General features: G+C 40.5%; 4 protein-coding genes, 1 long non-coding RNA gene and 1 other non-coding gene across 18 annotated transcripts; 3 read left to right on the forward strand and 3 right to left on the reverse strand.

Annotated features, from left to right (window-relative positions):
• Positions 1-9,969: 9,969 nt before the first annotated feature.
• FAM177A1 (family with sequence similarity 177 member A1) lies at positions 9,970-46,866 on the forward strand. 4 transcript variants are annotated; one of them, XM_022570732.2, is made up of 6 exons: positions 9,970-10,073; positions 10,171-10,294; positions 16,240-16,413; positions 25,475-25,541; positions 26,636-26,733; positions 28,554-30,498. In XM_022570732.2, the coding sequence occupies exons 2-6, from the start codon at positions 10,199-10,201 to the stop codon at positions 28,758-28,760; spliced, it is 642 nt and encodes a 213-aa protein (XP_022426440.1). In that variant the 5' UTR covers positions 9,970-10,073; positions 10,171-10,198; the 3' UTR covers positions 28,761-30,498. The 4 variants fall into 4 exon arrangements, with proteins under 4 accessions (XP_022426440.1, XP_089763738.1, XP_022426439.1 ...); XM_089907612.1 differs by having other exon boundaries at positions 9,996-10,294; positions 28,554-28,786; positions 29,440-30,498; XM_022570731.3 differs by adding an exon at positions 31,592-46,866 and having other exon boundaries at positions 10,003-10,294; positions 28,554-28,786.
• PPP2R3C (protein phosphatase 2 regulatory subunit B''gamma) lies at positions 30,703-56,440 on the reverse strand. Of its 2 annotated transcripts, XM_089907608.1 has the most exons (14): positions 56,313-56,440; positions 49,755-49,882; positions 46,860-46,964; positions 45,805-45,917; positions 45,298-45,395; positions 44,050-44,120; positions 40,850-40,982; positions 39,576-39,631; positions 39,423-39,498; positions 38,497-38,633; positions 35,538-35,675; positions 34,945-35,031; positions 33,282-33,341; positions 30,703-31,452 (listed from the first exon to the last, which is right to left on the reverse strand). In XM_089907608.1, the coding sequence occupies exons 1-14, from the start codon at positions 56,368-56,370 to the stop codon at positions 31,264-31,266; spliced, it is 1,449 nt and encodes a 482-aa protein (XP_089763734.1). In that variant the 5' UTR covers positions 56,371-56,440; the 3' UTR covers positions 30,703-31,263. The 2 variants fall into 2 exon arrangements, with proteins under 2 accessions (XP_089763734.1, XP_022426434.1); XM_022570726.2 differs by lacking the exon at positions 34,945-35,031 and having other exon boundaries at positions 30,709-31,452; positions 56,313-56,439.
• Positions 56,441-56,562: 122 nt separating this feature from the next.
• On the forward strand, positions 56,563-179,933 carry PRORP (protein only RNase P catalytic subunit). Of its 7 annotated transcripts, none has more exons than XM_022570718.3 (8): positions 56,563-56,688; positions 57,416-58,700; positions 60,427-60,474; positions 60,972-61,104; positions 108,376-108,483; positions 175,365-175,513; positions 178,239-178,434; positions 179,611-179,933. In XM_022570718.3, the coding sequence occupies exons 2-8, from the start codon at positions 57,712-57,714 to the stop codon at positions 179,740-179,742; spliced, it is 1,755 nt and encodes a 584-aa protein (XP_022426426.1). In that variant the 5' UTR covers positions 56,563-56,688; positions 57,416-57,711; the 3' UTR covers positions 179,743-179,933. The 7 variants fall into 7 exon arrangements, with proteins under 7 accessions (XP_022426426.1, XP_089763728.1, XP_089763727.1 ...); XM_089907600.1 differs by having other exon boundaries at positions 56,591-56,688; positions 57,327-58,700; XM_022570721.3 differs by lacking the exon at positions 56,563-56,688 and adding an exon at positions 56,749-57,132.
• On the reverse strand, positions 107,726-107,859 carry LOC115803679 (small nucleolar RNA SNORA1). Its single transcript, XR_004024450.1, has one exon. It is a non-coding gene; the product is annotated as a small nucleolar RNA SNORA1 (small nucleolar RNA).
• Positions 179,934-196,325: 16,392 nt separating the features above from the next.
• PSMA6 (proteasome 20S subunit alpha 6) lies at positions 196,326-217,805 on the forward strand. 3 transcript variants are annotated; one of them, XM_022570716.3, is made up of 7 exons: positions 196,326-196,495; positions 210,207-210,301; positions 210,760-210,841; positions 211,571-211,726; positions 213,990-214,168; positions 215,437-215,531; positions 217,580-217,805. In XM_022570716.3, the coding sequence occupies exons 1-7, from the start codon at positions 196,420-196,422 to the stop codon at positions 217,635-217,637; spliced, it is 741 nt and encodes a 246-aa protein (XP_022426424.1). In that variant the 5' UTR covers positions 196,326-196,419; the 3' UTR covers positions 217,638-217,805. The 3 variants fall into 3 exon arrangements, with proteins under 3 accessions (XP_022426424.1, XP_022426425.1, XP_089763737.1); XM_022570717.2 differs by lacking the exon at positions 196,326-196,495 and adding an exon at positions 196,628-196,753; XM_089907611.1 differs by lacking the exon at positions 196,326-196,495 and adding an exon at positions 209,241-209,365.
• A 13,526-nt stretch (positions 217,806-231,331) lies between these two features.
• On the reverse strand, positions 231,332-233,685 carry LOC149750274 (uncharacterized). The gene is made up of 2 exons (XR_016392165.1): positions 231,751-233,685; positions 231,332-231,576 (listed from the first exon to the last, which is right to left on the reverse strand). It is a non-coding gene; the product is annotated as an uncharacterized LOC149750274 (long non-coding RNA).
• Between the last annotated feature and the right edge of the window lie 21,014 nt (positions 233,686-254,699).

Here is a 254,699-nt window from a genome sequence, read left to right on the forward strand (position 1 = left end):
AGAATTTTATGTCTGACAGAAGTGGTACAAGAAATACCCATCTGTTTCTTGACATTCCATTTGATAGGAAATATAGGGAGTGTGAAGCCCTTCAGTTGATGTGTGTCCTTTGATTTTTTACAGTTTCCTTCTTATAGTTTACCAAGAACTTGGATTGGAGGGTAAATTTACTCTATATACACAATTGGGCTATCAAGCGCATCTCATCTGTTACTAGGGAAAGGTATGGTTTCCTCAGTCCAGAAAAAGTACAGTTCTCAGGATTGTTTTTTCCTTTTGGCAACTCAGCCAATATCAACAATTTTATTTTAGAGAGTTCAGCAAAAGTTCAGCGTGGGCAGTGAACCTGGAGCTCCTCGGGGCACGTCTCAGTCATTTATGCCATTGTTCCTTTCACATTTCCCCCCTTTGCTCATGATTTTTCCTGGAGAAAATATCACCAGGGCAACTTTTAGTCCCACATAGCTGGAGTGGCTTGGTTGCCTGTTCTGGATTCATCATGTTCCTCAGAGTGGGGGTTGGGTGTAAGAGTCAATAAATGGATCAGGAAAATCGTTGGCGGCATCATGATATTGTGCTGCCTCAAGCATAGTGGTCTGTGTGAGCCTTAACCAAGCAGAAGAATGGTTAAGTATGGAAGTAATCAATGTAAGCAAGGACTGTATCAACATAAAGAAGCTAACACCTATTAAGAGCAATAACCCAGTTTGCAGAACAGTTCTGAACCAAGATCCAATGTTTGAGGGCAAACAGCTGAACAAACATTAAGGGAGTGTTAAGGGTATCAGAGTGAAGCCAAGCGGGTTTCTTTTGTAGGACCTCAGTTAGAGTTTCTACTATATCAGAAGTATTTATCCAAGTACAGCAGGTGGCATTTAAGATGGCACAGATACCTCCATGTTCTGCCAGAAGGTAGTCTAAGACAAATCAGTTATCTAATATAGCATGAGTAAGTGAGTTTAGGGAGTTAACTTGGTCACTTAATGCTATGACTGTGGCATTAGCTATGTCTGCTATGGTGGCAGAGAGGTTTCGAACCAATTTGTCAAGGGTTCCAATCCTCCACTTGGGGAATATAATTCTTAGATATTTCTGAAATCCCTAAGAAGAGATTTCTCAGCAGAGGAAGGAAGTAGAGCATGTGTGCTATTCGGTAATTTCTGGAGAATTTAATACAGTCAAAGGGGCCATTAAAAATCCTAGGGGACATTGAGAAGCTGGGGCTAGGGGTGTTGAGGCAGGTCATCTTCCAACTACAAAGATATAGCAGATGGGGCACAAAGAAAGGAGTTGTCAAGGTGAAATTAAACCATTGGTCAGTTATATTTGAGCAGCCCAGTAGCCTTCCTTGATGGAATATGTGGAGGGTCATCATGAGGACATATTCTGTTGCACAGCAAGGTAAAGTTGAGAGCCAATGTTTCTGGGTAACCGCAGGGCACTGTTGGAACGAATTGTTCCTAAGAACTATTGGGGGTTTTGTCTGATTCTATTGACCAAACAGGAAAAAGGAGCTGTGAATTCAAGTAGGCAAACGTGGTATGCTGGGAGAATAGATGAATTCTGAACAGGACATGGTGGAGGGATATTAGTAAGCTTGGCGATAGCTAAGGCAAGGGGATCCCAGTGTTTGGTAAGTGATTTGGGGTGCCAATGGCATAGCCAACAATCTTAGATTTCCTCCAGTGGCTAGACTTTGGGAATTGCAAACTAGGGCATTACTCTTCCAGGCATAAGGGTTGTGGGTGGATTTTAAGAAAGAATAATAACAGAAGTCTAATGAAAGAACTATCCAAGTAAAATCAGCCATTTTAATATAAAGAGGAGAAAGGGTGGCTCATGGCCTTGGTTAAAGAAAGAATCCTAAGCTGAATAGATTAGTTGAATGGCCAAGAATTGGAGCCAGAGGCTTCTTCCCAGGAGAGTTCTGGCAAGATACATGGTTTTCATAGAATTACTGCCAAAGGAGGATGCCCACTGTATGTAGTAGGGCTAAGAACATTAATAAACCTGAAACCAAAAGGAGGAGTCTCAGAAGTTCAATTCTCCAGTCCTTCATAGTCAAACTTAAGGGACCAAAGGACCTGGGTCACTTCTTTTAAACTTTCATTCCAAGCACACACCCGTGCATAAAAATTTTCACTCCTTGAGCATGTGTCTATAAGGAGTATAAGAAGGAGAGTGGCAAGTTGATATATCATCAATTACTACATATCGAAGGAGACGTAGCAACTCTGTGATAATAGCAATTAGAACAAAGGTAAGAAGAGAGATTTCATTAATGGTGATCATGGAGTCTTGGGAGAGTTGTCTATATCAGGTGTCATTTGCTTCACTTTTGGGTCAGTTTCAGCTTGAGGTCTCCAACTGTTTCAGAGGCCCATTCAGGTGGGGAAGCCTTTTTGAAATGAGAAAACTGAATCTAAGAATCAATGCCTTTATTGGCACAGAGGTTGGTTAAGAGTACCTGATAGGGTCCCTTCCACCTGGGCTGCAAGGAATCCTTTAAAAGATGTCTTTTCCAATAAACATAGTCCCCTGGTTGTAAATTGTGATGTCCTAGGTCTTCATATCCTAGGAGCGCTTTACTGTGTAAAGGTTTTTCAACCAGGTGCTCATTTTTCTTTAGTCTTAATGAGACTTTGGCAATAATGTAAAAGATCTCCCTTGACTAGAAGGGGCTCGTATAGCCCTGAGTCAAGAATCCTAAGTGTTCCAGTAATTATTTCAAACGGTGACAACTTGTATTTTCCAAAGGGTGTAGATCTTAAGTTTAATAAAACTATGGGTAGTAATTTAGACCAAGGAAGACTGATAGCCTCAGAGAGTTTTGCCAATTGTGTTTTGATTATGCTATTGGTTCTTTACACTAGACCAGAGGACTGAGGATGATGGGCGCAGTAGAAATGTTGTAGTATAGGCCAGATTTCACAAACAGCATTTAGAATTTGTCCACTGAAATGGCTACTTTTATCACTATGTAATTCCAAGGGAATTTCCCAAGTAGGACTAATCCTTTCCAACAATATTTTGGCCACTGCAAGGGTGGTTGCTCGTCTGCAAGGAAAGGCTTCCACTCAATGGGAATACATACAAACCATCACAAGAACGTATCTGTATCTTTGAGAGAGAGACAGCTAGATAAAATCCCGTTGCCAGATAGCAAAGGAACCAAGAGATAAAGGAAAGTGGCCTTGAGAATATGAATAGGTTTTCCTGGGTCATATTTCGGATGATCTGATCCCTTTGACATATTTCAGTCGCTACTATGGGAGGTTTCCAAAAGTATTGTTTTCCCCAGGCTATCATTTTATCAGTTCTTTAATCAGTCATTTCATGTATTAATTTTAAGATGGTTTGTTGAGTGACACCAGAAAGAGCAGGGTAGCTGTTTGGCCCATACCAAAGCCCAGGATGCTGGTCAAATATGCATCCATCAGAAACCCACCTCTGCTGTTCCTTAGCTGTAGCATTCACTTGCCCATCTCTGATAATATCTTTTTTTTCTTTTAATTGGAGTATAGTTGCCTTACAATGTTGTGTTTCTGCCGTACAACAAAGTGAATCAGCTACATGTATACATATATCCCCTCCCTCGTAGACCTCCCTCCCACTCCACCCCATCCCACCAATCTAGGTCATCACAGAGCACCAAGCTGAGCTCCCTGTGCTGTACAGCATGTTCCCACTAGCTAATGATTTTACACATGGTAGTGTGTATATGTCAATCCTAATCTCCCAATTCATCCCACCCCCCTTACGCCCACCCCAGGCCCACACATTCGTTTTCCGTGTCTGCGTCTCTATTCCTGCCCTGCAAATAGGTTCATCTGTACCATTTTTCTAGATTGCACATATATGTGTTAATGCACGATATTTGTTTTTTTTCTTTCTGACTTACTTCACTCTGTATGACAGACTCTAGGTCCATCCACATCTCTATAAATGACCCAGTTTCGTTCCTTTTTATGGCTAAGTAATATTCCACTGTATATGTGTACCATACCTTCTTTATCCATTCTTCTATTGATGGACATTTAGGTTGTTTCCATGTTCTGGCTATTGTAAATAGGGCTGCAATGAACACTGGGGTACATGTGTCTTTTTGAATTATGGTTTTCTCAGGGTATATGCCCAGTAGTGAGATTGCTGGGTCATATGGTAGTTCTATTTTTAGCTTTTTAAGGAATCTCTGTACTGTTCTCCATAGTGGCTATATTAGTTTACATTCCCACCAACAGTGCAAGAGTGTTCCCTTTTCTCCACACCCTCTCTGGCATTTATTGTTTGTAGATTTTTTAATGATGGCCATTCTGACTGGTGTGAGATGATAACTCATTGTACTTTTGATTTGCATTTCTCTACTAGTTAATGATGTAGAGCATCTTTTCGTGTGCCTCTTGGCCATCTGTATGTCTATTTAGGTCTTCAGCCCATTTTTGGAGAAATGTCTATTTAGGTCTTCTGCCCATTTTTTGATTGGGTTGTTTGTTTTTTTAATTTTGAGCTGAATGAGCTGTTTGTATATTTTGGAGATTAATCCTTTGTCATTTGCTTTGTGTGCAAATACTTTCTCCCATTCTGAGGGTTGTCTTTTCATCTTGTTTATGGTTTCCTTTGCTGTGCAAAAGTTTTTAAGTTTAATTAGGTCCCATTTGTTTATTTTTGTTTTTATTTTCATTACTCTAAGGAATGGGTCAAAAAAGATCTTGCTGTGATCTATGTCAAAGAGTGTTTTTCCTTCTTTTTCCTCTAAGAGTTTTATAGTGTCTGGTCTTACATTTAGGCCTTTAATCCATTTGGAGTTGATAATATCTTTTAAATGTTGGGTGTCCTTCCAAGTAGTATATAGTTAACTTGGTGTGAATAGAGCGACCAATGGGAGGAGGTTTCTTTATGAAGCCTGAATCTTGTAATGCTGCGGCCTTAGCAACTCTGTCGGCCAGTCAGTTTCCCTTTCCTTCCTCAGTGTTGTCTTTGGAATGCCCTGCAACTTATTGCCAATTGTTGTGCAGCAAGATTGCATCCAGCAAAGCCTTAGCAAAGGGGCCGTTTTCAATTTCATTTCCCCCCGAGCTCAAGAAACCTCTCTGTTTCCAAAGCATTCCAAAATCCTGAGCTACTCCAAAGACATACCTGCTATCAGTGTAAATGTTAGCACATTTGCCAAAGGGCAAAGTGCAAGTGCAAATAGTGTGTATGGTTCAGCTTGTTGGGTTGAAGAAACTGAGGGGCAGAGCATTGGATTCTGTTATAGTGAAGGGAGTAGTGATAGCATATCCAGATTTCAGTTGTCCAGCAGTATTTCATAGATAAACCAAGAAATGTCAAGGTTGTCTAAAGGTGTTTCTTGCAATCTGGATACGGACTAGTCAAAAGATCAGTTGTGGTTATGTAATCATGTGAGATTTTATCTGTTGCTGATGGTAAGAGGGTAGCAGGATTTAGGGAGTTACAATGAGACAAAGTGACATTTGGAGAGGAAAGCAAGATTTCATAGGACATCAGTCAGCTAGCAGATAAGTGTGTGTGATGTGACTTCAAGAGTGCCTCAATAGAGTGAGGGACAAACACCTGTAAGGGAGACCCCATAACTGTCTCTTCTGTAGCCTGCAGAAGGGCAGCAGTGGCTGCTATTGCTTGGAGGCAAGGTGGAAGATCTCGATCTATAGGGTCCAACTGTCTCTAAAACCCAGTAGGTCTCTGTTTGCCCCCATGGGCTTAATGAGCACTCCAAGGGTGTTTCCTGCTAACTTCATGAATGAATAGAAAGTGAAGAGAATAATTAGGGTGTCCTAAAGCAGGGGCTGTGGCCAACCGAGTGTCTAAAGTTTGAAAAGCTGATTCAGCATCATTATTCCAAACAAGAGGATCAGGCCTCTATCCTTTAGAAGGGAAAAATGAGTTGTTCATACAAGAAGAAATTAGGAACCCAACTCTGCAATAGCCTGTTAGCCCAAGAAAAAGCATCTCACTGGCACTTGGTGGCATGAAGCGGGAAACTGAGATATGCCCTGGACACATGTAGGATCCAGTGTTAGCCCTTGAGGGGTTAGCAAATGACCCAAGTATCTTACCTGGGTTTGAACAGATTGGAGCTTTTTCCTTGAGACCTTATGCCTTTGTGTGCTAGCTGAGTGAGGAGGTATAGGCTGTCCTTGAGGCGTGCTTCCTCAGTAGGGGAACATAACAAAAGGTTATCAACATATTGAAGTAAAGTAGAGCTGTGGGCAAAATTCACATTGGCCAAGTCTTGTCTCAATATCTGTGAAGAGTAAGTAGGGTTTTCTGTGTAGCCATGAGGCATAGTGGTCCAAGTATATTGATGTCCTTCCCAAGTAAAGACAAACAGGTATTGGCTATCTGGATGGACAGGAAAGTTGAAGAAAGCACTACATAAATCTATGACGGTAAAGAACTGTGTGCTCAGAGGGATTAAACTGGGGGTGGTGTGAGGGTTGGGGACTGTGGGGTAACGTAATATGACTCTATTGTTTACAGATTAGAGATTTTGAACAAAATACCAACCTTGGCCATGAGATTTGCACATGGGAAGGATTGGTGCGCTACAGGGACTGGTGCATGGGATTACGGGGCCCTTCTGGAAGTGTGCCTTGACAGTGGGACGAATTCATTCTAGGGCCTCAGGCCTGAGACCTGTTGAGGTGAAGCAAAGGTTTATTAGGATCTACCTGGATCCTAATTGATAGCACCTAATGAATGTGTTCTATGTCATTTGAAGAGGTAGACCATAAGGTAGAAGGAACAGAATCTAACAAATCCTTGTGACTGGGAATTGACAAGACAGAAGCAAGGAGGGGAATCTCAATATCAGGACTAGAGCTGGAAGTAGACCTTGAGGAGTCAATTGCAAGTGTATTTCTCCTTTTTGGGAAAAGGAAATATTAGCCTGTAATTTTTGCAGGAGATCTTGGCCCAAAAGGTGTACTGGGACAGAAGGAACTGATGAGTTCCCTGCAAAGAACCTATCTCAAAAGGCAAGGAGTGGGGGACTTCCCTGGTGGCACAGTGGTTAAGAATCTGCCTGCCAATGCAGAGGACACGGGTTCGAGCCCTGGTCCAGGAAGATCCCACATGCCATGGAGCAGCTAAGCCCGTGCACCACAACTACTGAACCTGAGCTCTAGAGCCCGCAAGCCACAGCTACTGAAGCCTGTGCTCCGCAACAAGAGGAACCACTGCAATGTAGCCCCCATGTGCCACAACTAGAGAAAAACTGCACAGACCCAAGGCAGCCAAAAAAAAAAAAAAAAAAAAAAGGCAAGGGGGCCAACTTGCTTACCTTCATAACCGTGTTGGGAACTCACACCATTTGGACAATTTCAGTACTATGAGGAAGAGTGCCTTGAGGCTGGTGGGGTTCAAGACAGACAAAGTTGTTCCTGTGTCCACAAGAGTGGTAATAGCTTCAGATCCTATATTAAAAAAAAAAAAAGTCCAATTCTCCCAATGGTGTTAGTGGAAGTACCAGGAAGATCCCAACACTTTCCTCAGAGCACCATGTGTCTACAAAAGGGAGGTGCTTCTCAAATTTCTCAGAAAGTTCATGAAAAGGGTCAGAGTGAGTGGCTTTGGGCTGCGAATAGGGCCTTCTTTTTAACTTTGGGCAATTCTTCCAGTGGCCAGGCCACTTATGATAGTGGCAGGGACCTGGGCTTAGAAGGAACCCTGAAGAGAATTTTGGTCTTTCCGTTGAGGTAGCTGCTGAGTGGCAGTGGTCAGATGCTGCAGCTGCAAATTCACGATTTTAGTGGTCTTGCATTTCTCTGTGTGTTTGTTTTAGACAGCTTATTAGCCAAATTGACCAAATCAGGAGTGGCCATTGCTTTAAATCAACCTAAAGTGCATTTTTATTTTTAACACCTTTTTTTTTTTTAACATTTTTCCTTACACATGATTGATTATGAAACCATATCTCCCTATTTGAGGAGTGGGTTAACCTTAAAAATATTCTCTACTAAAATATATATGAAAGTCTTGTTTTTTATTTGATGGACTCTCCTCGTTATTGAATTTTATTCAGCTTTGTTGTCCCAGCCATTCACAGAAATAGGTAGATCTAAATTTACCTTTTTAGCTCTATATGGATCATTAGATAACTAAATTTAGGTAACAGTTATGTTTTCAAGTAAATTATAGTAATACCTGAATTTATTTTTTGTCATAGTAATACAGTACAACTTATACTACAAAGTGAAAGAGAGAATGATTTGGCATGTTGCTTTGTTGTCCACTTTTAGTTGATCTATGACAGTCTGGAAATAATGACAAAAATGTCAATGCCCAAAATAAAACCATTAGAATTTCTATGCTTTTCTGTTGCTATGAGTTGTTTGTTTGCAAAAGACTGCTCTTCAATTGGATATTTGTGTTAAAAAATAACTCTTCTTAGGAAATACTTCTGGCTCATGCTGGAATGTGACTTGCATTTTGAATTTTCAGTAAACTAAGAAATGTACTTGTAAACCATGAAAATAAGTTCTGCCTCAGCAGTGAAAATTGTAATTTGATATTTAATTGCCATTTTTGCAAAATAAAGTCATGCATTTATAAACATTCCACTAATTTTTAAGGATAAAAGCTGTTGACTATCCTTCTTGCCAGTAAAAGGAAAGGGAGTTTTGAATACATGTAATGTAGAACTGTATTGTTTATGAAAGCCAATTCATGAAGGCTTTAACAATTGGTTCTTTATTTTTCTTTTCAACTTATGCAGTTTTTGCTGTTTTGGATTGTCTCAATCCCATGCTAATGTCACTAGACAGCACTTGTGAACCTTGGCAACAAGCTAGTTTGATTTTATTACCAGAATATACATTATGAATTTCCATCCAATTAAAAAATATATAGATGGCTTTCAAATAATCAACTTTTGTTTTTAAGGTTTTCAGTTTGGTTTTTAGGTTATCATAGTCATATGCAGGATAGAAAGTGTACAAAAATACTAAGCAGAGAGTAAGGAAAAAGAACTTTTGCACAGGAGAGAAAGGACGAATTAAGGTTGTATGGGTGTTGGGCCTGCCGTTGCCACGCTGAATAGAAGATATGCTGGGCCATAACTCTGGGGAGCATTTATGAATTTGCCTGGCATGAAAATGGAATCTAGGGTATCGAATGAAGCCCCTCCTCCACGGCCAAAAGAATGTATTTTATTTTTGAGCTCTACAACTAGTGAAAATTGCCTGAAAACGCTCATACTAAAACTACAATTAAAGACCATTTACATGGAAATGTTCCAACTAGAGTAATGCAATAATCATTGCAGTCATGACTTTTTTATTTGGTTGAACACTGGGAATAATCTGAAAAGTCTGAAATGTTCCCTCTTACACACACACACACACACACACACACACACTAAACAGATAATAAATTATTCCTCACATTTGTTAAAATGGAAGCTTGCTAGCCCTCTGCTCTCCTTCAGGTCTCACTTAACTTTTTCTACAGTTACATATACTTAAGTACTTCAGACAGGTGTAAAAGCAAAATTCGCCTTTGAGGCTCTTATTTCAAGGGTATTTTGACTAGACTGTCATCCACATGAGAAATGGAATAAGTAGCATGAGCCGTTCATTAAAAAATATATTTTCAGCAACTACATCTCATCACAAGGCTTTGAAGCACACTTCGCAGCCGTTCTCATTTCACAGCGCAGAAACCAAAGTCTGGGAGGTGACTGCCCAGGATGCAGCTGGTGAGCGATTGCGCCAAGATCCAGAAGCCAGCTTCCCGGTACAGGTACGAGGCATGACGTCACTGGTGGTGCCAGTCTGCGAGCTCGGGACGCGGGCCGGGCCGGAAACTGTACTGCAGAAGGCCCCGCCCCGTCCTGTCCCGCCCCGCAGGAGCCGGGAGTTGTGCAGTCCAGACGGTGCTCAGCCGAGCCCCGGGAGCTGAGCCGGGTGGGCGGGGGCGCCAGGCCCCGCCCCTCGGGCCTACCCCACCCCCAGGTCCACCCCGCCCCGCCCCGCCCCGCCTCGCCTCGCCCCGTCCCGTCCCGTCCCTCCAGCAGTGGCTTGGCCGGGCTCGGCGCTAGGCGGGCGCTGCCGGTGAGTCCCACTTCCTGACAGCGGGTTAGGTCCGCGCCTGGGCGGGGACGCGGAGAATGGAAGCGGGCTTATCGGCCATTACTTTGTATCTCGCCAGCGCCTGCAGTCCTGTCGTGGCGACAACGATGGACCGGAAGCCAGTGAGCCGTGCAGAGGGAGGAGAAGCAGGGGTTGCCTCGGGAGCTGCGGCCGCCGCTCCGTTCAGGGAATCGGCACAGCAGGTAGGAGCGGCCGCCGAGGCTGAGGCCGGGAGAGCCCAGCTTCCTGTCTGCCTCGCCTGCCGCCTGCCCTTTTGGCCTGCCCGGCCTTCCTTCGAGCAGGCCGCCCGCCGGAGGTGCGTCCCGGGGCTCCTCTTCGCGGTGTCCCCGGCTCCGAGCGTCTGCTTGAGGGAAGGGGCGGACGAACCGCAGTCGGAGCGCCGCTGGGCATCGCCTCCTCTGACAGCGCCGCAGACTCCGGGGCGGCCTCGGATTTCGAGGGGTGAGGTTGCAGCTTCGGGTCTGCGAGCGCGAGAAGGAAGGCGTGTCCCCGAAAAGCTGTCCTTGGAGTAGCTGGAAGCCAGGTGACGCCGGCTGCGATCACTTCTCAGTCTCTCCTTGTGGGAGTGCCTGACTTGGCATCTGCCTTTTGGTTAGCAAATAGCAACTGGGTGCTATGCGTTTACAGGCTTCCCCCCCGCACCACTTAATCCTTATAACTTCTGCATGAGGTGTGAGTTATCCCCATTTCACCAGGGAGGTATCTAAGGCTCAGAGCTGCGCTGTCCAATAGACATATAATGCCAGCCGCATTTTAAATTGTACATTTTCTCGTAGCCACATTAAAAAACTAAAAAGAAACCGGTGAAATTAATTTTAATATTCTATTTTATTTAGCCCAATTTATCAAAACATTTCAACATGTAGTTAATATGAATTGAAATTTTAATATTCTATTTTATTTAACCCAATTTTGTCGAAAACCATTTTAACATGCAATTAATATGAAAGTTATCACTGAGATATTTCACAGTCTTTCTGTGGTACTAGTCTTTGAAATCCTTTGTGTATTTCAGCACATCTCAGCTTGAACTGGCCCCATTTCAAGTGAGCATTAGCCCCATGTGGTTACTCTATTGGACAGCATAAATTTAGAGCATTAGGTAAGGTTTGGAGGTTTGTTTTGTTTGGGATTTGGTAGTCTGAAGTAGTAGTGTAGGATCTTTGGCCAAGTAAAACTAATGAAGAAATGGCTTTACCTGAAACCGGCTCAGGAGTATACAGTTTTGATGTTAAAAACCTGAGTTGCTTCTGTGTAGAAATCTTCCCACCCTCAGTGAGAACAAAGCTTTTCAGTGGCTTCATTTTTGAGACTAACCACCTGAATGTTAGTAAGACATTTCCCCCAAACTATGGACTTGTTTTTTCTCCTACTTAAGAAGGGGGAAGATAACCCGCAAGAAGGAATTCAGGGAAAACGCTAATTGATTAGGAAGCCCACTTATTATGTTCAGTTGAGTCTAGACCTGTTGTTGACAGGTGTACTTGAACTGAACCTTTTTAGTCCACAGCGTTTGATGTATTTTCCATTTGATTTTTCCTTCTGTTACTATAATTGTTTTCATCACTACTTCAGCTTTCAGTCTTTCTAATACCAAAGTAAACCTATACTGATTTACCAGATAAATGTTGTTTGAAGAGAGGCTCTTTATTGTGGCTTAGTGCTAATATGTTATCTTCACACTCTTCGTTAAAAAATAATAAAATAAATAAAACGTAAAGAAGGCCATAGAGCAAAAAGTAAAAAGTCATAGGAATACTCCCATCACCCGTTTCTCACATTCACATTCCCCAAAAGTAACTGTTAAGTTTCTGGTGTATTCTTTCTGGGATTGCCTATGCATATATAATCTTTCCTGTTAAACACAAATGGGTTCATACTACACAAACAGTTTTCTAACTTTCCCTTTGTGCTCTCTCATTCACATTCCTGAAGCAGAGACATTTCCAGGAACCCCAAATCTATGCCTACTTGACCACAGTAAGAGGGGAGAGACCAGTGAAGTGGAGACTTGGGTGGCAGGAGAGGCTGCCATCCTGTACTCCTTCATCGGTTTGTCAGAACTGAGAAATCCCAAGTGTCATGTAGGGAAGGAAGACTTAGGAGCTTGGGTCTGTGCTCAGAATTAGGCTTCAAACCAGGACATTCAGCAGCTTATCTGACTAGACTTTTGACCAGAATCTCAGCTTCAATATTATTAAAGGAGTTAAAATTTCAGTACTACTTGTTCATTTATTTATTTATTTAGCACCCCTGCTACCAAGCACTTACGATGTGCCAGGAGCTGTAGGCTAAAGGATAGAGCAGTGAAGGATACGCACTGTGCCTACTCCCATTTTGCCGATCACCTATTTGGGGAAGGTGACGCAGAGTAAATTCCAAGTGTCATACATGTTTTTATAAAGTTCTGGGTGCTATGGGAGTATGGGAGTGAAAAGAAAATTGCCACTAAAAACAGGCCCCAAAGAACAAGATAAGCAGATTTACAGTACTGTTAACCATAAAATGTAATAAAATGTTAATTGACATTGCATCTCATAATTTCCTGGTGTTAGGAAATTGTCTTTTCAGATCTTTGGAGTTTGTTGAAGTAGAGTTTGTATGATTGACAGTGAAAATTTTCTGACCTGCAGGCTGACTGTTTATCTGTAAAAATGAAATGTTTTCAAATTCAGAGAATAACTTTCATTTATAATTGTTGGAAATTTTGAATCAAATTATTTTCTGGTTGGTTTTACCCATCAATACCTCCCTTAACTAACCCCACACTCCCCTCTTTGCCAAGTAGAGGTTGTGATCATATGGTATAGATTCTTTCACAGATTTTTTTACTTGACAATCTGGTTCTTTAAGATGAGGTGTTGACAAACTAGAGCCTATGGGCCAGATCCCACCAGCCACTGATTTGTATAAAATTTTATTGGAACTTAGCCCATTCATTATGTATTGTCCATGGCTGCTTTTGCAGAGTTCAGTAGTTGTGACAGAGATTACATGGCCCTCAAAGCGTAAAATATTTACTATCTGTCCTTTATGGGAAAAATTACTCAGTCCTGCTTAAGATGATAAATGTAAAACTTGGGGTTTACTGTATCAAAAATTAATATTAAAATTTTAAAAGAGAGCTCTTACATAGAAGTCTTTTTAATAAAAATCTTTATATGAAATGTGATGATTAGAACAAATAAAATACCATTTACGTATTATGTATGGAGAATATTACTCAAAGGTTTGTTTATACTTGACTAATAACTTTGGTATTAGAATGAAAAATACGAATTACCTTTCAGCCTTCACCTTTTTTTTTTTTTGTGGTACGCGGGCCTCTCACTGTTGTGGCCTCTCCCGTTGCGGAGCACAGGCTCTGGACGCGCAGGCTCAGTGGCCATGGCTCACGGGCCCAGCCGCTCCGCGGCACATGGGATCTCCCCGGACCGGGGCACAAACCCGCGTCCCCTGCATCGGCAGGCGGACTCTCAACCACTGTGCCACCAGGGAAGCCCCAGCCTTCACCTTTGTAGATTTTTTTTTTTTTACCTTTTGGATAAAATATAGCCAAGAGTCAGTTAATGGAGTTAGTAGATAAGTTTATTCCTGTTATTATGACCCAGCCAGAATGTTTTTATTTATTAAAGTTGTCTAAGGAAGACAAAGTAGTGAAGCCAATGAGAGACACCCCTTCTCCTTTGCCTGTGTCTTAGAAAAGACAAATTAAGCCAGTGAGAGATTGGTAGAGGGAGAATGAGAAGCTGCTTGCTCTGATGGGGGTGGGGTGGGAGTGGAATAAGGCAGGGTGATGTACTGTGAAAGGGCTCAACTTTGTTCATTGACTGGGACTGTTGCTTTCACATCAGATCCATCCAGTTAGTATGATAACTGGAGATCTAACCCAGCTCCTCTGACTTTTCCTTGCCTATAAAGTCATGGTGCAAAAGGAGACATTGGTGTCAGGACAACCATAAACCAAATCTCATATGAAGGGGGAAAATGAGATTGGGTAGGAACGGCTCACTATGCTTAGGGACTGGTGATAGAAGAAAGATGGCCTGGGTGGACCATTTGTTGTTCATCTTATTTATGGACACAATGAATGGGCTGGTGTTCCTTTATTAAGGGCTGGGATATGTTTGAAACCTCAGGACAGGCTAGGGAGAATTGTGGTTTTTGTTTTTTCTGGTTGATCCATAGGTAGCCCATGCTGTCAAGGTTTTCATGGTCTCAGTTTGCTCTACAGCAGTTATAGTTGCTGCCAGTGATGTTCATGTGTGTCATGGAACAATGCGTGTGTTCTTTGGGTTGGATATACCTGGATTCAAATCCTGGCTAATGCCTAAGCTTACCTTTGGGAAGTGAAGGACAGAGAACAGCCATATCTGTTTTCTAAGAAGAACCTTAGAGGATTAAGAGGAAACAATGCATAAAAATAAAGTTACATATACTTGCATAACTGGGCAATTCTAGTCCACTATTTTTATCAGTACAATTCCATCTCTGCAAAAGCAGTTCAAAGAACTTTTCTAGGATTGAACAACAATCATGGGTTTAAATTACGTGTGGTCATATCTACAAGTGTAAGAATCCTTATAGAGGATGAAATTTTTGAACTCTGGACTATCTTGGACAATCCCACTGATATGGACTCTAATCATGGCAGTCCTGTAGTCCTGTATCATTTTGCTTTGGTTTAGTTTTAAAATTGTACCAGAGCATATTCTCATCATGAAAGTAAAACAACAACAAAATACAAAAAGTATAGGTGGCGCAGTGGTTGAGAGTTCACCTGCCGATGCAGGGGACACGGGTTTGTGCCCTGGTCCGGGAGGATCCCACGTGCCGTGGAGCAGCTGGGCCTGTGAGCCATGGCCGCTGAGCCTGCGTGTCCGGAGCCTGTGCTCCGCAACGGGAGAGGCCACAACAGTGAGAGGCCTGCGTACCGCAAAAAAAAAAAAAAAAAAAAAAAAAAGAATAAAAAGCCCCCTTGACCACTCCTTTACCTGTACCTCCTCCCCCATCTTTGTACCTAACCCCAAGGGTAACCACTGTTGCCAGATTTTTCTTTACAGTTATTTGCACTGTGCTTTTTGAAATCTTCTAGTAAGAAGATACAACAAAGGCTTTCTTAGGAATTTAAACTTGAGGCAAAAAGACAAGGAAAAGCTCTTCATCCTCTCCCTCAAAATGCATTTACAATGAGTTTGGAAAATTGGCTATATGTGTGAGGTAAAATTAGTATTTCCCTTGGAATGAAATTTGGATGTAATTAGAATTCCATAGACTATTATAGTTTTAAAATTTGTTAAATCTTTTTACTAGCAGGAAAACTGTGTTGTCATCTATATATTAGTGACCGAGAAATGTAGAAGTTCAGATATAGAATACTGATGGCCTGCTCTCCAGATTTGGTTTACAAATGAGTTTTATTTGGCCTGCACAGTGCTTTAAATTTTTTTGAATTTTAATGTCTTTGGTTGTGGCATGCTTTTCTTCAAAGGTCTACTTTTAATCTATAGCAGTATTTACTCATTTTTGGTACCTGCTTGGACCTAAAAGGCATCTTACTTCGGGACTCCCATTTTGGAAAAGGAGAGGTTCAGAATTAAGCTGAACTGGTTTTGGTTTGCCCACATGTAGCTAGGCTCAAATTCAAAGACTTAGCAGGGTTACCTTATACAAACATTTTATGTTACGTATCTAACATATGTACATGCATCTATATGATTTTCCTTTGATATATCAACACATTAATCCCTCCGTAATTAGCATTGTTCTTTAAAATTATTGATGTCCAGCATGTCTTCACATATTATACGACAGTGGAATTGCTATGACTTGCAGTGTGTTGCTTGCTTTCTTAGCTTTTGACTTAAAAAGTTTAATTGGTTAAGTTCTGTTTTTTAACCTCGGCAGTGAGTATGCAGAGGTTTGCTTTACTATTCATTAAACTCCTCGTTTATGCTGTTGATATGCTTTTCTGTGTATGATCTGTTCTATTGTTTAAAAACTGTTTAAGGATTGGCTTATATTTCTTTATTCCCTAAAATAAAGCAACCGAAAAATTTTTTTGTTACATGAAAGAAAATTAATCTCACTCGAAACTCTTCTTTTCTTAATTTATTATTGACATTAGATGAGTAATGAAAGAGGCTTTGAAAATGTAGAACTGGGAGTCATAGGAAAAAAGAAGAAAGTCCCAAGGAGAGTCATCCACTTTGTTAGTGGTGAAACAATGGAAGAATACAGCACAGATGAAGATGAAGTTGATGGCCTGGAGAAGAAAGATGTTTTGCCTACTGTTGATCCGGTAGGTTTGATACTGATGTTCCTTTTGTCAGTGGGTTTTGTTTTGACTGATTTGTTTCCCTTAAACATTTAAAAAATATATATGTATATTTATTTATTTATATTTTTGGCTGTGTCGGGTCTTAGTTGTGCGGGATCTTCGTTGTGGAACGCTGGCTTCTCTCTAGTTGCAATGTGAGGGCTTAGTTGCCCTGCAGCACGAGGCATCTTAGTTCCCCAACCAGGGATGGAACCCGTGTACCCTGCATTGGAAGGCGGATTCTTAACCACTGGACCACCAGGGAAGTCCCTCTTTCCCTTAAACATTGAATAGAAGGGACCTTTGAGGTTTAAATAAACTGTATTCTGATTATAAAATTATGCATTATGATTTTGGTAGAAAACAGTAATTTTACACAATATGGATGGAAGTATTTTCTGTATTTCAGTAGCCTGAATAGTTTATTTTTGAGTGTCAGAGTTCTTTTGTCAGTGTGGATAGGTTTCTTTAAGATTTATTTCACTAAACGGCGTACTTGAGTTCCAGTCCCTTTGTATTAAAGACTGTACCACCATGATGGTTTCCATTTAAAGCTTAGAAGTTGTCAGTTCTTTTTTATCTTGCCTCAAGTTTTCATTAGAAGATAGGAATATACAGTTCTTAACTTTATGTTCCTCACCAGCTAAATTTTTTTTTTTTTTGCGATACACGGGCTCCTCACTGCTGTGGCCTCTCCTGTTGCGGAGCACAGCCTCCGGACGCGCAGGCTCAGCGGCCATGGCTCACGAGACCAGCTGCTCCGCGGCATGTGGGATCCTCCCAGACCTGGGCACGAACCCGCATCCCCTGCATCGGCAGGCGGACTCCCAACCACTGCGCCACCAGGGAAGCCCCTCACCAGCTAAATTTAAGAATTTCTAAGTTATAAATGATGTGACTGGGGACTTTCCTGGTGGCGCAGTGGTTAAGAATCCGCCTGCCAATGCAGGGAACACGGGTTCGATCCCTGGTCCAGGAAGATCCCACATGCCACGGAGCAACTAAGCCTGTGCACCACAGCTACTGAAGCCCACGTGCCTAGAGCCCATGCTCTGCAGCAAGAGAAGCCACCGCAATGAGAAGCCCGTGCACCACAGCGAAGAGTAGCTGCCGCTGGCCACAACTAGAGAAAGCCCATGCACAGCAGCAAAGACCCAACACAGCCAAAAAGAAATTAAAAAACAAAAACAAAACAAAAAGATGTAACTGTAAAATTATAAGACTAGCTGTACATTTTTTTAAAAGACGTGTTGCCTTTCTAAGTAGTCATTTTGAGACTTCAGTTGATCAAATATTTATGGACTTTCTAGGTGCTGGTGATACAGCAATGGGAAGTATAAATTCCTGCTCTTATATGCTAGTGGGCAGAAAGGCAATAAGCAAGTATATACTATAATTATCAGACTATGGAAAGTGCTATGAAGAAAATAAAGCAAAGTAGCAGAATAGAGAATTATTAATTTAGATTTGGCTTAAAAAATGTTATTACTAATTTTTCATCAGATTTGGTTCTAAATAAATTCTAGTTATTAAAACAATATCAGATCCAGATTCTCTGCTATAGACAATATTCAAAGGACTGTGCAGTATACTCTGAAGGCAATTCCAAATGCATGCAGAATATTGTAGAAGTGTTTCATGCAGTGGAAGAATTGTTGAAATAAATGTCTTTCTTTTAAATTACTTTGAAGGGGTTTTTATTTGTTTGTATAAATTTGTGTATATATGTATGGTTTAAAAAGTCTTTGTCTCAAAAATAGTCCTCTATTTACATAGGAATCAGTAATAAAGACATTGCATAGAAAAAATGCATCCTTACTACTTTCCTAAAGGTTTACTCTTTAAAAAAGCTTTACTGAGATGCAGTCCACATAGCATACATTCATCAATTTAAAATTTGCAGCAGTGGTTTTTAATATATTCACTGATAGACGCAACCATTACCACGGTCAATTTTTAGTACGTTTGCATCACATCAAAAAGAAACCCAGTACCCTTTAGTTATCACTCCCTACCCTTCAACTCCCCAACCCCTGATGACCACTAATCTATTTTCTGTCTATTGATTTCCCTATTATGGACATTTCATATGAACGAACTCCTATGATATGTGATCTTTTGTGACTGGCTTCTTTCACTTAGCGTAACGTTTTCAAGGTTTATCCATGTTATAGCATGTGTCAGAACTTCATTCCTTTTTTTGATATACCATGTTTGTCAGGTCAGAGACATTTGGTTGTTTCTACCTTTTGGCTATTATGAATAATTCAGCTATGAACATTTGTGTACCAGTATTTGTGTGGACGTATGTTTTCATTTCTCTTAGGTATGTACCTATGAGTGGAATTGCTGGGTCATATGATAACTCTATACAGGTATCCCCTGCTTTTTGAAAGTTTGCTTTACACCACTTCGCTTTTATGAAAAACCTACGTTAGTACCTCTTTTCGCTAACTGAAAGAAAGCTGAAGAGGATTTTCACTTTTATGAAAAAAGGTAAAAAGCAAAAATAGCGTCCAGAATTTGTTTTGCAGTGAGCCCTTGTAGAGGTGGTGGGCACCCTGAACAGTGAGAGAGGCACCTTGAAGCTCCTTCCCAGGGGAACTACACTTAGCATCACAGCATCAAACCGCCATAGCTTTGAACTGTATCTGTGAGCATTTGTGCTTTGTTTCGATTTATTTTGTTCAGCTGTTTAGTAAGATGTGTCCTAAGGTAATCACTTATTTGCTTTACACGATTTTGTGTTATGAAAGGTTTCATAGGAATGCTCTACTTATGGATAGCAGGGAAATCCTGTATTCAGTCATTTGAAGAACCACCAAATTGTTTTCCAAAGTGGCTGCACCATTTAAAATTACTGCCAGCATTGAATGAGGGTTCTGATTTCTCTACATCCTTATCAACGCTTGTTACTATCTTTTTTATTCTAGTTGTCCTTGTGGGTGTGAAGTGGCATCTCATTATGGTTTAATTTGCATTTCCCTGGTGGCCAGTGATATTGAGCATCTTTTCATTTGTTTATTGGCCATTTGTATATCATCTTTAGAGAAATGCCTATTCAGATCCCTTGTCTGTTTTTTTTTTTCTCTTCTTTCCTTTTTCTCTCCTTGCGGTACGCGGGCCTCTCAATGTTGTGGCCTCTCCCGTTGCGGACCACAGGCTCCGGACGCACAGACTCAGTGGCCATGGCTCACAGGCCCAGCCACTCCGCGGCATGCGGGATCCTCCTGGACCGGGGCATGAACCCGCGTCCCCTGCATCGTCAGGCCGACTCTCAACCACTGCGCCACCAGGGAAGCCCGCCTGTTTTTTAAAATATTTATTTATTTATGGCTGAGAATCTTTCATTGTGGCGCACGGGCTCTTTGTTGCAGTGTGTGGGCTTCTCTCTAGTTGTGGCACACGGGCTTCAGTGGAAGCTGGGGGTAGAAGGAGCCCTGTGTTCTTAGCTGTACCAGTCTGGCAGTGAATTTCCACTTCACTTTGCTGGAAAGGCCAATGGTCTTGGTTCACTTACTTCATACTCTCATTTTCTTGTCAAATTTTTATTTATTTTCTTGAATAGATGGTTTTTTTCATTTGTAGTATATCCTTAGGACCATTTCCAGAGGGTTTAAATGTTTATTTTAAATAATTTTCACCAGTTTCACTGGGTAGTGGGTCCACAGAGTTCCTCCTGCTGTTGTGCTGTAAGTCCATATCCACTCTTAAAATAGTTAGTTACCTTGTATATAGTATGTTGTCTTTCGAATTTATTTGAGTTTTTAGGCCTAAACTAAGACAAGAAACCTGGGTGATAAGAAACCTGTCTGTGTCCTTCGCTGGGAGGCAGCATGCATAGTCAGAGCTGGTTTCAGTTCTGGCTTAGTCCTGCAGTAGTCACCTCCCTGTGGCGAAGACTTAATCCCACTGCACTTCAGGTCTCACGACTACAAAAAAAAGATAACCTTTGTCTCATCTACATTAAGAATTGTTTTTGAAGATTAAAAAGATAGTACATATGAAGACTCATTGAAAAATGACTAAGAACTATATACATGTAAGGTAGTATTAGATAACAAAGCAAATACAGTAGGTAGCACAAGGAATCTCGCTCAAAAGGTAATTTTAGAACTCTATTGGAATTTGAAAACCCATGACTAAATTTAACAATTTTCCCTACATTTCTTATTCAAGAATCATTTGAAAGTTTATGAAATTAACTTGTTTGGCTTCATTCCTGAAATATCCATTTTGAAGTTTTAAAGTTATATTTTCCTTGGTGGTAATTGTGTCTCCTAGAGTATAGTGATTTTTTTAGGCAACGAGGAGCTGCTCTTATATACTAATACCATATATATGTGTGTGTGTGTGTGTGTGTGTGTATAAATACTGCCAGTAGGAAGCTTATGTTATAAACTTAGTTGGAAGCTGAGAGCTGACATTATACTTCACTTCTACATAAAATTTTCAGAGAAAAATCTGGTACCGTTCATGAAGAATTTATAATTAGCCAATAGGACTATCTATGTTGGCTAAGTTAACCAAGGCCAAAAAAAACAATTACTTAAATCTTTTGCTAAAAGAGACACAATTCATTTGTTGGATATTTTAAATTGCTGCCTGAACTATAGATATCTTCGTTTGGTTTATTGCTTATGCATGCACGTGTTAATGTTAGCCATCTTTTTTTAATGCTGTAATTTAATGTAGGCTTCTGCTCGTAAAGCAAACTTGCAGATAGTGGTTTCCTCTTTAATGGGGACACTTAGGTTGTTTCCATATCTTGGCTACTGTGAATAATGCTGCCACTCACAAGAGAGCGGAAATACCTCTTCGAGATTCTAGTTTCAGTTCTTTTGGATAAATACCCAGAAGTGGAATTGCTGGATCATTTGGTGTTTGTATTTTATTTTTTGAGGAACCGCCCTACTGTTTTCCATAACGGCTGCACCATTTTACATTCCCACCAACAGTGTCCAAGGGTTCTAATTTCTTTACATACTCACCAACACTTGTCTTTTTTTAAAATAATAAACATCCTAGCAGCTGTTTATAATTAAAGACAGACCTAGCATCACTTAATGTGCAAAGCAGACTTTCCAATTTCTATTGGCTTCTAATGCATCGTAAATCTGATAGGACACAGGAATTTGGAAAAGGTATTGTTGTATATTTACATAGTAGATATGTAGAACAGACCCAATTAAAGAAAAACACTGATATCTAAAATAAAGATTTAAGAATAATACTCCTGGGACTTCCCTGGTGGCACAGTGGTTAAGAATCCGCCTGCCAATGCAGGGGACACGGGTTTGAGCCCTGGTCCGGGAAGATCCCACATGCAGTGGAGCAACTAAGCCCGTGCACCCAGAAGTACTGAGCCTGTGCTCTAGAGCCTGCGAGCCACAACTACTGAGCCCACGAGCCACAACTACTGAAGCCCGTGTGCCTAGAGCCCATGCTCCGCAACAAGAGAAGCCACCGCAATGAGAAGCCTGTGCACCACAGTGAAGAGTAGTCCCTGCTTGCCGCAACTAGAGAAAGCCCGCGCGCAGCAACAAAGACCCAATGCAGTCAAAAATAAATAAATAAAAGAATAATACTCCTGGCATATGATACTTGATAGAAAGTAAGAAATGGAGACCTAGATCTTTTTACAATCTTATAATTGTTTTCCTTACATTTTACCTTAGATGAGTGTTAAGAGTAAACATATTTCCAGTAATTCCTTTAACCATTGATTTAGTTTCACTTAGGGTTCCTTAAATATGTGTATATGTGTGTATCTAACTGTACATATTAAAAACTTTGATTATGCACATAACTGTTACCTATATAAATGGACTGATGCCTTTCTTAATATAGTCAGAACTCAAAATTATCTGGGCTCATTTTTGCCTATCAAATTTTTTAAAAGGAAAAGAACAATATACTGTAATGAGGGTACAAGGGAATGGACAATCTCATACATTACTGCTGAATATTTATTGGTAAATTTTCTGGTGTGAAGTTTTGCATTGTGAAGGGAGAGCTTTCCAAATGATTATAGTTTTGACCTAGTTATTCCACCCTTAAGAATTTAAGCATTTGGGAAATATGCTTAATATTTTCAATATAGTAAATGGGAAAAATAGCAGGATAGAAAAAGTATAGCAATGTTGTAAAACACATATATGCTTAGGAAAAGACTGGGAAAAATATACTAAGATGTTAATGATAATTATCCATGGACAGTGGAAAAATGGGTGACTTAAATTTTCTTTATACTTTTTCCATTTTGTGTTATTGCAATAAATGAGCATTACTTTTATAATTTAAAAATAAGTTGTTTCAAAACAAAAGATAGCAAGTCTTAATAGTTCTGTATTAAGGAAGAGATGGAAAATTATGCAGGAAGAAATAGATAATTAAATTTTTGAAGAAAGAGATGAATCTACTTGAGTTTGCACTCATAAATTGGAAGTCTTAAAGACTCAAGATCTTGTCTCAGTTCTTCTGTTACTGGGATGGTGGTGGCGGTAGTGATGCTGGCAGTGGTGGCAGTGTTCCAGTGTAGACTCTGGGTCAGTGTCTGCACAAAGGGCCCTATCCATTCATTCTGTATAACTCTGTGTGATAATGATAGATGGTATTCAGGAATCCTTATGCAGTGTCTCAGCTCTGGAGCAGGTTTGACTCTTTGGTAGTCACAGCCTGGATATTAGCAATTGTTCTCCCTAGAAACAACCCCAGGAGAATTGGTCCACTGCGAAATGCATGCTTTTCTCCAAAAGCATGCTGAGTCCTTTTCTAAGTAGTTTCTTGGCCTTATCACTTATTATGTGTTATAGAAATTGCTTTCATTCCCTATGTTTCTGTACTGTCCCATTTGCTGTTAAAAAAATAAATAAATAAACACTAAAGTCAGAGCATCTTAAACAGAGCCCCTTATCCCCACCTAAGAGATGCTTCCTGCACTGAATGTAGAAGATATAGCAGGTTTTTATCAGGGAGCAGAAATATACAGTGTTTTCTTTTTTTTTCTTTTTTTTTTTTTGAAGTCCTAACTCTTAATTAATTTATTTATTTTTGCTGTGTTGCGTCTTCGTTTCTGTGTGAGGGCTTTCTCTAGTTGTGGCAAGCGGGGGCCACTCTTCATCGCGGTGCGCGGGCCTCTCACTATCGCGGCCTCTCTTGTTGCGGAGCACAGGCTCCAGACGTGCAGGCTCAGTAGTTGTGGCTCACGGGCCTAGTTGCTCCGCGGCATGTGGGATCCTCCCAGACCAGGGCTCGAACCCGCGTTCCCTGCATTAGCAGGCAGATTCTCAACCACTGCACCACCAGGGAAGCCCTACAGTGTTTTCTTGACTGTATTTGTTTGCTTGGACATCCATTCTTGTGTAAAGAGAAACTAAGGAGCTACCTTACTTGTGTGTCTTTTCAGAAATGTTATCCCAGGAATTGATATACCTACTTTTCATTGAAAGACTATGTTACATGTTTACTCCTCTCTGCTTTAGCCCATCTGCCCAGTCTTACAGATATTCCTTTTTTAAAAAATATTTAAAATATAGAACTTTATTTTTAAATTAATTTGCATAAGAAGTTGTTAAGACAGACAGTGGCCACTCAAAATGACTTTGAAAACCCTGAGGTGAAAAATTTTCCTTAACCAGCAAGAAAGGAAATAACACCGAAATTGGCAACTTCATTAGCTTTAGACAGCGGAAAAGGAAGATACTTCCATTTCACCAATAGAGAAAAAAGGGTCATTTCCAGTGTCTACAGTTTTCAGTGTTACAGATATTCTTGTATATGCTTTTTTAACGCCCTTATGGTCATCAGCATATCTTATCTAAGAAGATTATGGACAGGTTTATCTCTTCCTTCTCTCCCTGGAACCAATATTCAAATGATTACTAATGTGTTTGATCGATTGTAGGCTCTATACTATGTTTTCTTTTCATAAACAAAAATATTGGTATGATGAATCATGCTCCTATTACTGATTTCATCCACAGAGGTAAACTGTCATCTATGTGGCAAGCTTCACAGAAGTATTCTATGGAATTACCAAGGGTAACTATGCAGGTGTGTAGTGTAGATTGCATTCTGCCAGTGGTCCTAGCCTACCAAACAGATACTAAACTTTTCTTGGGTTATATGCTCTAGTCCCTTTTTTTTTTTTTTTTTTTTTTTGCGGTACACGGGCCTCTCACTGTTGTGGCCTCTCCCATTGCAGAGCACAGGCTCTGGCCGCGCGCAGGCTCAGCGGCCACGGCTCACGGGCCTAGCCGCTCCGCGGCATGTGGGATCTTCCCGGACCCGGGCACGAACCCATGTCCCCTGCATCAGCAGGCAGACTCTGAACCACTGCGCCACCAGGGAAGCCCTCTAGTCCCTTTTTAATCCTTGAAGGAACAGCAACAAAAAAACCTCATCTTGCCACTTACTGGTTACTTATTTTCCCACCATTAAAAGTTCATTTAATGTGCCCTTAATCTGCTTAATTTCTCTGAACCTTAATTTCCCCACTAAATCATACGTGTGTTGTACTGTATGATTTCTTAGATCCCTTTCCATTGAATGTACACACTCTCTGGTGTGCTTTTGAACAATGAAGACAAAAAAGCAACAAGACAGGAGAAAGGAAGGCTCTGGATAACTCATAAATAATCAAGGTTATGACTTAACCAACTCCATTTCAGTGGCTGCTGCTTTTTTTGGTTATTCTGTGGACTTAAGGTGGTGATTTCTTGAGCGCATAGAAAGGGCTCAAGAAATGTTTATGGAATTATGTAAGTCATTTAACTTTTGTATTTTTAGTGTGTGACTTTCTCCGAGAGAAGATTGCATCTGTTTTGGGCATCAGCACCCCCAAAATACCAGGTGGTGAATGTAAAATGTCTTTGTGACATTCTCTCTACAAAGCTTTTAATTTTTTTTATTGGATTGTACTCTGTTTATAGTATCATCTATAGAATATTCTAAGTGCCCACCAAGTGTTTCACTACTTTCTGGCCTAAATGTATAGAATGAATTTAGGTGTGAATGTTGCTAACCTAACCTCTTGTTGCAGACAAAACTTACCTGGGGCCCCTACTTATGGTTTTACATGCTTCGTGCTGCCACATCAACCCTCTCAGGTATTACTTTTTTGTTTGAATATTGTATGACCACTATAATATGCTCCCAGAACAGGAGCTTTGCTAAATAGGGTGTTTCAAAATTGAAGGAGAAACAATTGGGGGTTAGTCACTCCCTTCTTAGCAGCTAGCTAGCTCACATTGGAAGATATTAATCTAACTTGTACTTCATCTTAAAACATTTTTTAGCTTCTGGATATGCTTTAAAAAAAGGACTAAAAAATAGCTATATTAATTTAGATACAATTTTCATGTTCTTGAAACTTTCCTGTTAGCAGTTATTTTGCTATTTTGCCATTTGATTCCCTGATATTGTTCTCATTCTAACTGCTTATTCTAAAGCCTGTAGTTATAATTCATTTATGTTTTATTTGATTAATATTTCATTTCTTAAGTTGAGATATAACTAAGTCATATTTGAAGGAAATGAATTATCAACTTATGACTTAATCATGCTAACTTTAAATATGCGTTTTAAATCATAAAGCTTTCCTTTGCTTCCCATTTTAACTCCCCCGTAGCTTCTACCACTTTATGCCTTTCATTAGATCTAAATGTGAATAATAATTCATTCAACAAACATTTATTGAGCTCTCAATATATGCTAGACAGTCTAGTATAATGAAAACAACATGAGCTTTACATTCAGACCTGGATTGAACTTTGGATCTGCTTTGTCCGCTTGGGCCAGTTCTTCAACTTCTTTGAGTCTAACCTTTCATAGTGCCTGGCATGTGGCAGGCGCTCAGTGAGTGCTATAGTATAATCCATTCCTTTCTCCCAGCCCAGTGATATCCCAGCCCTCTGAGAGTATACATTTTTCTTGAAGAAATAGACATCTAACAGATGATTATAACACCTGGTGATAAGTGTTAATAGTAAGAGGTATGAGCAGTGTTATTGGGAGCCCAGAAGGAGCCACTTGTGCTTCTTGGGGAAATCAAGGAAGATACACAAAGGAGATGTACTGAATGTTCATTATCTCCCCGAGGGCAGGGAGTGTAACTTTTGTATTCGTACAGTGCTTTGCGCATAGAAAGGGCTCAAGAAATGTTTATGGAATTATGTAAGTCATTTAACTTTTGTATTTTTAGTGTGTGACTTTCTCGGAGAGAAGATTGCATCTGTTTTGGGCATCAGCACCCCAAAATACCAGTATGCCATTGATGAGTATTACCGGATGAAGAAGGAGGTGTGTCTCCTTTTTACATTTTCTTGATTCAGTTTGGTTTGCTGTGGACTTCATGGGTTGCATAATGAAGACATGTATCCTCTAGCTGCCCCAAAGATAGCTCCCTTATACTAGGCATTTCATTCTCGAGTCATTAATTTCTTTATCAAATTAGCATACATTTTAGAATTTTTTAATACTGAAATTCCCCTACAATCTATGTGCACAATTAAGCTAGATTTCATGTGCTAGTTGCTGTGAGAGGTGCCTTAGATATGTTATTTAATTTAATCTCCACACACCTCTCTTTGAATTATTATTCCAAATTTAAGATGAGGAAACAAGACCTGGTCTCTGTACTTAGGACACATAGACTGGATGTGGGAGAAGTGGAATGGGTTTGATGCACGGGAAATGACCAATACTAGAAATGTGTAAGTGCCAGTTGTTAAGGCACAAAGATATGAGGCAATTTTGTGTGCAGATGTCGTGAGGTCTTAGGGTGAGGGTGAAATAAGTTTACCTTTAAAGAGTGAGAAAGCTTTAGCATTTAAGAGTGTGGGCTCGAGAACCAAGTGCTCTGCCACTTCTAACTTTGTAACCTTGGGCAAGATACTTAACCTATATAAGCTGCAGTTTCCTCGTCTTTGTAATGAGGAAAATTGCAGCATCCATGCTCAGGGTTGCTCTAAGGATGAAATGAGTTAATATGTAAAATGCTTAGGGCAGCCCAGAGTGTATAGTGGTGAGCTTGAAATAAATATTAGAATCTTTCATTACTCCTTCAAGCAAACAAGGAGGGCAATTCGGGTAAAGCTGCAATGTAGAGGCATGAATCTAGAAAGCTCAGCTCAGTTGACTGTATTTGTTATGTGGTTTCAAAACTGTTTTATGAACAAATGAGTGTTTTTAACTCTACTAGCCTTGTTGAGAGCCTCATTACCTCATCTGGACTATTGTGATAGTCTCCTAAATGGCCTTTCTCCTTCACTCTCAGAAAATCTCTAGATTAATCATCCTGACAGGTTACTCACTCTGTACTGGCTCACCATACTACAGGGACCAATGCAAATGCCACCATTTCCTCCATCAATTGAGCAGTTCTGGAACTAGAAGTTATTTACTCTCTAAATCTCTATGGTGGTTATTCCTTTCTGTTCTAATACTCTTCTTAAATGTCTTTTTTTTTTTTTTTTTTTTGTGGAGCACAGGCTCCGGATGCGCAGGCTCAGCGGCCATGGCTCACGGGCCCAGCCGCTCTGCGGCATGTGGGATCTTCCCGGACCGGGGCACGAACCCGTGTCCCCTGCATTGGCAGGCGGACTCGCAACCGCTGCGCCACCAGGGAAGCCCTAAATGTCTTAACTTCCTTCCTAGATTGTAAACTTCTTGAGGGCAGGGACTGCCTTATCTGTCTACTAGGTGCTATGGGAACACTAACCATGCTGTATCACTTAAGTGAATAGACCACCCTATTCCACTGAATAGGCTGACACCCTGTAACTGTAGTGATACAGTATTAGCTAATGTTTTATTTAGATTAGAATTAACCTGAAGAGATCCAGCCCGTGTCAAAGTTAATTCAGGTCTCATCTAAGCTAAGCAGTGCTATACTGTGTTTTAAAAATAGCTTCACTACATGTACTTCATACAATAGTTTTCATTTCAATTTGGAAACAGGGGAAGGGGAAGTATGTCTTGTCTTAATTGGATGAAACTGAATTGGACATGACACTAATGTTTTGGTTAAAAAAAAGGCATAAGCAGCTGAAAGTGGGAGAAAAATACTATTCCTTTTGGACATTTATATTTCAACTATTCTTGATATTTCCTCCTTTTAGGAGGAGGAGGAAGAAGAAGAAAACAGGATGTCTGAAGAAGCAGAAAGACAATACCAGCAAAATAAGCTGCAGGCTGATTCCATTGTTCAGTCAGATCAACCAGAAACACTTGTATCCAGTTCATTTGTGAATCTCAACTTTGAAATGGAGGGAGATTGTGAAGTAATTATGGAGAGCAAACAAAATCCAGTCTCTGTCCCTCCTTAGAATGAAATGACCATCAAACTTCTAAGGTAGTTTTTATACCAGGAACTTTCACACTCTCTATTCAATGGGACTTAATAGTTATTTATATTTTAAATTATTAAGTTATCGGGAAAGGGAAGAATGTTTCTTTATTCTTAGGCTCTATCTAGCAAAAGCCAGATCTGAAATTTGGATAATTGTACTATGCTTTTACTGTCAGATTAGTGCTTTGGTTTTAAAATGATCTTTTAAAAAAAGTTAAGGACATTCTAGGACCCTAACCACCAATTAAGAAGAGTTAAATTATCAAGCTTGTCTGTTATTTGTGTAAGAAAAAAAAATAGGTAAGTTGCTGAATAAGGCTAACTAGAGCTGATATTCGTAGTCTCAGATTAAAATGAGGATTTTTCTCCTAGATCTTCTCATGTTATGTCTTTCTTACATTTATATATCTAACCATTCATTTCATACTAAGGATGGTTCACTGAATGTGTAATAAAAGGAGCAAGATGAAAGCATTTTGAATTTTCTTTCCTTGAGAATTAACTTTATTTCATGGGAAGGTGATTGAGTTTATAACACCACCAAATCTTAAGATGGGTTTCCATTTTTTAATGAAGCTTAATCTTAATGTATTTGTATTCAAATGGTAATACCTAGTGATTACCCACATGGCATCCTGTTTATGTCACTCTTTCAGCCCTGAATGCCTCCTATGGGTCAAGATTGGGGGACAGATGAAGACTTAACCCTCCAGGGCTCACTGTTAAATATTGTACAATGTGCAATGGTAGCATAATGAAGTTACCTGTCATTCACCACTTCAAAGCAAGAACAGTGGATGGTTTGCTTGACCCAGTTGGCCATCTCTGTACCCACTGTGCCATTAGCAGACCTTACAAAAGTATAATATGAAACTAATTTTGAAAATACTCCTATATGTGTTCAGGATCTTATATCTGTATGACTTAGATTTATAACTAAATGTGGATAAGGAGAAATATGTAGAGTATTTCAGATATGCTGCTCTTAAAAACCTATTCACAAACTTAAAAAGAGTTTTTAGGATTATGGTTGTTAATAGCCTTCTAAATAGCATTAAGCTTTCAATCTTAACTATATCTATATAGCTTGAAAGAAACAACATAGCTACAGTGGGCTTATTATGGAAGTCTGTTAGCAATGAACATGAACATCTGCCCACTAAGTTCTTCAACTGAAATTTGAAGAATTTAGGAAAGATAATTCTTCATTAGGAATCCTCAGTTACATGGATTCATGGTATGGTGGTGCATGGCATGTGACGGTGATCTTTTTGGTCATGGGTATAAACTATATAATTTAGTGCTTAAAGGATTGTCAGATTATGTAATATCATAAATTATAGTTTACTAGTAGCTTTAAACAATGCTAATCTGATGTGTTCCCTATAATTTTTATCTTCATTTGAGAAGATATTCAAGCTCAAATATTTATTTGGTTATCCTGTAAAGGCAAGCATATCTAAAGGCGATCTGAATCTTCTCTCCCTAGAGGCACTAGATCTAAAAGAGTTGACTCAGAAACTTTTCTGATTGTAGTAGAAGGAGGATAATGATTAATGAAGGTTTTACATTTCTTGAATTTTACTTTTTCTACTTGTCCAACAGTGGCCAGTTTGTAATGTTTATATAGTTATTCACTGTGCCTTAAATTTTTATACTTTTTATTTATGCAAACTATAAAATTTCCCATAAATGCATTAAATGGTTTTGTCTTATTTTTAAGCCTCTTTCACTTTTTCTTCCTTTTCAACCCTTTTAATAGTTACTATTCCTTCTGAATCATAGTTCATGATATTCTACTCTCTTCTTTCATCTCTTAAAAATTAAACAGTGTAACTGAGAATCTTTACACTTAGTTAACAAATTCTCTAACAAAAATCCTTAACAAAATGGAGTTAAGTTTTGTAAAATGTAACCCTGGTGCTGGTTAATAAAGGTAGACAAATGTTTTTTATAACAATGATTTTAATTAAAGTAAAATACTAACTTGAATACTTTTTATTGAAACATTCTATTAAAATAAACATCATGTCCAAATACTTGCCAGAAATGAAATGGCCCTACTCTGATGAATGGGGAAGTCTGTAATCTTTGATATACATAATACTTTAGAATATTCAAGGTTAAATGATATAATTTAAACTATCTTTCAAGTATTCAAATTCTTAGTGACTAATGTCAGAACTATTCCATTAAAACTTCCTTTATTTCTAAAGATTATACAGATTCAAAGTGGACTCCTACCTTCACCAGATCACAGTTGCCATATTTGAGCTAAGTGAAACCAGAATTTACTGACTCCTAATTTGGTCCCATTTCTTCCAGACCACTACAACCAAAATTCCAATAACCAGAACATTTGCTGTGTTCTATAGACATATGAAGTGTTTTATTTAGACCATTTCTAAGGATTCTGCTTCAAAGGTTTTACATGCAGCATTCAAGCTTATTTTAATGAATACAGTCTAGTCTTTGAGAGATCATGTATCATCAAGGTCTGCAGAGTTTTCATTATCATTTGCAACAAGGGCTTCTCTATTCTCGTAAGTCCAGAAGCCATTCAGATCAATTAGAATGGTGGTGACTGTGTCTCCTTGATTACTGTTGATTAAATCCTGAAGAGAGATTTTCAGAGGATCCTTTGGTTTTACCATGTCAAAGATTTCATCCTGCAAGAGAGGAAAAAAATACAATGAAATCTGATATCTGATTCACTTAATTTCTATCGTACAGTGATCTAAAATTCAGGGCTGGCACTTGAGCTTATGTAAAATTTTTTGTTCCAATTTTTTCTTTTTAATTTAACAGGCAATCCACCTCTTCTCTATACGCACAAAATTTTATTGGAAGATTCCTTAGGTACAGGCATACCCTTGGAGATACTGTGAGTTCAGTTCCAGACCACCGCCATAAAGTGAATATTGCAATAAAGCTAGTCATGTGAAATTTTTGGTTTCCCAGTGCATATAAAAGTTATATTTATACTATACTGTAGTCTGTTAAGTGTGCAATAGCATTATGTCTAATAAAATATACATACCTTAATTAAAAAATACTTTATTGCTAAAAATGCTAACCACCATCTGAGCCTTCGACGAGTTGTAATCTTTTTGCAGTAGTAACACCAAAGATCACAGATCACCATATAACAAATGTAATAATAATAATAATAATAATAGAATATTGTGAGAATTACCAAAATGTGACACAGAGACACCAAGTGAGCAAATGCTGTTGGGAAGATGGCACCGATAGATTTGCTTGACTAGGGTTGCCACAAACCTTCAATTTATAAGAAATGCAATGAAACAAGGTATGCCTGTATGTGTCTTACAGAGAAACTGAAGCTCAGAGTTTAAGCTGCATAGCTAATTAGGAGCAAAACTAATGCAGTGTTCTTTGAATATATGTTAACTAACTACTTATATTTTTCTGTTGTCTTCTAACTGGTGATAAAGCAAGGCCTTGATTTAAGTGCAAACTTGGCTCAAAGTAAAAACTTAAATGCTTTAGAGCCAAGACAGTGACAAAGCTTCATTTCCAATAATGATGTCAACCTTTTACTCTGGACCTGGAATGGGTGGGGGGAGCTCGGTATTAAAGAACTAGTCATCCACAGTGACACTAAACTGTGCTAAAAATGACTGGAATATATGGAAGAACCTCTTCTATATTATGACGTGTACTATAAGATTACTTACGGGGAATTAGTACATGTTTTCTAATCTGTTTGTAGTAAAATCACTCAAAGTATTTAATAGCATTTAAAGAGGCAAATTGCATTTTTAAAGGTTAGAACAATTCAGGTAAACGAAATGCATGAACTTTTAATCTTGTGTGTATGTGAAACTTCCCCTTCCAGGTTGGTGGCAGTTTAAAATTACTAGTTCTTAAGTTGCCAGTTGCATAGTTTCAAATTTTTCCCACTTACATTAAACCAAAATAGCCCTTTATCTCATTATACTTGGTTAAAACTGGATGGGTTATTTTATTACATTACTTCACCTGAACTAATACTGGATACTCAAAGTGGTTCACAGCTGGTAAAAGTCTGATTACTAAAATGCTAAGTAGCAGCATGTATTTCAAATAGTGGTAGTTTTCATACTGTAAGATTGATGTTTCCTTAAATACCAAAGCAAGCGAGCTCTTTGAAGTAGCAGACTAAAAACGAGCCTGAAGCTAAATAGCTCCCCCAAATTCAGTTTACAGTGGAATAGACTACCAAAGGATACAGGCTGTACTGATTCTCTTAGTTTTCAATCAAAATGAATGAATGCTTCCAATGAGAACGTGAGACTGACAATGCTAAAATCTTATACTGCACAAATTATTAGTCCAAGTATGTTCTCAGTTTCTAATGATTTAAGTATTAATTCAGAGCAAATAACAGCAAATACTTGATTTGGTTCAGTATTTCATAAGTTGCTTTCAGGTAAAAACTTCATTTAATGCAAATGATTATGTGGTGTTATGTAAATGAAAGAAAAAAAGTAACCTTGACGTCTTGAAATGAAACAGGATCCTGTCCATGGATTTTCATTAGTTCTTGTATGGCCTGTATTTAGTAGAAATAAATCTTTAAATAAAAAACAAAATACGCAACATTCCCTGTCCTGTCCCATGGTCCCTTTCCAGTTCCATTTCCTATCCTTTCAGACCATAGGCCTCATCGTTTTAACTGCTCTTGCCAATATTCTCAAATTCCTTGACCTTGCTTCACATCTGCTGAGCAAAACCTAAACAGTGGATTAGTGTAACCATCAACCTTTCTAGACCTACACCTTAGCTATGGAGAACTTCATAAAGAAAGTATACAAGAGTACAGATTACTATTGCATAGGAAAGGTCTCCAACCCCAGATGGGCCTTTAACAGGCCTAGCAATTCTGTTATAACCTGCTTCTCCCATTTTCCAGGAACGCTGTTCATACCTTCACCATTCTTTAAGGCACCCAATCCACCACCTCCCCTCCCACCCTACACTTTCTCTTCTACTTGACAGAAAAAATGGAGGTAAACCTCCCTCAAACTCGTCTCTTTTATGAACTTTAACAAAAAAATGCTGACTGAGAAACTACTGTGATCCAGTTGAACTAACAAATGTTTTAGGTGGGAGTCATTCACTGGAAAATGTGAAGCTTAAAATTCTTGGAAAATAATATGTTCCAAGTGCCTACTCTGTAGTGCCACTGATATCAGAATGTGCACAGGGCATCTCTTTGCAGCAGATGAGAATCTGAGTACACTCGAAGCTACTAGAGCAAGAGACCTGGATGGAATGATCTAGAGTGCACCATCTGGGCCCAGCTTTTATCACTGGGATACTGATGTACAAAGGCTCTAAGAACAGTCCAGGACTGCAGGGCTCAGCACCAGTAACTTTTTACCTTAGCCCATACAACCAAGCCTAAATAAACTTTGATAAAATAAAGGTATGAAATATTTTCAATGTATTTAATAAATAAAATTTAATATTCAAAGAGTATACTATGAAAAATCTTTATGAAAAGGGATTGAGTATTTAGCTTCCAAAAGATATATTTACTTTGTTTTCCTAAAACTGAATTTTCATTTAATAGGTCTGCCTAAAGTGGGGGACATCCCTATGACGGGTGATATTATATTCTCAGATGAGCCACTGATATAAGCCGACGTAGCATTCAATTTTTATAAAATGCATCCTAATACTGGGATTGTAATTTATCCTTATAATAATCTGCAGTCATTACTAGAAAATCATAATAGAAAGCTTTTCAGGGAATTTAACATGAAATTATGAAATATATACTCCGAAACTCAGAAATCAGATAAAGTTATTTTAAAAGTATCAAAAAATTTTTAAGTGGAAAAGAAAAAGCCTCTGGGGGAAAACTTCTTATGACATAGATGTGAAAATGTCATTTTTATTGTTTAAAAAAAATTTCTTCTTACTATCAATCTTAACCATATAAAAATCAGATGGTCTTCTGAAAACTAGCTATAGAAATGTGGCAATGGAATGGAACACTACTGTACAAAACCGTTCCATCAAGTAGAAAAGTCACCGTTCAAACTGAGGAATGATTTATCTTTTTTTTTCTTTTTTTAACATCTTTATTGGAGTATAATTGCTTTACAATGGTGTGTTAGGATTTATCTTAAAAGGGAAGACATTCCTACATTTACACCTGCTGCAGCTGAATGCTTATCAGGTAAAATACAATCAAATTCCACTTCAGAGCTCATCATGCTATTCTCTGAGACCACCTACGGCACAGAATAAGTATTTCAGCAAATCTGTTTCACACTGAAATGCAGCCCACAATTCTAGCCAATTTTTAAATTTATATTTTTTACAGCATAGCAATTAAAAGAATCTACAGGTACCAGATGTGCAAAACTCCTGTGGAAAGGAGTTACCTTTTCTGTACTGTATAATTAAAGTTTCTGTAGGATTTTACATACTAGTTTTTAATCACCAAGAGCATACAATTTCTCAGGTATGTTTGTATCTCCACTGGCTAATAGCCGCTGACGTATATTTACACACTTTTTAGTATTCTACGACTAATCAAATCAGTATTGATTTAGCCCATTTATGTTTTTAAAAATAGAAAAAAACAAAACTAAAACCTGACTTGATTTCCTTCTGAAATCTGTTAGGTAAACGCTTTTGTTAAATTTAAACATCCCAAGTTAGATAAAATTGTCACTGGGTAGGTAATTTAAACCAAATTGTATAACAAAGACACATTTACACAAATGAGACTTACCCTAAAGAAATAATTAAGGGAAAAGACATTCAGATATCCTTTGTTCTCAATGTCAAGCAATTTGAAAATATATTGCAGAGCTGCAGGTTCTTTTCGGTTTTCTAATGCAAGAACAAAATCCAGGTAGGTCTTATAGTCCTATAGAAAAGAAAATGGCATTCATTAGAGGCCTTATTTGTAATTAACTTTTCAAGTGACTGATGATTTGAAGATGTTTGTAATCAAAGATGGCAATTTTTTTTAAAAATATGAAACGAGAAATCCATACTTAATACATACTTAATGTTGGTTTCTAGGAATTCTACATAGCAGTTTATCTGTACAGGACAGTTTGAGGGGGCACAGCTCATTTTCTTATGAGAGATTTGCTGTGTTAAGCCATAATTTTCATTCATTAGGCTTTTGAAAGGGACAGACAGTGACTAACCTTTGCATGTTGCCACTAAATTTGTATTTTCATTTCGGTGTGGTCATTCTGAACTAGTTTTAAACTCTAATTCAGACGATTTCCAAAAAGTCATCTTAAGAGTGCCAGAGTGGCTTCCCTGGTGGCGCAGTGGTTAAGAATCCGCCTGCCAATGCAGGGTACACAGGTTCGAACCCTGGTCCGGGAAGATCCCACATGCTGCGGAGCAACTAGCCCGCAAGCCACAACTGCTGAAGCTCACACGCCTAGAGCCCGTGCTCCGCAACAAGAGAAGCTATCACAATGAGAAGCCCGTGCACCGCAACGAAGAGTAGCCCCCGCTCTCCGCAACCAAAGAAAGCCCGCACGCAGCAACGAAGACCCAACACAGCCAAAAATAAAGATAAATTTATTAAAAAAAAGAGTGCCAGATATTCTACAGTGATCTGACACTGTTCTTATCCAAAAAGGGGGCAAGAGAGTACAAACGAAGGCTGAAAAGACACGAACAGAACAGAAAGCTTTCTCTACGAAAAAGGGATAGTCACAGATTACTTTTTCTGCATGTTTAAAAAAAGTAAAGTACTTGGGAGATTCTCACTTGGAAAAGTTTATAATCTTGGAAAGGATTTTCTTAGGCTAAGATTAAGAATTCTTTTCTGCATAAATCATAGTATAAAGAGCTAGAGATGCAGCCTCATCATGGTCTAAACTCCATGCCTAACTGTAGCTTCTGATTTTCTTTATTCATCAGGTTATTAGCATACTCCAGGCTCCTCACTGTTAACTGTAGGCAGCTGTGGGAGTCACGAAGCAGAGTTTTTGCACCTTTCCCTCTGCAGTTGGCTAACAATGGTGTTATTTAGAAAACTGCTATTAAAGCTAAATGATAAAACCTAAAACCCTGATTCTCTTCTGACAGTATGACCATTTCTTAAGCATCATTGGTTTGGAAAAGTTATCAGATCCTTAACACATATTTTTAATAGCAAGAATGGTGATTTAAAAATGCTATTTAGAATTTTCTTCTCAAGTATTTTGCATTGTTGTGATAAAAGGACAGGTGCATGTTAGCAAATCTTTAGCTGCTAAGGTAGCCACTTAGAGTAATACTACCTGATTCTTAGATTTAAATTAAATCATGGCATATGTGGTACTATATCTGACCTGGTAATTTAATGAATGAACCATCTATATGAAAATAGTCAATAGGGTTTACCTGTTTTTCAGATTTTTTTTTTTTTACTAGTCCACACTTCTCTACAATAGGTGCACCAACAATGAAATGAACAAAAATATTAAAATTTTCTGTTTGCCCTGAGTCCATAAAGGAAGTAATGTTTTTAAGCAAATTTACCTTAAGATCAAAGGTGCTGAATCTCAAGTAATTTGATCAGTTCATACTTCTTAAGATACTGTTATACACTGATATGAAAATAATGCTGTATCATATCAAGAAAAAGGCTTTTGTGATTAAGAAAATGGACAGAGGACCTAAAGAGTCATTCTTCTTTTTGTTTTTTTAATAAATTTATTTTATTTATTTATTGTTTCTGGCTGCTTTGGGTCTTTGTTGCTGCTTCGTTGCTTTTCTCTAGTTGCAGTGAGCGGGGGCTACTCTTCGTTGCAGTGTGTGGGCTTCTCATTGCAGTGGCTTCTCTTGTTGCGGAGCACGGGCTCTAGGCACACGGGCTTCAGTAGTTGTGGCACGTGGGCTCAGTAGTTGTGGCTTGAGGGCGCTAAAGCACAGGCTCAGTAGTTGTGGTGCACAGGCTTAGTTGCTCCACAGCATGTGGGATCTTCCCGGGCCAGGGCCTGAACCCGTGTCCCCTGCATTGGCAGGTGGATTCTTAACCACTGAGCCACCAGGGAAGCCCAGGAGCCATTCTTCTGAAGAAGACATCAGATGGCCAACAGGCAGATGAAAAGATGCTCAACATCACTAATCACCAGGGAAATGCAAATCAAAACCACAATGAGATATTACCTCACACCTGTCAGAATGGCTACCATTAAAAAGATAACTAACAAGTGTTGGCAAGAATATGCAGAAAAGGGAACCCTCATGCACTGCTGGTGGGAATGCAAATTGGTGCAGCCACTACGGAAAACATTATGGAGGTTCCTCAAAAAATTAAAAATATAACTACTATATGATCCAGCAATTCCATTCCTGGGTATTTATCTGAAGAAAATGGAAACACTAATTTGAAAATATACATGCACCCCAACGTTCACAGCAGCATTATTTACATTAGCCAAGATATGGAAGCAACCTGTGTCCATCGACAGATGAATGGATAAAGATGATATGGTATACATATACAGTGGCATACTACTCAGCCATAAAAAAATAATGAAATCTCTGCACAGGGAATATAGTCAATATTTTACAATAACTTTGGTATGTAATCTATAAAGACAGTGAATCACTATGTTGTATACATGAAACTAATATAACATTGTAAGTTAACTATATTTCAATTTAAAAAAAAAGGCTTTTGGAAATTGTGGGAGCCTAAATTTTTAAAACTTAGAGATTTAAACTACTACCATTTCTCCATCATAAGTGAGACACTCCTGGAAAACACGGTCTAAGAAGACATTGGTCATGGTTGCTGTTCCATAGCGGGAGAGTTCTTCTTTACTGAGCATGCCATTGTGATCCTTATCAAGATTCAAATATTGGCCTTGGGGAGAAAGATGATAAAAAGACACTTATGACCAAAATAAAGTTCTAACTAAAAGACAAAAGAATAAACACTAACAAAAAGTTATTTTTATTGGTTAATATTTTGATTTTTAAACTAATTATGTTACAGTCATGGTAGACATCTGCTATCCCTGCAATCTCTATCAGAACAACTGTTAAGCCAGAACCAGTCAAAGAAAACTCATCATAAAGGTCATGCCTTTATGCTATTTCACTTACATCATTACTTGTTTTCAGTTTGCAACCTTTTATAACTTTCCTAGGATTCTAAATTAGATGGAGGTAGGGGTCAACCAACATAAAGCACTGAAATGCTGGCACTTGAAAGCAGAGGTCAAGGTTGCCAAAATGAGTCACAAGACCACTCAAAAGGACAATGTAACAGACTAATGAAATTCAAGAAAAAAAGCAAACTAGGCCCTAAAACACACCCCTCTGTGGACCCTGAGAGTAGCATTTTATCACAATGCAAGATCACAGGTGATGTTCATAATAATGTTCCTGAGTCAAAAAAAAAATCAAACTACATTCTTTATGTTAAAGTGTTAGAAATGTACTAACTTAAATAAGAGTGACAAAAATATAAAACGCTGGTATTTAAACAAGTAAAATTTAATAATCTAGAATATAAGCTCTTAAGAAAATTAGAATACTTTGATCTTAAGGTAAATTAGGCTATGTATAAAACTGTCCTTTGAACACCAGTTAATGAAACATTAACTGAGGAACGGATAATTCAAATTATAGCATTATTACAGGAACATACCATACACCCGTAGGGCAGAAGGAGCAGAAAACCAATTTGTTTCTTGACTCTCCTTGGACAGTTCCTCATCCCTTAACTATATGAGCATAGAGACATAATTAGAAGATAGCAACTGTGAAGTGATATAATTAAGTAGTTTAAAAACATATTTACCTCCAATAAATCATCTAGGAAGCTGCATGCTAAAATATCTTGAATTTTTATCTTCCCTTTAAAGAACATAAACACAATTACTTAATTTTAAAAACAAGAGCAACTCAATTTTATAAAAGTATTATTTTAGAAGAGCAATCGCACAATTGATACTTTAAACTTCCTAGCTCTCATGCTCCAAAGTCCTTACTATGTATTTCTGTGAAAAGGGAAATCTGCAGGGAATATTTAATAAAATCTCATATAGGTATGTCTACCTATATACCCCCAACTATATACATCCAATTGAGAAATTCCAAAATTACATTGAGACCAGGTTCCAAAAAAAGTTGTGTCAATTTTTTTGTGGTTATGGATATGATACTGTCAGTAGTCAAATAAGGAGACTGTTTCCAGTTTTCCTTTGCAGGTTCTGGAATAGAAAGCAGTATAGAGGCGTGGTTAAGAGAGATGGCATTTAAATGCCACTCCTAGACATGCAATCCATCTAAGTCTTAGTTGCTTCACACATATAATGTGGGTAATAATACCTTCCTAATGGAGTTATGAGAAGAAAATGAAAGAATTATGTAAAATGCTTAGCACAGTACTTAGTACAGATTAAACAGTCAAAACTGTTGGCTATTATTATTGCGTAAACTTCCAAGGAAAAAGATGTGTGTGTGCCTATAATGGAGGCGTTTAAAAAAACTGACAGCTACCCCATTCTGTGATGGACTCACAGCTGCATTTTCAAGGACAGAAGGAGTATCAGGGGCTTTGATTTGGGCCTCTGTCCCAGACACATGTATTTAAGCCTAGCAGGTAGGCTTGGCTTAACAGTACATTGATAAATGTACTGTTAATGAGGCAAAATTTACAAATCTGATCCTCATATAGGATAGTTAACTTGAAAATGAGAAAAACACATCATGGCTAAATGGTCCTCCTATCTCCCAATTCATATTTTTGATCAAAAAGAATAATGCTCTAGTATATCACCTATCAGGGATAGCAAATTATATCAGAATACCTGGCTTCTTAGATCTGGAGAGAATATACTTCATTTTAGAGATGAAAACATTGTAAAAAGGTTAGGTGATATTCCCACTGTCACACAGCTGATTATGGTTGGCACAAGTAAATCAAAAGATCTACATGTCAAAAGATTTATGTATTAATGGCAATAACATGTTAGGAAAATAAATAACATTTTAAAGACTTTTCTCTAGTTATTGAGATTTAGAAGTAATGATACTCTCATAATATCTAAGTTAGATAAGATTTTCTTTTACCTGTTCTTAGAGGGTCTAAAAAGAAGAAGAACTTCCTAACTGCTGTACAAACATAAAAGGAGTAAAAAGATTTTTCCAGCCCATCTAATTGTGGCAAAGTGGGGATAAGTTCCAATATGTAGTTTTCTAAATCCTGAAAGAACAAAACAAAATAAAACTTGAAAGGGTTAAATGTCTGATCTTGTTTCTTCATGAGATACTGGAATATAATTTCAGTCCTAAAAATTATTCAGTATTAAAACTTTATGAATGATGAAATAAATTCATTTGTGACTGAGTTTCAGATATTTTTCTTGTTGTTTTCTTTTAACTTTGTTTATGATGGTCTTTGCTCTCAGATTTTTAAAAATTTAGCTGAACTTATTGTTTAGACTTCTGAGCTTTGTCATACTTGGAAAGGCTTTCCCTATTCCAAGATTATATATTTAAAAGCCTCTCATGGTTTCTTATATTTATTTTAATAATTTCATTACTTTTGTTTTATCCATTGTAAAGTATAATGTTTCTAGTTCATTTGAAACACTTTATAATTTAGTTGTAGAACAGATGGCATCTCAAACATGGTGTGTCCAAAATTGGACTCTTAATATCCCCAACCCTGGTCCTCACCCATAGTCCCCTATTCCACCATTTATTCAAAGTAAAAAAGTTAAACTTGGTTCCTACCTTTTCTTCACCAAGGCCCCCACCCCTTACCCCCAAAATCTAATCCAGCAGCAAATTTTTGTCATTGTTGGGGTGTGTGTGTCCAAAATATATACTGAATTAATCTATTACTGGCTTCTACAGACATCACCCTGGTTTGGGCCACTATCATCTCTCACCTGGACAACCAGAGTAATTTCCTAATTATTTCTTCTTTGACTCTAGGCTCTTTACAATTCATTCTCCACACATCCAGTAATTTTTTAAAATGTAAACCAGGGAGTTCACTGGTGGTCTAGTGGTTAGGAGCCCGGAACTTCACTGCCGTGGCCAGGGTTCAATCCCTGGCTGGGGAACTGAGATCCCACAAGCCACATGGCCAAAAAATAAATAAATAAAATAAAATGTAAACCATATCCTGACAGATTCAGCTTAAAAATTCTGATGGCTGGGCTTCCCTCGTGGCGTAGTGGTTGAGAGTCTGCCTGCTAATGCAGGGGACACGGGTTCGTGCCCCGGTCCGGGAAGATCCCACATGCCGTGGAGCGGCTGGGCCTGTGAGCCGTGGCCGCTGAGCCTGCGCGTCCGGAGCCTGTGCTCCACAACGGGAGAGGCCACAATAGTGAGAGGCCCGCGTACCGCAAAAAAAAAAAAAAAAAAAAAAAAAAAATTCTGATGGCTTCCCATTAGTCTCAATATAAAATCCAAACTCTTTATCATGGTCTAACAACCCAATATGTGGCCCTGCCTACTTCTCCAACTTCACCTCCTGTCACTCTAACCCTCGCTCATATGCTCCAGCCACACTGGCTTCCTTCTGCTCCTAGAACAGGTCAGGTTTAACTGTGCCTTGGGGACGCTGAACTTGCTGTTCCCTCTGTATTACATTTTCATAAGGCTGGCTTCTTTCTCATCCTTCATGGCTAAAACTCAATCACTATCTCAAAGAGGCACCTCTTCCATCTTATCTAAAATAGTTCCCCAACCCCAGTCATACACTAGTACCCTATTTTCTCCTTAGAACTTGTCACTCTTTGAAATCATGTTGCTGATAATTTAGTGTCTGCCTCCCCACTCTGCTAGGAAAAAAGCACCATAAGAGTAAGGCTTAGCAATGTACCTGGCACAAATAAGTGTTTGGTAATTGCTTATTTAATAAGATTTAGTAAATGAATGAGAGTTTGCCTATACTACTCAAATTACAGATGTTGGCTCTGGAAATTACTGTCTTTTAAATAAGGGAGACACAAAATCTGGTTTCAAAAGGCAAAGTGCCAAGGTTAGGAGAGTTATTTCTTTTCTTCGAGAGAAATGTTTTCTTTCATTGAGAGAAGGGAACATTACTCCCTTTTAAACACAACTACAGAGATATACTGTTGCTTTTCTCTCTCTTCCTCCCATTCTTCTTTCAATTTTTGTTTCCATTCATGGGAAGAGGCAAGAAAAGTTTGTTTTGTAAACCAACTAATGGCTGACAAGAATTCTCAGAGCTATAGAAGTACTCCAATATCTGACCTGAGTAAGTATCAACTAGTGTTTAATACATCTTGCAAGAACCTTTTACTGTCAAGCTGATCTGAACCTTAAAGAACAAGAATTATACTGTGGCCCTAGAAAGGTTTTTAAGTGTAAATATCCAGTATGAGCTAACAGATTCTATCTATAGAAATCTGGATAAAACAGAGTGCAACAAATTATAACAGGAAACATAAACTATAACAGGGAATTTACATCTCTTTAAATTTTATATCTGAATATTTATTTAAGTGATTAATTAACCTGGTTCATATTTATGCATAACTCCCTTACCCCTTTGTATATATTTGGGAAAAAAAGCCTGAGCTGAAAAGAAGATATAGATTGATTGATTGATTTACTTATTTATTTATTTGCTTGCTTGCTTGCCACGCTGCGCAGCATGTGGGATCTTAGTTCCCTGACCAGGGATCGAACCTGGGCCCCCTGCCTTGGAAGCTCGGAGTCTTAACCACTGGACCACCAGGGAAGTCCCCATATAATTGAGATACCCACACTTACAAGAATAGTGATTTGGATCATGAGGCTATAATTCTCTGTTGATAACCTGTTGATAACCAAATTAGTGCCTAATGGGAAATAAATAGCCTCTTGGTAACTGACCTTACAACACAAACCTGCAGGTGGGACTATAGTCACATTATTTTTCTTATATTTCCTAAAAAAGGAAAAACTACTGGCCCTTACATTTTAAAACAGTCATACACTGATAACACTCATGAATAACCAAAAGTTTTTCACTGTTTCTTCAATGATTTTTAATCCAGTTAAAACATTACATTCTTTTCTTCTCCTTTAAAAGGCTTTTTTTTCTTTAAAGGTTGGAGAAAAAGAATTTAGAAAGGAATTTTTGTGACCAATATACACTTAAAAAGTTCTTTAGTAACACGTTATTTGTAAAAACAAACGAAGCACAGAAACAAAAACAAAATAAGAATTATCTGTAATCTCAACACCCAGTGATAACTACTGTTTAGCATTTTGGTGTCTAGCATTTATTAAAGTAGGTTAATACTTACAGATTCCCGGAGATACCCTTGTCCAGCAACATCATATAAACTGAGGCCTATTCTTGTTTGATGAAGCCAAACTGACAATAAACAAGAAAATGAAATATAATTATTAAGATTTATCCTTTAGTGTATATATGTATATGCATAAAAGGAGATAGATTAGAGAGACAAGCTAATTTAATGACTCTATAAACATATTTTTCTCACATGTATTACTTATCTCATTAATCCAAAAATTGTTTGAAACAAAATAAATATACCATAGAATTAACTGCAGATATCAACAATTCTACCATGCCTAAAGTGACAGTAAAGTTGATGCCCTTGAGAATACTGGTGTTCCACCAAAACAGGAGTTCTGATATTATGCCTTTAATGAAGAAGCTTTTATTCTACTGAGGTTAATTACCACAACCAAATATTAAAGCTGGTACACACAGGACTTGACAGGTCATTATGGAACTTATAGGAATCATAACAATTCCAACTTGTTTAATAAATACTCCTTGAGATGATGCTACAGTTGTGAGTTTGAAACTATCCTCTCAGGCAACTCAACCTGTAATATATTGGCGAAATAAAATTACCAGTGAATTAAAGTATTTCAAATAACCATCCATTAAAACTCTTGGTTCAGCTTTTTTTTTTTTTTTTAGTGTTTATTTTTACTCGTTGACAGTTTTGCTTTATTTATTTATTTATGGCTGTGTTGGGTCTTCGTTTCTGTGCGAGGGCTTTCTCTAGTTGTGGCAAGTGGGGGCCCCTCTTCATCGCGGTGCGCGGGCCTCTCACTATCGTGGCCTCTCTTGTTGCGGAGCACAGGCTCGACACGCAGGATCAGTAATTGTGGTTCACGGGCCCAGGTGCTCCGCGGCATGTGGGATCTTCCCAGACCAGGGCTCGAACCCGTGTCCCCTGCATTGGCAGGCAGATTCTCAACCACTGCACCACCAGGGAAGCCCCCTCAGCTTTTGATATATCTAGTTAGCTAGTATCTTCAAGATACATGAGGCTTTTGTTTTGTTTGTTTTTTATAATAATGAACCCAAATGTATGGTAGAAACTTTCAGCTCTAGTAAGTTCCAGGAGAGAATCATAATAATAGGAAAACAAATCTTGGTCAAAAGACAAGAATTCTGTTATTCAAATTTACTAAGAGTTGTTTGACATGGAAGGGATACTATAAAAGCACTGACTGGAAACCTACTTGATTCCCAGATAGAAGGAGTTCAAGTACAATGAAAATGAAATCACCTTTTCTCATGACATAATTAAAGAACTGCATGATGGAAATTCTTCCATAAGAATCTGTATGAAGGAGTTTAGCAAAGACTTTTGCTGCGAAAAATTGCCTAAGGAAAGGAAATAAAGATTAAATCATCTGCCAATATAATATAAAAATGACTTCTGTATGATTTAGCAGACAACAGCATAAATTCAAACAATTAAAAATCAAAGTGGTGGGAAAAAAATCAAAGTGAGAACTATAGTTCAAAACTGAAAATGTTAAGCCATACATCTTTAATTCTATTGTCTTAAGAATGAAGACCTATAATGCTGTAAATAAGCTATATTATTTCTTTTAATAACTTTATACCAATGTAATTTTCTTGACTGTAAATAATTTTATTAAACTTTATTAGTTTAATGAAAAGCTGACTCAAATTATCATATTATTGACTTAAATTTTCATTAACATTTACTTGAGGCATTTAAAATGCTTAACATAGCATACTCCTTTGTTAATCATATTATTCTTACTTGCACTTTGGTCCAGCTTTTTCACCAACCTTTAAAAAATTTTCATAATTAATCATTGCTTCCTCTCCAATCATGGGTGGTGTCTGGTGCTTGTCCAGCAAAAACCATAAGTTCTTAGGAGAATTGCAGAAATTAAGATGTTATAATCAACTGCACAAAATTTAAAAACGTAGTTAAATGTGTTATTTCCATTAGTGATAGACTACTGTAGGGTCAAAATGCAAGGGTTTAAATCCCAGCCCTGCTCTGTGATCTTGGACAGTAGACTTAAAGTTTCTGTTTCAATTCTGATCTGTAAAGTAAGGATAACAGTGTCTACATCATACAGTTACACAGATTAAAGAGGAACAGTATATGAAAATTTTAGAACTTAGTAAACACTCAATAAATGCTAGCTATTTTTTTTTTTTTTTTGCCACGTCACATGGCATGCGGAACTTCCCTGCCCAGGGATCGAACCCACACCCTCTACATTGGAAGCGTGGAGTCTTAACTACTGGATCACCAGGGAAGTCCAATGCTAGCTATTTTTTATCATGTTATTAGTAATCAAAAGGATAATAGGAGATGATAGTCTCCTTAATATTACTCCCTACAGTAGTGGTTCTCAACTTTGGCCACACATTAAAATCACCTATGGAGGGCTTCCCTGGTGGCGCAGTGGTTGAGAGTCTGCCTGCCAATGCAGGGGACACGGGTTCGTGCCCCAGTCCAGGAAGATCCCACATGCCGCGGAGCGGCTGGGCCCGTGAGCCATGGCTGCTGAGCCTGCGCGTCCGGAGCCTGTGCTCCGCAACGGGAGAGGCCACGACAGTGAGAGGCCCGCGTACCGCAAAAAAAAAAAAAATCACCTATGGACTTTAAAAAACAATACAAAACTATCCTTGGGACACACAAGCTTTGCAGCTGATTCTGGTGGGAACCATCGCTACAGAGCCTGTGCTTTCAGTCACTGCACTACTGGCTCCATTTAGGCACCCCGAGATCCCACATAACACATGTAGTACAAATAAGAAATGGTGAACCTCCAAAGCAACCTTTTATTCCATTCTTACCTGTAATTCTTCATTATCTAACAGTTCCCTGCTTTTCCTTTGCAGAAAGACAGCTCTGGATTCTTCTCTTAATTTCTGTAGTAAGACCTCATCTTCAGCTGGCAGCTAAAAATACACTGTAGAGTTAATTTCTACACTTAAATTCTAGACTATTGGGTTATGTAAAATGTATTTGGCCTCATAAAAAACTATGTATACTACTGTCTCAAAATTACTTTTTGTATCTCAATCTTGCTTAATTTCAGGTCATCATTTATTTAAAAAGTTCATTTAATAAAAAGAGATCCACAGAGAATTCAGTGATCAGTGAAGCCAGTTCTGCCTGGAAAAGGCTAACCATCTAGCTCAAGTTTCTTTATTTAGATCCATACAGGTTTACTTAAAAATTAAACACAACATTTAGTATGTGCCCATAATATATCAGGCATCAATACACTCATTCTAATTTAATCCTACTAGCCCTGTGAGATGCATTTCATCATACTCAATTTAGAGGTGAGGAAATCAAGAGATGGATGACTTTATCAAGAATACATATGCAGTTAGCCAGTCCCAGACTAAAGATTTAAATCTTCAGAGTCCAAGTCTGTCTTAATTTCTTATGAGTTGTTTGGTTTGGTTCCCTGTACTCCTCTGTCCCCTCAATTTCACACCTAATGTTAATGACTTGCTCAAAGTTGTGCAACTAAAGTAACAAAATTTGAATCCGGGTCTTCTGACATCAGGGATTTAGTGTATTTTCTCTTCTCCATCTCATTTCCATCACTGGGTAGTTAGGTACCTCTCCCAATTAAGCAGACTTTAATGCTATTTCCTAGTGACTGCTAGGAGTAAAGTACTATGACAGATGTTCAACGCAGGATAACCATCCCCAAACTAAATGCATCCGAATGTCATGCTCTTATTTTACTTTATGACCACCACTTTTTCTATTTTCTCAATGTAGCTCAAGTTTCATTTTATATTTGTAGAGCACTGTTCCCATTGTAACCTTAGACAAATAAAGAACTAAATTAGGATTGGCTGAAGAGCGACAGTTTTAGCCAAGTATGCTTTTTGAGACTGGGTCACCTTACTTCCTAGAGATAATTAAGCCGATGTCTACTAGTTGGCCTCCAAAGCAGAGGTTCGTCCTCCTGTGGTGATTTCCCTAAGCAGGGCTTTAAAATGACTCATTCTAACAACTTCAAACAATTTGTTTTGAGGATTTCTTCTTACTTTTCTGTAACTCTGCCCCATTAAATGTAGCTAAGTAACCCACAGTCCAAATTGGGGGCTATGGTTTTCACTTCTTATTTCTAAGAACTAAGATGCCATCCCTCCCATCAAAAGGGATGGAGAAGGAATACGCATTAGGAGGTGAGGCTGGGGCTGAGACTGGGATTGTGCTCCAGTGGCTAGTCAACCAGCTAACCAGCCAAGGAGAGAAGTGGTGACCAAAGATGACAGGTGGTTTCTCTAAAGCAGTGGAGTGGAAGTAGAGGAAGAAGAAACAAGGGAAAGAACATCCCACAAATCCACATCTGCAGACCAGAAACCATTTGGGATCTGGAAGAGGTCAGAGAAGAGATGGAAATGGGGGAAAAGGGGATTCCCTCAGAAAACACAAGGGGATGGCTGGTACTAGAAATACAGGAAAGTTGAGTCCTGGGAATGGAGTAATGTCAGCATCTGAGGGCTGTTCCTGGGTTAGTAAGATAATGCTTTCACAATCCTGATTACATGAAATAATGAATATAAAATGCTCTGAAGTACGTAGACACTCAATAAATGGCAGTCCTCTTCCCACTCCCCCAGACTATAAAAAATTCTCAGTTGTCTAACTGCCTCTGATTAAGAAAGTGTGAAATGCAAAAAAGCAACAGCAGTATGTATGATGTGACCCCATTTTTGTTAAACACACACACACACACACACACACACATATAGAAATATGTAGAAGGATTCATGTAAAAATGTTTATTTACATCTCTGGGCAATGTTATTACGGGAAAATATCAACTTTACCTGTTTTCTCTCTTTTCCATGACAAACGTGGATTAGTCATATAATTCTTAAAAGTCTGGGAGACATATAGTATTACAAAAAAGTTTCCAGTAAAATGGTTCACATGTACACAAGTACAAAAAAGTTTGTACTTGAAGAAATAAGTTAAAATTATCTGGATAATCTACTTCACTCCTTGATGCAAGCAAAACAAAATATTTACTTTCTTTGCAAATAATGTTGTAATTAATTGAGTTTAGGAGGTAACAGGTTTAAGAGATATTCAGCTAAAATTCCAAAGTTAACTTTTCTATAGTAGTTACATTTCCCATAATACTAAATAGGACTTATTCTTTTCAGAAGCCTTCAATTTCAGCTGTAAATATCTTTCTTAAAGTCTTACTGTTTTATCTATAACCCTCCTCAAAGCCTTCTTTACCATTTTGGCACAAGGAAACATATAATTAAGTATAACTCTTAAAATTTGTTTTCCACTCTCAATCTATTTTTCAGTTTAGCCTTGAGCAAAACATTTTACACCTTATGAGTAAAAGACAAAGTTAAAAATTGTGATCAGCCAAGTAAATCTAAGTCTTATAGAAAGCCTGGCAACATAATCCAAAAGAATACCTACCACTAACATCCATAATAAAAATTAGGAGGAAGGAAAAAGCCTACAGTTCAAAAAAAGTGGCAAATAACAACTTTGTGTTTTTATATCCACTTATATGAAAAACCAAGATTTAATCAGGTCAAAAATAATAAGGTCAACTAGAATGAAACAATAAATGTACAAAATTTAAAATATAATCAATTTGTTTATTTATAAAATATAAGATTTTTAATCCCATTTGAAAAATTACATTTCATTTACAAACTCTGCAAGACATTTGCTTAGATACCACTTACCCTATAATAAAACCGGGGAATGGTCTTATAGAATTCATTTGTGTTTTTTCTACCTCCTTTCCATTCTGAGTAATATTTGGTAAATAAATCCATTTCTTCATCTTTTAATTCTTGTTCACTTTTTTTTTCTGGTAACAAAACACGTTAAGGAGGGGAAAGCACTTTTAAAATCAAACAATATTTTTTTCAAGACATCTATACACTATGGTCTAATTACAGTACAAAAAAGGCCTTCACAATTGTACTTAGACACTAAGCATCTATATTAACTTTCTTGAAATACCAAGAATTACTATCTTCAATGGAAACAGCCTCCTCTACATCTTCAACCGGTTCTCAGATGCTCCCTCCGCTTATTTTTATCACTATACTTGTCTCTTTCTCAAGTCATTGCCTCTCTTATAGACCTGACATGTTCTAATTCATTCAATCAAAAGTTCTCACTGAGCACCTACTCCAAACAGAGCACTGCACTAGACATTGGGGCTAGAGCAGCGAGAAAGTAGGCACAGCCCTTGACCTCATGGGAGTTTCAGTGTCATAGTCACTATTCCTCTACCTATCTGAAGTTCACACCTCAGGGTGCTATTACCCAACCTGCTTGCTGCTGTCAGATGGCCATCTCATTTAGCCATTCCTCCACCATGAACCATGAGACTGGTGCACAGCTTTCTTCACCTGCAATCATTATGGAAGAATAAACATTTAGGTGGGTGAAGGTGCCCCCTCAACTCTGAAGGCTTCCACCTCTACTGCACTCTGTTCACTCAGAAAGACCACAGATCTTACCTGTTCCTGTTCTGAAATCTTAAACTCTAATATACTCTCAAAAATTTTCTCTCCTTCTGGTTGTTATTCAAAACCTCACTGCACTGGCACAAAAACAGACATACAGATCAATGGAACAGGATAGAAAGCCCAGAAATAAACCCATGCACCTAGGGTCAATAAATCTACGACAAAGGAAGCAAGAATATACAATGGAGAAAAGACAGTCTCTTCCATGAGTGGTGCTGGGAAACCTGGACAGCTACATGTAAAAGAATGAAATTAGAACATTCTCTAACACCACATTCAAAAATAAACTCAAAATGGATTAAAGACCTAAATGTAAGACCACAGACTATAAAACTGCTAAAAGAAAACATAGACCACTCTGACATAAATCGCAGCAATATCTTTTTGGATTCATCTCCTAGAGTATTGGAAATAAAAACAAAAGGGATCTAATTAAACTTAAAAGCTTTTGCACAGCAAAGGAAACCATAAACAAAACGAAAAGACAACCTACACAACGGGAGAAAATATTTGCAAACAATGAGACCAACAAGGGATTAATTTCCAAAATATACAAACAGCTCATACAACTCAATACCAAAAAAAAAAAAAACCAAAAACCCAACAAAACCAAACATTCCAATCAAAAAATGGGCAGAAGATCTAAATAGACATTTCTCCAAAGAAGACATCCAGATGGCCAACAGGCACATGAAAAGATGCTCAATATTGCTAATTATTAGAGAAATGCAAATCAAAACTAAAATGATGTATCACCTCACTCCAGTCAGAATAGCCATCATCAAGAAGGCTACAAATAATAAATGCTGGAGAGGGTGTGGAGAAAAGGGAACCCTCTTTCACTGTTGGTGGGAATTTAAATTGATACAGCCACTATGGAGAACAGTATTGAGGTTCCTTAAAAAACTAAAAATAGTTACCAGATGATCCTATAATCTCACTCCTGGGCATATATATGGAGAAAACTATAATTTGAAAAGATACATGCACCCCAATGTTCACTACTGGAGCACTATTAACAATAGCCAAGACATGGAAGCAACCTAGACGTCCATCGACAGATGAATTGATAAAGAAGATGTGGTGTATATATATATATACAATGGAATATTAATCCATCATAAGAATGAAATAATGCCATTTGCAGCAATATGGATGGACCTAGAGATTATCAAACTAAGTGAAGTCAGACAAATATCATATGATATCGCTTATATGCGGAATATGAAAAAAAAGATACAAATGAACTTATTTACAAAACAGAAAGAGACTCAGACATAGAAAACAAGCTTATGGTTACCAAAACCTCACTGCACTTCAGCCTCATTGAGATCTTCAATTCTGTGATCTGTTTTCTCAAAAGTTTTTCCTCTTCTTGGTCTCACTTCCTTCTCAACATGTGTGTGTAGTTGTTCCCCGAAACTCCTGCCTGCATTTCTGCCATATCTGCCTTGTTAATTTTTAACCTTGGACCAATTTTATAATCTGTTTACTAATGCTCAATGGTGCTGGAGAAAACTGCCAAATTTTGCAAATATTTGGTCCCACAAATTTATTTCATGGTTACTAATAACTCAGCCTCCCCAAACCACCAATACATATTTTATTTGCGCCTGATGTCCTCTTGGTGACTGACTGCTCCAGACTTTCACTACATTCCTCAAGTCCCCTGTGTTCACCCTCAACAGATGAGAATCCCACCCAGTTCACCAACAACTGAGTCTACTGGGCATGGATACCCACAAACATCTAAGTGGAGTGGGAGGACAGGAAGGTATCAAATCTGCATCTTACTTTCTTCCTGCCAGTTTCAGGGGAAAACGTAGCTCTTCTCTCACCCAAGGCTAACCCCTCATTGTCCCATCTCCTCTGCAAAACTCCTTCCTTTCTACCTGTTGCCACACATAATTCCTTCTTCCTCATCCACTTTCTCAAATGAAAGGCCTGTGTTGGTGATCTCTACTTTCTTACCTCTCACTATCTCTTTATGCAATCCTGCCACTCCACGGAAACTGCCAGGGCAACATGTGACCTAATTGTTTAGTTTAATGGACACACCTGTCCTTGATTTCTCTGTTAAATTTGATACTGTCCATGATTCTAAACTTTTTGTAGCTTCTATGAGACCACACTCTGTTGATTCTCCTATTTTATGGCTATTTCTTTTTTCTTTTTTTATTTAACTGATCTACTTATTGTCTGTCTTTATTTATTCCAATTTTTATTGGAGTACAGTTGATTTACAATGTTGTGTTAGTTTCTGCTGTATAGCAATGTGAATCAGTTATATATATACATATATCCACTTTTATTTTATTTATTATTATTATTTAAATAAATTTATTAATTTTTGGCCGTGTTGGGTCTTTGTTGCTGCACGTGGGCTTTCTCTAGTTGTGGCGAGCAGGGGCTACTCTTCGTTGTGGTGCGCGGGCTTCTCATTGTGGTGGCTTCTCTTGTTGCAGAGCATGGGCTCTAGGCGCGCGGGCTTCAGTAGTTGTGGCACGTGGGCTCAGTGGCTGTGGCTCGCGGGCTCTAGAGCACAGGCTCTGTAGCTGTGGAGCATAGCCTTAGTTGCTCCGCGGCATGTAGGATCTTCCCGGACCAGGGCTCGAACCCGTGTCCCCTGCATTGGCAGGCAGATTCTTAACCACTGCGCGACCAGGGAAGTCCCTCTTCTTTTTTCTTAATCTTCTTCCTCTATCATTTCAACTTTCATAGTTTAACCTCTAAGCCCCAAACCTATGTCACTAACGCAGACATTGCACTAAACTCACGCATTCAGAACAAAATATTTTCATCCTCATGCTCCAACATACCTAGAATAACTTTCCCTATCCCTCACCTTACTACTCTTCTTCTAATTCCATATTTCCATCTCAGTAAGTGGTACCACTATCATCCAATCACCTGAGCCCAAATCCCAAGAGTCACTTTAATTACATCATTCAACTATTCTAGGGATACACAAGTATATGTGTGAGTGGATGAGTGCATACACACATGCAGCTTTCAACAGTGTCAGGGATACTGACTCTCTCACTGAGATAAAACTGACCAAAAAAAAAAAAAAAAAAAAGAAGGTGAGGAAGCTGCCTATCCAGATATCCAGGGGGAACTGAAGAAGGAACAGCCAGTGCCAACGCACGAAAGTGGGAGTGTCCCTGGTGTGTGCAGGGAAGAGGGAGGCAGCCAGCACAGTTGCAGCAGAATGAGCCAGAGGGAATAGCAGGAGATGAGGGACACCAGATAATGGGGGGGCAGGCCACTAGGCCTTTGGAAAGACCTTGGCTTTCATTCTGATGAGGGAAAGAGCCACCAGAAGGAATTAAGAGGCTAATGCAGTAATCCAGGTGACAGATGGCGGTGGCGTGGGCCAGGGTGGCTGCAATGGAGGTGGCTAGGAGTAAATTTATTCTGGATATATTTTCTTTTTGGTCCCAGGGTTTGCTGACACACTGGATGTGGGTTTTGGAGAAAGAGAGCAGTCAAAGATGTCTCCAAAGGTTTTGACCTGAGTAGATGCTATTGTCGGCAACTAAGATGGGGAAAACTACGAGCAAGCAAGTTAGGAAGGAGAGTGGGAGTTCAATTTCAGACAAGATTAAGATGTTAGATCCAAGTGGCCATGTCAGGTAGACAATTATTGATAGATATATGAACCTGGAATTTGGGATGAGGTCCAGGCTAGAGGTATACATTTGGGGGACATTAGCAAATAGACATTATTTAAAATTGTAAGAAGGTGAGTGTAGACAGAGAATAGACACTGACCAAGGCCTCAGCCTTGGGCCCTCAAATATTAAGTTCTTGGGAAGAAGAGGAAGAAAAAGCAAAGACTGAGAAGGGATGACTGGTGAGGTAGTAGGAAAACTAAGAGAGTGTGTCTCCCAGAAACCAAAAGAAGAAAGTATGTGTAGGAGGAGTGAGTGACCTACTATGTTCCTGGCAGGGGCTGCTGGCTGGTCAAGTAAAATAAGGACAACTGAGCACTGGAACAATGTGAAGATCACTGACGATCATGACAAGCAGGAATCAGAGACAACGACAGATTCAACCAACAACTCTTTTAACAAGTGTTGCTATAACGAGGCATAGGCTACAGGTGGAAGTTAAGAAAGTTTCTCTAAGCTGGGAGAAATACCACCATGTTCATATGCTGATGGGAGTGAATGAGAGAAAATCTCATGATGCAGGAGACAGAGGATGACTGTAGGAGTACATCCTTGAGGAGGCAAAAATGGGATCTAGCACACTGATGAAAGAAATAGCCTTCAACAGAAGTAAAACCTATACAATTTACTTACTATTTTATCATCTCTGCCAACGCTAAAGTGTAAGTTCTACAGGGACAAGGATTTCTGTTTACTGCTATAGCCTAGGTTATCCAGATAACAGACATGCGATGGAGTGGGTTTAGGAGTGAAGGGGAGGAGAAAGCACAAGTACAGGTAAATTTTCCTAGAAGTTTTCCTATAAGGGGTGTGGAGAAATGTAGCAAAAGCTGGAGGGGGTTGTGAGATCAAATGATTTTTTTTAAATGATGGGGGATATTACAGCATGTTTGTCAGAGCTGATGAAAATGAACCAGTAGAGAAAGAAAATTTGATGGTGTATAAAGGAGAGGATAAGGCCAGAGTGAAGTCAGTGAATAAAAGAAAGAAACGCAATCCAGCGTTGGAGTACAGGGACTGTTGGCCAGTTCACCATTTTAACAGTGAAGGCAGAGTGCACGGTTGCCTATAGTGGGTGGGGAGTGGGGGGGCACTGACAGAAATGGTAAATGGGAACAGGTGAGATTCCTCTTTGCTTCTACTTTCTCAAATATATATACTAGTTCATCAGCTAAAGGTAAGGAGTAGATAGGACATACTGAGGATTAGAGGTTTGGGAGATGAGAAGGAACTGCCTTAGAGTGTAGGAGACTGAATGTCTAGGGAAACGCGGAAGAAGTGTAAATGAATGACTGAAACACCTACTTTAGGTTAGTGGACATGAATTAAAAGTGAGGAAATTCACCAAGGTTCCGTTTTTCTCTAACCACTTTCAGCTGTCCTGGATGCAGTTGTGAAATAGTAAAGATAGTTTTAACCAGGTTGATTAACAAACGTGACGCAGAGGGAAAGAGATAAGGAAAAATGGATTATTAAATCTAAAATGGATAAGGAGGGAAGTGAAAAGTGTGACGATAAAAAGGCGGTAGGGGTAATGGATTATAGGTTCTGGTAGGATCAAAGGGTTGATGGCGCCAGGACTCTCAATTATCCCTCACAAGTCTAGGTCAGGACCATGCAAATGCGTGGTTAAGGTAGCTTTTCATTCCCGCAAATCCCTTCTCAGGGAAGTGTGGGTCAAAACTCTCTGGAGGGCTTCCCTGGTGGCGCAATGGTTGACAGTCCGCCTGCCGATGCAGGGGACACAGGTTCGTGCCCCGGTCCGGGAAGATCCCACATGCCGCGGAGCGGCTAGACTCGTGAGCCATGGCCGCTGAGCCTGCGCGTCCGGAGCCTGTGCTCCGCAACGGGAGAGGCCGCGACGGTGAGAAGCCCGCGTACCGCAAAAAAAAACCCCAAAAAACAAAAAAAACAAAACTCTCTGGATCCCTAAACCACATCCCAGTCAGCCTCCTTTGTCAGGAGAGGTTTTACCGAAGCGAAAGGCACGGCTCCCAGGTGCTGCTCCTCCCCATCCATCCTCCCCACCCCACCTCCCGGAGTTTAGGGCCTGGCTCTGTCTGCAGGCGGCCCCTCCCAAACTCACTGTTTGGACCGGTGTTGGGCGTCGCTATCCGCCGGCGAAGAATTTCTTTCCAGTCCATGGCTGACTCCGGCCCAGCAGTTCCCGCATTTGCTGTTTACTAACCGCTCCACCCCCTGCCAGCTGTGGCGTCAACACTGCCCAGCCCCCTAAAGGTTATGAAGGCCGCTTAATCGCCATCTTGGACGCGGGCGGAAGTCGGCTAACCCGGCCAAATCGATCACCGCAACCACTGCGGAGAATACGGCGATCACACTAACAGCAGGGAGAGCAGACGTGAAAGAAACGGAGAGGGAGCCTCCTTAAGGCAGCTTTCCAGCTTCAGCACGCCGTATTTTAAAGGCGCAGGAGTGAAGGGGAGGAGAAAGCACAAGTACAGGTAAATTTATTTTCATCTTGAAATTTGTTTTCATCTTATTTCATCTTTCATCAAATTTTATTTCATCTTGGCCCTTTGGCACTTGTGCGCCACGTGATCCCGGAAGTCCTTTGGCTCTTCCGGTTCGAGGGAAGAGCTTTCTAATTTGTTTCTTTTCATTGTTCACGGCGGATATCTGGAAGTCCTAAAGTCTCCCTGAATGTAGTAGGCGCCTTCAGCAGCCGCTTGTGCCGTCTCTTGCCAGTAAAAGATTCAGAGTCACCTTTTTCTTGCCGCTAGGCCGGGCGGAAGGCCTGCTTCTGGCTCAGTCAGGCCTCCGCGGCCGCGCCGTCGCGGTGCATTGTGGGCGGGGTAGTTTCCGCCGCGTTTATGGTTGTATGGTACGTGAGTGCTGCGGTGAGTGGTTGAATCAAGTGAACTTCGTTTGTGATAGATCCGTACACAGTAGGTGGTGCCCTCGTGGACCTCCCTTCCTTACTAATATCGCAGGCTCGGCTCAGCTGTCTGCCCCTTCCCCACTCCCATTTCCTTATTTGACGAGTTTGGCGGCCACGGCCCCTAGACTCGGGCTTTCGCCTCTGTCCTGGCTGCCGATGGGTCTGGGGTAGGGGACTTACGACTTTTCGCCCTTTCTGCAGCCTGGCTCCCGTGGGATCCGGCCCCTTTTCAAGGAAAGTTGTGATCCACGTGAGTCAACTGGCTGGTCTTCTTTGTGCATTTTCCTCAGGTTCGCGGACTGGAATATAACAGGCACCAGAGGATTCTTTCTCGGTCCCCTCGTCCTGGAACTTGCGACCAAGGTTGGATGTCCCCGTATCCTTGTTTAATGAAGAGAACTCAACTAAGCTTCGTTGCTGCTAGCCCCAAAAGCATTTGATTTGTCTGTGAGAAGCTGAAAATCATCTTTTAGAAAGTTGCGCTTCGATCTCCGCCCCCTACCTGGCCCAAATCCCTTAATTATGCTGTAGAAGTTGGGGCTTTTTGAACATCTCTCTCACAATCTGGTGCTGATTTAACTGCATAATGACTTTCTATTTCACTGGTATTCGAAGCTTTCCTAAACTTTGGAAGAGCAACCCATACCTTGGGCTAGGCCCAGGTCACTCTTCTCTCTCTCTCTTTCTCAAAGACTGTTATGGCATCAAGAACCAAGAGAAGTGGTTTTCTCTTAAAACGGTGTCTCCACAAAATACCAAAGCAATGAATCTGCTGGTTGCCAAAGCCAGATATGTCAGGAAAAAAGATGAGGGCAGTAGTAAGCAAGTTTCTGCTGATTCTCCTCACATGTTTGCAGCTGGAGCGGCTAAGAAGAGATCACAGATGAATCCTCCGAGTAAAGAGCACGTCTTGCCACCTGTGAAGAACATTTTTCAACTCCCGACAAAACCTTTGAATTCAGAGGAGTGGGATAAACTGAAGGAAGATTTCAAAGAAAAGGCTAACTTTGAAAATTGGATCATTTCACAGATGATTAAATGCCATAGCTCTGTCGATGTGGCCAAATCTGTGCTGGCCTGGGTAGCTGCAAAAAACAATGGTATTGTAGGCTATGATTTGCTGGTCAAGTATTTGTATCTCTGCGTTTTTCATAAGCAGACGTCAGAAATTATTGATGTCTATGAAATCATGAAAGCCAGATACAAGCGTTTAGAATCTGGAGCGTACACTCTTCTCATCCGGGGATTAATCCATACAGACAGATGGAGAGAGGCCTTGCTGCTGTTAGAGGACATCAAAAAAGTCATGATTCCTTCAAAAAAGAACTATAATGACTGTATCCAGGGAGCCCTCTTTCATCAAGATGTAAATGTAGCTTGGAATTTGTATCAGGAGTTGTTAGGTCATGATATTGTTCCTATGTTGGAAACATTAAAAGCCTTCTTTGATTTTGGAAAAGACATGAAAGGTGATCAGTATTCAAACAAGCTGCAAGACATTCTTTTGTATCTAAGAAATAATCAGCTGTATCCTGGGGAGTCATTTGCACACAGTATAAAAACATGGTTTGAAAGGTAATTCTGATTTTTGTTTATATGTATATTTTTATTTTAATACCGTTACCTAAAACTAGCCTCCTCTTTTTTTTTATTAGTTGCTGAGAATTACTCTAGTCAGATTATACTTTCTTCTGTCTCTTAGTAAGTTTGTTTCCCCTTTAAGACAAAGTTTTCTTTCCCTTTAAAAAAGTAGCAGCATAAATAAGTTGTGCTAATCTCTACTCATCACATAAAAGGGAAATTATAGAACACTTGTTTTTATGTATTTTTTCCTTTTAGAAGGATCATTTGTTTTCTGAGGTGTCTAGTATGATGTGAATATTTTCAAATAGCACTTGTGGCTGGAGTTCATAGCAAGAAAACTGGAGCTGTCTTTGGGTCATATTAGTATTTTCAGAAGTTCTTCTGAAACCTAGTGACTAGTATGATGTGCACGTATATATTCTGTTTAATCTATGCATTTCACCAGCTTGAATAGTTAGAGGGGAGAGAGGAATCCTGCTCAAACCTGATATGTGTTAAAGAAGAAAATCTTTATCCTTCCTGTTTTTGATCATACCATCATTTGAGTGCTCTCTCCAAGTCTGTCCTTTGCTTTCCCTTTGCTTTTATTCATGTTACTGGCTGTGTGCGTGCTGATTTATTGCTTCAGTCTTTTGTTCTCTTATTTCTTTACCACTAATTGGCTTCAGGCTCTTTCCTACAGATTCATTCCTTTTGTCTCTATTTTTCTCTTGCTTTTCTACTATATATTATCTTTACAGAGCTTTGAAGTAGCAATCATGCTTAATTATCTTTCTTAACACATTTATTGAATATCCACAGAGGAGCTAAGTTGTGAAAATCTTGGAATGGGAAGGATTTTGGATTTTAATGTTATGAAGAGTGCTGGTCTTGGAGTACTTTTTAAAAAGTAACTGCCAAAACAGTGAGAAAATAAGATTAGAGAGGAATTAAGATTTGAAACAGGGAGATCTGTTTGGAGGCAATTGTAGGTTTGAATGAGGGATGATGAGATCTTGAATTAAGAACTGGGAAAGGAGAGAAGTCAGTAGCATCAATAGGAATGGATGGTATTATCTGTAAGAGGAAAGAAGAAAGGATAAGTTGACTGAGCAAATAAACCAATAAGTAGTTTTGAATGCCTCCAATTTTAGGCTTAGCACTGTGCATGATCCGTGATGTAAGATCTATTATAATGGCATTCACGACCTAATTGGGAATACAATAGTAGACAGTTATCTCAGAGTGGTGTATAAAATGATAGTGTAAGAGAAGAAATTACTCTGGGCCAGGAACAATCTCTGGCAGCTTTATGGAGAAAATTAGAGTAAAATTTTTTTTTTTGTCTGGGCGGTGCGTCATGCGGGATCAGGACCCGCGCCCCCTGCATTGGGAGGGCAGAGTCTTAACCTCTGGACTGCCAGGGAAGTCCCTAGAGTTGAGTTTTGATTTAGAGGTCTGGGCTGCTTTCTGGGCAGGTCCTGTGAAGACAGATTTCAAGTTAAAGATGAGGGTCAGATGATGAGAGAAGCAAAGGGAAGGAGATCCAGAGTAGAGTACCATCAGTTACTTAGCCCCATCCCAGTATTAGCAACCACTCTTCTAATTGAACCATTCTAGGGAAGTATCCAGAACTTCTCAGAGCTCTTTCCTACGGGTTTTTTAAATACAACGAATATCTTTCTGTTCAGTAGGGATTTGACCCTCTGGTGATTTGGTTTTGCAATCTTTTTTGTAGTGTTCCTGGAGAACATTGGAAAGGACAGTTCACCACAGTCCAGCAAAGGTAAAAGCCAATGTTTTATTTTTAATTTGTTCGATTCAGGTTTAGTAGGTTGTTGTTACTTATTTTTAAAAAATTTAAGAATACCTTAGAAACAGGATAATTAAGTTAGTTAGGATAGCCAAGAAAAAGGTCACAGTTTTGCATTTGGAGAATTTGTAGTGCTCAAAATGTTTCTTTCAGTAGGTGCTGTGAGCCTGGTGTGACGCCTCAGAAATGTTTTTCCCTAGAGATTTGGGACCCAGTTGTGTTTTAGGAATGACTTTAAAAACTTTGTCTGGGTGCCAGCCATCTACTCTTTTGGGTTTTCTGGCACACTATTTTGTTACATTATCTGGATTACAAAAAGTGAGATGTGTATGATGATCGCAAAGGTTATAATGTTCTTTTTTTAAACTACCTTCCAATTTCCTCATGTCCTAGAATTATTCATTGTAGAAAAAGTTCTTTTTCAGGACATTATTTAACACATTATTTAACACATTTAATTGTAATTACAGTGGTCAGTGTTTGGGCTGTGGAAAAACTGTAGAGTCTATTCACCTGAGTTCAGAAGAGTATGAATTTCTCAAGGAAAAAATAATGAGGGATGTGATAGATGGAGGTGACCAGTACAAAAAGACGACACCTCAGGTGAGTCTGGAACAGGTCTTGTTGATTCCTGGGTTGCTTGTCTTGAGCAGGGGTCAACAACTTTTTTCTGTAAAAGGCCAGATAGTAAGTATTTTAGACTTTGTGGGACATAACGTCTCTGTTGCAGCTTTTCTACTCTGCTGTTGTAGTGAAAACAGCCACAGAAAATACATAAATGAATACAGTAAAACTATTCATGAAAATAAGTTGTGGGCTGGATTTGGCACACTGGCCGTAGTTGTCAACCTTTAGGAGAGATTGCTTTCGACTTTCATAGAATAATTGGGTTAGACTGTCATCCATCTATTGAAGTCAATCCTATTTCATCTGCGCACAAGTGCACTTAAGCCAAAAAGATAGATGCTTATTCTTTGTCTAGGTGCTTCCAGAAAACTGTTCAGTAAACTCCCATGAAAGCATTATGATTTCACACAAGTTTTCTAGTCAAGAGAGTTTAAGGTAGCTTGACAAAATTATTTCCAAGTCTTCTTTTTATCGAATTTGATTCTTGAAGTCATTCTTAATAGCTTTATTTTGCTAATCTTCAGTGCTTTATGCGGGTTTACTAAGATTAAGTTGAAGTAAAATGCTTTTACCTTGGGGAAAGTTTATCCTTGGGGAAAGGCTGCCTATCATCTCACTGAATGCTTTTTCTTCAAGATACCAAATAAAAACGAGAAGTGAAAATTGTTCTGCCTTCTCACGTTGACTTAAAATTATCAGAAAATGCCCCTACTAGGAAGACTTTTAATCCTCAGAATACAGTCAGAATCTGGTCCGTGAAAACATTATCTTCATTTTATGGAATACCTTTTAGCTGACTTTATTGATAAAATTATAGTTAACATTTATTAAATGATCCTAAGAGCTTTATATTCATTATCTTATATCTTATTTAACCCTTACACTACCCTATAAGATACTATTTTATTTCTGTATTACGGATAGAGTGATTGAGACTTCGGGAGGTTAAATATACCCTAGGACACTCCACTAATAAAATCAAGGTCAGACTGACCCCAAAACTTTTGCCTTTATACTCTGCTGCCTCTCATTGAATGAAAATTCAATTCGTAGTTCTGTATGTACTTGACAGCTGACTGGCTGTAGCAGCTCTTAATGCCTTAGGAATTTCTGCCAGCTAAAATGATTTCAACAAATTTCCTTTCTCTCATCCAATATCTGCTGAACACTTAACGTTTATCTTTGGAAGCAGGTGTTAAGATAGATTCAGGGTTGTGTAAATCATGCTGTTTGCTAACAAAGACTTTACATTTCTTTTGTGGGCTAATTGAACATTCTTCCCATCCTCCAACTTTTTATTTAATAAAATTTTCAACCTAAAGAAAAAGTTAAAAAATAGCACAATGGACACCTACATACTCTTTGTCAGAGTAACCAGTTATTATTCCACATATGCTTTCTGTCTCTATTTGTGTTTTTTTTTTTTGCGGTACGCGGGCCTCTCACTGTTGTGGCCTCTCCTGTTGCGGTGCACAGGCTCTGGACACACAGGCTCAGCGGCCTTGGCTCACGGGCCCAGCCGCTCCGTGGCATGTGGGATCTTCCCGGACCGGGGCACGAACCCGTGTCCCCTGCATCGGCAGGCGGATTCTGAACCGCTGCGCCACCAGGGAAGTCCTCTATATGTGTTTTTATGAACCATTTAAAAGTGAGTTGGTAGACATGTTACCTTAAATATCTCAGCATGTATCTTCTTTTTTTGTTTGTTTTTGGCCGTGCCGCTCACCTTGCGAGATCTCAGTTCCCCGACCAGGGATTGAACCCGGGCCACAGCAGTGAAAGCCTGGAGTCCTAACCACTGGACCACCAGGGAACTCCCTGTATCTAAGAATAAGAACATTCTATGTAATTAAATGCTATTATCACATTTAAGACCCTTCACATTAATTCATTGTCATTTAATAAAAACTGCATATTCAAAATTTCCCAGTTGTTCCTCCAAAATGTATTTTATAACTTTTTTCTTCTGACCCAGGACTGAATCAAGATTCACTCATTGCTTTTGGTTGTTATATCTCTCTAAATCCAGAGCAGCGCCTCCCCCGCAACCCCGCCTTTTTTTGTTTTTATGACATTGATTGTTTTTGAAAAGTCTGGGTGGTTTGTCTTGTTCAGGGCTTCTCAAACTTTGTACCTCAGAGTCCCTTGAGGATCTGTTTAAAATGCAAATTATGACTCACTTGTCCAGAGTGGGGTCTGAGATTCTGTATTTCGAACAAGCTCCCAGGTGATGGAATTCTGGTCTTTGGACCACTTTTGAGTAGCAAGACTGTGGACTAATTGTCTGATGGCTTTCTCTTTATTAATTCAGTGTAAAAGCTTTTGGGGTATGTTAAACAGGCAATGCTGTGTGCTTCTTACTGCCAGGTTGCTCTCTGTTGCTGATGCTAAGTTTCATCACTTGATTAAGAGGGTGACTGCCAGATGTCTCCACTGTAAAGGTGCATTTTTTTCCTTTATAATTTCCCTTTGTAATTTTTTAATTAAAAATTAAGTAATCTGTGGAGTAATACTTCAAGACTACGCAGATATCCTGTCACCCATTAACTCTTCACCCAGTGTTTTTCACATGATGGAGATGAGCTCTGCCTTCGGAATGGTGCAAAGTGATGATTTTCTAGTTCTTTTTTTTTTTTTTAAGATGAACTGTGTTAGACTCCATTACCGTCATTATTCTTTTTGATGCTCAAATTGTCCCAAATTTGGCCTGTGGGAACCCCTGCCAAGCCAGCTCCTGTGTGTCTTTGACATCCTCCTAGCAAACCCGCCCCCCCAATCAGTTTTTGAGTATCTCTGTGCTTTCTGGCACAAGATGTCCCAGGTTTTCACCTTGAATTGCTCCTGCCCCAGTCATGGAATCACTAGTTGAATACTTTTGTTTAAGACTCTTAATGGCTAAACATTGCCATAATTTCTTCTTAATGATTCCTTCTGACTGTAGTTCTAGACTAATAGAAGGAAGATTTGTTAGTTTTCTCTGCTGACAAAGATTTAGAACCCAGAGCAAACCTTCTCCTCGGAGAATGTTATACTGCAGGAGGAGTTTCAGGCTCCAGACTGGTGAGAATAACAAAGAGTAGTCACACATTTAATTACCATAATTCACAAAGCAACTGAATATATTCACAGAAGGGTTGGGACATTTTATGACAAGGGAAATTGTCTCCTTTTCTCTTTCCAGGTGTTCTCCCCTTTCCTCGCTGCAGCTCCCCAATTCTGTATCCCATTTTTTTGTCATCTGCCTTTCACCTTTAAGTTATTGATTTAACATAATAACATTGCAACCATTTATGGAATGATTACCCTATTGTCAGGCACTTCTAGGCCTGTTACACTCACAGCACTCAACAATCTTGAAAGGATATCACCAATTTGAAGATGGGGAAGCTCAGGATGAGAACCATATCCATGGTTAACAGGCAGTGGAAGAAGGCTTATGGCTGGATTGGTTCAGAGTTTAGCTTTGGTAATATTGGTGAAGCAGAAGGGGCAGAGATGGATCCAGAGCATTTCTGGTAGATTGAAGTAGAACCAACTCTTTTTGGGACTAGAGGAAACAAATTAAGAATAGTGGATAAGTTAAGTGTGTAGGTACAGCAAAGAGTTTTTCTCTGAAGAGCCGGAGAATTTTCAAATTGGTCATTTGAAAGTGAGAGAATGTTTGATAGTCTGAGAGAGCTTAAGGACAATTTTAAGCCTTGGAAGTTTGGATTATTTGTGGGAGAACTGAGGAGAGTATCTCTGGGTGGTGCTGAAGTCCCAACAACTACACTTGTAAGGGCATTGATCTGTGAGCCATTTTCAGCAGCCCCGGGCCATCTAGGTAGAGAGAAGGCAGCTGGATGGGATGGGATGAGATTTTGCTAGGGTGGTACCATCGAGGGAAAAGGGAAGACAGGAGTTGAGGGTGTAGGTGAGAGGGTGGCTTAATTAACGGACCATGAGATCAAGGTTGGTAGAAGGAAGTAAAGATGGGTAGGAGCTCACAGATTAGGAGACAAGGGAGATAAAAGTGGACCGGAATCTCAGTGAGGTTGGAGAGCAAGCATAAAGGGAGTGAGAGTGATTAGTGTCTATTAGCGATTCGCTTTGAGAGACGGAGGGCTCTGGAGTGGTGACAAAATCCAGAGTATGAGAGTTAAGCAGATGAAGAAACTGAGAGCCTGAATTGCTAGGTGGTCATCCACAGAGCTAATTAGAGTGTCCATATGATAATTTTTAAAAATAATAACTGCAACCACATTATGGAATGCTTACCAACTGCTAGGCTGGTGATGAAGTCTGTGAGTCCGGTGCCAAATTCTTAATAAACGTACAGATGCCTGGGACAACACAAGGTGATAGCAAAGAAGAGTCAGCAAACTATGGCCCACAGACCAAGTCCACCCTTACACTTTTTTTTTTTTTAATATTTATTTATTGATTTATTTTGGCTGTGCTGGGTCTTAGCTGCGGCATGTGGGATCTTTGTTGCAACATGCGGGATCTTTTAGTTGCAGCATGTGGACTTCTTAGTTGTGGCATATGGGCTCTTAGTTGCGGTGTGCATGCAGGATCTGGTTCACTGACCAGGGATCGAACCCAGGCCCCCTGCATTGGGAGTGTGGAGTCTTACCTGCTGGACCACCAGGGAAGTCCCTCTACCAATTGTTTTTGTAAATAAAGTTTTATTGGAACACAGCTACAGTCACTCATTTATATTTGGGCATACCTCGTTTTATTGCACTTTGCTTTATTGCGTTTTTTTAAGAAATTGAAGGTTTGTGGCAGCAATGCGTCGAGCAAGTCTATTGGCGCCATTTTTCCAACAGCATTTGCTCACTTTGTGTCTCTGACACATTTTGGTAATTCATGCAATATTTCAAACTTTTTCATTATTTTTGTATTTGTTATGGTCATTCATGATCAGTGGTCTTCGATGTTACTATTGCAAAAAGATGATGACTCACTGAAGGCTTAGATGATGGTTAGGATTTTTTAACTAAGGTATGTACATTTTTTAAAGATATAATGCTATTGCACACTTAATAGACTACAGTATAATGTAAACATAACTTTTAAAACAATTTTTATTGGAGTATAGTTGATATACAATGTTGTGTTACTTTTTGCTGTACAGCAAAGTGAATCAGTTATACATATACATATATCCATTCTTTTTTAGATTCTTTCCCCGTATAGGTCATCACAGAGTATTGTTTTTTGTTTTGTTTTGTTTTTTTCTTTTTGACCACACTGCGCAGCATGTGGGATCTTAGTTTCCCGACCAGGAATTGAACCCATGCCCCCTGCAGTGGAGCGTGGAGTCTTAACTACTGGACTGCCTGGGAAGTCCCATTACAGAGTATTGAGTAGAGTTCGCTGTGCTATATAGTAGGTCCTTATTAGTTATCTATTTTATATATAGTAGTGTATATATGTCGATTCCAATCTCCCAATTTATCCCTCTCCTTTCCCCCCTGGTAACCATAAGATTGTTTTCTACATCTGTAACTCTATTTCTGTTTTGTAAATAAGTTCATTTGTACCATTTTTTTAGATTCCACAAACATAACTTTTTACATGCACTGGGAAACCAAAAAATTTGTATGACTCTCTTTATTGTGATATTTGCTTTATTGTGGTGGTCTGGAACTGAACCAAACATGTATGCCTGTCTTGTCTGTGGCTTCTTTTGCCCCGCAGAGTTGGGTAGGTACAAAAGAGACCATGGGCCTGCGAAACCTAAACTATTTACCACCTGGCCCTTTACAGAAAACAATTTGCTGACCCCTGGTATATATGAACAGCATAAGCCTCAGTTGCGGTGGAGAAGTAACAACTTTGAAGGCGCAGTGGGGACTAGGAAAAGGTCTCTCCTTTCCCCTCAGTCCTATAGCATGCTTTGAGAGAATGAGCAGATACCACTTCAGAACTAAGTAAGGGGACTTCCCTGGTGGTCCAGTGGTAAAGAATCTGCCTTACAATGCAGGGGATGCAGATTCGATCCCTGATCAGGGAACTAAGATCCCACATGCTGGGGGGCAACTAAGCTCTCATGCCTCAACTAGAGAGCTTGCATGCCACAAACTACAGAGCCCACACGCTCTGGAACTTGCACGCCACAACTACAGAGCCCATGCGGTCCTGGAGCCTGCGCGCCACAACCAGAGAGAGAAAACCCGCATGCCACAACTAGAGAGGAGCCCACACACACGCCGCAACGGAAGATCCCTCATGCCTCAAGGAAGATCCTGTGTGCCGCAACTAAGATGTGACGCAGCCAAAAATAAATAAATAATAAATAAATCTTAAAAAAAAAAACAAACTAAGTAAGGAGTCATTGATGATCTTAGGAAGAGCAGTGTCAATAGTACACCGAGGGCCAAAGCCAGCCAGGTTATAACAACTGAGTGAACACACATTGAGGTTAAACTCTCCTTTTGAGAAGTTTAGATGAAAACAGGAGGAAGGCAATGGGATAGTGGTGACTAGAGTTTGGTAGAGGTCAAGGGACGGTTTAGGGAGATGGGAGAGATGTGCATGTTCATAAGGTGAAGAAAGGGTTGTCAGTAAAGATAAAAATGTTGAATAAGCAGGACAAGTAGTAGAGAATGCATTACTGATGAGCAAGGTTCAAAAGTAGGAGGGGTTGCCAAAAAGCACAGATGGGGAGGTTAGAAATGAAAGAAACCTCTCTGAGACTAGAAAAGAAAGAAGATGGGTGTGGATACAGATATATAGATGGGAGGCAAGAAGGCTGAGGGTAATGACATGTGCTATGTTCAGTGGGATGCAAGGTGAGAGATGGGCATCAGTGGAGGACTAGAGAGTGAAGAAGGCTTGGGATGGTGCTTGAGAGGAATGGCAGAGATGCTAACTGGAGCAGAAAGATGTGGCAGGGAGTGGGGTGCTGAGACTTGAATCATTGAAGTTGTAGGCATCGCTCTCCGTAAATACGTGGTTTAATATTTTTCCAACAGAGCATGGCTCACCCAGAGTAGTAGTGAAGACAAAATGTAGCATTGGTTCAGATTTTGGGTTTTGTTGGTTAGGTGTGGCAACGTAATAGGGAGCAGAGGAAGGTAGGTCTGATAAAATAGTTAACACAATCACCATGGGGCCCAAACTAGATAGGGAAGGAAATAAGGCCAGAGAGCAGTTGTCTGGGAGGGCTCGGGCTCGTAGTCTCACTGTGGAGTAAAGGAGAAGGTACAGTGACAATAAAGGAATGAAAACTGGAAGGCTGAGGTCAGAGAGCAGGTGACTAAAAATTTGAGACTAAGATTTCAGAGGACAAGCCATTCTGGGCCCTGTCCAGATCCAGGGTAGGGCTCTCAGGGTGTGGCATGTGCCCCAGGGTAAGGTTCAGCTCCGGAGTGTCATTTCCCACAAATTTTTCATCTTGTGTTTTTTTTTTTTGCTTACTCTGTGTGTTAATTTGCTAGGGCGGCCATAACAAAATACCACAGACGGAGTGGTTTAACCAACAGAAATTTATTTTTGCACAGTTCCAAGAATCAAAGTATAGGCAGGTTTGGTTTCTCCTGAGGTTTTTTTTCTCTCCTTGACTTGCAGATGGCCCCCCTCTTGGTTTGTCCTCACAAAGACTTCCCCTGTGCTCAGGCATCTACAGGTGTCTCTTTGTGTGTCCAGATTTCTTTTTCACATGAGAACACCAGTCAGATTGGATTAGGGCCCATCCTTATAATCTCATTTTACCTTAATCACCTCTTTAAAGGCCTTATCTTCAAATACAGTCACATTGAGAGGTACTAAGGGTTAGGACTTCAACATACAAATTCTGAGGAGGCCACAGATCAGTCTATAACACCATTCATTGCAAATATGTATTAAAACTATATTGTGTTCAGCATTTTAAGTTATTTTGTACTGGGAACACACAGCTGGAACTTCTTTCAATATTACTTTTTAAAGCTTGTTTATAATTTGGGAATGTGAGGTATAAACCAAGGAGTAAGTACTAATCCATGTTGAGTTTGTCTACTTAAGAAAAATGTATGATTTCAGCTCACCTCCATAAGCATCTAAAAAGAGCATTATCAAAATTGTTTCAGGCTTATATGTTTTTACCAAGTAGTACGCTTTTGTTCAAAACAAAATAAATGAGATGGCACCCTTTAATGAAATGGTTCTCAGCCTCAGCTGCTTGTTTTAATAGTTCAGGGGATGTTTAAAAATTACTGATGCTCAGACCCCACCCCCTAGAGATTTTGGGTTTAAGTGTACAGTTCAGTGGTATTAAATACATTCACATTATTGTGCAGCCGTCACCACCATCCATCCCCATAAATCTTTTCATCTTGTAAAACTGAAACTCTATTAAACAATAACTCCTCATTCTCCCCTCCTCCCATCCTCTGGCAACCACCATTGTACTTTCTGTCATTATGGTTTTGACTACAAGTACCTCGTGTAAGTGGAATCATACAGTATTTGTCTTTTTGACTGACTTATTTCATTTAGCATAAGGTCCTCCAGGGTCATCCATGTTGTAGCGTATTACAGAATTCCCTTCCTTTTTAAGACTGAATAATATTCCATAGTATGCTTATACCACATTTTGTGTATCCATTCTTCCATCAGTGGACGCTTGGGTTGCCTCCACATTTTAGCTATTGTGAATAATGCTGTTATGAACATGGGTCTTTGAGACCCTGCTTGCAATTCTTTTGGATATATACTGAGAAGTGGAATTGCTGAATCATATGCTACATCTATTTTTAATATTCTGAGGAACCTCCATACTGTGTTCCACAGTCGCTGTATTATTTTACATTCACACCAATAGTGGGCAAGGGTTCCAATTTCTCCACATCCTTGCTAACACTAGCTGTTTTCCGTTTCTTTTTGGTAGTAGCTATCCTAATGGGTGTGAGGTGGTGTCTCATTGTAGTTTTGATTTGCATTTCTCTAATGATTAGTGATGTTGAGCATCTTTTCGTGTGCTTATTGGCCATTTGGCTGTCTTCTTTGGAGAAATGTCCATTCAAGTCCTTTGCCCATTTCTGAATGGGGCTTGGGGTTTTTGTTGTTGAGGTTTAGGTTTTTGCTGTTGAGTTTTCTCTATATTTCGATGTTTTTCCCTATATATGATTTGCAAATATTTTCTCCCATGCTGTGGGTTGCCTTTTTATTCTGTTAATAGTGTCTTTTGATGCACAAAATGTTTTAAATTATCATGAAGTCCAATTTGTTTATTTTTTCTTTTGTTTCCTATGCGTTTGGCATCATATCTAAGAAAATCATTGCCAAATCCAATGTTGTGAGGCTTTTGTTCTGTTTTTGTCTCTCAGAGTTTAATTGTTTTAGATCTTACATTTAGGTCCTGGCTCCACTTTGAGTTAATTTTTGTATATGGTATTAGGTAAGGGTCAAACTTCATTTTTTTGTGAGTAGATATCCAGTTTTCTCAGCACCATTTGTTGAAAAGACTGCCCTTTCCCAATTGAATGGTCTTGGCACTCTTGTTAAAAGTCATTTTTAACATATATGAGAGGGTCTGGATTTATTTCTGTTCCATTGGTCTGTATGTCTATTTTTATGCCAATACCACACTGTTTTAATTACTGTAGCTTGATAGTAAGTTTTGAACTCATTAAGCGTGGCTCCTCCAGTTTTGTTTTTGATTTTCCAGGATTGTTTTGGCTATTCAGGGTCCCTTGAGATTCCATTTGAATTTTGGGATGGGTTTTTCTATTTCTGCCACACACACACACAAAAAGTCATTGGGATTTTGATAGAGATTGTATTGATTCTGTAGATTGCTTTGGGTAATGTTGACATTTTAACAGTATTGAGTCTTCTGATTCATGAACATGGGATTTATTTCCATTTATTTACTTTCAGCAGTGTTTTGTAGTTTTCATTGTACAGGTTTTTCACCTCCTTGGTTAAGTTTATTCCTAGGTATTCTTTTTGATGCTATTATAAATAGAACTGCTTCTGTAATTTTCTTTTCAGATTGTTCATTATTAGTCTATAGAAATGCAACTGATTTTTGTGTGTTGACTTTATATCCTGCTACTTTGCTAAATTGATTTATTACTTCTGACTCTGTGTGTGTGTGTGTGTACTTTTATGGTTTTCTCTATATAAGATCATATCATCTGCAAACAAGGACAATTTTACTTATTTTCCAATTTGGATGCCTTTTGTTATTTTTTTTTTCCCCTTGCTTAACTGCTCTGGCTAGAACTTCCAGTACTGTGTTAAGTAGAAGTGGTACAAGGGGGCATCCTTGCCTTGGTCCTGATCTAGTCCTGAGGAAAAGCTTTCAGTCTTTCACCATTGAGTATGATGTTGGCTGTCGGTTTTTATATATGGCTTTTATGTTGAGTTAGTTTCCTTCTATTCCTAGTTTGTCAAGTATTTTTTGTTTTTCTGTTTGCTTTTTTAATGAGTGTCAAATGTTGTTAAATGCTTTTTCTGCATTATTTGAGATGATCATGTGTTGTTTTCCTTTGTTCTGTTTATGTGGTGTATTATATTGATCAATTTTCATATATTGAACATCCTTGCATTCCAGGAATAAAGCCCACTTGGTCATGGTGAATAGTCCTTTTAATATGCTGCTGAATTTTGCTTGCTAGTATTTCGTTGAAGATTTTTACATCAGTATTTATAGTTTTCCTTTCTTGTAGTTTAAAGACACTTTAGTATCAAGTTAACGCTGGCCTCGAAGAATGAGTTGAGAAGTGTTCCCTCCTCTTTAATTTTTTGGAAAAGTTTAAGAAGGATTGGTATTTGTTCTTCTTTAAACGTTGAGTAGAATTCACCTGTGAACCATCAGGTCCAGGACTTCTTTTTGTTGGGAGATTTTAAAATTACCGATTCCCTCTCCTTACTAGTTATAGGTATATTCAAATTTTCTTTTTCTTGATGATTATACCTCTTTGTCTGCATCTCTGTGATCAGAAGCAGCGGTCTGCAATCAGAGCACAAATCCCCAATATTTGGAGGACAGGGTCCTTTTGACCACCCTGGCTCCCATAAGCTGTGAGCAGACTGATTCAGGAACATGTGTACAGCTGCCTGCCATGTGGCTTGGGATGAGAGGTGGATAGCTATTGCTGTTCTAAGCGCTAAAACTGATTAAATTAACCACTGTTCATCATTTAAGTCTTCCCCTGGAAGTTGCAAGCCTTCAACAGACTTCAGAGTTGCAAATTGTTACAAGATCAGACAGATTCTGTCAGTGCACTGTTGTCTAGTCTGTCTAGGGAGATTGATTCCTGGTGCCATCTTCCCCTCAAATTGATGTGTTTTGACACATGTATACGCCTGTGGAACTGTCAGTGCTGTCAAGATAATGAATATATCAACGTCAAAAGTTTCCTGCCACTTTATAATGACTCCCTCTTGTACCCACATACCACTCATTCTTGCCACCTCAGATAAACACCATGGGAATCATATAATATATAGTCTTTTTTTGTCTGACTTCTTTAATTCATAATTATTTTGAGAATTCACTTATGTTTTGTGTCTCATTCATTCATTTTTATTGCTGAGTAGTATTCCATTGTGTGGCTATATCCCATTTGTAAATTCATTCATTCATTCACCTGTTAATGGATGTTTGGGTTATTTCCAGTTCGGAGCTATTACAAATAAAGCTAATAACATTTTGTACAAGTCTTTGTACTTTGTGCTTTTTTTTTTTTTTTTTTTTTTTGCTGTACGCGGGCCTCTTACTGTTGTGGCCTCTCCTGTTGCGGAGCACAGGCTTCGGACGCGCAGGCTCAGCGGCCATGGCTCACGGGCCCAGCCGCTCCACGGCATGTGGGATCTTCCCAGACCGGGGCACGAACCTGTGTCCTCTGCATCAGCAGGCGGACTCTCAACCACTGCGCCACCAGGGAAGCCCTGTACTTTGTGCTTTTGTATTTGTTTCCTAGGGCTGCTGTAACAAAGTACTTCAGCCTGGGTGGCTTAAAATGACAGACGTTTATTCTCTCACAGTTCTGGAGGCTAGAAGTCTGAAATCAGGGTGTTGGCAGGACTGGTCTCCTTCTGATGACTCTGGGGAGATTCTTCCCTTTTCCTAGCTTCAGAAACTCCCAGCTTCTGGCAGTGCTTGGTGTTTCTTGGCTTTTAATTGCATCACTCCACTCCTCCTCCTCTTCCCTATGTGTCATCTCTTCTTATAAGGACATCAGCCGTTTGATTTAGGGCCCACTCTATCCCAGTATGACCTCATCTTAACTAATAACATTTGTGAAGATCCCCTTTTGGATAAGGTCACATTCCAGGTAGACACGAATTTTAGAGGGGACACTATTTGACCCACTACAACTTTTCTTTCTGTTGGGTACACATCTAGGAGCGGAATGGCCGTGTCTTATGGTAGGTATGTGTGTGGCTTTTTAAGAAGCTGCCAAACTGTTTTCCAAAGTGGTTGTCCCATTTTACATTTCTACCAGTAGTGTGAGGGGGTTATAGTTGCTCCACATCCTGGCCAGCACTTAACATTAAGGTCAGTCTCTTCACTTATAGCCATTCTAATGGATGTGAAGTGGTATCTCATTGTGGTCTTAATGTACATTTTCCTAATAACTAACAATGTTGAGCATCTTTTCATGTACTGAATTGCTGTCCATATATCTTCTTTGGTGAGGTGGTGTTTAGATCTTTTGCCCATTTAAAAAATTTGGTTGTTTTCTTATTATTGAGTTGTAAGAGTGACTCTAGGTACAAGTCCTGTGTCAGATATATCTTTTGCAAATATTTTGTCTCAGTCTGGCTTGCGTTTCATTTTCACAAAACAGGGATTCTGATTTAATTGCTCTGGTTTGGGGCCCAGGCATCAGGGCTTTCAAAAACTCCCAGTTGATTTTAAAGTGCAGTGGGGTCAGAACCACTGCTTCTAGTGTGAGATTTTGAAGAACCCTAATGTGTGTATGACAGCTTCTTTTCTACAGGATAATTTTGGGTGAAAACCATAGTCATAGGTAAACTGTTAGTTTTTCTGTTTTAAAACCTTAATTTACTGTGCTTAGACATCACAACCAGCAGATGGCAATAGTGTAACATGTAAAAGATTATTCTAGGTTGTAGCCAGGTCAGTCAGGTTAAAGGATTTGATGAGCTTCTTTATCTTTCTTAAACTGAAAGATATCTGTGTAATTTTTGTTTGTCAAGTTAGTTATAGTAGATAAAGAGGGGAGCTGTATATGTAAATTTTAAGTAAGTGAAGCAGAACTGCAAATAATATCTGTATACTACTGATTCAACTACATGAAACTCATTGACATCAATGAAGATAAAAAAGGTGAATTTGGAGCTATGTGGACAGTGTTAGTTTAATATCAGTAAGATTTTTTTCCCTCTCATTTTCCTTCATTCTAACAATAACATTAAATTACAGCCTTTTTTTTTCAAATTCAGCTGTTCTGGTATGAATTTGTCCTTATTTAATCTTCTTGTTAGGGAAAATTTGAAACATATGCAAAAGTAGAGAGACTAGAATAACAAAATCCTAGTTCAATGATTATTAACTCACGGCCACTCTTATTTCATTTATACTCCCACCGTTCCTCCCTTGCCACTCAGATAATTGTAAAGCAAATCTGAGCTTAATCATTTGTCCTATAAATTGTAAATTCATTTTTAAGCAACTTTCTTTCTATCTCTTATCTTAAGAAATACTCCTTTGTAGAGTGATATTTTTCTTATAGAGTAGGAAATCCTTTAGAACAGCAATTCTCAAACCTTTTGGTCCTAAGACCCTTTTACATTCTTAAAATTAAGGACTCCTGAGAGCTTTTGTTCATGTGGGATTGTACCGTTTGATAATTACTGGATTAGAAATTAAAACTGAGAAACTTGAAAAAATATATATATATATTTTAAAATTAATTAATTAATTAATTTTTGGTTGCGTTGGGTCTTCGTTGCTGCGTGCTGGCTTTCCCTAGTTGCCATGAGTGGGGGCTACTCTTCGTTGCGGTGCATGGGCTTCTCATTGCGGTGGCTCCTCCTGCTGCAGAGCACGGGCTCCAGGCACGCAGACTTCAGTAGTTGTGGCGCATGGGCTCAGTGGTTGTGGCTCGTGGGCTCTAGAGCACAGGCTCAGTAGTTGTGGCGCACAAGCTTAATTGCTCCGCGGCATGTGGGATCCTCCCAGACCAGGGCTCGAACCCTTGTCCCCTGCAGTGGCAGGTGGATTCTTAACCACTGTGCCCCCAGGGAAGCCCTAAACATATTTTTAATTTAAAATAACAATATAAAAACTATTACGTGTGAACATAAGTAATATCTTTTCTCAATAATAATTCTGTCATCTAATCAAAAGCAGTATGTGAGAAGAGAGGCATTGTCTTACATATTTGTAAATCTTTTTAATTATCTGGCTCAATAGAAGATAGCTGAATTTTTATATCAGCTTCTGTATTCAGTCTGTTGTGATTTGTTATTTTGGTGGAAGCATATGAAGAAAATGGAGGCTCATAGAGATAGGTAGTCTAAAAGGGTGAAAGTATTTTATTGGCATTTCCAGATAATTGTTGTTATTCTTCTCTGATATTATACCAAATCTCTACTGCACACTTGTGAGCAAATGAGCATGAAAAAGGCAGATAATATCTTAGTATTATTATAAAAATAGTTTTTAACCTTACAGATCCCTTGAAAAAGTCTTAAAGATGCCCAGGGGTCCTTACACCAGAGTTGAAGAACCACTGCTCTAGAAATACTCTGCTTTAGATGTAGTTTCCTTTTTCTTTCTATTTGAAAAGTTTAAGTAAAATTTATTTTCCTCAATTTTATTATACAAACATATTAACAAAGGAAGTTAAAACAAAAACAAACAATCTTACTACTCAGCATCTCTTGTATTTAGTTTCTTTTATCCTCTTTAGTTCTTATTCTTATTTCATCATCTTTCACTTGCCAAAATGGAAAATAATATTTATTAATTAAAAAAAATTTTCCGTTGAAATAGACAACTGAAAAGAAAGAAATAGTAGCCCACCACGGTCCTCTCATTTTGAACTTTTAGTGGAGCTCTTTTTTTGGGTAACTTCTTTTTTTTTCTTTTTTGGTGCCGTGACTCGGATTTTTGGGTAACTTTTAATGAAACTTTAATCATAATAGCAGTCCCCCATAATCCTGTGATTTAGAACTTCTTAAATAAGACTTTAATGACTTGGGATTCTGTTTTCTAGAAAAGAAATTGGAGGAAGGCAAATTGCCTGTAGTACATTTAATTGAGTTTTTAGGGTTAAGTTTAAATCAAACCATTTGTTCTGCTTGATAATATCTCTTCAGTTAATTGACAAAAGGGAGGCCTTCTGGTGTTTCTCTTAACTACAGATTTAAGACAGCACATGTGACCCAAATGAAATGTCAGTATAAAAACTGATCTAATGTAGGTTTTTTGTTTTGTTTTTTTAAATTTGAGAGTGGCAGCTGCAAGCTGTGAAAGATGTGAACCAGCTGAGCTCTTCATCACAATCTTCAGAACCTTCCACTCTCACCTTCTGTGGGTTTGAAGACTTGGTTATCTCTAAGATGCATATGAGGTTTTCCCCCAGATTTAAAAAAAAAATGTTGAGTGGTAAATGGCAAACTTTGGGGATTTGGTAGTTTAAAAAAACTGAGAAATTTAACGATTTGCAAAGTATAGTTTTAAAACCATGTGTTTTGAAGTCTGTTTATAAAAAGCCCATTAATGGATAAATGGTCCTCAACTTGCGAACATTTTACCTAGTACATAATTAATCACTAATGCTCTTCCCTACTTCCTCTTCTTCAGCTCCACAATTAAAAACTAGAAAACAGGCATGTGATCTCTGGATCATCCAGGTGTATTGGTGCAAGAATTGTGGCCAAAAATGTGAAACTTCTAGAAAAATCAGTGATTTCAGAAGCCCAGGACGGGTAAAAATGTGAAAAGAGAAGCAGGCTGACTCCTTGCAGTGGCCTTCTTAACATCAAACATTTCCATTTCTTCGTCCTTCATTTGCTCTAAGACAGCACTTGCTGAAATTGTACCACTTGGGATCCAATCATTTTTATGAGAATTACCTTGAAGCAGTGCATTTCCTCCTGATAGCTGGATGAGTTCTGTTTTACAAAGGAAGAAGAATTGTGTGTGGGTGTGGTTGGTTGCTGCTGTTTTAGATTTGGGTGGGTGAATTTTAGACATGGAGAACATTTACTGGGGGCAGCTCTGGAGAGGATGCTCGAGTGGGAGGTCTCATGTAGATTACAGTGCTGGAGGCAGAGGGACAGAAGCACCTTTAGTTGAGGAAGTTTGAACAGGGGAGGAGTGTGCGAGGAGAAACTTATTTTTTTCTTAGGCCAAGGGCAAGAAAGCCTGGTCTTTTTTACCCTGTGAGCTTTTCTTCCTCAGATCCAGGCTACTACTATTATTATTATTTATTATTATTATTATTATTTTTTTGCGGTACTCGGTCCTCTCACTGCTGTGGCCTCTCCCGTTGCGGAGCACAGGCTCTTGACGCGCAGGCTCAGCGGCCATGGCTCACGGGCCTAGCCGCTCCGTGGAATGTGGGATCTTCCCGGACCGGGGCACGAACCCGCGTCCTCTGCATTGGCAGGCGGATTCCCAACCACTGTGCCACCAGGGAAGCCCTATTATTTTTTAAAATAAATTTATTTATTTAGTTTTGGCTGCGTTGGGTCTTCATTGCTGCGCGCGGGCTTTCTCTAGTTGTGGTGAGCGGGGGCTTCTCTTCGCTGTGGTGTGCGGTCTTCTCATTGCAGTGGCTTCTCTTGTTTTGGAGCTCAGGTTCTAGGCGTGCGGGCTTCAGTAGTTGCAGCATGTGAGCTCAGTAGTTGTGGCTCACGGGCTCTAGAGCGCAGGCTCAGTAGTTGTGGCGCATAGGCTTAGCTGCTTCGCAGCATGTGGGATCTTCCCGGACCAGGGATCGAACCCTCGTCACCTGCATTGGCAGGTGGATTCTTAACCGCTGCGCCACCAGGAAAGTCCAAGGCTACTACTATTATTGTTATATTGTAGCCCCATGATATAGTTTGTCACAGAAACCAAGTCATTTTTTATAAATTTGTATTTATGGGAAAAAGTATTTTGAGTTCTAAGTAACCATTTTGTAAGTGATATATATATTTTTTTGCTTGGAAAATGCTTCCTCAGATTTCTCATTCAGTTTTCTTTTACTGTTGACTAAAGGTATCAATTTTTATTGCCTTTTCATTTGTTCTTCCTAGAGAATAGAATAGTATAAATACGACAGAAGATTAGAAACGATAGCACATGGGTACTGAAGGCTGACAGCTTACTTCTGAGGGAAGAGAAAACTACCAATGTGAAAGAGCAGCTGCTGAGATGTTGAGAATAATGACAAAGGCCTCCTCCATTCTCTACAGCACCAGAATCCTGATCTTTATACAGATGCCCCTCTTGCATTCTTTCTTATCTCAGTAAATAGAACTTTCTTCTTCTGGTTATTCAGATATCAAAAATGGCAGTCAACCTTGACTCCCCTCTTTCCTTCATACCCCACCGCCAATCTACCAGAAAATCCTGTTGATTTACTTCAGGATATATCTGAACACTTCTCATCAACTTTGCTACTACCACTTTGTGATCCAAGGCACCATAATTTCTAGACAAGACAACTTCAGTAGCCTCCTAACTGTTGTCCCTGTTTCCCAGCACCCTGCTGTCAGCCAGAGTGATCCTTTTCAGTGCATGTCAGATCACGTCACTCCCTTGCTTAAAACTCTCCAGTAGCTTTCCAGCTGAGACTGAAACACAGAATCTTTACAGTGACCTGTAAGGCCCTTCACAATCCTACCCCTGTTAGCCTCTTGGATCGTACTGCGTTCAGCCATACCGGACTCCTTGGTGTTTCTTGGTCCTACCAGATATGCTCATGCCTCAGGACCTTTGCACTAGCTATTTCCTTTCCTCCAGATATCTGTGTGATTATTCGTCTACCTGCTTCAGCTCGTTTCTTAAATATTGCCTTCTTAGAATGGTTCTTCCTGACCACCCTATTTAAAATTGCATGTATACCCTCACCCAAGCACTCTCCGTTTTCTGTCCCTGATTTACTTTTCTCCATAGCACTTACCACCATCTGGCATACTGTATATTTTATATGCTTTTATTATCTTTTCTCCATATTAGAATAGAAGCTCCATGAGAGTAGGAATTTTTGTTCCCTGCAGTATTCCTATAATTTAGAACAGTGCTTGGCATAAAATGCTCAATTTGTTCAATTAATGAATAATAGTTGCCACTTATTGAATGCTTGCTATGTGTCAGGCAGTGTGCTAGGGTCTTTGTTATTTCTGATCCTTTTGTTAATCCTACAAGGAAGGCAGAATCTCTTTTTTGCTAGGCCTCAGAGAGGTTAAGTGGCTTTGTCGAGCCAAATTGGTTAGTAGCAGAGCTAAGATTAGAACCCAAGTCTGTCTGTCTCCAAAATCTGAGTTCTCTTCCCTATTAAACTTCCCTATGTTCATAATGAAATACTGGGTCCCTAAGAAATTTAGTAAGATATCATTTAGTGTTCTTTCTTCATTTGATAAAGTATGCAGTGCATTTCTAACAACAGTTTCCATTTTGGATTATCTTCACTTTAAAAGATTAAAATGAAATAAAATTAGATGTCTAAAGGAACATGCCTTAGTTATCTGGAATGTTTACTTGTATGTAAAACACATTATTCCTCCAAAGTATAAGGTAGAAGGGAGTATACTTGTATTCTTGAAGAAGCCTAAGAGATCTTTTCAAATATTAATTCTGCTTAATTTGTTTTAATGCTTTTTTTTCTAAAGCAAACATTTATATAAGGCTTATTATATGCTAGTCACTACTATAAGTACCTTACAACTATTAACTCATTTAACATCTTTATAGTAACCATGGGAAAGTTGCTTCATGACTCTTGTTCTGACTGTTGCCAGGCAACCTAGTTATGTGTTAAGAAAAGTCAGATAAGGTCATCTTTTCCTAATGGGGGCAGAGATGAGGGCAGAGCCCTGAAGACAGTGCAGGGTAGAAGAGGAGACTGTGATTTAGGTGACTTAAAGTGCAGAATCTGTATCTAGCACAATGTCAGTCTGGAAAGGAGGAAAGGGACATCAAATCATTGCTGACGTTTTGATAGTATGAAGCTGTTTAGACTACCTCACTGCCTTTCCTTAATATCTTTTTTAAAATTAATTTTTATTGGAGTATAGTTGATTTACAATGTTGTGTTAGTTTCTGCTGTACAGCAGTGAATCAGTGATACATATACGTATAATCACTCTTTTTTGGATTCTATTCCCATATAAGTCATCACAGAGTATAAGTTGGTAGGTCTCAAGCAGAGCCCATGACACCTCCTTATTATCCAGCACTACTTGTTAGCTATAGGTTGAAGCTTAGCAAGTGGTTCTTCTCCCTCAGGGTTTCAAGAAATAGGAAATAGAAGAGTTAAGAATTTGGTACATGAAAATATCAAACTTGAATCTGATCACCATCTAAAGCCAACTACTAATTTACAGGAAATATATGGGACATATCCAATATTATACCTCAGAGATACAATCATCAAATCCAAGCTAGGAAACTATAAGATAAACAACCTAGTCTTTCCCAATAAATCAATAGCAAGCAGAGAGAAAGAGAGCAAGAGAGAGGGAGAGCGAGAGGGAAAAGATCTATAGATCAAAAGCAATTTATGATTCATCAATCATTTGCAGTGTATGGACTGTCTTGGGCCATTAATTCCTCATCTGAACAGTCAAAGAAATCTGAATATCAGTTGTTGGAGATATTAAGAAATAATTGTTGGGACTTCCCTGGTGGCGCAGTGGTTAAGGATCTGCCTTCCAATGCAGGGGACGTGGGTTCAATCCCTGGTCAGGAACTAAACCCCACATGCACGCTACAACTAAGAGTTCTCATGTCGCAACTAAGGAGCCTGCTGGCTGCAACTAAGGAGCCCGCCTGCTGCATCTAAGACCTGACACAACCAAAAATAAATTTAAAAAAAAAGAAGAGAAATTGTTGGGGTTTTTTAGGTGTAATAATGCCAGTGAGTTGTGGGGCTTTTTTTTGGCCGTGTTGGGTCTTCATTGCTGCGTGTGGGTTTTCTCTAGTTATGGTGAGTGGGGGCTACTCTTCGTTGCGGTGCGTGGGGTGGGCTCCTCATTGCGGTGGCTTCTCGTTGCGGAGCACAGGCTCTAGGCAAACGGGCTTCAGTAGTTGCAACACTCGGGCTCAGAAGTTGTGGCACGTGGGCCCTAGAATGCACAGGCTTCAGTAGTTGTGGCATGTGGGCTCAGTAGTTATGGCTCATGAGCTCTAGATCGCAGGCTCAGTAGTTGTGGCTCACGGGCTTGGTTGCTCCACGGCATATGGGATCTTCCCGGACCAGGGATCGAACCCATGTCACCTGCATTGGCAGGTAGATTCTTAACCACTGTGCCACCAGGGAAGTCCCGAGTTGTGTTTTAAAACTCTGTATTTCAGGGAATTCCCTGGCAGTCCAGTGGTTAGGACTTGGCTGTTTCACTGCTGAGGGCCAGGGTTCAATCCCTGGTCGGGGAACTAAGATCCCACAAGCCGTGTGGTGCGGCCAAAAAAAAAAAACCCCAAAACCATAAATATTTGAGAGCTACACACTGAAATATTTATGGGTGAAATGATGTGATGGGTTAGATATGCTTCAAAAATAACTGGGAAATGGAGGATGGAGTAGGTGGGGTTACATATGAAACAAGATTGGCCATGAATTGATGAAGTTAGTTTATGGATTCATCGAGATTTATTATTATATTATTCTGTCTACTTTTGTATATTTTGAAATTTCCATTGTAAAAATCTTTAAAAAAAACTGACATGTTAAATAAATGCTTATATGCTTTCAGAATAGACGTTGTGAAGAGGGAGATTATAAAATAATGCATCCTTAGTGAATTTCATGCAGAGGCAACATCTTCCTGTAATATTTTTCCCCATACTCATTATAGTGAAAGTAGTTTAGAAATGTAACCATAGAAAATGGAAGTCCATTTCTTTAGTCAAGTAGTATTTTAAAAAGACTGAAAATTGTCATGTCATTTGCACATGGTAACATATTTCTGTTTCCATTTATGAAATGTGAGAGATGAAATTTAGATCAGAGCTGGAGAGAGATTTCCTACTGAACCACATTGTTTTTGCTTTGCAAAAGGGCTATTAATATTTGTTCTGGAGTTTTAAAAAAATCCTGTACATGTTATTCCATTATGTAGTGAAAACTATAGCTAAAGTGGCAATCTGGAATGCTCCAGTGGGCATCTACCCCAGCCACTAGTGCAGACAGCAGCTCCTGATTGATTCTGGGTGGTTAGGCCTTCCATGAAGGGAAATTTGAACCTGAGAGCTTGTACATCCTCAGCAGTGCTAACTGGGAGATCTGGAGGAAGGGGATTTCCACTCTTTGTTAATAAGCTCTCCAGGCACATTTCCTCTTTGTTTTTTGCATTTTCCTCAGCTGTGCAGCAGCTGCAGGGAGGTAAAATGTGATTTCCTGCACTTAGGAATGCTGGCTTTTCTTTTGGAGACTTATAATTCAAAGAGTGGAATGTGTATGGATTGAGCTACCTACACAGATGATTTCAACACTAGTTTTTTTTTTAAACAAATTTATTTATTTTTTATTTTTTTATTTTTGGCTGCGCTGGGTCTTTGTTGCTGTGCGCGGGCTTTCTCTGGTTGCGGTGAGCGGGGGCTATTCTTTGTTGTGGTGCACGGGCTTCTCACTGCGGTGGCTTCTCTTGTTGCGGAGAACGAGCTCGCAGAGCACGGGCTCTGGGTGCACGGGCTCAGTAGTTGTGGCTTGTGGACTCCAGAGTGCAGGCTCAGTAGTTGAGACGCATGGGCTTAGTTGCTCCACGGCATGTGGGATCTTCCTGGGCCAGGGCTTGAACCCGTGTCCCCTGCATTGGCAGGTGGAGTCTTAACCACTGTGCCACCAGGGAAGCCCCTAAACACTAGTTTTAAAAAAAATGGCTCCCTGCATTTGTGCCAGTGGTAGATTTGCTCAGATGATTTGAATTAGCAGATAAACCGAGGCTTCTTCAAAGGCAGGCATCCCTCTTGATGGATCATTGTTGTAATTAGCAATGTGATTCTTTGCAAGCTGACTGAAAAATGAAGAATGGCAAAATTACATTATGCTATATTAATAAAAATACTATATTTTCTTGGCAGATTTATGCCATATAAATGCTTATGTTTTGGGTTGACCTGATTATTTAACCTGTAAAATTCTCCAAAATGAGAAAAGTGAGCAGAAGGTATTTTTCAGGGAAATGAGATAAGGCCTCATCAGGTATGTGCCCACATGCGTTGTCACTGGGAAATGAAAAGAACTTAGTAAATGCTCAGGAGCTATTAAACATTAGGTGAAAGATGAAAGGCCTTATCATAAGTTAATACCTTTTCTGCAGTCGTTGTCAATATCTCATGACCTAATAACTGTGATTCATTTTTTCAAAATATATTTGGGGGCTTGCACTACATTTAAAGATGGGCCAGACCTTTGGAGATAAAGTGTTGAAGTGACCTCTTCCCAGGTTGCTCACTATTGTGTGGATGGTACAAGGTTTCTGGGCCTGCAGAGAAACGCCATATGATTATTAGAAAGCAAGGACTGATTATTATTATTATTATTTTTTGCGGTACGCAGGCCTCTCACTGTTGTGGCCTCTCTCGTTGCGGAGCACAGGCTCCGGATGCGCAGGCTCAGCGGCCATGGCTCACGGGCCCAGCCGCTCCGCGGCATGTGGGATCTTCCCGGACCGGGGCACGAACCCGTGTCCCCTGCATCGGCAGGCGGAATCTCAACCACTGCGCCACCAGGGAAGCCCCATCACAGACCTTTTATACTTAGGCTGACACCACTGTTCACAAAGATTTATGTCACAATCTTTGTGCCTCTTTTATGAATATTGGGCTTTCCTGGACTCCACGTCCTCTCCTCACCAGAGGAAACCCATTTTCCTGCAGTGAGGGCGTATATTTTTCTCCTGGAAGAGGACCCAGAGCCTTTATGAGTGACTCTGATGGGATTTCTTCGTCAGCTTTAGTTCCTTCTTATCCAAGTGACTCCCAGATTATTTTCTGCTTGTGAGACATTTCTATGTGAATATGCCATTATGAATTCAAATTCGATGTGTCAGAGATCAAATTCTTCATAAATGCTTCTTTCCTAGCCTCCGATCACACACTGTTGAGTTTCCTTTTGTGACTTCCCCTTTGCCACCCAGACTGAGGAGATTAAAACTGATTTTGACTCCTCTCATATCCTTAACCTTGTGTCAAATCTGTTAATAACCCTACTGTGCGGCACTTCTCATATCTGCTTCTGCTGCTCCATTTCCACTACTTCTATCTTGTCTAGGCCTTGTAGCATCTAAACCTCAATGTCTGTGTTACCTCCTAACTGGTTTTCTTGTGTCTATACTCTTCCTTCCATCTTTTTTTTTTTTTTAATACTCTTGCTAAATCAATCTTTTTAAAACACTGGTTTAATCGTATTATTCCCTTGCCCAAAAAACTTATGCAGTTTTCCATTCCTACCCTGAAAGTAACTCCTCCACAGTTTTGCTACAACCTACTTTTCAAGCCTCATCTCTTACTACTGTTCTTTACAAACGCAGGCTTCAGCCGGAGCTGGCTACTCACTGGCTCTGGACTGCATTGCTGTTTTCTTCCTCTGCTTTTTCCGTTCATCTAAAATGTACAGGAGTACATTCCTGTCCCTCTTTGAGGAACAGGACACCCTACTTTGTACTCTCCACAGTGTTTGGCATCCAGTAGGTGTGCAATAATTATTATTTATATATTAAATCATCCAAGGTTTATATTTCTTATGTGATATTTACTATTTATTTAATTATACCTTTTAATCATTACAATAACTTTGAAGGAAGGAGTATTTTACATACGTTACAGAGAGGAAACTGAGGCTCAGAGAAGTTCATTAACTCACCAAAGCCACACAGTTTAAGTCACGAAGCCAGGATTCAAACCCTGATCTTTGGATTCAGTTACACATGCTGTTTACGCTATACCAGTAATTCTACTTCCCTTTTAGTCTGGTGTATGTCTTTTGAGGGTGGAAGAGTGCTTAATACTTAATACTCACTTGCTTAATTAATGGCAGCACAAGAAAAGGTGTGCAGACATGAATTAGCAGTAATTCCTAGCAGGAATAATGAAACACATGCAAACTGTGTCAGATTTCACAGGAAAATAGAATTTCCCTTAATCTCATTTATTACTGGTGAGATGACTCATATTCCAGTTGTACTTTGCTGTTAAGTTATTTGATATTTGTATGAGTTAGACATGGGAGGGAAAACCACTGATGAGATGTACAAGACACGTCATTTGAGCTAATGAGTGTTCCCGGGATATCCCCAAGATTTCTACCTGTCTTCTTGCCTCTTCCATTTACTGTTTGACCCTTTCACCTTCTGAGTTTCTTTCAGAGTAAAATTACTTACTGTTTTTTCACTGCCCTCCATGTGGACAGCTTCCGTAGGCTACTTTCTTACTACTGCAATGCACAAAGATTTACTATATGCTTATTTAACATAAGTCAGACTTAGTATTGTTTAACTTAAGCACTAGAAATTCCAGGATTAAAATTTTTCCCTTCTCTATTCTTCCTCTTCTATTCTTGATTTTTCTTTCTTTAAAAGAGGACAAAAAGATAGCTCAAACCATTTTCTTTTTAAATTGGCAATAAAATTGAGTATAGATGATAGTAAATTCTGCTTCATGGCTATGAGAAAATTTTAAACTTTGGTGGCTTTTGCAGATACAACTGAAAAATTGTTGTTCCTGCTTTATAAACAAAATAAATAGCTCATTCAGCTCAAAGAAGTGATGAGTTAAGTAGGAGTCGGAAATAGAGGTTGTATGTTTTTTATGTAGTCATTAAGTTGGTCTTTTTTTCCCCTCTGCATCTCAGTTTTCTCACAGCATTGTTTTGAGGATCCAATCCAAAGATATATGCATGTTGTAAAGTTTAGAGTAATCTGCAAGGGTGCACTACAGGCAATCCCCAGCAGGGAACACTTGATCTATGAATCATCTATACATACATGTGTACTGCAGGAGCAGTGGATCTAGCTTTTCTGATGGGGATGGGCTGAATGGTCTCTTTGGCCTTTGAATCAGAATACATGGGAACAAGTGACATGTAGACATGCTTTTCTTACACATATGGAGGCAGTTGGGTTATTACTACTTTAGGGATTCAAACATTCTGCCACCATATGAAGACAGAAACCCATTTGTGAGTCAGGAACAGGAAACAGGCAAAGTTATTTTCCTGGTATCCTGTTTTAAAACCCAAAGAGTTAGAGATGGTGACAAACTGTTGGTAGAACGTGTACTGTTACCTACTTACCAAAGCACATGGGGAGGCTTTTGTAGTATAGACTATTTATAGTCAGCTCATTTAATTTTATTGAGTCCTTACAAAAGCCCTTTGAAGTAAGTAGCCCCCACTTTACACCGAGGCCCAGAAAAGTGAAGCGACTTGACCAAAGTCATATCAGCTAGTGAATGGCCCAGCAGAGAATATGCAAACCCAAATTGGCATATCACTGCTACTCCAGGCTCCTTTAGCATCCTCACAGCTGCTTTGAGGGCTCCTGTATGTACCTGAGGAGGATGATAATAAAATTGTATCCAAAGTTATTGTTAAAGGAAACATTTTGAATTTGGTCACTTTTTCAGGGTGAACAATGAAACATCTATAAAGACTCTTCAAAAGAGCCATGGGCAACCTTTCATAATTGCTTTTCTCTGGCAGTCTTTTTGAGGAGTTTGAGTTAAGTTTTATCTATGTATAGTGCTCAGTTTTTCTACAAGAGTTTTCTCTCCCTTATTTGAAAAATAAGTGTTTACTTTCTGATTTTGGGGGGAAAAGATTTCCAGTGAATTTTATCTGTGCCATACTTTTGTTTTGGGATCATCCAGTGAAAGGACTTAAATATTTTGCGTGTTTGCTTCCAAGGACGGGGAGAAGTTAGGCACTAAGTTGGTGTTTTAGAGCCGGTTCCTGGTTGGTTGTGAAGCATAGGGGATTTCCAGGATGTGTAAACATGGATGAACTCCTCGAACTGAAAGCAGAATTAAAAAAAAAAAAAAAAGTGGGGGCTTCCCTGGTGGCACAGTGGTTGAGAGTCCACCTGCCGATGCAGGGGACACGGGTTTGTGCCCTGGTCCAGGAAGATCCCACATGCCACGGAGTGGCTGGGCCCGTGAGCCATGGCCGCTGAGCCTGCGCGTCCGGAGCCTGTGCTCCGCAACGGGAGAGGCCCCAACAGTGAGAGGCCCGCGTACCGCAAAAAAAAAACAAAACAAACCCCAAAAAACAAACAAACAAACAAAAAAGTGGTTAACAGCATTTCTGGGTTTCCGGGATCCAAGCCATGTTATTGCCTTTCTTTGCCTGATTTGTTCCTTTCTAATTTGGGAGCAAGATTCTATGATGAAAAATATATTGTCTTTTTGCTTTTCTTTCACCTGTTCTCTGTGTCTGTCAGGATATGATATGAAAGGGAAGGGGAGTGGGATTAAAAAGAATATAGCTTTTTGTTCTACCTCTTAGTTTAATTTCTAAACTATCTTTTTATTTTTTAAATTTTTATTAAAGTATAGTTGATTTACAATGTTGTGTTAGTTTCAGGTGTACAGCAAAGTGCATCAGTTATACATATAATTTCTAAACTATCTTTACCTGAATAAGATCTGTTTCCCCAAAGCCCAGGCAAGATTTAAGAAATAACTTTATCCTGTGAGTAAATATATTCTGCCTGGGGTATTTAGTAGGAAAATCTACTTGGAAATATACCTGGCTGCTAGAGAACATGTCTTTAACTCGTGATTCTAGATGGTTGAGAATTCTTTAGTGAAACTTTTTCAGTTGATACTGGGCTATCATTTTGTATTTCAAGACAAAAATAGGTTATCTTCTTCCTCCTTCCCCCTGCTCCTCTCTCCTCTTCCTCCTCTGTTTTTCTCTTTCAAGCTGTATAGTTTTCCATCCTGTCGAATGACTATAATTTAATTACTTGTTCAGTCTTCTGTTAATAGATATTTAGGTTGTTTCAGACTTTTACTACTACAGAAATGCAACAGTGAATCACCTTAGACATTTGTAATTTCTCACATATTCTAACACAGCTGTAAGATTCCTGCAGATTGAATTGCTAGGGCAGTGGAGATGTATCAATTTTGATTGGCCTTCATGGAAAATTTATCAGTATACACACATACTGATCAGCAAAGTATGAGAAGTCTTGTTTCTCCACACCCTTGTGTTCCAGTGTGTCATCAAACATTTTGACCTTTGCCTATCTGAAGAGAAAAATGGAACCTCGGTATAAGGTTAGTTTACCATTTTCTTAATGGGTAGGTCAGGTATCTTTCCATAGCTTTAAAAGCCACCTGTATTTCTTTTCTGCAAAGTGCTTGCTTCTGTCTTGCCCATTTTTCACTTGAGTTATTGAGGTTTTTAAACTGATTTTGTAGCAGCTCTTTATTTGAAAAATTGTGATTTGAATTTCAACTTTTTGAGGCTTTTTTCCTTATGCACATTTTAAAATAGTCAAATATATCAAACTTTTCTTTTATGGCTCCTGGGTTTCATACTTAGAAAGGCCTTTTCCTTTACAAGATTATTTAAGAATGAATAAACACAAATACAAGCCTCCTTTTGCCCCCTACTACTTTTGTTGTTTTTCCTTTACATTTTTGATCCATTTGGAATTTTTTCTGGTATAAATGTGGTAGGGTTCCAACTTGATTTTTTTTCTTTCCTTCAGTTAATTACCCGGTTATGTCAACACCATTTATTTAACAACCCATCTTTTCTCCCATTTGTTTGGGATGCCACTTTCATCAAATATCAAATTCCCATATATATTTGGGTCAGCTTCTGGACTTTCTATTCGTATGCATTAATCTGTGCACATGACCACACTGTATAGACTATTGTAGTTTTGTAACATGTCTTAATATGTGGTAGAGCTAATCCTTAGAACTGGGATTTTGGCTCTTTCTTTATAAACTGTCAAGGGTAAATATTATAGGCCTATGATAAAATATATTAATAATGTTCCCTGGGGCAAAATCGTGTTTTTTATATATATGACAGTCCCATTACTAGTGTCTTTTAAACATTTTTGACCACAACTCAAGTACAAAATACATTCTATGTAACAACCCATTTTATAACTGACAAAAACATTTACATGCTCTTGCTACATGTGTTGGACTGCATTTTATGTTAACTTATTTAATCATGACCTCAAAAATGCTGGTTGCAACCTATTAAATTGATTTCATGACCCAGTAATTGGTTGTGACCTACAGTTGAAAAAATACCTCATTCGATTTCCATTTCAGTGAAATACCAATAGTCCTTATTAGTCTTTTTTGGAGTGGGGAGCAGGAGAAGGAGGGTTATCTCTCCCTAAATAAACTAGGGAGACTACATCAAAGCAAGTAGGATTTCTTAACAAAAGAATTCATGAACGGCATTTGCATTTCTCTCCCATTTTGCAAGTACGTTGTAAGGAAGGGCAGTAGTCTTGATTGGCATGCCTTCTTAAAAACATAGGCCACAGCTTATTAATGTGTACTGTTCAGGAAAAGGAAAATCTGTTACAAGGCAGGTGCCAGGAGGTTCAGGTCCATGTGAGGACTCTTCTACCATCTTCAAACAGAGTTGTTTTGTTGTCTTCTGGCTTTTAGGGTTCCCAACTTGGTTATTGTTGCTCTGTTCCACTATACCTCAGGTGAGAACATGGATTTCTAGTTTTCCAATCCAAGTCTACCATTTACTAGTTATGTGATTTACTTGACTTTTCTGTACTTTAGTCTCCTAATCTGTTAAGTGGGGAAAATGATAATATTGATACCATTGATAGGGGAATAAAAGAGTTAAAATATGGAAAGCACTTAGAATTCTTGTTTTTCTGTATTTTTGTGATCTACATAGCACATGGAAAGCACTGTAAGTATCTTTGTGTTATTATTATTATTTGGCCTGGATGTTTATAGGATTTTTTTCTTCAACTTCAAAATTTAAAATTTTGTGGGAAGAGGACTAGGTGAATTTTTTCATTAAGTTTCCCGGAATCTCATGCATCCTTAAAGACATATTTTTGTCTTAGGAAATTTTTTAAAAAATGATTAGTTCTCATCTTTTTGTTCTGATTTATTCCTGAGAGCACCTTATGAGGCTTAAGTTGGATTTCTGTTCTCTGTCCTTCATATCTATAATGTTCTTTCTCTTATCTTTTTGTTCTTTTCCTCTTCATTCTAATAGAATTTTTCTAAGTTTGTGCTGCATTTCACAAAATCCATGTTCTTGTGTATTACTTCCAATCTCTAATGCTTTCAATGAAGATTTTAATTCTGTTGCATTTTGTTTTTTCTTGCATTTCTGTTTTATTTTTACCAGGTACCTTTGCATCTGTTACCATTCTTTCCCTAAAGCTCATTGCTCTTTCTTTACATATGCAACTGAACTTGTCCTCTTACATTAAGAGGACAATAATACAATTTGTCCTCTGCCTATCCCTTGAGTTTTTGGTGTTTCCCAGGGCTCTGGGTTCCCACAGCTTCCTTCCTCTTTTCCTACTCAATCCACTCCCCCTGTTCATTTTCACCCCCTCCTCTGTATGCCTCTCTACCACGTGTATGCCAGTGACTCAACAGATCTGTATAGCTCCAGTCCTCGCATTCTCACTGAACCCCAAACTTCCTGTTGGGCATCTTCCTGAGTAACATTCTTTCAGTGACAGGATAAGAGTGGTAAGCTATTTTATTCTTTGTCTGAAAATGTTTACTTGAATGGTAGGTTAACTATAGAGAATTTAGTATTTTCCCTCAACACTGTGAAGATAGTATTCCATTGTCTTCTGGCCTCTCTTTTAGTCACTGTTGAAAAGTTTGCTTTTGGTCCAATCTTTGTTCCATCTCCATCCACCTTGTTGCTCTTAAGAATTTTTTTTCACTTCTGTTGTTTCGTTATCATGGGTATGTATGAATGTATTTATTTTTCCTGCTTGGGATTCACTGAGCTTCCTGAATCCAAGGTTTCATGTCTTGAATCAATTCTGAATAATTCTCAGGCCTTATATCTTCAAATATTGTTTCTCCTGAAATTCCTATTAGACTTTTGTTGGGTCCTTTCACTCTCTCCTCCATGTCACTCATCTCTTTATCTCTCCGAATTGCATTCTGGGTAACATCTTCAGATCTATCTTCTAGTTCACTATTTCTCACCTGCGATGTGTCTGTTCTCTCTACCCATTTGTTGAGGGGTTTTCCCCAAATGTTTCAATAATTTACAGAGCATAAAATTGACCCATTTTAGGTATACAGTTCAGTGACTGAGTAAATCTATCACTTGTCTGACCATCACCACAATTCAGTTTTAGAATACCTCTATCACCCCAAAAAGTTTCATCATGTCCTTTTGAGGTCAGTCCCTACTCCTACTCCCAACTCCAGTCACCACTGACCTGCTCTCTGTCTCTGTAGTTTTGCCTTTATTAAAAATTTTGTATAAATAGAAGCATATATTCTGTAATTTTTTTGGTTTATCTTTCACTTAACATAATCTTTGTTTTTGCAATATATTAGATTTAGTTTTAAACATAATGGGTTTTTTTTGTATGCCCACAGAATTTTTATTTATTTATTTATTTTTGGCTGTGTTGGGTCTTCGTTTCTGTGCGAGGGCTTTCTCTAGTTGCGGCAAGCCACTCTTCATCGCAGTGCACAGGCCTCTGACTATCGCGGCCTCTCTTGTTGCGGAGCATGGGCTACAGATGCGCAGGCTCAGTAGCTGTGGCTCACAGGCCTAGTTACTCTGCGGCATGTGGGATCTTCCCAGACCAGGGCTCAAACCCGTGTCCCCTGCATTGGCAGGCAGGTTCTCAACCACTGTGCCACCAGGGAAGCCCTAAACATAATGTTTTGAGTTCATGTTGTTACATGTATCAGTAGTTCCTTTTCATTGCTGAGTAGTATTCCAGTGGGTGAATATACCACAATTTATTTATTTACCAGCTCATGGACGTTTGGGCTTATGTCCATTTAATTCCATTTATTTTGGAATTTTAATTTTAGAGCTTCTCTTTGAAATTTTTCTCTTCATTTTTTCATGGTCTCTGTATTTTCTTAAGTTAACATTCTTCTTTTATGTTTTAGTTATTTTTATACTTATTTTATATTTTCTCCTAGATTTTTCTGTTTTCTTTTTTTTTTCTTTTACATCTTTTTTGGAGTGTAATTGCTTTACAATGGTGTGTTAGTTTCTGCTTTATAACAAAGTGAATCAGTTATACATATACATATGGTCCCATATCTCTTCCCTCTTGCATCTCCCTCCCTCCCACCCTCCCTATCCCACCCCTCCAGGCAGTCACAAAGCACCTAGCTGATCTCCCTGTGCTATGCAGCTGCTTCCCGCTAGCTATCTATCTTGCGTTTGGTAGTGTATATATGTACATGCCTCTCTCTCGCTTTGTCACAGCTTACCCTTCCCCCTCCCCATATCCTCAAGTCCATTCTTTAGTAGGTCTGTGTCTTTATTCCTGTCTTACCCCTAGGTACTTCATGACATTTTTTTTTTAATTCCATATGTATGTGTTAGCATACGGTATTTGTCTTTCTCTTTCTGACTTACTTCACTCTGTATGACAGACTCTAGGTCTGTCCACCTCATTACAAATAGCTGAATTTCATTACTTTTTATGGCTGAGTAATATTGCATTGTATATATGTGCCACATCTTCTTTATCCTTTCATCTGATGATGGACACTTAGGTTGTTTCCATCTCAGGGCTATTGTAAATAGAGCTGCAATGAACATTTTGGTACATGACTGTTTTTGAATTATGGTTTTCTCAGGGTATATGCCCAGTAGTGGGTTTGCTGGGTCATATGGTAGTTCTATTTTTAGTTTTTTAAGGAACCTCCATACTGTTCTCCATAGTGGCTGTACCAATTCACATTCCCACCAGTGGTGCAAGAGTGTTCCCTTTTCTCCACACCCTCTCCAGCATTTACTGTTTCTAGATTTTTTGATGATGGCCATTCTGACTGGTGTGAGATGATATCTCATTGTAGTTTTGATTTGCATTTCTCTAATGATTAATGATGTTGAGCATTCTTTCATGTGTTTGTTGGCAGTCTGTATATCTTCTTTGGAGAAATGTCTATTTAGGTCTTCTGCCCATTTTTGGATTGGGTTGTTTGTTTTTTTGTAATTGAGCTGCATGAGCTGCTTGTAAATTTTGGAGATTAATCCTTTGTCAGTTGCTTTATTTGCAAATATTTTCTCCCATTCTGAGGGTTGTCTTTTGGTCTTGTTTATGGTTTCCTTTGCTGTGCAAAAGCTTTGAAGTTTCATTAGGTCCCATTTGTTTATTTTTGTTTTTCTTTCCATTTCTCTAGGAGGTGGGTCAAAAAGGATCTTGCTGTGATTTATGTCATAGAGTGTTCTGCTTATGTTTTCCTCTAAGCGTTTGATAGTTTCTGGCCTTACATTTAGGTCTTTAATCCATTTTGAGTTTATTTTTGTGTATGGTGTTAGGGAGTGATCTAATCTCATACTTTTACATGTGCCTGTCCAGTTTTCCCAGCACCACTTATTGAAGAGGCTGTCCTTTCTCCACTGTACATTCCTGCCTCCTTTATCAAAGATAAGGTGACCATCTGTGCATGGGTTTATCTCTGGGCTTTCTATCCTGTTCCATTGATCTATCTTTCTGTTTTTGTGCCAGTACCATACTGTCTTAATTACTGTAACTTTGTAGTATAGTCTGAAGTCTGGGAGCCTGACTCCTCCAGCTCTGTTTTTCATTCTCAAGATTGCTTTGGCTATTCGGGGTCTTTTGTGTTGCCATACAAATTGTGAAATTTTTTGTTCTAGTTCTGTGAAAAATGCCAGTGGTAGTTTGATAGGGATTGCATTGAATCTGTAGATTGCTTTGGGTAGTAGAGTCATTTTCACAACGTTGATTCTTCCAATCCAAGAACATGGTATATCTCTCCATCTATTTGTATCATCTTTAATTTCTTTCATCAGTGTCTTATAATTTTCTGTATACAGGTCTTTTGTCTCCTTAGGTAGGTTTATTCCTAGATATTTTATTCTTTTTGTTGCAGTGGTAAATGGGAGTGTTTTCTTGATTTCACTTTTAGATTTTTCAACATTAGTGTATAGGAATGGCAAAGATTTCTGTGCATGAATTTTGTATCCTGCTACTTTACCAAATTCATTGATTAGCTCTAGTAGTTTTCTGGTAGCATCTTTAGGATTCTCTATGTATAGTGTCATGTCATCTGCAAACAGTGACAGCTTTACTTCTTCTTTTCCGATTTGGATTCCTTTTATTTCCTTTTCTTCTCTGACTGCTGTGCCTAAAACTTCCAAAACTATGTTGAATAAGAGTGGTGAGAGTGGGCAACCTTGTCTTGTTCCTGATCTTAGTGGAAATGCTTTCCATTTTTCACCATTGAGGACGATGTTGGCTGTGGGTTTGTCATATATGGCCTTTATTATGTTGAGGTAGGTTCCCTCTATGCCTACTTTCTGGAGGGTTTTTATCATAAATTGGTGGTGAATTTTGTCGAAAGCTTTATCTGCATCTATTGAGATGATCATATGGTTTTTCTCCTTCAATTTGTTAATATGGTTTATCAAATTGCTTGATTTGTGTATATTAAAGAATCCTTGCATTCCTGGAATAAACCCCACTTGATCATGGTGTATGGTCCTTTTAATGTGCTGTTGGATTCTGTTTGGTAGTATTTTGTTGAGCATTTTTGCGTCTATGTTCATCAGTGATATTGGCCTGTAGTTTTCTTTCTTTGTGACATCTTTGTCTGGTTTTGGTATCAGGGTGATTGTGGCCTTGTAGAATGAGTTTGGGAGTGTTCCTCCCCCTGCTATATTTTGGAAGAGCTTGAGAAGGATAGGTGTTAACTCTTCTCTAAATGTTTGATAGAATTCGCCTGTGAAGCCATGTGGTCCTGGGCTTTCCTTTGTTGTAAGATTTTTAATCACAGTTTCAATTTCAGTGCTTGTGATTGGTCTGTTCATATTTTCTATTTCTTCCTGATTCAGTCTTGGCAGGTTGTGCATTTCTAAGAATTTGTCCATTTCTTCCAGGTTGTCCATTTTATTGGCATAGAGTTGCTTGTAGTAATCTCTCATGATCTTTTGTATTTCTGCCGTGTCAGTTGTTACTTCTCCTTTTTCATTTCTAATTCTGTTGATTTGAGTCTTCTCCCTCTTTTTCTTGATGAGTCTGGCTAATGGTTTATCAATTTTGTTTATCTTCTCAAAGAACCAGCTTTTAGTTTTATTGATCTTTGCTATCGTTTCCTTCATTTCTTTTTCATTTATTTCTGATCTGATTTTTATGATTTCTTTCCTTCTGCTAACTTTGGGGTTTTTTTGTTCTTCTTTCTCTAATTGCTTTAGGTGCAAGGTTAGGTTGTTTATTCGAGATGTTTCCTGTTTCTTAATGTAGGAATGTATTGCTATAAACTTCCCTCTTAGAACTGCTTTTGCTGCCTCCCATAGGTTTTGGGTCGTCGTGTTTTCATTGCCATTTGTTTCTAGGTATTTGATGATTTCCTCTTTGATTTCTTCAGTGATCACTTCGTTATTAAGTAGTGTATTGTTTAGCCTCCATGTGTTTGTATTTTTTACAGATCTTTTCCTGTAATTGATATCTAGTCTCATGGTGTTGTGGTCAGAAAAGATACTTGATACAATTTCAATTTTCTTAAATTTACCAAGGCTTGATTTGTGACCCAAGATATGATCTATCCTGGAGAATGTTCCATGAGCACTTGAGAAAAATGTGTATTCTGTTGTTTTTGGATGGAATGTCCTATAATTATCAATTAAGTCCATCTTGTTTAATGTATCATTTAAAGCTTGTGTCTCCTTATTTATTTTCATTTTGGATGATGTGTCCATTGGTGAAAGTGGGGTGTTAAAGTCCCCTACTATGAATGTGTTACTGTCGATTTCCCCTTTTATGGCTGTTAGTATTTGCCTTATGTATTGAGGTGCTCCTATGTTGGGTGCATAAATAGTTACAATTGTTATATCTTCTTCTTGGATTGATCCCTTGATCATTATGTAGTGTCCTTCTTTGTCTCTTCTAATAGTCCTTATTTTAAAGTCTCTTTTGTCTGATATGAGAATTGCTACTCCAGCTTTCTTTTGGTTTCCATTTGCATGGAATATCTTTTTCCATCCCCTTACTTTCAGTCTGTATGTGTCTGTAGGTCTGAAGTGGGTCTCTTGTAGACAGCATATATGGGTCTTGTTTTTGTATCATTTCAGCCAATCTGTGTCTTTTGGTGGGAGCATTTAGTCCATTTACATTTAAGGTAATTATCGATATGTATGTTCCTATTTCCATTTTCTTAATTGTTTAGGGTTCGTTATTGTAGTTCTTTTCGTTCTCTTGTGTTTCTTGCCTAGAGAAGTTCCTTTAGCATTTGTTGTAAAGCTGGTTTGGTGGTGCTGAACTCTCTCAGCTTTTGCTTGTCTGTAAAGGTTTTAATTTCTCCATCGAATCTGAATGAGATCCTTGCTGGGTAGAGTAATCTTGGTTGCAGGTTTTTCTCTTTCATCACTTTAAATGTGTCCTGCCTGTCCCTTCTGGCTTGCAGAGTTTTTGCTGAAAGATCAGCTGTTAACCTTATGGGGATTCCCTTGTGTGTTATTTGTTGTTTTTCCCTTGCTGCTTTTAATATGTTTTCATTGTATTTAATTTTTGACAGTTTGATTAATATGTGTCTTGGCGTATTTTTCCTTGGATTTATCCTGTATGGGACTCTCTGTGCTTCCTGGGCTTGAGTAACTATTTTCTTTTATCTTTTGTCCTGAGTTCTTTGGGCTCTAATCCTTCTGTTGTGTCAGAGGACTCTCACACATAGTGGATTATTTACTCTGTCTTTTACAATTTTTAATTGGTGAGGTCAGTTTTAGAGGGGTTTGCTTTTTCTACGAGAACTCTTTTGTTGTCTGGATTGTTGATAGTGTCTCTCCAGAGAAGTTTTGTGCTTGCTTCTGCCAAATGTCCCAGAGATATTACTGGAGCAGAACCAGTTTTTATGTAATTTTTCAATGGAACATGATGATTTGTGTCATATAGTTTATCTAAATTTGTGCTTCAAACTTACTTAAGATACAAGCCTGGAGTTTCTATTTCTTTCTTTTCTTTTATTATTATTATTATATTTTTGGCTGTGCCACACGGCATGCGAAATCTTAGTTCCCCGACGGAGGACTGAACCCGTGCCCCCTGCAGTGGAAGTATGGAGTCTTAAACACTGGACCACCAGGGAATTCCTGGAGTTCCTATTTCTTAAGAGATTTTTTTTTTTCTTACTTAGACCCCTAGTAGAGATAGAGAAGCTGGTGTATTATGTTTGGACTTCAATGTGCTCATTTGTAGAGGTTCTTCTTTTACTGTGCAGTTCACTTCCAGTTTCCCCCCTCATTTGGGCCCAAGGTTTGATAGGTCTCCAGTTCCCCTGGGGGTATCAAAAGCCAAGCCCCTGTTTGCTGATACCCAGTCCATTTCTGTTTTTTGCTTCCTTCCTGGACAACATTAACATCACCTCTTATCCTTACCGTTCTGATTTTCAGATCTGGCTTCATCTCTGGCAATTAGAGATTTATTTCACTTCCTTTCTTAAAAGTTCACCGCGTATTAAGTATTTTTGTCATATTTTATCCAGCCTTTTTAGATATTCCTAGGAGGAAGGGTTTTTTGTTTGTTTTTTCATCTTACTGGAATCAGAAAATTCACATAAAATTATAAGTATTTTTAAATAGGATTCTACATGATAGTAATTATAATTACTGAATAAAAAAACAACTAAAATATAACTTGCTATTAAATTATTATAAACTTTCTAAAATTATTAGTTATGAGGTTGCAGTGACATTTTCCAGACCTGTGACTTAATTTTTCTCAGGCTAAGTTAAGGCAGTCATGCTAGTGTTCTTTCTATTGAGGATTCATTTGGATCCCATGGTTTTAAGAAGGCACATGAAGAAATTTGGCCATTTGATGCACAGATGCATTTTTTTACTGTTGTTCCCATGTTTAGAACAGTGATTCTAACCAAAATAACTGGTATTCCCCTTTTTTTCCCTATCCACTGTGACTAAAGCCAGTTGTTTTGATATTCCGTTTCTTCTAATCTTTGGAAAATATTATCTGATGTTTCAGTACATTGGATATAATTGACATGTTAAGATCACTGCTTCTTTTATGAAATACAGTTTTGAGTATATGTTATTGTAGTCCTCCTGGTTCCCCTTAGTTGCTATTCTAGAGTAGGAAATGAAACAAAATAAATGAGAGAGATCTGTTTTTAATTTCCTTGTGAAATTTGTATCAAAGTCTCAGAGTAGAAGTAAACTGTCAAAAACATATAGATCGTCATCCCCAAAATTTGAAAAAATTTAAGCTCATCTAAGTGGAAAGCTAAAAAAGAAGTTAGTGTCTCTTTGCATATCATTTGTTGAGAAAAATCAGTTGCTTAATCTGTTTGTTTTCTCATCCATAGTGTAGAAGAAATAATAAATAGAAGAGTCAAGTTATACTGCCACGTATGTTGTGAGAGTTATTTATCATTATGAAGGCAGCTTTTTGATGGCAGGAGCTGGAGTCACCTCCATTCTAGATCTCACGTATCAAGTGTAGTGTATAAGGGCCATTCTTTTATTTCTCTTTCTTGCTATTCATCTTTGGATCTTTCTGCTACTCATTTGTGATTAGGTAACAACCACAAATCAACAAATATCAGTTCTACTTCATTGTTTCTAATAAGAGGTTCGATAAGACAGGGGTCTGCAACCCCTGGGCCGCAGACCCCTGTTAGGAACTAGGCTGCTCAGCAGGAGGTGAGCAGCGGGTGAGCAAGCGAAGCTTCATCTGCTGCTCCCCATCGCTCCCATTACCACCTGAACCATCCCTCCATTCCCCCACCCCCCATCCGTGAAACCAGTCCCTGGTGCCAGAAAGGCTGGGGACTGCCGGCCGATAAGATAAAGAATTTAAACTTTGATTAGCTGTTTTAGAATTGTTTTTTCATTTATTTACTCTTTTCCATATTGTAGCAATAAGCAAGTTTTTTTTTTAAATTTAAGCTCAAACTATAGTTACATAAAGACTTTATACTTATTCTTTGAGTTTCCAAATTGCCTAGTTGTTAATCCTCAAACATGCCAAGCTCTTTGGTGTTTCTTTTTTTTTTTTTAAATAAATTTATTTGTTTACTTTTGGCTGTGTTGGGTCTTTGTTGCTGTGTGCGGGCTTTATCTAGTTGCGGCGAGTGGGGGCTACTCTTCGTTGTGGTGCACGGGCTTCTCATTGCGGTGGCTTCTCTTGTTGCGGAGCACGGGCTCTAGGAGCACGGGCCTCAGTAGTTGTGGCATGCGGGCTCAGTAGTTGTGGCTCGTGGGTTCTAGAGCGCAGGCTCAGTAGTTGTGGCGCACAAGCTTAATTGCTCCGCGGCATGTGGGATCTTCCCGGCTCAGGGCTTGAACCTGTGTCCCCTGCATTGGCAAGCAGACTCTTAACCACTGCGCCACCAGGGGAGCCCTCTTTGGTGTTTCTTAAGGGCCTTCATGGTTCTTTCCTCTGCCTAGAGGGCACTTCCCCCAGAGGGAGCATGGTTTACTCCCTCACTTCATTCAAGTCTTTGTTCAAAAGTCACCTCATTAGAAAGGCCTTCACCAAATCTAAAATGGAGAGGGACTAGGGAAGGTGATGCTAATACCCTGCCTGGCTTAATTGTTCTTCAAGGCACTTTTCTCTACATGAAATTAAGTATTTGTTACCTTGGTATTGCTTGTTTCCTTGGCTAATATAAATTCCTTGAGGGCAGGAAATGTTTTCACTTTTCTGTTCCTAGGAATAAGAACATTATTTTGCACATACATTTGGTACTTAATGAAAATCTGTTGACTCACTGACCAAGTGAATGTATTATGAATTTGTGGCCTAAGGGTGAGATCTAGCCCATATTAGTTTTTTTGTTTGAGTGTCTTTGTGTTTTACTCTTTTAAAAAGTTATTTTACATGTTTCAAAATGCCAGATTTTTAAATTTTCTTTCGAATATCAAATCTGCTAACCCTGTGTCTTTATTTTTGTGTGGCAACAATTATCTGGACCGAGCACTGGACTGTTTCCTTTATAAGGGACCTCCATTCTCCAGTTTGGTCACAGCCGTCACCTCCTTCTGTCGAATCTTCGACAATGAGATCTGAGTATTTGCTAATTATCATTTTGCCTGCTCTTATGTTTTCTTAGACTTGGCCTGTTTTACCTGTTTATATCACCTGCCTGGTTCCTGTAGTCATCTGAGTTTACAATTTCTTTTGTGCAGTTTTTATAATTCCTATGCAGTTAAACTTCTCAGATTTAAACTTAAAAGTATAAAATGAGTTAAGACGATTGAAGTTGTGACAATTATTGAAGGAGATATATGTTGAATTTATAAAACCTGTATGTTACAAAAATGAAGAACTCCCTTTAGACCAGTGAGCACATGAAAAGATGCTCAACATCATTAGTCATTAGGGAAATGTACATCAAAACTGCAGGGAGATACCTCTTCACACCCACAAGCATGACTATAATAAAAAAGACATACAATAACAAGTTTTGGTTGAGGATGTGGAGAAATTGGGACCTTCATACATTGCAGTTGGGAATGTAAAATGGTGCGGCTACTTTGGAAAACAGTCTGGCAGTTCCTCAATGAGTTAAACAGAATTACCACATTTGGTAACTTGACAGTTTCATTCCTAGATATATATACCCAAGAGAAATGAAAACATACATCCATGCAGAACTTGTACACAAATGTTCATAGCACCATTTTTCATAATAGCCCCAAGGTGGAAATAATCCAAATGTTCATCCATTAATGAATAAGTAAATAAAATATGGTATTACCATACAGTGAAATATTACTTGGCAGTTAAAAAGAATGAAGTACTGATACATGCTGAACATGGTTAAACCTTGAAAATATTATGCTGAGGGAACTTCCCTGGTGGCGCAGTGGATAAGACTCCACGCTCCCAATGCAGGGGACCCGGGTTTGATCCCTGGTTTGGGAGCTAGATCCCACATGCATGCTACAACTAAGAGTTCTCATGCCACAACTAAGGAGCCTGCATGCTGCAACTAAGACCCAGTGCAACCAAAGAAATACATAAATAAATATTTTTTTAAAAAGAAAGAAAATATGCTGAATGAAAGAAGTCAGTCATAGAATACCACATATTTGTATGATTCAGTTTATCTGAAATGTCCAGAATAGGTAAATCTATAGAAACAAAGTAGATTGATTAGTGGTTGCTGTGTGGTAGGTGGGGGAATGAGGATTGACTGCTAATGAGAATGGAGTTGTTTCTTTTTTTCTGTCAGTGCTGCATGGCTTGCAGGATCTTAGCTCCCCAACCAGGGATTAAACCTGGCCCCTCGGCAGTGAAAGTGCAGAGAGTACTAACCACTGGACTTCCAGGGAATTCCTGGAGTTTTTCTAGGAGGGACAGAATATTCTAAAATTAGATGGTGGTGATGTGGCACAATCTGTGAATTGTACATTTCAAACTAGTGAAGTGTGTGGTATATGAATTATGTCTCCATAAGATTATTTTTTTTAATTAAAACTTCTTTTATTAGTAGCCAAGAAACAAATGATCAAAAGGTTGGTGGATTTTCATACCCCAGATCATAAGCCAGTCTGCAGTCAAGTACAACTCTGGCAGTAGCCCTAGAAAGAAATGTTCTTTGCTTAAATTTACCATCCATTAAAACAGCTAAGCCTGCATATTTGTATCGCCCTATGCCATAGTTAGTGTGCTGTCTCAGTAGGTCAACTCTTTCTTTTTCACACCTTCTCAGCGTGGTCTATTCAAGGGCTTTTGTGTGCAATGACATAAATTTGTTTGGTTCGGAAAGTGAGTATCTTGAGGACCCACTGGAAGTATTACAAAGTAGTAAAAGTATTACTCCCTGACTAGTAACATATTTACTAAGCAGAGCTTTAGTAATGGGGAAAAAACAACAACCACCCAACCTCTTGGATTTTTCTGTTTGTCTATTAGAAGACATGGATTGGGAGGATAATCTTTGGATGAGATTATATTTTACACATCCTGTGATTGCACAGAGGTTCCTGAGACTCAGCTTTGAAACAAAACTTCTCCAGTATACCCTCTTCCATTCTGTGGTTTTAAGGGATTTCCAAGAGTGGTTAACATAGAATATCAGAACTGGAAGGGGATTTTATAAGCTATCTATTTAGTTTAACTCTTCATTTTTACAGATGTCCATTTTTCCAGTAATACTGAACTACCTTAGTTTGACATTACTCCTGAAGTGAATATAATGAGTACCAAGAGCAGCACCAAGATGATAAATTGGAAGTATAATGGGAAATCTTTTAATGTTAATTATTAGTGAAACCTGAATTTTAGAAATTTAATGCACTTGTTTTCCTTGGTTCGTTCAAACTGAAACAAGAAATGGTCATGTTGTATGTGAACTGTTTTAATTTCCTTGATAGTTTTATTTCCATTTATAAAAAATAGTATTCCCATTCCAACTAATATTTAGTTAGTTTTGATATGAATTGGAACTTTCTAAACATTGTATAGGAAATATATTTGAGCAGAGAAATTTTAAAACAAAGTGTTTTGCTGAGTAGAAGGGAAAGAGGATGGTCCCGCACAACTGTAGTCGGCAGGGATAGAAAAGCTAAAGAAGTCAAGTGACATATGAAAGCATGCATATGGACCAATGGTTATCTTAAAGGTGAAATATTTATTACTATTAGGATTTTCTTCCTTTTGTTTTTTAATCAGCTTTATCAAGGTATAATTTACATATAAAAAATTTGCCAGTGTACAATTCAGTGAGTTTTGACATATACATGCAGTTGTGTCATAACCTCTATAATCAAGATATGGGACCAAGTATATCATCCCCCAAAAGTTCCCTTGTATTCATTGCAGTCAGTTCCCTCTCCCTCCTTCCTGGAACCATTAATCTGCTTTCCGTTGGTATAGTTTTGCCTTAAATTTCATATAAATGAAATTATACAGTATGTATTAGCCTTTTATGTCTGCCGTTTTTTTAATTTAGCATAATACTTTTGAAATCCATTCATATGTTTGTGTGTATCAGTAGTTTCTTTTTATTTATGAATAGTATAACATTGTCTGGATATACCACATTTTTTTCCATTCATTCACAAGTTGATGGACACTTGAATTGTTTCCAGTTTGGGACAATTACAAATAAAGCCATTATTAACATTCACATACAAGTCTCTGTGGATGCATGTTTTCATTTCTCTTCTTTCAATACCTAAAGGTGGAATTATTGAGATATAGGATAAATGTATGCTTAACCTTATAAGAAACTACCCAGTTGTTTTCCATAGTGTGGTTGCATTTTGCATCCCATTAGCAATATTTAAAAGTTCCAATTGCTCCACATACTTATTACGGTCAGTCTTTTAAATTTAGTCATTCTGGTGGGTGGATAATGATTTCTCAGTGGTTTTAAATTTGTATTTCCCTAGTGACTAATAATGTTGAGTGTCTAATCATGTGCTTATTGGCCTAAAGAGGCCAATAACCCCTTACAAAGAGGGTTCTTCCTCTTTGTAATTTTGATACAATGATATTATCTAATCCGCAGTTGATACTCAGTCACAATTGTCACTGGTCACAATAATGTCCTTTGTAAGTTTCTCCTTCCCCCAGATCCACTCCAGGATTACACATTGGGTTTAGTTGTCATGTTTCTTTGGTCTTTTTTCATCTGCAACAAAAATCCCAGTTATCTTTGTCTTTCTTGGACCTTGATTTTTTTTGAAAACTATAGACCTAGTGTTTTGCAGAATGTCTCTCCGTTTGGGTTCACCTGATATTTCCTTATGATTAGATTCAGGCTATGCGTTTTTGGCAAGAATATCACAAAAATGCTGTTGTATCCTTGTCAGAGGCATCGTATCAGGAGGCATACTGTGTGAATATTGGTGATGACTGTGTTGCCCAAGAAATTTTTGCCTATCCTGATGTTATGCAGAATTCTCTTTTCTTCTAGGTTTGGCTCTTAGGTTTAGATTTCATAGTTTTTGCTGTTGGGTTTAGACTTAGCTATAACAAAATAATTTTTGAGTGTGATATGAGATCGGGATGGGGGTTCGTTTTTTTCTCCAACTTTTTCCCTTGTTAGTTTTCCTACTTTTCTGTTTCTCTGATTTGACTCTTTATTATTATTATTACTTTCTTGAAATTTATTTGCTCTTCTTTTTCTAGCTTAAAGTGAAAACTTGGATCAGTGATTTTAGACCTTTCTTCTTTTCATGTAATCATTTAAAGCTAAGTATTGCTCTAATGCAGGCATGAATTTTAATATTTAATATTTTACTGTCACTTAATTCAAAATATTTTCTAATTTCCTGTGTAATTTTCTTTTAACCCATGGGTTATTTAGAAGTATTATTCAGGAATACTTGGAACTTGTCTAGATATCTTACTGCTGTTGGCTTTCTGTAGTCATTGCACCAATTTACATTCCCACCAACAGTGTACAAGGGTCCACTTTTGTGTGTGTGTGTGTATGTTAGAGTAATCAGCAAACATACTTTTTCATATTTTAATATTTCTAAATGTATTGAGACTCATTTTATGGCCTAGAGCTGTGGTTTGTCTTGGTGTTCCATGTGTACTTAAAAGGAAGAAATATTCTGCCATGTTGGATATATTGTCCTTTAGATATCAATCAAGTCAAAGTGGTTAATAGTAGTTTAGGTCTTCTCTATCCTTGCTGATTTTTATCTACTTGTTCTATCAATTACGGAGAGAAAAGTTGAAACTTCCATCTATGATTATAGACATTTATGTTCCTCCTTTCACTTCTGTCAAGTTTTGCTTCATGTATTTCGAAGCTCTGTTCTTATTTATGAATATGATTTCCCCATATATTGATTTTGTTGTCATTACAAAGTGTACCTTTTTATTTTTTGTAATACTCGTTTTCTTAAAATCTATTTTGTCTAAAATTAGTGTTGCCACTCCGACTTTCTTAAGCATACTGATGCATGATATGTATTTTCTTCCTAGTTTTCACTTTCAGCTTATCCATATCTTTATATTTAAAGTACATCTCTTATAAACAGCATTTTTGATAGGGTTGAATTTAAATATTTTATTTTGCTATTTATATTTATCCAAAAAAATTTTTTTTGGTTCCTCTTTTCTTACTTTCATGTTCTTTTGGGTTAATCAAATTTTTAAAAATATTTCATTGAATTCTTCTGTTGGCTTTTTATCTATGCCTTTTCTGTATTATTTTTAAATATGTGAGTTGGAATTATAATATGAATCTTTAACCTAGTCCACTTAGAGTTTAGGTTACACCATTTCACATAAAATGTAGGAACCTTGTAGCAGTAGAATTCCATTTACCAAACACTTCCTGGTTTTTTTGCTATTGTTGTCATATATATCACACCTGCATGTTTGATTTATCTTTGATTTATCCTGCTTTGTATTTTGTTTGTATTTATCCTGCTTCGAGTCTGCTCTGCTTCTTAGATAAGTTATATTTTTCATCAAATTTTGGCCATTATTCAGATTCCCTTTTCTATTTTCTCTTTTCCTCTCCATCCTCTCCTTTTAGACTCGAATGACACATATGTTGGTCTGTTTGGTATTGTTCCACAGGTTACTAAGGCTTTATCTTTTTCTTTCGATCTTTTTTCCTTCAGTTGCATAATTTCTGTTGCTCTGTCATTTGTGTTCACTGACTCTTACTTTTCCCATCCCTAATCTGCTGTAATGTCCACCCTGTGAATATTTTATTCCACATGTGTGCCTTTTGGCTCTAGAATGTTCATTTTTATAGTTTCCATTTTCTGTTTTTTCCTTTCTTTCCATTCATTATAACTATATTTTCCTTTAAATTCTTAAATCTATTTATAGTAGCTACTTTAAATTTCTTGCCTGCTAACTCCAGCATCTGGACCTGGATTGATTTCTGTTGACTTTCTTTTCTCTTATTTTTTTTTATTTCCTCTCATGTTTATATTTTAAGTTGTATGTTGGACATTGTGAGGGGCATCTTGCAAAGGCTCTGGATTCTATTATCTTCCTCTGGAGGTTATTGATTTTCTGCTTTACCAGACTGTTAAACTTGGTTAGACTTAGAGACTCCAGACTCTGCCACTCTTGCAGTGGATAATAATTGAAATCTTTGTTCGAGTCTTTTAAGTCTTTCATCTGTTGTTTTTTTTTTGCTGGGCTCCTTGGAGTCTCCTCCACGCATGTACAGATCAAGAGTTAGCCAAGGATTTGGGCAGATTTATACACAGATTTTTGCAGTTCCCTCTTTTCTAGCATTCTTTCTGTAACTTCCCAGCCTCTCTGGCAGCCTCAAACTCTTCTGATTTCCCAAACCAGTCAGTCTGTGGCTTTCTGCTTGATTTCCAGCTGCCCCTGCCAACCATGCTGACTAGAGAGTGCCCTCTGGCAAAAAGCCACATACAGGCAAATTTCTCCTGCTGCAGTTCACTTATTATCTGGTTATCTGTAAATAGATAACAAACCACCTCAAATGTAGTGGCATTAAACAGAAACAGTCGCCTATTATTTTTATTATGATTATATCATCTCATGGTTCTAGGGTTTGACTAAACTGAGTTGTGTGATTTTTGCTTGGTCCTTCTACTGTTGTAATCAAATGAAGGCTAAGGTCATCTTGAAATCTCCCTCACTCTCTAGATCTGATGGTTGGTGTTGGCTTTTGGCTGGGACTCAGTTCGACTGTCAGGTAGAACACCTGTACATGACCCATGACCTCTGCCTGGGTTTTTAATGATGGTTGGGTTCAAAGAGCAGACATCCTAAGAGGGAGAGCCAGATGGAAGCTGTATTGCCTTTTAATACCCAGCCTAGGAAGTCGCAGAGTGTCACTTCTGCCACACTCATTCATTGAGGCAGTCACAAAGAAAAGCCTCTATTCAAGAGAAGGGAGCTAGACTCTACCTTTTGAGGGGGGAGGAGTGTCAAAGAATTTTCAGACATGTTTTAAAACCATCAAACCTTCTTTCATATGTTTTGTGCCCTCCAATTTCTGCTTGCTTTTGGTCATTCTCTAGCACCTTCAAATAGTTATTTTTTATATAGAAAATATTATCTGGTAATCCATTACAGACTACTCCATCATTACCAGGAGTGGAACTCCCTCTCCTCCTTTTCTTCCATCCATAGCACTCATCACATTTGACATTTAATATATTAACTTGTTTATTTTGTGTCTCCTTCCATTAAAATACAAGCTCCATTAAGTTGGGCTTTTGTCTCTTTGGCAACTGCTGGGCATATAGGTGGTCAACAAATTTTTTTCCCCCAGAAGTTAAATATAGCAAGCACATTGCTGTTTATTCCTTCATCTTTTCTAATATTGAAAAGCCTTGTTATATCCAGTTTTTACTTATGAGCCTAGCAAAAAATATGTTACATGTCTCATTGTCACCACTGCAATAAAATTACAGTGATGGAAGCAAAACCTGTGTCTCAATGTAGCCACATTAACAATTTATGGACACCATGAACAACAGTGCCCATTTTCTATAGAATGAGGCTTTCAACAAATGTTTGTTGAATGAATGGATGAATTTTCAACTCTTCAAAATAGCCATAAGTAACCAAATCCTCTTGATGACAAGAGAGGAGTACAAGTTATAGAGTCTTGTTTCTTCAACATGGTTGCACTGATAGACTGGCATATCTGAGATTCACTTCTCCTTGGCTTATAGAACAGGGCATAGAGATTTTGACATTTTATTCTCATCTGACTACCATGTGTGTCAGTGTAGCAGACTAGATAACTGGTTACAGATCAAATGAAATACCATGTGAAGTACTTTGTGAAGTGTAAAACACTATGAGATTATAAGATGTATCAGATAATTACATGCAGTTGTATCTATTAGGCTGGTCTTTTCAGATTTCATTTTGAAAGCATCTGTGTGTGTGTGTGTATTTTTAAGGGATGAATATTTTGACTTACCAGAACAATAATGAAAGTCATAGCAGTGTGTTTATAGTAAAGACCTTACTAGGTTCTTGTTAATATTTTATCTGACTTTTCTTTTTTAGGAACTTAAGAGATTTCAGAACTTTGTAAAATACCATCCTCCTTTTGATATTGTCATTGATGGGCTCAATGTTGCCAAAATGTTTCCTAAAGCTCGTGAATCTCAAGTTGTAAGTACAAGTTTTATTTTGTTATTCCAAATCTCTAGAAATATTTATTGTACCCATTTGTGATCTTCCTTGGGTCTCTTAGTTTCCCATTTTACCTTCCTCTAAAAATAAGTTCCCAAAAGTGACCAACCAGTCATCTAAGATTCAGTGTTTTCATCTCTGGCAAGTAAGTGGCTCTTATAGGCAGGGCAAGAGTAAGAGATTAAAAAGTCTATGTAATAAAGGGCCAGTTCAGCCCTTTTTGTGTAACCTTTAGCTAACCTTCTCCTAGGCCTCTACTCTTTGGGGTTACTCTATCTTGTCCCTGTGGATCACATCCCTCCATTTGAAATTTATCAACATATACTATTAAGAGATATTAATCATAACTCACATTTGTGTTTTTCCAAACATACTATGTTCATAAATTAACCTAAGCAGTTCTTTTTTTTGTAAGGTAATTGTTTGTTCTGTCAATTTCTAAGTGTCCTAGTAGTTTCTAATAGGAATATCATGATTTTATATAGCACTAGTGAGCAATTATTTTAATCCCCATTTTTACAGATTAGAAAATTAGAAAATTAAGGTCAGTTTTGTTCAGTAAATCCTTAGAAAGCAGTCATAACATCAAAAGTTGATTGTAGAGAGTTCCTGGGTTTCAGACTTGTGGCTCTTATTGCTGGCAATCTATGGCCATTCATCTGTAGTTAAACTATTATTTCTTAAAAATTACTGGCAACTTAAAAGCTTTTTCTCAGAGATGCTACTAGTCCAATTTGACCATTTGTACTCAAAAAAGCTTACAGCTACTAACAAAGGACAAGGTAGATTTATAGAAAATTTTTTGTATGCCTTTCCTTTACGTTTGTGCCTACATTTTTATGGTCAAGTATGTACTTTTTCTCCTTTATTATTAAAAAACACAAAAGTAAGTTGAAAATATTTCTATCTCTTAGGTACCTGAAGGGCCCTTTGAAGCAGTAACATTGACAAAAGCAAAGCCAGAATAGGAAGCATGAAATTATTATCACTAATGCATGGTACAGCTCAGAATCAGAAGAGTTCATTCCCATCTAAACTGTGAGAATGAGAAGTTTCCTATTTGTTTACCTTCTATTTGACTTTCAGCTTCACACAAAGCACTAAAAATTGGCTTGCCGGAAATATATAGCCCAAATGGGAATAACTTATGCAGGTACCATGTTGAAGATGATGTAGTAAACACATTCCCCAGCATTGTGGGAGAAAAATGTGCACATTTTAAAAGATTTTAGCAGATTTTGGCAGAGAGGCAGAGATCAAATGATGGGCCAGGGAAATCATAGGCATCTGCCACTACTTTTAGCTTTTACTCTTAAAATAATTTAATGTAAGCCATAGTTTATGGGACAAGTAATTGTTATTACCCAGCTTTTCAGAGCACTGTTATGTGTGGTAGTGCACTGGCATTATATGTGGGAAATCTCAGCTTGGAGACTCAAGAGACGCCACCTGAATAGCATTTAATAGCATTTTAAATAGCTTTAAAGTAGCATTTTAGTTTAGAAATTAAGAATGGGCATTCTGGAACCAGAATTTTTATATTCAATCTACCACTTTTAATTGCTTTCATAGTTTGAGCAAGTTATTTAACCTATCTGTGCCTTAGTTTCCCAATCTGTGAAATAGGCATAATAATAGTACCCATCTCTTAAAGATGTAGTGAAGAATACTTGGCACATACTAAGTACCTAATAGGTGTAACTATTATTGTGATTACTATTCAAAGTAACTTCCCAAATGGAACTGTAATTCTTGCTTTTAGCAAACCCGTTTGGCAGTTTAAGATTTTCTCCTGTTGTGTCATCCATGTCAATGGAGCTAAAAGAAAATACAAATCTCTGCCTTAGTATTAGATTTAGTATTACTGTTTGACTCTAGTTGAGGTACTCAAACAATGCTTGATTGAAAATTGAAGCCAGTACCATCAAAAACTTAAGAAAAATTTAAAATTTGATTTTAAGAAATGTTATTTTCTTATGATTATAAAAGTAAGGCCTGGGCTTCCCTGGTGGCGCAGTGGTTGAGAGTCCGCCTGCTGATGCAGGGGACGCGGGTTCGTGCCCCAGTCCGGGAAGATCCCACATGCCGCGGAGCGGCTGGGTCCATGAGCCATGGCCGCTGAGCCTGCGTGTCCGGAGCCTGTGCTCCGCGGCGGGAGAGGCCACGACAGACAGCGAGAGGCCCGTGTACCGCAAAAAAAAAAAAAAAAAAAGTAAGTCCTGTTCCTTGTAGAAAATTTGGAAGTTACAGAAAAGAAAATCATATATAATCCTAACATTCAACAATTATCACTGTCAATGTTTTATTTCCTTGCCGTATTTTTCTATTTTTTTTACCTAATTGGGCTCCAACTGTGTAAATAATTATATATCTATATTTTAATTTACAGTTGTTGAAAGCTCTCAGTAAAAATGAAATTATAAAAAGAATAGGAGAAATCATGTACTTTTTAAAAATATTTGAGTTGGAAGGACGTTTGAAGCATATATAAAATTCAGGAACCCTAATGGGAGGAATAGAGAAATTTGCTAGATAGTAAAAAATACTATTAACATTGTTTAAAAATAAAAACAGGGCTTCCCTGGTGGCGCAGTGGTTGAGAGTCCGCCTGCCGATGCAGGGGACACGGATTCGTGCCCCGGCCTAGGAAGATCCCACATGCCGCGGAGCGGCTGGTCCCGTGAGCCTGTGCGTCCGGAGCCTGTGCTCCGCAACGGGAGAGGCCACAACAGTGAGAGGCCCGTGTACCGCAAAAAAAAAAATAATAAAAATAAAAAAATAAAAACAAACTGAAAAAAATTGTTTACAATACATGTGACAAAGGGCTAATTTCGTGACTGTACCAAGGTCTCTTATAAGTCTATAAGAAAAAGATGAACCATGTAGTAGAAAAGTGGCTTAACCCTATTCATAATTCTAGTTATGCAAATTAAAATGTTTGTCTTCCAGACTGGCAGAGATTTAAAAGTTGGTAGTATCCAGCATTTTGAATGGTTTGGAGAGGTAGGGAAGAGGGTATCAGTACAATGTTTTTTTGGTGGGTGATTTGGCAATAACTTTGGATGCCTAAAAGGTTGAAATTCTACTCTTAGAAACGAATATATTCACATTACTATATAAAGTTATGTGTCCAAATATGTTAGTTATAGCATTGTTTGTAAGCAGAAAAGTGTAATCAACCTAAATATCTGTCAACTTAGGACCTGATATATGTTGAAACATCTATTTTAAATGAATGAGGGAGATCTGTATGTACTGATGTGGAACGATACCCAAAGTTAAGTGTAAGAAAAAAGTTGAAGAGCAACAAACTGAATATGGCCCCACTTGTGTTAAAAGCAAACCAAAGGATTACCCATATATAAATGTTTGTTAGGTAAGTTTGTATCTGACTAGAAAATTTCTAGAAATTACACATAAAAACTTAACAATAGTTAACTTTAGGAGTTGGGGATAGAGTATAAGACAATAAGAGGATTTTACTTTTTCATTTATGTTTTTAAAATTTTCTTTACAATGAGTATATATTACTTTAAAATTAAAAAAAAAGTCACCATCAGGAAAAGTAAAAAGGCATTCTTGGTAAATATTCTAAAATAACTGTATCTTATGGAGTACCACAATTTTTTACTCATTTCCCTGTTAGTGGGCATATTAGATTGTTTCTCATTTTTCACCATGGTAAATAATGCTTGGAAGAAGATCTCTGTGCACGTTTCAGATGATTTCCTGAGAATGGATTCCCAGAAATAGAACTCTTGAGTCAAAGGGTAAGGATATTTTTAAAGGTCTCACTACATATTGCCAAATCGCTTTCCAAAATGATTGTAGCAATTTATACTCCCACCAACAGTGTATAAAAGTGCCTAAATAGAACACATTTCTTCAAAGTTGCTTATTACATGATTGCCTCAATTATTTAGTTGCATTTGTGCCATGAATCTGCTACGTGAAAAGCACTGGACAGTTTTAACCCAGATTTCTTAGATCAAACATTTCTAAAATTTGTAAACAAAGTTTAATAAAATAACCCAGAAAGGAAATATTCTTGACCTTCTCATTTGTCCTCGTTCTCTCTCTCCTTTTTTTTTTTTAAACAACTCTATTGAAGTATAATTGCTTTACAATGGTGTGTTAGTTTCTGCTGTATCACAAAGTGAATCAGCTATACGTATACATATATCCCCATATCCCCTCCCTCTCGCGTCTCCCTCCCACCCTCCCTATCCCACCCATCTAGGTGGTCACAAAGCACCGAGCTGATATCCCTGTGCTATGCGGTTGCTTCCCACTAGCTATCTGTTTTACATTTGGTAGTGTATACATGTCCATGCCACTCTCTCACTTTGTCCCAGCTAACCCTTCCCCCTCCCCATGTCCTCAAGTCCATTCTCTATGTCTGTGTCTTTATTCCTGTCCTGCCCCTAGGTTCTTCAGAACCATTTTTTTTTCTTTTTTATCCATATGTATGTGTTAGCATATAGTATTTGTTTTTCTCTTTCTGACTTCACTCTTTATGACACACTCTAGGTCCATCCATCTCACTACAAATAACTCAGTTTCGTTTCTCTTTATGGCTGAGTAATATTCCATTATATATATGTGCCACATCTTCTTTATCCATTCATCCGTCGACGGACACTTAGGTTGCTTCCATGTCCTGGCTATTGTAAACAGAGCTGCAGTGAACATCGTGGTACATGACTCTTTTTGAATTACGGTTTTCTCAGGGTATATGCCCAGTAGTGGGATTGCTGGGTCATATGGTAGTTCTATTTGTGGTTTTTTAAGGAACCTCCATACTGTTCTCCATAGTGGCTGTATCAGTTTACATTCCCACCAACGGTGCAAGAGGGTTCCCTTTTCTCCACACCCACTCCAGCATTTATTGTTGGCAGACTTTTTGACAATGGCCATTCTGACTGGTGTGAGGTGATACCTCAATGTAGTTTTGATTTGCATTTCTCTAATGATTAGTGATGTTGAGCATCCTTTCATATGTTTGTTCGCAATCTGTATATCTTCTTTGGAGAAATGCCTATTTAGGTCTTCTGCCCATTTTTGGTTTGGGTTGTTTGTTTTTTTGATATTGAGCTGCATGAGCTGCTTGTAAATTTTGGAGATTAATCCTTTGTCAGTTGCTTCATTTGCAAATATTTTCTCCCATTCTGAGGGTTGTCTTTTTGTCTTCTTTATGGTTTCCTTTGTTGTGCAAAAGCTTTTAAGTATCATTAGGTTCCATTTGTTTATTTTTGTTTTTCTTTCCATTTCTCTAGGAGGTGGGTCAAAAAGGATCATGCTGTGATTTATGTCATAGAGTGTTCTGCCTATGTTTTCCTCTAAGTGTTTGATAGTGTCTGGCCTTACATTTACGTCTTTATTCCATTTTGAGTTTATTTTTGTGTATGGTGCTAGGGAGTGTTCTAATTTCATTCTTTTACATGTACCTGTCCAGCCTTCCCAGCACCACTTATTGAAGAGACTGTCTTTTCTCCATTGTGCATTCTTGCCTCCTTTATCATAGATAAGGTGACCATATGTGCGTGGGTTTATCTCTGGGCTTTCCATCCTGTTCCATTGATCTGTATTTCTGTTTTTGTGTCAGTACCATACTGTCTTGTTTAGTGTAGCTTTGTAGTATAGTCTGAAGTCAGGGAGCCTGATTCCTCCAGCTCCGTTTTTCTTTCTCAAGATTGCTTTGGCTATTCGGGGTCTTTTGTGTTTCCATACAAATTGTGAAATTTTTTGTTCTAGTTCTGTGAAAAATACCATTGGTAGTTTGATAGGGATTGCACTGAATCTGTAGATTGCTTTGGGTAGTATAGTCATTTTCACAATGTTGATTCTTTCAGTCCAAGAACATGGTATATCTCTCCATCTGTTTGTATTGTCTTTAATTTCTTTCATCAGTGTCTTATAGTTTTCTGTATACAGGTCTTTTGTCTCCTTAGGTAGGTTTATTCCTAGGTATTTTATTCTTTTTGTTGCAATGGTAAATGGGAGTGTTTCCTTAATTTCTCTTTCAGATTTTTCATCATTAGTGTATAGGAATGCAAGCGATTTCTGTGCATTAATTTTGTAACCTGCTACTTTACCAAATTCATTGATTAGCTCTATTAGTTTTCTGGTAGCATCTTTAGGATTCTCTATGTATAGTATCATGTCATCTGCAAACAGTGACAGCTCTACTTCTTCTTTTCCAATTTGGATTCCTTTTATTTGTTTTTCTTCTCTGATTGCTGTGGCTAAAACTTCCAAAACTATGTTGAATAATAGTGGTGAGAGTGGACAACCTTGTTTGGTTTTTTTTTTGTTTTTTTTTGTTTTTTTTGGGGTATGCGGGCCTCTCACTGTTGTGGTCTCTCCCGTTGCAGAGCACAGGCTCTGGATGCGCAGGCTCAGCGTCCATGGCCCATGGGCCTAGCCGCTCCACGACATGTGGGCTCTTCCCGGACAGGGGCACGAACCCGTGTCCCCTGCATCGGCAGGCGGACTCTCAACCACTATGCCACCAGGGAAGTCCAACTTTGTTTGTTTTTGATCTTAGTGGAAATGGTTTCAGTTTTTCACCATTGAGAACAATGCTGGCTGTGGGTTTGTCATATATGGCCTTTATTATGTTGAGGTAAGTTCCCTCTATGCCTACTTTCTGGAGGGTTTTTATCATAAATGGGTGTTGAATTTTGTCGTAAGCTTTTTCTGCATCTATTGAGATGATCATATGGTTTTTCTCCTTCAATTTGTTAGTATAGTTTATCACATTGATTGATTTGCGTATATATTGAAGAATCCTTGCATTCCTGGGATAAACCCCACGTGATCATGGTGTATGATCCTTTTAATGTGCTGTTTGATTCTGTTTGCTAGTATTTTCTCTCTCTTAATACAGTTGCCTTTAAGTGTGCACAAAGGAAAGATTAGGAATCTTAGTTCTAGAGTTTTTCATCTTTGTGTGAAGAAGTTTCCAGGTTTTTTTCTGTGGAATAATGTACAGGTCATTTATGTTTTTTCCATGGACCCTCTACATAATATGTGACAAATTCTTCTTGGTCCTTTTCTATTAATGGTCAATTATGTATCCAGCATTGTCCTCTGTAAGTTCATAAATTAGGAAAGACCATTTTTACATTCATTATTTAGGGAGTACACCTTGATCACTTATCTTGATCTCAGAGCCTACAGTTTAGGGGTGATAGTGACTTAAGGAGCTAAAAATAAGTTCTGGTTGTGAACTTATTTTCTCAATTTTCATATGTACTTTTTTATATTTTAATTTTTTTTGAAATCAGATTATGTCTTATAATTGCTGTCAGTAGAAACTTGCCAGTCACCTTGTAGAGTTGAGACTTACTGGTGGTTGTCATTGCCTGGGAATGTGCACATTTAGCTGTACACAGCTATGTCTGTTCATCCACTTGTGACCTCAGTTGAGTTAGTTGTATTGGCAGCTCCACACGCTGTTTAATTTTAACCTTAATCTTAACTTTAAATATTTGCTGACGGTTTTCTAACCATGCAGTAAAAGGTGGTGGTAATTGACACATTTCTCAAAATAACGTACAGAATTTTAAAGCAAGGAGAGGTTGTTAAAACCGATTTTTGCAGAATGGCATCATTCATTGAAAGAAAAAGCAATAATCAAATATGAAATGCAGGCAAACCCCCCAGTATTCTTCACTGTTTTTGCTGTTGGTCTTAAAAGTGATACAAAAGTAAAGGCGAAGAACACAGGTTCTCAGGAGAGTAGTATGTATGTTACATGTCATAGAGTTGCTATGGCCAAAAGTAATTCAGAAGAGCCTTTAACTCAGATATGAAGATTCCTATTTAAATGTTACTTGTGATTCTGAAAACATAAATACGGCATGGAACTATATGATTAATATATGATTTTGTTTGTTACTGAAAAAGAAAACTTTTGTTTTTTGCTTAAAAGTTATTACTAAATCCATGGCCATCTTGTAGTTTCTGGTGTCTTAATACCATTACAGGATATACTGAATGGAACTGGAGATTGTAAAGTCCCCGACTAGATTTCACTTTTGGCACAGTTTAGGATTTTGATCAAGTAATGTGTCATTTCTTTAGTACCTACATTGAGGTATAATTCATAAGCCATAGTATTCATCCTTTTAAAGTGTACAGTTCAGTGAGTTTTAGTACAGTGGGCCCTCTGAATCTGCTGGTTCTGCATCTTCAGATATGGAGGGCCAAGTGTGCCATTTTTGTACAAAGGACTTGAACATCCATGGCTTTTGGTATCTCCCAGGGGTTCTGGAACCAATCCCCACTGGATCCTAAGGGACAACTGTATATTTACAGAGTTTTGCAATCATTATTGATATCAAATTCCAGAATATTTTTCATTCCCCTCAAAGTAACCCCATACCCTTTAGTGGTCACTCTCAATTCCTTTCTCCCCTTACCCTTGGTAACCACTAATCTATTTTCTGTCTTCATGGATTTACCTATTCTAGACATTTCATATTTTCACTTAGCATGCTTCCAAATTTCATCCATATTGTAGCACGAATCAGTGCTTCATTACTTTTTAAAAAATATTTATTTGGCTGTGTTGGGTCTTCGTTGCAGCACACAGGATCTTCGTTGCGGCACATGGGCTTCTCTCTAGCTGTAGCATGCGGGCTCTAGAGCGCACGGGCTTAATTGCCCCCCAGCATGTGGGATCTTAGTTCCCTGACCAGGGGTTGAACCTGCATCCCCTGCATTGGAAGGTGTATTCCTAACCACTGGACCACCAGGGAAGTCCTAGTACTTCATTACTTTTTTTTGCTGAATAATGTTCCCTTGTATGGATATGCCACATTTTATTTATCTCTTCATTAGTTTGTGGAGATTTGGATTATTTCCACTTTTTGGCTATTAAGAATAATGCTACTGTGAACACTTCATGTACATGTTTTGTGTGAGCATGTTTTCAGTTCTCTTGGGTATATACCTAAGCAGTGGAATTTCCAGGTCATATGATAGTTCTCTGTTTAACCTTTTAAGGAACTGCCAAACTTCCAAAGCATCTGCACCAGTTTACATTTCCACCGGCAGTATATAAGATTCCAATTTCTCCACATCCTTACCAACACTTGTTATTACCAGTCTTTTTTATTATAGCTATCCTAGTAGGTATGAAATGGTATCTCATTGTAGTTTTGATTTGCATTTCCTAATGGTGTATGATGTTGAGCATTTTTCATGTGCTTATTGGCCATTTATATATCTTCTTTGGAGAAATGTCTATTAAAATCCTTTGCTTATTTTTTAATAGCATTACTTGTCTTTTTATTGAGTTGTAATTTTTTCATGTATTCTGAATACTAGGGATTTATCAGATATATGATTTGGAAATATTTTCTCCCATTTGGATTGTCTTTCCAGTCTCTTGATGGTATCCTTTGAAGCACAAAATTTTTAATTTTGATGAAGTCCAGTTTGTCTTTTTTTTTGCCTGCTGTTGGTGTCCTATCTAAAGAAATCATTGCCTGGGACTTCCCTGGTGGTCCAGCGGCTAAGACTCTGTGCTTCCACGCAGGGGGCTCGGGTTCAGTCCCTGGTTGGGAAACTAAGATCCCACATGCCATGCTGTGCAGCGTGCATGCATGCATCAATCAATCAATCATTACCTAATCCAGGATTATGAAGATTTATGCCTATCTTTTCTTCTAAAGTTATATAGTTTTAGTTCTTGAATTTATAGTGTCTGCATTTTTTTAAACATCTTTATTGTAGTAAAATTGTTTTACAATGGTGTGTTAGTTTCTGCTTTATAACAAAGTGAATCAGCTATACGTATACATATATCCCCATATCTCCTCCCTCTTGCATCTCCCTCCCACCCTCCCTATCCCACCCCTCTAGGTGGTCACAAAGCACGGAGCTGATCTCCCTGTGCTATGCGGTTGCTTCCCACTAGCTATCTATTTACATTTTAGTGTTTGCATTTTTAGGGAAACAATCTTTTTTTTTTTTAATTGAAGTATAGTTGATTTACGATGTTGTGTTAGTTTCTGGTATACAGCTAAGTGATTCAGTTATATATGTATATATTCTTTTTCAGATTCTTTTCCATTGTAAGTTATCACAAGATATTCAATATAGTTCCCTGTGCTGTACAGTAGGACCTTATTGTATATCTATTTCATATATAGTAGCTTGTATTTGCAAATCCCAGACTCCTAATTTATCCCCCGTCCCTCTTTGGTAACATAAGTTTGTTTTCTATGGCTGTGAGTCTGTTTCTGCTTTGTACATAAGTTCATTTGTATCATTTTTTAGATTCCACATATAAGTGATATCATATGGTATTTGTCTTTGTCTGACTTAGTATGATAATCTCTAGATTCATCCATGTTGCTGCAAATGGCATTATTTCATTCTTTTTTGTGGCTGAGTAGTATTCCACTGTATATATATATACCACATCTTCTTTATCCATTCATCTGTCGATGGACACCTAGGTTGTTTCCATGTCTTGGCTATTGTAAGTAGTGCTTCTATGAACATTGGGGTACATGTATCTTTTCAATTTAGAGTTTACTCCAGATGTATGCCCAGGAATGGGATTGCTGGATCATACGGTAACTCTATTTTCAGTTGAAGGAACCTCCGTACTGTTTTCCATAGTGGCTGCACCAATTTATATTCCCACCAACAGTGTAGGAGGGTTCCCTTTTAAAGAAGCAATCTTCAGTAGATGGTAAACCAACATAATTTAGAGTATAGTGAGATTTAGACAGGACTAGCCTTGACCCTTTCTAATTCATCTGTTGAACCTTTAGTAAATCTGGGCAAAATAAGACTTGTTACTCACCTTTAGATGTTTTTCAAGTGTTAAGTGTATTCTGCTTTTCAAAAATATTTATTTGGGGCTTCCCTGGTGGCGCAGTGATTGAGAGTCCGCCTGCCGATGCAGGGAACTCGGGTTCTTGCCCCGGTCTGGGAAGATCCCACATGCTGCGGAGCGGCTAGGCCCGTGAGCCATGGCCGCAGAGCCTGTGCGTCTGGAGCTTGTGCTCCGCAACGGGAGAGGCCACAACAGTGAGAGGCCCGCGTACAGCAAAAAAATATATATATATATTTATTTGGTTGCAGTTTTTCAGAAGAAGAAAGGTTTTGGTTTGTATTTGTATTTTTGAGAAGAGGGAAGGGTTCTGAGTGACTGGCAGGTTAATTATTGATATATAGCTTCCATTTTGAGAAGAACAGTTAGAGCATCTTAGCAGGGAATTACAATGTAGAATCAGTTGCTGTTTATTGAGCAACTGTTACATGCCAGATACTGTTTTAAGATGTGAGGGTATGTCTATAGGCTGATAAATGCTATGAATGCTGGAACATGATTAGGCTGATGGTTATGTTGTCTAAACAAGAAATTCATAGTATATTTTGCATTTTGTTGTCTATTGAGAGTGATTCTTGTGTTTGTGTATGATTCTTTTCTTAAAAATTTACTTGGAATGTAAAAATGGAGAATAATGTTTACCCAAAATACATGGGATAAGAATTTTTTAAAAAAAATTTTAAGTATTGCAAAATGGTTTTGTAACATTCAGTTCTCCAGAACATGTTGTAATTTGGGAGAAACAATGACTAGATTAGAAAGTGTTAGGTATGAACCCTTGTACAGCCCTTGAGCCAGCCTTTATGTAGCACTTAGACTAACATTCCTTTTTCATTACCTGCAAGGTGTAGTGTTTTGGATTTTCTTGAATCCGATTTCTTTTCTTTTAATTTAATAAACTATGTTTTTGGAGCAGCATGGATTTTTTATGAACAGCCATCTCTCAACAACATGTTATTTGGGCTCTTACAAATACTTCTGAGGGAAAGCACTGCATAATGAGAGGTAGAAATTAAATTGTATCCATATTTTTTTAAGCTCAAGTGAGTGAGTAATTGGCACCACCATCCTCCAAGGATTGTAATCTCAACTACTCTTTTTCACTAGCCCCACATCCAGTTGACTGACAAGTTTTAATGGTCATGATTCCCAAATATATCCCGTAATCTAATCACTTCTTTCTATCCCTATTAACATCATCTCTCACCTAAACTGCTAAGTGGCCTCCTTGCTTTTTCATCCTTGCCTCATTGACTTTGCAGGATACTTAGGATAAAATCCAAGTTCCTTATCATGGATTATAGTAATTTTCATCATCTGATCTTTACCTCTGTTTTCAGCCTCATCTCTGGTTTTTTTCTCTTTGCCTTTCACTGAATTATAGACACACTAGAAATTTTCCTGTTCCTCAGACATTCCAAACTTGTTCCTTCCTCAAGATTTTTGTACTTGGTATTCCTTCAGCCTTTAATGTGTTTCCTTCTTCAAACAGTTGGATCATTATCAGCATCTCAAAGATCTTCCCTGATTTTTCTAAAGTAACCCCACTCTGCTCACCCAACCTATGCCTGTATTTTCAGTTACAACAACCTTATTTGTTTCTATGGTGGATTAAAAATGGCCACAGTTTCCTTTCAGTTTCTCTCATCATGAGATGGAGTCTGTTTCCTCATCTCTTGAATCTGGGGTTGCCTTATGACTTGCCTTTTGAATGTAGCAGAAGTGACATTGTGGGACTTGGGCTCAGAAGGCCATGCAGCTATGCTGTTACTCATTAGGAACTACACCTTATGAATAAGCCAAGGTTAGTCTCATTGAGGAGGAGATGCCACATGGAGAAAGAGAGAGGGGGGTGGGGGGAGAGAGAGAGAACTCAGCCTTCCCAACTAAGGCTCCTGATGTGTGCGTAAAGTCATCTGGGACCGACAACCTCCAGGCAGCCTGCCAAATGATTGTGAGCACATGAATGAGCCTAGCCTATACCACGTGGAACAGAATAACATCCAGCTGAGCCCAACCCAAATTGCCAACCCATAGTATTGTGAGAAAGTAAGAAATTTTTTCTTTTTTTTTTTTTTTTTTTGCGGTACGTGCACCTCTCACTGTTGTGGCCTCTCCTGCTGTGGAGCGCAGGCTCCGGATGCGCAGGCCCAGAGGCCATGGCTCACGGGCCCAACCGCTCCACAGCATGTGGGATCCTCCCGGACTGGGACACAAACCCGTGTCCCCTGCATCGGCAGGCAGACTCTCAACCACTGCGCCAGCAGGGAAGCCCAGTAAGAGATTATTTTAATCCAGGTTTTTGAGTGATATATCACACAGCAGTAGATAACTGATTTAATTCCTTCATAGCACTTAGTATCTATAATTACCTATACATTTCTCTGTTAACTTTGTTACTGTCCTCCATTACAATGCAAATGCCCTGAGGTCGAAGATCTTGTGTACCTTGCTTGCTGTTTTATCCTCAGCACTGAGAAAAGGGCCTTGAACATCGTAAGTGCTCAGGAGATGCTTAGTGAATGACTGAAAGAATGAACAAATGGATATACAGTAATTCATATAACCTGTTAGAAATAACTTATCTGCTTTTCAGGATTAACTGAAAACTTCTTGAGTTTTATTCTTGGCAGCTTACTTCACGCAGTAGCTATGTGACCTAGGCTAAGTTACTTAACCTCCTGGTTCCTATGTGATGATTAAATGAGCTAATCCTTGAAAAGCACTATTGCAGTGCCTGGCACATAGTCCAATAAATGCAAAAGAAAGGGCTTCCCTGGTGGCGCAGTGGTTAAGAATCCCCCTGCCAATGCAGGGGACACATTGCCAATGCCAATGTAGGAATTCTAAAGTCTTAGTTGGTTTTACTACAGTGAGAGAAAAATGGAGGAAGAAAGGGTATTAGCCATTAAAAGTCATTTGAAAAAAGAAAAAGAGAAAAAGAAAAAAAAGAGTCATTTGGCAGTAGCATTTACTTGGCAGTGAGTTCTCATTTTTTTCCTGCCACCCAAGTTATTTTATTTCTTTCTGTTGATTTACACAACCTCTTGTAAATGTTTCAATACCATAAAGAACCTAAAATAAAATAAACTATGCTCGATGGGTTTTTTTGTGTTTGCAAATCCTGGGCATATTTTTTTTTTGCCCAAACTATAGAAATGTTTGGAGTTTGACACCAGCTGTGCTTGAAATTATGTTTCAATAATGTTATGGTAGCAAGGAAACTCCTTACTATGTTTGCAAGGGCAAATGTTAGATTAAGTGAAATTTTTATTACACCTTCTTAACTTTTAATACTCTTCTCCATATAATTGTTTCTCGTGCTTAAAGACTAGCTCTTAAGGGCTGGCTTAAGAGGTAGAAGGTCTTGTAACTGGGTCTCAAAACTTGGGGGTCATGCTGCTTTTATTGCCTTCAAAGAAGGCTGTCCCCATGTCTACTCTGAGAAGGTGTTTGATTAATTTTTTTCTTATATTGAAATCTAGAATCAAAAACTTGTCATTCCCAGTTTACTTTCATACATTTTGTTGATTACTAATGATTGGAAATAAGTGATTGGAGGTTATGTCTAAGCATTTTAATTTTAGTCAACTACTTATCAATAGTTTCTTTCCAGTGGATTTTTAAAAGTGGTTCTTTCAGTGTTTTTAAGGCTAGGGGTTACAGGAACAATTATTAATCCAGTTATTCCAGGTTAAACTCTAATCCAGGAAGGGACTTCATTTTTTACTTTCTAGAATTATATATATTTATGAGTACTTATTACATTTCTTTAAAAAAAACTCACATATTTTTAAAGATAAGAAAATTTAAAATCTTTAAACTTAACCACTAGTGTTTCTGCTATACTTTAGAATATTGATTCTCAAACTTTAGTGTGCATCAGAATCACCTAGAGGGCTTGCTAAAACAGGATTTCTGGCCCTGCACCCAGAGTTCCCGATTCAGAAGGTCTGGGGTAGAGCTGAGAATTTACATTTCTTAAAAGTTCCTAGGTAATGCTGATGCTGCTGGTTTGGGGACCACGTTTTGAGAACCACTATTGCATAAAAACGTTTGCTCAGAAGTGTACTCATACTGCTTTACTAAAACAAGCAATTGTATAAGTCAGATACTCAGAACTATTAGAAGTCTAAATGATTCTTAGATTAGGCATCTATTTTTTAAACTAAATATATGAAACTCATTTTAAAGTACTAAAACCTGTTCCTAAGAATAATATACTTCTTCCACTTTCAGAATAGAAGTTTGTCATGTTTCCATAACCAACAGTTATGTTATCAAGTAGTTATATTAGCATTATGATGGTTAAAGTTACCTAGAGTATGACTTTTAAAAAACTATGTTAAATAGCCCAAAGAGAATATGTTAAATGGAGAAAACCTGAGACTGAAAGTAATTATATGGAGTATCAGACCAATGGAATTGCATGTTTCTTTATAGTGCATCTGAAATAATCGCCCAAATAAGTCACTGTTAGTATGTATTCAAAAGCCTGAAGATTTTTTTTTTTTTAATCAGTGGAAACCATAAACTTGGACTGTGAATCTTAAGGCAACTCATCTGGTGGCAGCATTTAAGTCCTATTTCATTTGGGTTCAGGAAGAGCTTATAAGAATTCTCTAATCTATAAGTTTATTACATGGGGGGGGGTAGACCTAATCTTGACTCCTTATGTTTAAAATAGTTACATCTAGCTAGTCAAGGGTGACTCCCCCCCCCCACCGCCAAATGACATAGGGAAATAAATAAGCATTAATGGATGATGCCAATCCACAATTCACTGAAGAACACAAAAAATGGTTCTTGGGTTTTTTTCTTACTATTTAGCTTTCATGACATGATGTCAGGGAAGTCACATTGCCCTAGGTCAAATAATGCCAAACTGACTAGATGCTTCCTTCCATCCATGTGCCATTCCACCCATTTCACCTGCTTGACACTTGTAAGAGTTCTGTCTTGTCATGCCACTGCTGGAATAGTCTACACCACTCAGAATTATTCTTACATGTACCAATAGCTAATGAAGTGAATGATCAGCTGTTGGATAAGTGGGTTTTTAGTAAAGTGATCAAAGAAGTAAGTAGAAAGACTTTGAAGGAAGTCAGGCAAAGTTTCTGTAATGAATTTGGCCTCATATCCTTTTCTTTCCAAATATCCCCAAAAGGTATACTCTGCGTAGTGTTTGAAACATTTTCCCAATTGCATTAGTCAACTGATTGGCTATCTTCAAACAGCATTGTTAGGAAAACAGCATTGCCAAGCTCCCGAATCTGTTTTCTCTCTGGCAAAATCTTAATGGCAAGTTGATCCTCCTCTTGATGTGTCACTGATAATTTTTGTTTGATAACTATTTAGGGTGTGTTGAGATTGTGAATCATTATTGTGTGTACTTTGCTTCTATGACAGTATTTCAAAATACGCTTCTCAGGAATGTGGTAGGTAGAGTGAAAGTATAATACTCACTTTAACTAAAAATTTAAAAAAATATTTGTTAAGTCTGACAAGCAGCAATTCCAGAGTGAGTAGTAAATTTACTTAAGCATGTTTTTGAATCTATATAAATTATTCTTACTTAATTATTATTACAATGGTACCACTTTATTCATCATTAATTTTGTGTTAAAATGCTTATTTTAAGATAAAATTTTCCTTTTAAAACAGTTTCTATTTCAGACCTATCTAATTAGCTATGTTTTTTAGCTTTTAAAAAAGAATGTTGTACCAGTAGGGAATTTTGTAGTGCCAGAAGTGAGGAAGTGCTTACAAAAACACACAATTATGGAGGTATGTCAAAGGAACATGGGAGTGAACAGAAAGCTTGTAATTGCCAAAGCTAAACTAAGTGAACAGCAAAATAAAGTAATATTAGATTATAACCCAAAGTATAAAATAAATATCCATGAGTTCATACTACTATAAATAAATGATTAAATAAATAACTAAGTGGGGGAGAACAGACACATTACTCGAGCAGAAGAATTCCAAATAATTAGTGTAAATACTCTGCCCCCAGAGAGGTAGAGCATAACTGCCCCCTCTTTAAGTGTGGGCTGCACACTGGCTTCCTTCCAAAGATTACAGTATGAAAAGGGGGAAAAAAGAATAACTTCACAGTGGAGAAACTTGACAAACACTTCCTCAGCCAAATGATCAAAGTTAACATCAAGTGATAAGTCATGTTGATAGTGTCTACTTTTGCTATGATGTTGTGGGAGTGGCATTTTACCTCTGTGGTCTTCCTCCTACAAACCTATGACCCCAGTCTAATCATGAGAAAAGCATCATATAAATCCCAGTTGGGGGATATTCTACATAATACCTGACCAGTACTCCTCAAAAAACTGTCAAGGTCATCAAAATCAAGGAAAGTCTGAGAAACTGTCACAGCCAAGAGGAGTCTAATGAGACATGACAACTAAATGTAATGTGGTATCCTGGATGGGATGCTATGACAGAAAAAGGACAGGAAGTGAAAACTAAGGGAATCTGAACAAAGTATGAGCTTTGGGTAATGATAATGTATCCATGCTGGTTCATTAATTGTGACAAATGTACCACACTAACAGAAGATATTGATGACACAGAAAACTAGGTACAGGGCACATGGGAACTCCCTGTACTATCTTTGTAGCTTTTTGCTAAATCTAAAACTATTCTAAAATAAAACCTTTTTCTTTGAAGGAAAAATGCTATCCCCTTTTTTGATTATTGAGGGTAATAAAAAGGAAAGGTTAGTGTTTTTTCTACTTTTACTCCATTTCTCAAAATCAAGTAATACTTGTTTCTGCCACGTAGTGTAACAGTTTTGCCCAGTAAGCTTTGGTTTTTTTTTCTTTTTTTTCCAGAGGTTAATCTTGTTTGTGGTTTGCCTGTTGTGGAAGATCAGCATGTATTTTGGATATTCTTTTTCCTCTTCTGCCTCCTTAGCAGTGGCGTAGGAAGGGTACAGGTCAAAGGAGAAACTGAAATAATAGCATAACTTGTTCAGAGCAGCTCTCCTATTCCTGTGTCTCAAGTAATCAAAAAGTGGTTGTTACCCAACTGATAACACTGGTTACCTCCAAAGGAAATAGTTATATAGATTGTTGGTTTTCATTATGATGCATTTGTGTAGTGTTAGAATTTTTTTAAATAATGAACTCATATTTCTTTTATAATCTGGAAAATAATCGGGGTTTATTTTTAGAGTCAGTGGAAATGCAGAGAAAAGAACTTACCCTTTCTGTGGTTTGAAATGCTTTAGAACTTAAAACCTTTTTTCCACACTTGATACACTGAACACTTTTGGTTATTTTGCATCAATTTTGTTTAGCTCTACCTGTGTTTTTCACTAGTTTAGCTGTATTAGTGAAACGGACACATCTGCCCAATTATTTTATGTAACTGCAAGATTACATTTAGCATTTAAAGATTACTTGGAATTCTCTGATGATTGTCTCATGTGTAAGATTTCTCTTTAGCAAGGTTATAAATATATTATAGGTAGAGATCACTTTTTATGTATTTCTCTTAAAAAGACATGCAGTTATTTTGGTGTGTTGCTGTAGAAGGAATAGGTAGGAATCTTTCCCACTGTTTCTTTGTTCTGCTGCTTTTCCGTGCTGTCCTGAGACTTGATTTCTTTCTTTTTTTATATCCATTGGGTTTTCTATTCTGTACCTGCTGAGCCTTACACCCTGAGATTACTTATCTTTTGTGTCCTTTTTCTCTCCTTTAATTCACCAACATAGACCTGTCAACTCAAGGAAACCTTCTCCAGATGTTCATGGGATACGGCATGGTCTCAAAATGAGAGTGCCCCTGTGGCCACTAACCTGTGTGCTTTCCAGCTCTGGAAGGGAGCAGCTCCACTCTCTTTATCACCGCACTGCCACTCCCCCCACTCCCCCCTACCCCCCGCCCCCCCAAAACAAAAAAAGCTTTTGCTACCCATTTAGAAATTAAGATATTCTAAGTTTTAATAGAAAGAATAAGTAAAACATTGATAGAGCTTTATTTACATTTATTTGTGTCACCTTAGAAACCATAAAATATGTCCTTTTGTCCTCTCCAAGTGTTTTTTAAAATTTAATTAATTAATTAATTAATGGCTGCGTTGGGTCTTCATTGCTGTGCACGGGCTTTCTCTAGTTGTGGTGAGCTGGGGCTACTTTTCCTTGTGGTGCGCGGGCTTCTCATTGCAGTGGCTTCTCTTGTCGCGGAGCATGGGCTCTAGGTGCACGGGCTCAGTAGTTGTGGCTCGTGGGCTCTAGAGTGCAGGCTCAGTAGTTGTGGCACACGGGCTTAGTTGCTTCACGGCATGTGGGATCTTCCCGGACCAGGGCTCGAATCCGTGTCTCCTGCATTGGCAGGTGGATTCTTAACCACTGTGCCACCAGGGAAGCCCCTCTCCATGTGTTCTTATTTTTATTTCAGTATAACATGCACAAAACAACCAAACATTTATTTTATATAACTCAAAACCAAAAGGGGTTTGTTTTAGTATAACATTTTGTTTGATGAAGTTTAAATACAGCATAGCCACTTTCTAATAAAATTGGTATCTTCTACAAATCAACAAAAATAAGCTTAATTATCTATGCCCAAGATCAGTTCAACAAATGTTAAGTGACTGTTATGTGGTTGTGGAAATGGCCATATGGCCTTTGCCCTTAGGAAACTTACAACCTAGAGGATGTGACAGATATATCTATCTATCTATATCATAGATATATATATCACTCATATATATATATATATATATATATATATATATGAGGGGAAATATTAACACCATAAATAAAGTATAGATAAGGAGATTAGGGAAAGGCTTCATGAACAAGGTGGCATTTGCGATGAATCTTCATCAGGCTGAGTTAGTGGAGAGGATGTTGTAAGCAGAGGCAATGATTTTAGCCATAAGTATTCAGAGGCAGAAAATAAAGGCATACTTGAAGAATAGTAGGCCACTAATAGCTGGAGCATAGCTTACTTGTTTGGTATTAGTAGCTAGTAGTGCTTGTATGGTAGGGTTGGTTGTGGCTATCGTTTGGAGTACCTGGAATACCATGTTGAAGAGTTAGAATTTTCTTTCAGTCATTCAGCAGCTAGTTTGGGGATACAGTGGTAAATAAAAACAGACATGACCCTTGCCCCCGTGACATTTATAGCCTGACATTAATATAATAATCATAGAAATACATGTAAAATTGCAGTTATGATAAGTGGTACCAAACAAACAATGAAAAAAGGTACATGGTGCTATGAAGGCATTTAAGAAAAAGAACTTGAGCTAGACAAGGAGATCAGGGAAAATTTCCTTGAAGAAATGGCAAGTGAGTTGAGATCAGAGGGATGAGTAGGCTTTAACTAAGTAAAGAAAGATAACAAAGAAGGATGGAAAGAGTGTGTTAGGTAGAGAGAAGAGCATGTGCAACGGCCTTTGGGGTAGGGTCAGGGGAGGAACATGGCACATATGAGGGACTGAAAGGTCGGGGTGGTAGGAGCCTAGGGGCCAGACCTTGTAGACTTTAAGGACTTGTGTCTTTATCCTAAGAGTGATAGGAAGTACGGAACTGACATAATCAGGCTCTCATTTTTGAAAGTAGAATTCTAGCTGTAGTGTGAAGGATGGATCTGTGATTTCTAGTCAACATGGTTCCATAAATTCATATGTTGATGTGCCACCTCTGCACCAAATACATACCAATGATAGATGAAATATAGAAACAGAAAACCAAAAAGATACATCCAACCCCCAAAACAAAACATTAGAAACATAAAATCTTGAGTAGAGCCAAAATCACAGGCTTGCTTCATCCTGAGTCCCAGTAGAGGCATAGAGGCAGGGAATTCAACTCCTTTGGGGTAGTAAAGACTAAAAGTGTGCCGTGTGAGATGCGGGCAAAGGCAGATTTATTGCTTAAAGCTATAGGGCAAGAGCAAGGCTCCTCAAAGTGGCAGAGGAGGCTGGGGCAAGAAAAAAACCTTTTCGTTACCGTCTGAAGTTATGACCTGTAACTAGCTGCAAGCCCCAGGAGTAAAGGCAAGAACTAGCCTGGCAGTGCACCAGTGACCAGTCTCAACAAGGACTCAGGAACTAAGGAGGCGAGTACTCCCAAAACTTTTAAGCAAGGATTACATCAGCATAGAGGAAGTCAAGAAGAGAGAAAGTGTTAAAGAGGAAAAAGAACAAACAAAAACTCTAACTTGAAATGCAAATGACTCTGCAAACCAAAATTTTAAAATGTGAAAAAATTAATGCAAAGAGAAGCAACCAACAAAATCAATTAAGTCATAAATTTACAGTAGTGGTTACAGGGCAGGAGGCAGTATAGGGGTAGGGAAAAAAGAAAGCATTATTGTGGGATCATATGAAATCATGTGTGTGAAACTTTTGTAAATTGTAAAGTACTGTAGAATCTTTCATTCACTAATTTTTTTTTAATTTTAAAAAGATAAATTTATAGATGAAATTAATTCGATGAAAGTTTCAAATATTTTAAAGTGAGTATGTTTAATATGCTCAGATCAAATAAATATATTCCATTTAAGACAAGCAAGAGAATATGACACAAAAACAGGCAGAAATGAAACAGGAACAGATGGATGTTTAAAAAGAATCAGATATCTTGAATGAAAAATAGTCATTGAAATAATGAATTCAGTAGACATGATAAACTCTAGACTGGCTACAATGAAAGAATTTATGAATTGCAAGTTGGTACTGAGAAATTCACCTAGAATGAAGCACAGAAAGACAGATTTAGAGAGGGAGAGACAAGTAGGAAGTGGATGAATCTTCAAATATTTAGGAAATGAAACTGAGAGAATCTCATAATGAGCTACATGGAAGTGTATGAATTAGAGAAAGCAGCCAAGGACAACACCAAGGCATGGGCTCATTTAACTAGATGGATGGTGATGCCATTTCCTGAGAGAGGTTGGAAGAAGTTTGGAGGGAAAATCATGAGTCTGTCTGCCTTAAGATGTGTTGAGTTTGATGCCTTTGGGGTATCTAAAAGGAGATACCTAATAGTTGGGAATATAGGCCTAGAGTTCAGAAGAAGGGTCTGTGCACTTCTACCTCTGTGTAGAAGTGGCCAAGCTTGTGAAGAAGATGGAGGAGTGGCTGCAGAGGTTGGAGGTAAACTAGAAGAGTGTGTTATTACAGCAGTCAAGGGAACAGTGTTTCAAAAGGGAGGCAGAGGTTAGCATTTTTAAATATTGCAGAACTATCATGGCGAACGAGGATCAGGAAACGTCATTGGATACTGTGATATGGAGATCATTGGTGACCACAGAGTGAGCTATGGAGGTGGAAGGAAGGGACCAGCAGCCAAAATGAAGTGAGTTGAGGGGTTTATACGAAAAACACACTTCTCTGTGTCTCCCTTTTACTACTCACATAGAACATCCCACACTTCACTTCTCACACCAGATGTATGGGTTTTCCACACATCTAGCATTCTCTGTACCAGCAGCTGGGTGTCCTACAGTTGAATTTAATTCTAACACCAACTGGAGTTAGTGCAGACCGCATAGGTTAAGGGCCCAGTCCCACAAGATTCCCCATACCCCTTGGACACCAACTGCAAGTCCCAGGTTGTCACCTGTACTTCTGACTGACCAGCTATAATTAAGAGGTGCCCATGACCCCGCCTCAAGTTCTGTCATTTGCTAGAATGGCTCGCAGAACTCAAGGAAACACTTACGATTACTGGTTTATCATATTAAAGGATGTGAAAAAGAATACAGATGAACAGCCAGGTGAAGAGATATTTCCAAGTATGGAGGGTTCTGAGTGCAGGAGCTTCCATCCCCGTGGCGTTGGAGTGTGCCACCCTCCCTGCACCTAGATGTGTTCATCAGCCCAGAAACTTTCCAAACCCCGTCTTCTAGGATTTTTATAGAGGCTTCATAACATAGGCATGATCAATCATTAACTCAGTTTCTAGCTCCTCTTCCCCTCCTGGAGGATGGAAGTGGGCTGGGGCTGAAAGTTTCAAGCTTCTAAACGTGGCTTGTCTTCCTGGTGACCAGCCCCCATCCTGAAGCTATCCAGGAGCCCCCCTCATTAGAACAAAAGACACGCCTAACACCCTGGAAATCCCAAGGGATTTAGGAGCTCTGTTTCAGGAACTGGGATCAAAGACCAAATGTTAGAACAAAAGATGACCTTAGTACCCTTATCACTTCGGAAATTACAAGGGTTTTTGGAGCTCTGGATAACTAGAAAAATGTTCCTATTTATAAAGTGTAAATTGAGTCTCTGTTAATTATTTCTCAAAAATGAACATTTTCCTATGTAAATTTATTTATTTAATTAGTTGCACCCAGTCTTAGTTGCGGCTCGCGGGCTCCTTAGTTGTGGCTTGCCAGCTCCTTAGTTGTGGCAGGCAGGCTCCTTTTTTTAAATTGTGGCTCGAGAGCTCCTTAGTTGTGGCATGCAGACTTTTAGTTGCGGCATGCATGTGGGATCTAGTTCCCTAACCAGGGATTGAACCAAGGCCCCCTGCATTGGGAGCGTGGGGTCTTAACCACTACGCCACCAGGGAAGTCCCTCATTCTCTGCTTTCAAATGGTGTCTTTCATTCAGAAAGTGGATGAGGAAAAGCCCCAGGTCATATAAAATATATCTGATTTCAGATACATCTGGTGGTTTTTATTTTTAACTTTTAGCTTGTGGGTCTTGACCAACCCATAGGGAAGACTTAGACTGGGAAGTCAGCGAGAGTGACAAGAATAGCTAGTATTGTGACAGTGGCAGAATTTTGCAGGAAGAGGCTCATGGTTGGTAGGTATTAATTATCTTGAAAAATCAACACATGTGACTAGCTAGAAATACCTGAAATGTTGCCTACTTTAGATATTGGATAAATAGATTGATTTAGATTTCTGGAAGACTAAGACATGCCTACTGAGTTTCTGATAAAAAGAGCAAAACAGTTCCCCTCCTCCAGTTTTCTTCAGCAAAGCAAGTCACTGTAGGCTTCATGCCCACATCACATTGCATCTTAATGGACAATGATATATGTAAAGGACTGGCTCGGTTGCCAAAGTGGAACTGATGAACATTTCTTAGTGGGTGTATAACACTGGAAAGATTATTTTTAATGTTTTTCGTAGATACCTGTTTTATTCATACTTCGCAATCGCCTTGTTCATTTATTTGTTTTTGTTTTCTAACAGTTTCCCACCTCCCAAGAATGTAAGTTCCATGAGAGCAGGGACCTTACCCCTTTTGTTCACTGCTATATTCCCAGCACTTAAAACCATGCCTTGCACATAATGGCTGCTCAATAAGTATTGTCAGAAGAATGAATGATTATCTTTACAGATTCATCAATAGACAGGTAATTATCAGCCAAGAGTATCTTATCCCCAGTACATCTGCTCTGTATGCTTTAAAGACCGTCAATGCAGCTAATGATAAAAACTACACATTATCCTTTACTCATCACTTGTCAAAATATTCATTTGTTTCTTTTTTTCAATCATCTTTCAATTAAGAGGAAAACACGGGGTGTTTCAAAGAATACTGTCTGTCAGGGAAGCAGGGTACTACTCAGATCTAGGAGTAGGAAAATGATAAAAGCCAAAATGGCAAACCTATATTATTTTATATTTTTGGAAAAGAGTTATGTACTGTTTCTTTCCTTTTATAAATTGCCATTCATCAGCCAGCCTGAATAATGAAATTTTAGGACTTTACTCCAGAATAATATCCCAGTACACTAGTTCAGTTATATAGTAACAGATTTTCTCAGAAGCCCTGAAATAATATTGAGTCAATTCTCATTAAGATTTTATTTTCTAGAATTAAACAGAGTGATTTTACTCTGTCATCTACTGTTGCTTCTTTTTAGAAGAAGATGTATTATTAATAGACAATTGCAGAAGTTGTGAGGTTTATAAATTCTTGCTCTAATTTGTATCAAGCAACAGGCAAGAATGGACGTGTCTTTCTAAAATAATACTTTTAAAGGCTGGGTGCCTAGAGTGCCTGTTGAGTATAGGCCTTCATACTTACTCAAGATTGGAAGAGTATTATTATTTTTTATCTTTAAAATATTTATTGAATAAAGAATGGAAAGATCAGAAAAAGTAAGCTCTGGTTAGGATCTGATATGGGGCTCTGTTCCCAACTCTGCTGCTACCTCCCTTTATGATCTTGGGTGGTCTCTTCTTTTTGAACCCTAATTTCCTTATATAAAATGAGGAGATCAGGCTTAATAATCTTTAAAGACTCTCAGCTCTAAAAATTTAGTGATTTCAGCAGGCTCCCAATGAAGAACAATGCATTTCTTCCAAAAGAGGGTGCCGTGGTATTTGAGTGCTGTAGCATTTTCTTGAAAGGAACTGAACAGAGGTGGAATCTCAGCTTAATTTTGTATCTTCAGACTCCCAACCTTTGAGAACAGTGTCTGATTCCTTAAATTTATTTAGTTGAGGTGATAGAAGCCAATTCTTGATGTTATTGATACTTTTAAAAACTTTTTTTTATATGTTGATTTTAGAACATCTGGCAAATAAGAAAGTTTCAAAGAAAAAAATAAAAAATACACATAATCTCACCAGTCAGTGTTAACATTTTGGTGTATTTCTATTTTTTTTTATTTGTCTCATTCAATTTTTTCTATATCATATCACCAGAGAGAGAGGGAGAGGGAGAGAGAGATTTTATTTTGCTTTTGATTTCACCCATCTGGTAAGACATCCTATAGAATTAAATGTGTTTTGGAAACTATCATTTACATAGCCACTTTCCTATTAGTCAATATTTAGGTTTTTCCCATATTTTTAATATTAAAAAAAATGGCATGAAGAATATCTTGTATGTAAATCTATCACATAATATGTACAGATTTCTGAGTCAGAAGCTATAAACATTTTAAGATTCTTGATACCTTTGTCAGATTGCTTTCCTGAAATATACCTGTTCTGATCAAATAATATATGGAATCATGCAGTATGTGGCTTCTTGTGTCTGGCTTCTTTCTTTTTTAAAATTGAAGTATAATTGAAATATAACCCATACTAGTTTCAGGTGTACAACATAATGATTCCACACTTGTATACATTGTGAAATGATCACCACAGTTGGCTTCTTTTATTTAGCATAATGTTTTCAGGGTTCATCTATGTTGTAGCATGTATCACTACTTCATTATTTTTATCACCAAATAATAGTCCATTGAATGGATATACCACATTTTGTTTATTCATTCATCAATTTTATTGTTTCCACTTCGGGGCTCTTATGAGTAATGCCACTATGAACATTTGTGTACAGATTTTTGTGTGGACATATATTTTTGTTTCTCTTGGGTATGTTCCTAGAAATGGAATTGTTGAGTCATATGGTAAGTCTTTGTTTAACCATTTGAGGAACTGCCAGACTGTTTTCCAAAATGGCCACACCATTTTACATTCCCACCAGCAGTGTATAAGGGTTTCTCCATATCCTCACTCACACTTGTTATTATCTATCTTAGTCATCTTAGTGGATGTAAAGTGGTATCTCATTGTGGTTTTGATTTGCCCTGATGGCTAATGATGTTGATCATCTTTCAATATGCTTATTATCCATTTGCATATCTTCCTTGGAGAAATGGCTATTCAGATATTTTGCCCATTTTTAAATTGAGTTAATTTTATAATTTTATTATTGAGTTGTAAGAGTTTATTTATATATATATATATAAATTATATATATCCAAAATATGTATATAGTGGATACTGGACCTTTATCAGGTAAATGATTTGCAAAAATTTTCTCCCATTCTGTGGTTCTTTTTACTTTCTTAATGGTATCCTTTGAAGCACAAAACTTTTGAACGTTGATAATGTCCAGTTTATCTAATTTTTACTTTTGTTATTTTTGCTTTTGTTTCATATCTTAAGAAACCATTGCCTAATCTAAGGTCACAACAATTTAACTCTTACATTTAGATCTTGATCGATTGGAGTTGATTTTTGTTATTGTTTTGGGTTATTTTTTAAAGTATTTATTTATTTATTTTTATTTTATTATTTGGCTGTGTCAGGTCTTAGTTGCAGCATGTGGGCTCTTCATTGTGGTGCACGGGCTTCTCTCTAGTTGTGGTGTGTGGGCTCCAGAGTGCGTGGGCTCTGTAGTTGCAGCATACGGGCTTAGTTGCCCCACAGCATGTGGGATCTTAGTTCCCTGACCAGGGATTGAACCCGCATCCCCTGCATTGGAAGGCGGATTCTTAACCACTGGACCACCAGGGAAGTCCCTTGAGTTGATTTTTGAATATGGTTATTTTTGTTTGGATCTGGACCCTCAATTCTATTTCATTGATCTATATGTTTATCCTGATGCCAGTACCACACAGTCTTGATTACTGTAGCTTTGTAGTATGTTTTAAAATTGGAAAGAGTGAGTCTTCCAACTTTGTTTTTCTTTTTAGGATTAGCTTGTCATTTTCTACAAAGAAGCCAGCTGAGATTTTGATAGGGATTGCATTTAATCTAGGGTATCTTGTTTTCATGTGCATTTTTAAAACAATGAGGGTGACATTTTTCATGTTTTTTAACAGTTTTGTGAATTCATGTCATTTCTATCAGTTCATATGTTTATGCTTTTCTCTGTTGGGCTTATTAATATTTATTTACTTTGTATGCCTCTTTGTAAATTAAGTGTATTAGCCTTTATGATATTTATGGCAAATATTTTCCCAATCTACCTTTTAATGTTGTTTATGATATTTGGTATACAGAAGTTTTGAGTTTTCAAGTGGTCAAATCTTTTTTTCTTTGCTTTTTTTATTTAGAAAATCTTGCCTCTTCCTAAATTTATTCTTAGTAAAGTAGGTGAATCTTGGCCACCTTGGTCCAGGAAGTCAGGTTAGGTAAACTTAATTTAAAGGTAGATTATTACATTTTTTAACTCACTTATTCCTAAAATGTATATAACAGACCTGTTATGTATTTTAAAAAATAATTTAAAATACTTTATAATACTCATATCACAGATATTCTCAATCTAGCTTAATCCCTTAGGTTTTTTGTTTTGTTTTGTTTTCCCACAAACCTCACCAGAATACCTTGCTGTAATTTACAGTATTTACTTAGTGTTAAAGAGCATTCTATGCACATGCCTGTAACTGTGCATTCAGTAGAACTGTGTAACTTCAAGTTCATTACATTTAGCCTCCTTTAGGTAGACCAGTCTTGATTCTCCTGTTTCTACTTTTAATTCTGAGAAAGACTTTCATTTGGCTTTCCTTTCTTATGCTCTGTTCTTCTTTCCATGTGTCAGAAACTGTAAAAGGAAGGTGGTTATTCTTTTCTCTCCCCCCCCACCTTTCTTTCTCTCTCTCATTCCCTCTTTTCTGTCTTTCTCTTTCTCTCTCTTTCTTTCTTTCTGCTTCCCATTCTAATTGGCCGGCTTTGAGCTACAGAGTTTCTTTTTCTCTGCTGAATTTTTTTCACCCACTACCCCTTTCATCTTCATTCTTTTTTAAAAAGATGAATATTTTTATTGACATATTGTTGATTTACAATGTTTCAGGTGTGTAGCAAAGTGATTCATTTGTGTGTGTGTTGTATATTCTTTTTCAGGTTCTTTTCCATTATAGATTATTACAAGATATTGATATAGTCCCCTCTTCTATACAGTATATCCTTGTTGGTTATCTATTTTATATATAGTAGTGTGTATCTGTTAATCCCAAATTCCTAATTTATCCCTCCCCACCCTTTCCTCTTTGGTAACCATAAGTTCATCTTCTACATACCGGTCCACGGCCTGGGGGTTGGGCCTGGATATAAGGGATATAAGGGATATAAGCTGATATAAGGGATGCTTCTGATATAGCATCAAGCTATAGAGCTAGTGGGTGGAAAGGAAGGCTTTTATTTGGTTCTAGTTTGGGAAGTAGAGAAGAAAAGATAGTGAAGAAAACAGGATTGGGATAGGAATTTACATCTTGGAACTAGAATGGTTGGTTTGTCTTTGTCAATTCCGGGATTCTCAACTGAGGGATGATTTTGCCCCCATGACACATTTTGGTTTTCACAGTTGAGGAAGGTGGGGAGGGAATGCTACTGGCATCTAATTGCGTAGAGGCCAGGGATCCTGATAAACATCTTATAATAAATAACGCAACGCCACAACAAAGAATTATCTGGCCTAAAATGTCAGTAGTGCCAAGGTTAAGAACCCCTGGGCTATTCTGTCTGTGGGCGCGCGCACGCGCACGCGCGCACACACACACACACACACACAATGGAATATTACTCAGCCGTAAAAAGAATGAAATAATGCCATTTGCAGCAACCTGGATGGACCTAGAGATTATCATACTAAGTGAAGTAAGTCAGACAGAGAAAGAGAAATGTCATATGATATCACTTATATGTGGAATCTAAAATATGATACAATTGAACTTATTTGCAAAACAGAAACAGACTCATGGACATAGAAGATGAACTTACGGGGCAAGGAATAGCGACTGTTCGGAAAGCCAGCAGACTGAGAAGATGGTGGACTAGTGCCCCAAAGAACCATCTTGCCCTGGTTTGGATGCTAGTTTCTTTTATAGAACAGAGAGAAAGGTGAAGAGGTAAAGCAAAAAAGCAGTAAGTTGTCGCAAATATTTCTTGGTTCTGGCCAGACTCTAGAGGGGATGTCTTAATTTCTTCTTTTCTGCAGCCATTCACAGGTGGGCCTGGTCAGGATGTTTCCTGTGAGCTTAAACAAAGGTATTTTAGTTTAACGCAGGCATAGCAGGCAGGGTTCCCAGAAATGAACCATTATATATACTTTAAGCTACAGGCAACATCACTTTAGTGATTAACTGGTAGCAAAAGCAATAGAATACAAAGGTTAACGTAAAAGAAACAAATCCAATATGGAGTTAGATATGTTCTTCCCTATTACAAGGGCAGCTTATTCTAACACCAACCGAATAAGAACTTGAGAGACAGGATGACAGACTGGTTAAGAGCTCAGAGCAAAGGTATCGGGGTTTGGATCTATCACTTATTATCTGTGTGCAACCCAACTCCATCACATACTAGACTGTTAAATAAAATAGTTTTGTGATCAGCAAATAAAACTTTAATGGAAGGAGAAAAATATTCCTTTTTATTCAAAGTATTTTATCTTATAAAAATAATTTAGAGATGTAAAAAACACTATTTGGTGCCATATAGTCAAGGTATATTCCTTTGTTTTAGTTGTACTATGCCCCCTTTTAATTAACAACCAGAAAATAGGTGTGAAATTGGAACATCATTATTTTGGAGTATTCACATTTTCTTCAGAAGCTCATGAAGTACTACAGACTTTTATAAGCCCATTTTGTAAATTAACAGCAAGTTAAAGATAGAGTGAGATGGGCCTATAGCGACATATTTTCTACAAAGGGACATAAAACATTTATGAAAGCTAGTGGCCTACGTTTGACTGTGTTTAGACACTGGGGTCTTGGAAAGTATTTTGTGGCCCCTCAGAAGAGCATACTTCAGCTCTCACCTGCATAATTTGGATTAGCTACCATTCCCTAAGTGACTATGACATTTGGATGGCACTCATCTAATGGCACCCTACATGTTAGACACAGCTTCATGTATTTGCTAGAGATAGGCTGGTACTGTGAACTTTGTAACATCATAGTTAATTTATTGGTGAATTTCTGTATGCCTACTTGCTTGTATCAAAGTATATCTCCTCTTGTCTATTGTCTGGAGAGTAGAGATATCAGTTTCTGGTAACATTGCAGAAAAACTTTCCTAAGTGGTAGCTTTCCACATGGACTCTGTTATTATTATTTTTTTCCACTAGGCAGGAAATAACTAGAAACAAAGATTCTTAGCTTTAGAACACCTTACAAGTCTACTTGGCTAAGTTCCCCCGCCTCTGTCTTCATGTGACCGCCTTCTCTGTGCCTCCTGCCTTCTTTCCTTTTGTCTCTTATGTCACTGGATATAGGACTCACCTGGATAATCCCGGATGATCTCATCTCAAAGATCCTTAACTTGATTGAAAAGACCCTTTTCCCAAATAAGGTCTCATTCACTGATTCCAGGCATTAGGACACGGATATGTCTTTTTGAGGCTCACTATTCAATACTGCATCTCCACTGTCACTCCAGTTTCTGCCAGGTTCACTTTGCAGCATGCTGACAAGAAGTTGCAAGATTTGTGGTCATGGCTCATTCATCATTTCACGTGTCTACTCATTCTGTTTATGAATAGCTCTAAAGGTTAACGATTCTCATGTTGAGCCAAAACCTATTCTACGATAGTATTGCACAGTGGGTTCTAGGTCTCTCCTGCAGAGTTATAGGGGACAAGAACAACTGATGCCATGATTTTCAGGTTGAAGGCGAATAACACAGGTACCGCTTCTTCACCGTTCTGACACGGTATTCTGCAACGTACAAGATCCACTCTAGCATATGTACTATCACCACCACCCTCCAAAAAAAAAAAAAAAAAAAAAATCCCAGACTTAATGAATACTTAATGCCATTGTGAGCCAGTTGTGATGGAAGTGTAATGAATCCCCTCCAGGAGGAGTGGGAGTGGACAGAAGATTGAGAAATAGCAATCTCAGCCTCCTTCCTCAGATAGATGAGCACAGCTATTTATATTTCCCTGAGTCTGTTCTCTGCCAAAATCAACACTTTTAATTTCAGTTTATCCCCTGTGACACGGCTTCCATGCCATTCATTCAGCAAATATGTGTGGAGGGCCTAATACGTGCCAGGCACTCTGTTAGGTATTAGAGTGATGCAAGGGTGGATATCCTAGAATCCATGCCATCTAAGGTAGTAGTCGGGGGAGGATGTAAACAAATTGTGGAACACTGATAAGTATTTGGCGATAAGTATTTTGATATGCTGTAGTATTAGATGCTAGGGCAGCGGAGGAACACCTAAACCAGTAGTGAAGAACAGATATCTAAACCGAGACCTAAAGATCAAAAGGAGAGGAAGGAGGCAGGATAGATTAGTGTTCCAGGAAGAAGGAGCATCCACACTCGCCTCCTGTTGGAGAGCCAGGCCTCCCATGGGGGAAATCAAAGATGGCTCTAGACAGTCCCTCTTGCTGCTCCCTGGAAACTAGGGGCGGACGTGGGGCTGGGGTGGGGAGAATGAGGCACTTAACTTAGTGACAGTATTTCAGGGAATGCCAAAAATCCACAGTAATTAAGAACTGTTTTAATGCAGTATTTTTAAGAATCACAATTAATGCAAAACATCCATGATGAACAAAATATGAAAAGTTTGAAGAAAGGATCAGTATTATTGATTTTCCCTTTTGCTTTAGGCACCAGTATGGTTTGGCATGGCAGTGTTATTGAGCCTTTCTTTAAATTTTAATACTTTGTTCATCATGGATTTTTTTTCATCAATTTTGATTTTAAAATATATTGCATTAAAATACTGCTTATCTTGATTAGTGAGTTTTTGGGTGCCCCTTTAAATTTTGTGCCCAATGCAAGTTCCTCAGTCACCTCACCCTGGTCCCAGCCCTGTTACTAAGACATACACATAAGATCCATGCTTAGCCAGTTGGGCTCTCTGTCCTGGGGCTTTGACCCTAGAGGGTGTAAAGACACAGATGTGGTTAGAGATATCTCACAGCAATGGCAGTGGAGGTCTGTATCCTACCCTACTGTGACTGTGTGCGCGTGCGTGCACAGGCACGCCTCTAGAGGCTGGCCCCAGAGGCAGTGTCTGACGCCCCTCCCATGCCATCACCTTGGTCACGTTACTGCTCTGGCTCCCCTTGGTCTTGCTCCTTTCCTGAGCTGGTGGTGTTGTATTCAAGATCCATATTTCCTTCCTTTTTGAAAATCACAATCATGTTTGTTTATCTCCAGACTTCCATTCTCCCTTCTTTAGAGAAAACCAGTAATGGTTGCATGATTGTATATGTAAGTTTTCTTGGTGTCTTAGGATGAAATTCACCCAGGCCTAGAAAAATGAACTCATTTGAAGTAACTTTTTTTCAGTCACTTCCCTTGTCTTGTACTTCTTTTCTCATTCAGTCTTCTGACCAGAATTTCTAACTTGAACATAATTTTGAACGTTTATTTTTAGTTGTCATTTCTTAATATTGCACTAACTGTCCAAGCACAAATAAAAAGACTTTTTTGTTGTACATAACTTAAAAATAATAATAATAACTAGTCATTGGACCTGAATGTGTGAACAGCAGAGATTAATGAATGCCAGACTCAGAGGATCTCACTAAAGGCAAGTACCAGAGGTATCCATGGAGGAAACAATGTTTACCAAGAAACAGCTGGAAGATTCAGAGACATTATTCAGTACGAACCCATGCCCAAACTCCAGTCTTTGGAAAGAATGGCTCCCCAAATTGGCATATATGCAGCAGTACTACAGGTTTGGTTCAAGAACCTCAGCAAAACTCAAAAAATAAAAATTTAAACATATTCGGTAAAAGCAACAAGAAGCTTAACAATAACAATTACCTAGGGAGAAGTCAAGAGAAATATGGGTACTCCTCACCAGATCCACTGATGGGGCCAGCCCTAACTCCCCGATTTCTATAGAGCACCTGGCACCCTCAGTCCAAGTTAGCATGTCCCTATTGAAGGTCCCTGTAGACTCTTCTGTTGGCCGTAAAATAGCCTATTTTCGATACCGCCAACATCCTAACATATACTGCCTGTTCCCCATTTTGGACTTACAAGTTCTTTTCCCAGGCTGAAGCTCTAATTCTTTGGGCTCTTCATTCATAGACAGAACATAACCAGCAGTTCTGACCTGCAAGAGAAAAAAAACAGTGTGGTAGGAAAAAAAATATTTACCTCATTCTGGGCATTAACTTTCCTGTTATTTTATTATTATTATTTTTTGTGGTACGCAGGCCTCTTACTGTCGTGACCTCTCCCGTTGCGGAGCACAGGCTCCGGATGTGCAGGCTCAGCAGCCATGGCTCACAGGCCCAGCCGCTCTGTGGCATGTGGGATCTTCCCAGACCGGGGCACGAACCCGTGTCCCCTGCATTGGCAGGCGGACTCTCAACCACTGCGCCACCAGGGAAGCCCTTTCCTGTTATTTTTATAGTGAGTTTGTGCCACTTTATGCATTCATCCTTTAATAAATGCATCTCTACTTGTTTTTCTTTTTCCTTTAGTTGCTTCCCTCCTTTTTTCCTCATTCGAGTCAATAGCATATAATTTTGTTTTTAAAGCCTTACCTTCCATTTGTCTTAGGTTACACTCCCAGTTAAGAGTTTCTAGCTTGGAATTACCTCCATCCGATCTCTGAACACTTTGACATTTACTCTCTCAGGGTCTAAGGTCCTCCCATGTGAAAGGTTTCCTTCCTTTGCTATTACAGAGTCCAAGCTAGCAAGCACCATCACTTCTTTTGAAGCTCTTGTCACTCCTACATCACCTACAGTTTCCTCCCTGTCAGTCCTGAATAGCAGTTTTCTCTGTCATTTCCTCTGCTTTCTGAGAAATGAAATTGTCAATATGGTATCAACTTATCAGGTGCTCTACTTTTACCAGAATGAAACCTCTCCCCAGTGCTGGGAGTGGTAACATTTCCCGTTACTACTGTACATTGTGTTTATATCTGTTTTGTAATCTGTATTAGGAAAGCATCATGGTGTGTCGACCACGATAGCATCATTAAAATAGAACATACCTTTCCAGTGTCATGAGTCTCAGTGACACTTGCCTTCTTGTGTTAACCTTTCAAGTTTACTTTTCTTGTTATTCATGTTCTAGAGATTGTTATTAGGAATGAGGCCATTAGCCTGCTCTCCATCTACTTGATTTTTTGCTGATAAATTATTTAAAGGCTCTACTATATTATTCTTTAGGTATCACACCAGCATCTCTATGTTGGAGCTCTTCTTGATTTTACATAATCTTGTTGAGACCTCAAACTCCACCCTATCATCAGCTTTAATGCTTACTGTCATATATCTAATAAGAAAAGAGGATATATGTCCTCTTTTCCCCTCTCATTTCCTGTGCACCATGGCAGATTTGGAGAAAATGAACACTTATGAACCTTGAGCGAGAGGTGTACTGTTTCCTGGATAACTACCTTTTAACTATCATTATTGAGGCAGAGTTAGAAATCATGGGGGTGGGGAAAGAAGGACAGAAAATAAAGTCAAAGCGGGGCTTCTTCAGAAATAGAGAACTTTTAAAGTTCTGCCTAGTGTCATGATATATATATATCTGGAGATCTTCTCAATCATGGGGGCCAAACTTTTTCTTACATCAGATGAAATCTAAACTATTTATGACATTTTATTTTGCAGACATTCATATGGCACTTACTGTGAGATATACGTCCAAGGTGATTTATAAACAGTAAATTAATTCATTAAATTAGTTATTCAATCCTCATAACAAACAAATCCTCCTATCAGGGAGGAACTAGTATTAGTTCCCATTTTATAGATGAGGAAACTGAGGCTTAGAGAGGTTAAATAACATCCCTGAGGTCACACAGCTAGTAAGTGAGAGAGCTGGAATTTGAATTCAGGAAATCTGGCTTGAGTCTGTTCTCTAAACACTACCTAATGCAGCCTCTTCAATTTATTTTCTTCCTAAAATTCCAATGGAGAAAAATGTTACAACCTACACCAGAAAATACCTGATGAGCATGAAACATTACTTAAAAAAACAAAGAAACTAATTAAGGACTTTGTCATCTGTGTAGCACCTTGAGCTTCATAGTTATATCTTTCCCCAAAGCTACCTAATTACAATAATGTTCCCTCCCTGTTATTTGTTGTCTGTTTGGTTCTCCCACGCATTTCCCGACTTTCAAATGACATGGTTTGTATCTAGCTCTTGTTTGTGTACTTTTGACCACAAGCTCCTTTTTGTTGGTTGTGGTATATTGTGGGATTGTGGGAAGTTTGTTGATTATGTCCAGGGTTAGACTAATGAGGTCCTTTCATCTGTTTCTCTTTTAGCTTAATTATAGTTCTTGCCTGCTGGTTATTTCTATCTATCCGTGTTCACATCTAATTTTATTTTCCATGGACATTTTGCTAGTATCAGAAATTAATTCTTTTCTATGTCTCTGTATAGATTTTCTGTTCTTCTTTTCTAAGTGTGTTAATCTTGTTTTAATAGAAACTCTTTTATAGTTAATTTCGTATAGTATAACATACCACATACATAAATTTACTACGGGCTCTGAATAAATCTATGAGGGCTTGGATACTTTGGTACGGCATTTTTCTACTTTAGCAAAGGGTGCCCCAAGAAACAAAATCAGTAAACATAAGGCTAAGGATTCTGTTTAACACTTGCCTTTCTTCTCAGCTTTGGCATATTTTAAAATTTGTTTATGCTTTCCTTTCTGGTAGTTGTGACATCTTCCTGGCAACAGTACAACCTGTCTAATCTATAAATTAAAGTAATGATTAGAAAAGAGCTTAAGAAATTTAGCTCCTGGTAAATCACATGCCTTAGCCTAACCAAAGCTCTACCAAGCTGCTACATTAAGTTGTCACTAAACTGCTGGTGACTGAATGACACTACTTATTACTCTCATAAAAACCATGAGTTTAAATGTGTATATTTTACTAGAGTTGCCATAGGTTTTAGCTTTCCTTGTCCAAGAAATATTTAACAGAGATCCTCTGTTGTTGATCTTTGTGCCGTGATGTTTCTCAAAAGAACTATTTGGCTTACTATGAGCCATATAAACTTTAAAATGTAAACATATATTATTTATTAGATTGATTTCCTATCCTGTGCCAGGCACTGTGCTAGGTACTGACATGGAAGGATGAATAAAATGCAGATGTCTCTTTGTCAAGGAGTTTATAATCCTGTAAGTACTTAAATTGTTAATATGTAGAGTATTTATAAGGGCCCTAAGAAATATTTAAGAGAAGAGCTTTAAAAAATGCATAGGCTAAAGAAAAGTACTTCTAGCTAAGGAGGAATCAAAGAATGCTTTATGGAGACATCGACATTTAATTTGGGTCTTGACAATTAGGTCAGATTTTGAGAGCTAGAGTTAGGAGATGGGAAAGAAGAGGGGTGATTCCATATCCAGACAACACTATTCAAATAGCACCATGTAGCAAAGTTGTACTTAGGAGGTAGGGGGTGAAGAGTGGGGGAAAAGTAATAAATATCAGCTAATTTCTTTTTCTGTTATCAACACATGGTGACCTTACTGTGATGTAATTTGAGAAGAAAGATGAAATTTAGTACCCAGTTGAGAATGGTTGAACAAAGCAGAAAAATTCTCATTGTCTTCTTAATATTATTGGTTATCTCCAAAATCAAATTTCTTTTTAATTCTAAAAATTAGTTTTAATGGAGTCTACTTATTTACCTTAAAAGTTATGTTATGATAACATAACACATTGGTCTAATGTCCTCTTGGGAGCATGAAAGTCATCTGTGGTCTGGGATACCTTCATTCAGGCTTTTCCAGCTTTCACCTGTAAATCTAAAGTCAGTCTGTTCGCTTTTGATATTCTTCTTCCTCTTCTGTCCTGTCTATCCCTAGGTTAACCTACTGGTCAGAAAAGAGGAATCCCACCAAAAATAAGAGATTCTTTTTACTCCTTACGGGGACTCTTTTTACTTCTCCTTGGAGAGTCCCAATTTGTATCTCACAGCAAGATGAAATAAATGGGAATTGGGGCATATTTAAAACATTTCTTTAAACTCTAGTTCAAAATTATAAATTATTTTTCTTCATTGTTCATGGTTACATAACATGTAATTTAAAGACTTAAAGTTATAAGCTCTAGATTTATGATATTAATTTTTAAAAGATAATAACCAGCCCACTGAGTATTATTGCCTTTCCTTACATGTGGTAATGAGAAAATATACCATGTAACTTTGATAAATGCATATATTTTAAAGGGTATGATGATGGCAGCCTATATAGTATGCCAGGCTTTCATTTCAGTTACTTGCGCCCTAAAAAATACCATGATTCCTACACGTACTGTAGATGGCAGTATGGGTGGAAAATATAAGTTCATACAAGAGATTTGAGAATGATTAGCAGATGGAGTCTTAATGAGTAAAGTTCAGTTGAAATGTTCTTTGTTAATTTTTCTCACTCACTGGATTTTTTTTAGACAATTGTAAACTTTCTTTTTCACTTAGGATGTTTCTGTTCAGTTTTCTTCCACCATCACCTGACCTCCCTCCCCACCCCACTTTGGTTTCAGAAATCAGATGTTATACAACCATTTTCTCTTTAGATGGCAGTGATTGGAAACTAGTTGATTATGCACATGATAGGATCCTGTGTAGTTCTGTATGAGTATTTTTTCCCAAGCAGATTGAGTGCCAGATGACATTGCTGTAAATTCTAACAGGGATGGGGAAACACTGTCACATATGTTTCAAATACACCTTCATTACAGATTTATAGTTCTAGGGTCAATCAAGTCTATCTTTGCATGGAGGGAAGAAGCTCATTCAGGAATATGAAAATCTCTCTTGTTCTCCCTAAACATTGGGAATTTTGCTGTGGGATTCTTTCAGTAAATATTTATTGAATGTTAATTATATGCTAGGCACTGTGCTGGGTCGGTATCCTGCATTATGCATATGAAAGGACATGGTACCTACTGTCAGACACCCTTCCCAAGTATATTATAAAGTGTGGTAATTCCTATGATAGAGGCATGTAGAAGATACAGTAAGACATAGAACAGGAATAGATGGTTGTAGCAGATATAAAATAATCACAAAATACTTTCCTCCCAAGTCTGCTGGTCTCAAACTCCTTCACAACACAGCACTTGAGGGAGCTGCTTTTCTATCAAAAAAGACACGCAAGAAGAAGCCTATTTTCTATCCATGGCATAGTGGGAGAAGTGCCTAAGAGTCTACCTAGAAGTGGTATACATTATGCCACCAGTTGTGTAAAAGAGGGTAAGGGAAACACACACACTTGTTTATTCTTGACTCTCTAGAAGGCTGCCCAAGAAATGGTTAACATTGGTTGCCTTTGGGGAGAGGAACTATGTGGCTGGGGCATAGGGTGGGAGAGAAACTTTTCATTGAATAACTTTTGGTTTCTTTTGGAGTTTGAACCATGTGAATATATTACCCATAGAAAAATAAAGTGAAATTAAAGCTTTACTTCTTTGGTATATCACATTACCACATCTGAGGAGAATATATACCAGTTGTCTTTTATTTATACCTATATTAGTATACCTATATTAGTATACCTATATTAGTAGGTTGTGTAACCTACTAAACTCCTAAACATATACTGGACAGGAGAAAAGTATTGCTAAGGATCACTTAAGTATCTGTAACATTTTTTGTTTTGGTTACAGGGAACTTCCCACTCTGTTTCTCACAGGTTTCAACTAGTATAGCCCGATAAACATCAAGTAGCTGTGAGTGGGAATGCTTCCTCCCAGAGAAGCTACTAGAGTTTAGTTTGTTTTGTTTTATGCAGTGAAGAGCTATGTGTTTTTGTTTTTGTTTGGTTGTGTTGTTTTAATGGAAATTACAAATGGTGTGTGCCAAAAAAACCCTGGCAGAAAACAGATTGTGAACAGAAAAATGTGGTTAAGTCCCTATGCGTTGCTGAGAATTTAGAGCAACTTAGCAGATTTCGTTGTTGAGATGAATTGTTTGTGATATGCCATTGGAGGAGTCATAAGAGGACATATATAGAGGCATCAGCTCTCTTGAAATATATTTTTCTAGCTGAAATTTTTTTTAAATATTGGGAATTTTAAAAGAAATTCCACTGAATCAGCCATAGCCCATGTCCTTAGAAATTCTGTATATGTTTATGGATCGTGTCAAGATGATGTTGAGGGTTGTAAAGGAACAGAGCTTTAGGTCTAGTTGAAACCTGATAAATAAAACAGAATGAAAATCAAGGAATAGTACAAGTTACCTATTTTATATAAATGCATATATGCTAAGGCTCAAGGTAATGGTCAGTGGGCATTAATTAACTGGTTAATCTTTATGAACTCTGTTTCTGTTAATTGGATACTAAAATAGCTAACATTATGGTTGCATATAACAGTTTACAGATCACTTCTGCAGTGTTTATCTTACTTGATCATGTGTTTAAGAATTTATTTGGAGTGGGTTCATATTATAATAAAAATCATATCTTTTCATCTGACTTCCATCTCCCTGTATGGTTATGGCCATGTAGATGCTTTTGATTGAAACAAAGCCACTGAGTGAACTTTTCTTGACATACTTAGCCTGTTACCTAAGAAGAAAATCTCCCATCTATGCTACATGGTCTTTCCACCCCTCTTTATTATGTAATTTTAGCTCAGCCCTTAGTAAGTCCATGCCAGAGCACAGTAACGTGTGGCAAGACAGTCCAAACTGGTTCCTTCCTCCACCTCTTTCATAACAGGTAGGAATTCCATTCAAAAGCCCTGGAGTTTTTTTGACCCACTTAATATCTTCCAATCCTAAGGAATCCTGTTCTAACATATACTTCATCTCTCTGCTCTCAAACTTAAGTTTTGCCCTGTTCTTTCATCCATTAATTCACTCCCTCATTCAGCAGGTATTGATTGATTATCTTAAGCACCAGGCCCTGTTCTTTGTGCCAGGGATACAGCAGTGAACAAAATAGAGAAAACTCCCTGTCCTCATGGAGCTCATGTTGTTTTTTAATACATACCTACCACCAGGGTTGCTGCTGTGCATAACTCCACAGGTGCCTGTCATGTTTTCGTCTGTGTGAATGTTTTGCCCGCAGAGTCGTACGGTGCACAGCCAGCTCAGCTCCACACAGTGGTCCTGTCTACCACGCTTCATTTAGTTGATTGTCAAAATTCATTTCCTACAGTAAAGTCAGTCAGTTGCCATGTTCCAACAGTTGCCAGTGTACAACTCTTTTCTGAGGAAAGCATGCATTCCTCTCCTGTGGAGTGGAAGAGGATTTTGTGAGGAAACCATCCTTTGTCTTTCCTCAGACCACCTGTGTTAAGCCACTCTAGAATTCACTTACTGCTTCTTTCTTTATCTTCAGTAGTAATTGAAGGATTTTTTTCTTTGCCTTGAGGAGTTCTTTAATTTTTTTTCTTTGTATCATGAAACACAGGATGTTTTTTCTAGTTTCTTTTCCCTCACAATAATTACAGCATCTTTTTTTTTTTTTTCCTGAGCTGTGTAGTGGTTCTTCCACCTTGATTTGTGACCAGTAAATGTACAGTTGGTAAGGAGTCTGTGCCCTGTATTTTGAAGACAAAGTTGTCTTTCATGTATGTATTGGATTGGCCTAAAAAGTTCGTTCGGGTTTAAACCCCGAACTAACTTTTTGGCCAACCCAATATGGAAAACCCGAACGAACTTTTTGGCCAGCCCAATGTTAGGAAGAGAAATTTGGGAAAAGAATAGCATTGGATTCCATTATACCATTATCTTGCCTTGTGACTGCTCAGTTCTAAATTCTTTAAAGCTCAGGTTTTCCTTGTGATCAAAATATGGAGTTAAAAATGCCTATTAATAATACCCCTGCCCCCCACCAATCTGGAAAATAACTGAATTTATCTAAGAAAGCTGTCATGTCAAGACTCATTATTAGAATGAAATGTGTGTTTGAAGAGAATAATTCTTTGCATATGTAGGGTTGGAAAATTTGATACGTATGTTTACTTGCACATCATTATAGTTAAAGTCTGAGGGAAAGGTTTAGAGATTGTGCAATTAGGGAATGTTTTCTATGCACAAATTCCCTAGCTGTGTACTATATACATTCACTAATAATTAGTCTCAAGGATGCTTGGATTCAAATCTGCTAAGGAAACTAACTTTCCCAAATATTTTGTTTCCCAGATCTTTGCTGAAATGATCAACATCAGACGTCAACTCCACCAGCTTTCTTCCCTAAAGTGGCCTTGTTTGTCCTTTGATCTTTTCCATGTCCAGCCTCCTAAAACTTCATCTCTGTTGTAAATCTTATCCTTTATAGACCAATGAGGGACCTCGATTTCAAGTAATTTTTGGATGTGGGTGAATCACATATAAGACATGAGGGCTCCTGTTCCCCTAGCCTCACTTCACTCTTGGTACTTTACTTGCTTCATCCTTTTTAGACTTCAAACATGGTTAATGCTCTCAAATCCTTTCCTCTTTCGATTCTTGTTCCTATTTTTAATACTTCATAACGGAATGCCTTAACCCTGGGCAACTTAGCATACATCTTAACTGCTTAAATTGAAATGACACTTTTTAGTGTTACCAGTGACCTCTATGGGGAAATGAGAGCTCACATTTGTTGAGTACCTTCTCTGGATCAAGCAGAAGGTGCCTGTGCTAGGCACTTTGATATGCAGTATCTCATTTAGTTCTCACAACAGTCCCATGGGTAGTGATGTTTCCTTCTTAAGGATGAGAAAAGGTTAAGTATCTTGTCTCATAGCCAGTAAGTGGCAAAGTCACAGGATTAGATATACCTCATTCCAAAATCCATGTTCTTTCTTCTGTAACAGATTGATTTATCCCCTCTTTCTTGAAATACCACTCTGAGCTATTTGTGACAGGCTTTTCTGATTCCCTGATCTCTTGGATTGCCACTGCTTTAATCACTAACTCATAAACAGCTAGCTTGCTCTAGTCTCTTTCTTCATCTAAACCTCTCAAAAGACTGGCATACAGTTTCTTTCTTGCTACCCATTTATTCCTTACCTCCTAACGGATGGCTTAGCCCCCATTGCTCCATTATAACTGCACTCACTGAGGCCACCAGTAATTTCCTAATTACCAACTCCAGTGGACAAATTTTAGTCCTTGTATTAGTTGGTTTGTGCTGCTGTAACAGAAAACTCATAAACTGGGTGACTTATAAACAACCAACATTTATTTCTCGCAGTGCCACATTTTTGTGCTTCCATGGCCTAACAATAACAATATGTAGCCTTTTACAGCTTACTAAGCCCTTTCATAGTTGTTATCTGATTTTTATCCTCACACATCTCTATGGAGTAAGTAGTTGCATTTTTGTCATTTTACGTAAGAGAAAACTAGCTCAGAAGCTAAAAATGACTTGCAGGGAGGTAACAGCTGTCTAGTACCACACTGAATCCACATCCTGTGCTTTTTTCAGAGATGTTCTGCCTCCCTGAAAACAGAAGTTTTTTTTTTTTTAAGCTAATGATCAAATTGGAGCCCATTTTCTTCTCAGCATTTGAATGCCAGCTTGGCAGCATGTTAACGAGTTGGTTAGATCGGGCAGTGAATGCATGAGCACAAGAAAGACTCTATGATTCATGCTATGGACTGAATTGTGCACCCCACCAAATTTATATGTTGAAGCCCTAACCCCCAGTGGTTAGGTTTGGATGAGGTCATGAGGATGGGCCCTTGTGGTGGGCTTAGTGTCATTATAAGAAGAGGAAGGGACACAGAGCTGTCTCTCTGCCGTTGGAGGACACAGCAAGATGGTAGCCATCTGCAAGCCAGGAAGGGAACCCTCACCAGACCCTGACCAGGTTGGTACCCTGGTCTCAGACTTCCAGCCTCCAGAACTGTGAGAAATAAATTTCTGTTGTTTAAGCCACCCAGTCTATGGTATTTTATTATGGCAGCTTGAGCTAAGATAGCTCATAAAATTATTTTCTTGTGATAACTCCCAAGCGCAGTATATTCAAGTATTAGATGCTTGATCTATGTCTTATAAACAGGATACTTGTTCCCTTTGACAGGTGACAGATACATGACACATTGTTCCTTCTGCATTTCATACATTGCCTCTTAGCAGTATGTAAATGAAGCCATATCAGTGTCATACCAACTCAGTAGCATGTGACATTGAAACAAGTTCCCTACTCACATGAATTGTCCTGCCTTGTCTAACTAAGGAAAACCAAGAGCCTTCTGCTCTGGCCTCTGTTAAAAAAAAAAAAGAAAAGTTGTTGAAACAGAGTGCTTGCCCAGGAATGTTATATGGACTGACATAGAGTTGATGGTTCATAAATCATTTCACTAACACTAAAGTTACTACTCAAACTATTTCCTTGCATTCTGTACATACACATTCTAATTTTAGCATCCTTTAAAAATATTGTGGCTACTCCTTCCTAGATAGTGGTCAACTTTTAAACCGTTCTTTTCTTTGTTTTAAGATTTACCCAGGTGGGTTTTTTCAGTTTACCTGTTTCTATTTTGGAAAATCAGTCCTTTGAAAACAGGTTTTGGCTTTTTTTTTTTTTAACCTGTTTATTCCCATTCGTACATAGATACATTTATTGCACGTGTGCATAGTCACAGCCGTTTCTAAGGCAACTAGTTGTGTTTTGAGATGGTGCTACTAATGTGAGAAATTGTTACCTTGGAAATGGAATGTACAGCCTCAAGTACTTGGGGGTATTTATTTTGGTTTGTTTTTTGACACATGTCAGTGTGAAGGTGTTTCATATTGAATGACTCAAGTCATATGCAAGTACAAAGTGTCTTGGAACCTTATTGTTTTATCCTAAAAGTTAGTGCAGATCTTGCATTTAAAGATATCACAGCATCTCTGTTTGTTTTCAAATTAAAACCAAGATTCTCCCCCAAAATAAAACCTGCAATAAATTGTCACTTCAGGAGGATATGCCTTGTTTATCCTAAGGCTTCACGAACCCCCAGCATACTGCCAAGTGCTGCTTGTGTATAGCCCAGTGTGAGAAATACAGTGTTAGTCTTTCAAACAAAAGTACCTAGGGGTTTCCCACAACTCATTTAGGAAGGATGGGGCAGTAGATGCTACTAGAAAAATCATAGTAACAGTTAGGTGTAGAATAAGGAGCAGGATTAAGAAGGGAACATTTTGAAAAGAAAGGAGTTAGGATTGAGAGTTTATATTGTAAAAGAAGGTTACAGATTACAAAAGTAGGTTTGAGATTAGAATTACCTCAGATTGAAACCTAGCTCTGCTATTTACTGGCCTGTAACCTTGAGCTACTTCCTTAACCTTACTGAGCCTATTACCTCATATTAAAAAGGTATTTGGAGCAGGGTGGTAACAATGGTACCAAATTCATGGGACATCTATGAGGATGAAGTGATGATGTATATAAAGACACGTAAGGTGCATCATAATTGCCCCGTAAATCAGAGCTAAAAGGAGACAAGTCAAAGATTCTACTTTTTGATTTATGTGAATTTTTAATCTATATGCCTGAAAAAAGAGCCTCAAAACAACTCTTCTCCCAAGAACCCGCTCGGTCCACCCATGTCTCCTCCTTGATTAGAGAATATCAAGTACACTTGTCTCCTTTTATATCTAATTCCTCCTCTTGAATCTGTCCCTCACATCACATCCCCATTATTGCTTCCTGTCATTTCCAGTTTCTGTGTCCCCATTTCTGCTAAGAAAAGCAGAAGTGAGGGAAATGTGAGGGTTTGGGGATTTCTAAAACTGTTCCTAAGTCCTCATTGTTATGTTATTACATTAAACTGTAGTTATGTGAATATAGTACTTGCCAGATCTTTTCTCTGGGAAACGCAAAGGAATTTCCCCATTCGAGTCTTACGTTTTAACTTTTTAGAGGACAGGAATTATAGTATTGTGCATACACAATAGGAGAGTTATACAGTTATGAGAGTTCATTACTCTTAAATTGCGTGGGTTTTTTTTTTTTTCCACTCTGCATTTTTGCCTGTGGGGAAACTTAGGCTCTTAACTTGCCTAAAGGGCGTAAGGTACATTGCTGAGCCTGAATTGTTAGGTTTAAACATATGAGGTTGCTATTTTTGTACTTCAAAAATGGTAGAATATTGGCAGCTTTGTGTGGATCATAAAACAAAGTCTGTGTGTGTGTGTGTGTGTGTGTGTGTAAAACATATCATGTATAAAGAAGACTTTAAATGTAAATGTATAATGTAAAGACTAATAATAAAACTAACACCACTATACCCACCACTTGGGTTAGGAAGCTCCCTAAGTGCACTGACTAACCTTTTCTTTCTTCTCCTAACCTCTTCTTTCCCCTACCCCACCCCCAACCCTAGCCAGGTAACACCACCCTGACAATGGTGTAAATAATATTCTTGTTTGTCGTTGTTAGGTTTGAAAACCTGTGTAGCAAAACTCAACCCCAGCTGTGTGAGGAAAAGGCAGTATTGTCACTGTTAGATGACAGCCCCCTGGAGATACATTCTTTCAGAATTTTACAGACAGTCTATCATGTTTCCAGAGTTACCCTTGAAGTCCGAAGACGTTCTGAATCCTGATCTTTTCTGTGTGATCTGCTTTTTTCTTCCCCCTCTGGAAGCTTTTAGAATCATCCCGTTGTCTCTGGTGTAATAAAATTTTATAGTAGAACAACTCGGTATTGTATGTTTGCCATCCATTAAGTTGGATATGCAATGGACTATTTCATTCTAGAAACTACTGTCTTTCTGTTTGGGGAAATGTTCTTTGGTTATTTCATTGATGACTCCCTTCTGTTTTCCCTGTTCTCTCTCCCTCTCTGTTACTCAGATATCAGACCTCCAAGACTAGTCCTCTAAATTTCTTATTTTTTATCTCTTTGCTCCTTTCCCGGGAGACTTCCTCAGTGTTCTCTTCCTATTATTTGTTATTATAATTATTATTATTCATGGTGGCAGTCATGTTTTAACTCCCAAGGGCTTCTCTTTATTTTCTTCCTCTTAAAAAAGTCTGTTTCTCACAAAAGACCCCGAATAGCCAAAGCAATCTTGACAAAGAAAAATGGAGCTGGAGGAATCAGGCTCCCTGACTTCAGACTATACTACAAAGCTACAGTAATCAAGACAGTATGGTACTGGCACAGAAACAGAAATATACATCAATGGAACAGGATAGAAAGCCCAGAGATAAACCCTTGCACATATGGTCACCTTATCTTTGATAAAGGAGGCAAGAATATACAATGGAGAAAAGACAGCCTCTTCAATAAGTGGTGCTGGGAAAACTGGACAGCTACATGTAAAAGAATGAAATTAGAACACTCCCTAACACCATACACAAAAATAAACTCAAAATGGACTAAAGACGTAAATGTAAGGCCAGACACTATCAAACTCTTAGAGGAAAACATAGGCAGAACACTCTATGACATAAATCACAGCAAGATCCTTTTTGACCCACCTCCTAGAGAAATGGAAATAAAACCAAAAATAAACAAATGGGACCTAATGAAAATTAAAAGCTTTTGCACAGCAAAGGAAAACATAAACAAGATGAAAAGACAACCCTCAGCACTGGAGAAAATTTTGGAAATGAAGCAACTGACAAAGGATTAAACTCCAAAATATACAGGCAGCTCATGCAGCTCAATATCAAAAAAACAAACAACCCAATCCAAAAATGGGCGGAAGACCTAAATAGACATTTGTCCAAAGAAGATATACACATTGCCAACAAACACATGAAAGAATGCTCAACATCATTAATCATTAGAGAAATGCAAATCAAAACTACAATGAGATATCATCTCACACCAGTCAGAATGGCCATCATCAAAAAATCTACAAACAATAAATGTTGGAGAGGGTGTGGAGAAAAGGGGACCGTCTTGCACTGTTGGTGAGAATGTAAATAGATACAACCACTATGGAGAACAATATAGTGGTTCCTAAACAAACTAAAAATAGAACTACCGTATGACCCAGAAATCCCATTACTGGGCATATACCCTGAGAAAACCATAATTCAAAAAGAGTCATGTACCACAATGTTCATTCCAGCTCTGTTTACAATAGCCAGGACATGGAAGCAACCTAAGTGTCCATTGACAGATGAATGGATAAAGAAGATGTGGCATATATATACAATGGAATATTACTCAGCCATAAAAAGAAACGAAATTGAGTTATTTGCAGTGAGGTGGATGGACCTAGAGTCTGTCATACAGAGTGAAGTAAGTCAGAAAGAGAAAAACAAATACCATATGCTAACACATATATATGGAATGTAAAAAAAAAAAAAAATGGTCATGAAGAACCTAGGGGCAAGACGGGAATAAAGATGCAGACCTACTAGAGAATGGACTTGAGGACACGGGGAGGGGCAAGGGTAAGCTGGGACAAAGTGACAGAGTGGCATGGACATATATACCAAATGTAAAATAGATAGCTAGTGAGTAGCAGCCACATAGCACAGGGAGATCAGCTCGGTGCTTTGTGACCACCTAGAGGGGTGGGATAGGGATGGTGGGAGGGAGACGCAGGAGGGAGGAGATATGGGGCTACATGTATATGTATAGCTGATTCACTTTGTTATAAAGCAGAAACTAACACACCATTGTAAAGCAATTATGCTCCAATAAAGATATTTTAAAAAAATCCTATGAGATAAAATAGTGTATTCAGAAACAGACTTTTTTTTTTTTTAACATAGTACTGCAGTGAACATTGTGGTACTTGACTCTTTTTTAATTATGGTTTTCTCAGGGTATATGCCCAGTAGTGGGATTGCTGGGTATAATGGTAGTTCTATTTTTAGTTTTTTAAGGAACCTCCATACTGTTCTCCATAGTGGCTGTATCAATTTACATTCCCATCAACAGTGCAAGAGGGTCCCCTTTTGTCCACACCCTCTCCAACATTTATTGTTTGTAGATTTTTTGATGATGGCCATTCTGACCGGTGTTAGGTGATACCTCATTGTAGTTTTGATTTGCATTTCTCTAATGATTAGTGATGTTGAGCATCCTTTCATGTGTTTGTTGGCAATGTGTATATCTTCTTTGGACAAATGTCTGTTTAGGTCTTCTGCCCATTTTTGGATTGGGTTGTTTGTTTTTTTGATATTGAGCTACGTGAGCTGCTTGTATATTTTGGAGATTAATCCTTTGTCAGTTGCTTCATTTGCAAATATTTTCTCCCATTCTGAGGGTTGTCTTTTCATCTTGTTTATGTTTTCCTTTGCTGTGCAAAAGCTTTTAATTTTCATTAGGTCCCATTTGTTTATTTTTGGTTTTATTTCCATTTCTCTAGGAGGTGGGTCAAAAAGGATCTTGCTGTGATTTATGTCATAGAGTGTTCTGCCTATGTTTTCCTCTAAGTGTTTGATAGTGTCTGGCCTTACATTTACGTCTTTAATCCATTTTGAGTTTATTTTTGTGTATGGTGTTAGGGAGTGTTCTAATTTCATTCTTTTACATGTAGCTGTCCAGTTTTCCCAGCACCACTTATTGAAGAGGCTGTCTTTTCTCCATTGTACATTCTTGCCTCCTTTATCATAGATAAGGTGACCATATGTGCGTGGGTTTATCTCTGGGCTTTCCATCCTGTTCCATTGATCTACATTTCTGTTTTTGTGTCAGTACCATACTGTCTTGTTTAGTGTAGCTTTGTAGTATAGTCTGAAGTCAGGGAGCCTGATTCCTCCAGCTCCATTTCTTTCTCAAGATTGCTTTGGCTATTTGGGGTCTTTTGTGTTTCCATAAAATTGTGAAATTTTTTGTTCTATTTCTGTGAAAAATACCATTGGTAGTTTGATAGGGATTGTACTGAATCTGTAGATTGCTTTGGGTAGTATAGTCATTTTCACAATGTTGATTCTTCCAATCCAAGAACATGGTATATCTCTCCATTTGTTTGTATTGGCCTTAATTTCTTTCATTGGTGTCTTATAGTTTTCTGTATACAGGTCTTTTGTCTCCTTAGGTAGGTTTATTCCTAGATATTTTATTCTTTTTGTTGCAATGGTACATGGGAGTGTTTGCTTAATTTCTCTTTCAGATTTTTCATCATTAGTGTATAGGAATGCAAGCGATTTCTGTGCATTAATTTTGTAACCTGCTACTTTACCAAATTCATTGATTAGCTCTAGTAGTTTTCTGGTAGCATCTTTAGGATTCTCAATGTATAGTATCATGTCATCTGCAAACAGTGACAGCTTTACTTCTTCTTTTCCGACTTGGATTCCTCTTATTTCTTTTTCTTCTCTGATTGCTGTGGCTAGGACTTCCAAAACTATGTTGAATAATAGTGATGAGAGTAGACAACCTTGTCTTGTTTCTGATCTTAGAGGAAATGGTTTCAGTTTTTCACCATTGAGAACGATGTTGGCTGTGGGTTTGTCATATATGGCCTTTATTTGAGGTAAGTTCCCTCTATGCCTACTTTCTGGAGGGTTTTTATCATAAATGGGTGTTGAGTTTTGTGGTAAGCTTCTTCTGCATCTATTGAGATGATCATATGGTTTTTATCCTTCAGTTTGTTAACATGGTTTATCACACTGATTGATTTACTTATATTGAAGAATCCTTGTATTCCTGGGATAAACCCCACTTGATCATGGTGTATGATCCTTTTAATGTGCTGTTGGATTCTGTTTGCTAATGTTTTGTTGAGGATTTTTGCATCTATGTTCATCAGTGATACTGGCCTGTAGTTTTCTTTCTTTGTGACACCTTTGTCTGGTATTGGTATCAGGGTGATAGTGGCCTCATAGAATGAGTTTGGGTGTGTTCCTCCCTCTGCTATATTTTGGAAGAGTTTGAGAAGGATAGGCGTTAGCTCTTCTCTAAATGTTTGATAGAATTTGCCTGTGAAGCCACCTCGTCCTAGGCTTTGGTTTTGTAAGATTTTTAATCACAGTCTCAATTTCAGTGCTTGTTATTGGTCTGTTTATATTTTCTGTTTCTTCCAGGTTCAGTCTCAGAAGGTTGTGCTTTCCTAAGAATTTGTCCATTTCTTCCAGGTTTTCCAGTTTATTGGCATGTAGTTGCTTGTAGTAATCCCTCATGATCCTCTGTATTTCTGCAGTGTCAGTTGTTATTCTCCTTTTTCATTTCTAATTCTATTAATTTGAGTCTTCTCCCTTTTTTTCTTGAAGAGTCTGGCTAATGGTTTATCAATTTTGTTTATCTTCTCAAAGAACCAGCTTTTAGTTTTATTGATCTTTGCTATTGTTTCCTTCATTTCTTTTTCATTTATTTCTGATCTCTTTATGATTTCTTTCCTTCTGCTGACTTTGGGGGTTTGTTCTTCTTCTTTCTTTAATTGCTTTAGGTGTAAGGTTAGGTTGTTTATTTAAGATGTTTCTTGTTTCTTGAGGTAAGATTTTATTGCTATAAACTTCCCTCTTAGAACTGCTTTTGCTGCTTTTGCTTAATCCCAGTTTTTGGATCGTCGTGTTTTCATTGCCATTTGTTTCTAGGTATGTTTTGATTTCCTCTTTGATTTCTTCAGTGATCTGTTGGTTATTTAATAGTATATTGTTTAGCCTCCATGTGTTTGTATTTTTTACAGATTTTTTCCTGTAATTGATATCTGGTCTCATAGTGTTGCGGTCGGAAAAGATACTTGATATCATTTCAATTTTCTTAAATTTACCAAGGCTTGATTTGTGACCCAAGATATGATCTATCCTGGAGAATGTTCCATGAGCATTTGAGAAGAAAGTGTATTCTGTTGTTTTTGGATGGATGTCCTATAAATATCAATTAAGTCCATCTTGTTTAATGTATCATTTAAAGCTTGTGTTTCCTTATTTACGTTCATTTTGGATGAGCTGTCCATTGGTGAAAGTGGGGTGTTAAAGTCCCCTACTATTGATTGTGTTACTGTTGATTTCCCCTTTTATGGCTGTTAGCATTTGCCTTATGTATTGAGGTGCTCCTATGTTGGGTGCATAAATATTTACAATTGTTATATCTTCTTCTTGGATTGATCCCTTGATCATTATGTAGTGTCCTTCTTTGTCTGTTGTAATAGTCTTTATTTTAAAGTCTGTTTTGCCTGGTATGAGAATTGCTACTCCAGCTTTCTTTTGATTTCTATTTGCATGAAATATCTTTTTCCATCCCCTCACTTTCAGTCTGTATGTGTCTGTAGGTCTGAAGTGGGTCTCTTGTAGACAACATATATACGGCTCTTGTTTTTGTATCCATTCAGCCAGTCTGTGTCTTTTGGTTGGAGCATTTAATCCGTTTACATTTAAGGTAATTATCAATATGTATGTGCCTATTAACATTTTATTAATTGTTTTGGGTTTGTTATTGTAGGTCTTTTCCTTCTCTTGTGTTTCCTGCCTAGAGAAGTTCCTTTAGCATTTGTTGGAAAGCTGGTTTGGTGGTGCTGAATTCTCTTACCTTTTGCTTGTCTGTAAAGGTTTTAATTTCTCTGTCAAATCTGAGTGAGATCCTTGCTGAGTAGGGTAATCTTGGTTGTAGGTTTTTCTCTTTCATCACTTTAAATATGTCCTGCTACTCCCTTCATGGCTTGCAGGGTTAATGCTGAGAGATCAGCTGTTAACCTTATGGGGATTCCCTTGTGTGTTATTTGTTGTTTTACCCTTGCTGCTTTTTTTTTCTTTTTGCGGTACGCGGGCCTGTCACTGTTGTGGCCTCTCCCGTTGCGGAGCACAGGCTCCGGACGCACAGGCTCAGCGGCCATGGCTCACGGGCCTAGCCGCTCTGCAGCATGTAGGATCTTCCCAGACCGGGGCACGAACCTGTGTCCCCTGCATCGGCAGGCAGACTCTCAACCACTGTGCCACCAGGGAAGCCCTCCCTTGCTGCTTTTAATATGTTTTCTTTGTATTTGATTTTTGATAGTTTTGATTAATATGTGGCTTGGTGTGTTTCTCCTTGGATTTATCCTGTATGGGACTGTCTGTGCTTCCTGGACTTGATTGACTATTTCCTTTCCCATATTAAGGAAGTTTTCAACTATAATCTCTTCAAATATTTTCTCAGTCTTTTTCTTCTTCTGGGACCCCTATAATTTGAATGTTGGTGCATGTAGTGTTGTCCCAGAGGTCTCTGAGAGTGTCCTCAATTCTTTTCATTCTTTTTTCTTTATTCTGCTCTATGGTAGTTATTTCTACTATTTTATCTTCCAGGTCATTTATCCGTTCCTCTGCCTCAGTTATTCTGCTACTTATTCCTTCTACAGAATTTTTAATTTCATTTATTGTGTTGTTCATCATTGTTTGTTTGCTCTTTAGTTCTTCTAGGTTCTTGTTAAATGTTTCTTGTATTTTCTCCATTCTATTTCCAAGATTTTGGATCATCTTTACTATCATTACTCTGAATTCTTTTTCAGGTAGACTGCCTATTTCCTCTTCATTTGTTAGGTCTGGTGGATTTTTATCTTGCTCCTTTATCTGCTGTGTGTTTTTCTGTCTTCTCATTTTGCTTATCTTACTGTGCTTGGGGTCTCCTTTTTGCAGTCTGCAGGTTTGTAATTCCTGTTGTTTTTGGTGTCTGCTCCCAGTGGCTGAGGTTGATTCAGTGGGTTGTGTAGGCTTCCTGGTGGAGGGGACTAGTGCCTGTGTTCTGGTGGATGAGGCTGGATCTTGTCTTTGTGTTGGGCAGGACCGCATCCGGTGGTGTGTTTTGGGGTGTCTGTGACCTTATTATGATTTTAGGCAGCCTCTCTGCTAATGGTTGCAGTTGTGTTCCTGTCCTGCTAGTTGTTTGGCATAGAGTGTCCAGCTCTGGAGGTTGCTCATTGTTTAGTGGAGCTGGGTCTTAGCGTTGAGATGGAGATCTCTGGGAGGGCTTTTGCTGTTTGATATTATGTGGATCCAGGAGGTCTCTGGTGGACCAATGTCCTGCACTTGGCTCTCCCTTCTCAGAGGCACAGGCCTGACACATAGCCAGAGCACCAAGACCCTTTTGGGAGGTCAGAGGTCTTCTGCCAGTGTTCAGTAGGTGTTCTGTAGGAGTTGTTCCACATGTAGATGTATTTCTGATGCATTTGTGGGGAGGAAGGCGATTTCCACGTCTTAATCCTCCGCCATCTTGAAAGTCTCCCTTACAGAATTTTTATGAGAGGTTTTTTGGGGGGTTTTGCCTTCTCCTTTTGTAGTCTTCGCTTTTTCAGGTTTTTGTTTTCTTTAGTTGTTTTAGAGTCTAACATTTTGCAGGCTCTCCACAGCTGTCTGATAATTCTTTGCTGTCTGCTTATGGTTAAAGATGATCTAAAGAGCTGATTGGAAGCTCTGACTGTGTAGGTGGGGCTTGTTGCAGTTGACTTCACCAGCCGGGTGAACTGGGTGGGTCATTTGTTGGGGAATTCCCAATAATCAGAATCTTTAGGTTTTTTTCCTTTTTCACAGGTCATATTCCCCAAAGGAGAGTTTTTAGTCCTCTGACTGCAGGGTAAAGGCCTTCCTGCCAGCGTTCTGAGGGCCAGTCAGGGGGGGAAAATCTGAGTTTCTCTGCATTTTGCTTTCAATATGCATGCATTCACTTAATCTCTACTTTCAGTATGGTGATCACACTGTCACATGTGCTTGGTATGCCAGGCTAGATTTCCTCTGACTTACCACATCCTCGTAATGAATCTTCAGACTTCCCTCCCCCACCCCAGCAGGGGCAATATGGATGGGGGCAGGGGCACACAAATCTAGGAATCTAAAATTTCTTCAGCAGCTTTTACCTGATTCTCCTTAGTTAACCACACACCCCCATTTAGCCTCCCCCCTTTGCTTCTAGTTCTGGAGTCTTGAGAGGTTGGGTTGGATCTTAGCTGACCCATCTTCAAATTTGACTCCGTTGGATCTGCAGGGTCAGTTACCACTTGTCTGTCTGCTTTCCAGCTTCCAGATTTTACTGATGTTGTCTCCCCTCTTATTCTCCATGTTTCTGTGGGTTTGTCATTTTAGAAAGACTGTATTATAGTTTTATTGGGAGTTTCAAGTGGGATTAAGTTTAGATGCACATGTTCTTTTTGCCTTCTAAACCTGAACGTTTATGTTCTACTCAACATGTTGAGAGATAAACACAAAAATCACCCAAGTCTATGATAATACCAAAAGAATCTCTCTTTTCTTTCTCTTTTTAAATTTTATTCTCTTTCCTTTCCTTTTCCTTTTGTGTTGTTCTTTTTTCGGCGGGGGGGTGTTTGGGGGGATCAGTAGGGCTTGGGAGGTCTAAATTTACTAATCCAGACTGTACTGTCTAATAATAGCTAATATTTATTGAATATTTTTCCATGTGCTTTGTATCTACATGCATCGAAATTAATCTCCATAATAAGCCAGTTTGTCTCTGCATTTTACCAATGTTGAAACAGAGGCTCAAGAGGAAATGTAACAGAGGTCCACACAGCTCTGACCTCGTAGAACCAAAATTTGAACCCAGGCAGCTGGACGCTAAAGATTGTGCTCTTAATTACTATTACTATTTTATTACTTAATCACTATGCTATTAAATAGTAGATATAAATTGGAAAAGTCTCTTTTAGTTTCGTTTACTGTGTAAACCCTTCTACTGTACAGATAGACAGCTTGGAACATTAACTGGAGATGTCCAAGGTATCTTTTATATACCTAGGTGTTTTTTATGTTTTGAACTGACAGGGCTGTTCCAGAAATAAAAGCAAATTGCTATAGTGTACAATTGTGTATGGCTCTGTACCAAGACAAAAGCTGTGTGAAGCAGTGCAGGTATGGAGAAGCTACACAAAATTTCAGTCCTCCAGAGCCCTACTTATCATATTCTTTCTCTTTTAGTCATTAAATGGTGGCTTATGAGCCTGAAAGTGTTTACATACTTTCCCAGTGTGAACAAATTATTCCCTGTACATGGACGGGATCTAGAACCCTAGGAGAAGTTTTTAATTAACCTTTTTTTTTTTTTTTTTTTTTTTTGCGGTACGCGGGGCTCTCAGCGTTGTGGCCTCTCCCATTGCGGAGCACAGGCTCCCGATGCGCAGGCTCAGCGGCCATGACTCACGGGCCCAGCCGCTCCGCGGCATGTGGGATCTTCCTGGACCGGGGCATGAACCCGTGTCCCCTGCATCGGCAGGAGGACTGTCAACCACTGCGCCACCAGGGAAGCCCTAATTAACTTTTAAAAGTGGAAATTAATATGCATCAGAATAAGTTAATTTAATCTTCCTGAAATTAGTTTTCAGTCTTCAAAATACTATCCTTTCCTGCCTCACAGTGATCAAGGAAACACAGATATTTTACAGAAAAACTAAAAAGACCAAAGAATGCATGTAAATGTTTGGAGAAAAGTCACACTATGAGTCAGGAGCCAAATCTGCTGTCTTCTAGACAGCTCTGACTCTCAGCTGGATGGGGAAATCCATCCAGCTTAATGTTCTAAACATTTAGAAAATGTTTAATCATTTTCTAAAAGGCTGGATAACTGTGTGGATGCTAATGGCATAGACTGGAGAAGACATGGCAGGCAGGAAACACATCCCACACTTGACAGGATGTTCCCAAGTCAGGAAGGGCATTTCTCTTCCTTAGTAGAATTGTTTCATTGATTAAAGACAACATGAGATCATTGAAATCTCCCTAAAATATCAATGACTAACGAAAGCAGGATATAGGACACGGTGAGTCTCTTATAAACCCGTGGGATCATTTATGACATCATAATAAAGTAGTAGTATTTTGTGTATATACTTTCTTCCAAGAGATTCAAAGAGCTTTATAGACTTAGTCAGTCATCAGAGTTTTAAATCTGTGCTTAAAGCACATGGTCCCAGAGGTGGGAGCAGGACTCCAGCTCAGTGTCAGCCTCTCCTTTCTGGAACTATGCCACCACGCTTATGAAATTTCCACTCCTTGAATACCACCCAGTGAAAGCTTCCCCCTCTCTCCTCACCCCAGCTTCTGCTGCTTCTCTAAAACACTTCCTTTTCTCACCTTATCCCAATACTCCTATCTTCATTAAATGCTCATCTGGATCTTACCTGGTATACAGCGCTTGAACAGTTCAGCATGGAAATATCATTGACCTGTAAGTAAAGAGTGATATTTCTTCCTTCCACTGTCTCTGGCAAGCAGCAGTAACTCTCAAACGTAGAACTGAGACTGAGGCTACCAGTGAGTAGCTAGCAGATGAAAACATGGTGAGAGCCTTGAGCCACAACCTTGGTGAGTTTCCTGCACTCTCCTCCTTGGTGGCATTTCCAGAGGTACACAGAAAAATGGTGAATTCAGCATTCACTCAAGGACTATTTCTAAGACAGGGATTCTCTTTCCAAAACATAGTTCAAGAGAAAAGTGAAAGGAACAAAGACAAAGAAGAGAATGAAACTGGATATTAGCTTACCTGCAGCCTGTAGGAACATAGAAACAAGTAGAAAACTCCATTGTTCTAGTATAAGTTATGACTTCCCTTGTTTCTTCTGCTGTTAACTTTGTGGAATGCACAGTGCATCAGTTACAAACACTGTGTTTGTGGTCTTCTGAGTTTGACAACACTGCCTCCATAGAGTTCATCAATCATTGTGCCCTGAAGTGGTTTCATTTTGTCTTAGTTTGTAGGAAACAATTGTCAAAATTAATTAATGCATGAAAGAAAATGATCCAAAGAGTCTTTATTTTCTTTTCCTAGTTTCTCTTGTCTGCCTTTGACTTAACACCATCATATCCTGAAAGACACCCAGACTCCAATAGGAAACCCCCCCGGACCATCCATCCTAGTTCATGCCCCATGTTGCCATGAGGTTGTCTTCAGTGAAGCAATAGCATAAAAAGTGGACATGTGTTTCCTGGCTTTAGGGTTCCAAATGACCAGTGTGTAACTGGTGTGTAATCGGTATCTTTTCATGTTGGAACAATATGCAGGCTATTTGTGGTTGTTTTAAGAATTTCTCTTTGATTTTTTATGGAATTTTAAGTTTTTCTACTTATAAATAACTCAAAGTAGTCTCTTTAATGTCAACATTCTGTTTAAAATTAATCTGCTTTCCTTCCCCAGCTCAGGTGCTGAACTACAGGTGTGTGTGTGTGTGTGTGTGTGTGTGTGTGTAAAGAGGGGGCAGCTCAAAGATGAAATCACCTCATGTCCTCCTTGGTGTGAGCACTTGCATGGCTTTATCTGAGAAAAGTGAGGCCTCCAAAAGCTTAGACCCATCGAGTGCATGAGGCCTTGCTCCTCAAACATGCTACGTGGTTGCAATTTGTACCTATAACAGCTTCTAACTGTTTCCAGGGAGAATAATTTCTACTTTTATCAAGCTCCCCTTCTATAGCAGATCCTTTAAAGAAAACTGTCCAGGGCTGAGTGCAAGAATCTTCAAACTTTCCTTGGTTCCTGAGAGCAATTGACACTCATTCATTTCGCACATCGAATAGCAGCATCAGAAGCTGCCAGGGAATGACACTGGGTTCAGTGTCCACGGAGTGCTGGGCTCTAACAGCAGAAGAGAATTGGGGGGCTGCTCCTAAGGCTAAGATAAGTAGAGCTTCTCACAGTTCCCTCACTGATTCATTAAAGGGGGGCAGGGAGGTTGGACAGAAGGTGGAGAGAGAGGTAGTTGAGGAAGGAAACAGACTTCAGCATTAAAATGCAGCCCCCTGGGACCACCTTATCAAATGGACCCCTAGGTGTTTCCTGAAGTCATTAAAAGGAAGAGACATTGTTAGAGAGAGCCTGCCCTGAAAGCCAGGTGGTTTGGAGATCATTTCTCCAAAAATCCTTTCATTTTACAAATTGCGAGTGATGACATTTTACATGTTTGTTGATGATGACTTGATAAATGACAACGCTGTTAAGGAGGGTCGGGGGCACCTTATTCACATTTTAGAATTAAAGAGATCTGAACAAATAAATGAGATAGGAATTTGGAATTCCTGACTCAGGCCAGAACCCCAAACCACAGATCTTATACTATGTAAATATCAATTTGGACTGGTATCTTTAATAGTAAATAGATAGAGTGATATTAGATGACTGATGTTTCCATTATGGTTCCACCTGGAAATGCCTTTTGACCAAATGTTTACGTGGAGCAAGGGGCAGCCGATCAATTGTTATCCCCATCATTATCCCACACTGCAGCCAGGATGCAGAGGGCTGTAAATCTCCCCATTGTCCCCGCTTCTGCCACCTCCAGCCTCGCCTGGGCTTTTGCGCTTTTACATCCGCAGTCCGCTTGGCTCCCACTCCCAGTCTCACGCCAGCTGCATCTCATCTGCGCCACAGGCAGCCCTCAAGCCTCCTCTACCACCCCCTCCAGCCTCCCTGGGCCACTGACTCACGTGTGGCACACAGAAAATGGAAGCTATCAGGAGGAATGACCTCACGTGTTGACGTAGTCACCGCACACAGGTGCACCAACCACGCAATCAAACCAATGAGCCTGTGCTCAAACTCACCTCGGTGCAAGAGGTATTCTCATTGCCTGTTCTCTAGATCTCCCCCTTTCTCAGAACCTTGTTCTCGCAATTATCCCTTCTATGCCTGTATCTTCAGCCTCTACCTTGCTATTGACTTTTTCTGACCAGAAGAGAAACATTCTCAAGTCTCTTCCATCTTAAAAAAACAAAAACAAAACCTCTTCCTTACTCAGTGAAGCTTCTGGAAGGTTGGAGGTTCTAAAGAGGCCACACCACTCAGTATCTGAAATGAAAAGCATAATTGATTGTGATTTTTGGTAAGCAAAAAAGAGCCGTGCTTGTAAGACAGTCTCTCTGGACAAAGCAGACTGCAGCTTTATATAGAGAGTTTAGGAAACCAAGTGAATTCGCCATCCTGCCCCCCATGGCATCATCAAAGTGCCGCCTCTGGGGTGCAGGCCATGTTTTGGTGTTTCTGTAGTGCTGATGCCTCATCTCTCCTTCCTTCTTGAAATGCTCCTTATAGTCTTTCTGAGAGACTGGTCACTGTCTCCTGGTTTTCTTCTATCTCTCTGGCCATTCCTCAGCTTCCATTAATGGCTTTTCTTATAACTCTATCATTTAAGTAATAGTATTACTCAGTTTTCATCCTCTGCTCCTTTCCTTCTGAGTCTGTTAGACCTCTTCCATTTGCTGATGGCTCCTGCCCATATGTGTTTCCTGATGACTCCAAATCTTTATTTTATCTCAAAGCCCTCTCCTAAATGAGTCACCTGACTGGCTGCCCATTGGGCATCTCCCGCCTGGGGATATCACGAGCTCCGCCTCTCATAGACCCTGTCTTGCTGCCATCATCCATCCAGTTGTCCAACTCTTCCTTGGTTTATTCCTCTCCCTGTTTCCTACATTCAGTCAATGACTACGTCTGATCAGTTCTGCTTTACTCACAGAGGGCTCCCTTCTCTCCATCCTTACTGCCAGCACCTCAGTTCTCATTATCTGTTACCTGAATTACTGCAGAAGCCCCCTTACTTGATCTCCCTATTCTAGTCCAGCCTTCTTGCAATCCACAATTTTGACCTCTAAATGGGTAGTCATGTCACGCTCCTGTTTAAATCCTTTGTTTTTCTCCACTGCTTTCAGGTGGTAAAAGATTCCTTATCATGGTTTACACGGACCCCTGTGATCTGACCCCTACAGTCATTTCCAGCCTTATATCTCACACTCCCTGTGTCAACCTCCCACACCTCGGCGGTTCCCTGAATTCAGCACGCTAATAAAGAGCCCCCACCTTCAACATGCTGCTTCTTGTCCTTGGAAACTCCCATTCCTTGCCTGAGTTAATTCATCTGAAAACACAGCTCAGCCGTTGCTTCCTTTGTGGCGACTTCCCTGACCACTGTCCCTACCCCTGGTCTGATTTAAGTGCCCATTCTTTGTCCTCCTCCTTAGCACTTTTTACATCACATTACAGTCATTTGACTGCAACCTCCTGGAGGCTAAGGATAAATGTGTCTTTATATCGGTATCTGCATCCCCAGTACCCTCTGCCTAGTGACTGACAGAGAAGTTGTTCATTTTTGATGAATGAACTGACCTTCTCACTTTATCAGGGCCACAATTTTAAATGTACACATGCACACTCATACATACCAAAAAAACCCTTGAATCTGATCAAGTCTCTAGGTCTAACTACCAACTTATAGGAAACATAGAAAGACTAGAGAATATGTTACATGATACCACAGGGATGCTGTTAGCAAAATCTAAATGTGGGAATTTCCATCAGACTAGCCTCTGCATTTCTTAACTGCAGTCAAGCAATCGCAATGTATGGAGTTCTTTTAGATGCCGATTTTTAAAAAATATGTAACCTAGAGAAATATAAATACTGATTGTATGTTTGATATTAAGGAATTATTGTTAATTTTTTTAGATGTGATAATGGTATTATGCTTATTTTTTTAAGAGTCCTTATACTGGGCTTCCCTGGTGGCGCAGTGGTTGGGGGTCCGCCTGCCGGTGCAGGGGACGCGGGTTCGTGCCCTGGTCCGGGAGGATCCCGCGTGCCGCGGAGCGGCTGGGCCCGTGAGCCATGGCCGCTGGGCCTGCGCGTCCGGAGCCTGTGCTCCGCAGCGGGAGGGGCCACAGCAGTGAGAGGCCCGCGTACCACAAAAAAAAAAAAAAAAAAGAGTCCTTATACTTAGAAATACATTCTGACATATTCACAGTTGAAATGATACGACGTCTAGGATTTGTTTCAGAATAATCCGAGGCAGAAGTAGGTGCGGATATAGATGAAATTGGATTGGCCATGACCTGATAATTATTGAAGCTGGGTGATGGGCACATCATGCTATTCTGCTTATTTTTGTTTGTATTTAAAATTTTCTGTAGTAAAACTTTTTATTGTGGTAAAATATACGTAACGTACGATGTATCATTTTAACCATTTTCAAGTGTATGATTCAGTGGCATTAAGTACTTTACGTTATTGTGCAACAATCCCCGTCATCCATCTCCAGAACTTCTTCATCTTCCCAGACTGAAACTCTGTACTCATTAAACAATAACTCCTTATTTCCCCTTCTCTGGCCCCTGGCAACCACCATTCTATTTTCTGTCTCTGTGAATTTGACTACTCTAGGTAACTCGTATAAATGAAATCATACAATATTCATCCTTTTGTGTCTGACTTATCGTCTTCAGGGTTCATCCAGGACCAAACTGGGCCTTCATAGGAAGGATAAAGGAGTATGTGACAAATATCCATGTGTACAGAATGGTCGGTATCCTGGAAAAGGCCATCCTCCCCTTGAGACTCTGAACAGGGATTAGGTTTAAATGAGAGAGATGTGGAAAAGTTTCCTTGAGCTTAGGGCAGTCCTGATGACAGAAGCCAAGATCCACTCTGGGGGACTTCCATGGTGGTGCAGTGGATAAGACTCCATGCTCCCTGGGGCTTCCCTGGTGGCGCAGTGGTTGAGAGTCCGCCTGCCGATGCAGGGGACACGGGTTCATGACCCGGTCCGGGAAGATCCCACATGCCGCGGAGCGGCTGGGCCCGTGAGCCATGGCCGCTGAGCCTGTGCATCTGGAGCCTGTGCTCCACAGCAGGAGAGGCCATAACAGTGAGAGGCCTGCGTACCACCAAAAAAAAAAAAAGACTCCATGCTCCCAATGCAGGGGCCCCGGGTTTGATCCCTGATCAAGGAACTAGATCCCACATGCATGACACAACTAAGAGTTTGCATGCCACAACTAAGGAGCCCGTGTGCCGCAACTAAGGAACTGGCGAGCCACAACTAAGGAGCCTGCCTGCTGCAACTAAGACCTGGTGCAAGCAAATAAATAAATAAATACTAAAGGGAAAAAAAAAAGATCCACTCTGGGATGTTCTCAACCTGGAGAACCCAGAGATGGTGAGGACAGTTCTGGACTTGCCTAAGGAGTCTGGAATCTGAGCCACACAGTAGAGCAAAATGCACAGTACAGCTGATTCTAGAGAATATTTAAAATTCCAAATTGATTCCAGAACTCTGGGTACTCAGTATCTCAAGGTTAAGCTGGAATCAGATCTCACCCACCTCCCCTCCCACATTGCTCCTTAAGATGTCTAAAGGATGATTCTCCAAAACCAGAAGAGTAAAAACAAGTTGCAGCTTAATATTTGGTGCAAACATTTTCTGGTTTGGCTTCTATTCTAATTTGTTTTGTCTCTGGTAGGAATACATAAGAGGGTTGTTTTTTTTTTTTAATTCACAAGTGACATTACTCATAAGTGACTTACTTTTGGCGTAAAACTTCTGAAAGGTAGTTCCTGAGCTTAGGGTAAAAATACAATTGGCAGAGCTACATGTGGTAGAAATAAGTGCATAGGGATGCTCAGGAAATAGAAAAGCTGCCTGAGAGGTGGGAGAGGCCAATGAGAGCAAGAGCTTTTCTGAGTAATCCTAAATAGCAAGTGTAACTTCCTCTCCCTATTCTTAACTTTTTACCTCCCCCTCTGCAGTCTCTGACATTTCCTGAGTTGTGTGGACTGTAGATCTTGAAAACTCTAAAGTCTTTGGGATTTGATGTCTACAGACATTAGAAGTTCTATGCCAGTTCTTCCAGCAAGATAGCTGTAATCAATATGCCTCGTATATAGGAATATTCATTACAGGATAAGTTCAGGAAGGAGGGTTTTGGGAACAACCCAAATATCCATCGACATGAATAGATAAACAAAATGTTGTATATACACACAATGGAATACTATTCAGGCTTAAAAAGGAATAAAATTCTGGTATGTGCCCTGTCTTTTAATTGATGTATTAAAACCCTTTATATTTTATGTTATTATTGATACGTTAGGGCTTACGCCTGCCATTTTATTTTTTGTTTTCTATCATCTCTGTTTTCTGTTTCTGTTTTATTTTTCCTGCCTTCCTGTGGGCTACTTTAACTTTTTTTAGAATTCCATTTTTATGTGTCTATAGTGGGTATTTTGTTTTGTTTTTTAATCATGTTTTTGAGTATACTCTTTGTATAGCTTTTTTTTTTTTTTTTTTTTTTTTTTGCGGTACGTGGGCCTCTCACTGTTGTGGCCTCTCCTGTTGCGGAGCACAGGCTCCAGACGCGCAGGCTCAGCGGCCATGGCTCACGGGCCCAGCTGCTGCGCGGCATGTGGGATATTCCCGGACCGGGGCGCGAACCCGTGTCCCCTGCATCGGCAGGTGGACTCTCAACCACTGCGCCACCAGGAAAGCCCCTGTATAGCATTTTTAATGGTTGCTCTAGGTATTACATGTGTATACACATACACACACATATAACATTACAGTCTCCTGGTGTTATCACTCCAGCAGGTTTTCTGTGTTGCTAGACTGCGTCTTTTCTGGTCCTTTGGCTAGTGAGAACTGGCCTTTGTTGGTCTTTTTTTTGTCTGCATCCATTGGCATTTCCAGGTTGCTGGCTTCTTGATCTCCAAGTATAGGATATATGAGGCAAAAAGGAAATCCAAGCAACACCAACATGTCATTCCTCATGTCCCAAGGTCCCTAGCCAGTCTACCTTTTGTCTCTACTTTTCAAAGTCTTACATTTGTTTTATATATAACATCTGGGGTTTTAGTTGTACGTGGTGGAAGAAATAGGGAAAAGTACATCCACTCCATCTTCCCAGAAGTGGAAATTTCTCCCCATTTTATTTTTGATCTAACATAGAATTAAGGTGAATTTACTTTTTCTTTACTATTCTGAGTATACCTATGACTCTGACCCAGCCCACTGGACCCAGCCTTGGAATTTACCCCAGAGGAAGTAGGCTCATAGCTAGATTGTCCACAGAATTTCAGGCAAGTGCCTCTATTCCGTACACTCTTCTTTCTTTCCTGTGTCTTTATTCTCCCTTGTTTGCATCATTCTCAGAGAGCTGCTACTAGTAGAGACCTCTCAGCCACAAGATGGTGCCTCAGAGTAGTTCAGGGTAAGCCTTTTCTGCTGGTCCTTGGGCCCCTACCTTTAACTTAATATTAGTAAACTCAAGGCTATTTATCTAAACCAAGGTATAGATGTGAAGACCCAATTGTGTTTTTCTTTAAGCCATGTCTTCTCAAATGCATGGAATCAGTATCAAAAATTGGTTTTGTTTGATTTTTTTTTTGTATCTCTACAATAACTTTGTGGGAATTCATATAGGAATTTTTAGAAAGCAATCGTCATTCCTCTTAATGAATCCAGTTGTCATTTTGTATCTGGGCTCGTTGAAAATAATCTGTAATCTCAGCATAGCTTTAATAAAGGAATGTTATAAATGCACTTTGAAGGAGATGCACTCTCAATGTCTTTTGGGGTGTTTGAATCCATGAACCAAACTTTTTTAGTGAAGATGTTTACTTTTAATTACTAACCCAACTTTTAAAATAGTGGCTTATAAGATTATGTAAAAATGCATAGAATAAATAGACTGGCAAAAACATGTTAGCAGTCTTTGGGTAGTGAGGTATGAGTGATTTCTTCTTTCACCTTCTTGTCTATATTTTTCAAGTTTTCAATAATGAGCTACTTTTATGATAGATTAAAAATAGAGGTAGGCATATTCTTCAGCTAATCAGAAAATGTTTATTAACCATCCAGTATATGTAGAGCCAGCATATACATCTTCCCAGGCTTGAGAGTTGGGTAAGAAAATTATTAGGCACTCCCTCACTAAAGGCAGGGGCCATGTCTTTCAAAATTTTGTAAGCTGTGATACCTACCATGTGCCTTATACATAGAGAGGCCTGGGAAATAACTGTTGAATGAACACAGAAGCCATTATTCATAGCTTTGAAGGGAAGAATTTTATTTTACTGGTCATAAAGCTTTGGGTCAGAGTCCTCACACTGGTCTTGATACACTTCTCTGCTTGAGTATCAGCTCACATTCAGTGGCCAACTTGTGTCTGTTCTGTCCTTTAATTCTAGAACTAAGAATTCGTGATAATAAAACTCACTACTGTTTCCTAAAATAATAAGATTAGTAATGGAGTTGGATGGGCCAAAAAAATACATAAATCCAAAGCATTAAACAGTAATTTAAAAATTCAGCCCTTGTTATTAATTCATTATTAGACTAACAGGAGTCTGCATGTGTATTAGACATAACAGGTACTCAAGCAATATTTGACAACTGACCAAATAAATAAATGAAATTTTATTGATCAGAGAATTTTAAATAATATCCTGAAAGTCTACATGGGAAGAAATTTATGAGTAAGGGGAAGCTAGACTAAAGAAAATGCCTTTTCTAACCAAGACCCAAGAAAATTAAGGATTTCTTCAGTGACTTTCAACTTGTGATTTTCGTAGGCCCAGCAGTTGTTGTGTTTTTTAAAAAAAATTTTTTTAAAAATTTTATTTACTTTTGGCTGCGTTGTGTCTTCGTTGATGCACATGGGCTTTCTCTAGTTGCGGCGAGTAGGGGCTACTCTTGGTTGTGGTGTGCAGGCTTCTCATTGCGGTGGCTTCTCTTGTTGCAGAGCATGGGCTCTAGGGTACACGGGCTTCAGTAGTTGTGGTGCGTGGGCTCAGTAGTTGTGGTGCGTGGGCTCAGTACTTGTGGCACATGGGCTTCGTTGCTCCGCAGCATGTGGGATCTTCCCAGACCACGGATCGAACCAGTGTCCCCTGCACTGGCAGGCAGATTCTTATCCACTGCACCACCAGGGAAGTCCCAGCCCAACAGTTTTTATAAATTACAGAACTTTTATACTTCTGATACACTATTATATAACTTAAGTTATAGTTTTTCATTAGCTTTTACATATTATACTTAGTAATACCCATTAATAGCTTAGTTTAATAGGTTGTACATAAAAGTAATCTATGGACTTTTCCTTATGAAATAATGAATGTAAGCAAGCTCACCAAAGTACTAGATTTACTAAAAATCCCAGTGTAAACTTTTGAGAGGAGTTCATGTGCGCACAAGACACGTGGAAAGTGGAGACAATGGGGAGTAGATTCACTGAGTGGAAAATAAGCTAGAGAATGGAAATTGACAGACCTTTGGGAGGAAAAAGGGATTTCAGTGAAAGGTAGCAGTCTCAGCAGAGTCATGACATGGAAAAGTTGACTGAAAAGTCAGAATTCTGGCCATTTACAAACTTAAAAAAAAAAAGTAGAACCCTTTACTCAAATGAAAGCCTATGCAGAATACCAATATATAAATACTGTATACAAAAGCTGAGCTGTTTGGGTTGAAACAAGGTTGGGAGTGTGTAGGAACCAAACCCCATCCTTCTTAGTCCCCCTACCTCTATCCCCATGAACTCTAGGGAACACGGTCTATGCTTAGAAACCTCCCCAGGTATCCAGTGTAGCCTGGCCGGTGGGCAGGTGTTATACATTAAGTTGTGACAAGGGAGCATTTTCCTCATGCTTATTTGCAAAGATGGACTGTTATTTTAAGGAATGTTTTCTCACCTCTTACCGGAAAAGACTATTTGACCATTGAGATTACCATCTGCAAGAATCAATCCCCTTACTTGAGATTCTTCCCTTGACCCTCTTGGGGACTGGCTTTGTGTTTTTTAGCTCTTAGATGTGGTCTCTCAGCTAGCCAAGCAGAATCTTCAAGTGCTGGTCCTGGGCCGGAAGCATATGTTAAAGCAGAATTCCCGGTGGAGGAAGGATGATATGGAAAAGGTGCAAAAGCAAGCCAGCTTTTTTTTTGCTGACAACATGTAGGTATTGAAGTTATTAAGTGAGTTACACTAGGCTCCAGTCATCTGCTTGTTACCTATTTTTTGCCATTTTTAAAAGTGCATGTGTGTGTACGTATGTATGTATGTATATATATTCAGCCTCATTCCAAAAAAAAAAATTTAAGACAGCTTACAAAAATATAGTTTTTACAGCAGGATAAACTTAAATAGATGAGGAAATCAGGTTAAAGGAGAAATGAGTTAAAGCCCAAAATGAGATTAGTACACAGAATGCATGCCATAAATTCCTAAATAGATCATTTAACAAATATTTTACAAATACGAGCACCTTCTGTGTTCTTGGAGAAACAGCAGTGAACAAGACCAAGTCCCTGCCCTCTTGTGACTTAACAGTAAACAAATAAACAGGTAATGTAATTCCAGGCAGTGATCAAAGCTGTGTAGACCATGAAGCAGAGTAAGGAGCTGGAAGGGGACTAGATCGGGGATAGGTCAGAGGGGAGTGGAAAAAGCCTTTGGGAGGGGACAGATCTGAAGGGAACGAGTGAGTCATTTGAGAAAGGGGGAAGGGTGGTGGGAAGAAGCTACCAGGCAGAGGGAACAGCAAGTGTTGAAAAGGGCCTGAGGCAGGAATGAGGAAGGCTGGCAGGCCAGTGTGGATGGGCTGGGGGCAGCAAGAGGGAAGGTTGTCAGTTCTGAGGTCCGAGAAAAGGCAGGGACCACATTGCAGAGTTCCTCGTGGGCTCTGGATTTTATTCTCAATGTAAAGGGAATGTTGCTATGAGCTACAGCTTCCCAGGAAGCCAAAGGAACATGGAAAACATGGTCAGCGACAAAATATACAGTGTCCACAGAGTATGAAAAAGCAGCTGAACGGAAGGAGCACAGATCCACAACAGCACGTATTAACTTTCAGCATGCGTTTAGGTTTTCACACTGTTCATGCCGACAAAGGTTTACTTCCGACTTTGCACGGATAATGAGCGCATCTCAGCCCCAAGTCTAGGTTTCATTAGATTGAATGTTATAACTTCAAGGTTTGTCAGTATTCCCCAAATCATTTCTTCTTAAAAAGGTCAAATGGGGGAATTCCCTGGCAGTCCATTGGGTAGGACTCGGCACTCACTGCCGTGGCCCAGGTTCAATTCCTGGTCGGGGAACTAAGAATCCTGCAGGCTGCACAGCGCGTTCCCCTCCTCCCCCGAAAAGAAAGGTCAAATGGCACTCAGTGCACAAAGCTGGAAGCTAACCCCTCCTTCAGATCCCAAACCAAATCCCATTTTTCTTTAGCTAAGCCCTTTTATTTATTCATGGGAGGGGGGTGCTTCCATCTCTCCAGGACTATAAGACAATAATAATGCTCTTCATGCAGTCACCTTAGGCAATACTGGGTAAACCTTAAGAGCGCAGGCTTGGGAATGAATCCACCCAGGTTTAGATCATGGCCCTGCCGCTTCCTGTCTGGGAAGGCGTTTTCCTTCTCTGTGTTTTCTTTTCTTCATATGCAACCCTCATGAGGATTAAATGAGAAGATAACTTGCAAATCATACAGCACCAAGTACATGGCAGGCGTGTATGTTTGTTGCTGTCACCATCATCATTATTCTTCTTAGGTGGAAGAACTGGATAAATGCAGTGCTATAACCAAGAAGCCTGTTGGAAATTGGTCTCATGTTTGGTTTGGAGCCTGTATTTATTGCGTACACTGAAGTTCCCAACCCAGTTGTAAAGATTGATTCAGGGACATTCTATGGCTTTGGATTTGAGTATTTACATTTGTAACATTAACTCTGTTTTCCATTAATGTGCCGAAGAAGCCTGTTCAACCACGTGGTAGAGAGCGCAGTATAGTGAATCCCCACGTGGCTGTCGCCCCGTTCCAACAGTCAACATCATTTGTTAACCTTGCTCCATACAACCTCCACATGTTTTCTCTTTTCTTTTCCTCTCTCTTTTTCCTGGAGATTTTTCAGACAGATCCCAGTTGTTTTATCATTTCACTTGAAATACGTCAGTATAAGGTAAACTTTAAAGGGTCCACTTCGGGTCATTTGGATCAAGGCATAGGGCTTATCACATGTTGCTGTCCAAATCTCCTGAGCCAGGGCAGCCACCACTGTTTTTACAGCACATGTATTCAAGTGGTCAGCGCTGATGTTGAGGGCCCATTGGCGGCTTTGTGCTCCTGGCTCTTCTCAAGTTGGAGATGCCTTTGGGTGCTGATCAGGATGACTACCCAGAAGCTGCTTGGGGATAACCAGTTTCCGCTTTGAGGTCAGCCCCTTACTTTTGCAAGAAATTGTCATCCTGCCCTGTTAGTATTATGAATTTGAGTGAGGAAAGGAGACGGGGAAAGGTGTGCTCTGTGGTAGATGAAGCAGATAGGAAACACACCCTGGGAACACAGAGACCCAGCTTTCGAGTATGAAGAGAGAATTACTGTTAGAGTTCTCCATTCTAGTGGAAGAGCCCAGTTGAGCTGCTAAGAATCCCTAGCATTAGCATTCCTTTTCCCTTAGCCTTCCATCTGTGTTCTAGATAGTGTTGTCTACCAGCTAGGACTTGCAGGCGGCTCTTACGTATCACTGAGATCATGTCAGTTAAGAAAGCAGAACACTTCTGAGGAAAGCGAGTAAGAAGAAAACAGCATGGTGAAGAATGCTATTCTTTGCCTCTTTGGGCAAAGATTGTGTTCTTTCTTATGTGTTCTTTCTGATTGTGTTCTTTCTTATGCCTGACTTAGCTCAGAGGACGATCCATTCCTTCTGTATGCCACACTGCACTCGGGGGACCACTGCAAGTTTATCACAAAAGATCTGATGCGGGACCACAAGGCCTGTCTGCCTGATGCCAAGACCCAACGCCTGTTCTTTAAGTGGCAGCAGGGACATCAGCTGGCAATTGTTAGTAGGCATCCGGGATCAAAAGTAACTTTTCAGGTGTGTTACCTGTTCTCTACATAATGTCAGCAGAGCCAAGTAGATAGTAAGCATGCGGCATAGTCAAAGAATGTTGCAACTAGTTCTCAATGTTTTATTTTACTTTTAAATATTGATTGATTGATTGATTGATGTATTTGGCTGCACTGGGTCTTAGTTGTGGCATGCATGCAGGATCTAGTTCCCGACCAGGGATCGAACCCAGGCCCCATGCATTGGGAGCATAGAGTCTTAACCACTGGACCACCCGGGAAGTCCCTCAATGTTTTATATTTCTCAGCTTTAGTTTGGTATTTGGAATTACCCAGATCCTAGAAACACAGAGTCTGCCAGAGCAAAGTTTTCATAGGCCAACCCCACGTTAATTGACATATTGAAAACACCTGAAATGTCATCAGTTGTGACATCAGTTATGTCATCAATTACAAATCCTGATATGTGTTTTTTATTTATCCTGTTTATTTGCAATAGCTCAAAATTCCTTATTTCTTATGGTTCATCATAACTTCTATTTCTGCTAAATAACTCCTTTTTCCTGTTTAATCCACTGCTGTGGCACAGTCTCAATTGAGTTCTTTTTTGATTCTAGTTTAAATACCTGTAAGTACAAGGATTCCTCCTGTGTGAAAGCAAAGGGAGAAAATCTAAAGGCGAATTACGACAGAAAAATACACTAGCCAATGATAAATATGGTCCAGTGGTCAAAAAATATATGAAACAACATTTATAGGAAATATGGTATCAAATTACCACAGAGATACAGTCAGTCACTAACAGTTCTGTTAGTTTCAAGCGTACAGCAAAGTGATTCAGTTATACATATATATGTATATATATATATATATATATTCTTTTTCAGATTCTTTTCCATTATAGGTTATTACAAAATATTGAGTGTAGTTCCCTGTGCTATACCGTAGGTGCTTGTTGTTTACCTGTTTTACATATAGTAGTGTGTATGTGTCAATCCCAACTCCTAATTTATCCCACCCCCTACGGCCCCCCACCCCCGGCATTCATCTTCACAGAGTTAGCTGCTCTTTCAAAATCCATTGTTAAGTAAGACAGAGAATACATCTCTGAAGCAAACTGAGAAGCTGTCAGAAGAGAAAGGGAAATGGCTAGGTATTCCTTTAGTGTTGTTCTCAATGTGTGGTTCCCTTTTAAATTCAACAGCATATTCTCATCTATGACACCGTGGTGCAAACAACGGGAGACTCGTGGCACATACCTTATGATGACGACGTGGTGGAAAGATATTCCTACGAAGTGCCAACCAAATGGCTTTGCCTTCACCGGAAGACATAAAGACTCTTACCCCCATGCTAAACTTGTGTTTGGGTGTCCTCTTGGTTGGCATCAGAGCTCTTAAGTTGATGGTTGATGCTTGTTTAGAGCATTGCTTCTGTCCTGTCTGATCTAGTTTGTCCTTTTTGGTCCAGTTGGTTTGCATGTCAATAAATTGATTTTTTAATTAAATAAGATATAATATCTTTTCATACCCAGTTGCATTTTTTCCCCTAACATTTGTTAGGATTTGAGGCTTATCCAAAGTTGGGGAACTTGGTGCAGAGTGATACCTACCTTTCTCCTATTGAGCCAGCTATTCCACTTACTTGGGCAACAGGGTCTTCTGGTATCCATTTTGCTACCCTTCCAGGTCCACCAATAGCAGAACCAATCCATCTGGCCCTGGGTTCTGGGTTGTTTGTAAACCCTTTCTCCATTTCTGATATCATCTCATCCTCTATATGTTATCTCCTTCCCACACTGAATCACTTGTGGTCCGCTCTGATGAGCTGGCCCAGATGTCAGAGGTGTATTAGCAACTTCTACTTATCACCCAATGATTTGGGTTGGAGGAAAGGGGGCAATTCCTTCTCTTTAGATTATGATTCTTTCTTCTTCATCCTATAATGCCTTTTCCAGACTAATTCAACATTTTGTGAACACTATTAATGCCATCACTTGGTATGAGGGCTTTCTAAAGTATATAGATTATTTTCATTTTATCAAGTTTGACTTACTTTACCAAAGTGAGTAAGTTGTTGCCTCTCTGTTTTACTCCCTTGCTAGGCAGCTTGTATCTTGATTTTAGCTGAAAATATTCGTGTCTGTAACACTTCATAACAGTTCTTTCCTTACTCATACGTACTGTACAATTTGATATTCAAGAGCAGACAAAACCAGTCTATGGTGATAAAAATCAGAATACTAGTTGCCTGAGGAAAAGGGCACAAGAGAATTTTGTGGGGCTGATGGAAAGTTCTGAGTGGTGCTGACATAGGTGTATGTATATATTAGTCAAGTTCATCACACTAAACACTTAAAATTGATGCATTTACAACAACGTAACTGAAAAAAGTATGTTAGCATAAAAGTTATTTACATGAAAAAACAATGACTTCATTTATATCAAACAATGTACATGGATATAAGTAAGGTGTGTATTATGCACAGAGACAATCCAGGAAAAACAGAGGAGGGGATGTTTTACCTCCTTACGCCATTGTTGGATTCAACACTGCTGCCCCCTAGAGGAAGGGGCTCTCCAGACAAGTGCCTGATAAATTGAGGGCATTGAAAGATGCTGAGAATCGGAAAGCTCTCATAAATCCAACCTGTTTATTTTCTAGATTTCATGAACTACGTACTTAGAACACTGTGCTTTCAGCGAGCTAAACTTTTTTTAAAGAAACTATCCTAGTTTTAAGAAAATTAGGAAAGAAAGCATTTGTTAAATAAGCTTGTCTAAAAGCTTAATGCAAATTCCTCACAAGTTGCTCTAGAGATGGGAGAGGATACAAAAAGAATCGTAGAACTTCAGAGCAGGAGTGAACCTTGAAGAACATGAAGTCCAACAGTCGCATTTTATAGAGCAGGAATAGACCCAGGAAGATGCAATGGCTCCCTTGGATCCCACAGCTAGTTAGTAGAGACATTTCAACCATAACCCAGCTCTTCTGATTCTCAAGTCAAACAGTCTTTCTTCTACTGTACACTGTAACTTAGACTAGAGTAGTTCATAAAAACTCAGACAGACTGAATGGTAGAGCATCCGGTATGTAGATTTAGAAACTTTGTTAGCCACATAAGAGAAAGTGGGGAGAATGAGAGGAAGGGAACAGGCAGGACGACCTCTTCAAGGGCCCACGTTTCCATGGTGGCTCATCAGGGTAGAAAATTGTGTTAGAGAAACTACATTATTTTTGAACTCTTTAATACCATTCCAAAACAAAACCCTAATTTCTGCTTGAGGTAAATTGAGGTGCATCTGTCACTTGTCCGGGAGCAGGGCAATTCTAGGGCGCTCAGAATCAATTGCACTGACACGGGACTTTGGAGAGTTCAGGGAGTCTCTGAATGGAGGCAGCTGGTACCCAACACTTAGACTGCCTTTTGTATTCTGATCACCTGAGTGAGACAAAAGCTACCTGTCTAATTCAAGGTCCCAGACACAGTGGGAAGAAGGAATTCTTTAAAATCCTGTGCCCTGGATTGAGAGTATCTTTAAAGTTGGCCAGCCATGAACAATGAAAGCTTTGAAAGGGCACTGACTCTGCCACTGAAAAGTATGTCTAAAATGCTTTGTGCTTCCCTCTGGCATGCTCCTGAATTTATACTCCCTTTTCCTCCTGCTGTTCTGAGACCCAGTAAAGAGAAAATCACAAAGGAGAAGCCTTAGCTCATTCTCCCAGGGCTGCGCTGGGACTGCCTCACCTCAGGTGCCTTGTTCTTCACATTAAATGAATTTTTCTCTTCAAGTTTGCACTTAAATATAATTACTGCTTCCCTGTTCCTTTAGCAGGTTTCTTGCTTTTTAAAAAAACTGTCCTAAGGTGCTATAAAATGCATATGTGTTCACATTAGATTTCTTTTTCCCTGATAGCTTCATTCTAGAGCAGGCATGGAAAGGAAGGGTATGTTATGTAGGCACCTGAATTCTGGCCTATCATGGTGAGTCTTATCTTTGCTAAAAATCAAAATTATTCAGGATACTTGAGGGCAAAGCTAAATGGAGTGTAGATCAGGTACTTTGCCCATCCTTCAGCAACTTGGAATTTCTGGAGTGAGAAACATCTAAGGGAATCCTTGGGGGAATGACTGGGAGTGGAGGAACATAGACCACTCTGATGAAATTGTGGGATTTAGATTTGGGTTCTTTCAGGGCTGGGACTTAAGCAGAACTAAGAGTTCTTAGTAAGTGGGACAAGGCAGCTGCTGGAGCCTCCTATAACCCCAGGGTGACAGTAGGGTTGCCAGATAAAATACGGTCTCCCAAATAAATTTGAATTTCAGATAAATGACAATTTTTTGTATAAGCACGTCTCAAGTATTGCAGGGATATACTTACACTAAAAATATTCACTGCCTATCTAAAATTCACAATTAACAGGGCCTCCTATATTTTTATTTGCTACATCTGGCAACCCTAGGTGGGAATTAGCTGGGAAATGAGGGGTAGTGGGAAATGAGGCATCTCTAAAGCCCACAGCCCTACAGGAGGCCGGAGGGGAACAAGGATAAGAAAGGATCTAAGGGACTTCCCTGGTGGCACAGTGGTTAAGAATCCACCTGCCAGTGCAGGGGACATGGGTTCGATCCCTGGTCTGGGAAGATCCTACATGCCACGGAGCAACTAAGCCTGTGCTCCACAACTACTGAAGCCCGCGCGCCTAGAGCCTGTGCTCCGCAACGAGATAAGCCACCGCAATGAGAAGCCTGCGCGCTGCAACGAAGAGCCTGCGTGCAGCAACGAAGACCCAGTGCAGCCAAAAATAAATAAATAAATAAATAAAATAAAAAAAGAAAGGATGTGAGTAAAAGGCACCTGGGCAGGAGGTGGGGTGTGGGGGTGGAGGAGAGAGACCAAACGTTCCCTGCCTTATCCCAGCCAATGACAAGCTTGAGTCCATGTGATATAAATGAAGGAAGTTCCATTCAGAGACCTACTTAGAGGAAGCCATTCAAACCAGCAGGATGAAAGAAAATATGGGAGATGGTGAGAATATTCTCTCAGTGCATGTAATGAAAATAAATGCCACAAAACTAAAAAAAAACAAAACAAAAAACGGGAGACGCGAACACCAATGAGTAAGTAAATGCAGTAAATCTTGAGAAATAATCTTTAATTTTCTCTTATCATGTTTCTGTTATGGTGTTTCAAGATTCCCTGAGGGCAGCCTCCCTGGTGGCGCAGTGGTTAAGAATCTGCCTGCCAATGCAGAGGACACGGTTTCGAGCCCTGGTCCGGGAAGATCCCACATGCTACAGAGCAATTAAGCCTGCGAGCCATAACTACTGAGCCCGTGTGCCACAACTACTGAGCCCGTGTGCCACAACCACTGAAGCCCACGCGCCTAGAGCCTGTGCTCTGCAACAAGATAAGCCACCGCGATGAGAAGCCTGTGCACTGCAACGAAGAGTAGCCCCCGCTCGCCGCAACTAGAGAAAGACTGCGCACAGCAACAAAAGACCCAATGCAGCCAAAAATAAATAAAAGTAAAATAAATAAATTTTTTAAAAAAAGATTCCCTGAGGACTTTTCTCCCCAAGTTTTGTCTCTGTTGGCAATACTTGATCTGACAGATGCTTCCAGAGACTATACATATACAACTTGCCTTCAACCAGGAATTGAAATAAACAGGAAGACAATTATCTAGTCACTGATAACAGCTAAAAATTGTTTTGCTACCAGAGTACTCTCAGAAGTACACTGTTATCAAATGGATTAAGTTATTAAAATAACCATGATAATTTATTATAAATAGCAGTGTTATGTGAAGGGTTTCTGGTAGCTTCTGACAAGAAAGTTGACGTAGAATTAATTTCATCCATATTTAAATGATTACCTCATTAGTCTCTTGGATGTTAGTTAAAATTCAGCCCAAGAAGCAAATACTTGAGAAATCACAATTTCTAATATGGTAGAGACATAAATTCATTTTAAGGAGAACAGTTCAGATTGCCGTATCAGTCTCAGCTGGGCTAGAACATTACTAAGTATCAAGTTTAGTTCCCATCTAAATATTGAAAGTCCGTTTTTTTTCTTTTTTCTAATTTTTATGTATTAAAAATTTTTTAAATTGAAGTATAGTTGAATTACAATGATTCAGGTGTACAGCAAAGTAATTCAGATATATATATATATTCTTTTAGATTCTTTTAGATTCTTTTCCATTTTTAGATTCTTTTCCATTATAGGTTATTACAAGATATTGAATATAGTTCCCTGTGCTATACAGTAGGTCCTTGTTGTTTATGAAAGTCCATTATTAAAAGATTTTTTGTGCTTTCTATGACTGCATCAGAACAAAGAATGTCAGTGTCCGGAATTCCCTGACAATTCTGCTCCTCATTTGGCTCTCTGGGGCAGAGTGGCATCCTGGCCTGGGAGGATAGTATGAGGCCTCCACCTCCATGGAACAGGTTCCTTTGGAAGTGGTTATGGCAGGTTGTCCGAAAGGTAAGTACCTCACCTAGACTCATTGCTTAAGATGTACTGTATTACTAATTCTTTAAAAATAAATCATTCTTGTATTTTCTTCCCCTTTTCAGTGACCTTGTCCTAGAATCCAAAGCTGAATGAAACAGGTTCCTTTGGAAGTGGTTATGGCAGGTTGTCCGAAAGGTAAGTCCCTCACCTAGACTCATTGCTTAAGATGTACTGTATTACTAATTCTTTAAAAATAAATCATTCTTGTATTTTCTTCCCCTTTTCAGTGACCTTGTCCTAGAATCCAAAGCTGAATGAAACAGGTTCCTTTGGAAGTGGTTATGGCAGGTTGTCCGAAAGGTAAGTCCCTCACCTAGACTCATTGCTTAAGATGTACTGTATTACTAATTCTTTAAAAATAAATCATTCTTGTGTTTTCTTCCCCTTTTCAGTGACCTTGTCCTAGAATCCAAAGCTGAATATTTTTATCCTCTGCTCCAAAGCTGAGTAGTGTAATGCTATTAAGTTTTTATACACATATATGCCTTTCATATATATATACACACACATGTATATATAATTTTTTTAAGGATCACTCATTCTCTATAAGCTCTTTTGTAATAAAGTTTTTTCCCACCTGACAGAAAATGAAACTTTTCCTTGTTCTCGTAGTCTTCTATCACTTCTTCCTCATGTACTCTGAACATCATAATATAAATTCATAAAACGAGGCAGTCAGGTTAAGCTAGGGCATTGCTGTATACCATAAAATACTATTTGCATGGTTGTATACTCACAAACTATTCCGCCAGGTTTCCTGTGTTCAGAAGGAAATTTGTGTTCCAGGAAGCTGTCACCCTGATGATAGCTACTGGCTCAAATTAAGGATCGTGTCCTTTGGCAGTCAGCCCTGTTCTGGCAGGAGTTCTCAAATCCTTGAAGAAATGGGTCTTTTCCAAGTTAGGCCCTCTGATCTCCAACTCGTAAAGAAATAAACTGGTCAGACCAAGTATTTGAAGAGAAAGCCTGAGGAAGTTTTGCTGCTTGACACAGATAGGGAGCTTTTTATTTTTTTAAGTAAATCATCTGGCTCTTTTTGTTCTTTGATACAGCAAGGGAGGTTTCTGTGAGGAAATCAGTACTGAACAGTTTGTGCTTTATGAGTGTCAGTAGATTTTTTTTCCTTCCCACTCCCACTGCCACTATCCCCAGAGATTTCAACACCATCCATATTCTGGTCTCATTGTTTCTTATCCACTTAAACTCTGATGATTTTCGGCCCCCTGTGAGATGCCAACCTGGATCTTTTAAACTACTTAAAAGTGCTCCACTTTGAGGATATCAGACTTTGGAGCTCTTCATTTTGCCTACAACCTCCTTAACCTGCTCCACTCCTTCATCCCGACCACCAGTTCCTAGATCTGTTCTTAGGCCTATTCCTTCCTCACCTAGAGGCCTCTCTTATCCATCTGCATCTGGCTTTGCTTGCCTTGTTGCTCACCCCACTCCATCCTCAAACCACTCATTTCATGGATGACTTCAGTAATACTTCAGATTCTTTCATTCATTTCACCTCCTGTGGTACCCATCTTATCAATTCTAAACCAAACTTCGGGTAGCCCCATACCATTCCACTTTCTCCTCTCCTATACCATAGTATTGCTAGAAAAGTCACGAAATTATGCTACTGTACTTCACTCCCATTTGAAGGTCCTTTGTTTCACCTTTCAGTGAATTCCCTGTTAATTCCCCGAAGGAGCTCTCCCAACTTTTGCCATCTTAACTTGAAAAGAGCTCATCTCCTGCAGCCTCCATTTCCTTTTCTGTTCAGTGGGGAAGAGGGTGCCAGCGTACTTCTCCAACTCTAATGGACATGGGATCTTGTTTAAAGTGCTGATTCTGATTCAGGTCTGGTGTGCCTGGTGACGCCAAGGCTGCAGACCATATTTTTGAGTAGTAGTTTGAGTCGTCTCAAATGAGCTCCAAGGTTATTTAAGAATAATAACAATAGTACAACACTCATGATTCTAAGTCCTGAATCGTAACCCGGCCACTCACTCTCAGCAGATGACTTGAGCAGGAGCTAAAAGCCGTCTGTTAAGAGGCTCTTCAGCAATGTTTGCCCTTCCTAGCAACTTTCTTTCCTCACCCTTTTCTCCCTCTTCTAGGTTACTTTTTCCACTGCCTCCATACTATCCTTTCTTGCTAACTTGAGAAGTTGTTTTCTCAGTTAATCTCTTTCCATGGGCTCATTCCCCCATCTAACTACAATACCTTTTGGCTTCTAGCCTGACAAAACTGTGCTTCCCTAGGGATAATTTAACAGCCAAACTTCTCAGAGGAAGGAGCCATCTCTACCCCTGCTTTCTTTCCAATTCTACATTTGCAGCTGAGCATTTCTACTCAACCACGGTGAAAACAATTCATCTTCACCCCAACAGAGTGACCTCCTGCCTTACTTTATGTTATTTTTTCCTGCTCATTTCCCCCTACTTACATACCTAATCAATTAGCAAGTTGTGTTGATTCCATCTTCAAAATATCTGTCGTAGTCTAATTATTCAACTCTTAACTACCTTTCCAAAGGAAATAATCCCTTTTTAAAAAATTTGTACATGAAGATATTCTTCATAATAATGTTATTGATAATAATAACAAAATTGGAAATAACAAAATGTTCAAAACAAGGGAGGGAAGAAATAAATATAATTTTAAACGTTACAGTGATTAAAATGATACTTTGTGTGTTGGCATGGGTTAAAGGACAAAACATCTACAAAATGGTATGTTTAATATGATCCCATGTTTTAAATAGGAAGGAAGGAAGGAAAGAGACATTTGGAGAAAAGTATCTGAAAGAAATAATATTTTGTTGATTCCACAATGTTAATAGGCATCTCTGCATGCTGGGATTGTGGTTGATTTTTAGTTGTCTTCATCTTCTGCACAGTCTGAATTGTTACATGTGTAATAGGATGTTAGAATAGGACTCTTTCTGCCTCAGTTTGCACTGAGGCACAAATATGGTAGATACCAAGATTCCCAGGTGAGTGTGGGGCAGACAGTACATATGCAGAATTTACAAAAAGAATAAAGGAGAATCTGCCTCACAACTCCCGGCCCCTTAACCAGGCCAAAGATATCAGAGAGTCAGAGGAAGGAAAAAGATAAAGATGTTTCCTTGTAGAGAGCTGTGGCCAGGCTCCTGGTTCCTTAGGTACCCTCTGACCCCAGCACCCCGGGAAAGATGCCTCAGTAGGAATACTTGGAGCTCCTCTTGCAGTCTGGGGAACCCAGGACTTCAGAGAAAGCTGAAGCCTCTGTGGATGGGCCTGACTCTGCAAAAGCTGCAGGATGACAGCAGGGCTGACAAGAGACATTGGAAACGAGCCAGAGAGGGCTACTGCCTTGGACTTGCCTGGCACTGCAGGTTTCCTGAGGTCCAGATGGGGGCCAGATAGGTGGGAAGAGAGTTGCCTTAGGCTGTCTTGGGCTGGAGGGGAACTTCGGGATGGCCAGGGGTTGAAGAAGGAGTGCAAGTGGCCACCTACATATAAAAACTGATGGGCTCAGCAGAGAACCACTGAAGAGCCTTAGAAGAGTGGCCAAGCGGAGAAGCATCAGCTTTAACCATCTGTCAGGCTCACCAGAGACTCCAGCTATAAACATCTGCTTGGTCTAGAAAGCATTGAGCCACCCACCCTTACCTGTCCTCCACTGCACATCCTCCACCTTGTCTGGGGTGGAGCTGAGCCAGGAGTGATTAGGGAGGACAAGTCAACCATGCCCCCACCCCTTTCCACTGGAAGATTTAGTGCGAAGCCGACCTAAGCTGACAGAATACAAATGATGCAGTGCTGTTTGGAATCTATTGGTATAGAACTGGATATTCTAATTTCTGAATCGATACTGCATTTGTTAAAGTAACCGTAGCACTGCATATTATCTAAGAGGAATGGAAAAGTAAGGGAGCATACCCGAGTTTTCATCTAGAGGCAGGAAAAATGAAAGGAAGAGTGGGAGAACAAAAGTCAGATTGTAGTTTTATCACAGTCTGTTCATCACGCTTGTTACCAGAACCCAGATGCCCCCTTGCGCTCACTTCCATCATTTCTTGCCTCCACAAAGGTAACCACTGTCCAGTCTTCCAACAGTATAGATTCCTTTTGCCTGTTTTTGTGCTTTATGTAAATGGAATCAGTCAGGCTGTGCTCTTTCGTGGCTGGCTTCTTTCATTCAATATTGTGGGAGGTTCATCTCTGTTGTCACATGTAATTGTATCATTCATTTTCATTATTATGTGATGTTCTATAGTGTGACTATACCACAATTTATCCATTCTACTGTTGATGGGCATTTGGATAGCTTCTAGTTTTTGCCTATTACAAATAGTAATTGCTATGAATAGTGTATCACTTTTTATAATGGGCGGAGAGCTATTAAAAAGTCTCTGGCATCTTCTTTCCTTTCCGTTTCCGTAACTACCACCCCAGTTCAGGCCTTCACAAACAGTCACTGGTTCTATTAGCAATGGCCTCTTGATTGATATCCCCATCTACAGTTCATCGTAAATACTGCCACCAAGTTTATCTTCTGAGAGCATAATTCTAATCATGCCATTTCCCTTACTCAAAAACGTCAAATGTCTCCCCACTGCCTTCCAACCAGAGCAGAAGTTCCTTTCCTTGGCATTCAAGGCCTCCTCCCTGCATTTGTACTCCAGAACATTTTTGTGTCCTAGTCAAGCTAAGCCACTGCCATGCCCCAAACACAGGCTCTTTTTCTCTTCCTCTGCTTCTCTGTTCTTGCCACCCCGAGTCCATGTTGCATCATGGTGCCACTCACACTGTTCCTAACAGCGAACACACCTGTCAGAGTGCTTCTCCTCCCAGGTTGAGCTCGGATATATTTCTTTCAGCAGGCGGCTTGCATTCCCTTTGGCCAAGGTCATGTCCCATCTGCAGCGCTTTGTTGGACCCTACCTTACACATCATGTGCGGCCTCGTGTTAGTATTGCTCTCATTTGGGTTTCATTTTTCTTCCCCACTGACATTTCTTCTCCGTCTGGTTCATCTATATGTCTCCAGAGCAGCCAGCCCAGCTGGCTTACCCCTAGAAGAGGCTCAATAAACGTTTGTTGAATTATTTTGGAGAAGTTGTTTGAAAATGTCTTCCTGATTTTTACCTCTGATTCCCACTTCTCCTTTGAGTGAATTCCCCTCTTGCTCCTTGGTATTTTGTGTGTGTGCCGGCTCAGGAACATACTCTTTGGTGCCTGATGCTTCAACTGACCCCCAAGAAATAATGATAACTTCTCAATGCCACCCTCTTTAATTATACCATTTAAGCCCCTCCCCGCGTCTTAAATGAATTAACTATTTATTTCTTAGGCATCTATTTTGTACATGGACCATGAAAACTGGAATAAAATTTGCTCTGCACCTGCAAGACATCATTGCAGAGTTTTTAATATTGAAAATGTTTTAGTCTGTTGTCTATGGTTGATTTTTGAAACTTGCCTTTGTTTCACCACGATGGATGAATTGCACACTGGATCAGACACCTCATTCATTTGCTCTCTCCCCCAGTTGTCTCAAGAGAACTTGGCTCCTCTGAGCACCAGAGATGACTTAATTTTGCGGTAAGAAAATAGGAATTAGAGGAAGCCAATTAGGAAACCTCAAGGAAGAGGAAGTGTCTCCAGGCTGAAAGGAAGGCTGTTGAGTCTTATTTCCTCTCTGTTCTTGACTCATCCTCTCGGTGCCTGACCAACTTCTGCACCACCCTTTCCCCACCCGATCAGGGGGCTGAAATGGGTGTGGGGTGAGATTGGGGGTAGTGAGCAGAGTGAATAAAGTCAAATAACATTCATAAAGACACCAAGATGTAGGGATACACCATGGGTGTGAAAATCTCAGTGAACTTTTTTTTTTCTTTTTTTGCGGTATGCGGGCCTCTCACTGTTGTGGTCTCTCCCGTTGCGGAGCACAGGCTCCGGACGCGCAGGCTCAGTGGCCATGGCTCACGGGCCCAGCCGCTCCGCGGCATGTGGGATCTTCCCGGACCGGGGCACGAACCCATGTCCCCTGCATCGGCAGGCCGACTCTCAACCACTGCACCACCAGGGAAGCCCTCAGTGAATTTATTGATGCTTACGATTCCCATCCCCGTCCACAGTCATGGGTGAGGCTGCATGTATGCAGGATAGGGTGAGTAAGAATTGGCTGCTTTCTAAGTTAAGAAAACAGAATGAGTTTCACTTCTGAACAATAGCAGAGTGCAGTACAGGCTGGTGCAGTACTTGGCTTCCTTCTGTACTAGGGATAGATCAAAACAAAATAGCCAACGATCCAGGCTTTATTCACCAGTGTCCCCTCCTTTCACACAGAGAGAAGCTGAGCTAAAGTCTATTAGTAGGTGACTTATTTTCATTGTGCTTAATATTTTTTTCCTCCATGCCTTTAAGGTGGGTACAGCGTACTCACCTGTTTGAGAGAAGAAACCGAGGTGGTGGCCACCAGTTGATCACTGGCAAGGCTCAGATTCAAATCCAGTGCTTCTGACACTCAAAGCAAAGCCTGACCATGTTCAGGACTCAGGCCCCTCCCTTCCCCATCTTATTTTTCACTGGAACATTTGCTGTTCTCTCAAGCTATGAAAGGCTTCCTGTGTTATCATGCTTAAGGGGAAGTTGTATGTTAAAAACCACCAACGGTTAAGCCCAAGCCAGCTGGGGTCTTCCAATGCTTCTTCCAGTATTCTGGGGAGACCCATGAGAATTCTTAGTGTTTCTCAAAGTCCTTGGCTTTCAGAAACAAGAGCTCAGTCATCAGTCAAGCATTGGGTTTTCATTTAAGGGGGAGTTTGGGAAAACAAGAGAAACATCAAAAGTTGTAAGAGTTGTTTTAGCTATAACAACTTTATACTGAAGTTGTTATAGCTAAAAATCAAGAGTTACCTGAAAGCTAAAGGTTTTGGCTCTCTAGAAGTGGTTCCTGGAGAGATTTAGTTAAATGTCCTTTGGGTTGAGCTGCTACAAGTTTATTCCCTTTCAAATCAAAGGACAGCATTATCATTATTGGAGATGACTGACAGAATCCAGACGCAGAATTATATTGACTGGAAAGGAAAGGATGGAGTAGCAGGGAAATGATAGCTGTATGACTGCTATGTTGATAGACACCATATTGAACCCACCATTGGTATTGGAGGGTGAGAGAACCACACTAGGTGTTATGGGAGAGAGCGCTGGGGAGTGTTGCCTTATTGGAATATGGTTTGAAGAGCTTTTGAGTAGAAGCATAACCAAGTACCTCATATGTCACGGTAGCACTTCCCACACCATGTTTGATGCCCCATTTGTCCCTCTCCTTTGCCCATAAATTATAGAACTGGAGTACAAAGAAATCACCCTTTTCTTTTTCCCCAAGACTCAAACAGATTGACAACTCCTAGGTAGCCAACCATAGCTACTGGGGTACAGGAAGAGCTTTAGGGTTTCTATTGGTATGAGAAAGATACAGATAGGGAGAAATACGAATGGAACTAGGTTCTTGCCCTCAGTCCCCTGAGGAGGCACCTGATGGCTCAAAGTCTGACCAGGGAGCTACCTCCCTTCTACTGTCCACACAGAACTGCCACATCCCTAGCTCTGTTGTGGCCACAGTTGACCTCTGGGGCCCCTTGACATCAGGGAATCCTAAGTCTCCTAAGATACTCTATTACCAGTGTTTCAACACCTGCTAATATCACATGCAAACACAGATAAGCTTCAGTTTTATATTCCCTGGCTCACTGAAACCACCAGCAGAGCGTCCTAAGCTAAGGGCTAAACTCTTATCTTGCCTTTAAACACCATGTGATTCAGCATGTCTGCAGTCACTGGGAATCTACGCTGCCAGTTTTTACCTTTGCCTTGTGGGTAACCCCTACCTTCCACCTACCTCCACCCCCAGGGGAGAATGTGGGCCTTGTCAAATGGAGGCCCCCAGGAGATTTTCCAAGACTCACGAGATGTCAAGTCATCTCTAAAAGTTTTCAAAAAACCAGAGAGTCATTTCAGAAAGTCTAACTTGGTGGCCCAACAGAGAGGAAGGTCAAATTTTCCATACAGACACAGCAAGTCTGCCCCCATAGGCTTGTGGTAAAGCTGCAGGAGCACTGGTCCCCAGACTTCTGTGAAAGCTCCCCAACCCAGGGGGAAGTCCACCTGGGTGAGTAGATTAGCTGCTGCTTGGTACCCAAGGCACATATTCGTGAAGTCTGCTTCCTGGGGATTTCCCTTAGCAATGGAATCAGCAAGGGGTTCGTCTTTCTGAAAGATTTCCCGGAGGAATCCATTGGCCTTGTGGAAAGACCTCAAATTCTAATATAAAATCTCTGGCCTTTTAGGTCTTTGAGATTTGGATTTTTCACTTATTCACAAGTCTCTTCAAATAAAAACAGTTCAACATAGTAGAAAACCCAAACAGTGAGAATGCATATTCAGTGAATGATCGGAGCACCTCCTTCATGCTAGGTACTGTTTGGCACTGAGGTACACCGGGGAGCAAAACAGATGTGGCCACTGCCCTCAAGGAGCCTGATGTTCTAATTCTAGCTTTCAGTTTGTGTTGTATTGAAAAGGAGGTCGACTCCTTCCAGGAAGCATCCTTTAGGGTATTAATGTGTATATGCCATCCAAAATCCTATGCCTCTTTTAGGGCCCAGCTTAAATGCAACCTCAACAGAGGATCAGAATTTGTTTGAATGTGTGAAATAATTTTCACACCCTGAAGTGTATGTGATTTTAAATATCTCGTCATTGCGTGGCAGGGAACGAACACCCAGGGGTGCTTCACAGCGGGTTGTGTCTGTGTGGGAAGGAAAGGCAGCTATGAAAGCATTTCTCAATTGTTCCCTGTCTTTCTACAGTCTTTAGTTCAACTTGACAGTCATTTACTGAACTTTTATGAGCCAAGCCCCATGCCAGGGGTGGTAGAGAATACAGAGATAGAAAGTATTCAGGCTCTGCCCTGTCAGTCTTTAGTGAAGCCCCTACACACAACTCTTTAAGGTAAACCATATGATTACCAATATTTGACGCTTTTGACCTACAGAAATGGTCATTTCATTTGGTTCAGGCTAATAAAAGATTCAAGTTGTATGCACTAGGCATATAGGGGAAAAGAGGCAGATTGGTGGACCTGAGCTTCTTAGATGACGAGATGGGAATGAGTGTCCTTACAGGAGGAACAGGAGTGCGGGGGAAGGGGAGAGCCTGAGGAGGATATCAGGTAGTGCTTCTCAAAGCTGTGCTGTGGAATGTAGCCCTGCAATGGAAATAGGAGGATGAAGTGGAAGACAAGGCTGAAAAGATAGGTACAAGGTCAGCTAAGCTCAAGGCTGATTTTGATTCAGGAGCTCAAAGAAGTCTGGGCAGAGAAGCAACCCAATGAGATCTTGCTCAAGAAAATGATTCCAAGAATGTGGATCAACAAGAAGAGATGCTACTGTGCAGCCAAAAATATAATAATAAATAATAATTTTTAAAAAGCTTGTGTTACAAAAAAGACTACATGGGGACAGAATAGGAAGTTTTGGGGAACTGAAGGCTGCTGCGAGGTTTTAGCTCTGAGGACTTGGAAAGTGTGGTATGAGGGACAGGAACTGGCTTGGGAGAAAAGAGATGGAATGAGGTATTCTGTTTTATTTTATTGATTTTTTGGCTGAGTTGGGTCTTTGTTGCTGCACGCGGGCTTTCTCTAGTTGCGGTGAGCGGGGGCTACTCTTCGTTGTGGTGTGCGGGCTTCTCATTGCGGTGGCTTCTCTTGTTGCGGAGTTCGGTGTCTAGGCGCGCGGGCTTCAGCAGTTGTGGTGCACGGGCTTAGCTGCTCCGCGGCATGTGGGATCTTCCCAGACCAGGGCTTGAACCTGTGTCCCCTGCACAGAAAGGCGGATTCTTAACCACTGCGTCACCAGGGAAGCCCCAGGTGTTCTGTTTTAAACATGCTGGGTTTTGAGGTACCATGTGTCTCAATGTGAAAAATGTCATATATGCGATTAGAGAAGACTCATCACCAGAGAAGGATCCAGCTAGAGACCTAGTTTTGAGGAAATATCAGCATAGAGGGGGCTGTTGAATTAGTTCACCCTCCAAGCAGCCTTACAGAGAACTCATTTTATCTATGACTCTTCAGGTAAACTGTAGGAATTACAGTTTAGGAGGCTTGCTCAGTGTCTGAGGAAAAAAAAAGTACTCAAAAGGTCAGGAGGAGTTGGTGCTGAGGATAGGGACCTAAACCAGAAGCAAGGGGCAACTTTTATCATTACACCTGGGAATCAGCCAGAGCTGGAAAGTACCCTGTGTGCCAGAGATGATGTCTGCACTTAGTATTTTCTTAATCGAGTTTCAGTTTTGAATTTTCTTTTTCAGTAATGAAATAGAAGTTTATTTTTTAAAAAACACTCTTGAGAAATCGGAACTTCCATAACAAACTCCTTAGGAGGCTCTTACCAAATTTTTTCTTTTAAATGGAAAGTGAGTTTAAGAGAAAATACATTAAAGAGGTAAGAATCCCTACTTCAGTATTCATTACAGCTGGTATTGAAGTGCCAGAAATCTTGGTATACCTGGCCTTCCTGGCGCACAAGCTACTGGGCAGAGGGGGCGGGCGACACTAGCTTAATATCTGTTTTGCATTTTATATTCACTAAATAGGAGCGTGCCTTGAGGTAGGTCAAAAATAGGCACATTTTACAGTTCCGAAAGCCACCTGCTGTTCTCCGGAGCTACCTCGCCTGATTGGGAATTATTCTCATTGGTTCATCTAACGCCGGCCTGCTATGAGCCTTTCCCTTCGGTTGTTCATTATCAATCAAGGCTACTGATTCCTGTATTATACCTATATTTCAACCCCAGTTCCACTTTTAAGACAAAACTGTCGGGGACTGTTGGCCAAAGGAAGATCTTGCCTGGCCGGAAAACTCTGCTCTGGAGTGGCTAGCAGAACCCGCTCCCTTCTGTACCTGAAATTAACGGCTGCTGCGGGAGCAGCTGCAATCCATTTACTTCTCCCTCTAGTAGCAGGAAGCAAAGTGGCTGGGTAAAGAGGTTAGAAGAACGCCAGCAAGCCAGAGCCAGGCTGGATATACAGGTGCCAAAACTAACGAGAGACTTGTTAAATACGCGATCCCACAGACAGGCAACTCACTACTCCTGGCCCCGGAAAGCTTTTTCTTGCTATAGTCAATTCATTCTCTAGATGAAAGCTCTATAAACCGCCTCAACGAGAACTTACTTCACCAACCATCTTAAAGCCGCCCACACACGGGGCTGGCGCATACGCACATCGAAAGCCTTTGGTCCGCTCTCCCCACCCTCCACCAGGGGCGGGGCCTTGGAGTTCTCAGGCGCGCGGGAACTGACGCTAGAATCGTGACTTCGGGGCGCAAGAACGGATGAAGCCCGCCAGTGCCCCGGAAGCAGTCGCTGCAACTTCCGGAGGGGCTTGTACACCTGGTGCGGGAGCTACGGGGCCCCAGGATTGTGCTTGGAGTAGTGGTGCACCATGTCCCGTGGCTCCAGCGCTGGTTTTGACCGCCACATTACCATTTTTTCCCCCGAGGGCCGGCTCTACCAAGTAGGTGAGTGAACCGGGTTTGCCTTTGGCCCACTCGAATTGCTCTGTCATGGTACGGCCTAGAGCAGGAAGCCGCGGCCGGAGTTTAGTCCCGGGCTGAAGCATGGCCGGAGCTGGGACGGGAGGAGGGCCGAGGCCAGGTCGAGTCCCGTGATGTTTCCACCGATATCTGCAGGCAGAGATGGGAGCCCGAAGGCTGAAGGCCTCGGGCTCTCCAGGGCAAGCGGCCGCACTGCCTGGACACTGTAAAGCGTTGAGGAAGGTAGGGCTGTTTGACGTGAGTGGGCCCAACGTCTGTAATCCTCTAATGGGTAATTGGTTCCTTGACCTTCCAATTAAAACGTCCCCCCTCCGTTTTCCTTTGTTTGCAGCATGGACTTCCTGGTCCTGTGGTTAATTCCGCGTAGGCATTCAGAGCCTTCTGTGTGCCAGACGCTGTGCTGGTCCTGGGGGATGCAAAGATGTCACACCCTCACCTATACTGAAACTCACAGCTTAAAGGGAGTGACAGATACGTAAACAAACGGATAAAAAGAAAAAAAGCGCCAAATTACAAATACCTACAGAGTTCAGGACATCTTTGAAAAACTGGTGGACAGGATGAGTGGCTGTCAGTTCTAGAGCTGCTCTTGAAACTAGCACTTCTCTTAACCCACATCTGTTTGAATGCTACTATAGTTTAAAAGCTGGTTCTGAATTGTAGATGATGTATGGTGAACTAGCTGTTTCCTGAACAGCTTCAACGGAAATAAACCCTAAAGTAGTTACAGTTATTCAGTATAGTAATATATTTTGTTGGATCGAAAAGGTGTCGTCAGGGTTTAGGTAATGATTATAACCCCGGACCCTTAACCCCTTGCCCTGGAGAATTCAGTATCAGGAGAACCTGATTTACAACTGGCCGGTGATGGTTTCATTTTTGAGTGAATTTAGTACCTCAGTGCCTTGGCGAGGACAGTGATAAAATCGTCTGTGCTTGGAAATCATAAGGAGAGAGTTGGCCTATAAATGAGGTTCTCTTCACCTGTAAATTTTAGAAATAAAGATAACTTGGAATGAAAGCAGTCTGCTATATGGCTCCATACTGGATATAATGTAGCAAGAAACAACATCATATTGGTTAATTCAGTAACCCCTTAACTCATCCCCAATTGAAAAATATGACCTAAGATAGAACAGAGAGATGATAACTGTATCTTCAAGGAAGTTTCATTTTTAAAGTTTAATTCCTGAGTTTTAAAGATTTTTTTCTATATTAGACTATGCTTTGAATGTTCTATTTCATGGTTTTTAATATGCAAACAGGAAAAGTCACTTAGACCTACACTTTGCTTTTGTATACTATATTGTGAAATCTAGCCATAAAGCGTAGGCTTTAACGCTTCCCAGATTTGGTGAGTAGAGAGGCTGAATATAGTGTCATTTTAATGGTTTTAAAAGATTCAGAATAGAACATGTAGTTCAAAACAAGTTAAATATCTAGACAGAATAATTGTAAGCTCTGTCTTGTGTAACACACTCCCTCTGCTATGCAGGGCACTAATTAGACATTGCTAGGAAAAGGAAAGTGAAAGAATAGTTAGTAGGAGCAAGCAGTGTAGTGGTGAAGAGTTCAGGCCCTGGAGCCATACCTGGATTCAAATTCCTGCTCTCCTCCATACTAGCTCACCTGGGCAAGTGATAAAACTTTAGCCTTAGTTTCTGTTTGCAAAGTTGGCCTAATAATTCCTTCCTTATATGGTTGTTTTGAGGATTAAATAAAATGATACATGTAGAGTGCTTAGCACAGTATTAAGTCCTCAGTAAATGTTATTTTTTGTTTGATTCTTTGGCTTATTTTATTTTTGGTCTATTAAATTAGTAGCTCTATTTTCTTCTTTCATTGTCCATCCATGCTTGATTCTCTAGTGAAATATATGTACATTGTCATAATGTTGTAAGTACTGTTTATTAGTTTATAAAGACAAAATGTATAAGAATTATAAAGTGCAAATTGTTAACCATAACAGTGGAAAAATAATATAAGAAAAATGGAGAGATGACAAGCGAATGGAAAGATTAATGGAAAGGAGAGTATGCTCCTCATCTTCCATAGTTGGGGTTCAAAAGATAAATGTAGTCTAACGTTGATAAATTTTAAAAAATAGAGGTATAAATTTAAAGTTACAATGCTAACTATAATCATAAACAAACTGTTGGCAGTGTTTGTTCCCAAGGAGTAGAGAGAAAGATTGCCTTGAAAATTTTCTCTCAAAGAATGTATTCTAGGGGTAGGGTGTGTGTGTGTGTGTGTGTGTGTGTGTGTGTGTATAGAAAAACTGTAGCGCTATATACAGAGCACTTATCAGTGGGGAAACGAAGGCCCATAAGCCTGACTACTTTCAGGCCTCTCTTCTGCTTGCAGGTCTTTTGCTGGATATGCCTGGCAAGGGAGGTAGGAGCAGTCACTTGAATTTGCCTCCCAGATGAAAGTGAGCACTGCTTGGTTGCTTCTAAGAAGGGAGCATGCTGATAAGGAAAGGAAAGAAATGGCCTGGTAGAGACAGACTGGAGAGGACAGTTTTCTAATCTGGAAGTGGTACTGTGTACTGAAGCCAGGATTCCTGGGGAGTCCTTGCTCCACACCAACTAGGAAAACTTTATACATATGTAAAATAGAGATAATAATTCCACTTACCTTACAGGTCTCTAAGGATTTAATGAGCTAATAGATGTAAAGTACTGAGTGTCTGTCACATAGTAAGTGCTCAGTAAAATGTTTCTGTGAGGGATGCTGTCAGGAAGAAACAAGTGGCTGATAAAAATGGAATCAGGAGTTTCACAAATAAATGGATTGAGGAGTACTTACTGTTTGCTTCTTTTGCTGTTAAAAAAAAATTCTTGTTTTAAAGTAGTGTTTCTCAACCCTCATGACCTCTTGAATCTGATTTGAAATTAAATGTGTATATGTATACATACGTGTATATATATTCATAGATACATACATATTAAAACTACACAAAAATAATGGGATCAAACACTGCTATGTTTTCAACCTCATATCATCCCCCCCCGACACACACACAAACGCCAAGATTTCTAATGACCCCATCTGCTTGAACATCACCATTTTCAGGAGTGTAATATTTGGAGGCACTGTGAAATGAGACACACTTCCTGCTTAAGTTACAAGGTTAGGGAAAGACAGAATGGCAGTTTCAAAAAATCTTCAAAAAGTTTCTAGTCGTACAGCATTCAAATTGAATGTAGACATATCCTGCAGAATACCTGCCTTTCCCCAGTAGAACATTTCTTATTTTTTTGATAACCAAACTTTGAAGAATGTATGGACCATACATTATTTTTCCAGCCCATGTTTATATGGGAAAAAAGCATATTTTCCAGAATTCAGTACAGCTTTTTTTGTTTGTTTTAAAATGTCTATTTATTTTTTTCCCAGTCTTGTAAGTTAGAAGTCTGGTAGGCTTAGGGTCACATAGGCTGAAAATTAAGGTGTCATTAGGGCTGCATTCTCTCTTTTTTTTTTTTAAATTTTAGATTTGTGTTTTATTGGGGTAACATTGGCTTATAACATTAAGTTTCATGTATACAACATTCCTGTTTCTATTTCCGTATACCCTACATCATGCTGAGCACCAAAAATTTAGTTTCCATCTCAGTACAGCATTTTAGACAAAATTATGGGTGGGATAAATCTTGAGTTACATTCCTATAATTGGCAGAATTTCAAAATCACCTGTAGATGCTTTGAAATGAGCGTCCATAAATGGGACGTACATCGCTGTTGTCGCTAGCATCACACTGAGCAGCTCATACTGTGAGCCATTGTCGGGCATTGTGTGCTTGTCCTGAACATTTTGTCACAGTACCTTTTATTTAGCCCCTGTTTTTTCCTAGTGTTATACGAATGAGTCCTGGAAAAGTTGGGAAAGTGTTGAGGAAGATTGTAGAGGAGGAAGCAGAGTGTGTGAGAGATTACTGTGGAAAAGAGGTCTCTATATACAAACAACTTTATTAACCATTTTATTTGTAATCAAGGAAGCAGTTTTCATTCTAACCTGTTTGTTGTTAGGTTAAACCTTGTGAAACTGCTGGTGTTTGACTGGTTTTTACCTATAAAAATAGCTCTTTCGTGTGGTTCAATCTAATACATATATAATAGGTAATTTACTATGTATTTAAGTTACTAATTAAGAAATTTAATATGTAACTTAAATCCATTATAATCTTTCCCATTTAAAATAATAAATTCATTATAGTTTTTCCCATTTAAAAAATGAGAAATGGGCTATCATTTTCCTGCATAATCTTGGACATTCAATAACAGATTGCTGAGATTAACATAATAGTGCTTGCTAGTTTTGTAAGTTTCTGAAATTTTATCCAAAAACACAGATCTTTAGTAATGGAGATAAAGTGTTTAATTATTATTTCAGACATGTGAATTCTGACTTTTAAAAACTAAACATGCCTTTTAAATGCTGCCTATGAACTATTTTCTCTTAATTGGGCTTCATGCTCACCTCTGCTATAAACTGTGACATTACTTTTTACTCTCCCAGTGTTCCTTTAGAAGATATCTTTTAGTTATTGTCTCTAGATTCTTTACTTGGCAGTTTGCATTTTTGTGGAAATTATTGTAACATACATATTTTATGGTGGTATTATTTAAATTAAAATTGTTTTAATTAAAAAAATTTTTTAATTGAGGTATAGTTGGTGAACAATATATAAGTTTCAGGTGTACAGAATGGTAATTCACAATTTTTAAAGGTTATACCCCATTTATAGTTATTATAAAATATTGGCTATATTCCCTGTGCTGTACAATATGTGTTTTTGTAGCTTATTTATTTTATGCTGGTGGTAGTGTTATAATGGGGATTCATTTACACAAAATTTTATTGAAAATTACAGTGCAGTGCACCATGGTAAGTACTAAAAAATCTGTGCAAAAAAGGGTACTTTTGGAAGTGACACTCACAGGAAGAGCCAGGAAAGTTTCCTCAGAGAACATAAATTGATCTACATGGAGATTAGATAAGGAAATTCGGGGAGACCAGTGTATTGGTCAGTCAGTGTGGTTGGAGCAGACAGTGATAACTGGAAGAGTAGATGGTAGCAAAATTTTGAAGAGATTTGGATGCCATGCTAGGGTTTGGACTTTGTCACATAGGTTTTGGACATAGCCGGCAGAAATCTTGAAGAACGACAAAATTATTAAGTAAAATAGAAGAGTTGAGTGTAGAACTAGAGTAGAAAGGGAAAGATGACAGGAAGACCACTTTGGAGAGGCTTGTTCAGTAATCCATATAAGCCCTAATGAGTGAACTAAGGTATTGAGAGAGAAAGGCTGGAGAAGGGGAGATTCTTGAGTTTTATTTTTTTATTTTTATTTTTTTTGTGGTACACGGGCCTCTCACTGTTGTGGCCTCTCCCATTGCGGAGCACAGGCTCCGGATGCACAGGCTCAGTGGCCATGGCTCACGGGTCCGTTCACTCCGCGGCATGTGGGATCTTCCCTGACCAGGGCATGAACCCTTGTCCCCTGCATTGGCAGGCGGACTCTCAACCACTGTGCCACCAGGGAATCCCTTGAGTTTTATTTTTAAAAATTTTATTGTGGAAAATTTCAAACCAAAGTAGGTAGAATAATACAATGACCCACATGTATCCATAATCCAGCTTCAGCGGTTGTCAGCATTTTATCAATCTTGTTTTCCCATATACTTTTCCCATCTCTGCAGGACTATTTTAAAGCAAATCCTAGATACGAGTGGACATTTCTCTGATGAGACAGAAGTGAAGAGTCAGAAATGGTACCCAGCTTGAAAACTTGAGTGGTTAGTAATTTGAGATAAGGACTATAAAAAAAGGAGGTTTATAGAGAAGAGGAGTTTAATTTCAGACATGCCTGTGGGAGAAATAGGTATTTGCAAATGTGGGTTCAGAGCTAAAGATGACATAGTTAGTGGTGATTATATAGGATAAAATCATCTAGTGATGGGGAGAAATGATAGAATTCTGGGGGATACCAGTATTTAAGGAGTCAGCTGAAGAGATGGAAGCAGTGAAGGAGACTGGAAAGTAGGAGATGAAGATCAGGAATTTTATATATATATATATATATATATATATATATATATATAGGCCGCACAACACGGCATGTGGGATCCTAGTTCCCCGCCAGGGATGGAACCTGTGCCCCCTGCGGTGGAAGTATGGAGTCTCAACCACTGGCCGCCAGGGAAGTCCAGGAATGATATTCTTTTTTTGTTTGTTTATTTATTTATTTATTTATTTGGCTGTGTTGGGTCTTCGTTGCAGTGCGTGGGCTACTCAGTGCGGTGTCTTCTCTTGTTGCGGAGCACAGGCTCTCGGCCACGTGGGCTTCTGTAGTTGCAGCATGCAGGCTCATTAGTTGTGGTTCACGGGCTCCAGAACGTAGGCTCAGCAGTTGTGACGCACGGACTTAGTTGCTCCGCGGCACATGTGATCTTCCCGGACCAGGGCTTGAACCTGTGTCCCCTGCATTGGCAGGTGGATTAACCACTGCGCCACCAGGGAAGTCCCAGGAATGATATTCTTAACTAAGAACTTTAAATTAAATTAAAAATTCAGTTTCTTCATTGCACTAGCCATATTTCAAGTGCTCAGTAGCCACATGTGGCTAATGGCTATTATATTGGACAGTGCAAATGTAGAACACTGCCATCATCACAGAAAGTTCTGCTGGACAGCACTACTCTATATAGACAGGGAGAGAGGACTAGGACTCCTTTAATGAATCCTGGCTAATTCATAGGCACATTGTCTATTGAGAAACATTTTCTATGTGTAAAAAAATTTTTTTTTTGTGGGACAAAATTTTATTATATGGTGAGGGCTGTAGCTCTTTCTTTTGTGGCCTTTTATCTTTTGCATTATTTAAGCAGACCAGATAAGTAATGCACATGAGTGAAACCGGCTGGTGAGATAGGAGGAGGAGTGATGGGAACTGTGAAAAACTGCAAAACACATTCCAGCCCTAGATGATTTTTCCTCTGCAGGACAGTTGCTATGTGGGAATGAGGGTCAAAAGATACCAGAATTTTTTTTTCTAAGAAAAACTAAACCCTGATTTTACTTTATCAGACTTTTAGTTAATTAAAATCTTTCTAGGAAACTGTGTATTCTAAACCAGTTTGAGTAAGCTGGATTGGGTCCATGGCCAACCTTTGACTTAGTGTCTACTGGTTGCAAGTGTAATTTTAAAGTTCCTTGGTTCCTGCTTTCTTTGACTATCCATTTTGGTGGTGGAGGGGGAAATACACATTTGAAAATGCTAAAATTACTGGTGAGATAGGAAATACTATGGGAATTCAGAGAAAGGGTTGAAGAGTCCCTTCTAGGACAATCAGAGAAAGTGTCCATGGGAAATGGAAGAGGCTTGAGGGGAAGGGCAGGCATTGGCTAGGTGGAAGTAAGAGTGATAGGGCAGTCCAGAGAGGACCTGAAGCAGCAGACATGGGTGTGGGAAGGGTCAAGGTCTCTAAGCAAAAAGTACAGTGTAAGAGGAGAGATGGTAAAAATTGCAAACTAATAGCCCTGTATAGCCATAGATGGAATACTTTTAGGCCAGAATTGTGTTCTGAACAATCAGGTAATAACACAGCAAGGAGTTGAAAATGTGGAACTGAAATCAGGTGAGATCAAGAATGGTGACCCAGGTATATATCTGTATAGAAGTGATTATCCCTAATGTTTCTTTATCTCTATAATATGTATAGTGATAACTCTTCTTTTATTCCTGGTAACTGATCATTTGTATTCTCTTATTTTCTTAGTTAGTCTGGCTAGAGGTTTGTATGAGTTTCCTGTGGCTGCTGTAACAAATCACCACAAACTTGGAGGCTTAACACAACAGAATTTATTCTCTCACAGTTCTGGAGGCGTGAAGTCTGAAATCTGTATCACCGGACCAACATCTAGCTGTCGAGCAGGGCCATGCTCTCTCTGGAGGCTCTAGGGAAGAATGCATTCCTTGTCTCGTCCACTTCAAGAGGCTGCCAGCATTTCTTGGCTTGCGGCTGCATCACTCTGATCTTCAAGACCAGCATTTTCAAATCTGTCTGCTCCCTCTTCATAGCACCTTCTCCTCTGTGTGTATAAAGTTTCCCTCTGTCTCTTAATAGGAATGCATTTAGGGCCCACCAGGATAATCTCCCCATCTCAAAATTAACTTAATCACATGTGTGGAGATTTCTCTCTTTTTTTTTTTTTTTTAAGCTACCTATGGTAGTATTTGCAGGTTCCAGGGATTAGGACGTGGATATCATTTGGGGACCGTTTTTCAACATACCAAAAGGCTTATAATTTTGTTGGTTTTTGGTTTGGCCGCACCTTGCGGTACGTGAGATTTTAGTTCCCTGACCAGGGATTGAACCCATGCCCCCTGCATTGGGAATGCAGAGTCTTAACCACTGGACTGCCAGGGAAGTCCCGTTGGTTTATTGTTTTTTGTTCAAAGAGTCAATTTTTGACTTTGCTCATGTTCTCTTTTTTGTCTATTTCATTGATTTCTGATCTTTATTATTTCTTTTCTTCTAATCTGGGTTTACTTTGCCCTTTTCTAGCTTCTTAAAGTGGAAACTTAGGCTTGCAGTGTAGGACTGAGGGCCCCAACTACCTTCTGGCTGTTCACCAGAGGCCACCGGTGGTTCTTGCCCCATAGCTACTTATCAAGCCAGCAGGAAGAATCTCAAGAGTTGAGTCTGCTAGCAAGGTGGAGTCTATATAATGTAATCAGTAGAGTGCCATCTCATCACCTTTGCCATATTTAGTTTGTTAGAAGGAAGTTAAGAGATCTTGCCCACACTCAGGGGAGGGGATTACACAGAGATGTGAACACCAGGAGGCAGGTATTGTGGAGGGGAGGCCACCTTAGGATCTGTCCACCATAACAGTAGAATTCCTTCTGAATACTTTTAGCTGCATCCTACAAGTTTTGATACATTTTTATTACCATTCAGTTCAAAATATTTTAAAATGTCCCTGGTGATTACTTCTTTGATGCATGGATTATTTAGAACTGTGGTTTTAAATTTTCAAATTTAAAATTTTCCCTAAGTATAGGGATTTCAGCACTTTAAAAATTGAGACTTGTTTTATGGCCTAACATATGGTCTGTCTTGGTAAATGTACCATGTACTGTTAATACCATGTGCCTGTATATTTTTCAGTTATTGCCAATAGTATTCTACAGATACCACCTAGGTCAGGGTGGTTGATGGTGTAGTTCATATCATGTATGTTTACTTTTTTGGTGTTTGTTTCTAGCGGTTGCTGAGTGGCAGTGTTAAAATCTTTAACTGGGTGTGATTGTCCATTTCTTTTTTTAATTTGGTCAATCTTCCTTTCATGTATTTTGAAGTAGTCTTAAAAGGTGTGTATACATTTATTAGTGTTATGTCTTCTTATGAATTGATTCTTCTCTCATTTTGAAATGTTCCTCTTTATTTCTGATAATACTCTTTGTCTTGAAGTCTACTTTATCTGATATTAATATAGTCCCTCCAACTTTCTGATGCTTTTATGTGGTATACGGTTTTTCATCCATTTATTAAAGTGTGTCTCCAGTAGGCAGCATATATTTGAGTCTTGCTTTTCTATCCATTCTGACAGTTTCTGCTTTTTTAATCTTAAAATTTTTTTATTTGAATTTTATGTATTCATTTATTTTTTATACAGCAGGTTCTTATTAGTTATCTATTTTATACATAATAGTGTATGTATGTCAATCCCAATCTCCCAATTCATCCCACCACCACCACTCCCCACCTCCGCTTTTCCCGCTTGGTGTCCATACATTTGTTCTCTACATCTGTCAGTTTCTTTTAATTGGAGTATTTCATCCATTAGCATTTATTTGTTTATTTATTTATTTATGACTGCGTTGGGTCTTTGTTGCTGCGCCTGGGCTTTCTCTAGTTAGGGCGAGTGGGGGCTATTCGTTGTTGCGGTGTGCAGGCTTCTCATTGTGGTGGCTTTTCTTGTGGCGGAGCATGGACTCTAGGCGCATGGGCTTCAGTAGTTGTGGCATGTGGGCTCAGTAGTTGTGGCGCACGGGCTTAGTTGCTCCACGGCATGTGGGATCTTCCCGGACCAGGGCTTGAACCCGTGTCCCCTGCATTGGCAGGCAGATTCTTAACCACTGCGCCACCAGGGAAGTCCCCTCATCCATTAGCATTTAATGCAGTTGTTGACATGGTTAGATTTAAATTTACTATTTTATTTATTTCTGTTTGTTTGTTTGTTTATTTGTTCCCCAGTACCTCCTCCCTTGCCTCCTTTTCAATTATTTGAACAGTTTTTAGAATTTCATTTTAATCTATTAGCCTTTTGGCTACTTCTTAGCATCCTTTAGTGTTGTTCTAAGGATTGTATATACATGCTTAACTTCTCCCAGTCTTAGAGTTAATATTTCTCATTTCACATAAAATGTGCAAGCCTTGAAACATTGAAAGTCCATTTACTCCCTTTCTTTTTTATAAGTAATACATGTACATATTTCACAAACTGCACAAATGTAACTTTTGTTAAGTATTTATATATATATAAATAAAATCTATTTATTTTTTGCTGTGTTGGGTCTTCATTGCTGCGCAAGGGCTTTTCTCTAGTTGGGGCAAGTGGGGACTACTCTTCATTGCAGTGTGTGGGCTTCTCATTGCGGTGGTTTCTCTTGTTGCAGAGCATGGGCTCTAGGCACATGGGCTTCAGTAGTTGTGGCATGCAGGCTCAGTAGTTGTGGCTTGTGGGCTCTAGAGCGCAGGCTCAGTAGTTGTGGTGCATGGGCTTAGTTGCTCCGCAGCATGTGGGATCTTCCCCGACCAGGGCTTGAACCCATGTCTCCTGCATTGGCAGGTGGATTCTTAACCACTGCGCCACCAGGGAAGCCCTTGTTAGGTAGTTTTAAAGAATTAAAGAGAATAAAATAGTCTTTTATATTTATCCAGATATTTACCATTTTTTGATGTTCCTCATTTCTAAAGATTGGAGTTTTCTTTGGTATCATTTTCCTTCAGCCCGAAGAACTTCTTTTAGCGTTTTTGTTGCAAGTCTGAAAGTATCTTTATTTAACTTTCATTCTTGAAGGATGTTTTTGTTGGATATAGAATTCTGAATTGATGATTTTTCTTTCCACACGTTAAGGATGTTCCACTGTCTTCAGGTGCAATCATGGAATTCAAATCATTGTTCTCTTGTGTATAATCTGTTCTTTTTCTCTGTTTTTCAAAATTTTCTCTGCTTTGGTTTTCAGGAATTTGACTATAATGAGCGCACAGGTGTGGTTTTCTTTGTATTTATCCTGCTTGGAGTTTACTGGTTCTTCAGTATGAAATTTTATGTCTTTTGCCAAATTTGGAGCATTTTAGCCATTATTTCTAAAGATTTTGGGGGGGGGGTGTCTCGTGCTTTCCTGTCCATATGGGACTCCAGTTACACACATTATACCTTTTGATGTTGACCCACAGACTTGTTTGTTAAATCTGTTTTCTCTTGTTTAAAATTGGATAGGGAATTCCCTGGTGGTCCAGTGGTTAGGACTCTGTGCTTCCACTGCAGGGGGCTCAGGTTCAGTCCCTGGTCTGGGAACTAAGATCCTGGATGCCATGCAGCACGGCCAAAAAAAAAAAAAAAAAGAGGTATAGTTTGATTCATTTTCATATATCTCCATTCTGCAGTTAAGTTCACTTGGTGAATTTTTAAATTTCAGATATTGTATTTTTCAGTTCTGTAATTTCTATTTGGTTCTTTTGTAATTTACTGAGATTTCTTATTTCATCTTGAATATTTTTCATTATGTCATTGAACATAGTTTTAATAACTTTACCTGCTAATACAACATCTGGGTCATCTCAGGGTTGGTTTCTTCTAAGTAGATCATGTTTAACTATGTTTGGTTTGGTTTATTTTTTGGTATGTTGAGTAATTCTGGATTATATCCTGGGCATTTGTGAATGTTAGGTTGTGAAGACTGGATTCTGTTATATTCCTCCGAAGAGCATTAATTTGTTCTAGCAGGCGGTTAATTTGGGTGGCAGCTTAAACCTCAATTCTTTTATCCTAGCTAGGCTGCTTGGAGTCTGTCTTTTGTGTGTGTGGTTATGGAATCAGCTAGAGATTTGGGCAACATAGAAGTTGGGGCTCTCCCTCTCTGGCTCTCTCCTTTCTCTTCCTCATTTTCCAGCAGCTGTGGTTACTCCCCCAAGCTGTTCCCTAGCTCTTCAGGCCAAAAGGACGGAGTTTTCTGTGGGTGTTTACCCCTGACTGGGACCTGCATGCAAGCTTAAGTCATGAAAATGGGGAGCTCACCCCAGTCCATTGCCATCTTCAAGCGTTGCCTCCCTCTTTGAAATCTGCCTCTTTTGGCCTCTTTCTGGTGTCTTTGGGTAGTTTTGTCTAGAGTTTATAGTTTACCTGTGGAGGGTTGATCTGGTAGAGGCTTTATTGACCATATGAGAAACAGAACTGAGAAGCATTATGAAACATTGTATTTTAGAAGTTGTTTGTGGTGTAATGGGATGGTAAAAACAAGCTGTTGTAATTAGCTAGTTAAATGTAAGTTAGATCTGAGGATTTTCTTTGAGGTGATTTTTCTAGAGTCTTTTTACTCTTTTGTTCTCTTCAGTATGTGGCCACTTAGAAATATTTGACAAAGGATTTTTATCACAGCTCCTATTAAAGGAAATTCTTTGGTATCATAGGTAGTATCTTCCTCAGATGATCTTCATCACCAGTGGCTTTTTGAACCAAATAAGACCAGGCCTCAGACCTGGTGCACAGAGTAAAAGCATCTATTATACATCAAATGTAGATAACAATTGGAGTAGTGAGTAATTTTTTTCTTTTACATTATCCTTTATATTTTCTACAGTGAGCATATATTAATTTTTGTTATTAATATATATTAATTTTACAAATTACAAAATATATGTTTATATTAAGTTTAAATATTACAGAAATATACAACATAGAAAGGGATAGTCTCATCTGTAATTCTACTCTCCATAGGCAGTCATTATCAGCTAAACCACATGGTGCCATAGTAGTTTGTTTTTATAAACCACTTCAATTCAGCTGTTTTAACATGGGAATGATTTGACAGCAGCTAGAGAAGTGCACAAGCTGAAGTTTGTTATAGATAAACTAAAGAATCCTATAGTGTAGGTAACATGAAAATTGCAAATAACATGATCCAGAAAATTTCAATTTGGTAGGGGGGGAAGAAAAGACAAAGTAATCTAACAGCAGTTAAAACTGCATACAGTCAATTCGTTATTGACCAAAAGTTAACAGAAATAGTAAATCTTGAGAAAATTTAGATCACCTAAATTTGACCCAGGGAAACCAGACTTGGTAGAAATAATGGCTACAAAACAAACTTTTTAATTGATAAAACGTAATTGATAAAGATTTGATATAATAAAACTTAATTAAATGTTTATTGGAAATTTGGTATTTGTACCTGATGAAAATGATCAAAATGGAAAGAAGTGGAGTTGGTTTAATTACGATTTATTATTATCATTATTATTTTGACTTTGCATGTATTGGATGGCATTCCATGTTAGTTCATAAAGCTCTTTATTTTTAATAACTATTTATTATTCTGTTGTATGAATCTATGATCATTTATTTCACCTCTTAAAAAAAACTGTTCTGTTTTCCAGAATATGCTTTTAAGGCTATTAACCAGGGTGGCCTTACATCAGTAGCTGTCAGAGGGAAAGACTGTGCAGTAATTGTCACACAGAAGAAAGTACCTGTAAGTAGTACTGCCAAGATAGCCAATTGTTGCAGAATATAATGCAAGAATGTTTCATGAGTTTGTACAAGGGTATATTATTATATATGTTAACATTGTTTTTACTTTGACCCTGCTTTCCTGTCTGTCATCCAAGAAGAATTGACAATTAACTGAGTAGACAGAATTGACAAGTTGAACTTTGTGGTATGATTATAAACACAGTGGGATTTCTAGGTCTTTTGTCTTCAGGGACCTCAAAACACACTTTGGTGAGCTATAATTCTTGCCCACAGGAAACATATCATCTGAAAAAGGAAAAGAGTTGTGCCCCTGCCCCCATTTTTTATTGGTTTTAACTGTAAAATGAGCAGAAGACATTTATTATATAGTTCATTGTTATCATTCCATAATGTTTTTTTGTCACTACACAGAGACCTGTGATTTTTAAAATTATCTTGATTTATTTTGTTCATTAGGACAAATTATTGGATTCCAGCACAGTGACTCACTTATTCAAGATAACCGAAAACATCGGCTGCGTGATGACAGGAATGACAGGTGATTGACTTAATACCTACTTAGATTTATTATTTTCTTCAGATTATTTTTGAGTTTTGTATTAATTTTAAAAGGCTTCCTTTAGTGTCTGATTTTCAGGTGATATGAGTAGATTTGCAGTCTTCCAAGGCTAGTATCAATATCTTCAGAGTATTGTGAGCTTGTTTGAAACCACAAGTATAATAGAATTAGATCTCTATGCTACAGTCAGGGAAACTGAGCTGAGGCCCCTCTCATAGATGATTTATTTCAGATATGGTTAGTAATTTAAGGGGACATAAGTCAGTATATCTCAAACCTGGTGATAGTGACACTGGTTAGAAGTAGGTGAGAATTATAAAAATAACATTGGGTTTTTATTTTCTGAAATCAAGGGAAAATTCAAGCCCACAAAAAAAAGATCGAGAGAAACATTATTTTCTTTCCTTAAAACCTGGTCTTTGGGGAGTTATTAGACACTTTTAGAAACTATTTTGACAGCTGATGAAGGGCTCAGCATAAAAGTGCAGTGCTGGATATAGAACTTCATTTTTTAAACTTTTTTCCTTTTTTGTCACGTACTTATTGCTGAGTCATTCATTATACGTTGGTGGGAGAAAAAGCCATAGTGGACCACTTCTGTTTTCCTTAAGTCATAATGCAGATATATGTATACATTGGGAAAATTATCTGAATTGAGGTTCATTCTTTCCTTCTAAAGAAGTAAACCTTTGTTTTTTATGCTCTAAGCTGACAGCAGATCCCAGGTACAGAGGGCACGCTATGAAGCAGCTAATTGGAAATACAAGTATGGTTACGAGATTCCTGTGGACATGCTGTGTAAAAGAATTGCTGATATTTCTCAGGTCTACACACAGAATGCTGAAATGAGGCCTCTTGGTTGTTGTAAGTATGCAAAGAAGTCTCCCAAATAATTGATGAATTATGATTTTTTTTTTTAGCAAACATGCATAAAGAAAGTTATTTCAGTAACACTTGGGTTTGGAACATGTGGTTTAGAAGTTATAAAAGGTGAGGAAATCTTTATAATAAATCAGTGATGGAAGGATAGGTTTCACAACAGTATTTTAGGCACTACCTTTAAACTTTAGATGCTATTAGGCTTTTGTAATGGAGGTTCTACTGCAATTCTAGATTACTAGTTCGATGGAAATGCTTAAATTAGGCATCTTAACAATGTAGTTGTTTCTTTGGACCACCCTAAAGAATCAGGCTCACACATATATGCCTGTGATTCATATATTTAGAATAAATTTCTTCTTTAAAAAACAAGTAAAATTTTATTGGGAGAGGAATAAGCTTTACTGATCTGAGATTTAATGTAATAAATTAGCCTGAAAAATTCAACATGTTTGTTTCTGACATTGTGTCATTCACTTATGAGAATTAAAGCAGTCAGTGTAATGATTTTTCTTTAGCATCTGACCCTATTTTTGACCTGTCACTTAAAATTTCTCCCTTGATTTCTTCAATGATACTCTTCTCCTCAGTTTCCTTAGCTTATCCTCTTCTACTGGTCCCTTAAATGTTGTTGCTCATCTGGTTTCTCTCCTTGGTCCTTCTCTTTGTTCTTCTGGGTGATCTCATCCACTTTGATGGCTTCGTTTACTACCTGTATGCCAGTCACTCCCTCATTAGCTTTAGCCCAGTCTCTTCCTTCATGTCCCACAGATACTTCAAACTTGAAATCATTGCTCTTTTCCTACTCTCATCCTCAACTTCTGTTCTACCCCCATCTCACCTTCCCTGGTCATCTGTTTAGTCATCAAGCTTTACATTAGAATATGTCCCTTCCATCTCCTCTGTCACTTTTTCATTGTCTTTTGCCTCTGCCACCTAATTCACTGCCTTTCTTCCTCCTTATCTTTCCTAGTCTGTTCCATATTCCTACATGAGTTATCATTCTAAAATCAAATTTTGTTGTTTTGTTGTTAATACGATGTGCAAGGCCCCTTACAGTTTACTCCCAAGTTGCCTCTTGGACCTGAAGCTCTGCATTTCTCTTTCGCCTGAAGCTCCTGTAATACATGGATCTTTTGTCATTCCTTGGGTGTGCCCTGACCTTTCATGTGCCTTTGTGCATGTTCCTTTTGCTTTGATTGCCCTTCATTTCCTTATCTGTTAAACCTGCTCATTTTGCAAGACCCTGAAGTAAAGAAGTGTTTCTTCCCCCCCCCCCCCCCCCGCAGAGAAGTAAGTGGATCTCTCTTTGGTGGTGCCCTTGTACTTTGTATGTAAAGAAAATTACAGGGTAACATAACATTAGAATAAAATGGATAGCTGATCACTGTCATAGTGTTTATCAATAAAATAAGCTTCAAAATTCCTCATTACTAGACTCTATAAAACATCTATAAATGTGAATAGAGTCATTGAATAATACCAAATCTTGTAAGAAGACACTATATAAAAAAGGTTCAAATGGGGTTAAGCCATTCTTTAAATACTTTGTTACCTGCTCTGCTGAGTAGAAAGAAGTTTGGTGGTGGTTGTTTAATTGTATGTCATTATAATAACATAATTATACAAGAAAAAGTATTTCTTGGTCAAATAAACTGAAGAACTACTGAGCTAAAGTAGGTCAACCTACAGCAGAAGATTTTAGAACATTTAATATGCTTTTGTATATTATTTTTTCTAAAAGAAGTATGTGAAAAGTATATTTTCCAAATTTATTTGACTAGTTAACGTCTTGAGGGATTAGGGTTCAAAGGAACATGCTTTGGGTAATAGCAAGGATTAGAAAATTGTAAATTACATTTGTGATCATTAAAACCTTTAAAAAATCCGTGATAAAACCTTTTGGATAATAGAAATTTGTTACCTTATTTATCTGTGGTGATAACCTGTGTTTTATTAGTTTTCTTAAAACACATCCTTTAAAAAATATTTTTAAAAGAATGGTGGAATTGGCTAACCTGATTTTCTTTGCTTTCATGAGTTGCCTTTTCTGTAACATCATTTAATTTCCACATTTATTGAGCATTTACTGTCACACATTAAAACTGTTCTCAGGAAGAAAAAAAAAAAACTTAAAATAGACGGCCAGAGTAATGATTAACAACAGCTATGTGGCAATACCAAGAGAGAAGAAATCTTGTTGTATAAAGGCATAAGATATTTAATGAGGGTCTTTCTTTCTGTTTAGGTATGATTTTAATCGGTATAGATGAAGAACAAGGCCCTCAGGTGTACAAGTGTGATCCCGCAGGTTACTACTGTGGGTTTAAAGCCACTGCAGCAGGAGTTAAACAAACCGAGTCAACCAGCTTCCTTGAAAAAAAAGTGAAGAAGAAATTTGATTGGACATTTGAACAGACAGTGGAAGTAAGTTAGCCGAAAGGAACTGACCTTTTTTTTATGCTATATAGAATAATGAGGATCATTGCAGAATTGACAATCTGTATAGGCTATTCCTGGGTTATGTCATGATATCCAAATTTGTCAGGTTAATAGTAAAATCGATGTCACATGGGAACAGTGAGGACTGCTTTTATTCATCTAATTCCCCATCTCATTTCATAATGTATTTGAAACTGCTTTCAACAAAACACATATAAAATGGGAAACTATAACTAAGAATAGGAGTCAAGACCAGGTCCAAAGACCTGCATGGTTGTGATTCAAATTAGGCTTACGCTAACTGGAAGCAGAAGTGAAAAAGTTGAGTCAGTAATGCTGCTCTTATGGTCCTAAAGGAAAAGCAGCCACACACCAAATTTTCAAGGAAGCAGACATCTTCACAGTAAAAGAATATGCTCGCAGGATGACTTGGCAGAGAAATTATATCTGGGACACAGAAGTAGAGCTCTTTTATGCAGGGTTCTTGAGGGGATTGTTCATTATGATTGGGAAGTTTTAAATTGACAGGACAAGACAAAATTCTTACACAAATATTTAGTAACCTTAGACTAAAGAAGTTCTTATTTACTGCCAAGAAGTTAAAAACAGAATTTTAGTGGATTGTGGAAAAGGGGGTCAGGGATACAGCAATTCTAAAGACTAACAACATGATTCTGATAAACAAGAAAGGAAGAATTACCATCTAATACCTTTGTGTTTGGTTGGCAGTATTATCATACACTAACAGGAAATAAGCTAGTTCTCATCTGGGAGGCACTGTTCAAATGTTTCTTAAAGGTTTTTTCTTTTTTTTTAATTGCAATTCATAGTTACATAAGTAATCACATCGGGTACAAAGCCACTTAAAACATTCTTAAATTGTTATTACTGTAAATTCCTTGAAAGAAGACTATCATTCATCTTTATCCTCTCCCCATCTCACTCCAAGTGCTAATAAGCATTGCTTGGCATGTAGTGATCACCAGGCAAACAGACTGTTTTGTGTAAATCACCCTATTTTTGTTGTTGGAGCCCTTTAGTTTATAGTCGACTTGGTATAAACAAGTTTCTTGTCATTGGCAGGCAACATGTTAGAATTAAGCAATCTGTGTGGCTGTAGAAATACATCACCTCAAACATGGAGCAAAAATGAATAGCTTGTGGTTCTCATGACTTGAGTAAGTTTGGAATGAGAAAAATCTTGGAATCTCTGAAAAATACTATATTATTTTAATGTTGATACTTTTTTTCAGACTGCAATTACATGCCTGTCTACTGTTCTATCAATTGATTTCAAACCTTCAGAAATAGAAGTTGGAGTAGTTACAGTTGAAAATCCTAAATTCAGGTGAGTTATTTTATTGTCGGCCAGGCACTTAAAGAAGTTTGCCAAGTGATAAATTCTAGTCTAGAAAGGTGGAGGTGTGTTGGTTCATTTGTCCTGTAACTTGAGGAAAGAATTTTTTTGAACTAGAGTTTTTTTTTTTTTTTTCAGCACCTGAGAAATCTGTTTTAAAACTTACTGGGTGTCTCCTTAAGACAGACATAAACTGCTTTTCTTCTCATTTCATTTATTTTATATCTAATACCAGAGGTGATGTAAAATAACCTCCTTTATCTGAGAAGTAAACTGAGCATAAGTGTTTGTGTGTGTTTTTTAGCTTAAGGCCAATAGAAATTCAGCTCCCAAACTAGTATTTTTCAGATGGAGCTTTTATTATTTAGTGGTTATTTAAGTGGAGCTTTGAAGAGCAGTATGAAATACTGATGTACCTCAGACCCTATTTGGATATCTTTGAAACCCCTGAATTTTGCATACAGCTAATTGAATTGCAGATGCTGGATCCTTGTCTGTTCTTACTCACTAAGTGACTAACTCCCACAAATCAACTTCACAGCTTCCATGAGTCAAATCTATACTGGATGCTTAACATATATCAGTTCACTTAATCCTCCCAGCAACCCTGTGTGGTGATTGACTTTTACCATGAACCTGGATACTCTCATGAATAGTAAAAAATGCTTCGGTTAAATCCACAGATTCAGGGAACCTGCTGGAACGCATGTTGACTACTGTGTGTATTTACTCTTAGGTCACAGTTATAAAGACACAATTGTCATTGTTAGGGGTGGGGAAAAAAAAGGTAGTAAACTAAGCTTAACCAGACCTTGAAGAGTTACGTTAGTACATTTTTCTTTTCTAATTTGTTCTTTTTGTTGCCTGTAGGCAAGTGATATAAACATGAAAGATTTAAGAAAAATTTATAGAATTTTTTTTAAAAACAGAAATAAATTCCCTTCTGTCCCCCATAGAAAAGGTTGCCTTTTTTTTTTTATTAAAGCAGTAAAATTCCAGCAGGAGCAATCTCTCTAAAGGATCTACAAATAGTTCTTGTTTTCTATTCTGAGACCCTCCTATAACCTTTAAAATCTTTAAATAAGTAAGTTAAATAAGTAAGAAACCAAAGATCGTATGTCTTCAGAAAAACTCTTGTATCATTTATAAATTCTGTGATGGTAAATATACTTAATAACTAGAATGTATAACATAAGTATACACAACTGTATAAACTACTTACATTGCCCCAGTTTGCACTCAAAAATGTCACTTTGACAAATTTCACTTTTAAAAGTTCACCAGTAGGGCTTCCCTGGTGGCGCGGTGGCTGAGAGCCCGCCTGCCAATGCAGGGGACACGGGTTTGTGCCCCGGTCCGGGAGGATCCCACATGCCGCGGAGCGGCTGGGTCCGTGAGCCATGGCCGCTGAGCTTGTGCCTCCGGAGCCTGTGCATCCGGAGCCTGTCCTCTGCAACGGGAGAGGCCACAACAGTGAGAGAGGCCTGCGTACCGCAAAAAAAAAAAAAAAGTTCACCAGTAATGGGTCACATTAAAGATTGCCAAGCAGTTTTTATTTCTTTGGGGCAAACATCATTTAGAAAATAACATGTTCAACATGGAGTGCCTTCTTGTCTCTTGGCTGATATAAACTTGAGTTATAGTAGGTATAAAAGCATTTTGACATAGGAGCTAAAATAGAATACTTTATGTATAGTTTAGTTTTATATTTAATTTAAATATTTGCTATCATAATTGGAACCAAAAGGGTTTTTCTTTCAAAAGACCTAATTCTAGATCTGATGTCAAAGAGTTAAACATTAGTTTGTATAGATGAAGTTGATATGATGTCTGGGAATTCCTTCAAAATAATCTGAAGGGATGAGTGGTGGGTGTATTGATTTTTAAAAGATTAGCTATAAATTGATAATTGTTGAATTTGGGTGATAGGTACACAGGAGTTCATTACTATCCTACTTTTCTGTGTTTTTTGAATTTTGCATAATAAAAAGTTTTCAAAAAGTAAATAGTTGTGGGGTTTTTTTCCCTTTGCCTTCCAGGATTCTTACAGAAGCAGAGATTGATGCTCACCTTGTTGCTCTAGCAGAGAGAGACTAAACATTGTAGTTAGTTTACCAAATCCATGACGCCACTTGCCTGTGTGTTTCGTAACAACAGACCAACATTATGGGGGCCCCTGAATTGAAAAAGGAACCTCTCCCACTCCTCCTGCCACTGAAGTGGTTAGGACTCTGTATAAATAAAAACAGTGCTTTTGGAAAATAATCGCATCCTGTCTTTTTTTACCTCCAATTTTAACTATTAAGTCTTTGGTAAATGCAGACAGTTAAATAAATTTTCACCATCTTCACATTGTAGCTTTATTCATTTTGTTGAGAGATCCAAGTTTCTTTGGCTTAAGGAACTTACTAGCCAGAAATTTAAACTATAGCTATATGGCATAATTAATAAATTGCAAACTAAAACTCTGGTTTCAAAACTTGCTCTGACTATAGTAAGTGGGCATGTGAGGCAAGGCCTTTATTTTACAATTCTTCATTCATTCCTGAACCTGGACTCTAAGTTGCATTGGAGGTTTTTAACTATAGTAAAATGATTAGCATTATTGATTTTCAGTAGTTGAGATACACATTTAATCTATGCTTAATAAGAACGAGTATTTTTAAGAGCAGAAATTGTAGTTACCTTTGGGAAACAACAGGGTTAGAAAAGTTGTAGAATATGTATATTTTCTGTGCTGCCTTGAGATTAACTATTTAAAGCAGACTTTAAGGAATTGGCCTATAGTAAAGTAGAGATACCACCATAAACAACATTAGGGGAAAAAGAAGAGCAAACTATATTCTGAATAATCTTTTTTTTTTAATGTGTAGAATTAAGGTTTTAAACTTCCCAGAGTAGTTCCCTGGTGACCTCAGCCACTAATAGTTATAGAGGATCCAGAAATCTTGGAATGTCTAAGGCCAATACATTTCATTTGCACTGGGTGAGACTGGTGCTGTTGGTGTTACCTCATGCAGGTGAGCATGGCTGCTGGTTTAATACCAGTCCCTGGAGTCCGCTGCCCTTGTTTCTGCAGCCACCAGGCCCGCAAAAGGGGAGGCCATGTGAACTTGGGACCACTAGAAGCAGGAAACTTCACCAACCACATCCTCTTCAGAGCTGAGTCATGAGTTGTAAAGTGTCCTAAAAGGGAAGCAGTGTTCTTCCGATTCAGGGGCTGCTGCCGTGGGCTTACCCATCCAAATCCACTAGGCTCTATAAAGGTGCTGCTCTCATTTTGAAAGGGGGCTCTGCATGAAGTGGTGAGAGACTAGCAAATAACTGGATTTTTCTATAAGAAAATATCTTCTAGTGGTAGAAAATGAAAATTTTCTCATTTGTTAGGAAAATAAGTTTTTACATTATAAAGCAAAATCTAGCTGAATTAAGGGTTTTGAGTAAGTATGTTAAATTGGTTATTTTATGCTTAAAAGAACTGGAAGAAATAGAAGAGATTCATTTAAGTATGCGAACATTAAATGCTCTAATTCTGTTTTTAACACAGTCTGGGATCGCTAACAGAGTTAACATGGAAATCTTATACAAATGCTAAGAAAAATACCTTAAAATTGTAAATATCTTTACCCAAAGGGAATTTTGATAAACTCCTAGTAAGAAATACACAGTTGAATACTGACATTCAGAGGGATATGTCGAGACATTCGTGAATGCGAAGCCCTGTGGGTAGACACATGGCTCTCTTTCTCTTGGTACCCACACGAAGAAACAACTTTGTACCATTTAGATCATATGTGAACAACAAACCAGGTACTCAGCTCCCTCACTAGCCCCAAATCCAACCTTCAGATTTGTGCCACAACCAAATTATTACATTAAGGATCTTCAAGGTCTCCCTTAAAGAGTCAGAAATGCAAAGGTTAAATATGTTCCAACCATCTATTACATTTCCAAAATATAAGAAACAAGTCTTAACAGCTAACATCATAATGGCACTTCCACTGAAACAAGGAGCGAACCCAGGATGACTGTTAACCTCCATTTATTTTACATTCTGGGATATCCAACTAATTCGTACATTTCTCTGCTTCTTTGAAGTCCCAGGCCTTCTCTAAAGCCAGGAAAGCCTGCTCAGTCTGTGCAAGCCTAACGCACCTGAAAGTGTGGTGTAAATAATGTCAACCAGAGCTGGTGGATGTGTGTCACAGCCTTTTGTGGGGCATTTCTGGGATGGGCCATAGAGGCCCCTAAAAACTCTGAAACTTCAAAGATTAGTGCATGTCTTAATTTTCTGGGAGAGACCCGTAGCTTTCATCAGATATTCAAAGAAATCTGTTTCCCAATAAAGAACCACTGGCAGAAAGGAAGCAGTAGAAGGAAAACAACAGAATGTGAACAGTGATTATTTCTTGTGGAAATTATTTTGGTTATTTATGGTGGAGTTTTGAGCACATTTAATTTTTTTCTTTATACACTTCTGTATTTTCAATAAGGAATATGCATGAAGACGGTAAAGATGGATGTGTTAACGTGTTAACTAAGAGCTCAATAAAATGTTTTGCTGCCATTAAAAAAAAGAAATGTTTTTTGGCCGCACTGCACGGCTTGTGGGATCTTAGTTCCCTGACCAGGGATTGAATCCAGCGCCTAGGCATTGAAAGTGCAGAGTCCTAACCACTGGACCACCAAGAAATTCCCTAAAAAAAATGTTTTAAAAGAATTTTAAATGACACTGAAAAGGCTTATGACATAATTGAGAAAAAAAACAGGATATAAGATTGTTTACAAAGTCTATGACCTCAACAATGTAAACAATATGTGGAGAAAAAAGCTCCTGGACTAGTAAGTTTATAGGAAGGTTGCAGGATACAAGTTGATACACAAGTCATTTGCTTTGCTACATACCAGCAATGAACAATTGGAATTTGAAAATAAAACACAACAATACCACTTAACGTTAGTACTCAAAAAAGGAAAAAAAGAAATACTTAGATGTAACTCTAACAAAATGTGTACTATATCTCAATGAGGAAAACTCTAAAAACTGCTGTAAGAAATCAAAGATCTAGGGGCTTCCCTGGTGGCACAGTGGTTGAGAATCTGCCAGCCAATGCAGGGGACACGGGTTTGAGCCCTGGTCTGGGAAGATCCCACATGCTGCGGAGCAACTAGGCCCTTGAGCCACAACTACTGAGCCTGCGCCTCTGGAGCTTGTGCTCCACAAGAGAGGCCGTGACAGTGAGAGGCCCGCGCACCGCGATGAAGAGTGGCCCCTGCTCGCTGCAACTAGAGAAAGCCCTCACGCAGAAACAAAGACCCAACACAGACAATAATTAATTAATTAATTTTAAAAAAAGTAATCAAAGATCTAAATGAATGGAGAGAGTCCATATTCATGGGTAGGAAGAGTCAATATTGTCAAGATGATAATTCTTACCAACTTAATCTATAACTTCCACACAATCCCAATTAAAATCGCAGCAAGTTACTTTGTGGATATTGATAAGCTGATTCTAAGGTTTATATGGAAAGGCAAAAGACCCAGAATAGCCAACACAGTACTAAAGAAGACGAACAAACTTAGAGGACTGACACTATCTGACTTCAAGACTTGCTACAAACCTACAGTAAAGACAGTATGGTATTGCTGAAAGAATAGATAGATTAATAAAACAGAGATCCCAGAAGTAGACCCACACACATATAATGAACTGATCTTTGATAAAAGGAAAAAGAGCAATTCGCTGGAGAAAGAATCGTCTTTTGACAAATGGCACTGTGACAACTCTATATCCACAAGCAAAAACATGAATCTAGACACAGATCTTCACCTGTCACAAAGAGTAACTTAAATTGGATCATAGACAATGCAGAACACCAAACTATAAGACTTCTAGACTATAACATAAAAGAACATCTAGGTAATCTTGGGTTTGGCAATGAGCTTTTAGATACAGCACCAAAATCACAATCCATGAAAGAAAAAGTTGATAAAGTAGATTTTATTAAAATTGAAAACTTCGGCTCTGTGAAGACATGTAAGAGAATAAAAAGGCAAGCCACAGACTGGGAGAAATATTTGCAAACATGTGTTTGGTATCCAAAGGATACCAAGGGCTGGTATCCAAAATATCAATATATAAAGAATTCTTTGTGTGTGTGCATATTAGTTATAAAGAATTCTCAAAATTCAACAATAAGGAAACACCCAATTTAAAAATGGGCAAAAGATCGTAACAGCTCACCAAGGAAGATATACAGATGGCAAATAAGTGTATGAAAAGAACGTCCAACATCATATGTCCTCATAAATTGCACATTAAAACAATAAGATACCACACTACACATCTATTAGAATGGATATTTTTTTTTTTGAAATCAACAATACCAAATGTTGGTGATGCTTCAGAGCAGCAGCAACTGGTGAGAATGCAAAATGCAACAACTTTGGAAGACAGTCTGGCAGTTTCGTACAAAGGTAAACACACTCTTACTGTAAGATCCAGCTATGCCCACACAAAAACTTGCACACAAATGTTTATAGCAACTTTATCCATAAATGCCCCAAACTGGAAGCAACCAAGATATTCTTCAATAAGTGAATGGAAAACAAACTGTGGTACACCCAGGCAATGGAATATTATTCAGTGCTAAAAAGAAATGAGCTATCAAGCCACAGAAGACATGGAGGAAACTTAAATGCATCTTGTAAGTGAAAGAAGCCAGTCTGGAAAGGCTACACACTGTATGATTCCAACTATAAGACATCCTGAAAAAGGCAAAACTATAGAGACAGTAAAAATACCAGTGGTCGGCAGGAGTTTGGAAGGGGACTGAGGGAGAGTGGGGAGCGATCACCGGTGGAGCACAGGTTTAGGGCAGTGAAACTATTATTTGATACTGTAACGGTGGATACAGGGCATTATGCATTTGTCAAAACCTGCGTGGCCTGACCAAAAAAAAAAAAACGAAAGAAAGAAAGGTACAACACAAATGGTGAACCCTAGAATAAACTATGGACTTTAGTTCATAATAATGTATTAATCTTAGTTCATTAATTGTAACAAATGTACCACACTAATGCAAGATACTGATAATAGAGAAAACGTGTGTGGGGGGAGGTGGGTGTTAATGGGAACTCAGTACAATTACTGCTAGATTTTTTTGTAGATCTAAAACTATTCTAAAAAAAATGCCTATTAATTTTTTAAATGCAAAATGTTCATACTGATTATGAATAATTTCTCATTTCTCATTTTTAAATGTATTTTCAAAATGTTTTTCAATAGATCAGTTATTAATCATAGAATCAGGCAAAAATTAAGCCCTGAATTCTAAAAAACTGTACTGAAAAGCACGAATTTCTTTTTAAACCCGATTAAAGTTTTTAGTCCTTTTAAGAGAAACAGGGCCAAATTTTCCCAATAAAATACCAAAAGTGAAGGTACGGGTATTCTTACCCATTTTTGAAGTGTTTGCACATCCTAGCATTACCTGGTGAGGAGCCTTGCTCACGTGCTGGTCAAGCCTCCTAAGCCTCCTTGCGCAAAACCTACGCGTGACCCTCGCTTTCCTCAGTTCCGGACCACAGAGAAGCGCTAACCCAGGTGGCCAAAACTCTGCGCATGTGTGAAGTGCATTCCCATTTACCGGGGCAGAGCCGTGGGCACTACCCGCAGCGAGGGTGTCTCCACAGGGGGAAAGCTGCCTCCAAAGTTCCCTGGCTGCACAATCTCACCCGACTCACCTGTTATCCATCTGACTGACCTCAGATTTTAGCGGCCCCCCCTCTAGCCCTAGGAAACCGCCTCCCTTGGCCTTAAATGAAAGCACACCATCAGGTGTTGGTGTTTGCTTCTGACTCAAAAAGAGCCTCCTGGGGAACAATAAGCATGATTTGCCCCATGACCCCTCTACGCAAGAAGGAAATCACCGAGATCGGTGTGGTTTGAAATCTCTGTAATACCTCTTTCCTATGCCCACATCCCATGAGCGTAAGCAGTGAAGCATTTTAAACTGTAATGTGCTAGACTGGCAGTTCTTAGCCAGGGATTCACATAAGAACCACCAGGGGAACTTTTCCCAAGTGTAGAGTCCTGGCCCCCTGCCTTGATCTATCACAAGAATTGCCGAGAATTGTAGTGATTAAACCTCCACTGGCCACTGGAATGAGGGTGAAAAGGAGAAGCAGAAGAAGAACAGGAAAGATCTGGTTTCCCTGGGCAGAGTAGGGATGAACTGGGGGGAGCCCCAGCTAACAGCCTCAGAGTGCCCGCCCAAGCTGGGGTTTTCCAGGGATAAGGCTGAGAGCAGCACCTCGGTTATCAACTGGATCTAGCTGGTTAGTTGACAACTCCCATCAGAGCCGGGTTTGCCTAGGTCATACAACTGGGGCCATAATCCTTATGCAGCCTCCAGGGGCCTGGTGGACACTTGTTTCTGGGAGCTTACATAAGTTCCCACTAAGACCAAAGAGAAAAAAATTCTGTGAAGATGGCCATGCTGGTGTTTCTTTTTTTTTTTTCTTTTTTTGCGGTACGCGGGCCTCTCACCGCCGTGGCCTATCCCGTCGCGGAGCACAGGCTCCGGATGCGCTGGCCCAGCGGCCACAGCTCACAAGCCTAGCCGCTCCACGGCACGTGGGATCCTCCCGGACCGGGGCACGAACCCGCGTCCCCTGCATCGGCAGGCGGACTCTCAACCAGTGCACCACCAGGGAAGCCCATGCTGATGTTTCTTAAGTGATACGGGTCAAGCTCTTTTTTAAAAAAAAAAAACTAATTAATTAATTTTTGGCTGTGTTAGGTCTTCATTGCTGCGTGTTGGCTTTAGTTGCAGTGAGCAGGGGCTACTCTTCATTGTGGTGTGCGGGCTTCTCATTGTGGTGGCTTCTCTTGTTGCGGAGCACAGGATCTAGGTGTGCGGGCTTCAGTAGTTGTGGCTTGCGGGCTCTAGAGAGCAGGCTCAGCAGTTGTGGCGCTCGGGCTTAGTTGCTCCGCGGCATGTGGGATCTTCCTGGACCAGGGCTCGAACCCGTGTCCCCTGCATTGACAGGCGGATTCCAACCACTGCACCACCAGGGAAGCCCAAGCTTTAAGTTTTGAATGAACACAACATTAGATAAAATCACCCCACTCCAAAAAAGTAGCTCACTGATCCTGATAGAATGGCTGTAGAGACTCACTGTTGCAGGGTGACCTGGAGGAGGCCACCAGCTTCTCTGCGCCTCTATGTCCAGCAGCCACCTGAGAAAATGTGCTTCAAGAGGGACTCAGGGAGGAGTGCTGTTGTGCAAGGGCCATGTGATTGTACCATCTCCTGTCAATGTAGGGAAAGTCCTCTTAGCTCTGACTGATCAGCAAAAATTTGGGGCTGCCTACAAGTCAGACCCTGCCTTGGGGCCTGGGGACACAGTGATGAACAAGGCAACACGGGCTAAGTCTCTCCGGGGACTAAGAATTTTGGCCTTTGCATCTCTTGCAGAGTATCTCCTCCAAGTGAGCTGAGAGAGATTTGTGGCAGCTTTGCATCCTGTTCGCACCCAGCAGGGTGAGGGTTTGCCCCTTCACAGAAGCAGATTGGGCATGAAGGCCTCTTGTGCAAAAACAGCCTCCAGGCCTCCTTCCAGACAAATTCTCTTAGGGGCACCCCCTGGGACTGGCAGCCACCTGCCCAGGGCTAGTGGGAGGATGCCTCTAACAGCTCCAAATTGTAATATACGTAGTATGCTCCTTTCCTTCCACAAACTACGTGGAGATTCCTTTCTGGTTTTTTCTTTTCTTTTCTTTTCTTCTCCGTGTTCTTAAAAAACAAAATGTCACTGTAAAACAGGGTATAATGCAGCTTCTTCTAAAGCAGGAAGGGCTCCAGGTGCTCACTGCTAATTTCACATTTCTGAAAAACCCCAGTCCCAAGACACAAAGTAGGGGGGAGGGGGCGGGGCTGATGGCCTTGGAGGGAGGGTCTTTCCAGGGAGAGAGAGAAATAGTCACATGAACCTCTGTCCAGGCACTTGGACACTGGACAACACAGCAAAACTAGGAGTGGGGAGATTCCTGCTGAAAACGTCACGGCCAACAGCTCCCAAAGGCTGCACACCAGCACCAGAGTCCCAACTCTGCATTTGCTCCATTTCAAACTGGGCCTCAAGGAGACCCAGGTGACAGAGACATTTGACTAGAGAGGTGGGGAAAGGGCCACCTGCATCCCCAGGCTTCCATCCCTGATTCAAGTGCCAGGGACTTCAACTCTCCAATAAAGAGCCTCTCTCAATTCTCAATCCACAGCTGAGTACTTTACAGCCTCAGTTTTCTCTTCTGTAAAATGATGTAATCATAGGATCCATCTCAAAGAGATGCAATGAGAATTAAATGACATAAAACATTTAAAGTGAAGAAAAGAATAGTATTACTGTCTCTCAGCAGGAACTGGTGAGCTCTTTCAGAATGGCTCTTAAATGCTTCCAAGTTTTGAAAGCACCCTGACCTTCCAAAATATGACTTCCTGAGAACATTTTCACCCAAGTAATGGGGTCAGCAAGGCAGAAGCCAGCCTGCAGGTAAAAAAAACCTCCCTCCTCAGCCAGAGCTGAGCAGGTGTGGCCTTGGGTAACCTGCAAAACCAAATTTGCAGTTCAGCCTGTGAGCCAAATTCCTGCTTCTTTCCGGGTGAAGAGGTTCCTTCCTGGGCCCTCTGCTGCTCATTTGCCCAAGACGCACGCACACAGGCTGCGAACTTTCCTCGTGGGGGTCCCTGGCCTTCAGGACAAGGGCTGCCCTGCCTCAAGCCTTCCCTTGCTGGAGAAGATGGCATCAGACAGCAAGCCGCTTCTGACCCTGCCACGAACCAAAACAGCCTCCTGGAGCTCTGAGGGGAACCTGGACTCGGGTGGGTTCCCACTCCCCTTTCCTCCTGGGGCCTGCAGAGACCTCAAGAGCCCTAGTGCTCTGGTTCAGCTGGGCTGCACCACCCTGCTCCCACCCCTGCGGCACGGAGCTGTGAGGCCCCTGGCCTGCCCCCAAGCGTGCCCTCCCCCAGGATCCTCAGCCGGGGTGTCCTGGGGACCAGGGCGGGGTCAGTGGAGGGGAGCCAGCCGGCAGGTGCCGCGCCCAGGGAGCGTGAGTCAAGGCTAGCTGGGGGGGGGGGGGGCAGATGTGGAGGAGCCCTGGGGCAGCAGAAAGGGGTGGAGAGATGGAAACCTGCGTAGCTCTGGGCCCAGTCGGGGACCCTGAAGAAAGTCGCTCTGACAGAACGTCCAGGGCTCTTCCACCTTCTCTTTATATCCTTGTTGGAAAACTGTGGCCTCTTGAAGCCCACCTGTGCCGGAGAATTTTGCAACTTGCCAGTGGCTTTTGTCACCTGTGGAAAACTACACAGGTCAACTAACAAACCAGCTTGCTTATCAGGAGGTTGGAGCCAGGAAGACTGCAGGCCTGGGGTGGGGAAATCCTATCTTGCACGGCTTCCTTCCTTCCTCCCTCTGACTGGGTCCCCCAGGGATGGGGAGGCCTTCCTGGACCTGGCACCCAGGCTGCTGGGCTCCCAGCCACGTGTCCAGAGGACACCCTTCCTGCCACCTGAGTCCTTCTCATCTTCCTGGGACACAGGGAATGTGAGGCGCCAGCTCTGGAGACTAAGTGGGAAACACCTGCATCTCCAGGGCCTCGAAACAGCCTGCTCTAGCCTGGCTTTCTGGGAGAAGCTGGGGGAGAACACTGGTTAGGAGCGTTCCAGTCTGGCTTCGTACCGCATCAAGTATGTCCTGCTGGCGGGGCTCTTCCCAGCAAGGACTGAACAAGAGGCTCTATGTGAAGGCGCCAGCACACAGCAGGTGCCCACAGACATTCTTCCTCGAGGCCCCGGGCCCAGCAAAGGCTTATATTCATCAGTATCTATCCAACCTGAGAGTGTCTACACCTGAGCTTTAATAGTGACTTAAATTAAAATCTGGATATGCTTGTGGAATGCGGCTTGATTTGTTTAAACAAACGCGGCCCATTTTCTCCGACTCTCAGCTGGTTTTGGAGGGTTGTGGGACCTCCTTTATATGCAGAAAGCAGGTCTGTCTTCTTTCGTTTCCTAATGGCCTCCCCATCCCTACCCAATAAACACACCAACCAAGCCCATAGTCAGGCCAGTTCCCAAGGTGCAAGAATAAAGAGAAAGGTCAGAGACCGAGTCTCCATCCCCCTCCCCTGAAGTTGGTCAGCTGCCGTTGCCCGCAGCGTCTGCCCTGCCAACCGTCATGCAGTCGGGGCCTGCATGGAGCTGGTGCCTGGTGCCTCTCCCCCGGGTGCAGCTCAGGTGCAGGAGTGCTGTGGGAATTTTCCATCTGACTCTGCAGCCTGCCTGGCTCCTCCTCAGATCATTATCCTGCCATCGACAAGTTTGCTGGGCTGGGCAAGCTTTCCTGCAGGTCAGCGCGGGCAGTAGCACCCCTGCCTGGACGTGCTCAGGCCGGGCTTCCCCTCTGCAGCTCGAAAGGACAGAGGAGGGAGTCAGGGCCCCAGATACCCCTCAGCCCAACCTCAGGCCAAGGCCTTGTTTTCGCCGGCTGCCTGCAGCCTCAGATTCTGCCTCTGCCCAGGCCTGTTTCCTCCTGGCCTCCTGCTCTCCTGTTTCCTTCAGCTTTCCCTCTGGGCGGCTCCCAGCTCTTCCAAAAACCCCCTCCAGGAAATTTGCTTGTTGCCACAAAATAATGCAAATGTGCTCCTGCGGCTGCCCGCTGAGCAGTAGCGGTCTCTGTCTCCCAGAGACCCGGGGAGGAAGGAAGAGGCAGCCGGCGCCCCTCAGTGCCCCCTCTCCAGCTGACAACAACAGGCCACAGCCGCAGCAGGGCCTCGGGGCCAGACAAAGCCTTGGCACGTTGTCTAAGGGAACCAAGTTCAACCCAGAGAAAGGCCACACAAGACCCTCAGACACTCCCAGGCCCTTTTATTTTTTTTTCTGTTTAATATATAAAAATGGTTTGGATAAAGTTTGTGTTCGTGTTTAGCATTTGTTTATCTCTGTTTATCTAATTCAAACTCCTTGTCCTGTCTGGAGCAGAAAGGGAGGACACAGGGACAAACACCTCCAAGGCCCACAGTCCTGGGGAGTGACGAATGCGGGGACAGAGGAGGGCAGCTGATCCTGTCTGTACGGCGTTTGGGAGCCGGGCCCTGACCTACGTCCCGCGGTCACAGCGGCCTGATGCCCTGCACCCCCAGTGGCATAGGGCAGGAGGCCGGGGTGAGGGCTGCCACCTCCAGAGGAGAATGGGGGGGGTGGGGTAGGGCAGCGTGAAGTGTCCAAGGCAGAATGCAGTGACGACAAAAACCTCTCAGCTCTTCCCACCCCTCTCCTCACCATCACGCAGGGTCCCGGGGCTGAGGGGCTGAGGAGAATGTGACCCGTCCCCGGCTCTCCTCTTGTCTTGCAGCCGCTGCCTCCGTGATGGGGCCATGATTGCCCGGGAGAGGAATGGAGGCTCAGAGGGATTACCGAGGTCACACAAGTGGTAGGTGGTGATTCAAAGCCAGGTGTGTTTGGAATTCAATGGCCGTGGGGTCTTTCCCATTTACGGGGATGCTGTCAACCAGAATACACAGCCCTCGCCTTGTGAAAGCCGGTACCTCCACATTCTCTCTCAGCTCCGAACTCCAAGTCCCATAGCATCTTTGCACCTATAAATGGGAGCCCAGAGACTCCCTTGAGGCCCCTAGAAACCACAGGTATTTGAAAGCTCAGCTTTCTGGATTGGCCTGGGACTGACTGGATAAGAATAATAGAGCCGTGGGGTCCAGTGGTTAAGACTCAGGGCTCTCACTGCCGAGGCCCTGGGTTCGATCCCTTGTCGGAGAACTAAGATGCCACAAGCCACACGTCGTGGCCAAAAACATTAAAAAAAAAAGAATAAAAAAGAATAATAGAGCAGGTGAAGCTGTCCCGTTTTCACATTAAGCCTCCAAATTAGGACACAGACCAAATGAGGTATAAGGCCTAATAAGAAGGCAAGGCAAAGTAACTTTGCCTTGTGATTGCAAGGGAGAATTGGCCTCATTTTGGGTGGTATTATCCAGCTACATTTATTCATGTGGCCCATTATGTGGCTCTCACCAGCCAGAGAGCAGGGAAGGATTTAGGGCTCTGGGACTGAGCACGTAGGCCTGTCTCCCTTCAGAAGTGCGGTCCCTCCTGTCTCCCCACAGCAGCTCTTAGGGGATGGAAGGCTACAGGCCAGGGCTAGGACTAGGGCTGGAAAGGGGAGGGAATTATCAGGGCAAAATCTCTGTCTCCCACAAAGGATGCTGAGATACGGGTGCAGTTTGGCAAGTCCTAACACAGGCCTCGTCTGCCCAGCCCCTCAGTGAGGGCCTTGGGGCAGCCCCACAGAAGGGACACTGCACCCCAGTGGGTCACGACCTAGGAGACAGGCCACAGGAGGGGATGAATCGTAATTGAGGCCTGAAAGCTTGTGAAAGGAGGCGCATCTGCCCCCAGACAAGAGCTGTGCGCCTCTGACCCTGGAGAGGGTGGCTGGTTGAAGGCAACATCCTTGACCTTCCCGAGGTCCCCCTTGGGACCGCTCCATCCTCTTCCGACTTTTCTCACCACTTTGCTGCTCACCCCTGCCTGCCGTCTCTGTGGCCTAATATGGGGGTGGGCAGAGGCGTTAAGCCCTGATGCCTCCAGGTTCTCAGCAGCTGTGCACCCTCCCTGTTGCCTGATGGTTTCAAGCCTTTCTTCTGGAATGTTCAGCTTTGTCCTGACAACATCTCCATCAGCTGTGAGCGCCGAGAGGCCCAGGACTTACGTGTAGGCAAAATGCATTTCAGCCTTGGCTTCTCAGACCGGAGGGAACCACAAATCCTCATGTGTGCTTTGTTTGGGCTTTTTTCCTGGTGGAAATAAAACATTACTGAGAGTATGGGGGAGGGGGGCTCTCGAGACTAGCTTAGCCTTTGTTTGTCTGTTGGAGCACAGATGGAGCTGGTGGGGATCCCAGGGAGAAGATGAGCCCCTTCTGAGACCTGGTGGCAGAGTGGGGTGTGGAACTGATATGGATCAAAGGAAAAGTCCTGCGCTCTCAGGAGCTGCCAGACCCACAGCAAGCCACCAGATCCCAGCCTCCTCCTGGCTGCCATGCCATGTAGGCCCAGCTTCCAGGGCTCTGGACCCACCGGCTGCCTGCAGCAGAATCGCCTGGGTGCTTGTTAAAATCACATGATCCTGGTTCCAGCCCTAGATATTCTAGGAGAGGAAGAAGGACAGGGAGTGTGGCTAACAGGCCCCTCTGCCCCAGATGACTCTTGTCCCTCAATTTAGGAACCATTTCCTTGTGTGCTCAGGCGGAGCCAGACTGGGGGTGGCTCCGTACGGAGAGTCCATTTCCTCTTCCCCAGCAGCTCCCCGCCCCTGGATGTCTGTGTTCACGACCAGATATTCAGGAAAAGCAGCATTTCTCCTGGAGCTCTCCTCAGAGGAACGAGTGGCCAGGCCTGAGAAGCAGCCTGTCCTCGCAGGGGCCCCTCTCCAGAGACTTCCACGCTCATAGCCCTGCCTGGACCCTGCCCCGCGGGCCTCTGGCCAGGTTGACGGCATAGGAAAGCCCCGTGAGAGCCGCAGAGGGCTGGGCACGCGTCCCCCCCCCCGGCAGTGCCCTTCTGCTGCGCCCCACCCCATTGCACCCACCTCCTCCTACACTCCGAGCCAGGAGGCCTCTCCCTCTGGCCAGGCCGCAAAATTTGGATCCATCTTTCAAAACTGGCCTCAGCTCCCTCACCTTTTCTTTTTTTAGCTTTAAAAAAAAATTTTTTTTTAATTAATTTATTTATTTTCGTCTGGGTTGGGTCTTCATTTCTGCACGAGGGCTTTCTCTAGTTGTGGCGAGCGGGGGCCACTCTTCATCGCGGTGTGCAGGCCTCTCACTGTCGCGGCCTCTCTTGTTGCGTGGAGCACAGGCTCCAGATGTGCAGGCTCAGTAGTTGTGGCTCACGGGTCCAGTTGCTCCGCGGCATGTGGGATCTTCCCAGACCAGGGCTCGAACCCGTGTCCCCTGCATTAGCAGGCGGACTCTCAACCACTGCGCCACCAGGGAAGCCCTCCCTCACCTTTTCTATGAATCCTCGTGCTACCCTGACGGAGCACGGATGTCCCCTTCCTGTGGCGAGGTGGCACGTCCCTCCTGTCCCTCACGCCCAGGGCCTCCCGCCAGCCCTGCAGGCCTCACCTCTGGGAGCAGCCGCAGCTGGGAGTAGGTGTGCAGGGAAGGGGGTTCTTAATTGGGCTTGTGGTCTGGAGGTGGTTCAAGGCTTGTTCCTCTGACAGGATTTGGGTGGGTTTTCTATTATTTCATTTCAGAGGTGAAGCAAGGCCAGCTCAGTCGGCCCGCTGCTCTCAGCTTTGCCTGTTTCCTCCCTGATGCTTATTGCCATCTACAGTTATGCTGTTTGCTTTCTCGGTTTTCTGGTTTGTCTAGAACGTGAGTGAGCACAGGGCGTATTTGCTTCCCTTCTGAGTCTTCAGACGTGATGGTGAGTGAGACCCAGGACGTGTTCACTAAATGTTTACTGACTGAGTGAATAGGGCTTCGAGATGAGTGTTTGTAAATCTAAACATGCTTGTGAATTGTGTAAGGATAGGTGTGACATAAAATCATTGGTCCTGCCCCAGTGGACTCATTTGACAGGTAATTTAGCCTCATGGTCTACATTTTTCAGGTCAAATGCAGGTACCACACTGACTTTTGAATCTCACTTTCACAGGCTCACCCCTCATTCCAATTCTATGTGACTCAAGCCACTCGGGATGAAATATGATTGGTTTGGATGTGACCTGCCGCAGCGGCAGAGGCTAGTACCCAGGCAGGGGAGGACGTGGAAGCAAACAGCCTGGGGAATAGGCGACGGGTCTGGGCTTCCTCAGCCAGGACCCTCAGACTACCCTGCTAGCCTGCCACTCACCTCCTGGGCTGAGAGCTCACCCCTGGAGCCTGAGGTGCTGATCACCAGACCAGATGTGCAGTCCTGAAAGTGTCACCCTAGCCTCAGGGGAAGGGCTCCCAGGCCAGCAGCCGCCCCAGTGCCCAGGGCTCCTCTCTGATGCTCAACCCCCCTCTGACCCTGGCCTGTGGGCACCAGGTACCGGCCTGCATAGGGCCCTTGTGGGCTTCGGATAAAGGTGACCCATTGTCCGGATGGTCACAGCCAGCACGGGCTGGATCAGTCCACACCTGCACGGCTGTACACAGCAGCCCTGACCCCAGGAAAGTCCCCAAGATTGGCAGGAAGAGGAAAGGCGGACAGTACATTCTCCATCAGGCCCCTTCTCTGGGCCTTCCCCAAGCAATCCATCCCATTGTGCTCCACCATATGCCAGCCGGCTGGATCTAGGGCCACCCACCCCGCAGGAGGACCCTGCGCCTGGGACCCCGGAGAGGGCTGGACCTGCCCCACGGCCACGGATTCTAAGTGAGATTCCTAGCTGGAGTCAGCGACTGGTCGGGCTGCCCCACCTGGCCCCCCTTTAAGGCCTGGCTCGGGCTCCTGCCCGCACCTCCCCGCCCTCTGTCCCCACACCTCTCTGCAGTGTTTACCACACAGGAGGCCGGGCGAGCCAGCGAGCTGGGAAACTCCCAGCCATCTCCAAGCCACTGCCGCCAGCTGAGTATAATTAGTCCCGCCGCTCCCAGAGCAGCGACACTGTGTGCTTGCCAAGGCCCTGCCTTCTACAGCTTGGCTGCGACTCAGGGCAGCCGAGCCTCCCAGCCTCCCTTCACCGGGCAGGGAGGGGGGAACAGTCAGAGCCACGAACAGGAGAAGAGGGAAACAGAGCCCAGATGGGGAGGCCTGAGCTCGGGGCTGGTCCCAGAGCCCAGAGGAGGCCTTGGAGTGGCTGTCTCTCGAGTCACCCCCTTGTCCCTCGACCCCTAAGCCCTCAGCCATGTGCAGGGGTGGGCAGCTGCCCTCGCTGGCCACGGATTTCTACAGCAGAAGCCTCCGGGGCTGTCGGGGGCTGGCCGCAGGGGCCTCAGCTGTCCCAGCTGGGGTGTTTCAAGTGGTTTTGTTTTTGAGGAACCTGCCCCCAGGACTTCAAGGCCCTCTCCTGCCCCATGCACGTCCCAAGGCCTCCACTGGCCATGGCCCCATTCCCCACTGCACCCCTGGCTCCCACCTCCTTGCTGCTGGTTCTGGGCTCCTGTGGCAGAGGAGAGCTGGACGGATGTTGGCAGATGCACGGCCCTTGCCCCTAGAGTGATTCCAGGCTCTGTCAAAACTCTGGAAGGTGGGCAGAGCCAGGGGTTACTCTGAGGCCCAAGCCTCTAGCAACAACCTGTCACTCCCCAGCAACGACCCAAGCCTCTAGAGGCCCCCAATGTACACCGTCTCCTCACGCGTCCCCCAAGGACCCTGCCCTACTTAGAGAAACACTGGCCCCTCGCTTGTGACTTCAGGGCTGATGAAGAAAGGAAGAGGAGCAAACCCTTCCCGCTGCCGGGGCAGCTGGGGGCAGTCACGGGGTCCATCTTGGTTCCGGCTTGGTTCTCCCCTAACCCACAGCCGGGGCACCACAACCCACCCAGGCAGAATTTTCAGGTAGGAGGTAGGAGCAACCACCACCATTTTCTTTCTCCTCCCCAGCCATCCAGACTGAAAGCAAAGGCCCTTTGGAGGGTCAGAGCTTTGGGTACGCTTGACCCCATGTTCTTATAAACCCTTAACACAATGGTCTTTCCTGCAAGGGTTCATTTAGGAACTTTAGTGCTAGAAATCTAGGTAGTTCTCACAGTTCACAAATGTCTCTGTTATAGTCCCCGAACAAGCCAAGCTACGTCCCACCTCAGGGCCTTTGCCCTCTCTGTTCCCCCTGCCTGGATGACTTTCCCTAGTTTCTTACACGGCGGATGCCTCCGTCTCCTTCAAGTGAAATATTAATTCCTTGACCATGATTTCTAAAGACTCCCTGCACGCTTTTCATTTCTGTCATTGCACACACCACCATTTCAAATTATCTTAGATATTTGTTTATCATGTATCTTCTACCACAGGAATGTAAGTTCCAGAAGGGCAGAGACCTCTTCTGTTCTGCTCACTGAGATTTCTGCTGAGGCTGCCTCAGGCAAGGGGCTCGACCCCTGGGCCTTCCTTCTCTTACCGAGGCCTAAGGAGCAGCCTGATGCTCACAGGTATCATAAATCATCCACGTGAGGCTGGAACGGGCTGCTGACCACTTGATCTACATTCTTGCTGATAAAGATCCCATCTGCCCAGCACTGGCTTTGCAGCCAAGAAACAGAAGTGTCTGGTGTGTGGTCCCTTGGCCTCTTTCCCAGCATGCCTTCCGTGTGCACAAATGGGAGGGGCGGCCACTTCCTCTGTGGTTTGTCTTACTTCTCCCTGATGTCCAGTTTTATTTGAACTTTGACTCTCAAGGCAGGACTGGAGAGGGCAAGGGAGAGATGATCGAGATGATCTAGAATCATCTCTAGGTGATTCCTAGTGCTGTCTCAGGCCCTGAGGATTCAGCACAGCAGGACGGTCGCAGGTGGTTGAGAAGTTATCCACGGGGTACCCTGAAAATACATTGATGGATACAGAACCACGTCTGGACGGATGTTCTGGCCAGGGACTGCCTGCTTGGGAGAAGTCTTGGGACTGTAAGAAAGGGCTCAATTGCTCCCCATCACAAGAGGGGCAGAACCTCACCCTGGAAACAGGACCAGGATCAGAGGAGGTGATGGTGCTGTGGCCTTGGTGTCCCCCATTCTGGGCACTGGGGAGACGTCGGCCTCAGACGTGGGTGAGGCCTCAGATGGCCTCAGACGTGACCTGAGGGTGAATCGCAACCCGTCCCCCTCCCTCAGGAAGCAGGTGGCTTAACGGAAATGCAGAGAGAAAAGGCTTCCTCCCCACATCCTGACTTCCCTGGTACTGCCAAGGGGGCCGGCATACCCCCTACCCCTCCCTCTCCCAGGCCCCCAACTTGGGCACCCGCCAGATCCTGCCAGTCCCCTTTCCACCTCTCAGGCTTCCTTGCCTCCCTTTTTAGGCCCTTCTAAAGATGCTGTCAGGAATTCCCTGGCGGTCCAGTGGTCAGGACTCTGCACTCTCACTGCCGAGGGCCTGGGTTCTATCCCTGGACAGGGAACTAAGATCCCACAAGCTGCATGGTGTAGCCAAAAATAAAAATGAAAAAACCCCCAAAAATAAAGCCTCTGTCACCTCGAGCCCCCAAATAGTGACCCTGACACCAGTTCCTTCTCTAACCTCTCTTCATCCCTTTGTGAGATAAATCTTCCTTGCAGTCTGGTGGCGTCACATCACTTTTCTGCCTCTGTACTGCTTCTTGGGTAAAATCCTCTCTTCAGCCTCCGGTCAAAGCCTTTCCCGTGTAACCCAAACTGTCTTCCCAACCTCATCACCACTCTACCTAGGTCTATTTGTCCTTCAAATATATCAATCTTCCCTCCACTCATTCGTCCATTTATATTTACCATGAACAGGGATGAAAATCATCTTTCCTCTTGTGAAGTGGTGGGGCAGGGGGCAAGGAGGGACCCACACACCCATCCACATGTGAGGTGGCCTCGGACTTTAAAAATTTGTTAAGTATTGACTGAGAAATTGGGTTTATTATATTTGTGTGTTTATAAAATAATATACTTTAAAACTTCAAAAATAAAATTATTTTAAAAGATAACATGTACATTCAAGCAAATAGAAAACTTATTTATATTGGTTATCCCAGTATTTTAAAATAATGAAAGAAAAATTATTCTTGGTACTTTCATCACTTTAATATTATTCCTGTACTTTAACTGTATCTGTCTCTAAATACCATGCCGCTGGTATTTTTCTGAAAAAATGCATTACTTTCAACATGGGCTTATAATTTTTCATAAAATTGCCTGCAATCCTCTTTAAATTTGCATTTTAAAGTTAAAAATTTGACATTTCAGACACTTTTCATCAACTCTTTTAATTGACCATAATTTTTTTGAACGAGAATTTACCCTTTGTATAAGTGCCTGGTAAGCTCAGAGAGATTCTGGAAATAGTGGCTGTTCTAAATTCCTTTTTTTTTTTTTAAAAAAATATTTATTTATTTATTTTGGCTGTGCCGGGTCTTAGTTGCAGCACGCAGGATCATCGTTGCAGCATGCGAACTCTTAGTTGTGGCATGCGTGAGGGATCTAGTTCCCCAACCAGGGACGGAACCCAGGCCCCCTGCATTGGGAACGTGGAGTCTTACCCACTGGACCGCCAGGGAAGTCCCACTGGCCTGAATTCTGATATTACAACTTGTAAATCTTTCACGGACTGATTTGCTACAGGAACACTTAGCAACTGGGAGGAGTGTAGCACTGAGAACCCAGCTGGGAGGAAGGTTTTCATTATTAGCTGTGAGCCCTTGGGCAGGGGCTTCCCCTCCAAGCTTTAGTTTTCCCCCTTTGTAAGGCGCAACGATTCCACCCAGCTGGCACCCAGCTGGCACGTGTGGTGAAGGTTTCATGACAGTGGACACAGCAGGCCCAGCACAGTGCCGACAGAGGTGCTCAGTGAATCGGTATTGCTGTTACTCCCAGATGCCGGCCTCACCCGGACACTCACTGCTGGTTCCGCCTCCTGCCCCTGAGAACAGCCCTGCTCCATTGCATCCTTCCTTGGTAGGAGCCAGGGAAAGCTTTAGGTCTCACACAGCAGGCTGTAATAAGTAACAGTCATTTCACGTGTACAGTGCTTACCCTGTGCCCGGCACCATTCTAAGCATTTTACATCAATATTAACAAATTTAATTCTCATAGCAGCTTCTAGCCTCGGTACGATTATTACCTCGTGATGCCCAGGTAGTGAATGACATAGCTGGGCTACACGCCCAGGCAAGCTGGCTCCTCAGCTTGCAAGCTGTCTCTGAGATTGTCCCTTTGTCCCTCCAGATGCTCTCCCCACCCTTTTCCACCCGGTTCTGTGTCTGGAGGAGGCTGACCCCTGTGACCAATCCTGCCTGGGCCAGCGCCCTTGCCCTCTGGCTGCCTTTCAGTGTTGGCCAGTGGGGAGCCCAGGAGAGATCAAAGGGAGGGAGAAGAGAGACATCTGTATTAACTCCCCTGATGCCCTCCCTGCACGGTCACCCACGCTGGCTGTGACCCTGGAAGGAAGGTCATAGCCTCTGTCAGGCAGCCTCTTCCACTGATTTTCTCCTTGATTCCAGTAAGTCGTACGATCGCCGAGCACCACTGCTACTGAGTCTAGGTGCTACTCCAACCCCTGTGCTCTCCTTCCCCTGTTAAATCTTTGTAAATTGTTCCGCTGTCAGTGAACCAGCTACCAGCCTGCACTGCCTCTCAGCCAGCCCTCCTGTAAGGCTTAGCTTGCCCTTGGGCCTTATCAGTTTGCTGCTTCTTTTATTTTTAATTTTTCTTCTTCTTCTTCTTTTTTTTTTGGCCGCACCGTACAGCATGCAGGACCTTAGTCCCTGGACTGGGGATCGAACCAGTGTCCCCTGCAGTGGAAGTAGGGAGTCTTAACCACTGGACCGCCAAGGAAGTTCCTTTCTTACTTATGTTTTAAAAAGATTTCTATGGTTACAAAAGGATGTACAGGGAAGTCTCCCTTCCTCTCTTTCTTGAACACTCCGTTCTCCCCACAGGCAACTAATGAAATGTTTGGGGTTTTTTAAATTGTGGTTAAATGTAATATAAAATTTACCATTGTAATCAGTTTTAAGTATGTACACTTTAAACTGCAGTTCTGTGGCATTAAGTGAATTCATATTATCACCACCACGCATCTTCAGAACTTTTTCATCTTCCCCATCTGAAACTCTGTACCCATTGTAAGGAAGGAAAATAATTTTTTCCTCTACGCTTCTAGGTTCTTGGCTGAGACAAACTCTTTTTTTTTTTTTTTTAATTTATTTATTTATTTTTGGCTGCATTGGGACATTGTTGCTGTGCTCAGGCTTTCTCTAGTTGCGGTGAGCGGGGTCTACTCTTTGTTGTGGCGCGTGGGCTTCTCATTGCAGTGGCTTCTCTTGCTGCGGAGCACGGGCTCTAGGCTCGTGGGTTTCAGTGGTTGTGGCACGCAAGCTCAGTAGTTGTGGCTCGCGGGCTCTAGAGCAGAGGCTCAGTAATTGCAGCACATGGGCTTAGTTGCTCCGTGGCATGTGGGATCTTCCCGGACCACAGCTCGAAACTCTGTCCCCTGCACTGGCAGGTGGGTTCTTAACCACTGCGCCACAAGGGAAGTCCTGAGACACCCCTTTAATGAAAGAGAGATTAGCAGGAGAAAAACTACTTTAATTTAATTTTGTATGTACCAGGGCCCCAAAGATATGAGACCCAAAGAAATGACCAAAGTAGGCATAAAATCTCCAAGATGGGAGATTTATTTTTTCCAGCTTCCAGAGGGACAAAGGAAGGTCAGAGTACCTGTCCTTCTTGTACCAGCTATTTCTTAAGTAACTTTAATTCAAAATAATCAATATGCCAAAGTATCATATTTGGGGGTGGCCTGCCCTGAACCCCATCACCATTAAACACAAACTTCCTAAAATGTTTTTTTGTGACTCCTTCCAGAGACATTTTATGCGTAGTCAAGCAAATAATATAAATAAAACCACAAATGATAGCTTATTTTATACACTGTCTGCATCTTGCTTTTTTCACTTAATAATATATCTTGGATATTATTTCACATCAATACATAATGCAATTTCTCATCTTCCTGCTCAGCCTTCCCTTGTATGGATATTCCCTGTGGGTTTACCCCTCCCCACACTGATGGAAACTGAGGGTGTTTTCAATCTTTTGCAGTGCCGATAGCTATGGTTTGCTTCTAACCTCCTGTTTCCTCCCCCAGTTCATGACCTTGCATCTCCTGCTCTGCTTCCCCACGGGGAAACCAACCACCACTGTGACTTAAGGGCCTTCCAGTCCTCTGGGCTTCCGGCTTGCTGTCCCCTCTCAGGAGACTACCTGATCCTTCACCCCTGGCTCTGCCGTGACGCCAGCACATGTCTCCTGGGCCCAGTACCTTCCCTGGTGGCCTGTGTTCCAGATGTGACAAACCAGGGACATAAGGTAATGGAAGAGGGCATGGATGGCCCCATGGCGTCCATGGGGGTGCCTTCCTAATGCAGGCTCCTGGGGAGTGCCCACACTGCACCTGCGGGGTTGGGGGTGCCTGGCTCGTGTCCATGTCCTCAGAGGCCAGGAGCTCAGCACTAGGTTTCCAAACTTTATTCAGTCCCAGCTGAATTTGCTGGCACCTACTTTGTGAGGCGAGGCTGCCCGATAGCCTATTTATCTTTCCATCCACACCCTATACTGTTTTTCCTCTCTAACACTGCCACCACTATCCCCACCTTCTAATTTAAAAAAGAGTTGTAGGGGACTTCCCTCATGGTCCAGTGGCTAAGACTCCACGCTCCCAATGCAGGGGGCCCGGGTCCCATTCCCGGTCAGGGAACTAGGTTCCACAGGCCGCAGCTAAGGGTTCTCGGCATGTGAACAGTATGCAGCCGCAACTAAAGATTCCGCATGCCGCAACTAAAAAAAAAAAGATCCCACATGCTGCAACTAAAAGATCCCGCGTGCCACAACAAAGATCCCATGTGCTGCAACTAAGACCCTGTGCAGCCAAATAAATAAATATTTTTTAAAAAGAATTGTAGAAAAAAGAAGAAGAAAATGTAGAGAAAACCCCCCTCCCCTCCAAAAAAAATATGACTCAAGATTTATGCTAGATGGATGGGGCAAGATCACTTACAATGAATAATGCTCTTCACAAAATACTATGAATAATAGCGCGCGTTTTATAAACACCCACGTGTCACCCATGGAGCTCTCACCACCCTGTGAGATAAGTACTGTATTTTTCACCACTTTACTGATGAAGAAAGAGGCCCAGGGAGGTCAAGAGACCATCCAGTCAATTCCAGAGGTGGGGCTCCACTAATGCCTGCATTTCCCTGTGATTTTGGCCTTCAGCCCTAAGACAAGCATGCTGGCGGATGGTGCTGCTCAGAGGTGCTACCAAGGGACTTCCCTGGTGGCCCAGTGGTTAAGACTCTGCACTTCCATTGCAGGGGCCGCAGCTTTGATCCCTGGTCGGGGAACTAAGATCCTACATGTCGCGCGGCACAGCCAAAGAAAAAAAGAGATGCTACCAAGGAGAGGATTAATTAACATAGAAGATCTACAGGCAGCAAGGCCTCGGCCTCAGTGGGTAACCGGCATTGAGGTGGCGTAAGGGAGCCAGCAAAACTAGGTCAGGTTGCAGCTGAGCTCATGGAGGATGCTGGAGGGGACAAGCAGAAATGGCGGGAGGACTGGAGACCAACTGAGGACGTGTTTGCACTGTCCTGAGAGCTGGCCCTGCCCGGGAAAGAGAAAGAGGGGCAGGGAGAGGGGGTCCTGGGTGGGGAGGACCCTCTCGTGTGCAGGTGGCTGGATTTTATTGCAATCTCCACTTTCAGGAAATGTGGGACCTTTCAGAAAGGACCTTGTCCCTTATGACCAGAAGGATTATAGATGGAGCTTTGATTTGGCTGGAGGCAAAGTAAAGGTGGTGCCAGAGGTGCGGTAGGGATGAGATGAAAACCCTATGAGGAGTGAAGTCAATTGTGTTCAGTGAAGCTTGGTGCCTGGTACCTTCCCTAAAGCTCCACCCCTACAGCTGCCCTTCCTGAAGACCCCAGGTCTGAGGTCACTTTACACTGTCCAGCCCCCTCGCCTGAAGAGACCCCAACATAGCAGGGATGGAGGCTGGGGAGACAAACGAGTGGGGAGGTCTTATCCACAGACAGAGCTCTCTGGAGAAAACCTGTTTCCCCTGGTTCCTTGGAGCTCAGCTGAGGAAAGCCTTTAGGAGAAAGCCATCTGGGGGGACACCCTAAGTACCCCCCTCACTGGTGCCCCACCCATTCGGCCTTTTTGGAGAACCCCCAGGACAACAACAGCCTGGTCTGTTATAACCGTGCTTCAGCGCCGCGCACCTGACCAAGTGCCCAGATGTGTGAGGCCCACGGGGCGAGATGACACCAAGGAGAGTAAGACAGGCCACCCCCGCCCGCAAAGGGCTTCCAGAGAAGGGGCACTGCCAGCACACGGACCCCAGAAACCCTGTGTCAGCTGGGGGCTTGAGAGGATACAGGTCTGGAGAAGCCAGCGTTGCAGCTCTGGGCAGTGCACAGGGTTTTGGGCAGTGCACAGGGTTTAACACCCATCTGCTTTCTACCTGGGAGCTCCTGATGAGCTTTGGCCTCTCCTCTCCCCAGGAGCCATGCATACACACACACACACACACACACACACACACATACACACACACGCACACACACACACACACACAAACACACACACACACATTTCTGGCCACTCTGTGTGCACTGCCTGCCTCAGGGAAGGGATGTGATGACAGAAGGAGGAGAAAAATCTATAAAAAGTCTTCCTGATCTCTGAAGTCCAGAATTCCAACTCCTCAGAGGAATGGAAGGCACAGGAATAGATCTGGGGAGCTGTCTGAGGAGGAATAGCGAGGCTTGTCAGAGTCCCTGGGCTTGGGAGCAGAGTTGGGGGGTCGTGAGATGTATGTAGATGTTGGTGGGATCCTGAGGAAGGGGCCCTGAGCCTGTTTGCTGGGATGAGCCAAGAGGAGGTGGCAAAGGTCCAGGTTAGGAAGGGCCAAGTGGGGCGTCAAGCAGGTGGGCCTCTGCACCCCAGCGGGTGATGGAGGAGTCCTGTGCACTCCGCCTGCGCCGCAGGGCCGGGGAGGAGTGCTCAGCCTCGGAAGGGCCTTGCGGACAAGAAGCGACCGGCAGGCAATTCCAGTGGATGCCAGATGGACAGCGGGCCTGGAGGATCCAGTGAGCTCCTCCCCCTGAGTAAGCCCACCTGGACTCAGGACCACCCCAGGAAGCTTGAGGGGATGAGGGGGCAAGCCAGTCTCTGGATTGCCACGATGAAGTGTCTGCCACCTCAGGGGAATGGGGACTGAAATGTAGAACTGAAGAGGAAGTACAACAATGAATCCTTGCACACCCAAATGTGTGTAGTGAAATTCTAACCTGCTAAAAGACAGAAAACCCAGAATCTAAGGGCAACCTATATATAATAAAAGCCTACAGACAAAAGATAAACAATAAACTGGGGGAAACTATCACCCATACATAACAAAAATATTAATTTCCTTCATCTATGAAGAACTCCTGTAAACAAATAGGATAGTTCATAAAGGGTATAAATAGGCAGTTTACAGAAAAAGAAATACAAATGACTTCTTAACATTTGAAACATATTCCTAAGTCATAATTAGAGAAATGCAAATTAGATTATAATGAGATACCATTTTTCACCTATCAGATGGGAGAAGGTTTATAAGCTTAACAAAGCCTGATGCTAGTGAGAGAGAGGACGGGGAGACAGCCTCTCTCCATGATTCTTGATGGGAGGGTAAATTGGCACGGCAAATCTATCAAAATTCAAGTACACGTTTCTTTTGTTTGACCCTGCAGTTACAGTTCTAGGAATTTACCTTGCACGTACATCTTCACGTGTCCAAAAGGATGTTTGTTCAAGGTAGTTCACAGTAGCGTTGTTTGTAGTGGCAAAAAAGTGGAAACAACCCAAATGTCTATTAATGGGGGACTAGATAAATAAACAAATGACACATCAATGAAATACTAAGAGACCATTCAAAATGAAAAAGACCTGTGTATGCTGACATGGAAAAATCTTGGAGATACATTGTTAAAAAAAGGCCAGATGCAGAATGCTATGTATAGTTGTCTTCCAGTTGCATTAAAAAAAAAGAATCTATATGCAGATATATGCATGTTTATATATAGACATTTCTAAAGAGGCACAGAGGTTACGCAAATATCCATATATTCTCATGGGATAATTTTGTACTGTTTGAATGGTTTAGTGTCTGTGGATGTTTTATTTTTATAACAGCATTATGAGGTAAAGGGGCGGGTAGGAGCAAAGGAGCAGTGGGAAGAAAGCAGAGAAAGCCCTTCTGCTGGATGAGGGCTGAGTGGGCGGCAGGTCTGCGCGTAGGGACTTATTGTTTCCCACATGGATGGCCTCAGACTTCAGGGACCAGGGCTGAGTCACAACTGTGACAAAAGTCCACAACCTTCCTAAGGCAGGCATTGCTGACGTGTTCCAGAAGTTTATCCTTGAGAAAGGAGCCCTGGAGTGGCTCCAGGCAGGGCTGGGAAGGACTGATAAGAATTCTTAGCAAAATCTACCTAAGCTCAAAGGTGAGATCAGCAAAGAGTTTTGTTTTTTTTTTTTTGGCTGCGCCATGCGGCATATGGGATCTTAGTTCCATGACCAGGAATCAAACCTGGGCCTTGGCAATGAAATCTCGGACTCCTAACCACTGGACCGCTAGGGAATTCCCAGCAAAGAGTTTTAAAGAGTCATTTTACATTATTATTGGGAAGGGTGCAATTGCTTGCACAAGATAAAAGAAATCCAAAGCCTAGTAATAGATGAGCAATGAGGGAACTAGAAACATAAATTCAAGCAAAGTCATTTCAAATTCAAACAGGGAGATCTCACTCTCCATCCATCAGATTAGTAAAAATGTTAAGGATTGCTACTATTCAGTAGCATTGGTGGGGATGTGGAAAAACAGGGGCTCTCAAGCACCCCTGGGGGGGGCAGTGAAAATCACCCCAATCTTTCTGGAGAACAATTAGGCAGTAGCAACAAGTTAAATGAGGAGTCACCCTGATCTAGAAATTCCACTTCTGGGACTCTGCCCTCTGCCATTCTCACAAAGGCATATACAAGGATGTTCAACCCACCATGGTTTTTCAAGCAAAATGTTAGAAACAACCTAAATGGCTATCAGTCAGAGACCAGATAAATAATTTATGGTACATCCACACCATGGAATCCTTAAAATCTTTGAAAGACTGAGGCAGATTTACATATACTGACAGGACATGGCCTCTAAGGCATATTGACAAGTGAAACTAACAAGTCAGAAGCATGGCACGTATAGTGTAATTTATGTATTTAAAGTCCCTCCCAAATCCTAAGACCATATCATACATAGACACAAGTCTAGGGAATTCCCTGGTGGTCCAGTGGTTAGAACTCCAAGCTTCCACTGCAAGGGGCCCGGATTTGATCTCTGTTCAGGGAACTAAGATCCCACAAGCTGCACAGTGTGGCCAAAGGGGGAAAGAAAACAGATCTAGAAGGATGTACACACACCATACACAGAGTGGTTACCTCTGAGGAAGGAGAATTGGAAGGGAGTGACAAAGAGGGACTATAAGTTGCACTACAGATATTTCTGTGTTTTTGGATTTTTGTTTATTTATTTATTTTTAGACAATGAACCTGCATTAATGTGTTGCTTAGCTGTAGTATGTATGGCCATGGTCAGTGTAGACACTGGCTTTATTAGTTTTTAGCTGTGTAAGAGTATAAGAGGCACATAACTAAATCTCAGCCTCACTTTTTTTTTTTTTTTTAAGGAAAATAGGGCTAATAATGGCTTGTTATAAGGATTAAACTCATAGAAGCAAAATGCTTGGAACAGAGCCCCACCCTTGGGAAGTGTTCTGATTATTACTACTTGTGTAATTAAACATAAACTTTGTTTCACAAGTAGGCTGTGCCTGCTTGGATGGAGAATCCCTCACTAACAAGGCCAAACTTATTCAATCAAGGGCTTGAGAAGGAAGGGACAAACTTGCTGTATATGTTTGTGTTGAAAGGAGATTCACCTGGAGGGCAGGAAGCCAGGCTAAGAAGGCACAGAAGACCTGCTCCCTGAGCAGCGTCGGGCTGGTGTGGACAGTTCTTTCTGTGGGACATCATGCTGGCATGATGCAGTTTGAGGTGACCAGTGTCACTGAGCAAAGCAGGGGGAGCCCATGTGGTCTGAGACCCGTGAGCTCTTCTAGGGAGACACTGAAGAGCACGTGACTTTGGAAGATGGACAGTTGTGTTTGGGATCCTCCTGTGGGTTCTGGTCAGGAGCCACTGGTACTCAGCGCCAGTAGGGAGATGCTGGGAGCAAAGTCAGCTGGGCCTTGGACCAGGAACCACTTGTGTAGACCTTGTGCTTTGGAGACCCATGCAGACTGCTGAGTTTCCAGCAGCAGCAGATTCCAATGATAACTTTAAGGACATTAAAACTTTTTGTCAATTGATGATATTTTCTTCTCTCTGTTGATAGAAATTAGGCACAACTTTTTTCTCCCCCTTCACAGACAACATACTTCTGGAAAGGAAATTCTTCAAAAGGGGTGATCAACATACACCTACGCAGAAAATCCTGGGAATTCTCTGCTGTCCAGTGGCTGTTCCCTCCTGCATGCTGTAGTGGACATGTGAGCAGACACCTTCTTTAGGCTACTGGATCCCTCATTAGACTCCCCTGGACACATCCAGCCCCCCATAAGCTCATCCTCCATGGTTGTAGGTAACCAAGGTGAGCTGGCTCTCTCTGTGGGGAGATGGGGGCAGGTTTATGCAGGCCCTTTATTCTTTTCTGGCAGAGTCTTCAGTATTTGGCAAGACTTCCCAGGTCTTTTTCGTGACTGGAGTTGCACTTTGCATTGAAAGTTGGCTGGTGGCCAGAGGCTCTTCTAGCCTGGAGAGTCCCTGCATCCATCTCTGGGCCTGAGGGAAACTTTGAGCCCCAAAGTAGAGGTCTCATGGAGCTAATGACATAGATTGTCACATGTCCCTTATCAATCCTGGAAAACCGCTCTGGGAACTAAGCTCCTGGAGGAGAGATCTTGAGAGGAGGACTTCTGAGGGGATGGAAGGGATAGAGAGTAGAAAGTCATTTTCTAGGCATAATTTTACCAGAAGTCAATACTTTTTAATTTGCATTTCCTCTCATTATCAAAGTAAATACACACACACACACACACACACACACACACACAATTGCAGTTATGCAATGGTTTATGCAGTTGCTGTGAGCCCGAAAGCACTTGTGCAGCTGTGTGAGTCGGCACATCCCTGGCTTCCCGCACTCGGGGCAACAGGAGGCACTGGGAATTTCTCAAATGTTCACAAGAATGTCGAGAGGGAGTTCTGAGTAATCACAATTACTTGAACTTCTTGTGGGAAAATAAAGGCCCAATTTCCTTTTAGAGATAACTGTCTTTGAAAGCTGTTTGCCATGAGAGTTTTTGTTTATGGTGCAGAGAATGGTAAAAACGCACTTCTGTGGAAGGTCCCAGCAAGTAAAAAATCCCGCCATGGGGATGTCCTGGCCCCAAGCATGGAGCAAACTTGAATTCTCCAGCTGGGCACCAATGCCCTGCTGTATTTCATTTTTTTTTTTTTTTTTTTTTTTTTGCGGTACGCGGGCCTCTCACTGTTGTGGCCTCTCCTGTTGCGGAGCACAGGCTCCGGACGCGCAGGCTCAGCAGCCATGGCTCACGGGCCCAGCCGCTCCGCGGCATGTGGGATCTTCCCGGACTGGGGCACGAATCCGTGTCCCCTGCATCGGCAGGCGGACTCTCAACCACTGCGCCACCAGGGAAGCCCGCCCTGCTGTATTTCTGATCCATCAAACTCTGGGGTTTTAGCCGTGAATGTGATCAGTCTAATACACTGTTGATGTTTTTGCTACTTTTTTCTCTCATGGACCCAGCCCTTGGTGTCTCCCCTCTGCCTCTGTTCTCTCCTGCCCTATAGGTATCTCCCAGGTGGATGCTCGGGAACCAAGTGTCCAGGGAGACAAGCAGGATCTGCCTGCATTGTGGGCGGGTCCAGTAGCCAGGCCTCACCCAGTCCTCGCTGCTGAGCCCTCCTCCCCACTGGACGCCTCTGTTCAGTGCTGCACCCTCTCTGGCTTCTGGTCTCCACCAGCCAGGCTGACAATTAGATTAAGTAAAGAGAAGGCAAAAAAAAGAAAAGGGAGGGCTTTAAAAATAAACAAACAAACTCTTTTGAGGGTCTCAGCCAACATAAACTTTATCATTCCAGAAATAGCCCAGATACAGAGTGACCTTATTCCCTCAAAGGGTTCCAGGCCACCCCCTACCTCCTTTTTTTTTTTTAATTTATTTTATTTATTTATTTTTGGCTGTTTTGGGTCTTCGTTGCTGCACGCAGGCTTTTCTCTGGTTGTGGCGAGCGGGGGCTACTCTTCATTGTGATGCGGGGGCTTCTCATTGTGGTGACTTCTCTTGTTGTGGAGCACGGGCTCTAGGAGCACGGGCTGCAGTAGTTGTGTGGCACGTGGGCTGAGTTGCTCCGCAGCATGTGGGATCCTCCTGGACCAGGGCTCGAACCCGTGTCCCCTGCATTGGCAGGCGGATTCTTAACCACTGCGCCGCCAGGGAAGCCCCACCCCCTACCTTCTTGGAGGGAGGCAGAGGGAGGGCAAGCCCCTGGGGTGCATGGACCTCTTTGCCCCCGGCTGACCATCAGATCCCTCTGTGGAGGTCCAGGCGTCCTCATGAGGACCACACAAGCATCACTCCTCTGCTAAGAAGCAAGACAGCAGGGAGTACCTACATGGGAAAGTATGGGCTTTAGGGTTTGTACCAGGTTCGCCTCAGTTTTCTCTGTTCTTCACTTAGTCATCTAACAGGTACAGAGCCGAACACCTCCCAGTTCTGGCTCTGAAGGCCCCTCCCCTGGGCAGCTGGAAAGGCCCACCTCCTGTGCATCCTAGTTTTCCCTCAAGGAGGCGAAGAGCCCTCACTTTGAAAAGTGCCTGCAGAGCATTTTCACCCCTCTGCGAATGAGCCTTGGCAAGCACAAGGTTGAATCACAGTCTTGCTGACACAGAGCGCGTGGCTTTAAACGACCCAGGAGAATGACCGGCACCCCAGCCTGTGCTCCCCACTCCAAAGGGCTGAGCCAGTGTCAGCACAGAACAAGGGATCCAAAGATTATCCTTCTTGTTTTCTAAAAGCCATCTGTTGAGTTTCAAGGCCTTGTTCTTACATGGTGAATTCCTTGAAGGCAGCTGAAGTAACCACTGATTTTTTTTTTAACTACCCAAGCTAAGTGCCTTTTTCTGAAAGGAGTAAATTCCTCAGTGTGACTCCTGAACTGGAGGGGAAGGTGGAGAATGGTCTTACTTGGGAGTTGAGTGGGGCGATCAGGCCCAGTTCAAATAGCTTGCTGGGGGCACCTCGATTCCTGACCATGGAAGCTCGTGGCTGACCTGTTCGGGAGCTGGTGAAGGTCTGCCTCAGTCACAGCCATGCCAGCCACAGCCCGCAACTGCTCCCAGCTCCTGGCACGCTCTGGGTCTGGTGTGACCCACAGTAGATGGCTGCCTGACCATCCCTGGAGCGGCACCGCCTCTCCGCTTCAGGATGGAACAGAGATGGAGAAAGCAGGGGGCAGCCACTTGTGTTCACTGAGTCAGCTGGAAGCCAGGCAGCTGGTGGCTTGTCAGTGACAAGCAGAGCCTGACTCATGGCCCTGTCACAGCGCCTGGTGGCGGACTGACCCACAGAGGAAATTACACAGCACTCTGTGGCCATGGTAGAGGCAGGGGCTTTTCCAAGTGCATCAGCTGGGAAGCAGCCTTCACCCACGCTGGAGGCTCAGGCCTGGGGACCTCCACTAACTTCAGGTTAGTCCTGGTGACTATGGGAATGAGGTGGCCTGTGCAAACCCCTTCCATAGCTCCCCACTGGCGGCGGGGTACCCACAGCCCCAGCCCATCTGTGACAGAGCTGCCACACTCCCCAAGCCAGCCTTCCACACACAGTTCCTGGGGTGGCAGCTCCCAGTCCAGCCACAGTCATTCAGCCAGAATCTACACTGGCCCCAGGAGCTTGCTGAGGGACCCTCAATCAGAAAAGGACAGTTCCTCCAGTAGAACCAGAGGCCACTCCCCTCAGGTGGCTGTGTGACTCTGGGTAACTAAACTCGCTGTATTTCAGTTTCCTCATCTGTGAAATGGGTCTAGAATGCCTACCTCTTAACGTTGTAGTGAGGATTAGATGAGAATATATGCAAAGGGCCTGGCACAGTGCCAGGCACGTAGCTGGTGCTCTAATAGACGTTCCTTGTTCTAAGCCTGCTCTGAGGCAAAATTCAAATTGGCACCAACCCCCAGGGCTCAACTCTCAGAGCTATCCGTCCCCCATATCCAGACTCCCAACTCTTCATGCAGATGTGTGGCTCCGGAGGAGACTGAAGCTTCATCATCATCAATGAGGAGCTGATTCTTCTGGGCAACGTGAAGGGGTGGCCTAGCTTGAGACACTCTCCTAATGGGAGGACCACTGAGGAGGGTTCATTTCCACCCTCCCCTTGTCCACTCCGATCCGACACCCCAGGGCCATCATGCAGGGAGCCCTGGAGTGGAGGGGGACCAGCTACCTGCCCCCAAAGCTGGAGGAGAAGGGTGACCGGACAGCAGGAGGGAAGAAGTGATGGGCGGCACCCCAGGCCCCGTACCTGGAGTTAGACCTGGAAGCCACCTCTGGAAGAACCTTCAGCCGCACGAGGACTCTGATGGGTTAGAATGTTCCCCTGGAACCCAGAGGGCAGGACTCTCTTATAGATTCTTCCAGCCCACCTGTGCTGTCATCTGGGACAAAGGGCTGCACTGCCTTCTCCTTCCATGACAGGGGCCCCATGCTGGGATTACCATGTGCTAGTTATGGGGAGACCTGCAGAGGTGGGCAGCCAAGGTCTTGCCTCTCCCGCAGGCACCAAAGGAATAAATCAAGCAGATGTGGCACAAGAAAACGCTGCCCGAGGACCCTGCCTCCTCCTAACCTGCTTTCCACAGCCACCCTGGAGCTCCCGACCCCTCCTGCTGTGCCTGCTCTTCCATTAGCCCAGAGGCCCATCCACCAACACCCCCGGCCCTGAAGCACCTCCCCAGGACCCGTGTTAGGGCTCCAATTCTCTCCTGCACTCAGGGCTGCCTCAACCACCAGCCTCGAAGCTCCCGGAGGCTGAGGCCAGCTCTCGTGCCTGGTCCCCTGAAACTTGTGCAGTGCCCAGCACATAGTGGGTGCTTGGCGTTTGCGGAAAGTCTGGTGGTGAGGCCGAACGTGGTTGTGTATGTGCTCACATGTGTGTAAGGGGAGCAAATTCATTGTGCACCTGCTATGTGCCGGGCCAGAGCTAGGCGCTGCACGCAGGGTATCTCAGCAGAATCCCTGTTTCCTCCTGGAACCTGGGAACTAACTGGGATGGGACATCTCCCTTCATCCCAGGTCTCCAGCAGTTCAAGGGTTCTCTTGGGCTAATGGCCCCCTCCCTGCAGCAGCCTGGCAGTGGGGGTAGCCCACGACTCCACGTGGCTAGGGAGCAACTCTAGGGCCCTTGCACACCCACTGAGGTTGGTTTATTTTAATCCATTCTATCCTCAGCGGAGCATTAGAATGCAGTTTGGGGTTGGAAGCATGGGTGTTTACACTGAGGAAAAACTTGTAGTGATTCCACATTTGATCTTTATAAACACCCTGCATGTGGGTATGTGGGGAGAACAATCATTATCTCTAATTTACAGATAGGAACTCTGAGGCCCAGAGATTAAGGTCGCTCAGCTGCTACTCTGAGTGTCTTCTGAATGCCAACTCAGGGCCACTTTCTACCACCAGGTAGCCAGAGGCAGGTGCTTGGCATGCAGGCTAGAGGAGAAAGGGCTCGTTCTGGGACATCTCTCCCCAGGGAACAAAAGCCAGGCGATCCATGGGTCCACTAAATGGCCGGCTCGCTCTGGGTGTTGAGGAAACCTGGAAGCTGTGGTCTCCTGGGGTGGGAAACAGAGACTGTGCATGGCCTCTGGGCTGGCACGTGATCATAGCAGGTACTGAGGTAACACGACCATGTTACAGTGTCCCACACATGTTTCAGATACTTTCCAGAGATGGACTCATTTAATCCTCACAAAACCCTAAAAGGCAGTCTGATTGTTCCCATTTTACAGATAAAAGGACGGAGGCACAGAGAGGTTAAGGAACATGTCTGAGGTTACACAGCTAGGAATTATCCAATAAATGTCACTTTCCTTCAGCTCTTTTTAGACTATTGACTCCTGTGGCAGAAAATGAAACTGGTCCCTAAAGTTGTGCCCTGAACTTCAGGTCAGGTGTCCCTAATCTCTTTCCTCATTCCTCTGCTTACAAAGGCGCACTTCTGCTTGGCAGGTACAATTGAGGGTAGTTTACTGGATTCTGTAAAAGCAGAATTCCTTTTAATATGGTGTGCTGTTGGGATGAGTATGTTTGTTTTCATTTTTCAGTATTTGCAGCCACTGATGCTTTCCACCAGCTGGGACTCTGCACAAGAGTGTCCTGGACAAGGGGCAATGACTGAGCAGCAGTCTCGGGTGGAACTTGTGATACAGGGCTTTTCTGGACACAGGGCCTGGCCTGCTTGGGCTGTGGGCGGTGGTGACCTTGGGGCTGTGATCTCAGTGAATGGCCAGAGGACATGCAAACCCAGCATGAGGCCTGGCATTTTAGGGTGACTATGTTTGACTCTTGAGACATCTGGATGCAGCTCTTCTTAACAGTTATTTCTAAACTGTAGCACCAGACATTTGTCCCCGTGGTTCCTCTCACCAGTGCCCCCTTCTCCGTTGGGCTCAGCCTAGGGGGACGCGGTGGAGATGCGCGGCGGGAGAGAGCGAGGCCCGACCTATTCCCTTGCCCCTCTGCAGGCTCTCTGGGCTCAGGTCCCACCACCTCCCCCCCACCCTACCCCCGCCACCGGTCCTCCTGCCCCACCAGGCCTCAGGGGACACGGAGGCTACTGCGAGGCCCAGACCCTGGCCCTCGCCTTTCTAAACAGCCCCTTTATTAAATTCTCTCCAATTACCCACTGTGTGGTGACAGCTGGTTGCTGCCTGTGACACCTCTGATGTGCACAACAGATATTCGGACCCAGTCCTCACTCCCACTGTATCCTGTCAAAATAACCTCCACAAACGCCACCCTCCATTCTGAGGGGCCCAGAGCCCAGGAGATCCCAGCTCGTTGTATGTAAAGGAACTGATGGGCCTGGTGTCTGGACGCCTGGCCACATGCTGCGGGGAGGTCCTGCAGGAAACTGACAAGATAGCTGTGCCGAGCGCAATCCTCCCGAAGTAGCCTCGGGAGCCACCGGGGTCGGTCCGGCCACCCACGGATCCGACTGAGACCTCCGCTTGGTCAGGGACTGTGCTGCGGGCAGCAGAGCGCACGCGACCTTCCAGACCTTCCAGGCTGCGAACTAGCCCCTTCTCCTCCCACCAGCTCTACCAATGCGAGTACGTGGATGACGCCTCCCAGCTCCTGCTTCAGCCACCAATGAGCCGCGCGGAGGCCACGCCCAGCGCTACAAGAAACAGGGGAGGCCGGGAGGTAGGAGGACTCCAGGAGATGCTGTCCTTTTGGCGTGCGCTGCTCCCGGGATGCTGACCGCTGGCTTGTCCGCTTTCGGAGAAACAGGAAACGCTCACAGGCTGGTCTAGCCTTGGCACTCTCGGTTTTTTCCAGGTCCAGAAAGCAATATAAAACGCATCCTGTTACGGTAATATGAGTCAGCTGAATCCTGCTGGGGTTTCTCCCCCAGGTGCACAGACGTATGGCTGGGGCCTTGGGGCAGGGATTGGAGAGTAAAGGATCATAGACTTTGTAAGCGGGAGGAGGGGTTGGTAAACTTCTGACCAACTCCCCAATCACCCTAATTTCACAGACAAGGAAGGGACCTGGATTGCAGAGTCAAGCTGGAAACCGGGAATGCCAACTTCCAGCAGCACCCTTGCATCCAGCCCTGTTTTCTGGCACTGTTTTTTTCTGAGCAGTTTTTCTAAACCTCTTGCCAAAAGCCTGGAGGCTCAGGTCAAGGACGCTTTGTTGAAAACTTCTTGTTCAGAAGCTGGGGAGAGAATGATCCTGGCATATTAAGGAAAGTAAATGCTGCCTCCTGAAGCCCTTCCTGATGACCCCTGTTGGAGTGTTTGTTCCCTTCTCTGAAATCCTGTTTCTTGGGATCGCCCAGAGTAGACTGTAAACATTAACATTCACCTATATCAGCCCGCATTTCCAGGGTAATGTCAGCGTTCCTTCTTCTTGCACAGTGCAGATTCCTAGGCAACTTTCCCTCCCCCTTCATACCTAACCTGAGGAGAGTGTGTTGAATTTGGATGGATAGTCATCCTAGGACAGAAACCACAGAAATCCAAGGACTGGGATTAAAGAAGATCTGAGTGCCGATGCCCAGGCCACCCCACCTGGGACAGGGCCTTCTACAGCCCACACAGGGATGGGGGTGGGGACAGGGATGGAAGTTGGTGTCAGATTAACAGGGGCTACTTGGGATTGTTTTCTGAAGCAAGGCAGATAAGACTTCCTCTTCTCCTCTCTACCCTACAACTAATATTAATGGTTATATTATTGAGAGCTTACCATGATCACGCATTTGGATTGCTTCTTTCAACCCTATAGGTTGGAACTTCCAGAACCCCCAGTTTATTTACTTATTTATTTATTAAACTACCCCGATTGGCTCCTAGAGATTTTTTTTTAATATATTTATTTATTTATTTTTGGCTGTGCTGGGTCTTCGTTGCTGCGCACGGGCTTTCTCTAGTTGAGGCGAGCAGGGGCTACTCTTCGTTGCAACGCACGGGCTTCTCATTGTGGTGGCTTCTCTTGTTGCAGAGCACAGGCTCTAGGCACACGGGCTTCAGTAGTTGTGGCCTAAGGGCTCAGTAGTTGTGGCCTAAGGGCTCAGTAGTTGTGGCTCGCGGGCTGTAGAGCTCACACTCAGTAGTTGTGGCGCACAGGCTTAGTTGCTCCATGGCATGTGGGATCTTCCTGGACCAGGGCTCGAACCCGTGTCCCCTGCATTGGCAGGTGGATTCTTAACCACTGCACCGTCAGGGAAGCCCCAGAATCCCCAATTTAAAGATGAGAAAACTGAGGCACAGAAAGGTTAAGTGATGTACTCAAGGCCTCATGGCTGGCAAGTGGTGAGGCCAGGAGGCCTCCATTAACTCCTATGCTCTACTGCCCCCACCCCCCAAAGTGATTCCACTGTGCCCTCCCTGCCCTTGATGGGGCATTGAGGGGTCCTCTGAGCAGGAAGTCACAAAAGCTGCTCAGGCAAGGCAGGTTCCAAGATCAAGAAGTTTTTTCTTTGTTGTGTCTTTTCCATGATCCCTGAGCTGTGAGAAGTCCTTGCCCAAACTATACCCTTGGGTGCCCAGTGGGCCT

The sequence above is a fragment of the Delphinapterus leucas genome, chromosome 2 (genome assembly GCF_059928025.1).
Source record: "Delphinapterus leucas isolate spDelLeu-1000000601 "Yukka" chromosome 2, BTC_Dleu_Yukka2, whole genome shotgun sequence".
NCBI lineage: Eukaryota > Metazoa > Chordata > Mammalia > Artiodactyla > Monodontidae > Delphinapterus > Delphinapterus leucas.

Bases quoted from the DNA above. Each gene is read 5' to 3' on its own strand.
- FAM177A1 (XM_089907612.1), top strand. From the start codon at position 10,130: ATGGAAGCGGGCTTATCGGCCATTACTTTGTATCTCGCCAGCGCCTGC. The intron at 10,295-16,239 runs GTAGGAGCGGCC...TATTGACATTAG, and splicing joins TCAGGGAATCGGCACAGCAG to ATGAGTAATGAAAGAGGCTT. The intron at 25,542-26,635 runs GTATTACTTTTT...TTGTATTTTTAG, and splicing joins TGCCACATCAACCCTCTCAG to TGTGTGACTTTCTCGGAGAG.
- PSMA6 (XM_089907611.1), top strand. From the start codon at position 209,257: ATGATCTTCATCACCAGTGGCTTTTTGAACCAAATAAGACCAGGCCTC. The intron at 211,727-213,989 runs GTAAGTATGCAA...CTTTCTGTTTAG, and splicing joins AATGAGGCCTCTTGGTTGTT to GTATGATTTTAATCGGTATA. The intron at 214,169-215,436 runs GTAAGTTAGCCG...ACTTTTTTTCAG, and splicing joins CATTTGAACAGACAGTGGAA to ACTGCAATTACATGCCTGTC.
- PRORP (XM_022570718.3), top strand. From the start codon at position 57,712: ATGACTTTCTATTTCACTGGTATTCGAAGCTTTCCTAAACTTTGGAAG. The intron at 60,475-60,971 runs GTAAAAGCCAAT...TTGTAATTACAG, and splicing joins TTCACCACAGTCCAGCAAAG to TGGTCAGTGTTTGGGCTGTG. The intron at 108,484-175,364 runs GTAAGTACAAGT...TGTGTTTTTTAG, and splicing joins AAGCTCGTGAATCTCAAGTT to CTCTTAGATGTGGTCTCTCA.
- PPP2R3C (XM_089907608.1), bottom strand. From the start codon at position 56,370: ATGGACTGGAAAGAAATTCTTCGCCGGCGGATAGCGACGCCCAACACC. The intron at 46,965-49,754 runs GTAAGTGGTATC...GTGTATTTTTAG, and splicing joins TTCCCCGGTTTTATTATAGG to CTGCCAGCTGAAGATGAGGT. The intron at 35,676-38,496 runs GTAGTAGTTTAA...TCTTTTCTATAG, and splicing joins TCACTTATGATGGAGAAATG to GACTATAAGACCTACCTGGA.